This window comes from Scardinius erythrophthalmus, assembly GCF_964197995.2.
Source record: "Scardinius erythrophthalmus genome assembly, chromosome: 7".
Classification (NCBI taxonomy): Eukaryota; Metazoa; Chordata; class Actinopteri; order Cypriniformes; family Leuciscidae; genus Scardinius; species Scardinius erythrophthalmus.
In genome coordinates, this window is record NC_138227.1 from 36,037,438 (window position 1) to 36,325,795 (window position 288,358).

The following is a 288,358-nucleotide window of genomic DNA, read 5'->3' on the forward strand; positions in this document are numbered from 1 at the left end:
GAACTTGAAGTATACTTATTTTTTTATAAGGGATATATACTGTGTATATATAATGCATAAGTGAAAACCTGTGGCTGGTTCTATTCCAACATGGGAATAGTTTACAGACTCATGGGAACACGACATAGTGTATTTAGAGACCATGATTTCATGTCACGCTTTCATTTCACTCTTGCATGTAAGAAAAAGAATTATGATAGTTGAACAATAGTTATGATAGTTATCGAGAGCACAGGTTAATGCATGAAAGGCCTATGTAATTAAACACAACATCATATCTTGTATCTTTATCTTTATATAATGAAACATTCACTGAACATCTAACTTATAAAGGTCAGCTTGATTTTTTTTTTTTCTGTTCACAGCAACAAAGTACAACAAAGAAGCCTCACAAATAAGGTAAAATAAAGTGTATTCTAATCCTTTCATAATGATAATAGATGAAAAGCACATTCACTCGGCATTTTAATTCATATTGTGAAAGTGAAATCACTGAATAAAATAATTGTGAGCAATACTGTAGAATTTTTTTTTATCACTTTCAAATGTAGCACAGCCTACTGGACATTCATGGAAAAATGCTTTAGTTTTTATCTTTAGGCATTAATTCTTTTTTTCTTTTTCTTTTTATGAACAGCATGAAGAATCTTTCTGCACAAAATATTTCATTCACAGACTTCAATCTGATTGGTTTCTACAGCTAGGAGAATGGAGGCCTTTTTTATTTATCCCTTTCTTTCTGATGTTTTTACTGTCTATCACAGCAAATTCTATTCTCATATATTTAATCATATGTCAAAAGTCTCTGCATTCTCCTATGTATGTACTAATAGGTTTAATGGCTGTTGTAGACTTGATCTCGCCTGTATTTTTTGTACCTAACATGCTTCTTAGTTTTTTATTTAATTGGAATGAGATATCTCTAACAGGTTGTTTGATACAAATGTTTTGCATTCATTTTGTTGGCTCATTTCACTCCACTTTGCTTTTTTGGATGGCACTGGACCGTTAATTTGCAATATGCAAACCGCTTTACTATCATAAATACATGGAAATCCCTAACTTTCTAAAGTTTATTGTTGTCCCATTATTTAGAAATGGACTTCTGAATATCACCATGGTCTCTCTGGCTGGAAAACTGTTTTTGTGAACACATGGCGTTGGTTCAGTTAGCATGTGGAGATATATCTATTAATAACTTAGTAGGACTTTTGTCTGCTTTCCTTATACCAACTGCAGATGTTATTCTCATTTCTGCTTCCTATGCTGTGATTTTTACCTCTGTGTTTAAGTCTGGGAAGGCCCACATGAAGGCCATAAACACCTGCATTACTCACATCATTGTTATGACATTTACTTTGATTTTTGCCCTGATTGCGTTTATGTCATACAGAATAAGAAATAATTTTTCTACCAGTAGTCGTGTATTTGTGAGCACAATGTACTCACTTTTTCCAAGTTGTTTTAACCCAATTGTTTATGGAGTGAGAACAAAAGAAATAAGACAAAGGTTTATTCAGTTTATTAGAGAAGTAAAAGTCTTTCCTTTGCAAAGAAATCCAATTTAAAAAAGATCAACAATATAATATGCTGATACTGTAACATTTTAAAAAGGATGTGGTTTGTTAAAGCTATAGTTTCAAATGGCCATATAGGCCATATTTGAAAATATAGGACTGAGAATATGTAGTTAATAATAAACATACTGTAAACACTGATGGTAATTTACAAGAATGAAATCCTTGTTCACAATTTTTGAATCCAGAACTGAAAGAATTACTGACGAATTCAATTAGCATAAAAAAAAAACGCTTTCTCCATCAGCTGCAATTTTTCTCAAGCCTGTCTGATAAAGCCTACTAAATATAATAATATATTTTTATTCCATTTATACTCTTCTCCTTGTAAGAGAAATACAACTAGTTACCTGTATGTTTTCTATTAGTGCCTACTTACTTGCAGTATACACACCTCTAAGAAGCCAATCTCTATGGAGTAAACAAAACTCACTACAAGAATATTATAAAAATCAGGTATTCAACCATATAATCATTTTCAGTAATATAGGGTGTACCAAAGCTTAGAATCTGTAGTTATCTGTAATCATAATATGACATGTAAATTAAGCTTCATATACAGATTTGAGGTAAAAAAAAATATATATATATATATATATATATATGAAGAGTGCCATCTGAAATTTTCTTCTAGAATGATCATTTTTATCAAGCTCGTATATTTAAGTTCAGTAATTTCACTTAAATGACAGTTAATAGGTCATTTTCATTGCCATTTAAGTGAAATTATTGAACTTATATATACAAGCTTGATAAAAATGATCATTCTAGAAGAAAATTTCAGATGGCACTTAGAGGCTTTTGCATCTGAACTCTTCATATATATACAGAAAAGTTATTTTTGCTCCAGCAATACAGACTACTAGGCTACCAGGAGAGGGAGACAATAATGTATGAGCTAATTGGAGAAGGAATAGCATGAACCTGCATATCTTTTTCTCATTACTGCTTTATTATTTCACTTAAAGCTTATTTTTATTATTATTATTAGTATTATTATAAACCAGAAGGTGCTTTCTAGCAAAGCCTTGGTCATGGGATTTGACCCATTACCCAAATTGTTTTGGTTATTTTATAAAATAACCTGTGTTATTTTGTTGATGTCATCAGTCATTCGTTTTAAAAAAATATAAATTTTCTTTTGACACTACATTTTTAGATTTCGAATCATGTCTTTCTGATAACATTTTTTTTTAAAGAATTCTATTTTATGCCTATGCTTAGATGCTTAAATGCTATTTAACTCGTTAATTATAGCTAAAATGCAGTGTTGAAGTGCTCATTGATGCCCACTCCAGCTGGTGGTGGCGTGGCCTAGGAAACCTCCTAGGTTGCCAATGCCTAGAAAAGGCCCTGCAATAATCTCATGTATGTAGTGACTGAGACAAATCAGACACAATTATTTGTTATATGTAACAAATAATATTTAAAACTCACTCTGGGATCTATGGTCCCATTCCCCCAACAAGGGCAAGAAGTGTCTTGGTAACCATGACTACGATCAGATAAGTTGGTTTTATTGCTGTTAAAAATGTGGTCATGTGGTCAAGGCAGAGACCATAGGGAAGACAGAAACAGACCTCAAAACAGACTTTGCTGCATTCATTTATAGACAAACTGATCAATAATTGAACATTTGTGTGAATGATTTACTGTCTTGTGTAGTGTCTTTTAATTCTATAATTTTTTTTGATACTGTGTATTTTATGATAGAGCCAAAAATACCCTCATTGATAAATATGCAGGTTCTGACAACTCTTGGTTTAAAGTAGCAATAACAATAAACAAAAAAGAAAAAAATGCAACACAAAGAAACAGCAATTTACAGAGACTAAAATTTATATAACTCACAAAAACAAAACAGAAAGTATGCCAAATTGCAGGGCTGAAAAAATTATGGATGTGCAACAGCTGGGAACTCAGCCCCTCATCCCTGTGACAGCATTCAAATGAAGTTTGAATAATTTGTTATTATTAATAGGCTATATATAAAGTCCAAATATTTTTATTTAACCACCAAGTTAAAATTAGATTTTATGTAAAAACAGAATCACATCCTTGAACTGCCACCTTACCGTGGTGGAGGGGTTTGAGTACCCGAATTACCCTAGGAGCTATGTTGTCTGGGGCTATATGCTCCTGGTAGGGTCTCCCAAGGCAAACAGGTCCTAGGTGACGAGTCAAACTGAGAGCGGTTCAAAAACCCTTTATGATGGACTTAAAATCAAGGACTGTGACGTCGCCCGGCACGAGCCAGGCCCACCCTGGAGCCAGGCCCGGGGTTGGGGCTCGTATGCGGACTCAGCCCAAAAGAGCGACGTGGGGCCACCTTCCCGTGGGCTCACCACCTGCAGGAGGGACCGTAAGGGGCCGGTGCTTAGTTGGATCGGGCGGCAGTCAAAGGCGGGGGCCTCAACAACCCGATCCCTGGACACGGAAACTAGCTCTAGGGACGTGGAACATCACCTCGCTGGCAGGGAAGGAGCCTGAGATTGTGCGTGAGGTTGAGAGGTACCGACTAGAGATTGGGATCACCTCCATGCACGGCTTGGGCTCTGGAACCACACTCCTTGAGAGAGGATGGACTCTTCACCACTCTGGAGTTGCCCATGGTGAGAGGCAGTGGGCTGGTGTGGGTTTGCTCATAGCCCCCCAGCTCAGCCACCATGTGTTGGGAGTTTACCCCGGTGAATGAGAGGGTCGCTTCCCTGCGCCTTCAGGTCGGGGATAGGTCTCTCACTGTCGTGTGCGCCTACGTGCCAAACGGCAGTGCAGAGTACCCGGCCTTCTTGGGGTCTCTGGAAGGGGTGCTGGAAAGTGCTCTGACTGGGGACTCCGTCGTTCTACTGGGGGACTTCAACGCCCACGTGGGCAGCGACAGTGACACCTGGAGGGGCGTGATTGGGAGGAACGGCCCCCCTGATCTGAACCCGAGCGGTATTCTGTTATTGGACTTCTCTGCTAGTTACAGCTTGTCCATAACCAACATCATGTTCAAGCATAAGGGTGTCCATCAGTGCACGTGGCATCAGGACGCCCTAGGCCGGAGGTCGATGATCGACTTTGTGGTTGTCTCATCTGACCTCCGGCCGTATGTCTTGGACACTCGGGTGAAGAGAGGGGCGGAGCTGTCAACTGATCACCACCTGGTGGTGAGCTGGATCCGATGGCGGGGGAGGAAGCTGGACAGACTCGGCAGACCCAAATGTACTGTAAGGGTCTGCTGGGAACGTTTGGCCGAGTCTCCTGTCAGAGAGATCTTCAACTCCCACCTCCGGCAGAGCTTCGACCGGATCCCGAGGGAGGCTGGAGATATTGAGTCCGAGTGGACCATGTTCTCCACCTCCATTGTAGACGCGGCCGCTCGGTGCTGTGGCCGTAAGGTCCCCGGTGCCTGTCGAGGCGGCAATCCCCGAACCCGGTGGTGGACACCGGAAGTAAGGGATGCCGTCAAGCTGAAGAAGGAGTCTTATCGGGCCTGGCTGACTTGTGGGACTCCTGAGGCAGCTTACGGGTACCGGCAGGCCAAGGGGACTGCAGCCCGGGTGGTTGTGGAGGCAAATAAATCGGGCCTGGGAGGAGTTTGGTGAGGCCATGGAGAAGAACTACCGGCTGGCCTTGAAGAGATTCTGGCAAACTGTCCGGCGCCTCAGGAGAGGGAAGCAGTGCCCTACCAACGTTGTTTACAGTGGAGGTGGGCAGCTGTTGACCTCAACTGGGGATGTCATCGGACGGTGGAAGGAATACTTTGAGGATCTCCTGAATCCCGCCAACACATCTTCCATTGAGGAAGCAGAGGCTGAGGGCTCGGAGGTGGACTCGTCCATCACCCAAGCTGAAGTCACAGAGGTAGTCAAGAAACTCCTTGGTTGCAAGGCACCGGGGGTGGATGAGATCCGCCCTTATTACCTTAAGTCTCTGGATGTTGTAGGGCTGTCTTGGCTGACACGCCTCTGCAGCATCATGTGGCGGTCAGGGACAGTACCTTTGGGAGGGCAGATCGGGGTGGTGGTCCCTCTTTTTAAGAAGGGGGACAGGAGGGTGTGTTCCAACTACAGAGGGATCACACTTCTCAGCCTCCTCGGGAAAGTCTATGCCAGGGAACTGGAGAGGAGAATACAGACGATAGTAGAACCTCTGATTCAGGAGGAACAGTGCGGTTTTCGTCCCGGCCATGGAACACTGGACCAGCTCTATACCCTCTCCAGGGTGCATGGGAGTTTGCCCAACCAATCCACATGTGCTTTGTGGATTTGGAGAAGGCATTCGACTGTGTCCCTCACGGCGTCCTGTTGAGGGTGCTCTGGGAGTATGGGGTCCGGGGCCCTTTGCTAAGGGCTGTCCGGTCCCTGTATGATCGGAGCAGGACCTTGGTTCGCATTGCCGGCAGTAAGTCAGACTTGTTCCCAGTGCATGTTGAACTCAGGCAGGGCTGCCCTCTGTTCATAATTTTTATGGACAGAATTTCTAGGCGCAGCCAGGGGCAGGAGGTTGTCAGGTTTGGGGACCACATGATTTCGTCTCTGCTCTTTGCTGATGATGTTGTCGCGCTGGCCCCTTCAGACCAGGACCTTCAGCATCCACTGGGACGGTTTGCAGTCGAGTGTGAAGCGGCTGGGATGAGAATCAACACCTCCAAATCCGAGGCCATGGTTCTCAGTCGGCTTGCCCACTTCAGGTTGGTGGAGAGTTCCTGCCTCAAGTGGAGGAGTTTAAGTATCTTAGGGTCTTGTTCATGAGTGAGGGAAGGATGGAACGGGAGATTGATAGACGTATCGGTGCAGCTTCTGCAGTAATGCGGTCAATGTACCGGTCTATCGTGGTGAAGAAAGCGGCTCAGCTCTCGATTTACCAGTCAATCTATGTCCCTACTCTCACCTATGGTCATGAGCTTTGGGTCATGACTGAAAGGACAAGATCCCGAATACAGGCGGCCGAAATGAGCTTTCTCTGCAGGGTGGCTGGGCGATCCCTTAGAGATAGGGTGAGAAGCTTGGTCACTCGGGAGGAGCTCAGAGTAGAGCTGCTGCTCCTCCACATCAAGAGGGGTCAGCTGAGGTGGCTCGGGCATCTGTTCCGGATGCCTCCTGGATGCTTTCCCGGGAAGGGGTTCCGGGCGCATCCCACAGGGAGGAAACCCCGGGGAAGACCTAGGACACGCTGGAGGGACTATGTCTCCCGGCTGGCCTGGGAATGCCTTGGTGTCCCCCCGGAAGAGCTGGAGGAAGTGTCTAGGGAGAGGGAAGTCTGGGCATCTTTGCTTAGATTGCTGCCTCCTCGACCCGGCCACAGATAAGTGTAAGATGAATGGATGGAAAAACAGAATGTGATATTCAGACCATGGTAACTACAGTAATTATGATAGTGGGAAGTGATGTCCCCTGAGGGCGTTTTACCCCACAGAAAAAAATGTCATTCTAAAAATATTATTATATTTTCCTAGTATAACATGTACTCCCTAACCACAGGCCTTACTATTTTCATATCATATATAACTGTGATGTTCTGCAAAACAACAAGCTTTAAAACACTTTTTTTTCTTACTGCTGAAAAGATCACTCAAATCTGTTTTCTCTAAGGTACGTCGCCAGTGTAAGCTTCAAAGTGAATACTTTCAATTCAATTTCAATTTATTTATAAAGCACAATTAAAAACAACTGCCGTTGACCAATGTTCTTTACAAAATGAATAACCATTGAATAAAATACAGACAAAGACACACAAGTAAACAAAAGCAAGATTAAATACAATTTTTTTAACTTTGATTTAAAAAAAAAATAAAATTGTGGGAACAATTCTGATTTCAACAGCTAGGCCTAAACTGTTCCAAAGTCTCGGTGCGGATGCGGAAATTTCCCGGTCACCCCTAGACTGTAGACATCTATGCTTTAACATCCAAGAGGCAAGCAACTACAGCGTCAAAAACCATTCATATGTTTCAGAGGGAGATATATTTGTGTGTCGTCTGCGTAACAATGGTAACTTACCATACCATATTTCTCAAAGATGGAACCAAGTGGGAGCATATAGAGACAAAATAATATGGGAGCTAGGGTAGAGCCTTGGGGGACACCACAGGTCAGAGGGACAGAACCAGAGTGAAATTGCCCAATATTGAAGGAGAATACAATCCTGATATGATTGAAACCAACTCAGATCTACTTGCCTGTTCTTCAAAAGAACATTGTGGTCTACAGTATCAAAGGCAGCACTCAAGTCTAAAATCCCCAGAGTTGGTGGCTAATAGAACATCATTTAACACAAGAGCCGTCTCAGTAGAATGAAATGTCCTAAAACCCGACTGAAACATATCAAAGATTTTGTATTCGACCAAAAAGCTTTGGAGTTGGTGGAGAACTACTTTCTCTAGAATTTTAGCTTAAAACGAAAGGTTAGAGGTGGGTCTAAAATTAGATGAATCAGAAGAATCTAAATTCTTTTTTTCCTTTTTTAAGTCTGGGTTGTCCCTTACGGAACAAAAATATATGGAAATATACAGCAAAATATAATGCGATATATTACATAATTAATTTCCATATATGGGAAACTAGTGCTTATATTTTTCAATATACTGCAATGCATTGACCATGTATGGCTATATATTAATGAATATAAAGTATTTATAAATGAAGACAAAAATAGATTTTATCCTTTATTGTGTACATATATTGCACATACATGCTCCCATATAACTGTGAATGTATGTTCTCACATGTGTGTATATACACTCACATTCACAGAATGAGTTATGACAGATTTCTAGTTCCCAGCATGCTTTGCTTCTGACTGACTTTTGAAAGGAGAGCAAATGTTAAAATGTTTGTGTTTTGCTCAATATTAATATAGGGAGAGATCTGTTAGTGTTTAATGTTCTATTATTTTTTTATTTAAAAGTTTTTCTGGTATGTCTGAGTTTTTGGGGTCACCATTGTGCTAAAGAGTAGAGCCTGTGGTTCAGTTTACAATTGGCCAAAAAACAATAAGATTATAATTATCATAAAAGTAATGATTGTGCACTCCTCAGCACAGTGATAGTCTCTTGGTTAAATACTATAGCACATCCAGGTTCTTATGATAACTAACTTGACAATATTATACATTTATAATGTAAATAATTAATAAATAAGAAATATATAAAATTATATATTTCTCTATATTCACAACTTTCCTGTGAGTCTTAATGGGCGTCGCCATGACACTCGATACTTCCTGTTGACGGTATCTCAGTTCCGGTTTAGCCTAACGCTTAATGAAGCTAGCACACAAGGGATACTCACATTGCGGTACAAACGGGTGAAACTGATTACTGACAAGTAGTAATGCTGACAGATTAAGCATTGCTCCTTGTGACTCAACATGTACCGTTGTCGGGTGCACAAACAACACACGAAAACTGAAGGATTTTATGAATGGGAGCTGTTTCCAACATAAACGGACCCTCTACGCAGAAAGAGTTTTTCTTGTAAAGTTACTTAGAAAAAACAGCAGTACAACTGTTTTTTTTTTAAGTGGTATGTTTATTGTTTTCAATAATTTGAAAATTAATTCGAGAATTAACTTGAATGTGCAGCAATTTGTATAAATAGAGAGTATGTAGGCGTACTATATTTGTTGTAACCATTAAATAAGAGCATTTAGTTTCATATTTGTTCAAATATTATAATGTAATTTTTTCCAACTATGTTGATTATGAAAAGTGAACACCATGATAGGATGCATCGGGAGACATAGAGTGGGTCAGACATGATTTTGTAAATGGGTCAGACATGATTAAACTTAATTTTCTTCATCAAGTTTTGTTTTGTAGAAAGCCTTTCTTTAAAGTGAATTTCATTTTGTATAAATTTTACCTTAATTTTAATAAAATTTTCATCAACCAATTGCCTGGATTTAATTTAGAAGCAAATATAGCAGACAATATAAATCATGACATGGAGGCGCCGGCGCAGTCACTTGCATTGCACGTGAACAGGAGCGCATCTCATCATAAATTAACCGAAACTCAGACATGAGAAATATAGCCTATCTAAAGAAAGCTTTAGCTACTCTCTGATTATGTAATCCAAGATGTGCATTTCTCTCTAGGCTATAGGCGCATTCACTACAGAGATAGCGATTGTCAACTGTATCTTTGCAGCAGACACTGACAGAAAAATCAATGCACGCATGTCACCGGATTTACAAATGCACATCTTGCTTGTTGCATGCACACATATGATTAGGCCGATAGACCACAGCAATAACTAGCGGAGTGTCAGAGTCCATAATGAGCAATTGCAATTCAAAACTGTTATGTAGTTCTTTACAAAGTCCAACATTTAAAATGATCTTTAAAAATTGAAGCCAAACCACCACTCCGTCTCACAGATCGGGGGGAGTTAAAAACATTTTTTACAGTTGGGTGGTAAAAGTTCTGAAAAAGGAGTTGGAAAGTCACTTTTTAGTGATAAATAGGAAATCCAGAGTTTGTGAGATGAAGAAGTGCTTAAGAATAAAAGTCTTATTTACCACAGATCGCGCGTTGACCAAAGCCATTTTTATCTGCCTCAATCCGCTGCGTTGCTCTGAGCAGCGGGCGAAGAAGGTGCATAGAAACACTGCAGTGGCGGAGGCGAGGCGAGCGGTGCAGAGGTCGCTGATCACACAAGCTCGGTAAAATGGGTATGTTCCAGGAGTAAGTACACTCAGTTGTACGCCAGCTGATGGATAGGTGGATTCATCTTACTGTCTGTCCGAAGCAGGAGCTTGAGCTTGAGAGCCACACCGCCGCAGTTACCCTGTCTTTTCCGGCGCTTTTTCCCAGGCTATGAATACTGATGTCGGCTTAGACAAGCCAGTAAGGATGCTAGGAAGGGAGGTGGAGAGTGTTGTGGGCCTCTCTGAATTTGATTGAGCAGCACATCAGTAGAGGTTCGAAGATTTTAAAGTGTTTGCCGGTCGTTCATTAAAAGTGGAGAATAAAAGAAGTAAAAGAAAAAGCTTCAGTAAAAGAAGCCATAAACACATTGACATAAACAAACTCGCAAATGTAGATGACAGCAGACGGCCAGCCACACATAAAGGTGCCATCTTGAATCTGTACTTCTACATCACTCTTGTCAACTTAGTCCATAGCAACAACACATTTTCCCCCACTCTACCGGAGAGAGACTGGGCTCATAAGGAGCAGCCACATACAGTAGCTTGTTCTCGGGCAATTTAAGTAAACACAAGTCGGCGTTCCTGTAGCAATGCCAGAGTAACCACAATGCTGTGAAAATGGCAACACGGCAGCAGACAATGATCATAAGGAACAAGAGGGAGAATCCTGCACCAAATGCAAACAGAGAAGTGATATATTACTAATGGTTATACATCACCCACTAATATACCTCACTCATAATTGCATACCAAAAACACTTACCAAAACAGGATATCGCTTCAGCTATATAATCCCTTCACAGGGATATATATATATATATATATATATATATAATCCTATAGCCTATGTTACATGATCATGTATTCTGACACATAAACAGCATAGAAACCATAAAATAATTAGACCATCATTTCCTTGCATCAAGCAACTCTATTGGTATTTTCAATCACTCCGTAGAAGTAGCAGTGCTTCGAATAACCTTGTTATTTGTACACGCTGTGACTATACAAACCACAACATGTAAATAGGAAAATGTTGCCGTTATTTTGTCACTTTTTGGGAGCAGTATGCTAGCTGGAGCCGTTTACCTCCAGTCTGTTCTAAGCTAGGCTAGCGGTGGGTGCGTCAGACAGAGTTACGGCACGCACGGAGATGAAAAAGGTATGTATGGACTTATCTAACTCTGGGGGATACGGTGAATAAGCTAAAGTCCCAAAAAGTCGGCGTGTTCCTTTAAATATATAATATAGCTTAAATATAAAGTTATTAAACTCAATTTTCCCCTTAAACAAAATCGATTTACTGTGGAGCAAGTAATAGATTAATAAGACCGAAGATTTATCGTTTAATATACGGCAAATTAATTATGTGTCATGTTTAACAACTATCTACATACAATTCTCAAAGGACTGGCCGAGATGACGCTGTTCTCTGTGGGTTCATGAGAGCTGAATGACCGCTGACGGCCAGGAGCTCACATCTCTAAAAACTTTTCAACAAATTGTAAAATAGGCATTATGTTTATCTATGAGTCACATATGTGAGGTTTACTAACTTCATTCTCGCCACAATAACAGTAATATTGGTAAAAGATATGGTGGATTTGACACAAACGCACATACAGTGTATACATAGAATATAAAAAAGAAACAAAGACTTTGATACAACATAGTATATATTTAATATATTGTAATTTCTCCTTACATTTTATCATCAATATCATTATCTTGCCTTATGTAAATAATCAAGTTTATTTATTTTAAAATTGTGGTTTATCCAGCACATGGAAACTATAATATATCAGTTCATTGAACAATCCATTTTTATTTAAATTTCTTTCTTTCTTTCTTTCTTTCTTTCTTTCTTTCTTTCTTTCTTTCTTTCTTTCTTTCTTTCTTTCTTTCTTTCTTTCTTTCTTTCTTTCTTTCTTTCTTTCTTTCTTTCTTTCTTTCTTTCTTTCTTTCTTTCTTTCTTTCTTTCTTTCTTTCTTTCTTTCGTACAAATGTTTCATTCACAAAACATACAAGTTATTGAAATGTTTCATGCATTAAGTCAAGGCCGCATTCATATACTGTAGAAAGCACATACTCTTTGCAATGTAAAAATGGCTACATTTCCAATCAAGAGTCTTTTGATTTTAGTGGCTCTCCAGCTCAGAGAATTACTGGATGAGTCTTGAGGAGTACAGACAAGTTTGAAATTGTCCATAGAAGATCTAAACGAATAGTTTGCCTCAAAATAAAAAAATCTGTCATCATTTATTTACCTGCACGACTTTCTTTCTTCCATAAAACACAACAAGAGAAATTTGAAAGAATGTGCAGTGTTTTTTTCAGTGCACTAAAAATTAAAATAGGGACTGGAGCTTTCAAGTTTCCAATATGACCATATGGAGCAAAATCCTATTTAAAGAATCATAAAATCAGGCTATGTGAGTCTGTACACTTAAATATCTGTTTGTTTCTCTAACAATGCAACATGATTTAAGTTGTTAAACACTGAAAATCTTGACATTTGCCCAGCATCTCCTTGGCTAGTTCAAGTAGTGATTCTTAAGTATTTTTTGTGTGTGTCTGATCGTTTCAATGAATTTAATGTTTAATCTGGTTCACACTGAATAATTCATTCACAAACTTGGCCAAACTTGTTGATTTCTTTGCACAGAACTGTTAATTTGAAACGTCTCATACAATATAGGCACAAGTTGGGGTGAATTTTTATATATTTTTAATTTTAGAATTGTAATAATTCTATGGTGCTTTTAAATCTTCATTGACACTTGAAAGCTGCAGTCTCCATTAATTGTGATAGCACTGGAAAAATAACCATTACATTCTTCAAAATTTCTTCTTTTCTGCTCCACAGAAGATGGTTTTGAAACATATTTAAGGATACATGTACTTTATTCAGAATAGATATTGTAACTGGAATGTTTGTAGCACAACTATTTATAGGTGCTTTGTTTGAGAAGCTTCAATTATGTAAAAATATCCTATAGTAATATACTGTCCCTTTAAAGATATATAGGCATTGTTTAAAATTAAATGATTTCATAGAAACCCACTTTTACAAACGACTGAAGAGAAAAAAATGTCATAAACAGTTGTTGCATTGTCATGTATCTTATATATATATATATACCCATAACTTTTACCCACACTCATAACTTTTTAGATTAGATGATACATTGGTTCTTTTAAAAAGTGGAAAAAAAGTTCTCAGTTGAGACACAAGACATTATAAAGATTATTCAATTTGGCAGCTTTTTATAATAAAAATACTAAATCCAGTTCCTTTTAGAGTAATTAAAACAGATCAAATTCCATACATTAAATATGGTTTAATACTAAGCCACGGCCCTCAAACTCCTCCTCTGTTCTAATCAAAGGAAGAATCTATGAAACAAAGCAACATTAAAGGCATGCTACCACTGACGTTTGATTTAGCTATGATGAGAAACCATTGCCTCAACCCCAAAAGACCCTCAAATATCCGAGGCACTCAGTGGGCGGCCTATCAACTAAAACCTCACCTTCTAATCGCTTCAACGACAAGGTCACATTTTTCTACACTTAAGTTTTTATTTTACACCCTCGCAAGATGGAAGAGACGAATGTGAACAAGAACACAACAACTTCACCACTGTGAGTGTGTTAAAGGGTGTCCCATTTTTCCAGGTTATCTCGAAAGGGTCTCTCGTATCGTCACAACACAGGAAACTCTTATCTGCGCGTCTATCTGTCATTCAGTTTGGGCGAATCGGCACCCTCCTCATCTTCATCTTTGTCGTCTTTTGCCCCGATCAGTCGTTGCCGGGCAAAGTCCTCGAATATGATGTCATCGTCACTAAGGACAAATAGTCAGAGAAGCATTCAGTTGTTGTGTTTCCATAAAAGCACTTTTTGCCAGAAAACAAAAAACACCAGAGCTAAAGAATTTGTAGGCAGAAGCAGATTTTTTTTGTCGTTCAGTAGATGCCTAAATGCTTTTGTAGATTTAAATAAATAAAAAATAAAAAAAGAATATATATATATATATACCACCTAAAGGATTATTAGGAACACCTGTTCAATTTCTCATTAATGCAATTATCTAATCAACCAATCACATGGCAGTTGCTTCAATGCATTTAGGGGTGTGGTCCTGGTCAAGACAATCTCCAGAACTCCAAACTGAATGTCAGAATGTGAAAGAAAGGTGATTTAAGCTATTTTGAGCGTGGCATGGTTGTTGGTGCCAAACGGGCCGGTCTGAGTATTTCACAATCTGCTCAGTTACTGGGATTTTCACGCACAACCATTTCTAGGGTTTACAAAGAATGGTGTGAAAAGGGAAAAACATCCAGTATGCGGCAGTCCTGTGGGCGAAAATGCCTTGTTGATACTAGAGGTCAGAGGAGAATGGGCCGACTGATTTAAGCTGATAGAAGAGCAACTTTGACTGAAATAACCACTTGTTACAACCGAGGTATGCAGCAAAGCATTTGTGAAGCCACAACACGCACAACCTTGAGGCGGATGGGCTACAACAGCAGAAGACCCCACCGGGTACCACTCATCTCCACTATAAATAGGAAAAAGAGGCTACAATTTGCACGAGCTCACCAAAATTGGACAGTTGAAGACTGGAAAAATGTTGCCTGGTCTGATGAGTCTCGATTTCTGTTGAGACATTCAGATGGTAGAGTCAGAATTTGGCGTAAACAGAATGAGAACATGGATCCATCATGCCTTGTTACCACTGTGCAGGCTGGTGGTGGTGGTGTAATGGTGTGGGGGATGTTTTCTTGGCACACTTTAGGCCCCTTAGTGCCAATTGGGCATTGTTTAAATGCCACGGCCTACCTGAGCATTGTTTCTGACCATGTCCATCCCTTTATGACCACCATGTACCCATCCTCTGATGGCTACTTCCAGCAGGATAATGCACCATGTCACAAAGCTCGAATCATTTCAAATTGGTTTCTTGAACATGACAATGAGTTCACTGTACTAAAATGGCCCCCACAGTCACCAGATCTCAACCCAATAGAGCATCTTTGGGATGTGGTGGAACGGGAGCTTCATGCCCTGGATGTGCATCCCACAAATCTCCATCAACTGCAAGATGCTATCCTATCAATATGGGCCAACATTTCTAAACAATGCTTTCAGCACCTTGTTGAATTAATGCCACGTAGAATTAAGGCAGTTCTGAAGGCGAAAGGGGGTCAAACACAGTATTAGTATGGTGTTCCTAATAATCCTTTAGGTGAGTGTGTATATATATATATATATATATATATATATATATATATATATATATATATATATAGAGGAAAAAAAAATATATATATATAAATACAATAACTATACACTATCGGTCAAAAGTTTGGAATAATTACGATTTTATAGTGTTTTTGAAAGAAGTTTCTTCTGCTCACCAAGACTTCATTTCTTTGAAAATACAGAAAAATTGTTATATTGTTAAATATTATTACAATTTATATTTAGATTTTTAATATATTTTAAAATATTATGTATTCCTGTGATCAAAGCTGAACTTTCAGCATCATTACTCCACTCTTTATGGTCACATGATCCTTCAGAAATCATTCTAATGTGCTGACATGGTGTTCAAGAAACATTTCTGATTATTATTAATATTAAAACAAATTTTTGTGGAAACCGTAATCTGTTTCATGTAAGTAAGATTAAATAATAATAATAAGCAAGGACATGCTAATGATCCTAAGTGACAGAAACGACATTTATAATGTTACAAAAGATTTATATATTTTTTTATGCCGTTTTTCCCCAATATCCACACAGAGGTGTCGAGATCGTGGAATAAACCAGTATCATATAGAGTTTATAGTGTTCTTCACAAACAACACACTATTCCTCTTTTTTGAGCTTTAAAGAGCACGGTTATGGGGAGGATTTAAAGGTGGAAGAGACGTTTGCGAGCTATCTCTCCCCTGAATCAGCATCTTCCCTAAAGGCAACTCTCTTATAGATGCTCCCGTCACCTTATGGCCTCTTCGACGACGGTGGAAATTCAGTCGTTGAGAGGTTCCAGGAGGCAGCAAAACAGGCGGCGTCATTCCAAAAACTTCTTCCCCGCCGCTCTCATGTCTCCGGGGCTGCTTGGCGATAACAACTCATTATACAGTGCCCGCTTCCCTTCGGTGCCCTCAGGGGGCCTTTCTGCTAACCCCGCCACCTTGTGTGCTTAGGGGCGCAGCAGTCTCCAGCGAGCACATATCTCATGGTTCACCCGGAAACGTAGAGTTCCTGGAATGCCTGCCCCATGCCAGGAGGGTTCTAAAGCAGTGGTTTCCTGCCGGTTCGCCACTTCAGGGTGCCGGGCTGATAGCACAACAAAAACAAGAAGCCAGTCTCGAGAGGCTGTAGAATTTTAGTAGAATTTTTGGCAGCGTGGAAGCTCCGGAAGAACGAGAGAACGCACTAAGCTCCGAAGGACTGGCACACACACGCCTTCTTCCCTCAGCCACACAAATAGAACTATATGCAAGTATTAGTTTTAACAAGCTTTCAATGCGTTTAAGATTGTTTGCCCCGCTTAGGGCGATTTGATTCTTGTTGTCTCTCAGAGGTTAACTGTCTGGGATTTTGCCATTCTGTGATCATTCTGTGATCTCTCTCTCATTCTCTCTCTTTCTTATTCTTCCTCTTTCGTTTATTCACTGCTATTATTCTGTCTATATATTTCTGGTGTAACTGTAGTCGCATGTTTTTGTAGTTTCATTTATTAAATCCATTATATGCTTGATTGTCTCTGCCTGTTGCTCACTTTGCAAAGTCCCTTAAATGTTCGATCTAAGCTACAAGCTTTACATTTGTTGATACTTTAATTAGTATTTTTATAGAACAGGAAAGTTATTTTTCATGGCCAGAAAAATAGCCTTTTCATGAGAGTCTATAAAAGGATAACTTTTCTTGAGAGTTGACAAAAGATTGTATGATCAGTTCGCTGGACGAACAAATTATTCGATAACAAATTAATTCCATTAAGGGTTAACCTGAGAATTGATCTATTCTAGACTATTGGTATATTAATGGTTAATTATAATTCGTTGTAATTAATTATTGATATATACAATTGATCTATTTTTGCCTACCTGTATTGATAATTGATTATAATCCGTTGTATTTAATTATCCCTCTATACAGATACACTGGCAAAAGTATTCCCTTTTCGGGTTATTTAACCTGTATGCGATACATGATCATATTCATGATCAGTTATTAAAATATATTCCCTTTATTTGAGCTAGTGTCGTTACATATCACAGGAAGTTCCTGAGGTTTGCTTTCGGGGACGAAGTGTACCAATATCAAGTTCTTTTATTCGGCCTAGCTCTATCATCCCGCACTTTCACGAAATACGTAGATGCAGCTCTAACGCCACTGCACCTTCAGGGCATTCCCATCATGAACTGCATTGACGATTAGTTGATTCTGGCTCAGTCGCATCAGTTGGCGGTTTGGCATCGAGATGACGTTTTCACCCACATGAAAGAGTTGGGGTTACGGCTAAACGTCAAAAAGAGTGTGCTTTCTCCACTACAGAGGACCACTTTCTAGGTGTGGTTTGGGACTCATTGTCAATGCAGGCATGCTTCTCCCCGGCACGCATAGAGTCCATCCTTTCGGCCGTAAAAAGAATAAAGCTAGGCCAGTCACTCACTGTGAAAAAGTTTCAGAGACTGTTGGGTCTGTGGGCAGCAGCGTCCAACGTGATACCTTTTGTCCTGCTGTACATGAGACCCTTGCAGTGGTGGCTCAGGACCAAAGGGTTTTCCCCGAGGGGCAACCCCTTTCGCAAGATATATAACTTCCTAGTTATGTGGAAGAAACCTTGGTTCCTGTCCCAAGGCCTCCAGCTCCTCTGGGATTGGATGCTATGGTACAGACATGGTCGAGGCTAGGTTTGTACGCTTTTCCCCCGATCGCTCTGCTCCCGGGAGTTCTGGAGAGAGTCTGCCGGGACCAAGTTCGCCTACTTCTAATAGCCCCGCGGTGGCCTGGCAGAGTTTTCCCATTTAGTGTCTCTCCTAGACGGACCTACTCTGGAGTTACCAGTCAGGAGGGACCATCTGTCCAAAGCAGGGGGCTCAATTGTTCACCCCCGTCCAGAACTGTGGAGCCTGTGGGCTTGGCCTCTGAGGGGGCCCATCTCATAAGTACTGGTCTCTCAACCCAGGTTGTGGAGACCATTCTACATTGCAGATGCGCAGTTTTATGCACAGTTTGTCATTGATGTATGGCCCTGTAAACGCTGCTCCATCTGAAAGCACTGTGAGTTTGAGTCACTTATAACGTGCATTTGAAAAAACAACACGCGTCAAACATCTTTCCAAAACATGAGAAGCATTTATGAACCTCGTCCAACAACAGACAACATTTAATAACATGCATTTACTCCAAACTGACTTTATAACGACAGCTGAGCTCCTCCTTCTGTGAGATGATGTGCCTTCTTACACAGAATAAGGCAGTCGTGTATTTATAAGTCATGTTCAATCAAAGCGTTTCTATCTTCTGTTTATTCAGCTACAGCGTTAGGGATTTCCTGGAATGATGCACATTATTGTACTTCTGCAGCGGGGAGCGCCCTCTGGCGTTCAGATGGAGCAGTATTAACTACCAATCAGCCGCACTCCACTGACAAGCTGCGCATAACATAATTGCAAATCGCGTGCGTTTTTGTTGCGATTAATCGTTCAGCCCTACTTTAAAGGTTTATGTGGCTACCCATAGCTGCTTACCACTCTCCTTTTGGTGGAATGTCTTTGGGTAGAAACCCCTTGGTATCTCGTTTCCTCTGTGGTACTCTGAGGCTGAGGCCTGCAGCTCGTACCAGGGTGCCGACATGGGATCTGGCCATTGTCATTCAAGGCCTGTACCTGGCTCCCTTTGAGCCACTGGAGGAGGTTCCAGCTAAGTTCCTGACCTTTAAAGCTTTGTTACTCCTTGCTATCACTTCTCTTAAAAGAATAGGAGATCTCCTGCAAGCCTTGTCGGTTTCACCTTCGTGCTTGGAATTTGCACCTGGCATGGTCAAAGAGTTTTTTCACTCTAGACCAGCTATGTTCCTAAGGTCCCCACTAATATGGCTAGATCTGTTGTGCCTTTTCAAAACCCAGACCAGGAAAAGAATAACCTGCATGTCCAGAGAGCTGCCATGTGGCGTAAATCTGAACAGTTGTTTGTGTGTTTTGGGCCCCCCAACAAAGGGTCCCCAGCATCAAAGCAGAGAATGAGCAAGTGGGTGGTTGAGGCTATCTCACTTGGTTATGAATTGGTTGGACAGCCTTCCCATATGGCAGTCCGTTCCCACTCTACTAGGAGTATGGTGGCCTCTAAGGCCCTTATGTCAGGAGTTGCTCTCCAAAATGTCTGTGATGCGGCAGGGTGGTCCTCACGGAACACATTTGTGAGGTTTTATTCTTTGAACCTGAACTCTACACCAGGGTCCCAGGTCCTCTCTTCCTAGTGCTGTTCTTCTCGGTTTCACACAGGACAGACACTTCTCTCTATGGTGGCATTGGTATAGACATTCCCACAAAGGGAACGCCTCAGTTACGACTGTAACCTCGGTTCCCTGAAGAGGGAACGAGATGCTGCGTCACCTTGCCATACCTCCTATGTGCATGTCAGCAACTTACTTTAGAATACTTAGAAGATAGCGCTGCTTGGTTTGGGCAGGCTTTATAGTTTCCAGGCTCGTGACGTCACCCGCCTCTGACGTTCCGCCACACTTTTGACTGATTTCACATGTGCTTCAAGACGTAATCACACAAGCGTTCACACAGTGTAAATCGACACAGCGTCTTGTTCTTCAGGGAACCGAGGTTACAGTCGTAACCGAGGCGTTTGGTTTCCACCAAAATATTAAGCAGCAAAAACTGTTTTCAACATTAATAATAAGAAAAACAATTAAATTTAAATTTAAATTTAAATCCAGCACCAATTGTTTAATTAATTGATAGAAGTTGAGCATTAAATCAGCATATTAGAATAAAGACTGAAGGATCATGTGAAACTGAAGACTGGAGGAATGATGCTGTTTTTACTGTATTTTAAGGGATTTCTTACAAAAGCATGAAAAATCTTAATTATTCCAAACTTTTGACTGGTAGTGTATTTGACTGACAGAATTTATTCTGATTAAACAAAATAAATTAATAAATTAAATTAAACCAGCATCATAAGGCATATGTGTAACTTTTTAAAAAAGCCATTTAGTTGGCTAAAATCCAATTAGACCATAGAAAAGTCTTTCACTTACTTTGTGTCAAATTCAATGAGGTTTGTGTCAATGGGGGCGTCATTTTCTGGGGCTAAAACAGAAAGGTTACAGAAAGGAATATTGATTAGAACTCTGTAGGTAATGGACTTCATTTCCCACTTAAAAAACTCTATATACCCCATTTATATTTATAAAGGTCTACATACATAGCTATGTTTTTATTTGTCAAAACAGTCCTTATTTTTGAATTTTAGAGTAACGAAATTTTCACCCAGTTGCACCTTTTCAACCTAACATCAACAAAACATGAATTGTTAGTATAAATAAAGATGATTCAGATTTTGACTCTTCTTCATAGATTTTTAAAGCTGGAATTCAGTACTGACATGTTAGGACATGAACTAAGTTAAAAGTCTTATATTAAAGTATATATATTTTCTAAATAAATATTTACATATTTATTGTATTTTTATGTTAGTCATTTTATAATATTATATAATTTTATTTTTTTATTTTTATAAAAATACTTTTTTTTATAAGTGAAAGTATATGTTTTAGGTGCCAGAACATGCTAAAATAAATCATAAGTAGTTCACCAAAGCAATATGAAAGCAGATAAAAAGGCAGTCTGACAAATACCATCTCTGTAGAATGATTCCTCCAATGGTTTGGGATGCATTAATGTAAAAGGGAGCTCGACTGCAACATCACTGGAGAGGGAAACACAAATCATGCATCCAGTAGACATGATAACCAAATGAACCCTGGCCAACGCTTTTCCAAACCTCAATCCCACCACTCATGCGGTGCTAACAGAGTGCTGGAACCACTGGCCTAAAAGCATCAGCACAAATGGTCCAGTAATTGATGGCATCTTATCAAGTGTCTGAGCCTGTCTGTGTTTCTGGCCAAAAGCTTGGCTACTTATAGGAATCTATAGTATGCACAATGGGCTGTGTAAGACACACTCTTCAGTATGGTCATGCAGTCTTAGTAATGGAACAGCTTTAATCCGGTTTCAAAGTGAAGGTGTCGAACATTTACACACATTACACAGAAACAGAAGAATTTCTAAAGGAATGAACAAAAATATCACAGTACCTTGAGGCAAGATCTCCCAGCAGTCTGAAAAAAAAACAATTAAACATGATCTTACTGTATTACAATAATTAAGGCATTATTGATTTGGTGTGTCATATTGACTCGGCAAAGTCATTTTAATGTAACCCTAGAATGCATAAAGAGTGTCAAATTGATCGGTAAGTGTGTGATTTTATTTGTATGTTTTTCGGTCATGAAAGTCATTTACATATTTGTTGGTCATGGGTTCAGAAAAATAAAAATGTAGTTTTTGTATCACTAACCGTTTATATATACACTGTGTATATGTTAATAAATATGTACTGTTATAGTGAATTACATTTTTTTTAACATTTTTTATTGTATATGTACATGAGAAGGGAACAACTGAACATTGTCTAAACATACATTTGTGTACAATTGAAATCTTTCATTACACTAAAAATAAATATATATTCTTTAAAGAAATCCACTGAACCAGTATGGGTCATCTTGAACCCCCTAATGCATTTGTGCAGGTTTCATAGTCATGCACTCTGGGGTTAAGATAAAAAATCTTTTTTCAAGCAATTTGACTAATAATGTAACAAGATTTTTACACTTTCTAAAGGTTTTGTGAATGGTTCTCATCTCTGCTAAACTCACAGTTACAAGGCTGCGTCCGAAATGTAATACTCTCTTGAGCAGGTACTTATTTTGAATAAGTAATTACTTGATGACTGCTAAAAATTATGTTCTATATAGTATGAATGTGTAGTAAAAATGTAATCTGGATGTACTACATCCGTCATGTTTTCATTATCATGTCACTTCCATTCATAAATCCTCTCCCGTGGCTTCATGCCCTTATGGAACGAAAATATATTTCCCATATATGAATGAACAATATATTAAATAATTTAACCGTATATTTGAAAATATACAGAATAATTTATTTTGTGTTAATATATTATAATATATTGAATTATATATAATGCAATATATTTCTTATATTTATTTACATTATAAATGTTTCATATTTTCAAGCTAGTTACCATAAGTACCTGCTAAAGTACTTAAAGTAAAGTACTCTTCAGTTGATTTCATCTAAGGCTGTGGCTGGAAGTCAGTTGTAGTTCTCGTCTCTTTTTCTGTTCTCTTCTTTCCTTCAGTGATTCTGCTTGTTAACAGGCTTATTAAGGCTGAGATGACTTCATATTTAATATACACAGATTTTGTGGCTCAGATACGGTCCAGTTCTGGTTTATTTCTTTGCTCTTGGCTGACACGTGGCATTGCTATGGCCTGCTTGTGGCCCAGATCTGGCAAACAGGAGTGAGCCACCCAAGGGCCACCAGATCATCTTTCCACGTCTGCCAGATGTGGGCCGGATCTGGGACATCACAATGTTGCTATGTGGGTCCTCAGCCAGTTTGCGGTTTCTCGTCTAGCACAAATTCCTGCCAAGTGCTATGTACATTTGTTTAACCTAATTGTAAAGTTTGAAATTTATTCCACCATCACATGCCAAACAAGATGAACAAAATGCAAACTTACCCTCCGCGGGACACCACCAGCTTCACTTTCACCTTATAAGAAACAATGATGCCAAGAATTTCCTTATTGGCTCCCTCTCTTAACCTTTTAAGACAACAATGCCATGGAAAAGTGAATTAATAAGCGTGACAAGAAACATAATCCGCTTTCAAGAATGAGAAGAATGAGAGATTATACTTACAATGTACTCGATGCTAAATTTGTGTCTTCATGTTTGAGTTTGCCATCCAGAGCCAAGCCGCGTTTCTCTCGGTTATTCGCCAGGAACGGGGTGAGAGTATATACTTTGCAAAATGTGGCACTGGGAGCCACAAAATCACTACAACACGACACAAAGCAGAGAGCAATGAGACAGGTGTCAAGTTGTGTTCTCATACGGATTTATCTTATGGTTTAGTTTGCAGTGTACGTACTCTGATTCCTCTGTCGCCACTGGACACTTGTACTGGGCAGTGTTGAAGAGGCAAATATCAGCATATTGACGCACTACAACATTTTATAATAGAAATAAGTGTTATTGCCAAGAGTTTCTTAACTACATTCTAATGTAAATACAAAGTCCATCCATATATATAACTAAATGACCTGAAATCTTCATTTTTTTTACAGTCTTGTTTGTGTTGTTTGTGACATGGACGTTGACACTGATTGGTTCACCATGATAGTAAATCTGAAAGACATTATGCGCAAACAGCATCATGCAAACAACAAAAATGAATTGTTAATAACAGATTAAGCCAAAAATAAATTGTGTTTCTGAAAAAAAAAAACAGTGTAAAGTCTGATAAGGAATTAAGTTATTATCTACACTCATTTACATTAAGTTTATTACTTTGTCTATGTTAAAACTGTGTGATCCAATTGGATGGAAATTTTTATAAACAATTCAAGTATATAAATCTTAAATTTAGGCCTAAATATTTCTGTTTCTGTTCTATTAATCTCTTTTAGATACTCAATTTTTTTTTTAAATGTAACAATAAGCAGACATAGCATTTAATAATATGTCATAAGTCTGTAATGACATGCTGAGACCCCAAGTCTGAAACATTAATAAATGTAATGAATTTTCATATGCCAGATATTTCTGTTAATGCAGTACTGATTGTAGCAGTACACATTCATGCTAAATGTCTTTTTGGATTTGTTTTATAGTTATATTTTGGTTAAAGCTTTTTATTTATTTCTAAGTTTAGCATAGGGTCATATTAAAATAATTTAAAGACAAAATAAAAAACTTAATTTATATTTATATTATTATTATTAGATACTACTACTTGCAGTCAAAAGTTTTGGATCGGTAAGGTTTTTAATGTTTTTAAAAGAAGTCTCTTCTGCTCACCAAGGTTGCATTTATTTGATTAAAAATACAACAACAACAACAAAACAATAATATTCTGAAATATGATTACAATTTAAAACAGCTGTTTACTATTTGAAAATATAGTAAAGTGTAATTTATTCCTGTGATCAAAGCTGAATTTTCAGCATCATTACTCCAGTCTTCAGTGTAACATGATCCTTCAGAAATTATTCTAATATGATTTGATGCTCAAGAAACATTTCTCATTATTATTAGTGTTGAAAACAGTTATTTACATTTTATTTCAGGATTCTTTGATCAATAGAAAGTTCAAAAGAACAGCATTTATCTGAAATAGAAAGCTTTTGTAACATTAAACACAATCAGTAAGAATTTTTATTTTATTTTTTGGGGAAAAGAAATAAAAGAAATCAATACTTTTATTCATCCATGATTAATTAAATTGATCAAAAGTTACAGTAAAGACATCTATAAAGTTACAAAAGATTCTGTTTCAAATAAATGCTGTTCTTTTGAACTTTCTATTCATCAAAGAATCCTGAAAAAAAATTGTACACAACCGGTTTCAACACTGATAATAATAATGCATGTTTTTTGAGCATCAAATCCGCATATTATAATGATTTCTGAAGGATCATGTGACACTGAACTGAAGACAGGAGTAATGATGCTGAAAATACAGTTTTGCTCACAGGAATAAATGACATTTTAAAATATATTCAAATAGTTCAAAACAGTTATTTTAAATTCTCATAATATTATATTGTAATATAGTGTACATAACATTGCGCACACAGCATTTCAGTTGCAATGCCCTTTTTCCATCACTAGATGTAGATGTAGATCAGTAGAGCAGAATCCTCCTGATGTTGCCTTTCCTCAATCGTCAGATATTTAATCTTATTGAGAGCAGCTGAATAACTACACAAACCCACCTCTTTGTCAAGTGAGGCCTCCAGGTGTAATGGTTTGTCTGACATGAGAAACTGCCTTGTGGTTTCAGCCATTGGCTGCGGGCCCGGCTTCTCTGGAGCATACTGCACTTTTCTGATGACAAGACGCACTGAATTCCTGTGGAAGGGCCAGTAATAGGAGAAGCATATCATAATTTGTGACATTTATTGACTTCAACAAAAATCAATGTAATAAATCTCTGAGATTTTCTGGTCTTTATATATTTTTTTCAGACATTTTTTCCGGATCATTTAGACCATAATCGCACATTTTTCCTCAACAAATCGCCTTTTTTAAGTATCATTTATATTCATGGCACAAATGGTGTGAGACTATTTATGAGTGTGAGCAAGAGTAATACCCTTACGGAACAAAAATATATGGGAATATACTGCAAAATATAATGCAATATAATACATAATACATTTATGTATGGGAAACTAGTACTTTGACCACTTTGACCACGTGGCCATATTTTGATACATATACAATATGGAGAATTGAAGAAAAAAATAGCATTACATGTAACATGCATAAAGTTGTGTCCTATATTGTGTACATATATTGCACATACTGTACATGTTCCCACATAAATTTGAATGTATTGTACGCACATATATATATATATATATATATATATATACAAACAGAGTTACAACAGATTTCTAGTTCCCAGCATGCTTTGCTTCTGACTGTTAAAGGAGAGTAAAACTTTAAATTAAGTGTCATTTCATGTGTTTTGCTCAATACTGATATAGGGGGAGATCTGTTAGTATTTAATGTTGTATTATTTTGGAATTTAAAAGGTTTTCTGGTATGTCTGAGGGTTTTTGGGGTTCCTGTTGTGCAGAATAGTAGAGCCTGTGGTTCAGTTGACGATTGGCCGATTAGCATTAAAATTATGTGTTACATTATTTAAAAAGCACAGCTGTGCACTCCTCAACACAGTCATAGTCACCTTGCTAAATACTTTAGTACATGCATGTGTGCTTGTGCCATTGTTAACTAGCTTAAAATTATGAAACATTTATGATGTAAGTAAATAACTATAAAAATTAAGAAATATATTACATTATATATTTCTCTATATATGTGTGTTTACACTGCATGAGTAAATATATCTGATCACATATACATCTATATATTATGAAGTGTATTACTGAATATAAAATTGCACACATTATTATATATAAGTAAATATATTGTCACATATTTTTTTACATATGAAACCCGATAATTCATTATGTATTATTTAATATATTGTAATATATAAACACAATGGGCCCTATTTTAACGATCTGAAACGCAAGTAACTTTGTGGGCGGATCTCTAAAATGGGTTGGTCTTAAGTAGCTACTCATAGGTGTGGTTTGGGCGTAACGTGAAGTAAACCAATCAGAGCATCATCTCACATTCCCTTTAAGAGCAGGCACGCTTGTTGCATGGCGGATTGCTATTATAACGGCGGATTTGCCAGGCGCACGCCAGGAGCGTTTCACAGCCGAGGAGACCGACGTTCTCGTCATGGTCGTAAAAGACAGAGAAGTGACATTGTATGGGGATGGGAGAAACCCACCCAACTAAGCTTAAACTATTAAACAGGCATATAATAATTTGGGTAAATGTGTAAGCTAGATTTATGCCTATTTTTTCACATCTTCATGGACACAACAATGATTTCCCTCATATGGAATATTTTTCCTTGTAATTATGTATGGTTTGCAAGAATGGCAACTGCTGCGTCTGTGTAGATGAGAGAAGCAAAGTGTATGCGTGTCGTGCACGCGCTACATTATGGCCAAGCATGCGCCCTTAAAATAGCATCTGAATAATGCGCCACTGACTTTAGACTAGGTTTTTCCTGGTCTGTGGCGGAATTGTTTTCTGAAACTGCAAAATAGCACCAGGGAACGTTTGCGCCAGAACACGCCTCCTCTTTGCGCTGAACCGCCCCCCCGAGCGCAAGTTCATTCCCTAATTTACCGACGTGCGTCTGTGGAGGGAAAAGTCCGCTGTGCGCGGGTGCAAAATAGGAATGATACATGCGTCGGTGTACAAAGTCAATTGTGCTGGGTACAAGATAGGGCCCCATATATTATTCTGTATATTTTCAAATATACCATTAAATCATTTAATATATTGCACATATATATATAGGTAAATATATTTTCTTTGCGTAAGGGTAGTGACTGCTTTACAAGACTAATAATAAATGAACTAATAATGTTTTATTAATCCCTGTTAGTCAGACTACTCCTCTGAACTTGAAAATGAAATTAGCAATCATAATAAGACACTTTCTCAAATGTATTCAATCATTTTGTCTTGTTTGCTTCATATGTTTTTCAAAAACACATACCAACAATGTTGCAAAAATGCACAAAAGAAGAGTAATATTTTATGTTTTGCTCTGTGTCTGTTACTCCGTTGGGTGCCATTGTGAAAGGTTGTACCTTTTGTGGATTTTTTCTTCAACATTTTCTGCACAGAAAGCTTTGACTTCAAAGTCAACCCCGCAGGCCTTTGCAGACAAGAAAAAAGAACATGTTACTCTGGAGAGTGGAGAATTCTGCATAGCCCTTTTTACTTATATCTATCAAAACCAACATCATAAAACATTAGTTGAGGGAAAATGTACCTTTCCTGTATCTTCTGGCCCCGGTTGTAACGTGACAGAACAGGGTAAGTTCGGAGTAATCTGTGAATAAAGGTTTGACATTCAGTGTCCATTGAAATGGTGATGAACGGACCTACTTTAATCAACAGCGAATCCAATAATCTCTGCACAGCATAACATAGTTGCCATTATATTAAGAAAATCAGACTGAAGTTTCACCTCGAAGGTGAAGGGGTAAGCATGTTCTCCGAGTTTCTTTATCAATCGCTCTTGTAGACGTGTCAAGCCCTTTTTTTCTTCAGGCACGGGAGGAAATGCCTGGATGTTGGCCACAAAGAGGTCTTTGCGAAACGTCAAGCCAAGAACGTCCAAGTCCTCCCGTCCATAGCGGAAAGCACACGTCAGTGTCACAAAAACTGTGGGAAAATAAAAAAAAAACCTGCTTAATAACTGTATAGTTAATGGATTTACAGTCAACTTTGCTCTCCCGGTTCCTGATAAAAGAAAACCAGCAACAAATGGAACAATTATTGACATACACTAAGTGTTCAGAGCTATAAAATTAATGTGGATTGCACATCTCAGATTTTAGTCTTGGGAAAAAAATGTTATGAGTATAACAGGGTCTTCTTCTTAGGAGAAACATCTGTGCATCAGGGAAGTTCTGCAAATTATCTGTTCTTTATTTAATAAGCGCCCCCATTATGCTATTTTATAAGGATCCTAACTTTTTTGGAGGTCTCGTACAATAGGTTTTCATCCATCCATGGTTAAAAAACACTTCTCATAATCTACATTGAAGCATCACCTCTTATCTCACAGTGTCTGAAACAGTTCGATAAAGGATTCAGCCTCTCTAAATTACTCCTTTCTGATTGGTCAGATGGCCCTTCCTCAGCACATGGTACACAGTGATACGAATGGTAGTGATTGTGACAGTTTTACCGTATTAATTCGAGACAGATTCCTCATCCTTTGGAAGTGTAGGTAAAGTGGATTTGCTTTGACAGTGCAGAGAACATAGTCTTTTCGACATGTCGACAACACAGATCAGACTCTTCCAGACTCAGCTACAACTACAGTGTTTGAGGGTCAAAGTAGACAATGTTTCCAGGCAGCCATTGAAGAACATAGGCTGGCATCATGCAGATTTGTTACAAACCCACATACGTCTGAGCAGTAAGTAAGGCTGGAATTACTGACGACTCATTTCAGTCAGTTCAGAACTGATTCTTTTTAAATTCCATGTATCCTGCACTTTGATCTTTAAAACTTTGCAGACCTTTTCACTCACAAACAGCTTTTAACACACTACATGATAGATAATATCCGGGGGGGGGAAAGCATAATAGAGGCACTTTAATCTTGTTTAGGAGGAACAATTGTGATATAAACCCATTGCTTTTTTATGAGACCACATGAACATAACATATTGCTATACCATGGCTTTAAAAAAAGGGGGGGGGGGGATAGAGGCTCCTCACCTTTTCTTTCTTTCAAGTACTCTGGATCAATTAAAACCACACCATCTGCAATAGGAAAAATATATTTTATGGGTAAAATGTCAGCTTCATACCAGCTTAGGTAATAAATTATTGTTATTTATTACTTTAATTTTTAATTCAATTTATCAACTCTATTTAAAAAAATGAAATGTTAAAATTGTGTTTTCTTTGATGAATAATATTGCATATAATGTACAATAATGCACGATTATAGGGTCACACTTGATATTAGGTGTCTTTAACTACTATGTACTTAATGTGCTCATGTCTTTTGCTGCTATTGAGGTCAGATACAGGTAATGTTAGGGACAGGTTTGGTGGTATGGTTAGGATAAGGGGTAAGGGAAGAGTCAATTGCATTTGCAAACAGTTTATAAGTGATTACAAATTAAGTACACACTCATTTATGACTTATTAATTACAATGTAATTACAAAGTAACATGTTTACTAACGTAAAGTTAAACTAAAATTTAAGATTTGGATTCTTATTGCCTACCGACAGGATCCACAAGCTCCACATGGTCAACGAAATCCCTCTTACCAAGGTACACAGTTAGCTGAAAAGGCAATCATAAAATTACAATCAGCATAATTCAAACGCAGAACAATTTGAACTGAGCTAAAATGGCCATTTGCGCTATTGCGTATGTACAGTTCTATATTTATATTTCAATAACCTTATCAAAATGAATGCTTTTAAATCTCTTTAGTTATGAGCACTAATTTGTTCTTTAGGTGCATTTTGATCAAGACCAATTTGTACCATTCAAAAATATGTTTACATAATAGTTGTGTTGTGCCGATCCTTGGAAAAGCCTTTCCCAGCTTTGCAGAAGGCTGGGTACTGAGTCACATACCCCCTCTTTCATATTCGCCCCACGCCCGCTTCCTGCTCAAGGACTGTTGTGGCGCACCACAGGTCTCCCTGCTAATGATACATATAGACTCGAGGCTAGGCTATATGCTAACCGCACAGCCATTGCGAGCTGGGACCCATCAGTCTGGCTAACCATCACAAACATCAAATCAAATTTTGGAACAAGAGATACTTTGTTGCTCAATATTTGTGGTTGTTCAGACATAACCATTTCATAACAGGCTATGCTGAAGACACTGACAAAAAACCTTTGAAGTATCAGATTTTAAACAACTGAAACACTAAAATGATCAGTAGACATGAAGGAGGGAAAAAATTTACGTAATATTACCTTTCCATTCGGACTTGCCTTCTTGAACACCCTGTGGAAATACAAGAGTGACACATAAGATATAGCATGCATACAATGTCCCTACCCCTTGACAGATATCACTGAAATAGGTGTCCTGAGAAATCACATTTGTCTCTGTGACATCCTTAGGTTCTGTAAACCATAAAATACTTGGAAAGTGTTAACCATTAGCATTCCCATTCCCCACAATGACAGCTGCTTGGCTGGTGCAAGACCCCTAAATCATTCCTTCTGGATGTTCTTTACTTTGTGTTTTTAGATTTGCTTAAATATCATATAATATATATATTATATATATATATATATATATATATATATATATATATATATATATATATATATATATATATATATATATATATACTGTATATAAAACAAAAGAGAAACTGAGGGTGTTATATACACAGAGAACTAACAAATAAATAAGGAACAGGTGTGTGATGATCAATAATTCAATGAATATCCATGGCGACAAGCGTAAAGAGAATAGAAACACAAGCCATAAACAAATTAAGAGTCCTTGAAAAACTAAACAGAAAACACCACAGATTGTGACAATATCCAACGTTATATGCATACATACAGTATACTCACATAAAGTGATATTTAGTGTAGCAAATCTCAACTGCTTGACTGTTTATACCGTTGCACAAATGTAAACCAATTTATTGAACTATAAGTCTATATATAAAATTGTTACCTGATCTCAATTTAGTGAGAGGTGTAAATAAAGCCTAGAAAATGAAATAGTTAATTTGCATCTTTAATCTAATTTTGTTTCAACATAATTATTATTAGTCTTTAGTTGTCAAGAGTATGTTGTTTTGTTGAGTTTCTGTGGGTTATGTTCCTGTTTATCTGCCTGATTTCCTAGTAGTTTACCTAGGTTACTCATTAATTAATCATTCTTGTCCGATCCAATCTGACTTCTGACCTGAGATGTCTGAATCATAATCATACACTGTTCATTCGTTGGCCAGAGGAGAACTGGCCCCCCGACTGAGCCTGGGTTCTCCCAAGGTTTTTTCTCCATTCACCCAATGGAGTTTTGGTTCCTTGCCACTGTCGCCTTTGGCTTTTGGCTTGCTTGGTTGGGGACACTTAATATTCAGCAATAATACTGATCTGCCTGCATTGACACCATTATATGAGAACTGAACTGAGCTGGGGTGCGTTTCCCGAAAGCATCGTTGGCCAACTATGGTCGCAAGTTCCGTCGTTACCAATAGAGTTCAATGGACATTGCGATGAACTTGCGACCATAGTTGGCCAACGATGCTTTCGGGAAACGCACCCCTGGACGATGACATAACGGTTTTCTCCAGAGCAGCTGTATAGATAAATGAACAAAATTAACAACTTTTTTTACAACAAAAATGAACCATCACTGAACTTACTTAAGCTGGACAATGACATAATTTTCTTTTAGAGCTGCTGTACAGCCAGAACAATCTTTTTTGCATTATTTTCCTCTTATCACTGTAAAGCTGCTTTGAAACAATCCCTAGTGTAAAAAGTGCTATATAAATAAAGGTGACTTGACTTGACTTCAGCTGTGGTCTTAATTAGCTCCCTAACAAACGTCATTAGTTCTCATTAGTGTCAAGCATGCACGTTTAAGCTTCCATTCACCATATTTGATGTGCTCTATTTGCATTGATTAATGTTTAGCCTATATGTGAATAACAGCCTACTTTATTTTTATTAATCATATAAAGCAACCGTGTGTCTTCAAAAGACTTGGATTAACTTCAAAATGTAATTTAAGTGCCTCAAAGCTTTCTCCTATAGTAGGGTTACTGGTGGAGCATTGACAATCTTTGCGGTTCTTGCAGAAACTTATGGGATCCTTTAAGAACTTTGTATTCAGTTCCGAGGTTCTGGAGTCACCTTTTCATTACCATTAGACCTCGAAGTGCTTTGGGGGAAATTAGAGGAACTCGAATTCAATAAAAGGGTTATTGTAAGATCTTTTAACATTTAAGTGGTTCCTGGAAGATCTCTTATGTTAAAGCCAGCATCTGGAGGAACCCAATGGTTCTGTGAGACCAGAATAAGATTATTATTATCCTATTATTATTAGGCTATAGGCCTAACACATAGGCTTACATTTATTTAGTATTGGCCTATTTTATTGATTAATTTAAACCTTTATATCGTGTACAACTGTGTCTTCAAATTGCTGATATAATTAATTTAGCTGAGTCTCATTGGCATTAGTTATGAATAACACAAGTGGTTAATATACTTAGTTTGGCCTGTTTTTGTTTATTTACTACAGGTGTCCTCATTCTCTCAAATACCCTTTTAAAGCCCTTTACTGGCCAATAAATATTATGTTGTGAATGGATATAATCGGCAAGAAAAACAAACTGGGCTAACCCGCACCACAAAACATAACAAACAGCTCCAGCCAATAACCGACAAGAAGGATTTGGGGGGTTAGTGCGCAGATGAGGAGGAGGGAGGGTCTAGCTAGCCTCCGTTTTGTTTGACAATACTTTAAACGTCAACAAGAAGTGGCGTCACAAATTATTTTAAATTCAAAACTCTTAACTTTATTAACTCAAAACTTTAATAACATTACTAATAGTAAATTTTGTTTTTTGCATTGACCTCGGTAAGCTGAAATACAAGTTTGAACAAGAATAAAAATCCTCCTGTAGACCTGAAAATCATTGAAGTGCCTGGACCATCCACCAGAAAAGAGGGAAAACAAACGGAAAATGAAGCTGATGCACCTTTTCACTTTTCTAACTCATTAAGTACCTCACATGTCCCTTGTGAAGATTTTATTTTTGATTGCATTTTAGAGTAAAGGTGCTGTCACATTTGTGAATTTCGTGAAAATACACAGGCAAAAAGGTCCATTGACCATTGTCAGCAGTGTAGCGATGTAATGTATGAAGCACAGCTCGCACAGGAGTCACTTTCAAGCAGCTTTCTGTTGGTCAAATCCAACGAATTCCAGTGACTATGGAAGTAAAATAATGTCAAATGTTTTTGAAACAAAAAGCCTGTTGAATTGTACTACTTGAAAAAAATATGCATTGCATTAAGCATGCTTGCATTTTAATGCATTGTATTTTTAGGGCTTGCATTTTTATGGGCTGAAATTCAGCATGGTTGAATATTTAAGCTCTGAATATTTAAATTCAAAACATCTCAAACACATTTTTATTATTAAAAATTCAATAATCCATATTCACCTTTCATATTTCACTTCCAAAATATTCAAACTGTTTAAAAATACAACCTATAATATTCAACAGGCAATTTAAGGTCCATTTTATTTCGCTTTGCAAATTCGCTTCCACAAATTCAGTGGTTCAAATTCAACAGTAAATTCAACTTCATTGTTACTTTCCCTGTGTAGCCTACATGTTATCAGCTTTCTCTACCATGAACAGGATTATAATCAGTTTCCCTCAATACCTCATCATACTCAAGGATTCCCCTTCCGTCGGGACAAAATGCTTAACGTAGCTTAATGGACTAATACAGTGATATAAAAGACCAAACTCGCACATTATTTGGGAAGTAGGCTGTAGGCTACTATAGGCTACAGGCAAGCAGAATATGAACTTAACGTGCAGAATATGAACTTAACGCGCAAAACTTAAGAGCGTTTCCCAGTGATATACTGGCATAAAATCAACACTTGATCAATTAATAACACTTTCTATTCTCTCTCTCTCTCTCTCTCTCTCTCTCTCTCTCTCTCTCTCTCTCTCTCTCTCTCTCTCTCTCTCTCTCTCTCTCTCTCTCTCTCTCTCTCTCTCTCTCTCTCTCTCTCTCTCTATATATATATATATATATATATATATATGCACATGTACTGCATTCGATTAAACTGGGAAGAGCCGCACTTGCATATTGTAGTCCTATTGTTAGTTTAGTTTAACTGTAAGTCGCTTTGGATAAAAGCGTCTGCTCAATGACTAAATGTAGCCTAAATGTAAAATTGGCTTGAGATTGGGCATTCGCACATTTGAGGACCGTCTCTAAAGTTGCATACAACATTAGCATACACGTTTCTAACTTCAAAAACAAACTTTAATTTATTTGAATAAATATCAAAAATCTAAAGGGTGCGCATTATGCCTGACACTACATGAACACTTTACAGTTGGTTTTATGACTGTAAGTCGTTCTCTTCAAATGCTATTTAATTTAGAAACGTGTATACCAATGTCATATGTAACTTTAGAGACGGTCCCTAAATGTGCTAATGTCCATTGTATGTAATGTAACATTGGATCTGTACATTCACATCGGGGGAATAACATTATAAACGTTCACGGTAGAGAAAGATGCATGTAGGCTACACAGGAAAAGTAACCGTGAAGACACTGAATTTAACATAAAACAGCCGTCATAATAATCACAAATACACTTACATTGCTGTAAATGAGTTTTATGAATGAATGGCTTGCTCTAACTGGCGCTTGCACCCCCTGCTGGTGAGGTCGACTAACAGCAGATGGAGAGTATGCTCGGCAATCTACTGCTTTTCCTGGATGTCAACGTATAATTTTCTGTCGAATTTGAACCACTGAATTTGTGGAAGCGAATTTGCAAAGCGAAATAAAATGGACCTTAAATTGCCTGTTGAATATTATAGGTTGTATTTTTAAACAGTTTGAATATTTTGGAAGTGAAATATGAAAGGGGAATATGGATTATTGATTTTTTAATAATGAAAATGTGTTTGAGATGTTTTGAATTTAAATATTCACTGCTTAAATATTCAACTATGCTGAATTTCAGCCCATAAAAATGCAAGCCCTAAAAATACAATGCATTAAAATGCAAGCATGCTTAATGCAATGGATTTTTTTTTTCATGTAGTGCAATTCAACAGGCTTTTTGTTTCAAAAACATTTTACATTATTTTACTTCCACAAGTGATCACCTTGGTCCCATAGTGAATTTTTTGACCACACACGAAATTGCTAATCGTGTGGATTCTTATTGAAATGACTGTAATTCACCAGTGAAAATTCACAGAACAACAGATAATTTTACTGCACCTTAACTCTGTTATAATAGAAAATGTTGTCTACTTGCTGTGGCATAAGGAATACTGTTTCCGGGTCGAAGCCTCTACTTCTACTTCCTCTATCTTGTTTCTAGTGAGAATACTCAACAACCATTAATGAGCACTGTTGATTCAAGTCACACATTTAAGCTTTTCAAAAGCCATAGTGAACATTACAGTCTCCAGTCTCAACTAACCATCTGAGATTTCGGTATAGAGATAAAGGTTAGGATCATAATTTTCAGGAATATTACGGCACAATGAGTATTAGCACTGTTTGTTGTTTGTTTTTGGCATCTGATAGAGCTTTTGGACTTGGAAACAGTGACGTCAGACTTAACAAGCGGACTGAAACACAAATGTTTTAAAATTAAGTGAAGATGGACATTTTTAATTAGTCAAAATTTATTTATTTTTCCATTGATTTATTACATGGAACATATGTGTTTCCAAGCATTTTGTTGAGATGTCTTTTCTTGTGTAGCCTATTGTATATACATGGTTGGTTATTTATGTTGCTTATGTATTACACTATTTTTTTTGTGTGTGTATTCATTGATATTAATCTATTACTAGCTTTTTTTTGTAAGTGCATGGAAGTGTATGTATTAAAATGTATCTAAAGTATTTGGTTCAGTTTGTTTATTTAAATAAAATTTAATCGTAACCATAGTAATAACATGAAATTAATAAATAAATAAATAAAAAAGAGGATCTACAGACGGTTCTTTATCCCATAAGGTTCCTCCAGGCACCTTTTATTGGGACAAAAATATCTCAGGTTTCATTAAGTATATCGTCATTTGTGTTTTGAAGATGAGCAAAAGTCTTATGGGTTTGAAACGACATGAGGGTGAGTAAATTTTCATTTTTGGGTGAGCTAACCCTTTAAATCTGATATTATTCCGATTCATTTGTGACATTAGAAATTGAAGGTCTAATCAAGCACATTGCACTGTGGGATACAGTACCTAATAGATACTATTCCTCAAGCCTTTGCTAGTTAAACAGCTCTAGTTCTAGCAGACCATGTCTAAACCAAGGCACAAACTCTTCTCAGCCTGTCTTTTCGGTGTCCTATGTAGTGATTGCCTATACAGGCATGTTTATTCTAGTTAAAGGCAGGGTAGGTAGGATTTAAAAAAAAAAAAAAAAAACACATTCCAAATTTGTTTAAACTGTCTTTATATACCAATACATAATTAAAATGTAAGTACTCTGAAAAAGAGAGTATAAAAATCGAGTGTCTGTAGACCTCTCACGACTGTTGTAAACACAGCTAATTATTTCCATTCACTCCACCCCCTCCCTTCTGAGCTGCTTCCAAAGCCACGCCCCCAAAACACATGAACGTGCGACGCTAAACGCTCAGGCACAGCTGGAAGACGCATTTATTTACCTGAGACGAGTGGAGAGGAAGGAGCGCAGTGCATGCAGTGACATCATGTCAGAATCACATGTAATAAAATACCTAACTTTATCACTATAAATATAAACATAAGATTTCTTTTAGTACTCACTATCAAGCTAGCATATCGATACTGGTAAAGTTTAAAATATACTTTGTTTGATTCGGTAACAAGCTATATTTATAAGGCAAAGCTAAAAACAGGTTGCATTGATACACGTTTTTCCATTACCATCAGTTACACTGTGATGAAGGTGAATTTCGTGTAAGATTCATAACATATACGGTGTTTTGCATGTAAGAGTTTCCATGATGAAAACATTGTTGACTCTAATGAGGACTACACAAGTACCGCATCGTCGGTTCGAGGACAGGTCCGGGGTCGAGGGCGAAGCAGAGGAGGTCGTTCAAGAGTGCGGGCAACCAGGGTCCGAGGAAGTAGTTTTTGCCTTGTTTGCCTTCGCTGACTGCATATGCAGGTGCTTTGAATTTTGAATGCTCTTTCTCTGCCATAATTTTACTCTTCATAGGTTCCGCGCCTCTCTGCACTCCTCAAATCAAACGGGTGCGCATGCATATGGGCAGATCTAGCAACAGGGGTGGTAGCCATGGTTGCGAGAGTGAGTGACAGTCGCCCAAACCAATCAATTGTTTTGTCCCGAATGGAAATAATGAGCTGTGTTTATTGCAGATTAAAAGGTCTACAGTCACTCGATTTTTATACTCTCTTTTTCAGAGCACTTACATTTTAATTATGTATTGGTATATAAAGACAGTTTAAACAAATTTGAAAAAAAGTTTTTTATAAAAATCCTACCTACCCTACCTTTAAAGGGCTTCAATTAAATTACCCAGCTTTCCTCTCTGTTAAGAGTCCTAATGCTGCTGTAAATTAGCTGTGGTGTCTCCAGAAATCCCTCTGGGCACCAGCATATCCTCTCTCAACTTTACATCCTTATTAGAGGAGTGTCCTCATTAATGGACGTTAAGCTTTCAGAGGAAGCATTTTGGTTTACGATAAAGAAGTGTGTAATGATAGGGATCTTACAGGCAGTAAGCAAAAAGCTGTTTACTATTAGAGCAGTGAGTGTGAACCATTAGCGACTTCAAAAACACATGTTTGTGGGATTTTTATGGCTTTAGCATTAGAGGACAAATTTGAAGTGGTTTTAATGGCACTGACTTACAAAATGTTTTGTTCAAAACTGATATAAAAAGACCACAATATTAGCTTCACAATGGTCGAAATTATGAGTAGAAAATACTCTTAACAAATATTTATCCAATAAATCATCACTTCTGATACATTTAGTTTCTGTAAACTAAAAAAGTGGTATTTAACTACTATATGCTAACATTTAAATTTGAAATCATTTGGAATAATTGCATGCGGTCAGTTTTTACATCCCTCACTGGAGGAACAAGCTTCCATTTTCACTTTATTATTACTGTTTTCGCAAATAGTGTGGTCTAAAAATTTGAGACCACTACTGATTCTTTATTATTTTACATCATACAATAATTGTTACCTTTTTTACATTTGTGTTTATTTGTTTGAATGAAAACAAACTAATTTTCAATATGGTCTGAGATCCGATTTATATTTCTTAAGTAGATTTGTAGTATTCTCCAAAGTTACGAAACAACATGTAAAACAACGTTACATTACTTTCATTCTTCATTCTTTTTTTTAACAGCATATGATAAATGAATGAAAATAAATCAGTGACTGTCACCGTTTATGTTACCATGGTACAGCTGGCACTGCTTAAATGAATAGAGAAATGTACCCTGAAAGCACATTGGCATTCAGTGAAAGAGACAGTCGGCAAGACAATGAATGATGCCTTTTAACACTCAGTGCCATGGCTCTAATTAAATAGTTTTGTAATCCAATTTACCATATTAGAGCACTGACTTTACAATATGTTTTATTGACACGTTCAAAAAAATATTTTTTTTTGCAGTGTAAAATGCTAGTAGCATGGAAAAATGTTTATAAATTAATAAAATCCTCTGAACACTCATCAGTCAACTACATGCCATGTAAATTAATATTTTGGCCACTGCAAAGTCACTGTACATGATTTTGAAAAAAAAAGTGCAAATATTTTTAAACAATACAAAAAAATCTGTAGTCTGTGCCATAAGTTACTTTATATTAGCCTGCTATGATAATCATTAGAGTTAATAATGATATTAATTTCATTAAGCAGTGTTTAAAGTAAAATTATTGTACTATAGTTCAGTATAGTTTACTTCTTAGCCTTCTGTAAGCTACTGGTAAAATCTCTGGCTATATACTACAATTATCGAGTAAAAAATAAAAAAATTCAAGACTAAAGGTGCGTCCCAAATCACGTACTTGTGCACTATTCTTTGCCATTTTGTAGTATAAATAGTGCGAGTAGTGCATTCACGCTGAAAATTCTAAAAAGAAAAAGTACACTTTAAGTACCAGCATGATGCACTTAATTAACCGAAAAAACGAAGTGTGGTACGTTGGACACTTCATGCACTCAACTGTCGTGGCTTTAATTACGTAGCAGAGTGGGAGGGGCTATCAGACTCTGATGTTGAAAGACAAAATAAACTTATAAAGGTCATACACTACACGGTAGAGTAAATTGTGCATGAGTACATAGTGTATAGTGTGTCATTTGGGACACAGCTTAACTTAAAGGAGAACTCCGGTCAATTTTAACATTGAGCTCATTTTATTGTACATTTGGAGTGCTGTCAATACAGAGAACAACTACAAAAATCGGTGTTGCCTACACCGAGTTATTCTATTTTTAAAATTTGCACCCTGTTGACTTCAATAGGGCAAGTACTAAACCTGCTTTTAGGCTCTTAAACATCCTTGATGTGTCATTACATGTGCACAGAAAATGTGAGTGATTCCTTCTGAGTGAACACGAGTGGATCTGACTGCAGTAGATGTGAATGATATGTATAAAAATGATGTTATTTAAGCCAGCGCAAATACCTGTTTACATCCTGTTTTTCGGTTGAAGTCCAAAGTAGTCGATTGCCGAGTTCACGCTCGTGATCATAGGTAACTAAACCTATGCGCGTGTACTCGGCAATCGACTCCTTTGGACTTCAAATTTATTACCAAGTCCTTGGTAGTTTGGACTTACAAACTCCCGAAGACGGGAGGACGCAAGTTCGGTGATTCTGCAAATGGTACAGCAGCGTTCTTGATAAGGTCACTCACTTCTCCTTGGCTACTCCGGTTAACTGTAAACTTTATTTACAATAAAACTAAATATGTACACTAGCCTGCCTCTTTTTGTTTTCATTTTAAAAATCTTTATTAATAGCCACACAAATGTGGTTCAGGCAATGCGCACATTGATTATCTTCACTGCATGTATATTTATAATAAAACAAAATCTAAAACGCAAACCTGCCTCTTTTCGTTTTTATTTAAAAAATATGCAACATGTGGTTCAGGCAATATATGCACATGTACTCTGATTATCTTCACTAAATATACTGTACATGTATAATAAAATGAAATGACACAACCCTGCAACTTCATACAATTCAGTCAAATGTGCAACTATCTCAGGGGGGTCTAAATGCCGCTAGGTGAAACAAACTGTAATTTGCACTACTGTCTGCTCAAAATAAATGAAAAGAATCCTTGCATTGAGGATTTGTGGATTTTTCCTGTTGTACCAAACCCACATCGAACCGTGACCCCAAAACCGAGGTACGTACTGAACAGTGACACCCCTAACTGAAAAAAAAAAAAAACAAAAAAAAAACGACAGTCTTTTCACATACTGCTGGTAATAAAATTATTATAAATAAATGAATGCTCTATTGGTTTAAAAAAATTGACAAACAAAAATCCAATCTGAACATCACAAAACAAGCTAAAAGTAAAAACAACAGCAAAAATAAAAGCAGAAAATAATAAAAGAAAATACTAAGGTAATTCAGCATAATTTATTCATGTTGCAATGCATGCTGGGAGATATTGATGAGTTTTGATTGATGGCTCCCATCATGCACTGCACTTTTATCATCACCGTTGTTGAGATTCCTTATGCTGATTCTTAATGTCTTTGTGTGTGTGAAAGATACAGTAGTTCAAACCTTTATTGTGCACAGTTTTTAAAATTCTTCAAATTATCACAACACTGATGGATCACATGCTGTAGAATAATAGGGCTACTACACTCAATAATGTAAAATTAATGACACATATTATCAAAGATAAGGCTCTATGTGAGCTCAGTAAATTTGATGTCGTCATCATAAACACATAACCAACATCACTTGATTCATTTTCTCTCTGATTTTCTTGCCATAACCAATGTGTTTTATAAACACAGAGTTACAGCAGCCAGAGATAAACTAATGCTAGAAAGTCAAGGGTCAAGAGCCCAACTAAAGCAGTCACTGATCACCATAATGGTGACTTCAAATGAAACATTAAATCATCAACATCAAAACCTCTGTTAATTCTCAAACAGAACTGTAGATGTATGACAGAAATAAAGTCTATCTGGTTAGTAATAAGTGAAGCTGGTTATGCTGTTTGTGGAGTTGTTTAATCCTCTGATGAGATCTTGAGAGATTTAATGTTTTTTATCTTCAGTTGATCTAAGGCTGCTCGTCGCTTCTCTTTTTTCTGTTCTTGTTGTTTCTCTAAATTGCCAGAATTCCCTGCGTGACACTTCACATTGATGTTATTTCATTCTTAGTTTGTGTTATCATTTATGTACATTTGGGGTTTATATTACATCATATGGGCCTATTGTTTAATGCATTTTTTTTTTTTTTTTGCCGTAAATTTAAGTCCAAAGTAAGGTTGCTACCATATTTTTTACGGTAAAACACTGGCAACCAAGCTGACGGTTTTTTTCTTTCCCCATGTTACCTGCACAAAGTTATCCCCATTCATATATCAGCAAAAGTCTGGCAGATGATGCAAACCGAGTCATTTTGCATCATCCAATGGCCATCATCCATCTTGCCAGCCGTGAATTCACCCTTTAAGGGTTCCTCTTCAGTCACCAGCTGGGATCATTAGCCATGGGACCAAGACATCCTACTACAGTACCATGAGCCAAAAAAGTCATGTCTTACTACCAAAGAGTTAGGAGCAGATTGGCAGCTACAGTGCTCCTGAATATGTCATGCGTATGCAAACAACTGGGAAGAGAAGCAGCCATTCAACCTGCCTCTCTGCAATCTCCAGAGTCAAATTGTCTTCATCTAAATCAATGGCTCATTCAGTGGAGCCTCTTGTTATTATCCCTTGGCTCAGGCACTGGCAGCAAAATAATGACAGACAGTGATTTAGATCATTTATGGCAATTACAGTGAAATATATTCAGCCTTTTCACACCAAGCTTTCCTGAGAGAAATAAAGAGGAAATGATCAATAGGAAAAGGCAAGGCTCTAGAGTAACAAAATATTCATGAAGAGGAAATGACAGATGAGAGATGTGATTATAAATAGAGCTTCTTCATTCTGTTCTGTCTAACAACTGGTCATAATAGTCAGAACCTTTACAAGAGGTGTCCATGTTTTATACTCACGCTGTGAACATTGGGGAAGCTACTTTGAAACTCTCTATCAATAAGGATAATAATTAAGGTGATAGCATCAAACTAAAAGCTTCAGCACGTAATTTCAAAAACATTTTCAAATACTCCCCACCCCATCAGCCACCAAAAAAAAACCAAAAAAAAAAACATTGTATTACTAGACTACATTAAACTAGATATCAGATTACTGCTGTTTTCAAACATTTCCAAATGTTTCTCATCCACACTGAAACAATGTCAAATGTTTCAACCTTCCTGCACACGTGTAAAACACAATAAAATCATTTTATTAGCAAAATATCCCACCACTTACTGGTGCGTCCAGGTCTCAATCGTCATTTCTTGTATGGTCTAAAACGCAACTGCCCTCATGGTTTGCCGCAAGACAGTAGTTGTGAGTAAATTTTCTGTCATCTCTTGCAGAAATGGAATACTAATAGTGATGTTAAAACACATTTTAGGCTTAATATTAAGAAATGTGCAATAAAGAATATAATATTTATATCAGTAAGTCTCAAGCAATATGTAATCAAATATGTTAAGGGAAACTTAGTATGAAATAAATGTATTTTAAATACATATTGGTATAGTTTTTTTCACTAGGGTATAGTTGAAATATTTTACAGATAAACAGCTGATACAAATAATTACACAAATCTGTTTGTATATCTCCTAAATCAAACACACCTGATTCAAATTTTAGCCAGTATAGAGTTGAAAGTCAGCATGACACGATAGTTGTTTTTTCCCTATTTTGATGTATTCCTTATTGAACACGTCTTTGGCATTTTTTGACAGGTAATATCCTTAATATTTTAACATTTAAAGCTAGAAAGTTGAAATTGTCACATGATCAATATATACATACTTGCAGAACATCAATTATACAAGTTCTTCTGGAATGAGGAAAAAATGTAAGGCGGCATTTGATTTCGTTCTTCGGGAATTGATTGGATCGTAGGAAGTTGGGTGTTGCTGACTAAATGGAGGCAGATCTGAATGCCTGTTTGCAGTGAGTTGGAGAGGATATAGGCTAAATCAGACTGTCAGTCCAAATCAGATGTTTGTGCAAATCCGATTGAAATCCATTTCACATGGTTATTGTGATGTTCTCATGCCACTTAAAACGTAAATGTCAGACGTTGTCATAGGAAACATGCTGAAAGATGCTGCAGAAACAAGGTTGTGTTGTCGTAAAGTGCCAGACGAGCAGGAAATGGGAATATAACGGAGACGTTTTGAAACTGATGAAGACGACAGCATGGATTAAAGCCACACAATTTCATTGCCATAGAAACCAATGCAGTTATTCCAGAAAACGAAAGAACGCACTGGACACACAAATCGGTTCTGAACAGTTGTGATACACAATGTGGACAGTCAATCATTTTAGATCAGATTCCAATCGGATTTGGACTGACAGTGTGAACATAGCCTTAGGCCCACCAAAGTGCTTTTAGCCAGCTGAAAACACTAGGCGCAAGCAGCATTTTTTTTCAGTTGAGACGCTTTGCTTGCTAAGATCAAAAATATCCACGGAAGTGTTACTAGTATCTCATTTCACAGATATTTTGTTTCTGTATTGTTTCTATTTAAAAATGTCAATACAATGTAAAGTCTTTGCTCTGGCTCTTGTTTTAAATGATTTTGTTCCGTTATTATGCTTGTTGTCATCTTGTTGTTCACGTTGCACAGGCAGAATGTGACAGCTGGTCGTGTGGTATTTGTCCCGCCCCTCCTCCATTGTGATTGGACGGCTGGGTAAAAAGCCGTCCAATTCGTCATTCATTTCCCTTTTTGAATGACGAATATAGATTAATATATCTGCAGAAAAAGACAGTTGTCTCGTTTACACGCAGGCGCAGAACGCACATGCTAGCTGATAGTCGGCTGTAGTTCTCTCGGTGGGTTTAAGTGCAGGTTTTTTCTCCCGATGGTCGGCCACACAGTCGGCTTTCATCAGCACTAGTTCTCTGACGTCGGTTTGGTGTCCCTACCTTTAGTCTCACTCTGGGGGAGAGAGCTTAACTTTTTGATTAAAAATTATGAGGCCATATGAATTAAAAAAAAAAAAATTATGATTTAAATCATTTATTTACATACACGGCAACATTCTGACTTTAAGGCCTGAAAAGGGTGTATCAGATTAGAGAGAGACACCAAAACGTACTGTTGCTTCAAAATGATTCCTTGCAGATACATTTTATTTTTTAACCTTTATTATAAAGTGATTATCAAATGATGGCCATATACACCTTACAGTGCATTTTCACATTAATGTGACCATATATCTTTTTGGGCATTTTAATGTATCTTTTAATATCCTTAATATTTTAACATTTAATGCTAGAAAGATGAAATTGTCACATGATCAATACTTGCAGAAGATCAATAATATATGTATGATGTATACATGATTTATTAATTTCTGTGATTTTTAAAACATCCTGGCTGCTTCAACAAACCAGGAAGGAATTAAAAATTTATTATTTTAGCTGAGCACATGATGTGGTCATGCCATACACCCTGATTCATCTGGAAGGAAATTTGTTTGGAGAGATATTCCCAGCATTAATGTCCTGTAATAACGTGTTCATGAAAATGTGTGCCTTTGACATGCAAATCAAGATAGGCCGCAGTCATGTATACTGTTTTTGTTGATTTATTTTGATTTGATATTTGACTTTTTTATTCTTCAATGCAGAAAAATCTAATAAAAATAATAGGATTTTATGACTGACTTTTAGAGCCAGCCTCAGTGATATTTTTTATAATCAAGTTTAAGTAATTTATGTAACTCTCAGGTCCAGAGAAGATGAAGATGATTATAAAATAACATAAGATTTATCACAAACTCAGAATAACAAGCCAACATGCGAGACAGTGTGCTATGCACAAACAACAGATGACAATGAACAGCACAAAGGGAGGAACTTAAATACACAGTGATGATTAACTAAAAGATGAACAGCTGCGATGTTTATTGTCAGTTGTTCATAACATAACAGTGACTATTAAAGGTTAAGTGTAGAATTTCTACAAAATTCCCAAGCAGTGCCAAATGGAATTGCTCAACCAAACAATATTTATATAAAGCCACAAACTTTTTAGAGAAGTCAACCTACAAATGGCTCAAATATAGTTGACAAATTGTTGCTATACGGACACAAGGTGATCTTTAGCCTTAGGAAGTTGAGGACAACACTGGCTTTTTAATGATGATGTAAGCCTTATTTTTTTAATTGCATGCATAAACTACTACCTAAATTACTGAAATAGTCATAAATAACTGTAATTAAAATGTTTTATAATATTACTGTTTTTACTATATTTAGTCAAATAAATGGAGCCTTGGTGAGCATAAGATTCCTTCATATTTCGTTTTTTGAACGGTGTATATGTATCTATCTATTGTTTTGGCACAATTTCAGATTAACCAACCCCTAAAAAGACAATATCACATATTTTTGTGAAATTTTGACATACCAGTATTTAGGCTATTAATATGTTCAAAATATTAAAACTGTATTTGGTCAAATGTAACAATACATATTGGTGGTCTTAAAGAGGGTCATGGCTCCCTAAGATCCCACTGCAGACTGAAACACTGAAATAAACAAGGCAATTACAACATGTTTTATCTTAGAATTCTGGGTCATAACATACAGCACAGTAGACTTCACCACATGAAGCCATAGGAATTCATTCTTTTCTCAGAATAAATAAATAAACAAATACTTGCAGCTGTCTCTCTGACCTACATTTAGCCTCATTCACAAAGCCAAATTAGAGTCGGCGGAAGGAAAAACGTATCGAGGCGCATTTGAAACTACATTTTATTAACCGTTTTGCTAAAACTTAGACACAGTCTTCAGAGAGATGATCATTTTGATGATCAGAGATCAAACAAACTTGCTTATGATACAATTGAAGCTGTAATTGTTGGGCTTTGGGATTATTTTTAGTAATGTTTTCAGATTTGCAATTACCTCAATATTATTTTAGGCTTATGCATGTTGATATATCAGCATTGTGTCACCTAAATGTAATTTTATAGAAAGCTGTATATGCAATTACAGACCCACCACAGCTCTACAATGGCTGATTTGGCCATACATAGACACCTGGCATTCCCTAAAAGCATTATATTATGTGTTAACATAAACATGCCAAAGACAAAGGTTTCATGAAAATAAACCTGAGAGGCACCAGGAAGCTTTCAGCCCATAATGTGCTATCTCACTCCGGGTTTTAATAGCCAAGGAATATAAAGTAAGTGATTTCAAAGTGTATGTATGAATTTTTAAATATGGTGCATGCAAGACTATATGCAATCTTTACTGTACTCTTAAGCTAAAGCAGCAATACTGACTGGCTACCGGTGTTGTTAAATAAGTTAATTATTTAGACCTTTTTCAGACTAAATTAGTTAAAATTTTCTCATTGTGGGGGTAGCATGTTCTGAAAAAGTGTACTGTTTTTATTTAATTGTTATGAAGGCTCACTAAATGAAACAATAATTCATCCAATAATGAAAATTCTGTCAACAACAGACTTTCATCAGACTTTCTCACAAAGTTTGCAGATTTTTCTCTTGTCTATACAATGAGAGGGGATGGGTATGGATGCTATAAATTTCAAAAAAGGATGATACATGTATCATAAAAGTAGTCCATGATGTAAAGTACTCAAGTATGCTCCTCTAGTTAGCTAGGAAAAACAGAAGCAAAAAGATGCATCCAAGCCTGCCCTTTTAAGCTCTTTTGTAATTTTGATAACCAAATTCCCGAGTTGGACAAGTCATAAACTTTCAAAATGAAGGAGGGGAGAATGATTGCTGCTGTGACTGCTATTCTTTATTAGTTTGTTTCCCGATACCGGTCTGAATACTGACTTGTGATGCAGCCTGAATCATAATGACACCGTGTTCATTTGTTGGCCAGAGAAGAACTGGCCCCCCAACTGAGCCTGGTTTCTCCTAAGGTTTTTTCTCCATTTCTGTCACCTGATGGAGTTTGGGTTCCTTGCCACTATTGCATCTGGCTTGCTTAGTTGGGGACACTTAATATTCAACAATATTATTGATCTGACTGCACTGACACCATTGTATGAGAACTTTGGGGGGGACATAACGTCTCTGTTCCCTCCTTCAGGGAACAGAGATTACATTAGTAACCTATAATTCCCATTCAGTCATGGGGTCCCTATGGAAAGCGCCATAGCCACTGAACTGTGTTACGAGTGTTGGAGACACAGATGTTGGCAAGCTGCCGCATGCCCTTTTGGAAACTGCTCTCACAATGCCGTAAACTACCCAGCGAAGTAAGCCCGACAGGTAGTCATCCATACCAAACGGGATGGAAGGGACAGGACTTACTCTGGGGACAATCGAAGCTGCTGTTCCTACCCCAGGGAAAAGTGCTTTGGAACTCAATTCCCAACATTTCTCAGCCATGACCATAATGCTGGGGAAGAGTGCCCAGTAAGAAAGGAGGGGAACACTAAGGAGACCACACCCTGCCCGAAGGTAGGTAACGTATGGTGGTACACATACGGACTTACCCGTGGGGCAGTATTACATATGGAAGACCTCTGTGGTAGGTCCTACCTGACCAGGGAGGTGCAAAGAGTGCTGGGGCTGAACATGAGAAATACAAATTCCCAGAGTAGAGGCAGTGAGTTTGGTGCACTTACCTGGCTCCGGAGGCGGTGCGTCCTCAAAACGCGGACCCGTGGCAAATGAGGGTGAATGAAGGTGTGGTCGAGAGTGAGGAAGAGGAGCGTCGCTTACTGTCAGCACAGACCCAGTATAGCCCAGAGGTTTTGGAAACTTTAATTGAGAATGTGGGTACCGAGGGCCCCAGGGCAAGCAGCAGAACAGAAACAAAACACAAGATTCTCCACCCAGCCTCTGTGGGGAGGAGCGGTACGTTCACCATGTCCTGGATCAGAGCAGCTCTCTCCATCTCTGGGCCATCCGTCTTAGGGCCGTTTTGATGTGCGCTTTGAGGGTTTAGCGGTCTGGATGGGCTGCGTCGCCTTCCTGCAGGTGGCTCGGGGTAGACAGAATGCCTTCAGTCTTCTCAGAGCCGGTGCAGCCGCAGGGGGATGCCCTCGGCGACAAGCAGGCTGGGGACTAGCCCGCAGTGGCTTGGTGGCAGTGTCACGCCAAGGGAGGATGTGCTTTATGGCCTCTGTCTGCTTCTGGACTGCTGAGAACTGCTGGGCAAAGTCCTCAACAGTGTTGCCGAAGAGGCCAGCCTGGGAGATGTGGGTGTCGAGAAAGCAAACTTTGTTGGTGTCCTTCATCCCAGCCGGGTTCAACCAGAAATTAAGTTCCTGGACCACCGCAATTGCACACTCCACCTGGGGAATGTCCACGTAACCCTTGGTGGCCCCGCCACCTGCTCTCTCACAGTGAGAGCATGCACCATCCACAAACGCTCTCTCAGCATGCTGTTCCCAGGCATGAGAGACAGCGGCCGTCAGATGAAGTCAGGTAACCGCATCCAGAAACACACAGACGGAAAGACGTCTTGAAAAAGACGCTGACTGGCGGTGCTTGCTCTTTTACGGAACTGCTCTTTTAGCCGAAACACCCAGAGGCGAATGCTGCAAGCTGGATTCAAACACCGCTGGAATGTGCCTTCACACTGGCAGAGATATCCCACGACAAGCTGCAAGCAAAGTAGCAATTAAAATAGCTGTTTTCGGAGTGTTCTCCTAATAGCAATTAAAAATATTGTTATTTGCTCTTTAGAAATTTACTCTCCAGTAAAGGTGAGTTGGAAAGAGCGATGTCCAACTGCTCAGCTCCCAAGCTTTTTTTGCAGAACTGCTTTATAAATTAAATTAAGTAATTTAATAACTGATGATCTTTACAACGGAACTGAATCAACACTAAACTGACTTCAGCTGAACAACAGCCGAAATGCATACTTTTCCTGTTATCACTGTAATGCTGCTTTGAAACAATCTGTATTGTATAAAGTGCTATAGAAATAAAGGTTACTCAACTTGACAACAGCTACATCGCCTTGTCTTGTCGTTAAAATAGTGCATATTTACAAATATGAATAATCATTTGAAGCATATTGTATGCTTTATACTGTATTATGACTAAAGAACTTAAACACTTTGAACAGCAAAAAAAAAAAAATCAATATTGATCATAATAATAAGAAAAGTTCCTGATCAGCAAATCAGAATATTAGAATGATTTCTGAAGGATCTTGTGACACTGAAGACTGGATAATGATTATGAAAATTCAGCTTTGACATCACAGGAATAAATTACATTTGAACAGTATAAATATAGTGTTGCAGTGATGATGTATTTTTGTAGGCCAACCGGGAAGATATCAGCCTCGACAAAAAACAACTAGGATTTTTCCATTGGCTTTTGGATTATTGCAGAAAATAAGTTCTGTGATTAACAAAAGTGTAAGATGCTTACAAGAAATTATAAGTTTAGTTTGAGTATAGTTTAGTTTTTAGTTTGTTCTAAGCTGTTTCTTGTGGTTAGTCCAGGTGTAGCCTTTATACTGTTGACCTGCAAAACTTAGCAGGTTAAGCTGATTATCCAAGGAAGATTGTTAGTTAAGCTTGTTAAGAAGTCCCATGATGGTATTTTCAGTAGGGTATTATCCTCCTTTAATCAAAAATAAATAAGTTTAACTTCTATAGTGGATTGTCTTTTTCACATCTCAAGCTATTACCTTAATAGCATCAAGCTAAGTTCAAACACAAACTGTACATTTAACAGCGAAACACCTTCCACATTTCCACAACATCTACGAACAGGTTAAATCTGTTCAACTGCATCCCCTTCATCCCATGCAGCCTCCAGCCCTCGGCCTCTGAAGACACAGGATGTGCACCCAGGAACAAAGAGCATGGGTGGGATCGAGGCAGGTGGGGGTTGACTGGGGGAGGAAGCGGAAAGGATAGATGACAGGCCCTCTCTGTTTAGCACGCTAAGCATGACTTCTGTCGGTCTTACACATGCAAGTCTTCATTCTCTAGACTATCTCAGACTATCAGTATCTATTCTGACAAGAAGGAAAGTGCAGAAAACACTTAAACACCATCCTAACAATAGTGACAGACATGGTCCATGATTAAACAGAGTAGCATGTTTTCAGTTCTATAGCACAGATTCACAATATTTGGCACTCTGCACTGCCTCACTTTAAGTTCTTGACTGTAACCATTAATACCATACAATATTGTCATCAATTGTAAAAAAAAAAAATGGAATGGATTTTTATTCCACTAAAACCCTTTTTTTAAACTAATTTAATGATCAATAAAGTAGTGTAACTGTGCCAAAAATGGTAAAAAGCTTAACATTTGTAAAATACTGTAACTGGACCCTTTTCATATAATGGGCAGAGAGATAAATAATTGTATTGCATTTTTACATTGTTGTGTTTTTGTCAACCATTTAATCATGTTACCAAAAAAAAAAAAAAGTGTATACAGTTGAAACATTTGGAATCAGATCTTTGTGCTTTTGAAAGAAATCTTTCATGCTCAGCCAGGCTGGATTTATTTGATTAAAAATAGAAACTGTAATACATTAATATAATTTTAAATAACTATATATTAGTTTATTTATGCGATTCAAAGCTGAATTTTCAGCATCATTACTCCAGTCTTGAATGTCATATGATTCTTTAAAAATCAATCTAATATGAGATACTAATTTGCTGCTCAAGAAACCTTTATAATTAAATAATAAATAATGGTCTAAATAATGATTATTATCAATGTTGAAAACAGTTGTGCTGCTTAATATTTTTCTGAAAACTGTAATGCATTATTTTCAGGATTCTTTGAAGAATAGAAAGTTCAAAGGAGCAGCATTCATTTTAGATAAATCTTTTTTAATAATGTAAAAGATTTTGCTGTCACTTTTAATCAATTTAATGCATCCTTGTGTCACATTCGCTGTAATGAACCGCACGAAGAAAGAGATATAGAACAAAAATAGTATTTACGACACTCGAGATCATAGGAGCACAAACGAACACAACCACATTAAACTAAGTCAATACCGGACAAGGGAACAAAGGAAACGTCTCTGTGTCTTGGGAGGCCAATTTACTAAAATGGCCAATGAAATTGGTGAGTGGAATTTGTATGCCTAGCCACCGGACATACGGGTATATGGCCTAGGAGCCTGCTGTCTTACCCCTTAGCATATTCAGGCATTTCAGCACTGACTGTGCACGCTCGTTCATGAGACGCGCCATCATATTGACTGAGTCCAACTCCATATCCAAAAAAGAGATCCTCTGCACAGGGGAGAGCTTGCTCTTCTCCCAGTTGACCCGAAGCCCCAGATGGCAGATGCACCAGGTCTGTGTTCGCACAACAAATCTCGAGAGTAAGCTAGAATGCTGAGAAGGCGATTGCCCACTTCCCTTAACGGGACAAGGGCAGCCTCAGCAACTTTTGTAAAAACACTGGGAGACAAAGACAGCCTAAAGGGGAGGACCTTGTACAGGTATACCTGACCCTTGAAAGCAAACCAGAGAAATAAAGCTAGCGCAAGTTCTGCCAGGGAGACTCAATCATTTACGTCACTAATTGCCTTATCAACTACCCTATCATTTCCTTGCTGTAGTATAAAAGGGCAGCCCTTACTCATATCTGAGTCCGCAGATGCTGTTGTTCCAGCCACCACCTTCCTCCCCACCACCACTAAGACCGATCTTCTCCTCCATTCTCCCCCATCACGACCACCCTGGTGTCCACTTTTACCATCCCTAACATCACTAGATGGGCTCTTCTCTCCAACCTGAAGTCTTCAAGACGCCCTCCCTTCCATCCACCCCACCACCACCAGAGGGCCCCCTTCATCGCCTCGGGGGGTGAGCGGCCCCCCTGCCTTCATCTTCAGTCAGCAGTCGCTGATTCAATACCCCTGGAATTCGAGTCATGAACGGGGCCTCCGCCAAAGAATTTGATTGCTTGCTGAGCTTATTAATAAATGTCTATGCTACAGCATTAATTCTCCCGAGTCTTTCTGGCAGAACTGGTCTGTATCGAGGCAAAATCGAACAAAATCGAGTATGTGGAAGTATGTGTCCTCCAAGTCAATCGCTGCGAACCAATCTTGGGGGCTAACACATGTGAGAATGTGCTTCTGAGTTAATTTCTTGAACGGGAGCCAATTTCTTGAACGGGAGCCATAACCCTTGGCTCTTGGATTTCTTGGATACGATGAAGTAAAACCCTGACTTAATCTCTATGCTGGAGGGACAGGCTCTATTGCGTCCTTCGCCAACAAGACTGCAATCTCCACTCACAGGACAGGGGTGTCTTTGCCTGCCACCGAGGTAAATAGGACACTGTTGAACCTGGGGGGACGCCTGGAAAACTGAATAGCATAGCTGAGTCTGATTGTCCAAATGAACCAGCGGGATGGGCTGGGAAGTGCTAGCCAGGCTCCCAAGCTCCATGCAAGTGACACCAGAGGGACAACCGATGTACCTACAGAGGGGCAGCGAGGAGTGCTGGGGCTCAACCCAGAAAGCGTAGTGTCCCGAAGTAGAGGCAGGTACATCAAATTAACAAATGAATATACATGTTACAACTTGCTGAATAAAAGTGATAATTTCTTTTTTTTTTATAATAATTAAAATAAATTAAAGCTGCAGTCGGCAAGATTTTTTTGATCATATTCACTGAAATCGACACTATGCTCCGACAGAACAACATAAATCAGCCGGTTTTAGAAAAAAACCCACGCTTCTACTTCCATCTAGAGCCTGTTATTTGTTTTGCAAAAATCCAACGCTCCCGGTTCTTCTGGTCCAATCAGCGCAGGGCTGTGTGAGATCGTACTGTCAATCACAGTTTGTGCACACGCCACAGATCCCCCCCTCCCCTCTCGCGCACGTTACAATATCACATGCACACACCTGAAGTTCGCAGGTGTGTTGGATTGTACGAAGCGTGATGGCGGCAAGAAAATCTACTAACAAGCTTCCAATTCCTTGGTTAACAACCAGAGCTAGGAGGTCCAAAACAACCAAGGAAAAGAAAATGCTGCTTCGATGCTGAAGAGACGGGTGCGTTCACAGAAAATCTGGTGCTCACGCAATGACGAGCACGAACTCGATGGGAGGGTGCTCGTGGTAGTGGGGGAGGGGCATGAGAGTTGTAAACATTAACATTTTTGGCTAAGTCCCCTCAATCTGCCAGACTTGCCGACTGCAGCTTTAAATCAGACTGACACCCCTGTTTGCCTTTGTTTGTTTTTTACAATAGTATTTGTTTAATTTAATGAATTTTGTTTTTTAATGTTTACTGCTATAAAAAAAAAAAAATATCACACAAATCAGGATTTTAAAATATAATTAAGAAATGTCCCACATTTTGGTAAAAAGGTTGCAATAATATCTAACCTAAAATAAAATTAACTTGAAGAATATATAAAATAATATACTTATAATGTTTATTCTGACCTCCTAAGGTGTGATTAACATTTTCGGAAGGTTAAGCTCTTGCAAAAAAAAAAAAACCTTACTTTTAAAATTGTTTCAAGACCCTAATTTGTGCCCTATTCATGGAGAATGGCATTTGCATGATCCTTTGTAGGCCAGAGTAAAGCAAAGCTGCCACAGCTGAGTGAGTGATTAGCAGGTCAAGGCGATCACTGAATAACCTCTGCTGTACTAATCAGATGTTGAAGAAGAGAAAGCCATTCTCTAGCAGTCCATGAATAAAGAGAACAATGGGACAAAACACAGGAGAAGACAACCAGTTTATTGGCAGCTGCTTGAGACTATCTTGCTGTGGCAATAGATTTTGCTCATGGTTATGTCAGAGGCTTTCAGCCTGAATCAATAAATGAAGTCAGTGCTCTTAACAAACAGTGGTCGTGCCCTTCCAGATAGTGGGCTGAGAGCAAAGCCTCTCCCCTCACCACCTCCGCAAACAACTGCCGTCCTTTACATTAAGCCAGTGGTTCTCAAACTTTTTCGTCGTGCCCCCATTTAAACCTTTAAAAAAATCTGCCCCCCCCCCAAAAAAATAAAAAAACACCAGCAATAGTTTCACTTTGTAATGTCATTATTTCATATAAGAGTAAGAGAGAATCATAATACAAAACTGAACTTTTAATTTAAATAAAAACATTTAAATATTTCAGTGATGCTTTGGATGAACTGAACAATAAAAGCACAAATATATGACTGCTTTTGACAGCGCCTTACATCACAAGCTCAGATTCTTGTTCGTCTTACCGGAACACGCACAGTAGCGGAGTTGCTTGTGCGTTTGCATAGCAGCTTGTGATTTGGTCTATTCTATGTTGGGCTTGTTCCAGTGGTGACAAGTTGGTCTGAAGAAGAACGATTAATTGTTGTTCAATGGCGGTGCAACGGCTGTTTGTTTTTTTGCCGATCTCCAGCGCACTCTATTGCCCCACACTTTGAGAACCACTGCATTAAGCCAATGGAGGTGCTTATGATAATCATCAAATAAAATGGTAGTGGTATCTATTGGGATTACAGCATCTAAAATCTGCAGTTTAAAGTGAAAATAAATTGTCCCACTCTTGTTAAAATGGACTGAAACGATATACGATACACTATAAAAACACAGTTGCAGTTGCCAGAACTTTGGCAGAACTTTCAAATCAAACTAATCAAAATTCCATCAAAACACTTACATATTCTAAATTAAGGTGGTACTCTTTGCTTAATATTTATTAATTATAAACTATTAGTAATTTATATTTTTTGTATCTCGGGAAGGAAGCCGAGTTGGGGCTTAAAGGGATACTTCACCACTGGAAAGATGAATGTATATTTAAAATAGCTCATTTATGTAGAAAGAAATGTGAAGAAATTTTTGAATTTGGAGCTTTCTAGACTGAGAAAAGCCAGAAAATGTATTTTTGGCTTATGTGGATGAAAGACAACAACTCCCAGAATGCACATGCTTCGCTGCCCTAGGAGGCCACTCCCAAGCCACGCCTACCGGTAAGAGAGCGCAGTTGAAAACAACAAGACTAGGCTACTGGTGAGTCTCCGTGACGAGTTTGCCCTGGATTTCGAGATCGCCCAAAATGTCCGGGATTCGGCTTTTGCGTTCTACAGTCGCCATTCATTATGTTTACTGTGGCGAGCAGGACGAGGCTGAGGGACGCGGGAGAACGGCGCGAGGCCGGTGGCGTCATTACTGAGACGCGCCGGTCTCGCATCTCTCACGGAGGAGCGGGAATTTTCTTAGCAATGTTAAAACGCACATCAACCGATCACTTGTTTAGCGTTCATGTAAACACTACATTCAGATTCACCAATCGGAATGAATTCAGCTAGATTGAAACAAAAGGTGTGCATGTAAACAATGAATGGCGACTGCAGAAAGCAAAAGCAGAATCCCGGACATTTTAGACGATCTCGGCGGCTGGACATGTCCGGGAAAAAGAGAATGGTAACCCCTACTACTCAGCTTTCTCCTACTACTCGGCTTTCTCCACAGAACAAGAGCCTGCTAGTTTAGCTTTCAAAGAAAGACGGCTGACACTGTGTGTACATTCTGTGAGGGAGATCCCACCCTCTATGGGCGGGTTGAACACATGTGGACAGCCCCTATTACTGGCTGTAGTCTTTAACCTCTGGTCAGAAAATCCTCCGATGATGCAAAATGACGATTTTTGCGTCATCTGAGGATTTTTTCCAGACAAAAAATACATAAATCTCTCATCTCAGGGGGATATGAGGGTGAAAAGCACGGTAATTAGTATCCCTTTAATACTCCCGGTATAGGGGGCCCACTGGGTGAACCCTCCATGCCCGGAGTCCGGAGCCCCAACTCGGCTTGGGTCCCTAGTTTTGCCCGGTCAAAGCTGGACCAGAAGTGGCGGTATCTCGGAGCCGGACGGTCCCAGGGGCTCAGGACTGTGGGGAATGTCCGGAATCTCAAGCCTTAACTCGGCTTGGCTCCCAAATTATGCCCGGATTACATTTTTGTTAATGAATTTGTTTGAATGAATGTGTGTAATTTGTAGGCCTATCTAAATATAGTTGTAAATTAAGGTAGTAAGTAAGGTAAGGTTAAAAGGTTAGTAAGGTAAAAGCTTAAATGGTTCCACAGTGAGTAATAGTGAAAAAAGACAATGTTTCCCTTTAAAAATGTAAGATATGTTTACAAATACATGCATGTAGCTTAAATATACTGTGGACTAAGTATCATAGTAATTTTCATTGTGCCCACATTGGGAAATGTTAAGTTTTTTTCATTCAAGGTTAGCTTGTGTTGGCTATAGTTTGCATGCATTTTGTGGCACTGTACCATTTAAGCTAAAGTTAATTTATGAAAATAATCTTCTCTACAAAACAATTTATGATGTATTTATTTGTAAATTATTGTAAAATGAATCACAAAACATTTATTGTTTGCAGTTCACATGCTTAATTCTTTGGCAGTCTAGCCTTTCTGTAAGGCTAATGGTTAGACCTAGACATTAGCTTTGAACGCAAGCTAATAAAACTCATCTTTCCATTTAAAGGAAAATTATATAAAATGATAAAGTACTATTTGCTAATACACAAAAAACAATACATTTATCTCTTATTTGACATAATATCAATGTAATTACCAAAGAAATGGCAGAAAATTGCAGAAATGTGTTGATTTCTGAAGGGTCCCGAAACACCAAAGTTTTGGGGTGACTTTGTCTCGAGACAGCATGCTCATGGGTGGGGCTAACTCAACATTGCCAAATGTGATTGGTATGCAATAAAAAATGGCAGGGAAGTAACAAATCACTGGATTGATTAAAATAATGAGCAGCATAAAATATTATTTTCTCTTTTTTTAATTTGACTTCAGAGTTGAAAGTGGGCTTAAAGGGTACATGGGCGGGTACACTTACCCTACATTTACATGTATTGTTTTTCTGGGCATTTTGCCAATTTTAACCATATGGTAACATACAATACAGCTGATCAATTAACAAGCAGTAGTATTTTTACTTTTTTCAGATCAAAATATTAATTCGTTTTACAGCGTACATTAACATTTTGCAAATACATTACTTTTTCTTATGACCAACACAAAAAACATCTGAATACAAGGAGCTTGTATAAAGTCTGTAAACATAAAGTCTGTATGTATGTTTGTGTCAGCTAAGGGAACAGCACACAGACCACAAACTTGATGTTACCTGGCATATGACAAATCCAATTGCTTAAATGTAATGTCATGCAGGTCAAGGTCAATTGAATATATCCAGCGATTTGACACAATTAACAATAAAATTGTGTCAATCATTCTGATGTGTCCTGTCTGAACACTGTTCACAACCAGTAAGACATTCCCTGCCTTATACTGCTCTGATGAAATACATCACATTGTTTATGTGCAACTTTATTTCTGACCGAACTGTTATTTTAGTATTACTGATATACTATAGTTATTGTTAATATTTTAAATAAGAATGTTTTTCCAATATTTTCTGGTTTGATTTCAATTTTTTTTTTTTTTTTTATTTATTTTTTTTTTTATAAGGTTTTGGTTTGAGTTTGAGTTATTTTAGTACTTCAACTTTCAACAAAAATTAGAAATGTTGCTTTGGCAACAAGATAAAATAAAATAAAATAAAATAAAAATAAGTTACATTTTTCAGATTTTTATTTTAAAATTTTCAGTTAATGTTCATTTTATTTCAAGTAATGAAAATGTTTTTATGGGATTTAGTTTTAGTTTCAGTTTACAATAATAACCCTGAACTGAGGCAGTATTCAAGCTCTCCAAAACTGGTTTAATATGCAACATTGAAAAACCTGATTATTTTCTTTGTGAATTGGTTTGTTTGTATCATGAAGTGGTTGAAAATGTTGACCTGCTGACCTCTACTCAGTTATAGAAATGAGGTTCCCTAGGGCCCCGGTGTATCTGAGGGGCCCAACAAGATGATCTATAATAAATTCAGATCATTACTCCCGATAGGAAGATAATTTAATAACACTGGGGTCTATTTTCATTATCATACCTAACAAACCCTTAGGCTTGCTCGGGTCATATATTTAAAATGATATTGTCCATTTAAATCTCAAAACTCTATTTGTTTGTATCTTGTAGTGCAGCTAACTTGTATGGCAGAGCTGCTTGACAGCAGTTTCACTTAAAATTACTGGTAGCTTTACAAACTCCAGTTTCAAAATAGCTTCTTCAACACTGGAAGGTGCACATACTGATCCCAGACTACTGTAAATGAGATCAGATCTGCAAAATTCTCATTTACAGTATTGTGTGTAGCTTAAACTGATTTTTGGCATAATTTTACGTTCCACTCTCCAAAAACACTGGACATACTGTACACATAACACTGTGGCCAAACCATGTGCAAAATGACAGTAAACACCAATCAGAATGCCAATCATACTTTATTCTTTAATATACCAGCCAGTGATGTTGTAGTCACAGATGTACACATACTGTGATTTTACCAAGTACCCACACTCACACACACAGCTACACACCCATACACACACTCACACATAGCTGAACACACCCAAACACATTTTGAATTTGTTTGTATTGAGTAAAAGGGTTACAGAAATAAAAGTGACTTTACTTGTATGCATATGCAGTATATATTTACAAAATAAACAGAAATGCAAGGGTCAATTTTTTTTATTTATTTATTTTTTACATTTTTTTATTTCTCAATGATCAAATTAGGTAGCATTTAGAAATGTAAGAGGGTAAAAATTATTTCTAAGTGATCAATGTATGTATGTATAAGTGTTTTCACACATGATTGTTGGGTGTACAGTAGGTAATTGGGAAATTATTGTAGCATTTACACAATATTGCCAAAAGTTTTGGGACGCCTGCCTTCATGTGCACATGAGCTTTAATGACAACTCTTCTGGGAAAGCTTTCCTCAAGGTTTAGGAGTGTGTTTATGGGAATTTTTGACCATTCTTCTAGAAGCGCATTTGTGAGGTCAGGCACTGACTTTGGACGAGAAGGCCTGGCTCACAGTCTCCGCTCTAATTCATCCCAAAGGTGTTCTATCAGGTTGAGGACTCTGTGCCAGTCAAGTTCCTCCACACCAAACTCACTCATCCATGTCTTTATGGACCTTGCTTTGTGCACACAGTCATGTTGGAACAGGAAGGGGCCATCCCCAAACTGTTCCCACAAAGTTGGGAGCATGAAATTGTCCAAAATGTCTTGGTATGCTGAAGCATTAAGAGTTCCTTTCACTGGAACTAAGGGGCCAACCCCTGAAAAACAACCCCACACCATAATCCCCCCTCCACCAAGCGTTACACTTGGCACAATGCAGTCAGGCAAGTACCGTTCTCCTGACAACCACCAAACCCAGACTCGTCCATTGGATTGCCAGACAGAGAAGTGTGATTCGTCACTCCAGATAACTCATCTCCACTGCTCTAGAGTCCAGTGGCGCCGTACTTTACACCATTGCATCCGATGCTTTGCAGTGTACTGGGTGATGTAAGGCGTGGATGCAGATGCTTGGCCATGGAAACCCATTCCATGAAGCTCTACGCACTGTTCTTGAGCTAATCTGAAGCCCACACGAAGTTTAGAGGTCTGTAGCTATTGACTCAGTTGGCGACTTCTGCGCACTGTGTGCCTCAGCATGTGCTGACCCCGCTCTGTCATTTTACGTGGCCCACCACTTTGTGACGGAGTTGCTGTTGTTCCTAACTGCTTCCACTTTGTTATAATACCACAAACAGTTGACCGTGGAATATTCAGTAGACTTATTGCACAGGTGGCAACCTATCACTGTGCCACGCTTGAATTCACTGAGCTCCTGAGAGCAACCTATTCTTCCACAAATGTTTGTAGAAGCAGTCTGCATGCCTAGGTGCTTGATTTTATACAGCTGTGGCCATGGAAGGGATTGGAACACCTGAATTCAATGATTTGGAGGAGTGTCCCAATACTTCTGGCAACATAGTGTAAATGGCAGTGTTTTATAAATGATGGGGAATGGAAATCTTAGCATGTTTACTGCATTCAGCAGCCTGTTGCCAAATTATGAGATAATTTAATATTTAAAAAGAAGAGATAAATCAATAATCAACCAGTGTTACCCACGTTGAAGAAAAGAATAGTTTGCAAGTCTAAAGGCACTTATCAGGTGCAGTATATAACAGCAGCTTTTCTTGTGTAATTGCAGTTTTCTTACAAAAATACAAAAAATACAACAACAAAACCATTATAGGATTAAAGACATCTTCTATTATTGGATTCCATATCAATTTAATTGATCTGCCTCTTAACTGATCAAGCACAAGAGACGACTCATTCTAGACATTCAAACTGTGATTCAAGTGCTCATATGCATCATGGGAGATTCAGATTGGCAGGAGGATTCAAAAGCTACTGAAGGGCTCTGTGATACTCAAACAGTCCCACACAAAGACACTTAAAGCATAAAAAACATTCAAAGTGAACAATGAATCAGAAAGAATACTAATTTATTATAATATAATTGTGGGAAGCACAAGTAGGACGCCAGTGCTGAAATCACTGCACAGGAGATCCCTAAAAGAACAATTCTAGAACTGAAGGCTTTTGAAATAAAAAGCACTTCAAGTAACAATAAACCATTAAGGGCTATAAAAATGTTAAACTTGCTTACTGCACCGGAAACTCAGAAATCAACTCTGAATTTTAACGAGCGCATCAGTGCTGATAGCCTGATACAATCCTGAATTAGATTAAGAGCAAAAAAAAAAAGAGAGAGAATTTTTATCTCACAAAAAAGCACTTAAGCAAGAGTTGTAGATAATGCAAAACTTTATCACACAAAACATCAACTTCCAGTCAGGCCTGAGGCCTATAGTTTCTGGATTTAATGGGGTGTCGATTCAGAAATAACATGGCTGATAATGCAAGTCCATAGATTTTCAGGGGGTTATATGTTCCTAACTTTCAAAGAGTAGAAGCAGAATTGATTCTTTCACGACCATGTTTTGTTTCATGCAGTGTCTGGCTCTAATGGTCAAATAATTAACAAATGTAGGGAGTTTTTTGTCCATTTGAATCTAGGAACTCTAAACAGGTTATCCTGGTTACTCCCATATTGGCAGCATCAGTGGGATATTTCTTAGCTTTAGGTTGCCTTTCAAGGTTAACTCAAACATATCAAGTACTATTTGAAAGAATATGTGAAAAATAACAAGCATTAATCCTAATTTGGGGTTCGCAAATATTCATGTTCATTCATTATACAATAAACTAACTTATTGTTTTATAAACTTGAAATGTAAAAAAAAAAAAATTGTAGCAGTTATGTTCAGTTTGGTATCATTGTTACTGTCTTATGTTCCTGTTAAGCCCTTTCTTAGTTCTTAGTGTTCTTTTTTCTCAGTTTCCCACCACCAGTTAATCTTCTTGGTTACTCATTAATTAGATCACTCCTGATAGTATTCAGTTCTGTATCTTGTGTATATTAGCCCTTCAGTTCCTTCTGTTCCTTTGTCCATTATTGTTTGCACAAGGCACAGTTTCATTCAGTTTGTACCTTTGTGGATTTCCTGAGTTTGCTTATTTTAAAAAATACGCTACCATTTCATCCTTTGTGCCAATCTCTTTATCATTATCGGACTAAAACGTTACAGAATAACGGACCTCAAAAGAAAATGAAAGTCGCAGCTATCAATGTTGCGCCACAAAGCTGTAAAGGACCGAAGGAAGGAATTATCATTTTATTTTTCAGGATGGCAGAAGCCTAGAGGACTATATGGAGGAGTTTCTTAACATCTGCCACCAAGCAACTTGCGATGACATGACCCTAATGGAAGGTTTTCCTTGTGGGCGAAGACATCCGCTCTGTGATGCCAAAGCTGCTGGAGTTTGGAGGAATACATCAATTTCACTCTATGGGTGTACGGATACTCCCTTTACTGTCGGCAAGGCAGAGGAGAACATCGGCAGCGTTTAGCCCCACCCAACATCCATCGTCACATCACTAAATCCAGAGCCCAGCCAGCCATCAACCCCATGCACAGACTTTAGGCCAGAGCCCACCGCAGACGGGTAGCTCAAGCCTGCCAGAGCCAGAGCCTGAGTTGAGGACAGAGCCTACTATCGCCCGGAGCCCAAGTCTGACCAGGTGTGAGCCGGCACAACCGTGCATCGCCGGGGGACTTTTAGTGGAGTTCAAGGGTATGGAAGAAAACCCTGCCCGCAATCCTGCCATTGAGGTGTTTCCAATATCGTATTCATCAAAAAACACTTTAATTTTCTTATAATATTACATTGCATATCACCTCATTTCTGAAAACAGTTCGTTCTAAGATTCAGGCTGTTTCTCAATATGCGTTCTTCAGCGATCTTGTGTCCTTGTGTTCTCGCTCTCATCATCAACCGTTCGAAGTTCAATTCCAATACTCAAGAACTCAAGTACAGCAGAAGCATGAAAGTGCCCGGATGTGTTCTTGATATCGGGGATGCATCGAATTCAGACTTGAGATTATTGAACCGTCAGAAATCCCAGAAGAAACTGCAGGCGGTCTACATACGGAAGTCGCTAAGCTTTAAACTTCTCATTCTCACTTAAGAGATGCCCGCTGCAAATGCGTGATGGCTCGTGAAAGTAAACATTTGTCTGTTTGTTTTGCTTAAAGGGTCATGAAACCCTAAACCAATTTTTCTAAGATTTTAACAGAGGTAGGTGTGTTGAACACCATAGAAGACAATGTTATAATCTGTAAAATTTAATAATAGGATATAAATGGTTAAATTTGAGTTTGTATCGGCTATTTTCGTCTTCCGGGTTTGAAATCTTCATCGAGTCCACGTCACAGGATGTGACGTTTTTCTGTACGGATCGTCCGGTGATGACTCATCGTTCTCTCATAATTATTAATGAGGCTGAGCCTTCATATCCAATGAGAAGACACTTCACTGAATTAATCATGATACCACGTGGATCTTTCCAAAGACAGACATGTCAAACTGTGATATCGCGTAGTAGATGAGAGAGGCAATGATGGGACGCGCGTTTGTTTTCATGGTGCAAAAGTTCCAGTGCATCTTTCCCCGCGATGCTGCCAGGGCTGGACTCTGACTGCGGGCGGTTGGTTGGCCATCAACCACGGGCACATCTTAACTATGTGTGTGTAGCAACCATTCAACTGGAGAATGGTGGACTTCGGCCTTGTACACCAATGCAGGTTTCATCTTGCTAGTGATGCGGTCCCGAGGACTTTTCTATCGCTTCAGAGGTGTGTGTGTGTGTGTGTGTGTGTGTTTGTGTCTAAATGTAACCCTGACCGTTTTTACTTGCCTTTTGTTAAATAATCACTCGTTATTAAAATGTAGATATTTCGATAATACATCAACGCATGCTTAGTTTGTGCAAATTTATGTCACATTCATTGTCCATCTTTAGTGGGTTTAGGGGGCGTGTAGTCTAGGCTATTTACGGAACGTTTTTTGTTTTTTTTTTTAAGCGGAAAATTTATTATTTTCAAATATATGCATTTATAGTGTTAGTGTATATAAACAAATATATATTTTATAATGGCCGATATGCATGTACATGTATATGTTTTAAATAGAATGATTACTGTAGTAGGCTAATATGTGTAGCAGGGCATTCAGTTACTTTTTAAGGACAAAAATAAGGTGTCAGTGTATTTCATTAGACTTTAACTTTGCCAGCTATAATAAATCTAGCATTTCCTCACGTTTTACCACTGACAGTGACGGTCGATATGCATTGGCCACTGGCTTTGACCACACCAGCTCCCCCTCCCTTCTTCTCACAGCCACCACGCCCATTTAAGTTGCATTTTTCAAAAAGATTATGAGCTAGACTTGAGCTGAAAGAGGGGGGTTTCATGACCCTTTAATTTTAATAAAATGATAGCCTGAAGAAAGCCTGCAGTCATTTTTATTGGCATAAAAAAAAAATAACATTGACAAAGCATAGGTTACACACACAGGCTACTCATTTTCATAAATACACAAGGTAAAATAAAAATATATAAAATTATATTAAAATAATGTAAGAAATGTTTTAATTGGTTGTGACATTTGTTTGTAATGTTATGTTGTATTAATTGTCCATTAGCCGCTAGTTATAATATGCTGGGACAGTCAGATGAGCAACAAGTTTGCAGCACATCTCAATTTTCACAAGGATGCATTCTGTGTCCTCACATCCTTCCGAGTTCGTTCTTTCAAGGTCGCCTGGCAAGACCACGAGAAAGCAAGTCCGTTCTTTGCATTCTTGGAATTGAGAAACAGCCTCAGTCTCTCTGAACCCCTACTTTCCAAGAGCTTACTCCACTCTGATTGGTCAGATGGCCCAGTATGTTGTGATTGGTCTACCGTTTACAGCGCATGTTGGAAACAAAACTCCTATTTCTATAACAGAATCTTTAGACTATGTTTTTGTTATGTCATATCTATCATATCTGTTGTCATATTAAAAAATCTGCGTCATACATTGCAACAAAAAAAAACTTTATTGTGTGTATTTATTAATGTAGTATTAACTATTACAAATGCAATGTTGTAATGTCACAAATATAAAAAATAAACCATAAGGGTTTGAAATAAAATTAGTAAATCATATCAGACTTTTCATTTCCAAGTGAACTATTTATTTATGTGGGTGATTATTGACCAATATAAACTGTAATGTGGTCTATCTGTTTAAAAAAAAAAAAAATTAATCGACAACACTGATGGAACCACTGAAAGTAAAAGGTTTAAAAATATGTCCTATTTTAATAAGGGGTACTGCCTAAGAGTTTGGTTGTAACTAGTTCAATTATAAAGCCAGATTCCAAAAAGGAGTTTTCGCAGCGATGCCATATAAGAACTATTTTGGGTTCAACCCAACAGTAAACAGTAGGGGTGTAACGGTACATGTTTTCTTCTCAAACCGTCACAGTTCGGTGCATACAGTCAGACAACGAAAGCAGTCAGTCACAGGCGATCCACACTCCAATCCAGAAGGGGGCACGCGTGGTAATGCAACACTGTTTGCTAACCGCCACAACAAGAAGAGACATGCACCAACCAAAAACAAGAGTTCAGATGGCATGCAAGAGCTTGCTAGTAGCCTATACGCTGTTTCGATTCATTTTAAAAAATGTAAACACGCTCCTCCAAAAAAAGGAAACCGGGATGGCAGAAAGAGGGATCCTGTCTGTTTTCTTTATTTTACAAAAGCACAATGTTTCGTTTTTATTGTGAGTGTTGAGTGTACACAAATAAAAATAGACTGTACCAACTATCTCAGGGGGGACTAAATGCCGCTAGGTGGAACAAACTGTAATTTGCACTACTGTCTGTTCAAAATAATTGAAAAGAAATCTAACATTGGGGATTTGTTGCTTTTTCCTGTTGTACCGAACTCATATCGAACCGTGACCCCAAAACCGAGGTACGTACCGAACCATGACTTCCGTGTACCATTAGGCTACACCGCTAATAATAACTTCTTAAAGGGTTGACAGAATGTAAAACCAAATTTACCTTGGCATAGTTGAATAACAGCAGCTCAGTGGGTAAAATGGCCATACACAGAATCTCAAAATCCTATGTTACCTCCTTAATATGAAAATCTAAAAACTTTAAACTGCAGCTGTAAAACAGTTACGAGGCAAACAGTGCCGTTTGTCGAAGACATTTTAAACTGGGTACGATGGGAATCAATGTATTTGAAAAATCATTTTCTCATTCAAAAGAACTGTATTTCTCTAGCTCTTTGGCTGCAGTCAATTTTGATTTCTTGGGGGCTGTTTACACCTGGCCACTTCATGCGTTTTCTGATAGCTATACGATCGTGAAAAGACCAGGTGTAAATGCCCTCCGAAACGCATTCAAGACGGATTTGAATCCGATCGTGAAAAGATCAGGTGTAAATGCCCTCCGAAACGCATTCAAGACGGATTTGAATCTGATCGCTCAAACCACTTCAGGAGGAGGTCTGGGCCACATTCCAGATGAAACTGGACAAGTGTAAATGCATCTGGTTGTTGAAACCACATATGTAAATTGTACTCCTCCCAAAAATGCTGTGAGAGCGTGTTATAAGTTGTAATGTCATGTTATAGCCTGATATGACAACGCTACTGCAACACGCATCACCGCAGATGAGAAGCTGAGCATCTATTCATTAAAGCAGCACTCAGTAGCTTCGGGATTTCTTCGCTGTATTCTCGCTTTTTGCTCGCAGGTTTCTCTCTAGAGCTCCCCCCACAGCTTCGGAATAGATATTTGACAACACTGTTGTAAAAACTCGTTGGTGATTCTCAGACACCAGAGGCTATAGATCAACGACATCAAAGCAGATGGGACATTCTTTAAAACGTCTTCTTCATTCGGGTTCGAACAGCGTGAGGGAGCGCAATAATGACAGCATTTTAGCCGATTTCTTTTGGCCGTAAAGCAATTGTTTACATCGCGAGACCTGATATCACGCGAGACTTCCTGACGCGGCGGCCGGCGGCCCGCCGGCTCAAAGTTGCAAGTGCGTATTTTCCGCTCACGGGCACCAGGGGGGTGCGAAACGACCACCATTCAACCCGAAATAAGTAATATAACCATTCCAATGACTCCGAAGCTGTTCAGTTAAGATAAAAAAAGTTACTTAGTTCACCTTTAAGCCAACGTGCAAACCATCGCAAATTAAAGTGAAAGTAAGTCGCAGACGCTTAACACACAATCATCATCATTAAAAGTAAAGAAATGAATTGAAATGATCTTACCAGGGCTGTTGCCGCTCTCTCTTATTGTGGTCTTTGATTTTGAAATTTTAGCTGATGATCAATAAAATGCAGTTCATTTCTGTTGCTTTCGGTGACGTGAACTCCATTAAATCTGCATATAGCGCGGGAATTGAAGATCGAATTTAAATCCGTTTTGCAAAAACACATTTATGTGACCAGGTGTAAATAGTCAATATTTACACCTAAATATTTGAATTTTTTTAGATTTACGGATAAATCAGATAGCTAACCGATCTGAGAAAACGCTTGAAGTGGCCAGGTGTAAACAGCCTCTTGGATATTGTCTGCTCTGCTGATATGAAAAGCTCACTGTATATTGTAATAATAAATATAATTTGTGACAGCAATGATATTTTGTAATATGTGATGATTTATATGTGTACGTGTGTATTTCCATTGCAGGTTTGGTCTTAAATTGCATATAAGGTGGTATTAAAAAGGTCTTCAATTTAACTTGTTCATATCTGTAGACACCCTGTAGCTATTGTTATCTAGCAGGTACAGTTAGTGTGACGGTTTGGTTTAATTGAAATATTTATTTAGATACACAGTGAGTGCTGCTAATCTTCATTGGGCATGTTGCATCTTTGCTTTGGAGATTCCTCGCTGTAAACCAACCAATCAGCGTGCAGCTCATCTAAATAGTCATGAGCATACTATAAAAGGGAGAAAACCGCTTGTTTCATTCTGGGGCTATTTCTCAGGGTTGCATTAGAGTGTATAAGAGCCATGGGGGCATTTTCAGCACAACCAATAGCTGCTTTCCGACCAAGTAGTTCTAGGAACTTAGTTCTAGGAACTGTCCACTTCTAAACAGTTCTAAGAACTACTCTCCCCCAAACTCGGTTTTGCTGTTTGCGTTCGCACTGGCCAAGTGGCCATAGGAACTGGTAGGAGGGGTAAGGGAGTGACGCAAGCACGTGACTTTTATTTTGAAGGCGCGACGGACCTTTATTTTGGTGGCGCTGAGAACGACAGAGCAAACAATGCTCGCATTCTCTGTTTATTAATTAGCGATCTGTCTAACAGTACTGTTTAATATCTTATTAGATAGAACTGTTATAGAAAGTAGACAGTATATGAAAAAAGGTTATTAGCCTATGCCGTGTGGGTTGATGTCCAGTGCTAGCTGGGCAGATAAACATAATCATGTTTGGCTTGGTCCCCTCAAAGTTGCGTTGGATTTTCTCTTCAGCATAAAGGTTTAGAGACCCATCTATCACTGTTTTCCATGTTTGTATAGTTAGTTTATGGAGTAAATATATAGGCTATAATCTGTGTGTTTACATTCTAGCTGTTTTAAAAATGGCGGGTACTGGTGTTCCGCGTGCGTTCAGTCAATCAGCGTACACTAACGTCACGGGTAGTTCCTATAGTGCTGGTATAGACCCTACTCTGAAGTAGGACCTAAATTAGTTCCTACAAATGGAGTTCCTAGAACTAAAATCGTTCCTAGTTCCTGCGGTGCGAACACGCCGACATCCGGGTACTATAGCCAATAGTTCTAGGAACTGTGAAAAGGTTCCTCCGGTCGGAAAGCGGCTAATGTTACATACAGTACCCTATTTGGATACCTTAAGGAACAGCGTGAAATACCCTATAAAATCATTCTATCACCCCTTTAAAAGAACCATTTTCCTCACTTTGAAGAACATTTCAATAATAAGAAGAAACTTTTTACACTTTTTAAGTGTAAAAAAAAAAAAAAAGTTAAACTTTTTAAGAGCCTTTTGTGCAATAGAAAGGTTCCATGGATGTTAAACGTTCTTCAAAGAACCACAGATGCCAATAAAGAACATTTTTAAGCATGCAGATGATTTTGACGAGTGAACTGTTGAGTTATATCATAAAGCTTTGGGCTTTGAACACTGACCTGGCACACAATCCTGCTGAGAGTTTAGAAACAGTGGGTAGGCTATGTCCTGGTCAAATGTGACCTTGTGTGAAATGTCAAATATCAATGGAAATGGCACTATGCCAAAACAGTTTACCTCCACCAACCTCTAAAACCTTCCTAGAGAACTGAAGCAAATGAATTACAGATGAAACAAATGGGTTACATTTATGCAGTGGTTTCTGAAGGGTTGCAGTTTTGTTCCTGCTTGGATCACGGAGAGGCGGGGATAAAAATACAACTGACCATTTGGCTAATTGTCCATTTAGCGTAGCAAATAGGCTGTGCTGTGCAAGTGCTCAATAGGGCAGGTCCAAATCCAGCCCGTGTCCCAATCACATTCTCTCCCTCCACTTACCTGTCCAGTTTCACTGTTTTCAATTGAAGTAGCCTAATACAACACCGTTTGTTTGTTTTTTCAGCTGTAAAATGCTAGTAAAAACCTGCTAATTGGTTAACAGTAAGTTTCCTTACTATATGCGTTGAAAACTGTAATAGAACAAGCCTTTCACGTTTCATGCAATTCTTCAGTAAAATAGTGTTAAATGTACCGTTTTTGCACGTAAAAAGTAACACATAATCGTATAGCCTATTTTACAGTGAAAAGCTGATAACATATTCAGAGTTTGCTTGTTTTTCATTTTAATAATTGTTTCTTCTTAGTTTTTTTTTGTTATCAGTTATGTACATTAGAGCTGTATGTTACATCTTATGTTGTTAAATGTATGTTTATTGCATTATTTTAGTGTCATGTGATTATGGTGTTTTGTTTTGCACCGTATGCATGCATTGCAAACTACAGTAGCTAACTGACTGCGTTGAGCCACTGTGATGTTAAATGGCCAATTACAATTACACTACAGAACATAGAATAAAAAATAAATCATAAAAAAACTGATCAATTTTACAGTGCAATGTCCTCCTGTAGCTAATCCATCTGAAACACACGGCTTACCTTGTGCCTTTATCACCCATCGCGAGGATCTGCGTGCGACACGTTCAGCAGAAACTCTTCTGCTAGTGGGGGAAAAGATGAGAGGGGATGACGAGAAAAGAAAAGAGCCGATGGGAAACAGGAGGATGGAGAGAAAGACTGAAAGAAAGATAATTTACTACGCTGCGTTATAGAACCGCTGTCACTTAAGCAGCTCTCCTTGCGGTTTGAGAGCTTTCCAGATGAATCCAATTACAGGAGCATCTTCCACTGACGCTTGCCAACAGACAAACCCCGCGTTTCCAAATAAAACAAGCGAAAGCCGGCGATTCTTCGCTGCCTTCCTGTTCTGCTCTGGTTTAAGAGTCCTTCAGGTGGGAATTTATTAAAAATAAATGCTGTTGTGTAAGTCCTAAAGCTATAGAAGCGTCCGTTTGATATCCACGCTGCCTCCGTCTACCAGAGCTCTCACCCTCCCTTCCGCTGTGCTTCTCTCTCCTCTCACTAACATGCACTCGCTGCTGTCTCTCCTCCTCTCTGGGTGTGTGAGGGTATGTGTGTGAGCGGGTGCTGAGGTGAGGTTAGTGGGTGATGATGATACTCTCCAACGCTGAGTAGATATTCTCAGCTCGCCATCACTGTGTGAAACGAGCGCGCGCGCTGTCTGTAGCCGAGGCGACGGATGAAACATTATTTAAATCTTGACATTGACATCATTTAATGTGGTGTCGCATTTCTGTTCTGAACTCCCTAAGCAATAAATCAATATTGAACAGGATAAATCATATCAATCAGCCATTAAGTGGGTTTAAGATGGTTTTATTAATTGAAAAATCATCTGTGTTTATCACGTTTTTTTTTTTTTCAGTTGTTACTGGTTTACAGTATCAGTTTAGTTTAGCTATAAAATAACCTAAATTCGTTTCATACAGGAACTGAAATTAAGATTTCTAAAAATTAAAAATAAAAAGATCATCAACCAAGATGCAGGGTATGGAAGTTTGTTTCCGCCACTGAATAAAAAAATAAAAAATAAAAAAAAAGTTGCGACTTTTTATTTTACAATTCGGACTGTTTTTCTCTCAAAGTTGCGTAAACTCCCAATTGTGAGAAAAAAGTCAGAACTGAGAGAAAAAGTAAGAATTACGAGAAAAAAGTTAGAATCGCATAATATAAAATCACAATTGCTAATTATAAAGTCAGAATTGCAAGACATTTTTCCAATTCACCCTTTCGCTGGGAGTTTGATTGACAGGCGATCTGACCAATCATAATCCCGCCATCCGCCATTTTGTCCGGCTAAGAAGTCATGAGAGTTCGGTGGACTTGTACTTGAAAAACGGTTTGTACTGATGTCTTTCCGCGGTTGAAACAACATTCCTTCTGATGTTCATTAATTTTTATTTGATACTATAAATGAACTAGATCGGTTCACAAGCAGCTTTGCTACGGCGATCTGTCATGACACATTAAAGAGTCACACAACGGTATTTATTGTTTAAATTTCTTAAAGAAAAGACAAAATTTGAAAGCTGAGACTTTGTTTCATATCAAAAGTAACCTGCTCTGTCCTCTCTGTTATGCGTTGTACGTGTCCGCGATGTATTTGTATATTGAGAACATGATGTGCCATGGCGTGAGAGCGCTATGGCTTGTTGGACGTATCAGTAACTAAAGAGGGCGGGTCTTTGCAAACGGTCAATTGCGAGTTTATAGCCACTATCACACAGCAATCCTGGTAAATTACCGTAAAATGATCAGAATGACATTACTGGTAAATGCACAAATATGCTGTTCACACAAGCAACAGCATTGTGGCTTTTTACGGTAAGAGACCATTTACACATCAGCTTCAAAATAACAGTAAATTCTGTGATGTCAGAAATTATCTTTAAACACGTGTTTAAAGATAATTTCTGACATCACAGAATTTACTGTTATTTTGCCGTTGTGCAGTGAAGACAGTGCCGTTGTCTTCATCTGCCCGCGTGAGGAAAATCGCTTTAGTTTCACTATCTGTTCAATTTGACAAAAAACATCTGAGTGAAAGGCATAACGGGTGATCAAACAGAATGCGTTTTTACTCTTAAAAACGAGAGCGCATGATAGTAACCAACTGCAGATTCCAGCGCTGATGAATGGAAAAGGCGGCATGGTCTCGAGCGCGACACATCGAAAAAGCTGCGAGATGTGGCGCAACAGTCAAATATGATAATTTAGAACATATAAAAAAAAAAAAAAAACATATTAAAAAGCTTACTGTAAACAGCGCAGAGTAATCATGTCATCTTCATAAGTCTTTATGATTGGCCCAAAGCAGACTTCTTACATCAGCGCATTCTGGCTTCGTATGTGATCATACCGATAATCTTCATTCCATGTTCACACAGAGCACATTACCAGAAATTTACTGGTAATGTTACAACTTCCCTTACTGGTAAAATGCCGGAACCAATTTACCTGTATTTTTAAAAAAAGGTCCTGTTCACACATGATCTGTAACCAGTAATTTACCGGTAAATTACCAGTAAAGATGTGTGAAAGGCTCATATCTCGCAATTCAGATTTTTTCTGCAATTTTTTTCTCAGAATTGCGTGATATACACTAACAATTCGGAGAAAAAAAGTCAGAATTGCGAGATGTAAACTCGCAATTGCGAGAAAAAAAGTCGCAATTACCTTTTTCATTTTTTATTCTGTGGCGGAAACAAGCTTATGATAATAGCCTTAAATACATTAATATTCTAAAATGAATGCTAAAATCATGTTATATTGGCACTTTCCAAAAATAGGATAAAATGTGGTGTCCCATTACACTTTTATTAGACACCAATCCAAAGTTTTTTTTTTTTTTTTTTTTACACATTTTAAAACACATCAAATCTTTCAAACATTTACATTTCAAACAGTTACTGTAAGAAAAAAAAATCGAACAAATATTTTCTTTAACATGCTATCACCAACAACAAACAAACAATTCAACCCTGTTACAGTACTTACAGCACAGTTACCCGGTTTACCACAGTTAAATATTTTACCATTTAATTTTGATGTTCATTTAATGTAGAAAACATCTGAAAGGGTTTAAACTATGTCATGACATGAATGTTGATGTTTCAGGACCTATTTTTAACCTACAGTATTAATAGAAAGTGCCTAGAACAAAGACAAGCATGGACATATTCTTATTTGCTGTAAACAACAGACTTTATCATCAAACTCACTTTTGGTCCTTACTCTGTAGTTTTGCATGGTATAATATAATCATATACATTTTCAGGTCATGAAAAACATTTAAACATATTTAATCATTCATTCAATCTATCAATCTTTTTTTTTTCATTGCGTTGCATTGCAACATTATTTTCATGACAGTAAGTACATTTCCATTTCAATTCTCATTACTACATGGTGATTCTCAATACTACATGTAAACTTATAAAGTAAAGTATTTTTAACTTGTAAAGTTTTAACTATGGTAGAATTGGTTGTACTATCTTTTATTTATGCTGATATTATTTTTACAAATAATTGTGAATAAATACCTTCTTGTTTTCTTATTATTCAAGGATGAAATATGACCTGGACATGTTATAATTTTACAATAACTCACAATACAAGGATTTACTGTAAAATCAGTGATTTCTGTGGCACATACCGAATCATAACAACTAGCACATATGGCGGTTTTAGGTTAATAAATATTCTAGACATTAAACTCTCTGGTCCAACAGCTGACACGAGTAAGATGGGCATTAGACTTTCCTCAGCTAGCCTAATTAAGTTGCAAATGAACACAGCAGATTAAATGACATGCCAGTCTATGAATTACGCTGGACTTGTGTGATCTCTGATGGCAGTAATTTGGTTCTTCAAAGTCAGTCAGAGACCGAAGGCTCTTTTAAATGCTAATCTGAGCGCAGTTTAACAGTGAGCATACTGGGTCTCTATGGCAGCACTAAAGAGTGTGGCGGAGGGCAAGGCTTCCTCTCATTCATTTTTAAAACACCAGTCCCTTTTTATAAGAGTCAATCCAGTATAACTGAGCTCTTCCCTGAGGCAGTGATTAACAACATGGGTCAAATGTCACTAGACTACTGGTGAAAATGTTTCTATTTAGTATTTTTCTAAGTTAATACTTATTCAGATTTTTCTGCACGTGATATCAATCATTATCATAATGATAATGCCACAAATTTGCTTTAGTAGATTTCATTAGTGATCTATATCAATAAGATGATCAAATAAATCATAATGATTCAGATTTTCATTGTGGTATAAGACATCTGGTAGATATTACAGTTCAAAAGTTTTAGTGTCTGTAAGATTTTAAGACAAACTCACTTCTGCTAACCAAGGTTGCATTTATTTGATCACATCGAAAACAGTAATATATTTTTACAATTTTTTTTTTTTTTTTTTTTAAGTGTAATTTATTCCTGTAATGGCAAAGCTGAATTTTCAGCATCAACACTCTAGTCTTCAGTGTCACATGATCCTTCAGAAATCATTCTAATATGCTGATTTGCTGCTCAAGAAACATTTCTTATTATTATCAATGTTGAAAACAGGTAATATTTTTGTGGAAACCACAATGAAAAAAAAATGTCATTATTCTTTGATGAATAGAAGTTTAAAAGAGCAGCATTACTTTAATTTTTTTTTGTAACATTATAAATGTCCTTACTGTCACATTTGATCACTTTAATGCATCCTTAAATATTAATTTCATAAAAAAAACGTATATATAAAATAAGTATTTTTCATATATATATATACTTTTTTTCATATTTATATCTCTTTTTGCATTGCATTCAAGAATCAAAGTCATTGTGTGACAATATACAATGGGCTTTAACCAGGCTTTGAAAATTATGTCTGTGTTTTTGTCTCTAAAAATAGGACTGATATGCGAATAGGCTGGGGTCGAGTTTCCACGTATTCAGAAATGTGCTGTCATGTTCTTAAAACTGGTTGGTTCCATTTTGTTCATGTTTCCCTTTGATTTCAAATCCCAGAGGATGAAATATCTGGTGTATGTCAAGAGATCTCAGATTTTAAAGTGGCTTGCAATTATAGTAAGAAGTCAAGCAACAGGAAGGCCTACAAATGCTTCGCCACGTCCAGCGTCAGTGATTCATTTGTAACAAGGTTTCAAAACAAAACCCAGACAGCTCCGCTCGACAGTCGCCAGACCCCCGTAACATTAGCACATCTGTTTGTGCTTTTGAATGACACGGCTTCTTAGTAACAACGACTGTCACAACACTGAGGGTCGTGCTCTTGACGGAGTGCAGAGTGTGAGCTTTTCCCAACAAGGTTGTGTTGTGATGACATCCCTGAGTGCATTTCCAGGAGTGATTTCAGTTGATAAGATGGAAAAAGGGAGCCCATGTCTGGTCTCAGATATCACTCCAGAGCACAGCTCGACGGCTCTTGTCCACGCTTACCACGTATTCGCCCGACAACGACCAGGCTACAGCGCTTATTGGAGCACTGCAAAAAGAATTCAATCTTAGAATTCAATTTAAAGGCAAAATTAAAGAGATAATTCACCACATCCCACACACACAAAAATCTGCAAAAGTGGAATTATTGACACAAAAAGCACCATAAAAGTGGTCCATAAAACTAAATTATGGATTCCATTATTCTAATGTCATCCTAAATACCAAGATATAGCTATGTGTGAGAAACAGACATAAAATACTGCTATTTTCACATAGTGTAAATATAATCTATTGCTACTTGCACTTAGTGTAAATATAGTTGTAATCGGAAGTATTCAACCCCCATTGCAAATCAGGTTTATTGGCAAAATTTACAGACTTTCAGCTGTTTGCAAGGAACAAATCAAACAAAGGTAATTGAAATAGCTCATCACAACAAATGTTTCAAGTGGTTTCCCCAAATTTAACTGAAAATGCAACTTTTAATGACTTCTGCAGTCTCAAAAATTATTCAACCCCTTCATGTCAAGCATATTTAGTACTTAGTAGAAAACCATTTTGCTGTTTGCTGCAACCGCCGCCTTCAAATCCCACCAGAGATTTTCTATGGGGTTCAAGTCAGTACCTGATGGCCACTGTAGAAACTTCCAGGACTTCTTCTGCAACCAAGCCTTAGTGGAATTTAGGGTATGCTTGGGATCATTGTAATGTTGAAAGGTCAAATGACACCTAAGCTTCAGCTTCCTCACTGATGGCATGATCCTGATACTTCAATAAATCCATCTTGCCTTCCACACGCTGCAGGTTTCCAGAGCTAGAGGATGCAAAGCAGCCCCAGAGCATCACCAGGCCCCACCATGCTTAACTGTAGGCAGTGGTCTTTTCAGCATATGCTTCATTCTTCTTCCTTCAGACATACCACTGATCCATAGAGCCGAAAAGTTCCAGTTTTGTTTCATCGCTCCACAGAACAGAATCCCAAAACCTCTGTGGCTTATTTATATGATTTTGAGCAAATTGGAGCCGAACTATGCTTCCAATGGTGTCTCTAGGAACATTTAGTGCCTTCGCTATCTTTTTGTATCCTGTTCCTTGTTTGTGAAGGGTGATGATATCTTCTCTTAACTTTTTGGACAATTCTTTTGACTTAGCCATATTTCTAACATGCAGTCAAACATGACACTCAACAAACCTAGCCAGTTCAGATATTTCATGTGTTCTAGCTCAAGCACACCTGGTGCAACTAATGAAGCCCTTAATTAGTTGCATCAGGTGTGTTTGAGACAACACCTGTTTTGCAGATGTGTGCTGTTATGAGGGATTCTATTCAGGGGGTCGAGTCATTTTGAGATTGCAGAAGTCATTAAAGGTTGCATTTTCTGTTGCTATTTAAACAGTGTAAATAGCAGCTATTGCTATTTTTACTTGGTGTAAATAGCATCTATCGCTAAGAAAATATGCTATTTTCACTTAGTGCAAATAGTCGCTGCCAAAAATGTATATTTGCTGAAAATCTTTCTTTAAAACCTGTCACACTTTAGGGTTCATTTAGTCATAATGACAAATTTGACATAATGATAGCTTATTTGAGTGACTTACAATAAATAACGAAGCAAAACTAACTCGCTAAAAATTTCACGTTCAAAAAAGGTCCACTGTCTATTGTCAATAGTGTAGCAATGTATAAAGCATAACTCACACTGAAGTCACTTTCAAACCAAGTAGCTGGTTGCTACTAATTACTACTAACCAATTACTACTGGTCAGAACAGCAAATTCACGTGACCAACTTGAACATGAGCAAAATCTGCATGGGTAAGTTTTTCGCCTTAAATGCGTAGATACCAACTGAAATGACTGTAATTTGCCTGCGAAATTTTGCAGAGCAACGGGTAAATGTGACCGCACCTTAACTACTACGCATCGTTTGAAAACCCATAATAACTTAGTTGAGCAACCGGCATTCGAACCACAGTGGTTTAACAGTATAGAACAGTCCTTAATGACATCAATTCTGCTAATTAATTTCTTTGAGATCGAATTTACTGTATATATAGAGTATGTATCAATTCATAATGTTTATAATGTATATACTGTATATAGAATGACATATATAGATTAGACTCATTGAACTATGTTGGTAATGACAGAATGTACATACAGAACATACTTTATCAAAAAAAGTATTGTTGATTAGTTGACCATGGTGGCCCATCTCTGAGTTACCTGTGCATGTCTGGAAGCCGTTTTTCTAGGTTTCCTGTGTTCACATTCCATATGTACACGGCACCGTCCGCAGAGCCAGCTGCCAGGAAACTGCCATCCGGACTGAAATAGAGAGAAAACCCACAATTGTGACTGATGACTACAGACTGATACACATTACTCTGGAACTTATTCTCTCTTGCCGTATCAATCCCTCAGGCAAGTGATCTGATCAAATTCACTGAAATGTCAGGAACTTATACAAGACATATCTAAAGTCTGTTCCTAAACCAAGTGAAAGACCTTCCAAGAATGCACTTTAAGGCATAGTAGCTCTTTTTATTTTATCCAAAAATTATGCTGCCTTCAAAGATATGTAGTTTTGGACAAATTAGACATGGCATTGTACATGGCACTGAGTGTGTGATCACAATGAGAAAAGAAATAAGATGGGGGACGGAGTCTATGAGAATAGAGTCCAATGTTGAGTGTTTTCAATCAGTTGAGGCTCCATTTCAGACAGGATGCTGTCTTAGAAGATAGCTGCCTATGTAAGAGCCATACTCTGTAGCCAATAACCATCTGGACACAATTTTCGAGCTTTTGTTTTTTGCTCTATTCCACAACTCTGACTTCAAAAGGTACTGTAAGCGTTTTCAGCTTCGCTAACTTCTGCTAGACTCCATTAGACCACCTTCTCTCCATAGCCCGCCCTCCGAAGACATGTCAGCCAACCAAGATCCAAGACAGTCTTGGATCCAAACAGAGGCAGGTAAGCAAATACAACCATAGCATAGATGAGACCGGACAAATGAGAACTGAAAACACAGGAACTTACAGTATATACACAGATCAACCAAGGTAATTAATAAGGAACAGCTGAACAGAATAATGAAATCAAATCAGTAACCATGGTGACAAACTCAGGTGGGAAAACAGCAAACAAAGTCCAAACATAACAGAACCATGACAGTACGCCCCCCCCCAGAAAGGTGCGACCTTGTGCCGACAGAGGAAGGAGGAGGCTCTGGTGAAGGATGGGGACCCAGGAAAGGTGACAACTGAAGAAACCAGGGTGGTGTAGAAGGTGGGAGGAGCCAGAGAGAAGACTGGTGGAATCCCAGAGCCCAGCCAGGATGGAAACCCATGGCGGCATCAAAAGAGGGAGGAGCCATGTCGCTAATTGATGGTGACAGAGTCAATGGTGGTGGAGCTCCATGCGCAGATAGAGAGCCGATGGAACTGGGCTACTCTGAAGGTGGAGCTGGTGGTCCGAGAGAGCCATGTGGAGCTGTAAGCCGATGGTCTCTGGTAGAGGAGAGGTAAGGAGGAGCCAAGGTGGGGGAGTCAGGGTGGCAATCCGAGGTGGAGCGAAGGGATCAGCGACCTGAGGCAGAGCCAGGGGATCCACATACCGAGGAGTAGCTAGCTCACGGAAGGCCCGAGGTAGATCCATGCCACTGAGAGGAGGCTGAGTATGCACAGGGGACAGCAGAGACTGGGCAGAAGGAAAGGCTACTGTCTGAAGAGAAGGTGGGAGAGGGAGGCTGGGTGGGATCCAGTGGCATAGCGCAAATCCACGGATCAGACTCGTCGTGGTGGTGTTGGACGGGGCGGTTAAGGGGGGGTTTGTTTACTCGGTTATTTAATTATTCACTTGATTGTATCACTGGAAATTACGCATGCAAAATCTAAATCACTGTCCATCACTTTGTGAGCAATTGTTGGTAAAGAAAATTTTGGACATATTTTCATTTTAAACCATGAAGGCAAGCCAGTGGATATCACAAAAGCAATGTGCAAACTTTGCTCTAGAGTTATGGCAATGAAGAAGTCTCAAACCCCAGTGATATTTAAAAATAATCCCAGGGAATTATCCTCTTCAAATTCATAACAACTGTCCATAGAGTCCAACAGAAACTCACTCACATTGGCGAGAGTTTGGGCAGGGTTCTAATCCATTCCCTCCATCTCCACTAAAACTCTCACGGCGATAGACGATGAGTCACTGAGTCACACATCTGGTCAAACTCACTGTGGTGCTTCAGCTCCATAGCAACGGTCGGCGCAGTCATCCTTCGGCACAGGCTCCTCCATCGCGGCAGGCAGAAAATCCCTGTCTGCGGATGGCTCTGGCATCATCTCCATGCCTTGAGAGACTCTCCAGACAGCGTAGGATGACCTCCCTCCAAGTTCTCTAGCATGAATAGTTAGTTAGCCCCAACCCAAAATAGTGACTTCATGGTTCCGTCATCTAAGTTCACTCATTGGGCTAGTGTGCAAATGTGAATGGAACAATCCATGAATGAAATTCCTCCCTGGCGAGGGAAGTGAAAGCTGTTGCATAGTCCACTTCTTTCATTTGGTGCATTCTTCTGTCATGAACAGGCTATAGTAACACACACATTGAAGAAGATAGAGATCCAATAGAGTCTTTAATAGTAACCACAGGTAAATCCAATCAGAGGCAGGCAAGCAAACACAACCATAACATTGATGAGACAGGACAAATGATTACTGAAAACACAGGAATTTATATACACAGATCAACCAAGGTAATTAATAACGAACAGCTGAACGAAAACAAATCAGTAACCATGGTTACAAACTCAGGCGGGAAAAAGTGTAAACATAACAGAACCGCGACATTATGATCAGATTTAACAGATTCATCATTCTTTGCACACTGCAAAATGTTTTGCCAGATAACAAAATTACTTCATAGTAACAATTAAATGAATTTGTTGTAAGATGAAAATATTATGTCTGAATTAACCTGACCAAATCAGGATAAATCAACAAAAGTAATTTTTAAGATCCAGAATAGCTAGAAATAGTAAGTGCCTTTAAGATAACAACTGTAAATGTTTTCAGTATAGTTAGATATGCTATGTGCAACAATTAGTTTGAGTGAAATACACTGTTTCCTAACGGCAGTGGGCAGCCTAACAGAAAAGTGTTGGCCAATGGGGAAGATGTTGAGTTATATGCCTGGCACAAGGGAAAATGTTGCAGGGTGAAGGTGTTGATGAGTGATTAAGCGACCATTAAGTTCCTGCTTGTGGCTCTCGCTCCCCTTTCAAATCTTCATGCCAGATCTAGCAGTTAAAAAAAGCCACAGAGCGTTCTGGCCTTACTGTCTCCATGGAAACAGTGTATATGTCTATGCAGGGAGGTGCTAAAAAGACTCATCTGTTAGACTCAGTTCTCATCTCACATCATATGGAGCGTGTTGCATTTACTTTCTAACAATGCTGAGAAAATTGCAGGGTCACACTATGCATGAGAATAAGGGCTGCAAAGTAATGTGTACTAAAATAATCGTAATGTGTTTTTTTAGGCTAGGAGAACACAACAACAAAAATGTTGGCAAAATAAGAAATCATATTTTGCATAAAGAATATGAATGTGAATTATAAAGTTAGATTCCAGATTTGAAAAGAAAAAAAATCCCAAGAAAAACTGATTTGCAGCTTCTGGAGGAGCTGCAAGCCAGTGTGATTTCACCTTGGCATAATTGAAGAACTACACAAGCCATAATTCTGGAAACATATCCACCAATCAGAGAAGTCGCTGTTACCATGGATATAATTTGGGATAAAAATGCTCCATTGCAAGAGTCCACTCCTAAAACACTACAGTGTAACTGAATCTCCCTACACTGTAAAACAACTTATATATTTGTTTATGTTTCAATATTTTGAAATAAACTTCAAATATATTGAATTATATATATAAAGCATTTTTATATTGTAGTGCTCTTTTTATTATAGGTGCTCTAAGCGATGTCACGTGTTTTTTAGGCTGAAATATTTTTTTTTACATACAGCAAACATTTCCTCACTATCCACTAGTTGCCTGTCCCCTGAACACACTGTAAAAAAACGCGGTCGCTGTAGACACCCCAGGCTCCACAAACGGCAAACTGGCCCAGCCTGGACCACGAAACACAACAAACAGTGTTCCTGCCAATAACCGACAAGAATGATTTGGGGGGTGGGGGTTGAGGGGTTAGTGCGCGTACACATGAAGGGGGGTGTGGCGAGTGGAGGAGAGAGAAGCATGAAGAGGGAAGTTAGCTAGAGGAGAGATGTCCTAGACAACGACAACAAATAACGTTAGAAATATATTCTCTTGAATTTTGATTTGGCCGACACACGACCAAAGAGACGATGTTCCGATGAACAAATAGCAAAGAAGAGGGAAAAGGAGAAGGAACGCGTGAAGTCCCGAATTCATGACTTTTTCAGGAAGCACAGAAGGTAGGGGGAGGGGACGGGATGAGGAGGAGGGAGGGTCGAGCTAGCCTCCGTTTTGTTTGACAATACTTCGAACATCAACAAGAAGTGACGTCACCCAAAATCGCCTTTAATTATTATTTTATTAATTCATTATCTTAATCCCTATAGAAAAAAATAATTTGAAAAATACTACTGGAAAAAGTCAGTTGTCTAGTTTTATTTTAGTATCACTGATATACTATTATTGTTTTTGTTAATATTTTGAATTACATTTTATTTTTATATTTTATGTTTTCATTTTAATTTTAAAGTTTTTGTGTGGTTTTGTCATTTTATTAGCCGCCCTAAGGAAAATGCCTGATGCATAAGGTCATGAAGTAATCACAAGCACAAGCCATTTGGCCTTAAGGAACCGAATATCTGAGGAGAAATAATAATAAATGAAGATCTATCCTTCTTTTGTAACCAGATGGTTCTTCTGTAAACACTTCCTATAACACCCGATGTACTCGTTACATCATAAGAAGAATGACATCTACGCTAATGTTAGTCTTTCTGCTCGTTCTGAGGTTTACTGTAATCAGCCTGTTTACTGTTTACTGAGTTTACTGTGATCCGGGCCATATCCAGATCAGATGGAGGACCTGCGCCTAGATACGACCACAACGCATGACGTAGTCAGCCGGATCCGGGTCGTATCCAGACTAGATGAATGACCTGCACCTAGACACGACCACAACGCATCCCTGAAGTGTCAGCAGAGATTGTGTCAACTAGACTCTCCCCTGTGAAGGCCTCATCGACACGACAGCCATCGGCACTGATCCTCAACAAACCCGTCTCCATCCCGGCATGATGAATCTGATCTTCAACCAGATGGAACTGGATAATATTCTGATTGTTCCAATCCAATCTGACTTCTGACCTGTAATGCTGCCTGAATCATGAGTGAATGAGTGAATACTCTCTACTTAAAGGTGTAAAGTTTATTAGGCTGCATAGATTAGGTCAGCTGGAACCGGGAACACGTCCTATCACACCTGATGTACTCGTTACATCATAAAAAGAATGGCATCTACGCTAATTTTAGTCTTTCTGTTTATTCTGAGGTTTACTGTAATATCCAATTAACTGTAATATCCGAGGTTAACTGTCGTATCCAGAATAGATGGTGGACCTGTGCCTAGACAAGACCACAACGCATCCCTTAAGTGTCAGCAGAGATTATGTCAACTAGACTCTCAATCATCACTGAACTTAAGCTGGACTGTGATTATATTTTCTTCTGGAAACAAACCTTGTTGCATTATTTTCCTGTTATCTCTGTAAAGCTGCTTTGAAACAATCTGTATTGTAAAAAGCGCTATATAAATAAAGGTGAATTGACTTGACTTGGGTGCTCTAGAGTTTAGGATGGTCTCAAAAACCTAGTTGATAAGAGATCAAAGTATGTTGATCTCCCTCAGGGGCCAAACCCACAGTTTCCACTTTCTCAGGCTGGGGGTGATAGGTTGAGGGAAGCATCTGTCGTAAGTGTTTTATGACAACAAGGACACAACCGTTTTTAACATTGATAATAAAAAGAAATGTTTATTGAGCAGCAAATCAGCATATTAGAATGATTTCTGAAGGATCATGTGACACTGAAGACTGGAGTAATGATGCTGAAAATTCAGCTTTGCACCAAAGAAATAAATTACTTTTAAAATCATTCAAACAGAAAACAGTTATTTTGAATAGTAATATTTCACAATATTACAGTTTTAATCAAATAACTGAGGCCTTGGTGAGCAGAAGAGACTTCTTTTTTTACTAAACAAAAAATATTACCCCAAATGTTTGAACTGTAGTGTACATAATATTATAATTAATATAATCTATAATATAATTATATATTTTTCCTTAGACTACAGTAATCTTAAATAGGCTTAATTTTCATGTAAAATGTATATTTTTATATTTTCATTTTGAGGTGGAATATCACCTTCACAAGTTTTGTGAGATTCACTTGAAAATATTACGCAACAACACAGCCAGAATCATCCAGATTTTTACCTGAGAGAAAATAAGATTTGAGTCCTGCTGAAACTAGAAAGTGACAAGACTAACAAATGAAATCCATCTCAGCAGCTATCTTTACTCAGAGGGTCAGAGTCTTTCCCCGTTCATTACAGTACCAGGATTGGATTTTCCATCTATGTGTAAATCCACATGACCTCTCCAATGACTAAGAAAAAAAGTCAGGGTTGGAGTAGATGCCAGAAGCGCTCGACAGCACAGTGGTACGTTTCAGGGGTTGTAAGCATCACAACGCATGCCATCTCGAATGAGACATAGCACAGACATGTCCTATTACTGCGCATATTGATAGATGGTTAGCGACGGCTCATAGCGTCATTTTTGATGTCACTCACCTGAAGATGGCCTTGGTGCTGTCACTTCCACATTTGAAGCCCTCTGCTCTGAAACAACAAAGACAAGCAAAAAGATAAAAAATGATTGAATGTTCTGTAAATTGAACAACGAAACGAATCCAGCACATTCAGCTTTATATACAGTAAACATACTTTTTAGATGCTTCCGGCCATGCTCTGTATATAAAACTAGTATCCTTGTAATTGCATTTTGACTTGCTTTTAAACAAAGGATAATGCTGAAAGGACTGTGGCAGCCACAGCTGTATCAGGGTGTTGAATATTCATGCTTTAAATAACCAATAAATTTTTTTCTCTCTTGGAACTTAAATGAATATTGTGAGTATATTTCAAAGTAACTGCAGTGGCTTTAAAAGAAGGCAGTTTCTTATTCCATTTTAAAAAACATTTTTATTGTAAAGCTGAATCTGTATGTGTATTTAGAAGTCATCTGTCATATACTATATATATATATATATATAAAAAATATCATATACACTACCATTGAAAAGAGGTAATATTATGAAATATTTTAACTTATTTTAAAATGTAATTTAGTCCTGTAAGCTGCTTTGAAACAATCAGTGTTGTAAAAAGCGCTATATAAATAAAGCTGACTTGACATTCACTAACTGGTGGGGTTTTATTTGCTCGCTACATGCAGGTTTAACTGTATTTGAGACTCAGACAGTGTTCATTTTTAACTCTGAATAAAATCTTTATCAGTTCTGTGTGTGGTACGCACTTAAAAAAAAAAATCAAAAAAAAAAAAATCACAGCCACCTGTGCACAACCTCGTCTAAGATGTGTGTTTCTACCTGAAGGCCACCCTGTCGTTACTCTTTCTCAGGTCAACCAGCTGCAGGATGTCGTCCCGGGAGCAGCTGAGCAACTGCCTGTGGTTAGGGCAGAGGTCCAATGACGTCCCTATGCCCTGAAGAGGCACTTCCTGCGTGCAGGTCGCTGCCCTACGGAATACAGACATGGATTCATTTACCAAATTTCATTATATTTTAGTGCAACTTATAATTAAACCCGGTAAACATAACAATTAAATATATTTTTTTAATTAAATAAGTTTGCATACCACTTGCAGGGTAACAAAATAAGAGGTATAATAAAATGGCATGTTAATTTTTCTAATACTGTCCTGAACAAGCTGTTTCACAAAACATGTTTTGTAAAAATATTAACACATAGTCCACAAGGCAAAATAATAACTCAATTTACACAAATAAATAATTTTAAAAGACACGACCACAACACAAAGCAAAAATGCATCACACAAATGGTTTAATATTATTATTATGAATAGAAATGCCTGGCTTTATAGAAATAATAAATAGTAAGTGTATTAATTTCTCCAGTACAAACAGCAGAACCGATAATGTCCGAGCTTATCGATACAACAGTCTTTCATAATTCAGCACCGGAGCCCGTTTAATATCGGGTTTCGGTACACATCCCTACTAGGGGTAGGCCACCTAAGTCCTCCATGTCCCGTTCAGAGACCACACGTGGAGGTTCCAGAGGTCTGGACGCGGTATTTGTATTTAGTGCCATAGAGTGCCCCGAGAAAGCAGGTCCATCCTCAGAGGAATGCACCAGGGAGCGGCTGTTGCGAGGAGCATGAGTTCTGGGAATCAGGTCCGGTTGTGCCAGCAGAGCGCAGACAGCAAGACCTGCTCTTCATCCTCCCTGACTTTGCACAATGTACATTTACACATTTAGCAGACGCTTTTATCCAAAGCGACTTACATTGCATTTCAAGGTACACATTTACATTCTTATCAGTTCTTGCTTCCCCCGGGAATCGAACCCATGACCTTGGCATTACAAGCGCCAACGCTATACTGTTTGAGCTACAGGAAAGCTCAATGTCTCTGCGAGTAGGCTCACTGGGGGAATCGCATACTTGAGTAGGCCCCGGGGCCAGCTGTGTGCCAGTGCATCTGTGCTGATGGTCCCCTCGGTCAAGGAGTAAAACAACCGGCAGTGGGACGTGTCCGGAGAGGCAAACAGGTCTACCTGTGTAAGACCAGTACATGCTTGCCTAGAAGCAGCTGTTTGAAGTGGCCCAGCGCAAGCCGTACTGCTAGCAACTCGAGGCAGTTGATGTCCCAATGCAGTCGGGGCCCCGTCCAAACACCCGAAGCTGCATGCCCGTTGAACGTTGAACGGTCTGTGTCGAGGGAAAATCGAGACATGAAAGTACACGTCCTTCAAGTTGATTGCTGCAAACTAATCTCGGGGACGAATGCATTCGAAAATGCGTTTCTGCGTTAGAAATTTTGAATTTTGAGCTTGAGAAGGGCCCAAATCAAAACTCGCAGGTCCAAGATTAGCCGTTAACCCACTGCCATTCTTGGGTACAATGAAGTAGGGGCTGTAGAACCCTGACTTCATATTGGCTGGAAGGACCGACTCTATCGCATCCTTCTCCAGAAGGTCTGCAATTTCTGCCCGTAAGACAGGAGCATCCCTGTTCAGCACGGAGGTGAAGTGAATGCCCCTAAACTTGGGGGGATGCCGGGCAAACTGAATCGCATGAGCCAGCGAGATGGGCTGGAGAGCGCTAGCCAGGCTCCCAGAGACCATACAAGTGGGACCAGAGGGGCAGGATCAGCTGCTCGGCGCTCAGCGCTCAGCTCCGAAGCGAAAAGCTGAATGTGCGATTGCAAAGGGAATGCAATTAACGCAGCATCCGGGGTTTTTTTTTTTAATTATTATTCAGAAAGTAGCTCATTTCTTTTCACTTACTCATTTGAATCAGCACAAAAAACATGACATTTGTGTCTTTTAAAAGACACCACAGTGTTTCCTGTTTGGGAAAAGTGCCACTAGTTGTCATTATTGCCATCTGGCCTCATATTATTTGCGTACTGCATATTAGGACAAGCACCATGATGCTGAAGGCGCATCTGAAAGTCTGAAATCTGTCAACTGCGGCTCTCCATCGAGTTTAAGCAAACTGATGTCATGATAGTTCGTCTCATTACACTATGAGTGATGGACTTAATAAGACAAGAGAGGCGACTGCAGATGTGCAGCCCGAGGTCATAGTCTGCTCTTTCCTTTTATATTCTAACCAATTATCATTTGGACAAGGATAAGGAGACAGATTTGGAATCTCAAGGCTTTTTAACATATAAGACATCTGGGGTGTCGCTCTCTGTAAACCAGAGGAGCCTCGTCTTCCTGAGCGCTTGCACAAGACAATGATTTGAATTTCAATAGCAGAGACGGGCATTAGTGTTTATTGCCTCTTAAAGCGGCATGCGATCTTGTGTGCATGCATATTATACAAGAGATGTTTGAACACGTCTGTCATTAAATTGCCAATTGAAAGTAAATCTTCTCTCCAAAAGATTAAAAAAGGGTCAAAGCACTGCATAGAGAAAAACGCAAATGTCATAATATTGCACAAATCCCATTACAACAAGATGAGAGGAGAAACAATTATGTGGGCTGACAGTTGCTAGGAGACGAGCGAGCCGTCGGCTCCTTGGCAGCTGAAAGCTGTGGTTGCTGGGAGTGAATGAGAGATGTCAAGGACTGAGACATGGTGTAAATAATGGATCTTTTTCTACCTCTGTGGCGTCATCTATATTTGTACGTTTCGTGAATTACGCTCGCCGTGAGGCTTTGTGAGAGCACAGCTTTGCTGGACTGACATCCTTGGTGCTATTATTTTACTTTTCTTATCCAATCCGAGCAATCAAAATCCACTGAGATGCTGAATAACGAGGGTTATGCAACAAATACTCTGTATTATTATTACAGGGTTGCTTCGACCGCTACAAGGTGATTTTCAAAGCAGCCTTGTTTAAGAAAACCCAACCAGCTCCAGTGTGACATAAGATTTATGCAACAACATTAATATTTAGTAGCGAATGATGTAAGCTGTTGTTACGGCATCACTGTAATGAATCAAAGACACCTGTTTGCTGTTGTTGTTTAAGTCAAGACACAACAAGGGTCAGATTTTAAATAATAGATATCGCCTTACCCAGTTGAATAATCACAGTACATTAAAGGAGAACTCCGGTCAATTTTAACATTGAGCTCATTTTTTTGTACATTTGGAGTGCTGTCAGTACAGAGAACAACAACAAAAATCGGCATTTTTATACATATCTTTCACATCTACTGCAGTCAGATTCACTCGTGTTCACTCTGAAGGAATCACTCACATTTTCTGTGCACATGTAATGACACATCAAGGATGTTAAGAGGCTAAAAGCAGGTTTAATACTTGCCCCATTGAAGTCAACAGGGTGCAAATTTTAAAAATAGAATAACTCGGTGTAGGCAACACCGATTTTTGTCGTTGTTCTCTGTATTGACAGCACTCCAAATTTACAAAAAAATGAGCTGAATTTTCTGAAATGTTATGTTTAAAAATGCACTAATTTGCATTCTTTTCCAGAACAAAAATCTGAACATTGGGTAAAGCCAGTTTCAAAATTAGTTTCATTTCATTGACATTTAGGATTTTTTTTTTTTTTTAAGAGGGATTTTGGATATCTCTTTTTATCACTTCATAAATCATGAAATTCTGTACACAGCCAGAACAAAAAAAATTATCTCTGTGTTTTTAGGAATAATGTGTTAGATAAATCAGGTGAAGGATACATGAAGAAACCCCGCTACAAAAACCTTCAGAATATGGATATGAATAAAACTGGAAAGTCTGGTGTAAGTGAGTTCTAGCTCAGTGCAGGAGAAAAAAAAAACTTTGAGTAAACCTTAAACTAAGAAATGTTTTGTAATAGAAATCTACAGATGCAAAGTGATAAAGCGTAGTAAAATAAACACTTAAATATGTAAATATTTTCTTTCCACTTGTCTGACAATGACAAAATGGAAGCCCAAAATAACCAGTGCATGAAAAAACTATTCTGTTCTTGTGTTTTTGTCATTCAAAGTAATATTTGTTGTTGTGGAGAAGTTTGTCTCCTGTCATGTTTTGCATGTAATGTCTATGTTATGACTAGACGTCACGTCACTTTCAGAGTAGACCACTGATTATAATGAGCAATGTGGTTTTGTCGTGTTGAGTCACAAAGTGCTGCTCGATTGCAGTGTTGATGTGCTTTTTGAGTCACAATATTATGGCGTTATGAGAAAGGGAGAGTGTATTTGTCACCAATCATACACGTGTGCACAAATTTGTGTGTGAAATCTGCGAATGAACATTTTCACGAATAAATCATGATTCACTAAAAACAAAAATGTATCCTAAATATAAGTATATACTGTAAGTATATAACTGAAAACACGTGTGCAAAAAACCCTTATGTTATAATATATTACATTACATTATATTATTTACAACGATTCGTTGAGGTTCTCGATTCTGATTGGCTGAGAGCCTTTTCCAGCCATGTGATATTCGACCTTGTTTCACCGCTTGTATCACTCCGCTTGCAGCATTTCTCACAGCGAGTGTCATGGTGGACGAGCAAACCACCATCCTTTTACAAATACTACTGTTCTTGTGTCAGAGAACGTAGGTTTTTGGCGATAATTACGTTATTTAGACCTCAGATATGCAATGCATTTGTAAGTTGCGTCTTATTGTTTACAACCTTGTTTCGTCCTTTCAATATAAAAGTCTTTGCTACTGACTCACTCATAAAGACAGTCTTTGCTGCCATCTAACGGTGTGATAATGTACCTTTCATTGAAGTCGAAATCACAATCCCTACAGACCCTTTCTCATTACCAAATACGGCATGCTATTTATATAAAATATTATTTATTGAAAAATAATATTTAAATAAACAATATTAGCCATTATAAAAGTATAAGAAAAGTATAAGAAGAACAATAGGAAATAAACACAAGCAAATAGTTCAGTCAAAAGTCCAAATGCAGTGCTAGTTATAGTACAGGATTATAGAGTTATGAAACTTAACTTTGCCCTTGGCCAAATTGACTTGCTCTGGAACAAGATTAGATTAATAAGACCAAAAATTGCCCGTTTGATATACACCAAATCAATAATACTGTATCTCATGTTTAAACACTATCTACAGAAGAGCCAGAGGCATAGTCCCAAAAGACTGGCCGAGATGAAGCTGTTCTCTGCGGGTACATGAGCGCTGAGAGGGCGCTGGCGGCCTGGAGCTCACGTCTCTAAAAACGTCTAAACAAATTGTCAAAAATGTGCTATATGTTTATATCGCTGTCATGTTCCAGAAATCCCCTTAAATGTTAAAAGGACGAAGACAAATACATCGCTTTCCTCAGTGGACATTCAAATTGATTTTGTGATTATACTGACCTGAGGAATATCAGCTAGATGCAGATAAACGACCTCTCTTCATAATACTCTACTCTACATAATACAATAAGCTTCAATAAAGCAACTCAACGTTCCTTCGTTAATAGTTTCTAAAGTGACGTTTTAGAGTTTGTAACGGAGGCTGTCAAACTGTCAACTTAAGATTTGAATCTATGGCGGAAGGAGGTAGTTCAACACTCTGTGGTTGTTTATTATTTATTTACACACTTGTGCCGTCGAACTGTTGTTTAAACGCAATATCACACTCGTAGCCGTGCGATACGGCTGTGAAGCAAACATTCTTCACGACACAATCACAGTCATTCAGAAAATACCTACATTTTACAGTGGGAGTGGGATTTTGGATCCATCCATCCATCTATAATTCGAATTTTGGGGGTTGAATAATTTTGAATAATAAAACTTTACAGTCTCAGAATCACTCAAATGTGTATTAATAAACTTTCTATAATAATTTACAGATGCCTTTGTTGAATTGGTTTCATAAAATGTTGTTCTCAGCAGCAGAATGTCTTGCAGGTCAAGGTTGTTGAATCATTTTGATTGCAACTGTATACATATTACATTTTACATTGATTTTTTGCATTATAAAAAATAGAGATTTTTTTGCATCACGGTACGAAAACTGGGGAGGACAATCTGCTTACTTATTACTTGTCATGAAAAAAAATGTAAACCATCAAAAAATCTTAAACCAACAAACAGGTTTCATTTTCCTTAAACAAAATACAGTTTCTTATGATTTTGAACTGATATATGAACTGAACATATTCTTAGGTTTTGTGAGATTCATAGCATCGAAGGGATAGTCCACCCAAAAAAATGTAATTATCTCATAATGCTAATATTTGGAACTTTTTTAAATTATAAACCATCATTTCCATCTAAATGTCGAACACATTCACGAGGGTTTACGAGTTTCCACTTGACGTAACATAAATGTGTTGTGAAGCTAACCTGATAAGTGACAGCACTTCTGCATCACATCTTGTGCAAGCCTCACAATGTGCTTACGTTTGCACCAAGTGTAAACTCAACCATCTAGTGAACATGGCCTATAATGGTTTATAGTCAAAAAGTTTAAAACATTAGTACCTATGATTTGGCTTCAGCAGACATTGATTCATCCACTAGGGTCTATGTCATGATGGCTGTATGTGCTTTTAGGAGCATGAACATTTGGGAACCCATTCACTTATATTATATGGACTCAAAGAAATGGATTATTTTTCTAAAAAAAAATGTTCATCTGAAGAAAGAATATCATGCATCTGGGATTTTCGTATGGACCATCCCTTTAAATGACAATAATGTTTTTGACTGTCCTAAAAACATCAAAGCATTTAGCCTAAAGAGAAAATCACATCTGGAAAGTGAATTCCACGCAGATCAACACGGATGCCTTTGAGCATCAACTGTCAACACGTGTGGAAGACGTTTCTGTCCATACGACTGGGCCTGTGGAGAACCCAATCTCACGCATTACCGCCAAAGCGTTAACAAGCCGTCTCTCGCCAGCGATGACGCCACACACACCTGAGGCGACACTCTTTTAGGTCATTGTCCTAGCCTGACATGTGGTGACGGACAGCGAGCAGTGCCAGTTCGAGCACTGCCAGCTGAGTTCATTATTCACGTTTAATTGCACCAACTACTCTTGAGTCAGTCCTGGAAACCTGGACGGTTGCTGTGAAAAGCACTATAGTGATCAACACATTTATGATGTGAAGGTTTTTACATTGCTACAAAGCTATCAAACCACCGCTTGTTTAACAAATCCACCTTCAGCGATACATTTCAAAGGCTATTACTCTAGGACCAGAAAAAATGTTAATAGCTGGTCTGTGTACACAAGCAGACTCAGACCCCCTTTACACATGGCATCAATATCCGTCTCAGGTGATCTGATAACAAGTGCTTATAACAGAATAATAACAAGTGATAACAGTGTTTACACCACAGATGCTTTGTCGTCACATGCGTCACCTCCAAATGCACACTACCAGTCAAACGTATATATATAGTAAAGTGTAATTTATTCCTGTGATCAAAGCTGAATTTTCAGCATCATTACTCCAGTCTTCAGTGTCACATGATCCTTCAGAAATGATTATAATATGATGCTTTGACGGTCAAGAAACATTTCTGATTATTATCAATGTTCAAAACATTACATTTTTATTTCAGGATTCTTTGATGAATAGAAAGTTCAAAAGAACAGCATTAATCTGAAATAGAAGCTTTTGTAACAATAAACACTACTGTTCAAAAGTTTGGGGTCAGTAAAAGAAATAAAATAAATCAATACTTTTATTCAAGGATAATTAAATTAAATTAATAATATAATTAAATTGATCAAAAGTTACAGTAAATACATTTATAATGTTACAAAAGATTATATATATTTTTTTAAAATGCTGTTCTTTTGAACTTTCTATGAACTTTCTATTCATCAGAGAATACTGGAAAAAAAATGTTTCTTGAGCATCAAATCATCATATTATAATGGTTTCTGAAGGATCATGTGACACTGAAGACTGGAGTAATGATGCTGAAAATTCAGCTTTGATCACAGTAATAAATTACATTTTAAAATAAATTAAAATAGAAAACAGTTATTTTAAATTGTCCTAATATTTAACAATTTTACTTTTTTTTTTTTGTTTGTTTGTTTTTATCAAATAAATGCAGCCTTGGTGAGCAGAAGAGACTTCTTATAAAAAACATTGAAAATCTTACAGATCCAAAACTTTTGACTGGTAGAGTAGTTTGAGAGATCCAAACACATGTATGAAGATGGATGTAATACCAGATGTACTGTAAACCGGGTAGAAAGTAAATCAGAACACTTGCTTATTCTGCTTTGCGCTCAAGGTTACATCCAATTTCTATGGAAGCTATAAAAATAAAAAGGTAATTATGAATTTTTCTCAACATCTTGCAATTGTGAGTTTATGTCTCACAATTCTGACTTTTTTCTTAGAATTCTGAGTTTAAACCTTCCAAATGAAAACATAAATATAGTCCTAACCATATCCCTACCCCTAAACCTAACCCTACCCATAAGTTATCCCTAAAATCAGAGGGAAATGATAGGTGAATAACACTGATGTAGAAGCACATAACCCTGGTTGTAAACCTAAACTTGACATAAACTGTAATCTTGACCCTCAAATCTGATTGGTTGATTGGAACGTTGTTCCAGGACCATCAAGGATGTTGATCCAGGAACATGTGGTACTTGGTGAAATCACGTTCTCCGTGGCCATTTACACATGCTGTCAGTTTAAAAATCCATGTAGTGTGAACAAAGCCTTAGACAGCAAAAGCACCAATGTTAACCACATTTCGTACCAACAGTCAAAGTCTAGCTAAGTCAGACTAAACTGATTGTAGCATTTCATAAGCATGTATTAATATCATGTTTGTATGGTGTCAGAAAGATGTGTAGGTAATGGGTGGTGTTGTAATTGCCCTGTTCTTACCTGCTGTCCCAAAACCGTATTTTTCTGTCATAATGGCTACTGATGATAAGGTACTCGGAGCACACAACATCACTACAGAAAGACAAAACCTCAATGGTTTGTATGCCTGTAAGTAGAACAGAGAGAATTATGAAATTAGTAACTGGCATGTGGTAATATGTTGACAATTTATTGCAGACAGATGCGTAAAGTATGGAAGCTTGTTTCCGCCACAAAATAAAACATTTTAAAAGAAAATTGCGACTTTTTATCTCACAATTGCGAGTTTACATCTCGCAATTCTTACTTTATTTCTCAGAATTGCGACTTTATTTCACGCAATTCTGACTTTATAACATGCAATGGGCTTTATGCACAGCTGCACTACTTCCTGAACTTCAGCCAGCTCTTTGTTTCCTGTCTGCCATTATTGGACAAACTGATTAATCCAGGTGTGTTTGATTATTGTTACTGAGGTCAGGCAGACCTGGATTAATCAGTTTGTCCAATAATGGCAGACAGGAAACAAAGAACTGGCTGAAGTTCAGGAAGTAGTGCAGCTGTGGATAAAGCCCATTGCGAGTTTATATCTCGCAATTCTGACATCTTTTCTCACAATTGTGAGATATAAAGATATAAATATATTGTGAGATATAATTTTTTTTTTTACCTCAGAATAGTTTATATCTCACAATTCTGACTTTATAACACGCAATTGCGACTTTATATTGTGCAATTCTGACTTTATATCCCACAATTGCGACTTTATATCTCCCAATTGCGACTTTATTTCTCAGAATTGCGACTTTATATCCCACAATTGCGACTTTATTTCTCAGAATTGCGACTTTATTTCTCACAATTCTGACTTCATATCTCGCAATTCTGAGAAAAAATGTCACAATTCTGACTTCATAGCTCGCAATTCTGAGAAAAAAAGTCAGAATTGTGGGATAAAAAGTCGCAATTATTATTATTTATTTATTATTCAGTGGCGGAAGCAAGCTTCCATAGTAAAGTCTCATTGTTAATGCATGAGCGATTTGTTGCATATTTCTACATACACGCTGCTCGCTGGAGGTCCCATATCTTGACGGTCCTGTCCGCACTGCCCGTGACCACCTGCCTCTGACTGTATTTAAATTTGGCTGCTGTAACTTTACGAGAATGACCCGTCAATGTAACCTACAATGACAGCAAAGTACTTATTAATGAGAGGTTGAACAGAATCTCCATGACATATTCCGGCCCAAACTAAAAGAAAGAAATAAGAAATTCTATTTTTATTGCATTAACAAAATGAAGACTATTTCTAGGAATTTTATTTTGCTTTCTCTCTTTTTTTTTTTGTAATTTAATTTAACAATTTGATTATTTATATTGTAATTAGAATGATTTATAAAGGATCATGTGACACTGAAGTAATTGGAATAAATTACAATTTATACTTTTTTACAATTTTATGTGGACGCTAAGAAAATAGGAGCATTTTCTTAAAGGTTATGATGTTTCAATTGCTCTATCAAGACTCCAGATGTTGTGTTTCTTAAAATTTGTGAAAATAAAAACATAACATTAACAAAACATTATTATGGTCATATCTGACCCAGTTCTTAATGTTTCACTTTTTCATTTGTCCTCTTTATTGTCTCACTTTCTGTCACGCTAGTAAACTTTCAGACACAGTTTTTATGGGACATATGAGTCATTCCTGTTATGCAGTACCTTTTGAACTTTGTACCTTATAAAAAATATTATTAAAGTAAACATTTCTATATAAGTGCATATCAGAATCTCAGGCACCTTTTTAAAAAATGTCGCTCTATGATCACATAATTGTTATATTTCCTTAAAAGAACGAATACGATTTCCACCTTTAAAAATTGTGAGATTAGGCTAATACAATTTATACAATATATTAAGACATATATGGGCCATAAAAAGTGTAAGAATGACACACATCTAGACTGTTTGCCTCAAAAATCGTGAGATAAGCGGATTCCTCCCCATAAAACTCTCCCATGCACGCCTCACTGTCATGTAAAACACAAAGCAATCTAAGCAGGCACAGCAATACACATCTATAAAATGGTTCATACTGGTCTGTCTCATCTGATGATGCTCTAGAGTAATTCAGAGAGACAGACTAACCCACGGGAGGTTTGGGTGGGTAAGAGGTGGGAAGCTCTGTTACCTTGGGAACGCTGTCCTCTAGCCTCCAAAATAGCGCTGACTTGTCATATGACGCAGCTAAAATCCGAGTGCCCTGATGGAAAAGCACAGTGACACATCCCACAATGCATTAGCGAAATAACCAACCACAGCATAATCAACTCAACAGCCTTACAGGAACAGTATCCTTAGATTGCTGACAAAGATCCTTCGAGGGCTCTTATAGTCCTAACAGCACATGCTAATTAACAATGACTCAGAGAAGACATCTGGAATGCTCTTCAGATCATCTAAAGCAGAGGTTTTTATCTTAAGAGCCGCTGATTGGTTCTTCCAAGCCGGAAGCGCATCCGATCGAGTTGTCTTTCCTATATGCAACCTTATTTATTCCCATCCCCATCTCAGTGTTACGTGCATTGAGAATTGTCTTGTGCCCTCCTCCTCCTCCTCCCCAGCACCACCTGTCTAGATCTGTTACAGGACTCTCCTCACTTCACGTTGCGCCAGCATGTGTCCTAATCCCTGTGATTCTGAGCATGTTTCAGCAGTAAGCCTTCGCTCATGCCAGAAGCAGTGTTGCAGATCTAGTCTGCCGAGACCTATCCTATCTACACTCTGATCTAATAACAAAATGCTAATAAAATCTATCAAATATCAAATATGATTAACGCAATAATTTACATTTTCACTTTCAATCACTCTCATTCTGCTTTCTACATTCAAATGAATTGTGATTTTTTTCTATTAACAGTCATTACATTAAGAAATCATAATCACGTCTAAATGTGGAAAATAAAATATGTGTTGTGTTTTCTTGTAGCTTCCTGTGAGGTTTCAATAAAATGGGTTGTGTGGGGTGAATAGGGTGAATTCAATTAACAGTTGCACTACTTTTGTGCATGATATGGCAGAGCAAAAAACTCGCAATCAGGTTAAACCAGGCACTAATTTTGGTGGTCAGTACTTGCATAAAAAAACAAAATTGAAATAGTCGATTACAAATGTTCAGTTTAGGTCTGCTCTTATTGAGTCTTATACCATGGTCTGGGTGAATACTCGATTCTGATTGGCTGCAGGGTGTCCATTAAAAAGTGATAGAGGACACCTAGTAAAGGAGTTCTGGTGAAACTGACTGTTTACTGTTCAAAATTAATAAATAAATGCGCTGGCTACATCAGCTGTGAGTAACCATACATACAACCGGCGTAGCGTCATAGAACGTCTCTGAAAAGGTTCACGCCCACTTTTAGGGGAAAACAATCCGGCGAGCGCCATACACAGTAACGGATTGAGGACGTGTACTAACCCTTACAAACATGTAATTTGTATTTAAACATTTTTTTTCACAAAGTAGGCTACCCCTATTATGTATTTGTATTTAATTATTTTTTTCCACACAGTATTTTGTATTTTTTATTTTATTTTAAATACATTTCCATGTATTTATGCCCATCTCTGCCTGCCATCATCATCAATATCTTGCTGTTATGGAAATATCATGAATTACGGATGATGCTATCGAAAGCTAAATCAGGCTAGTTGTATAGCTGGACAGAAACGTGCACTCAGTAGCTACTCTAAATATAAAGACACAATATTATACATTTAAAGATGTTTACTTAAAACCGTAGTAAAATCATTCACTGGCTACCTGGTGACTCGATGAGGTACGAGTAAATGTCCGGGTAAGCCACTGGGTGGGGTTGTTAGACCAATTTGACGCTGGTAGAATGAAACGGGATATGTTTTTAAGTTGCCCAAATTAAGTTTATAAATGTATCGTTCACGCTCTATGGAAGGCAGGGTGGACATATAATTACTCAACGTATTTCATCTAAGTGATTTCTGAAGTTATACACGTCTGCCGGCTGTGTACGGACGTTGTTTTGTGCCGCTATTTTGTATTGAAGTCTATGGGAAGTCTGGCTTGTTTTCCCCTAAAAAGGGGCGGTTACGAAATTGACAGTTAAGTTCCCGGATGTGCCGGTTGTATGTATAGCAACAGGCAGTCAAAGTATCCATTTACAATTTATTGTATCAAAACAGAACTGAAGGGTTATACGAGCTGAGCGGACTATAAATATCTCCGAAACCGTTTTGTTTGTAAAAACTTAGATTTCGATTGTAAAACTAATTAAAATATAAACTAATGTTTTAAAAATGTGTTATTTGGCAAGTGACCATGGTATAAGCGGGTTAATGCCCTTCGAGGTGTTCATTGTCAGGTGTTAATGGACTTCGGCGGAGGCAACCGTCCTCCGCTGCGCGTTGGACGTTTCACAACTACCGGTCCTAATGAACAAATCTGAATCAGTTTTTGAATCGGACACATGTTTTATTTTCCAGTGTGCTTGGAAATGATCGCTGCAAAAACTAAAGCAAAATTCATGCAATTAATGTAACGCAATTTATTACGTGGCTTGGTTGAATTCTAATGTAGAACGCGGTGTGTTATTTCTTAATAACAGACCGCTACGAAGTATAACACACCGTTGCCATGAAAAGCAAAGCGTTGCTATGCGTTGCGGACTACCGGTATTTTCTTTAGGGGAAGCAATACAATCGTTTTTAAATCAATAAACTCCTTTTTAAATCAATATTTTGTGATTATTATTATTGATTTTTTATTTATTGATTAAAACAATTATTGATTTATTTGGTAGGTAGCCATGTAATAAGCGGGATAATGTAGAGCGAGGTGGTTGTTATAGCGAATACAACTGAAGGGGTTGTATTATCCCTTACATATATACTTCAAGCAAGCGAGTGTGGCAAACTCGAACGCATACTGGAAACTGTGTAAACCTGCAGGGACTGACAGCTTCAGTGATTGTAAAGGGGGCCACTCTTGTACTGTGTCTTGTTAAGGCCAAAGTATACAATTTGTTTTACATGTACGCTAGTGTATACGTACAGTTGAACGTGTAACCTTTCAAAGCATACTCCATTTCATAGAGTGCGCAAAACACAGGCGGTCGACATGCGCTCTAGAAAGTTTGATCTTTGTCAAGTGTCTACGCTATTTTTCTCCAGAAGTTAAGACTGAAAAATGTATTTGTATTCTTTTAAACTAAAGTTGCGGATATCTCATAAACCTTCTCACACAAGCGCTTGTCAATGTGGGTGTCGGTTGTTTTTGCAGTATTTTGTTGTTGTTCCTGTTCTGTCTCTGGAGTTCAGTAACAAAAGCCCTGGCCAGTGTCGCCACCTTGTGGAACAACTGATTAGTGCAAAGCAAATTCAATGCGCACGTGCGACCTAATGGTGACGAAATTCTGAGTATAATTCATTTAAACAAAATTGTGTGTGTGTGTTTGTACCGTAGGGTCGAACTCAATGCTGGTGATGCCCTCATTACTTCCATCTAACGTTCCTCTGTTCTGAAGAGTACCTGTGTAAACAAAACACTGCACTATGTTACATCAAGCCTGGGAATATTCACTAAATCCTGTTGTGTGTCTATTGACTGCATAATAGAGCTCATCACATGAGATCATAGTTTATCTACACACAGGGATGCTTGCTTGCCCATGCAAAATGTGCTGACATGATGGTGGGGTGTTTTGGGTGTTTGCCAGGGCTTTTCTCTGTGGTTACTAAAGTGCTTGGAGTGTTTTTTATTGTGCTGCATTGTGACATTCTGGTCTCTGCAAAAAGTGATTTTTTTATTTTTTATTTAAAATATCTACAAATATAAAAAATAACCTTAATTCAAATGCAAAAAAAAAAAAAATCTTAACCCATTGGCAGATATTTTTTCTTGTTTTAAGAACAAATCTCACTTAATTTTGATACATTTCTCTGAAAACAAGACTTCTTATCTTGTAGTCTCGAGTTAATGTGTGTTTAGATATTGTGCTGACACCTGCTGGTGGTCACAGGCAGTCACATGTACTGACTAAATCATTAGCATCACTTGTGTGGTTCTTTATTATCTATCTGAACTCTATATGTCTATAGTCTGTATGACTAAAGCTGACAATGAAACAGATCAGTTTTGTGATGTACCTGCTTCAATGTCCCACAGTTTGATGACTCTGTCAGTCCCTCCTGTAGCCAACAGGTTTGAACTGGTGCTGAACCTCACAGCGTTGATTCCCAGCTCATGAGCATCCTGAAACCACAAAACATACATTCATTCCTAATTCTTTACATTCACATGTATGTATTAGACAATGCATGTATGTATTATACATTTACATGTATTAGACATTTTTTAATACAGAGGAACATTGCATTTAGGTATACATTTAATCAGTTCATGCATTGAGTGTTATAATCTTTTAAACACCCCTAGCAAATTCCCCAAACTGCCTAGCAACCAAGCAACCACCCAGAATCCCCTATCCTGTGATGCAATCGAACCCATGACCTTGGCGTTGAGAGCACTATATTCTACTTTTTGAGCTACCCGAACACTTTTATGCCGCTTACTTTAATTACAGTTTAAAATAACTGTTTTCTATTTCAATTCATTTTAAAAGTAATTTATTCTTGTGATCAAAGCTGTATTTTCCGCATATCAGCAAATCATCACATTAGAATGATTTCTGAAGGATCATGTGACACTGAGGACTGGAGTAATGATGCTGAAAATTCACCTTTGTCATCACAGGAATAATTTAATAAATATATATTTTTTTAAATATTCGAATAGAAAACACACTTTTAATTTTTATAATATTTCATAATAGTACTGTTTTTTTCTGTATTTTTGATCAAATAAATGTAGCCTTCGTGAACATAAGAGACTTCTTTCAAAAACATAAAAATTCCCAAAAACAAAACAAAAAATGATAAACTTATGACCGGTAAGCCTGAGTACCCCTGCTCACAGCTTTCAGCCTCAAAAATGAGTGAAAACGCTCATGCATCGTGTCAGACCTGCTGTCAGAAGCTTCAGGAAAATGATTACAGTATGCAGATAACATGGTGTTTACATGGCACCTCAAGGTATAATCTTGATGTTAAAAAAAACATTCTTTTAACATGGTACAAGTCCAAATACCAAGGTACAACAATGGTACTTTTTGTTTTAGGTATGCATCCCCATGAGTCTGATTTGAAGGAACTTCACTACCTTCTGTTTTTACCACCACAGCACAAATAATAACAACAGCTGCCATACTCAATGTTATTTTCGTACAGTCACTTATGTGAAACTGAAGAAGGGGAAGAAACGTTGCTAAGGTGTGTAAATGATAACAACAAGCAGTGTATTACTTTACACTCAAGAGGAAATTAAAACAGTGGGCGATAAGCACTGCAATATTTTGCCATCAAGAAGAAATTTCTTGAAGAAAAAAATTATGAAATGACAGGAAATAGTATTTAAATTCTGACATGCCAACGACCAAAAGATCAACAGGAAATGCAAATGAGTAATTGTGACACATGTCCATTTAAGGAAGTGGAAACTCCTCTCCATGCCACAACTAGGGCTGGTTCCTGCTGTCAGCCATTCAAATGAAAATGGGTGTCTGCACATGACAGAGCTGCAGTGTCCCACAGAAAGACACTGTTTCACAGCGACACACAGGCGCTTTGTTCCACAGCCTCATCATCCACAGACCACTAGTTAGCACTATAGCGGATGTGCTTGTAAAATATCGTCCCTTACATGCTATGACCCCTTTAAGAACCACAAGATTAATATTACTGTCCATTTAAATATCATCACTCCATCCACTAGTGACTAGTCCATCGACACAACTGTTTCCTTATCATTTTAATAAGGTTATATAGGTTCCTACTTGTTTTATAGCCCAAAAGGAACATAATATCAACATGTAATATAACAGCACAAAGTATGTGAGAAACATGTTTTGTTGTTGATAATGTTGTAAATAGTAACACACACCAGTGTATAAATTGCCTTGGTTGGGACTCTGGCAACCAGACAGACTCCTAATGGGATAAAGAGATCTTCCTCTGACCTGCAGACTGATTTACCTCTGATCTTCCTCCTGGACACACAAACAACAGAAAAAACATCAATAATACTGATAAATAGTACATCTTACTATTTAATATATATATATAAAACACTGGCCTAAACATTCATTTGGAGTTTGTTTTGGGAGTTCGAAAAGCTAGTAAGCACCTTTGAACTATCATTGGTCCATGGCGATTATGTAATAGGTAATAGGTTCAGAGGCCCCGCCTTCTTTAAGGTGGACATGTTCATTTCTCTGTTCAGTCTGTCGAGGTCAGATACGAGCAAAAACATGAATACTAGAGGGCCGCATTATGGGAGAAACTGTTTAATACTCTAAAATTGTTTAAAGTCGTGTCTGTCGGGAGTCTTTCGATAACAGTCTCTTGCTGCAAAGGTATTTCAAACTTTTTTTTTACCCCTAAGCGAAGAACGAAAATAACTTCGCCTAGTGCAAAAAAAAGTAACTTAAATCTTTGTGGGGAAATCTTTCACAATTGCATGGAATTCCTCTGATTTGATTTTTTTAATAAGTAATATGCACTTTTTAGTTTAGCAATATCCAGGTCCAGATAGAATCTGAAGACGTTTTTGTCCTATTTTGAGGATTCTGTATTATATTTCCATATGAGAGTACTACAATGTTATTGGCAGTTAAAAGCTTCAACTTAATTTAGCTATAAAATGTTTATGTTGCTTGATACTGGTGTTTGTTATCATATTTTAATGTATTAACATAATCATAAACACAGTAGTTTGGAACGCAAATAGTTTTACCATTTACTGCACTTTGTTATTCTTCAAGTTATTTACATGCTAATGAACCCAAAGTCTTGCATAATCACGTTTTGTGTTGCAAAATAAGGTGGATAGTAACATAATAATTTAACAGTAACTAATGCGGCCTTCACGTGCTATCGGAATCATCTTATGCGAGTCAGAAACTGGACACTGTTGCCCTCTCAAGTCGTATTTACAACTGGGAAACTTGGAGATAATTTTGATACCCAAGTTCCAGAGTTGGGCGGGCCATAAACATGGAAGAGTATTCGTTTTTTTCACAAAACGAAATCGCCTTGTCTTGTCGTTAAGGTAGTGCATATTTACATATATGAATAATCATTTGGGGCATATTATGTGTTTTATACACAGCAAAAATATCTCTATTTGACCCAAACTCCAGAATTGTTAGCAAGCTTACTAGTGGAGTGAATGTTTCTGTGGTTGTCAACAAATGGGATGCTACATTTTATTACAAATTAAATATCTTCATACACTTTGGCTTTTATAAGATTTCCCTAATAAATAAGCAAGAATAAACCTGGTATCTTCCATTATACCTATTCTTTCCGGCAACAAAGCTCTTGAAGTTATCTGTTTCACCTGAAGCACGACTTCAGAAGTGGGAAGTAGGATATTTCCGATAGCATGTGAAGGCAGCATAATTACTGCAAAGCATAATAATAACGTTTCTCATCAAGCAACGTACAGCAGTAATAATAATGTTTCCCATACAAACAACGGCTTGAGATAGAATGGATGTGACACTCTGTCAAATTAAAATTAAATATTATTGTATTTATTCAATTTTAAATATTTCAGATTAGTTTTATCATATCACCGTAAAGTTGCCAAGAGATGTGATCACATGGTGCCTATGATCAAGATGTATGTACTAGTTTAAGGATTTTATTCAAATCATACTTATATATTTACCATATTTTAAGTTCAGGATAACTTTCCAAGCATTCATTTTTTGTGTGCTTTGTATGCTACGCATAATTAAATAATAAAAATCATATTCAGCTATGGAATTTCCTTTTGGCAAAATTTAGTTTTATGTATATGTTTATTGTGTATTGTTCTGATCTGCATATATATATATATATATATATATATATATATATATATATATATATATATATATATATATATATATATATATATATATATATATATTAGGGCTGTTTTCGACTAAGGATTTTCATAGTCGAATCTGATTCGTTAGATTTTGCCGTGAACCTTTTTTTTTTCCTTTTTTTTTAGATAGCAGCTAGATTTTTTCCATTTCAAACAAAAGAGCTAAAAAACACATATATATCACACATATATCATAACATTTCATAAACATGAGGAGCAATATGAGAGAGAAATTTGGTGATGGTTGTTTAGGTACATTAAACCACATAAAGCTTTTTCACGCCCATGAGAACCGCGTGGAGTCAACTCGCACATGAGAACCGCGTGGAGTCAGCTTTTTAACGCACATGAGAACCGTGTGGAGTCAACTCACAGCCGCTCCGCAGCCCTGCTGAAAATGTGAAGCAGAAACGCTTAATATCAGTTAACGTCCATAATAATTGGACTCTGGGTTCGATTTTTTTTTACCATTTTAAGTGGTGAGGAGCAACATGAGAGGGGAATTTAGTAATCATTGTTTAGGTACATTAAACCACGTAAAGCTTTTTAACGCACATGAGAACCGTGTGGAGTCAACTCACAGCCGCTCCACAGCCCTGCTGAAAACGTGAAGCAGGTTTTTGAATACATTTTTATTTATTTACATTAGTAAGCTACAGGACATCTTTCAAAACCTGACCTGCGCGAAAGCGAAAAAATAAAATAAAAATGGTACCCAGCCCTTCTGAAAATGCGAATGCGTCTCTGTCCCCAGCACATTTCAAACCAAACTGACGCCCATGTATTCGACTATGAGGTTCATAGTCGAATCAGACCTCTCCGAATCGAATCGTCGAATCCTCGACTATTAGAAGTCAGCCCTAATATATATATATATATATATATATATATATATATATATATATATATATATATATATATATATATATATATATATATATATATATTTTTTTTTTTTTTTTATCTATGTGTTCTAGGTGTATATGATTCTGTGTACTTGTCTGAAGCCTTTTGTTTTTACACTAACTTGCTTAGTTTGTCTTCTGACTACTTTTAAACGTAACATTCCCCAACACTCCCAACTTATGTTATACAGTGATACATCAGCGCTTTAAGGGCTTTTACTAAAAACTTACTCGAAGAGTCCTTTGATGGAGCTGAAGATGCGCGGGGACGTAGCTGAAGCAGACCTGAGGAAAAATGTCAAATTCTGTACAATCTGAACAATTTAAAGAACTCTGAGATGGAAGATCGAGAAATCACTGTAATAATTATGCATAAATGCCACTACTGTTACCTGAAAAGTGGTCCATGGGATCTCTGGACTCTCTCTGCAGTTTCACATTTGGGGGATGATGGTTCGGAGGGTGACACATTTCCAGACTCTCTGACAGGCGAAAGCAAAACCATTAATGAAAACTCTCGGAATAAAAACAAAGAATTCATGATGATCCATATGTTAACTTTATAATGTTGTTTATGCTGCCCACATATGCACATATTCATCTAAAAATCCCTTACGTCATTCCAACGTAAGTTCCAACACACTCACCTCATGTCATTCCAAACCAACATAACTTTCTTTCTTTTGTGAAACACAAATACATAAATGACAATGCATTCTTTAACATTTCTCCTTTTGGGCTTAACAGAAGAAAGTTATAAGGGTTTTGGATCAACATGAAGTCAGATGTACGCTGCAGTGTCACTTTATATAGTTGTTACTTACTCATTAATATTCACGTTCTTACTGGCAGCCATCTGAAGCTCTTTGTGAATACTGGCCTCTCTGGCTCTAAGAAAGAAGAGGAAATGTGATCAAGAAGGATGTGGTGTTTATGGAATGGGCAAAATTTGCTCTCAAGATTTAGGAAAAAGGAACATACACAAATTATCTGCCAGCAGAAAAGCACAGCAGAGAGAATGTGCTCAGTGGACTTTGAAATATGGCCTTTGTTTAACAAAACACCAATTCATTAACTACATTAACCATCTTCCAAGCCATTGATTTTCAGCAAATAATGTTTCTACTGTTGTATGACATGGCTTTGGTGTCGCTTATTCCTTGCTGACAGATGATGCGTACAGTACAATGACCTCAGAACTTATTTGGACACTTTTCAGAATGTAGTACTTTTATCTCCCACTAACTGTAACACAGGCCTGGTTTCGCAGACAAGGCTGTTAAATTAGGAACTTTATGTAGCTTTTATAAATGTGCCTTAGAAAAAAACATTATTGGTTTGCATTTTGAGAAAAAACAATGGCATAGACATATTTTAAGATATTTCAGTGCAAGTTGCTTTCAGTTAAGACAGCTCAAACATGCATTTTTAGTCTGGGACTAGGCTTAAGCCTTGTCTGTAAAACCGGGCACTGAAGTCTCAATCTTATGCTATTTTGGATTTAACATTTCATGTAGTGTGGGTGTAAAAGTTGTAAAAGTTGTAAAAGATCAAAGTGCACGATAAATGAGTTATTGAGTTGTTAGAAGGCGCTGAGGACTCTGGCTGGAATTGATATGGTAAAATTGGCACAATCGTTACTTTTATCACTGTGTGTCCAATCCCTGAGGAAGATCCGGAACTAAAATTCAGATATGGTAATGACTTGGCCATCTGACCAATCAGAGCAGAGTAGACCAATCACAACAGACTGGGCCATCTGACCAATCAGAGCAGAGTAGACCAATTACAACAGACTGGGTCATCTGACCAACCAGAGCAGAGTGAACCAATCACAACAGACTGAGCCATCTGACCAATCAGAGCAGAGCAGACCAATCACAACAGACTGGGCCATCTGACCAATCAGAGCAGAGTAGACCAATCACAACAGACCGGGCCATCTGGCCAATCAGAGCAGAGCAGACCAATCAAAACAGACTGGGTCATCTGACCAATCAGAGCAGAGTAAACCAATCACAACAGACTGAGCCATCTGACCAATCAGAGCAGAGCAGAGCAGACCAATCACAACAGACTGGGCCATCTGACCAATCAGAGCAGAGCAGAGCAGACCAATCACAACAGACTGGGTCATCTGACCAATCAGAGCAGAGTAGACCAATCACAACAGACTGGGCCATCTGACCAGTCAGAGCAGAGCAGAGCAGACCAATCACAACAGACTGGGTCATCTGACCAATCAGAGCAGAGTAGACCAATCACAACAGACTGGGCCATCTGACCAGTCAGAGCAGAGTAGACCAATCACAACAGACTGAGCCATCTGACCAATCAGAGCAGAGTAGACCAATCACAACAGACTGGGCCATCTGACCAATCAGAGCAGAGTAGACCAATCACAACAGACTGGGTCATCTGACCAATCAGAGTAGAGTAGACCAATCACAAAAGACTGGGTCATCTGACCAATCAGAGTAGAGTAGACCAATCACAACAGACTGAGCCATCTGACCAATCAGAGTAGAGTAGACCAATCACAACAAACTGGGCCATCTGACCAATCAGAGCAGAGTAGACCAATCACAACAGACTGGGTCATCTGACCAATCAGAGTAGAGTAGACCAATCTCAATCAGAGCAGAGTAGACCAATCACAACAGACTGAGCCATCTGACCAATCAGAGTAGAGTAGACCAATCACAACAGACTGGGTTATCTGACCAATCAGAGCAGAGTAGACCAATCACAACAGACTGAGCCATCTGACCAATCAGAGTAGACCAATCACAACAGACTGGGCATCTGACCAATCAGAGTAGACCAATCACAAAAGACTGGGCCATCTGACCAATCAGAGCAGAGTAGACCAATCACAACAAACCAATCAGAGCATTCCAAACCTGTATGAGTGACTTTCTTGTCAACACAAAAGCAGATATTTTCAATAATTTTTTGCCCATTCAATAAATGTCAATAATGGTTCAACATAGAAGTAGACCACATTGGCTTTCATTGAATGGACAAAAAAAAGCAGTAAGACATTTTTCAAAAATATCTGCTCCACAGAAGAAAGTAAGTCATACAGGTTTGGTGATGAAAGAATTTTAGTTTCAGGTATGAACAATCCCTTTAAATCTATTCTGCAGAATTAATGCACAATGTCTTGAATAAGAAGATGTGAGACTTTTTTGAGAGTGCATTTTTTGCTTTTCTCTTTGGTGACTCTTATGGCGCAGTAATCACATTTTTCACATTTAAGAGATTATTACTATGTATAATTCTTGTGTGTAACCCTTTAACATGCGCCCCATCCCCCCTCTGACCTCACTCTCTTCTCATTACGATGGTTCATGCGGACAGCAGCCTGCTGTTTTAGTTGGATCATGTTCTCCAGGATCTCGGAGCTGTGGAGTTTCTCTTGCCGGTACGTCCTCTCCGTGTTCTGGTGCTGCTCCAGCACAGAGTCATAGTTTTGTTTCAGGAGTCGGTTTCCAGTCTGCACCTCAGCCACACGTTCCTGAAGCACCCTGTGCTCTGAGGCCAGAAGACTGAGATGCTTTTCCACCTCAAACAGCCTTATTTAAAAACACACACACAAAAATGACTATAGATATGCAAGATGTATGATAAAGTGGTTCCACTTTCCAATACTTCAGGAATTTGATTAGATATACTGTATATTGCAGAATGTTCAGTGTCTTTTTCTGTACAGTGCAAGTGGTAACTTCCACCTGAAGCCATATGTTAGCTTTGTGACCAAAATGTAGGAAATTATTCACTGATAATCACTGAAGAGTCAACAGCTTGAGGATGAATAAATGGCACTTTCTACGTATAGGATATAAAATATGGTTTAAATCTCTAAACAAAAAATATTTGTTCTTTTTTTAAGTGTCAATAAAGACACAATGGGAGGTCAAACTAAATAGCAAATGAAGTGTTTATTCATTATACACACATTTATATATATATATATATATATATACTGTATATATATATATATATATATATATATATATATATATATTTTTTTTTTTTTATCTGTCAAAAGTTTAGAAATTTCTATTTTGCATAAATGCTGTTATGTTTCTTTTATTCATCAATGAATCCTGAAAAAAAAAAGCATCACAAATAAAAAAATATATATTACGCAGCACAACTGTTTCCAACATTGATAATAAATCATCATATCAGTGATTTCTGAAGGATCATGTGACACTAAAGACTGGAGTAATGATGCTGAAAATTCAGCTTTGCATCTCAGATATAAATTATGTTTCATTAGTATATTAAAATAGAAAAACATAAAAAAAAAAAATTGTAATAATATTTCACAACGTTACTGTTTTTTTTTTTCTGTTTTTTGATCAAGCAGAAGAGACTTCTTTCAAAAACAAAAAATATTAATGTTTCCAAACTTCTGAGCGGTACTGTGTGTGTATATATAATGCAATTTTAAATAAACCTATAGACCAGTAGTGGCAAGCAGGGTTAAGACTAACTACATTTCATAACATAATAGCACAATATAAGTTCATATAAATTAAATACAAATATTTGTTTAATATATTTGTTTGTCATATTACAAAAACATAGGTAACAGGGATAAATGGTTTGAAAATGTGACAATTGTGTTTTTTTTTTAATACTACAATCAGCTTTATATAATTACTGTATGTGTCAATATTGACACAGTCATAAATGTGGATCATGCATTTGATGTGCTTAATTGTATGTTAATTTCATCTTAAATCAATCAGATCTGATCATTTTTAGATGTGCCTCTAACCCTTTAAAGTCAAAATTGTGCCCTATTTGTGCAAAGTGACAAATGTAAACAGTGGTGAGATGAGATAGATGTGCATTTTGTGTGTTTTTGAGGTATAAAAGCATAAGGAGGTTTACTTGGTGTGCTGTTCATCCAGTGTCACTTCCTTCATCTGGAGTCGCTGCTGCAGTTCCACCACTTGGTATGCAAGCTGCGAGAACAAAAACAATTGGAAAGCCAAAAAAACATATTTCAGAGAGGAAAAAGACATGAAGGGAAACTCAGACAGTGTAGCTGCCCACTCATTACTACATTAACACACGTTTAAAGGAGTTTTCTATAGCTACAATAGCTAGATAAAGAGGAGAGGACTTGTGTGTCGATAAAGCAAAGATATGAAGCAGGTTTTATCACATGCTTTCACAAAAATGTTAAGACAGCCTCAATGCCAGATTAGGTGTAAGAACTGGTTCTGCTCGATTCTCAGACTAATTGTAATGTAAAAGTAATGTTCATTTACGTTAGACTAATATGCTTTGACTACATACTTTTGCTTTTACAGGTGTAAAGCCATCAGTTCAGGAGGAACTTTGGCTTGCTTGTAGTAGGTTTGATGGTTTGACTGTCTGCTAACAGGAAGAGATAACAGCAGGCACACTTGTAAACCTGTTTAGTGAAACAGGTCACAACTTGTGCCATAACATTCAGTTTGGTCTATAAAGGTTCATTGGTAATCCAAACATCAATCTGCTTTCATATGAGAGAGGCTGATTGTGTTTTCCCCACACATACTGTACTGTACTGTACTGTACCATCATCTCATACCTCACCGGTGGTCGTCTTTAGAGACGTCAGGGAATCTTCAGACGAGGGGACCGCTGAGGGCCTGCAGTGCATTAGAAATCAATGTTATTTATATGGTACTCCAATGTAATTCAAAGAATTCATGCTAATGCTATGTTGTCATGTCGGTAAAGCGTGGTTGGTAAAGTGTTACACAAAGCAGATTCTGGAATTCTGCATCTCAAAAAGACATAATGGGGGGAAAAAATACAGGAAATCCATGATTTCACACATGGATGTGTCGATCAAGGTTTTTTCCTGTAGTCTAAACATATGCATCATGTGGTAACATCTAAATTAACTAGTTTTATTCGTGTCAAAAATATTATTTAATATGACTGCATCAAAGGTTACTCCGACAAATTTCAGTCACTTTTCCCAGTGTGGCGTATTATGACTCAGAGTAAAGGTTACCTTGACCCTGATCCCAGAATGCCTTTGGTTATGAAGGCTCTTTGCTTGGACTTCTCCAGCAAACTGTGATCTACAAGGAGAACAAAAAGACAAACTACTTCTGAACATACATCCAGAGCATCATCTTAATATTTGTTTGAAAAGAGGCCAGCTGATGTTTACATGCACTCCAAGTGTGTTTGCTAATGAGAGTTTTCATTTGCACCCAAGTGTCAAGATTCACACAATGAGCGAGAACTTGCACAACTCTGAATTTCCTTTGTATCAGTGTTATACTCAAGATATGCAAATTAGACTTTCAGTTAGTCACATTTTAATATTCTGTTCTTAGCTTCAAATAAGCATTCATAAAAATGAAGCATGGAGAAATGTCATGTGTATAAACTGCATTATAAATATGTTATAGGTTAAATTCTAAAATAAAACAAAATAAATAAATATAGCATACATCCAACATTTAATAAAATATACATTGTAGAACTCTATATATATATATATAATTTTTTTTAAATGCTGTTTTGAAATACTATATATGTATATATAGTATAAGTATATAAAAACCGCATTAACATAAACAAATCACAACATATAATACTAAATTATAATGTAAAACATGTTGTATTTTCACTATTTCGTATTTTGGGTATAATACATAATTAATTGTATTAAATTGTTGTAAGTTCATAATCATATTTAAAATTAAATCAATTTAATCAACCATAAAGACATGATAGATACAAACTTCTGCATCCAAAACAAGTTTCTTCCTTCTCATAGCACTGCATTGCTTTAATAAGTTAAATGATATTAATAGCATTAATAAAGCTTACATGACTGTATAATGTCCTGGAAGACGCTCGTCTGTGTCCTGTTGCGATGTTTCAGCTGTCTAATAATGTGGCGCTTCCATGTTTCGCTCTGTTTAAGTTCAGAGTTTCTCGCGCACTGCAACGCAGCCATGATCATAAATACTAACAGTGCAACAACAACAACAATCTACATTCTTAGACATAGTACATAGGTTTACGCGCCGTCATCTATGTTTTCCATTGTTTTGAAGCGAACTGACAGGAAAGCAGCAGAAAGCGGTGCAGCTGTGCGCGCTCGCGTCACTTCAGTGTGTTTGTGTGTGTGTGTGTGAGAGCTGTAAACACATGGAGGACACGCCCGCTTCTGGGACTTCTGATGAGTAATCATGACTAATCTGTGCGCGCGTCTCAGCGCAGAAATAGAGCGAGCAGAGCGACCAATAGAAAGAGCAGTGGATAAAATGGGCGTGGCCTATTGTCCTGTATCATGTGACGTGAGTTACTTTTCTAAGCGATTAGTCGTGATGGACCAATCACAGTCAACGTGATTACAAGTTGCGGTTATTTAAAAAAAAAATATTCTGGTGTACATTTTTATTAATATGTCTGATAACTCTCATATAAATCAAATATTTAAAATGTTATACATCGATTCACTGTACTAATGAGAAAAAAAAAAGTCGAAGTTTGAACGCTGCTCATGGCAGTGCGGGTTTCTGAGCTGCAAAGCGCCCCCTGTCGTGACTCGTGACTAGCTTGTGCTGTAGAAATAGTTATATTTGCGAGTAATATTGCCACCCAGTGCGGAAAAGTACTTCAGCTGTACAAACACTTCCCTAAAACACTCCGGGCTTCTTTATTTAACACTTCAGCACTGAAACCTCAGCTCACACACATACACATTGATTTAATGTGTATGACTGACAGTTTGCCACTACGAGGCTGACAGAGTCGCACTTCAATTAGTTTATGTATTACAAATACCGTGGGTTTTAAATATAAAATGTCAGGTTAGTCTTAGTGTAAGTGGAAAATATTGAGTAGCCTAACACTTATTACAAATGCACCATGGCTTCTGCCAAAGCCTACATACCGGTATTACTTTGATAGCAGTTTGCAGTGTTGCCAAACAATCTGCAGGGGAAGTTGCTAAAAACAGGTCGATTTGTTGCTAAAAAAAGTTGCGAAATTACGTTTTGATGTCATTGTGAGATGACGTCGATGCATAGAATTCACAATACGATTATACGGTAATGTAAAATAATATAATAAACACTTTTTCCAAGTCATCTCAATGGCAAAAAAGTACCACCCTCTATATATAAACATTATGCATTTTTTATGACCAGATAATAAAAAAATTAATACAAGATTGAATTATTGAACAGTTACACATTTTTGAACAATTACATTTTACTGTATGTATTTTCTTATTAACAAGTTAAACTACACATGCTGAACAATAGTTTTAAGATATAGTGACAATAAATCTGCATATCTTTGCAATAACTATATAGCTTAAAACTAGAATTGTTCAGCATGTGTTAAGAGTAACGCTTTACAAGTAATGTGAGTTGCGTAATCAATTACTTTTTTCAAGTAACTAGTACGCATTACTTTTTTAAATTTACAACAAAACATCTGAGTTTCTTTTTATAAGTAACACAAGTTACTTTATTTTCCCATTTTTGGACTGACAGTTCTCCTAAATTGTAAGTTCTAGACTAAATGTGAACAATGAACATTCATTTACTCATCTCACTGCACAAAAACACATTCAGTATTCCTCAAAATGAATCAGTGAAATGCAAAATCAGAATATTACACAAACCTACAATAATAAAATAACACACATACTTCATGTATTTAATCTCACTTTATTAGCCATACAGACGTGAATTTGCACTTCAACTTGAGGCTTATTCATTTCACTTTTGGTGTGAAAGGGCCTTTACATTTGACCAAAAATAACTTTTATTGTTATTAAAAAACAATCAAGCAAGTCCAGCCCAGGTGAGAAAAGTAACAGAATGCATTACTTTCCATAAAAAGTTACTAAGTAACTAAGTAATGCCTTTTTAAGGAGTAACACATACCTTTTAAAAGGAACTTTCCCAAACACTGGTTATAGTTCGCTCTACTGCACGAAGAAAAGTCCTTAAAAACAGGGCACAATACTGTGTTAATATGAAGGAATTTTCCGTATTGATTTTTCACACGTGTTTTATCCGTATTTTAATTTAAGCATTGTGTTTTGTGTTTTAGGGTTACAGGAAATGTCCATTAATTTAACGTATGATGTCCTTGCAGAAAATCACAGTTCTGTTTTTCTACGTATTTTTTAATACATTTTTTTTAAAAATTGCTAAATCTGTTGTTAAGTGCTTTTTGAAACAAAAACATAAAAAAAGTTGCCAAGGTAGTCCGAGAAGTTGCTAAATCTTGCAACAAAATTCCTAAGTTAGCAAAACTGCCGGTGTCTGGAACCGCAAGGGAGTGCTGGGGGGTCTGTGGAAAAGTTGAGAAAAAAAATCAGTAACAAACGTATTAATTTTTCACACGCACAATTATGATGTGTAAATTGTGTAAGAACCAAAGGTAATTTACATAATGCAACTTTAAATATGACACTCTTGAAAAGGAAAGTTACTGTTAAACAAAATGTTTATTAAAAATGTTTTTATTAATTACAAAAATGAAACCAAATATAAATATTAGACGAACAACTAATAATTAGAAATGTTGCTTTCAAATAAATTAAGTTTTATTTAATGTACTGTTTTACTAAAACTGATAAAAAAATAATAAAAAAAATTATATATATTATTAAAAAATTATATATATATATATATATATATATATATATATATATATATATATATATATATATATATATATATATATATATATATATATATATATATATATATAAAGACTAAACTAAATATAAAATAGACTAAAATAAAAAAATACACCTACAGTAAGCGGGGAAAAAAGTAATTTAAAAGAAATACTTTTTTAAAAACAAATATTTTAGACATATTTATACTAATATTTTTTCACAGTATGAATTAGGTCTTTACACATTAAAAGATATACCCTGGCCCGAGGCAGATCATATTTGGGGGTCTGTGGCATTTAAAAGATAAAAAACACCTGGTACAGTGTGTTTCTCTCTTATCCAAGCTTTAAAAACAAAATAAATCAAAATCATGGGGTCTTAACACTTTTCCAAAATGTTAAATTCCGAGTTTTGCAAAATGATTCCTCTTCCTTTTCAATAGACTGCTCTTGATTTATAATTAGTAAAAAAAAAGTCTTTCAAAAACATAAACCACAAAAAAACAATCATATTTAATAATAAAATGTTTAATATTAAAATAGTGTAAATGGCTGATTAAAACATATTTACAAAGCTTTCCTAAAAAGTTAACTATACATTTTCAGTGAAAAAAGAAAAGAAAAAGGATTGCACAACATGACAAAGCATAATCTGCACACCAGTGGCAAAACCAAGCACATCGTGAGAGTCAGCCTGGCGCTTCAGGAAACATATCTACATACTCAAAACAGAACAACTCGCCGCTAGTCTGCGTGAAATGCTGTGAAACTACACTGAACTGCAACACAAAACTCAGTACATAATTCAACTGTTTGTATTCCAAAAGTAACACTGTTTCAAAATTCTACATGAAATATGGAAAACAAAACCATTGAAGGAAAAGGTCCTGAAGAGTTCGCCTTGATAAATCTTTAAAGGATAAAAAGAATTAATGTATGTGAGCAAATACACTCCGGTACTGAAATGTAGTGGGGAAAAACTGTATAAAAGACAACTCACACTGCCAGTTTTACAAAAAGCTTCAAATATGCATGTACATGCTTAAAACCAACGCAAGACATTAAAGTTTAAAGGTGCTTATTAGAAGTTCATTTCGGCCAATAAAAGGAGCCGTTACTCCAGCGCGGGCTGAGCTCCTTTTTCGGTCATTCGCAGTAAGAGCATCTCGGAGTATTTCTCCAGGAGGGCCACGGTCCTGTCGTCCCGCAGCTGGCGGCCGGGGGAGTCCTCCGGCACGGGACGGGCGCGGGTCTCCTGTGGGCACAGGGAGAGTAGCTCGCACTGTACGCCCACAAACACCTCCTGCAAAATACTCTTCATCTGTTCCTGCTGCTCCGACAACTCCGGGATGGAGCACAGCTACAGAGAGGGAACACACACAGTTTTACCGTTAGATGGATTTAAGCTTCTTTCACTCTGAAGAGTGCTATAGAAAAGGGGAGACCTCAAACAGCGGACAACGGTTCGGGTGCGGACCCTGGCTTGACTCCATCCAGACCGCGACACAATAGCCACGTTTCCATTAACCCTTCAAATTGCGCAAATTGAAAATACGCCCAATGGAAAAACGTCAATTTCACAAAAACTCCCATATATTGCAAAAAAGTTGACACGCTCGCCTTATGAGGTGGTTTTTCAGGCAATTCGAAAAACTGCAATGGAAACCGTTTTGTCCGCATTCACAGGTCACCTGGCGTACGTAACAGTCGATCATTCTTTAAAGATGACGTGGTGTGTTTGAACAGAAGAAGAGTTTACTCGTAAAAGACAAAAAACAGGAATACTGGATTCGAAACAAAGAAATGCTACCATTTATCAAGACCTTGAAGCAGAGGAAGGAGAAACGCCTCATATGTGCCGCTCCCAGCATAAGAGCCTTTCCTTGCCATTAATGCTTGGATACACGCCTACATCTCCTTCCATTAAAAATAATGTCTAGTGACTTCAAGGGGAAAACCCTGAACCCTCTTACTGTATCTTTTGTCACATGGCCTTCTGTCATACATGGGTCTCTAAATATAAAATAACAATAGCCTGATAAAACCTGATCATACCTTTTAATATTCTTATCTAACTGGGCTCAACTGAAGAATATTGTTTTTTATTTTATTCTGACTCACTGCTTTGGCTCTGAGGGCACAAGATACTTTATCTTTGCTTCTGTTTTGACTGTGTAGGATTTTTTTGTTCTTTTACTAATTGCAGGCCAGATGGAAATGTATAACTATTCCAAAGAAATATTTTCCGAACCTCCGCTGGGAAGGAAATATGGTGACCGGACCTTTTGGAACTGTAATTAAATACCCCGCTATATAACTTGTACAGAAAAATCCAATATGTTTTTGCTGCATTTCTGGCAGGTTAATTACAGTTGATATATTATATTATATATATATATGAAGAGTTCAGATGCAAAAGCCTCTAAGTGCCATTTGAAATTTTCTTCTAGAATGATCATTTTTATCAAGCTTGTATATTTAAGTTCAATAATTTCACTTAAATGACAATTAATAGGTAATCTCCATTGCCATTTAAGTGAATTTACTGAATTTAAATATACAAGCTTGATAGAAATGATCATTCTAGAAGAAAATTTCAAATGGCACTTAGAGGCTTTTGCATCTGAACTCTTCATATATATATATATATATATATATATATATATATATATATATATATATATATATATATATATATATATATATATATATATATATATATATATATATATATATATATATATGACACTTTTACAGAAAACTGGGACATGACGGTTAAGGCAACTCTGTACAACAATAGAATTACAGTAATTCATTTTCTTAATGCCAGTATGCATGTATAGATTGATCCAACAATTTAAAAACATCATTTAAGATTTTTTGAAAAAGGTTTCTTCTGCTCACCAAGGCTGCATTAAATCAAACCGTAAAACCGAATTAAAAACTACTTTTGAGAAACATTTTTTATATTTAATATTTTAAAATATAATTTCTGAAAGAAAGCAGAATTTTCAGCATCATTACTCCAGCCTTCAGTGTCACATGATCCTTCAAAAAAATTGTATTTTTTATTTTCAAGACATTTCGTATTATCAGTTGTGCTGCTGAAGATTTTTTCTTTATACTGAATTTTTTTCAGGATTCTTTCTTTCTCGAGAAAAAAAAAACAAAAACAAAAAAAAACCTACGCCTGGTTTCACAGACCAGGTTTAGATTAAGCCAGGATTAGGGCTTAGTTCAATTAGGACATTTAAGAAGCTTTTACAAGTGCTTTCTAAGTGCCTTAGAAAAAACATTACTGATGTGTGCATCTTGACAAAACAACGGCACTGACATATTTTAAGATATGCCAGTGCAAGTTGCTTTCAGTTAAAACGAGAACAAGAGAAATCACCTCGCTATAAAAGCCAGTTGCTTTATGGATGGTGTGCCAGAGTTCATTCACCATCTTCTTACACATCTGGACACTCAGCGACTCAGCAGAAAGACCTGAAGACAAACACAAACCAATCCCATCAATAATAGAATTCAGGCTTATTCTGATAAGCATATTGTGTAAAAAGACTAACCTAATGGCAAAAACCTGATTAAGCCAATAATCAGACAGCAGGCATAAACCCATATTGATCTGATTTTTGAGCAACGTAAACACGAATTTGGATCTGTGGACATCTAGATGGAAGTATTTATTTGTGTGTATTAAGGAATACTTCAGCATCTCTGGAGCATCTCTTTCAGGATGAAGACTTTACCACAATATTGAGACAACTGCATTGATGCTGGTCAACAACTTGAACACATAAATATATACATACATATATAAAAGTTCAATGATTTAACAGTTGAAAATGAATGTGAACAGAGTTTTTTTTATTTTATATATATATATATAATATATATATATATATATATAAAAATATAAAAACTCTGTTCAAAATCATTTTCAACTGTTAAATCATTGAACTTTTATTGTGACGGAAAGCCACAGGAGACCTTAAAGCTTCTCTATGATAATAGATTATTACGGATGTTGCGCTCTCAAAAACGCGTTATAAGCAACCCAAACTCAGAGACGGAGTTACAAATTACCTGTGTTCTCCCCAAGGCAGTCGTTTCCTGTCGCATCCTCTCTGTCTGGAGTTACTGCGATCTGACCCGAGGTCTGCGTGTTCTCACGTGACCCTGTAAACGTCAGGTCTTCAACCACCGTGCGACCAGCTTCCGACACTCTGGGCTTCCCGGAAAACATTTCAGACCCTGTTGAGAACCTGCCTGAAGTCTTGGGAGCCAAACTCTGCTCAATATTACTGATCTGCTTCCGACACTCTTTCCCCAGTGACCTCATCTCAGTGGGCGTCACCAAAGCCTGTCGACACGGAGACCCGGGACGCTCAACTTTCCCCAGACGAGTCTTGAGCGACACCGGAGACAAACTGGCCCGGCTGGGGCCAACGAGGTCCAATCGAAGCGCTGCCCGGGCACTGTGGTTTCCAAAGGCAGGAGCCGGATGAGGCGGTCCCGAGGGAAGAGCCGAAGAGGAAGGAGGAATAATGTTCTCTTTGCTTTGCTCTACAGTTTGGTCCAGTGACGAGGACAGGGTGTTTAGCGCCGTCTCCTCCGACACACACGCGTTCAGACCCTCCACAGAGTTGCTCTGCGCGATCTTGGCGCGGGAGCTCGCAGTGGGTCCCATGTAGCTTTGGCGGGAACGTGTAACCGATGCATCAGCATCTTTGGTGTTGCTGGCAGATTTGGTTGCAAGAATTGTTGTAGCGTTGACAGTATTATTGACAGCTTTGGAATGAATGGTCTTGTTTGAGATTTCTGAAAAGAACAAAAGACATATTTGGATTTGTTTTCTTTTAATAAAACTTCTAATGTGACTTAAAGCTGGAAGTTCAAACCGCCAGTTAAACAAAGAAAACCAAGAAACAAGAACCACAAACTAAAAGAGATAAACTGAGCATGAAAACACCAAGGCTGCGTCCGAAATCACACTCCACGAGTAGGCACTTCATGACCATAAAGAAAGGCATGTTCTTCTGCATAGAGCATGAATGTGTGTAGTATGACTTTATGTGTGTAGTATACTACGTCTGCCATGTCGTCATTGTCACGTGACCTACTAGTGTCAGTTTGCGCAGCTTTATTGCCATTCAATAATCTTCTCCCGTGGCCTCATGGGATAGTAAAGTGTCCATTGGATGCACACTTCAACTTCCCGCCTACTGTTTAATGAATACTGTGAATTCTATATAGTAGGGAAGTATGCGATTTGGGATGCAGCCAAAGACACCCATGTGAAATTATTCTGATTGTTGACTTTAAAACCCCAGACATTAAAAAAAAAAAAAAAAAAAAAAAAAAAAAAACACCAAACACACTCTTACAGACCTCCCAGAGCATTTTTCCAGCGTAACAAAGATAAGTTTTGGCAAGATTTCCGGGAAGACATCGAGGAACGTTTCTTGGTAACTGGAGGACAGGATTTTAAAAATGTAAAATGACTAAAACAGTGAACATCCAATATCTTCTAATTCAACAGCATTTGATGCTAAATGTTGTTAAAGAGCTCAAACCAATAAAAGTACTTTGTAAAATGAATATCCATTAAATCCATGTACTTTCTTTGAACTGAAGACTGAAGCTACTTTACATGGAGAGGATCATCGGACCAGACATGTTGAGATCACACGACCAGTCAAATTCTATTCTTAAGGCCCTGATACACTTCAACCGAAATCGAAGAATGAACTGGAGCTTGAAACAGCTTGCCAAAGTGAATTTTCCAAAAACGTTTGCTCTGGTTGGTAAACGCCTTTGAACTAGTATTGGTACATGGAGATTACGTAATATGTAGGTGTAGATTTGAGGCTCCGCCTTCTTTAACATGGGAATCTTCTCCATTTCATTTCTTCTGTTCAGTCCGTTGAGCTCAGAAGACCACAAGTAAAAACATGAACACCCTGGAGAGCTGCTTTATAGTAGAGACTGAAGTTCAAATTTTAACAGACACAGATTGAAGCAAGATGCTTTATAGCATTAAACATGAAGAAAATTGTCTATTGCATTAAGTGCTTTCTTAACTGTTTTTTTTCTCACTGCTGTCATTTTTGTTGCATGTTTACTATCATTAAGAGGAAAGAATACAGAACATTTACATTCGTCTAAATCCCAGCATCTTGGGACAGTGTTGGGATGTTTGCTAACAGTATAATGCTACTCTCTTAACTTTTTTGCGAATATCAAAAGAGAACTTCGCCTAGAGTATATATAAGGGTCTTGAACCTCCCTGTTATTGGACACTTTCACTCAGTCAGAAGTAAAAATGCATTGTATTAACAGAATACATACCACTCTTCTCGTTCTCCTCACTGCTTCCACTGCTGTTTGAAAGCTTTGACTTGTCCTTAAAAGCAGGAGAAAAAAAAAACATTAACAAAAAGTCCAAAACACAAAGATAGTAATTCAAACTATTGAGTTAGAATGAAAAGTACTCCATTCAATAGAAAAAAAACAAGTCAAAATCTCATTGTTTTTACTGACGTAACCAATATTAACATCTCCTAACTCCGATCATCTCCAGTGTTTCTTGCTACTGTATAGTTTTACTTAGACAAACTAAAAGCCACACTTCTAGTTCCTATGCTCTATCAGCTTTGATGTCATCTTTACTAGAAGTGTAATCCTAAACATTGACAAAATTAGCAGATATACACTTAAGACAAAGGAATAGCTCACATAAAAATAAAATTGTAATTAACTTTACATGATGAACAGATTTAAATGGTTAGTTCATCCAAAAATGTAAATTCTGTCATTACTCAACCTCATGTTGTTCCAAACCCGTAAGACCTTCGTTCATCTTCAGAACACAAATAAAGATATTTTTGATGCAATCTGAGAGCTTTCTGACCCCCCATAGACTGCAACGTAATAACCAATTTCAAGGCCCAGAAAGATAAAGACATTGTTAAAATAAAGCAATGAGAACACAAAAATGACGACTTTATTCAACAATTTCTTCTCTTCCGTGTCAGTCTCTGACGCTGTTCACAGAGCACCACAACATGCGTGTGATACTGACGCTGGAGCTGGCCAATAATGAGCCGGCGTTCTGACGTACAACCCAGAAGCGCTTCACTGTGTTAATCCCTGGGAACGGCGCCAGAGACTGACACGGAAGAGAAGAAATTGTTGAATAAAGTCGATATTTTAGTTTTTTGCACACAAAAAGTATTCTCATCACTTCGTAAAATTAAGGTTGAACCACTGCAGTCACATGGACTATTTTAACGATGTCTTTGTAACAACTTTCAAGGCAGTAATGTTGCAGTCTATGGAGGGACAGAAAGCGATCAGATTTCATTACAGGTTTGGATCAACATGAGGGTGAGAAAATGACAATTTTCATTTTTAAACTAACCCTTTAATTTAACATTTTTAGGTGATTCATATTCTTTTTATTCACATATGATCAACACACTTCCTGTACATAGATCACATCTGAGCTACTGTTTACCATATTTGATGCGCTCTATGTACAGTATGTGCACTGAATAATGTTTCAAAAGACTTGGATTAAACTGCTTAATCAATGTAGATTACTTTTAATGAAGTTAGTGTTATGATCTTGGTGGAATGACCTTTGAATGGAGGGACCAAAATCATTCAGGTTTCAAATATCTTCACTTGCGTTGCAAAGATGAATGCAAGTCTTATGGGTTTGAAAGACATGAGGGTGAGTAAATGACAGAATTTTCATTTTTGGGTGAACTATCCCTTTAAAGAGTTATGAAATCCTAAAATCACATTTTTGAGATGCTAATATACATAGAGGTTACACATGGAAAAATAAATGGCATCACACATTATTTTTAACAATAAAGAAGAAGTGGTTCAATGTAGGATTGCTTGCGCCATTTCATTCTTCTGGCTTTAAAAACTAAAGCTGAAGAAATGTCACAATGATGTGGCATATTAGTGAGTCTAGACCGGTATGAAGAACCAGCGGGCTCATATTGTATACACACACCATTCAGACTCAGAGTACATAACATTATTCATGAGAGTAAGTATCATACCATTGTTGTGTCGAGGGTTTGACAGCCATCACTGGACTCGTCAGGTATACTGGGCAGACAAGCTGTGAGCCGACACACTGCACTGCTACTAGACCCTACAGTGCTGAAACACCAGACACAAATTACATTATAATGTCATTTAAACTATGAATCGCCACTACAATACACACCGCTACTTCCCTCATTTCATTAAGATCTAAAAAGGGAAGGGATAACGAAGTGCAAACTCATGTTTCTCCATTACACAGCTTGATAGCATGCTGTGGGACAGATGCTGATGTTGACTCACCGGAAGCGGCTCTGAAAGCGGGAGAGGAAGCGTGTGGAGATGCTGAGACGAGGATTGAGGAAGTTACTCTCTGTGCCGCTGGGCTGAAGACAGCTCAAGTCTGTGTTGAACTTTTCTACAAGACAGTTTCCACAGCAGATTAGATCAGCAATGATGATTTCAACATCATCTTAAGACTGGGATACACTACATGACTAAAGCATCATACAGTTCCCACTGCAACGTCAGACGCCAACCAACGCAAACAGTCACCGGATCACAGTACGTCACAAATTCAACATGTGGGGTAAACTGATCCAACAAAACCTGAAGTGTCTGTTGCCATATTTCGGTAGAGTGTGAATTGGCCTATACACTAAACATCTACCCATCATACACTACGCAACGGTCAACTCTGACTGCCTAATATCTGCACACTGGCTCTGATATTTGGCAACTAACGTTGACTGTAAATTAGCAAAAAGCATAAAATTTGTGTAGGAGTGTATTCCAGCCTTTAATGGAAAACTAATGATAGTGCAGCAGATTAATGGTATATTTCAAGAGAATCGTTCAAATTGGTATAAAAGCATGAAATTTGGCACAGATACTCTCTAAGGGTCACTTTTTGGGAAAAAGGCGTTGGCCACCCAAAAATTCAAAATGGCGGCCATTTTTTCAAGATGGCCGCCATTTCTGTCAAATGCTCATTATGTCAATTGTTCAAACAGTGATGTAGGCATAACATTTTGTGAAAATACTCTCTTCAGAATGTTTTTTTTGGGAAACGGTGCTTGTCCCTCAAAAATTCAAGATGGCTACCATTTTTCAAGATGGCCGCCATTTCTCTTGAATCCTTACATCTTTTTTTCAAATGGTGATGCTATCATGAAATTTGGTACAAATATTCTTCAAGGAACATTATCAGGGAACTACACTGCGACCAAAATGGTCGCATATGCGACCTTTTGAAATGCCATTGCGACCGTAATTTTTAATGGGTCGCAAATGTATCACTGATTATTTTTGTACCTATGTTTTAGGCTATGATTTACTATGAACATTTATTAAAAAAGAAATGTGTATTTTAAGAATACGTTTTATAACGTGCACTGCCTATGAGCATTCAAAACATCAAGTTAACTTCAGCCCCGCGACCGTTACTTAGATTAAAACCATTGTATCAGTGCTGCGCGAGCGGCTCTCTCTCTCTCACACACACAAACACGGACGCGCACACACAGAGAGAGAAGATAATTGTAAAATGAAAATTGACGGGCTACAGTTTACATTTAATATTTAATGTTTTATATTTTAACGTGTTCTAACGTGTGCGTTCCTTCATCAGCGCGTAACGTTACGTGAAGCTCACATGCACTAAAAGCCTGTCTACCAGCGCCTGGATACTGGACTAAGTTATCTTTCGAGTCTTATTGTGCTTATACTATTAAATACACACAAGGTTTAGATAAACAAAGTCGGTTATGACTAAAGTGAAAGCAAACTTGAGAAAATTGAATAAATCTGCTTGTCAAATGCGTGTATATTAGACGCAACTCTTAAAGAGACAGTAGCAATAGTAAACACGCTGCCGCTTGTCCTTAAAGGGATAGTTCACCCAAAAATCATTTAAACGCACTCTAATGTTGTTCCAAACCTGTATTAATTTCCTTCTAATATTTTCTAATATTTTTCTAATATTAATATTTTGAAGAATGTGGCTATCCAGTAGCTGGTCCCCATTGACTTCCAAAGGAGAAAAATATTCTAAGTCACTGGGGTAGGCCTACATCAACTGTTTGGTTACCCACATTCTTCCAAATAACTTTTATTTTCAACAGAAGAAAGAAACTCATTCGAGTTTAAAACAACTTGAGAGAGTAAATTATGACAATTTGAAATTTTAGGAGAACTATTCCTTTTATGTTAATAAAACAACAAAATGCAAAGAGAAAATCACTCACTGCTCTTGAATGAAGTAGCTTTAATAAGTATCAATGTATAATTTATACAGTGAAGTGTATTTTGTTTTATTTTCATATTTGTTCATTTAATTACTTTCTTCAATGCTACTGTTAAATACACCTACTGAAGCTGAAAACATAAAACACTATTTAATTTGTATATTAAGTTGTGTATGTGTAATGTGCATCTTTGATCTAAATATTTAATAACAAAGAAAATAATGACAAATATTTTTATCTTCACCCCTGTCTGGCATTTTTTTTATATATGTTTTGTTACCCAAGGCTTTGTTTTTAAAATATGAACATAAGTTTTGGCTGTAATGCTCAGTCGCAAAATAGTAAAACCAACATAAAAAAGAATCGTGATAAAATCGTGAATCGTGATTTTCCTGAAAAAAATCGTGATACAATATTTTTGCCATTGGGATAATAAATTAAGTAGCCTATCTTAATTGTACACAATGTTCCTGTTTTTTTTTAGTATTTTTTTTATGCCATAACAGCAATATTAATATCGGTTATTATCGGTATCGACCACAATTTTCACATCGGTGCATCACTACTTAAGAGTTCAGGAGTCTGCCCATCTGTGCCAACCATAGCATGTTGAAATCCATTTAGGAGAAAATCTATCCCAACCAATGTTAAAGAAAACAAAAACAAGAAGGCATGTGGTTTAAAAGATGGCAAGTAAAATAAAAAGCACATCTGTATGTAATACAGTTTCATTATTGTTTATTATTATCCAGAGCGGCTAACTATAAATAATTTGTGCGACCAAATCATGTTTTGCGCCAGTAACTGAAAAAGTTAGTAGCGCAAGTGCCACCAGTGGAAAAGGTTAGTGTAGTTCCCTGATTATCATGGAAAAAGGTGTGTGCCGCTCAAATTCAAGATGGCAACCATTTTCAAGATGGCCACCATTTCTGTCAGAGCTCAATTTAATGTGTTAAGGAAGGTTTTGTTTAATAGAGTGAACGTCATTACACAACCAGGGCACACTGGTGACTTCACTGCTGTGGAACTCAGCATGGGGTTCAGTGTCAGCTGATCTAGTTTTACTTACACTGTAGTTCTTGACTAGTAGTAATAGTATAGCTAAGTTTAGTGTCCCAAATGCTGTCTAACAGCCCCTCATCAATTAGCTAGTAATAGACGTAGTTAGATAGCCACACCTGAATTGACAGGTTGTGCCAGTGCGGGGGAGCCGAGCCAAGGGTAAGCGGGGCAATACATGACTTGTTCATGTATGCTTACCTGGAAGGTGTACAGATCACACGGGACTTAAATGGCACTGGATGAATGATCGGGCTAGGTGTAGGTGACCTGTACCTAGTTGTATCCCATACCTGAATGTGTACTATGTCTATGATTGAGGTGGTAAAGGGATGACCCCTCGGCCTTAATCAGACAACAAACCCCCAAAATGGCAAATGAAAATCCCATGTCAGCCAAGAGGCCAACGGATTGGATGAAATGTTGTCTTTGTCAGACAGACACAAAGGAACCCCTCCAATCACCACCTACCCATCATGTTTCTCAACATGATTGCTATAAAATGATTTCCACCAACATTCCACTCTTTCACAAGATGAACAAAATGCCAATGACCCTGGACCTGGAATGACTGGATGAAGGTGGGGGTATACATACAACCGGCACATCCGGGAACTTAACTGTCAATTTTGTAACCGCCCCTTTTTAGGGGAAAACAAACCAGACTTCCCATAGACTTCAATACAAAATAGCGGCACAAAACAACGTCCGTACACAGCCGGCAGACGTGTATAACTTCAGAAATCACTTAGATGAAATATGTCGAGTAATTATATGTCCACCCTGCCTTCCATAGAGCGTGAACGATACATTTATAAACTTAATTTGGGCAACTTAAAAACATATCCCGTTTCATTCTACCAGCGTCAAATTGGTCTATCAACCCCACCCAGTGGCTTACCCGGACATTTACTCGTACCTCATCGAGTCACCAGGTAGCCAGTGAATGATTTTACTACGGTTTTAATAAGTAAACATCTTTAAATGTATAATATTGTGTCTTTATATTTAGAGTAGCTACTGAGTGCACGTTTCTGTCCAGCTATACAACTAGCCTGATTTAGCTTTCGATAGCATCATCCGTAATTCATGATATTTCCATAACAGCACGATATTGATGATGGCAGGCAGAGATGGGCATAAATACATGGAAATGTATTTAAAATAAAATAAAAAATACAAAATACTGTGTGGAAAAAAAAAATTAAATACAAATACATAATAGGGGTAGCCTACTGTGTGAAAAAAAAATGTTTAAATACAAATTACATGTTTGTAAAGGTTAGTACACGTCCTCAATCCGTTACTGTGTATGGCGCTCGCCGGATTGTTTTCCCCTAAAAGTGGGCGTGAACCTTTTCAGAGACGTTCTATGACGCTACGCCGGTTGTATGTATAGAAGCTACTTTGAGAAGTAACCAAGCGAAGTATCACTACAATTGTCGACTTCGGTTCAACAACACAACAGGCACGTGCAGAGGGGTGGGCGTTGGGTGCTCGAGCACCTGCCCCTTTGCCCCTTGGTGACCAAAGTGCCCTTTTGTCAAGCAAAATTTCCTCTCCTTTTTTTGTAATTAAAGGCCCTTTTGTGGATGCCTGCCCAATCTAACCATTAGTAAAATTTATTAATAATAATTTAGCCGTAAATAAAATGACCCACATGATGACCTTTCACCTGGCGAACTCATCTGGGTTCCTCACGCTGCACACACATTTTTTTTAATCCGCGCGGCTACGCGCACTACCAGAAGATATCTTCAAATCTGTGGCTGCTGGTAAGTGGCGTTTCATTCTCAGCTAAGTGATTTTGATGTTTGTTTAGTTATTATTATTATTTTACCAGGACGACGTGAAGAGAGCATGCAGAGACGTTGTTTATATTGCTGTGTGTAGGCTGTAGAAGTAACTGTTTTCCTGAATGCCATCAAGATTGAAACAGAGACTGATTTCATAACAGGTCAATAAACAAATAGTTAAAATTAAGTCACTTACATTTTAGACGCAATGACTGTTTTTGTTCTGTTTCAGCAGCAAAAATAGTTCCAAACAAAGATTACCGCAGAACCATAGCACATCTCACAGCATTACTGAATGATTCAGCGTTTTGAACGAATCAGTTGAGTCAAATATTCAATGACCCATTCATAAACTGCCTCATTCTGAATAAATCAGCCGTTTGAACGAATCGTTTGAATGAATGACTCAATGACTCGCTCATTAAGACGGTCGCCTGCCGCCTCCTATTGGCGGTTTAGTTTCATAAAGTATATTCTTTTCAACATTCCTTATTTGTATATTCAAAAATATTTAAAATAATCAAATTTAATACGGTTATAATTTTTCAATGTAAATTATTTAATTTGATTGGTGACAGCCTGGTGTCTTATTATTTTAATTGAATATATTGATCAAATTTAAGAATTTAAAATGAAAGATGGAGCATACATTTAATAAAATTAGGGGGAAAATGCCCTTTATAAAAGGTACAAATAAATTGTGTTTTCAAACAGTGATGTAATGAAACATTGACAATTTAAGCTTGAAGAGAGTAAAGCCTCTGTTTAGACTATTAAGGAAATGTAATTTTGCCAAAAGAAGAACTTTTATTTTAAATAAATGTTCATTTTAAATCAGCCTACTTCAGTGTGATATGTTACCATATTATCATTCTTAACACTGAGAATTTGAATAATTGTAATGTGATGATCAGATGCAGATATCTAACTCAAAGAATATGGGTGGTTGGCGGGTGGATTATGTATTTTTAACAGTGGATTCGGGTGACTCAAAGTGCACCAGATTAATGAATTTATCTTTAAAATGTACAAAATTTTCTTACGGGGGGGCATGCCCCCGGACCCCCCTAGAGGTAGCGAGCTCAACCCACAAAAATACTGTGGGAAACACATATGATGATCTACAAAAAAAAAATACAAATTTAATTATTTATTATTAAAATACATTATTAGGATTTTACCCATCTGCCTCATTTTGAGTCAGGAAAAACACAGCCCCATTTAAAGCCTTGTTCCATGTGCCCTCTTTTATACTTTGAGCACCTGCCCCTCCAGAGGTCTCTGCACGGCCCTGCAACACAAAGTTACTTCGTGCCCAGAAGCAACAATCCGATGCTCAATGTAGTGAGACAGATGAAGGCCAAACAAAGCATCGCAGAACCATGATGCAAAAAAGTCTAGATGATCAGGTTTGCTTTCTTTGTGATAACATACAGTATCTCCTGAATCTGACCTACGCCAGGTAATGACACTGCAACTGAATGACAGACTACATGAATGTGCCCAAACACTGAATGATGCTAAATTATTGTCTCAACTAAGTGGTGCTGATGCCATTGCACAGGAGCTGAAATACCATCATTTGTGTCTCATTCATCTTTACAACAGAGAGAAACTCCACCTCAGAAGGCTTGAGAAAGAGTCACAGAGTGAAACTATTCAACCAGCCATCTTTCCTATGGCTCTTTCTGAACTGGTCACCTATATTGTTGAAACCAGTCTCAATTCTGATGGTCCTTCCGCCTTCCATCTTGCAGATACAGTGGGGAGAACAAGTATTTGATACACTGCTGATTTTGCAGGTTTTCCCACTTACAAAGCATGTAGAAGTCTGTAATTTTTATCATAGGTACTCTTCAACTGTGAGTGACGGAATCTAAAACAAAAATCCAGAAAATCACATTGTATGATTTTTAAGTTATTAATTTGCATTTTATTGCAAGAAATAAGTATTTGATACATCAGAAAAGCAGAACTTAATATTTGGTACAGAAACCTTTGTTTGCAATTACAGAGATCATACGTTTCCTGTAGTTCTTGACCAGGTTTTGGCACACTCCTCCATACAGACCTTCTCCAGATCCTTCAGGTTTCGGGGCTGTCGCTGGGCAATACAGACTTTCAGCTCCCTCCAAAGATTTTCTATTGGGTTCAGGTCTGGAGACTGGCTAGGCCACTCCAGGACCTTGAGATGCTTCTTACGGAGCCACTCCTTAGTTGCCCTGGCTGTGTGTTTCGGGTTGTTGTCATGCTGGAAGACCCAGCCACGACCCATCTTCAATGCTCTTACTGAGGGAAGGAGGTTGTTGGCCAAGATCTTGCGATACATGGCCCCATCCATCCTCCCCTCAATACGGTGCAGTCGTCCTGTCCCCTTTGCAGAAAAGCATCCCCAAAGAATGATGTTTCCACCTCCATGCTTCACGGTTGGGATGGTGTTCTTGGGGTTGTACTCATCCTCCTTCTTCCTCCAAACACGGCGAGTGGAGTTTAGACCAAAAAGCTCTATTTTTGTCTCATCAGACCACATGACCTTCTCCCATTCCTCCTCTGGATCATCCAGATGGTCATTGGCAAACTTCAGACGGGCCTGGACATGCGCTGGCTTGAGCAGGGGGACCTTGCGTGTGCTGCAGGATTTTAATCCACGACGGCGTAGTGTGTTACTAATGGTTTTCTTTGAGACTGTGGTCCCAGCTCTCTTCAGGTCATTGACCAGGTCCTGCCGTGTAGTTCTGGGCTGATCCCTCACCTTCCTCATGATCATTGATGCCCCACGAGGTGAGGTCTTGCATGGTGCCCCAGACCGAGGGAGATTGACCGTCATCTTGAACTTCTTCCATTTTCTAATAATTGCGCCAACAGTTGTTGCCTTCTCACCAAGCTGCTTGCCTATTGTCCTGTAGCCCGTCCCAGCCTTGTGCAGGTCTACAATTTTATCCCTGATGTCCTTACACAGTTCTCTGGTCTTGGCCACTGTGGAGAGGTTGGAGTCTGTTTGATTGAGTGTGTGGACAGGTGTCTTTTATACAGGTAACAAGTTCAAACAGGTGCAGTTAATACAGGTAATGAGTGGAGAACAGGAGGGCTTCTTAAAGAAAAACTAACAGGTCTGTGAGAGCCGGAATTCTTACTGGTTGGTAGGTGATCAAATACTTATGTCATGCAATAAAATGCAAATGAATTATTTAAAAATCATACAATGTGATTTTCTGGATTTTTGTTTTAGATTCCGTCTCTCACAGTTGAAATGTACCTATGATAAAAATTATAGACCTCTGCATGCTTTGTAAGTAGGAAAACCTTCAAAATCAGCAGTGTATCAAATACTTGTTCTCCCCACTGTATGTGCAACCTGTACCAGCAGCGTATCCTTTTATCCCTCCTAACAGTGGCACTTCCTCTCTGTGGACTACACCTTGCCGTGGTGGAGAGGCTTGTGTACTCCAATGAACCTGAGACCTATGCCGGCGGGGATTTTATATCCCTGGCAAGTTTAACTAAGCTGGACAGGTCAAAGGAGAGGAGGCAGACAAAGCAGACATTATGACTATTTGACAGAAATGGTGGCCATCTTGAAAATGGTGGCCATCCTGAATTTTTGAGTGGCACATACCTTTTTCCAAAAGAGTGTTCCTTGAAGAGTATTTCAGCCTAATTTTATGCTTGCATCACCATTTGAACACTTGAAATAATTAATATTCGACAGGAACGGTGGCCATCTTTAAAAATGGCGGCCATCTTGAATTTTTGAGGGACAAGCATCTTTTTCTATTAACATGTCCTTTAGAGAGTATTTGTATCAAATTGTATGCTTGGATCACTGTTTGAATAATTGATATAATAAGCATTGAATAGCAATGACCGCCATATTGAATTTTTGAGTGGCCAACGCCTTTTTTCAAAATAGTGGCCCTTAGAGAGTATCTGTGCCAAATTTCATGCTTCTATACCAAAGTGAACGATTTTTTTACTAATCTGCTGCACTATGAAGCCCTTTGAGATATGCTTAATGTGAAAAGATCATGCCTAGCAAATATGACATTTTTGAAGCCAGTTTTGAACAATTGCTTTAACACAGAGCTGAAGTTGTACCATTAGCAGCCACACCCAGTGTGTCGAAATGTTGGCGAAGCAGCGTTCCAGATTCTTCTTCATCCTCTTCCTCTTCCACTCCTGAGCTTCCCGTGGAGCTCACCTGACTGAGGGAGTCTGTGTCCTCTAAAAAACAACACAACAGATAAAGTCACATCACCATGAGGATCTTCAACTCTTCAAGGCCACTACTAGTGTGTTAGGGCATGTCATGCTCTCCAGCACACAGTGTGTAATGTAACGTACGGTCATGGGGCTGGTCACTGTGGGAGGCTGGACTCTCAGCAGAGCAAGCGCTATCTGGGCTGAGCTCCTCGTCCTCAGGGTCACCACCTGACCCCTCACACAGAGCTTTAACATCGAACTCTCTAAAGGGAAGAAACAAAACAACAACAAAAGATTGATTACTGATTAGGGACTTTCATAGAGCAATGTCTAGTTTACTATGGGTACAAAAATCCAGTTTCACAGCATGTAAATGGGAGAAACAGGGTTGTAAGACACGGTCACACTTGGTTCAGTAGCTTGGTCCCATTTAGAGCTTGAATCCAGCTCACCCACTTTTCATAAATTGTGCAAAAAGTAGTCAAGTCACCTTTATTTATATAGCGCTGTTTACAATACAGATTGTTTCAAAGCAGCTTTACAGTGATAACAGGGAAAGGTTTGTTTAGTGTCACAGTCCAGCTTAAGTTCAGTGATGGATCATTTTTGTTGTTAAAAAAGTAATTAATTTAGTTCACACCCACACATATACATACATAGACACATACATACTGTGGGTATATTATAGGGCTGTGACGGTATGGGATTTTTTCTTACCGCGGTGAAGCAGCAACAAATATCGCGGTTTGGCGGTTAACCGACAATATATATATACATAGCCTACATACATATATACGTGTGTGTGTGTGTGTGTGTGTGTGTGTGTGTGTGTGTGTGTGTGTGTGTGTGTGTGTGTGTGTGTGTGTGTGTGTGTGTGTGTGTGTGTGTGTGTGTGTGTATGTGTGTGTGTGTATATATATATATATGTGTCTTGATGTCATCGTCCAGCTCAGTTCAGTTCTCATATAATGGCGTCAATGCAGGCAGAACACTATTATTGTTGAATATTAAGTGTCCCCAACTAAGCAAGCCAAAGGCGACAGTGGCAAGGAACCAAAACTACTTCAGATGACTTAAAAGTACCTCAAATTAAATGAACTCAAATGTCACTCAATGTGGGGGACTGGTAACGGTAACATCAAGCAAACATTGGGATACCTCAGGGCTTGATACTTGGACCGCTTCCTTTTCAGTTTTCACCACAATGTCACTAACTCATCACCCAGGCATTTTCCAACATTAAAACAAAACAAATTGCATGTTGCTGGATAAGCATCTGCTAAACGAATAAATTCAAATAAACCTATTCCCAAAATGGAAAATGAACCAAAGCCAGATGTTGCTATAAGTGGTTTACCCTTCTCCAGTGGAGAGAGCAGTGCTGTTGGCAGGGTACAAAATGTATCCAGTCTTCTCTGGTGAGCTGTGCTTGGGATTGAAGTTCTCCTCTCCATGTGGCAACTGCAGAAAATCTGGTCCTTGGAGAGAAGAGCTAAATCCATCTCTAGAAACCTACAACAAATAAACAAACACGTTCATGTTTCAGTTATAGCAGCAGACAATTATGTGGTTACAACTGTTAGTGAGGTTACTCTTGTCAAGACAAGCATCACTACTAATATTGGCTCATTGTTTGAGTAATAGATTTTAGGTTGCTTGTCCCACTAGATGGCTTGAAATATCACTCTCCAATATCCGGTTTCGTGAAGCCAGAGATAAGACCAAGAGTACCAAACTAACAAACAGGGTTCAGACAAATTTTCACCAATAAATGTCCATGTTTTTACCCCCCAGTAGTTCATGATCAGTTGTTAAAGGAACAGTTCACTTGAAAAATGAAAATTGTCATTTACTCACCCTCAAATTGTTCTAAAACTGTATGAGTTTCTTTCTTCTGTTGAACACAAAGGAAGATATTTTGAATAATGTTGGTAACCAGACAGTTCATGGACCCCATTGACTTCCATAGTATTTGTTTTCCTACTATCGTCAATGGGGTCCATCAACTGTCTGGTTACCAACATTCTTCAAAATATCTTCCTTTGTGTTCAACAGAGGAAAGACAATTATACAGGTTTGAAACAACTTGAAGATGAGTAAATGACAGATTTTTCATTTTTAAGTGAACTGTCCCTTTAAGGATGGAACAAATACTTATTACTACCATTATTATTAATTAAATTTAAGCCAACATCACCCGCCTCGAGAGCAGGCAAGACAGGACAGAGATTTTCTGGAGTTTTTCACTGTTCTGAATGACTTGTCGGTAAACAAACATTTATATAATAAAATGACACATTGAAAAAGACAAACTGTCAGCAGTCTTAAGGAGTTTGATTCATACATTGTAAGTAATACATGTACATTGTAATGCAACAGGGAGTTTAGCACTGACACCGTTCATGCAAAATTAACAAAACTTACACTGCAAATTTTTTCCTCTTCCTCTAGATCATCGTCTTCGACGCCTTCATCCAACAGACTATCCAAACTCTGAGGGTGGAAGCGAGAGTCTTCCTCGAACTCCTCCTCTCCCACGGCTCTGCTGGGAGTGTGTGACAGGGGAAGCTGCATGCTCTTCATCTCCAGTACTGTGCGGATGGCTAGTGGATCTGACCGCACTGCCCAGCGTCCCTGAGGCTGGTACTGAGCTCGATTATCTACGCCACTGCCATCAGTCTCACCTCCTCCGCCCTGCGATTAGAGCAGATCCATTAGTCATGACAGAATTCAATATGCAATAACATATTTAATGAGAACAGGAACATGCTTACCAGTCTGCGCACCCACATGGGCATTTTGCCATTGGTTTGGAGCACCACAGAATCCAGAGACGCTAAAGTGTGACAGTCAAGTCCATTAAATCCAATTTTAAACAATTCTATACACTTTGCTTGTGCACTTGACGTAGGGCCCAATGATTCCCACCATTTGTAAAACACACTGTAATTCCTGTAATTTTTTTTGTCTAATGCGGAATGCACAATGGAATTGGACAAATAAATCAAAAGTAGGGCTGTATAATTAATCAAATCACAATGTGGACATAGTGTCTGTGATTATAAACATGCAAAAAGACGGCTATTAGAGAAGAGTGTTATTTTAGTGTTGTTACGATTTCATTTGATTACATTTTAGAATATAAATTGAGAAGGAATTGTATACCTTATTAAACTGTTAAAGTTTTATGAATTACATTTATGAGAAATGCTTTTTGATTACAAAACTAAAACCATTAAAACAGAATCTGGAAAAATTAAAAGAGAAAACAAGTTAAACATATTTCAAAGAGCCTGAAAATTTATTTTTTCTGAAACTTTTAATAAATTGTTAAGCTGTAGATGTTGATTTTTAATTAATTAGACAAGTGTTGTTTTTTTTTATTACTAAAATTTTAATTCAATAAGTAAAATAAAAAAGAATTTGGGGGAAAATAAAAGGGATTTCATTGGGCCCTAACTTGACATGATCGAGAGGCCCAATAACACCAGAGTACAGCACCATCAACGCACCATCCGTGGAGTCGAGTCTGTCTGGAGTCCTGCAGTCATCCACAACGTCTTCTGGACTCTCCTCCTCCTCCTCTTCCTCCATGTGAGGCAGTGCAGTACAGGGCACGGCGTAGGTCTCTCTCCTGAACAACAGCCATTTAAAGAGGAAAATAATGAAATCATATAGTCATTCCCATTTTTGAAAAGATATCAGTTTTTAAAACGTATGTCCAATTCTTGTAAACATACAGTCTAAATTGTCTGAAAATTAAAATTGACATTATTTTGACATTAAATTGACATTAATTTAAATAAATCATGGCCTTTTGAAGATGAATAAATCACAGAGTGCTGCAGGGATGATATATTTTTGTAGGTCAAAACACAAACGAGAATTTTAGCACTTCCGGTTCCATCGTCCTGAAGTCAATGGGTTTTTGGTTAAATGCCTGAAATAAGGTCTGAGGTGAACACAAGCTCAAGATATTTTCACGTTTTATTCTATGACAAAATACATCAGTAATACACGCTTGTGATTTTTTTCACTTGTCTTAAAGGCGGTTTCTAACTAGTGGCTAAAAGTGTCATTACATGTCTTCACGTCTTCAACAAGTTACTTTCACAGCCTCATTGAGTTATGATCACGCTCTTGCAAACTATTTTAACTTACATTTTATGGAAAATGCTTTGAAAATGAAAGAAGTGTTGGAAGCTTTACTTCTGCCGATTGTATTTAGTCGTCTTATACACTGCCCGGCCAAAAAAAAAGTCGCTGTTTGGGTTTAAATAGGCAAACGTTTAAGAGTCTATGCTTGAATCATTATTGCAGTGATTATGTTTATAGCATGTTATATGTTTATTCTAACTCAACAGTTCTTCTAACTCTAATTGATGGAGTGTGTAGCTTTTCATTTCTTAAACAGCCATGTAGGAAGAAACATCATGAATATATTCCAGGATGACAATGCTGAGATTCATCAGGCTCAGATTGTGAAAGAATGGTTGTGAGGGAGCATGAAGAATCATTTTCACACATGAATTGGCACCTCTGAGTTTTAATTGATTGAAAGTCTTTGGGATGTTCTGGAGGAGGCTTTACAGAGGGCTGGACTCTTGCATTGACAATACAAAATCTTGACCAAACATTGATGCACCTCTTGACGGAAATATCACATTTATTTCCATTACCATTCTTTCACAACTTGAGCCTGATGAATCTTGACATTGTGAAGATTATCATGATGAAAATAAACAAAGAAAGTCATAATTGCAGCAATTTGTTAAGCTGTATTGTGATTTTCTGTGCCCAGATTTAAGACCGCTTAAAATAATTAAGATTTCATTATAACGTTTAAAGTCTCCCAGTGGTGAAAATCCAGTTTTTAAATGTTGTTTATGTCTATGTGGTGTTTTTAATGTGCTTTAAGACAAAACGTGTACAAATTCATAAATCAACACCATTATCTCCTTCAATATATATTCTCCTTAAAACTGCGGTGAAAAAAAAACAAACACGGTTTGAAATCGCTGGTCACAAGTAGGGGTGTGCAAAGCAGCCGGTATTTGTATCTGTATTTGTATTTGTTGAGAGGGGAAAAGTATTTGTATTTGTATTTGAGTAAAATTCAAAATAGGTGTAAAAATCCAGTTTTTTTGCGTTACACTTCTAATTTACGTTATAGTGTAAGTATTCTTTAATTATATCCATTATAATAATTATGGATATGCAATATTGGTTGATGTTTTTCCATAAATCCAGCAATGAACATGTAACAAGGAACGTCATTGAAAAGAAAATAACATAACAGCCATTACATATGTTAACGTTACTCTGTCAACAGCCTATTGTCTAAATTACCGAGCTAACAGAGCTACTAGTGTTGTCACGGTACCAAAATTACAGTATTTGGTACCAATACCTGTGAAAATCCACGGTTCTCGGTAACAATTTCGGTACCAAAGCTTAATTTAGATTAAATTTACATATATTAAAGCGTATATCATATCACGGTTACAAAGATGGAAACTGTAGTATTAAAAACACTTTACAATAATATTCCATTTGTTAGATAACATTAGATAAAATGACCTAACAATAAACAATAGTTAGGCTATATACTGTCGCAATTATTCTCCTTGGGGTTAATTTAAAAATAAATTTTTAAAATCAAAAGTTAACATTATTTATGTTAACATTATTTAATGCACAATGAATGAAGTGAACAAACATGACCAATCAAGTATTTGTATTAAATAACATTCACAAACATTAATTAATGTTGTAAAAATATATTGTTCACTCAATGTGTTGATGTTAGATAACGCATTAAGTAACGTTAATGAATGGTATCTTATTGTAGTGTTACCAAACAGGAGATAAAACATGTTTTATTTGACTTGACTGTACTTTTATTTAATCCAAAACTGCATTCATATTTAATTTTAAAAGAGCTTTTTAAACCTGCTAAGAGTTATCCAGCCAAGAATAAGCCTAGAACTGCTTTTCTGACGGACTGATATTAATGACACAATGACGGCTTTTTATTTCATTTCTCATCTCCATAAATATATCTAAAGCTAATGCAAGGGCTAGAAATCAATTAATTCTTTGCTGATACTTCCTCGTCATCATGAAGAGCGCAGTTCGCACCGTTTTCTCCTTTCCACAAGCGCTTGCCCTCCTGTGGCGTCTGTCGTTGCTATGCAGCGCGCCGCTCGCTTCTATTATAAGCGCGCTTGCCGCGCGCCTACATTTGAAATCTGCACGCGCAAAAAACACGCTATGTGAACTACCCCTTATGACAACGTGACATTAGCCTAATCCAAAATATTTCAGCCACCACATCAGCAGCACCGCCGGTCGCCATGTCTCATGAGGAAACGCAGCTTTTTGATATAAAGTTTTTCTTGTTCCCGAATACAAATATTTTTAAAAGTATTTGTTCGAAATAAGTATTCGTAAAAAACACATTATTTGTGCCTTTCCGAATACCGTATTCGGGTTCGGCTCCACCCCTAGTCACAAGGTAGTTTGTGACGTCAGAAACACCAATCAGGTCAACGTGCCGGAGGGCTTTAGCATGTCATTACCAGCGAACTAGCAGGGGAGTCTCGAGAGAAGCCAGGTTATCCCGGCATGCGTTTCTGTGGATATGAAAAACCGGATACATTTAGCAAAATAACGGGTGTATGACGTATAACGATGTTATGATGAACTATATGATGGGTCTGCGTATACTAAATGATGTAGAGTTACACTCAAGCTATTTCAAGGCATGATTAATTTTTTTTAAATCACAGGAAGAAAAAAAAGTTTCAATGTGTCATTTTAGTGATCAAAGATGAGTTTTAAGGGATAAAATTGACTACAGGGGGACTTCAAGACATTTCACAGCTAAAATACAGTGGTCAAAAAGGTCAGCAATCTATCATCATCTGTGTAGTTAGCCATTAGTATGAAGCACAGCTCACAGTCAAACCATGCTTTTTAAATCGATTGTATACATTCCTATTGAATTGACTGGATTTTGTGCCCACGAAATTCAAACAAAAGTAAATGTGACAGCACCATAACCTCAACGTAGTTTTTTTTTTTTTTTTTTACACCACCCACCCCTAGTGGTACGTTTGCAAAAAAACCTGTGCTATACACAAATCCCACACGCATCAACTCAACCTGTGTCTACACAAACACCTCTAGCGTGAACGTGACATAGGAAGAGATCAGATTCACAGTTTTCATGGGGCTAAATGACTCTACCTGATGGCTTCTTGTTTGCTGGGGGGCCGTTGAACCCTCAGGCCTGCTTTCTGCTTTCTCTCCGCCAACCTCTTCCTCATGGAGTTGGTCATCTGAGAGTCCAGCCGCCACACAAACACACAGCTGGACACACAAAAACACATTAGACTGGGATCTGAATCAGTGAGTGCGTTTTTAACACGCACTGAAGTAAGGTTGAGCAGAGAATTAGGGTTGCTCCTAATGTGAGAGTATACACATTTGTATTAGTCTATCTAATTTACTTCAGCCATCTAAGCTTGGGTCTTTCGGCATATGTGGGTCAATTTACTTGTAATCTCTATGCTTTACTAATCCCAGCTGCTCACTCCAAAAGATGAGATAAAATACACTTTCAAACATCAAAAACATTAAAATATAAAATCAAAGTAAACATTGCCATAAGTCAACAAAAGAAGATCATAAGCAATTGCTTAGTACAAAAACATGGTATTTATTTATAGCAAACGGCTCTGAACACACAGCAGTGCCACATTTTGACTTTGAACGTTCAATGATCAATTTAAATTAAATCATCGCCAATTGAAGTTTAATAATCACATTAACTGTGTGATGATTCCATGTTTATCCATATTTAAGACCTCTTAAAATGATAATTAAGACTTTTGTTATAACATTTAGGATATTCAAGGCTTTTTAAGGATCCACAGGAATCCTTCAATCCACGTCTGTATGTTGTTTGATATCGGATTAAAATGTTAAATATTTAATGGTGAATGTGTACGCCTTTTATACTGTATAAAACAGTTTCTTGAAAAATTCGTAATAAAATAAAGTAAAAAATAACATTTAAAAGATTTACCTGTCACCAGATACGGTGATCAGATGCCGGCAGTCCTGGCTGAACTTCATTCCTGTAACAATTTCTGAGGGAGAATAAAAGTTTGGTCAACAATAAGACGACCCAAAACAAAAAATACAATTTGTACAAAAATACAAAATGTGTGTGTGCGGGTGTGTGCACACATACACACACATATATTATTATTTATTTTTAAAAAAAATTATATACATGCATATTTCTGAAGAGTCAGAATGAAATCATTGATTAAGAAAAATAAACATACCCGAATGCCCAAATAAGGTGGCCACACATTCGCCTGACTCATAGTCAAAGATACAGATATTTTTGTCTGAACAACTGGTGGCCAGAAACATCCCAGAGGGATCCAACTGGACCTGAGAGCAGAAAAACAATCTTATTGCCAAAAGTGCAAAGGATTTTGACTGCAAACATAATTTACTCTGGTAGTCAGTTACACAATAAACAGCATTATACACACACACACACACACCTTGAGCAGTGTCCCATCATCATTCAGGGAGCCCTTGAAACACTTTTTCATCTTGCCACTCCTCACATCATACACTCTGAAAACGCAAAAGAACACATTCATGCATATAACTCTTTGAAGATTTGATAATGTCATATGCTTAAAAGCAGACAAATTATTATTGTACTGAGCATAAAACAAAGAAACATATGAACTGACCCTTTCAATCAGAAGTTTACAGTATAGGCGGTAGTAACACCTCACACAAAGCCCTACCTAATGTTGCGGTCCTGGCACGCAATGGCCGTGTGTGTGCGCGTGGCGTCCAGGTCCATGTCATACAGTGTGGTCTTCTCCACTATGTGATGTGATCGTGAGAAGTTCAAGCCCTCCGAGGTCTTTGAGAAGAGACACAAAACAACAATAGTTAGAAAGTACATTTGAAAAAAAGTATCATTAAAAGGCAGATTAATCAAAAGCAAAGCCAAGAAATCTATTTACATGTTCATTTTTCAGATTAACCCTTTGACACATGATGTCCACTACAGCGGACAGGTCTTTTAAAGCCTTTTAACCATTTAGTTTTTTTTCCCCTCCATTTAAAATTCCATTTTAATAATTTAATTCAATTTTAATAGGTAAAAAAGCATGTCTAACTAATTTAAATCATAGAACTTACACAATTTTACATACATTAAAATGTTAGCAAAAATATAATTAGAGCCCTATGATGTATTTTTCCTCAAATTCAGTATTTTTTGTAATTTAACTAGCAAATAAATAAATAAATAAATAAAATATAGAGTGCCATATAAATTTATTTAAAATTAAGCATTTTTTTCTTTCCCTTCTTGATTTAAAAACTGATGTATCAGAGGTTAATAAATTGATAATATAAAATAAGTAAATAAAAGACCAGAATGTGGAGTCCAGGGCATAATTACCCTGCATAATTGTTGTTGAATACCTCAAAGCATGATGATATTTTGAATGATCTGCTCCAGGGATGCTTATCTATCCGAGTGAAACCTCTATGCAGTGGATATAATAAGATACCTCTATAACTTTATAGCAGTAACCCCTTCATCCTCACCTTCTCAGCAGATCGAAAATAGATGCTCTTGTCAGCGCCACAGCTGACCATACACAACTCTGAACTCAGACCTGCAAAAACATGTGCACGAAAGACAAGAAATGTGCTTGAAATGTGTGGAAAACAGCAGCAAATCTCTTGTATACGAACACTGAGTGTTTATCGACTGTGAACTGACCTGTGAACTTGATGGCAGTGATGGAGGCCGAATGATCGTAAACCGTCTGCACTAGGTTGCATTTCTTCTCCATGTCAAAGATGTGAATGAGCCGATCACGACTTGCAGAAGCCAACAGATGCAAACCTGACAGGAAAAACACACACTTCTGCACTGTAGATAATGACAATTTGTAGTGTTATACACAATGAGTCGATCATGACTCGGCATGTCTAAAACTAGTATACATTTCTCTTCTTCACCGATTTTCAACTCGCTTTGCATTGTGATGACAATGTTGGTAGTTATATAAAGGAACAATGTTTACTCCCCCGTGTTGAGAAAAAAAAAGTGTCATCCGGCAGACTTTTGAAAGCTCCAGGGCCTTTGTGAAAACTACAGATTATATTTCCGCATGTTGTATCCCCGCCCACAGACCGTCAGATCGACAGAGGGTTATTAACAGAACAGGTATTGTAAGGGTAGGGTTAATATCTCTGAAAATGGTAACGTACTGTCAACTCTTTTAACAGAATTATGGTAAAAAAGCAACAGACAACAGCTTTCTTATCTGAATGCGACTGTGTTGCTTCGGGCCGAACTGACAGAACTGCAGTTTCTTTCAGTTTTTCCTCTCCTTTTGGCATAAAACGTTGACTACAAGCACAGAGGTTTTTCACATTTTCCGTCACTGCGTTCTCTCCATATTCTTTTCAGCTGTTAGCCACTGCCCACAACACGTTGGATCCTTCACTGGAAACCGAAAGTAAGTCGCTCCGGCTAAACATTTACTCTTTGAATTCTTGCACCTTGGAACAATACAAGTCGACACCATTATGACTGAAAGTTTGCCAAGAGGCATTTCCTACTAAAGCAAGGCAGTATTTGACTCTGGTCAAGCGTATCCATAGCAGACCGATGCGAGTGGCCTTGGACAGCAGCATGTCCAGTGCATTATGGGTGTTTCCCTACCTCTTTGGCAAAAGAGCCTTTTTTCTCAGTTCTCTCTAGTAAGGTCGCACCAAATAAAATAAAATAATAATAATAATCGCCTTTCTACTGCACAGCTTTATTGAAAGCTCATGTTGCCAATGGCGAAGTATCCCTTGTGCATTACAAAATATGTATTTGAAAAGGCTTACTTACCGGTCTCATTCGGAGAGAAGGCTAGGCACAAGACCTCTGAATCATGAGCCTCGATTTTCAGCAGTTCGTCCATAAACTGCAAGCCGAAGATCCTGAAGAAGAGGCCGCTGATTCAGCATACATTTAGATTTAGGATTTAGTTCTCTGCACAGACCCCTCATTCCTCTCACCTCAGGTTCCCACTGCGGTCTCCAGCAGCCAAATGCTGTCCATCTGGGCTGATTTCCATCACCCTGATCCCAGATTTACCGTCCTGGCCTCCTCCCTCAGCTTTCTCAGCCTCAGCTTTGAGGAACTGCGTGTCATCGTCCACATACACTATCCTTACAATGTCCTGAAACACATTCACATACAACAAATCATTGAACACAAGAAGACACTGGCAAACCATTGTGTCATCATTTACTGTTTCTCCATATGAATCAAGTGGATTAATCCAAGTCACCCAAAACTGAAAGTTTTAACCCTTTAAGGATATTCAACCCAAGCCATCAGAGAAGGAACGCCAATCCAGAGCTGAAGCTAATTTTCTGATTTTGATTAAAGACAAACCATTTTTTTTTTCTGTGTATTAAATTGCACAGATTAATTGTTCACCACAAGACTAATATGTGCGCTAACAAAGTAAATAGGGTCAATTTTGATTTCATGACTTTAATATACTCATTTGTGTTTCAAAAGACGAACAAAGTCTTTTAGGAGGACATAAGGGTGGGTAACTGGTGCCTACGACTGTGGACATAACATCATGAATCCTGAGTACTATAATTTAAGGCAGTATTATCAATTAGACCACAGCCTGAATTTAGTTTTGGAAAACGAGGGGCATTAGTAAAACTATTTGCACTACCTGAAATCACACTCCAAAATTCAGGCACTGATTAATCATAGATTCTATTTAAAGGAATTTGTGAAACCAATTTCCATGACTTTTCCAAAAACGTTCTGGGTTTATTTATTTTTCCCGAACTTTTCCAGGCCCGGAAATTGCCGTTTTAAAAGTCCATGACTTTTTCAGGTTTTTCATGACCGTACAAACCCTAAACAAATAAATAAATAGACAAAATATGCATTCTCTGCTGTTCAGACAAATTATGTAATATTTTTGTAAACGGTGATGATGCAGACTAGCAGTAGTCCGTACCTGGCTGTAGAGGTTGTGTCGAAGGCCGAGAGCCGAGCCGTGACTCTGCGGGGACTCACTTTTCCACAGGCGGATGGTGTTGTCAGATGAACAGGTGAGGAAAGATCCAGGCGACAGACATGCTGATGAATCTTCAAGATCAGGGTAGGTCTGCAGAGGGTATTATGCATTCATAAATCGGTTCATCTGATGATCTCAACATGAACTGGTCTGTGAGTAACACACCTCCACACTCCACACACACCCGCTGTGGTACAGAGCTGAATAGACCTTCCCAACATTGCGAATGTCCCGCACGTCCCATACGTACACACTGTGATCATTATACACACACGTCAAGTGCCTGGTCACAGGGTCAAAGGTTAAAGCCAGGGTGTCTGGATACTGTGCTTCTGGGTTTGCACCGAACAAATGCCTAAGAAAAGAGAAAAGATACGCAACATTTGATGTTTAACGTTTGATTTTAACATGATGTTTAACGGAAAATGTTTAAACAACGAGATCATTCAAACCACAAGAACACTGGTAATGAATTTATTTTGCCAACATTACACACACCAGAGTTACACACACCACTATTATAGTTTCTTAATATTTAAAATCGTTTTCTTTACACCATTAAAGTTTGTTAATATTTTTATAAATTCTATTTTCATATTAATTCTAGTTAAAGTATTAATAATTTGTGTCATTTTATTAGCTTTTTTTTTTATAAATGTCTATAGTTTTTAAGTTTTAGTTTATTTAGTTTTATTTAGCTCTAGCTTTTTTTTTTTTATATACATTTTAAGTTATGTTTAATTCAATGAATGCAAAGTAAATCAAATTAGTTGTGAAGTTGAAGCTATATGTCTGAAATCTAAGTATCGTATTTTCTGGAATACAAGTTGTGTTCTTCATCATCTGAAATGTGCTGTGATTTATAATCCAAAGTTAAGGTACGCCAAATACACCACTTTGCGTGTTACTTTTTAACAGATTTTAGCATACGAGTGACGTACAAAGAATAAAAGTTTTAGTATAAATGGTAGCGAACATGGAAACATTTGGATATATGAAGAATGAGAGGTAAGTGAGATCATAAATCTGGATTAAGCCATATGCCGGCTTTCTACTGTGTGTTGCAAGCTTTGAGCAATATTCCACTGGACTACACGTGAAATCTTGTTTCTCCTCCCACATCCTCATTCACTCGCTCACACAGCCTTTTTAAGCAGAGATTTATTTTATTAAACATTTATTTTCCTCCTTTCGTTTAAAGTAGAAAAACTGTAGATCAGATATAGTTTTAATTAAACTCAATTACAGAAACCATTAATCATCTTTGTTTTTTCACTCAAAAACTCCTAGATGGAGTGCAACAAAAACAGTTTTCTCATGACACGTCTGTCAAAGCTGCACTAATTTTAACATGCGACTGCATCTAACATCATGACACTTAAATGGCATTGGCATGCAAACATTAATGTTTTGTTATATTGCAAGAAAAGGAAACCAATGCGTTTTTAACCAATTGATTGAAAAGTTTAAAGGGGTCATTTGATGCTATTATAAAAGATCATTATTTTGTTTATTGGGTGTACTAGAATAGGTTATAATCCTTTAAGGTTAAAAAACACATTCTTTACATACTGTACATTATTGCAGCTCCTCTATTCCCAGTCTGCCTTAAAACAAGCCGATTTCTACAAGGCCCTTCCTTCCGAAAAACCCCAGTGTGCTCTGATTGGCCAACTGCCCCAGTGCGCTGTGATTGGCCAAACACCTCAAGCATGTGTCGGAAATGTAACGCCCCAAGCCATAATCACAAGCTTCTGCTTCCTAGGCTTCTATGCAATTGTATCCCGTTAATAATGCTATCTGTATTCAAGCATCAGTTCGAAGACGAGTCAGATTCTACAAATGTGAATGATCAAGCAGGAAAACATTAAAAAGCATCATAAAACTCCTTTAAATCAACAAACGTATGGCGGTTTTAGCTCTATTCCAGCCCAGGCGGGTCTGAAAGTCTCTTACCCAGGCTGTGTGCCCTGAGACACATCGACTCCCAAGCAGTGTGGCCGGTGCAGAGTGGTGATGTAGCGCAGGTCCTGAGGGCTGAACACACGCACCGTCCCGTCAGCACAACCGCAGAAAACAAACGTCTCGCTCACCGACAAGCACTGTGCTGACGTCGTCTACAGAAGCAGAACAAAGACACATGACAGCATACTTTACACGTAACCTGTCCTATTTGTTTCTGAGACATGTTGAGTAATAAATATTTTGTAGGGTCTTACTGGCTAAGTAAGTAATAAGTGTAGGTGCTCCAGGAAGGGGAACAAAACGCAAACAATTGTAGGTTTTTCCTATCGCACTGAAGAGATAAAATTCCACGTGACTGGATGTGGAGTTTTATCTCTTCAGTGCGATAGGAAAAACCTACAATTGATTGCGTTTTGTTCCCCTTCCTGGAGCACCAACACCTAGTACTTAGCCAGTAAGACCCTACAAAATATTTATTACTCAACATGTCTCAGAAACAAATAGGAGTTCAGTTCAAATCAACTGAAATTCATTGTGTACTAAAATGTACTACAATTATTGATATAGAGCAATTTAAAAAGATTTAGATCAGCTAAATATATTCATGCCTGAGTAAAAAAAAAAAAAAAAAAAAAAAATGCAAGTAAATAAATAAGTTTACAGGGCAATTGGGAAAGGACTGCTGAAAAGGCAAACCCAAAATATGTGGGGTCAAAATGTAGGGCTGGACATTAACACAAATTTCACAATTCGATTAGATTTGAATTTGATTCACAAGTTTGCGATTCAATTTGATATCAGTTCATTTGGAAACATATCAGGTGCAATATATGTAAATTTTTCCTCAAGGATAAAAGTCTCAACTAAAGCTGTAAACTATACAGGGAACCCTGTCATATGAATGAATATTAAAGTTTAAAATTACCAACTGATTTGAATAGAAACGTTAAGTTGTATATAAGACCATTTTTATAATAAGTTTATAATAAATTACTTTTTAATGACAATTGGTGTCATAAAAACTATTGACTTGGCTGTCATAACATTTTTTTTTATTAATTTGTTTATATTTGAATAAAGGGTGAAGTAGTTAATGTTCTTAAGTCAGACATACTGTATATTTATATACAAGTTACCTTCTGATGTTCATTCATATTTATTTCATGCAGTCACATTAAAGAGTGCCAAAACGGTATTTATCATTTGAATTTCATAATAAAACGGGCAGAATTTGACAGCTGACACTTTGTCATCAAAAGTAACAAAGCTTATTGCCATTTCTTGGATGAGTGGCGAAATATGACAAATTTAAGTGAAGTTTTGATTTGAGAATCAAATTCAGATTAAAATCAAGAAATTGATTTTGTCAAACCAGACCTATTAAAGGATTTTGAATGGATCACAGCAACGAAATGAAGGCACAGTGCGTGACTTGCCTTGAGATCAACCCATGAATCCAGCTGTCGGTTGCTGTTGAACTGGCACAGCAGACCCGTGTGTGTGATGCAGTAGGTGCTGCTGGCCATAGAGCCGCGGCCACACGCCAAACCACAGAACTGACTGTTCTGGTGCTCCCCGAGCAGCCCTGAGCGACCAATCAGAGGCACTGTGCTGTTCACCTGCAGGACAACAGGTGACGATCGCCACCAATGACATGAAGAAAACGTGAGCATATGTTTTGTGCTCCATTTGGTTAGAAAACAAAAACCCAGGCACAGAAGGATGTGGGCAAACAAAGGAAACTGCACTAAACACTTCGATTCATATCAGCACACTTGAAGTTCTAATGTTGTGAAAAGAACTGAATTATCATGGCACCAAAATAAAATTGCAGATGCTATTCACATTAAAGAGAAAATGGCAGTATTTCCGTTGCACGAAGTGTAAACCGGTGTAAGATGGTGGCAGATGCTATTTGCACCTCAGTGTATTGCAGCACATAAAACAGCAAGCAAAAATAAAACATTGTGTATATAAGCTTATATTTATTAAAATCTTAAAAGGATGCTGCCATTTTGAGTAATTACTTGTCCCTGTCCCTCTACAACTACAGCTCAAGATCCATAACATTTAAAAAAAATATATTAAAATGATTCTAAATATTAAGTATTTGAAAACATTTTCGGCGACTGGATTTCAGTGCATCTGTGGACTGTAGCAACAAGTGTCTCACCCGTCTTTCCTTTGAGGCGTCAAGGTACCAGAACTTAACATGCCTGTTCCCCGCCGTTACGAAGTAGCTGTTGTCCTCCGAGAACGATACAGCAAGCACACGGCTGGACACCTTATTGGATGCGATAACAGTCCCCTTCTACAAGCAAGGAGAAGATTTAAAAGCATTATTTATGTGTTCTTGTAAACCAGAATCACAAGCTGCGTCCCGATTGGTAGTTCCCTAAGCAGCGTCCAACACCCCCTGAGCAAATATCCTCATTTTGAGTTCAGATTCAAATTCACATGAATAAGTGAGTGACATCTTATTTACTAACTGGAAAACGCAAAATTCCAGATACGAGATGCAAAGTGTCGATTTTAAACATGTAATAATAATATATCTCTATATGGAGAACAAGAGAAAGCAAGTCTGTAGGGAATGGGGTAAAGTCACTCAGCTTTCACACTAACAAACATTCGCTTGTTTGTGATACCAGGTGTAAGTGATAGAAATTAAAATTGAATTCAGGTTATTGTTCACAATATAATTATTTAGTTTGTTCAAGGTAGAGTATGGAAAAGCAATTGCACTGCGCATGTGTCGAACTCGTCCATCCGCGCTCGAGTATCCTTTGAAAGCTGTCCAGACATGACTGTGCGCGAGCGGACAGAGCTTCCCACAAGCATTTGAAGACAGCATTAGCTATGATGACATATTAATACTCCTGATTCTTTAAAGTCCAATGATCTAAAGTCTCCAATGACCCTTTAAAGTTTCTTTTTTAGGCCCCGTTTAAACCGGGTATTAAGATGCGCTTTGGTTGATCGGATAGCTAAATACAGGTGTAAAACTTTGAGCTTGTCCACTTTCCACCACTTCCAGGGGTAGTCCAAAACATTATGGGAAGCACACTAGCCAGACGGGATTTAAAGTTTGTCAGATGGAGACCCAAGTTTGGATCGAAGATTATAATCGTACCAAGCGCAATGTTCTCTCACCGTTCCTGATTTCTAACACACACTCACAGCGTTCAGCGTGATCTTGCGTCTGTCAGCTCAGAAACTAAGCTGCTGCTCTCTGTGTGTTTTCCCATCGTCTCCTGCGTGTTCATATGTAAATAGCGCGAGCTTATTTTGTACATTAGATCGAAAAACACATTTACCCCGCATAGACCCTACCCTCGAAGAAATCAGGACAGAAGTGGTTGAAAGTGGACAAAAGAGAAACACCAGGTGTAAACGGGAACGCGTCTCTCGTCTACTTGTGATCCCATCAACCAAAACGCATTTTAATACCAGGTGTACACAGGGCCTCAGAGGGGAAAACATTTGAACAAATTTGCCATTTCCATTAACCTATGATAAAGCATGTAATTTCTGCAACATTAGCGGGAGCAAACAGATTTGCAAGAACACCGTTTTCAAGCCTATGTAGAAATTAAAGTTGTCAAGAATACTAATACACTGCCTGTAAACACACTATTGTCTGTGTAATCTTAAACTCAGAGTCCAATATCACTTGTCTGGGGTTAAACAACTATTCATAGCATCCCGGCAGCCGTCTGTCACACCCACCTTCCACTCCCAGACGCTGACGGTCCTGTCGTGCTGGTATCCCACAGACACTATATAGCTACCGTTGGGGGAGAACGACACACACGCCACTCCGTACTTGTGGCACTGGACCTCTGCCACCTGCGCCCGCTCTGCCACGTCCCACACACGCACACAGGGCATGTGCCCGCTCTGCCCAGCAACAGGGAAGAGATGAAGAAGAGTAAAAATAATGCATGAAATCATATTAATTGTGTGGTTCCCCACATGCAGATTTGTCTACCCTACTATACAGAGTGCACCAGTCAGGTTACGAGAGTAAAAAAGCCTATTTATTTTCTCTATAGGCAGGGCCTGAATTTCATTTTGGAAAATGGGGGGGAAATCCCCCCTTAGGTGATTCTTATGGGGGGGAATTTTTAATTTGAGGGGGGAGTTTAGACTTTTTTTAATTACATTTATCTCGCCTAAATGTATGCTTAGCCTACTCATTGCATTTTTACAATGGGGTCATTTTGTTCTTAAGAATTTACACAACTCAAGGAAGCTTGATTTCAATCTTTGAATTAAATTGAAAAAAGTAGCACAAATAAATACAATAGAATAAAGATATCAATAAAGAGAAATAAAGAGAAAAGTTTTTGCTTAGGTCTAAAACTAGTAGGCTATTCAGAAATACTACAGAGACTGAATAAAGTAGCCTAATCAAATGTAAAATAACACTGGGTAGTATTTTAGTCCTGACTAAATTAAATTCATAGGCTATTAATCCTGATTCCTTAAAATGAAAGCTATGTTTTGTTGTTTTGACAAACAAATTAATGACAGACACATATGGCTGCTGTCCCTTTAAGAGCTAGTGCACGGATCCTGTTTTCATTATACGGTCACGTGCGATTTATGCTTATTTAAGACATAACCGACTGTGTTTAGATTAGAGGATACTCTCCAAGACCGAAATTGACATCATTTTCTTATGTTTTTGACTGTTAAAGCGATTTATAATCCACGAAAAATAACTTTTGTTACCCGCGAGCTGTTTGTGAGGCTGCTTTACTCTATGTATGTGTGCAGAGAAAAAAGCATCTCTCAGACAGCGCGCAAGTACCGAAGAGTTTAAAATCGCGTGACTGTTTAAACTGGTGAGACTTGAAAAGACGTGCAAATGGTAAACTTTAGTTACTCGTGATGCAATGCTGGCCCGATCGACTCCCGAAACGCGAGAGTGTATTTCCGCCGCCTGCTGCGCGCTTAACGATTGCATTGTGCAACCCATTTTGAGAGACGCGAGATAGAAGACGCAGCGCCGCGGAATCACTCACGCTGTTTGTGAAATTGCGTCTCGCAGACAGTTTTAAAATGACTGATTTGATTTTCCATCTGCGTGGATTAATTTACTAATACAACCTGAACCTACATGCTAAAGTGAATCAATGTTTGCGGGAATTTCCCGCATTATAAATGGGAGACCTGCGGGAATGATAAAAAATATGCGCAATACCCGCAATCCCGCACCGAAATTCAAGCCCTGATAGGGGAACTTCTTTTGAATGCTAACTTACAGACTTTAAGACAGACCTACTGTGGGCTAAGAGGTTGTTCATCGATTACATATGCCTTTGTTGAAGCCATCAGTTAAAATTTTAAAAGTTTAACAGCGACATCTATGATGGAAAACTACATGATTCTGCAAAAATCTCCACCAATCAGAGAAACAAAACACTCTAAAAGAACTCCTTAGCCCCGCCCACTCCCACAATGCACTGCGAATGACGTAATAGAGTCAAGCTGTGTGACCAAATGACACACCATACACTATGTACTTGTACTATATACAAAACATCTAGTGTATGATTTTTATATGGTTATTTTGACACTATTTACACTACAAAACGGCCCAGAATAGTGCAAAAGTGAGCAAAATGGCAAACACCTTCTGTCTCCCTACGCTATCAAACTGCTTAAATATTTTATACATAAGTTTTGCAATAAACTGAATAAATTGATTCTACACACATATATTTAAAACAATAGCTTTTATATTTGTTTTATTATGTCATTCGCAATGCTTCATGGGATTGCAGTTCTTTTTCTCATTAAAAAGGTTAAGTACAGTCCTGTACCATATCCGAGTTTGTTCGGTTCATGGTTATTACTCACTAACAAAAACTTTTTTAAATCCCTAGGTGAAAAATTACAATGTATCCAGAACCAATGGTGCTGAAAAAATAGACGTGTACTCTACTGTGGCCAATAATGAGATTTAATGTGACTATATTAAAGTCCCTTTCAAGGAAAGTCTGTTCACTCAGCGGCCATATTGGCAACGCCTCCGGGCAGCTATTCCAGGCATCCAAGACAAAGTCCTGTGTACTTGAATGGGGGAATCCTGAAATCTCAAAAACTGCTTGCTGAACAGCAACAAAATCTGACATCAACTGTCCCATAAATATTTCTTAGCGTAAAAAAAACAACAACTTATATTTCATAAGCGTCTCAGAACACTGAATGTTTTTATGGCACCAGGAGCTTCTAACAGCAGCTGCAGTGACGCCATGACGACTTTCTATTAGGGCTGTCAAAAGATTAATCGCATCCAAAATAAAAGTTTGTGTTTACATAATATATGTGTGTGTACTGTGTATGTGTTTCTATATATAAAGTCTTTGCTATATTAAAAACATTAATTTAGGCTAATGTAGTAGGTCATTTGGATATTTTATTCGTACACGCTGCAGAAATAGTATGACAGTATGCTATTTTTGATGAGATTTTTATTTACTAGTTTTCAACACGGTCAGATAGTGAGAAAAAGCATGAGTGGAAAAAGCAGCCATAATCATGTGTCAGAGAATGTAGGACAACATGTGCCTTTCAAGAGTTTAAATGGTGACTAATCCTCCTCTAAACGCAGCTGCAGGGATATCAATCTTGTGACTCCGCTCAAACTTAAACCGTTGAAGAAATAGTTCACGCAAAACAGAGAAATCTGCATCACGGCCAGTCCTAACCCATCTGAGGCTATTCTTTCTGTGAAACGCACAAGCAAAAATATCTAAAGAATCTTCCAGTGGCTTTTTTCACTCAATTTTTTTCTTTGAGTGATCTATTCTTTTAAGTATCTGCCAACTCCCCAATGCAATACGCAGCCTTATTAGTCAGAGGGCTAAAAAAGCAAAGCAGGCATTGCACTGCATTTGTGATCTGCTGTCGCTACAGCGATTCTCTGTTGGTTTTCCAAGTCGGGACAGACACTGGGCCTCGCTATGACGACCGGGGAGCAGGAATGTGTCGGAGCGCACGGAGAAGGCCAGACGTGAGCCCTCCTCTGCCGCATATACAGAAGATAACCGTACGAATCAGTGAGAGACTGCCTCTAAGGGCATTCAGCACAGTCGTCATTCTTCTGGCCCTCATTAAACATCTCCGAACACTTACCTCACCAGTGACCAAATATTTTCCATTCTGCGAGAAAGCCAAGGCACTGAAGGTTTTCCTAAGTAACAAACACATGATTCGGATTTAATTCAGTTTCAATGGACAACACTACGCTACTGAAGTAAAGACAAAAAGCGTGTTGTTTACCTGGATGTATTAAATATGTGAGTCTGCTTGTTTTTCTTTGGGCTCAGGATGACAATAACACAACTGAAACACACAACATCATATCTGCATTAGTCCACAGATGAAAGTAATAATTTACAGTTCGCATTAACTACTGTTCAAAAGTTTGGAGTAAGTACAATTTTTTTTTATGTTTTTGGGGAAAAAAAGTATATTCTACTCAGCAAGGCTGCATTTACTTGATTAAAATACAGTAAAAACAGTAATACTGTAACTGTGAAATTATTAATATGCAAGTTAAGTATCATTCAATTTATTTCTGTGATGGCAAAGCTAAGTTTTTAGTCTACAGTGTCACTTTATGACTCAGAAATCGTTCTAATATGTTGATTTGGTGCTCAGTTCACGGTTTTCAACATTATTACTAAAGTTGTGGAAACAGTGATGCATTTTTTTTTCAGGAATCTTCAATGAATAGAAAGTTCAAAAAACAGCATTTATTTGATCTTTTGTATCATTATAAAATGTCTTTACTATCATCTTTGATAAATTTAATGCGTCCACGCTGAAAAAAAAGATATTTTACACTAGTTTGAAGTTTCTCTTGTTCCCACAGGTGTCCAAGCAGAATAAAGTTTAAAGATCACCTGAGATCAAAAATTGTAATTTACTCATGTTGTTCCAAACCTGTATAGCCTAACTAATCTTGCACTTTTAGTTTGAACCGCGAGAGGCATCTACTCTCACCTAAGCTTACGCTACATCGGGTCAGAGGTCACTCTTCCACCGGAACTAGACTCGCGTACGGACATTACCCGAAGCCAGTGACTACAGGCTTTAAAGTAATAAACATGGATAGTTTTCTTACAAAAACGCATTGCTTTGCTTCAGAAGTCCTTTATTAACCCCCTGGGGTTGTATGGATTACTTTTATGATGGATGCTGTGCTTTCTTTTTCACTCCCATTATAAAGCTTGGAAGAGCCAGGATATTTTTTAATATAGGCCTAACTCTGACTGTGTTTGGCTGAAAGAAGAAAGTCATATACACCTAGGATGACTTGAGGGTGAGTAAATTATTGGATAATCTTCATTTTTGGGTGAACTTCTTAAGTCGTTATAAGTTAGGAAACAGACTCATGTAGCCCCAAACGCCACTGACTCTCCAATGACTCGTGAAGAACCATCACTGATGGCACCATATTTGATATGATATTTGACAGAGCACAGCGAATTTCGGTTTGTTGCCAACACACAAAGCCATGTCTTCAGAAAAGTAACACAACACACAAATCGTATGGATTACTTTAGGCCTGTCAGTTTTGAGATTGACAGCTCCAGTCATAATTCACTTCCATTATAAGGAAAAACAGCAGTCAGGAAATTTTTCAAAGACTGACTTTTTGTTTAACAAAAGACAAATAGAACGTCAAATGTGTGAGTAAATGGCAGTCTTCGTTTTTTAGTGACTTTTAAGTGTGGACTTGGACACAGAAAACACGTATATAGAGGCAGTGGTAACTTTACCCTGCAGGATAAGCCACTAAACCCGTGTTGTGGTCGCAGGTTAAAGCACTGCTGCTGGAGGCACTGATGCCCAGGACCTTCTCCAGGACGACCTGCAATACACAACACAATACAACTTCATGAAGCACTTCACACATCCAACCATCTCATGCACGTCAATTAACGCAATGCAATAAACCGGCTGTGCAAAGTGCAGTTGTGCATGTGTATGAACGACACACAAACAATAACAAACATCATGAAGACGAATGTAAAAACAGGAAGAGTCGTTGAGTTTTCTGGCCTGTGAATCATGAGTGGTGTTGTTGTTCATACCCGGTTATGAATGTCTCGTCTGTTGCTCTGTCGGGGTTTTCTCTTCATGTTCGCTGGGATTGAAACGCTGTTATTGACTTTCCTTGCTCGAGAGGTCAAGCAACTTGGGTTTAGACTCGCTCCATCCGCCATAGTGCAACTCTCTTCTTTAAAACGGCTCAATTAATAATCCACACTCTGAAGTCACATATTCGTTTGCAATTAAAACGCGTCCATTGGTCAGACACGCGAACGCTCGGATGTTTTATACTCGGTGTAATACTGATTGTGTATCAGAAGTTTTAGTTCATAAAGTTCGATGAAATGACTTCTGTTTGATTTTCGGCTGAAAACGAAACTTCGACAATGTACAAACAGCTGTAGGCAATGAAGTCCATGTAATGTGATCTGAGACTGGCCGTTTCAAACATACACCGTGTTCTGTGATTGGATGAATCCCGCAAGGGAGGCGGGATCATTCGTGTAACTCACTCACTATTGGTCGATTCATGTATGGGTTTGCCCAGACGTCTTAACTTATTATCATCACTGCGAAAGTTGTGATCATAAATCCATCACACATAATTTTTGAACACATAATCATTAATCGTAAACATAATGCAAGCGAAAATCATTTACAGTTTTTCAAAATGACATAAATGGGTTAAAACATTAGGATAGACACTACATTACCTTCTTGAAATTTAACACCATATGTTTGATGTTTCTTATTTTGTAAACAGGACACAAATAATTTCTGTAAAATATTTTTTGGGGGGGGGTGCTAGATATATTTTGGTTGACTGATTCTTTAGACTTAAAGCTCTCACTTAGAGGTCCCTTTTCACTTTATTTTTGCCATACATTAGTTATTAGCAGCAAAAAACATCTTTCTGACGATTGTTGTTTATTTCTATGAAATAACACAAATATTATTATTAATAATAATTATTATTATAAAAACAGTATCATTATTAATAACAATAATTATAATAATTATTGTTATTTAATAAATCCTCATCAATAATAATAATCAATATAATAGTAATAATTATAATTATTTAACAAAGAATAATAATTATAGCTTTATTATTGATAATTAAACGTATGATACAAATAATATTGTTATTTATTAAATTCATAATAAATAATACTTTTATTGATTTAATTATTCATTATTTCTTATAATTAAAATTATTATAATAATTACTAATTATAATAATAATTGTTACTGTTCTTTATTTAATAAAAAATAATAATAAATAATAGTAATAATCATAATTATTATTAATGCTGCTGTAATTATTATTGAACTTATCTATCTCATTGTTATAATTTTGTATCAACAATTAAATTAATAACAATTAACAAAATAATAGTACTATTATTATTTATTACAGTAATTTTACAACAATAATTTTATTTATTCATTCATTCAGAGAAATTCATCTGAATAAGAAATGTTCAAGTTTAAATCAGAAATATCCTATATTCACAAATATAATGATAAAGAATCCATTAGTATTAACAATTATTAGTTATTATTTAATAAATAATTATCAACAATAATAATTGTAATAGTAATAATTCTAATTGTTATTATTGTCATTTAACAAATAAATAATTATTAATAATCATTATACACAAATGTAATTAATAATAATAGTTATTATTATTTATTCCTTAATTCCTTTATGGATTTTTTTTGTTTTGTTTTTAACTGAAGAGAAACTCACCTGTATAACAAATGTGGAAAATCTAGTCTAATATAGAAATCTAGTAAAAGGGGGTGTGGCTTGTGATTCACCTGGGATCAAGGATTTAAAATCACTCAGGCTTTTGGTGGCGTTTCAGCTTCACACACAACATCACCGAACCGAAAGACAATGAAGAACTCCACTAAGCCGGAGTCTGAATACGTGCTGGACTACGAGTACTACTACGACTACGTGGACCCAGTCTTTGTGAACGCCACTGCACTGAAGTACAACAGATGTGAGCTACTTTAACTTTCTCTTCTTGATCACAGCTCAGCTGATGTGACGTCTAACTGTCTTTCTCTCTAGATTCAGTTGTGCTAATATTCTGGATCATTCTAGCTGCATTTATTGGCTGCTTCTTCTTGATTTTATCACTTATCTCACACACAGGGCAACTACCAAGGTAAGAATGAAAGAGCTAATTTCACTGTATAAACATGTTTATTTATCACACTGTGGTCATTTTAGATATGTTCATTTCTATGATAAAAAACCTTCTAGATAGTCTTTAAAGCTTAACAAAAGACCAACACATATATGAAGTGAATATTATTATATTTTTATTTGTTTATAGGGGTCCTCATGTCAAAAAATCAGGTTTGCCATTAATGAAAGGCTATGGATCTCCTCAGAAAAGATACAAATAAGAAGCAACTTCACGAAGACACAAAGCCATGATGAGATCTGATTCTGAACACGAGTGAAAACAGACACTGGAGAAAAATCACTGCCTACGATCTGACATTAAACCATGATATCCTGATCAATGTGTCTCTCATATCTCTCTCATATATATATATATATATATATATATATATATATATATATATATATATATATATATATATATATATATATATATATATATATATATATATATATATATATATATATATAATTTAGTGATGGAAAATCAGATGTACATAATATTTCTGAAATTTAACACTTATTACACACAGTATTTACTAAAAAGTAACTACAAATATATGAAAAAATTGTATATTAACATGTGATCATGTCAATAGATGACTGACAGTTTTGACATTTCAGCTGGTAATCTCAAAATCATGGAAGCTCGTTCCCATCACAGAAAATAAAAAAGGTGATTGCGACCTTTTATCCAAAAATTCTGACTTTTGTTCTCATAAATGATATATAAAGTCTCAAGTCTGAAAAATCAATTCATAATTTTGAGATATAAACTCGCCATTATGAAAAATAAAGTCAGAAATGTGAGATATAAACTTGAAATTGCAAGAAAAGGTCAGAATTGTGATATAAACTTGCAACTGTGAGAAATATAGTTGATATTTTGAGAAATAGTCGCAATTCTGAGATATAAAGTCAGAAATGTGAGATATAAAATCTCAACTGCCAGAAAAAAGGTCAGACTATAAACTAGCCATACTGAGAAATAGTCACAATTGCTATTTATAAAGTCTGAATAGTGAGATACATGTTTCTCAGAATGACAAGTTAAGTCAGAAATACGAGACATAAACTTGCGATTGCGAGAAAATGTCAAAATTGTGAAATATAAACTCGCAATAGCAAATTATAAAGTCAAAATTATACATTTTCAGAATTTGACTTTATAACCCCTAGTTTGTATCACATGATTCTGAGAAAAACTATGAATTGTGGGAGATAAACTCTGTTTTGAGTACCTTTTGTACTGTATTTATTTATTTATTGGTGGCAGAAACGAGCTTCCATACAAAACAGTCAAATATTGGGTTGGCTGTACCCAAAAAAAAAAAAAAAGTCTATCAATGCTAAACTATAAAAAATGTGCATTGTAAATGCAATCATACTAAAATCATTAATAGGCACACACGAAAAAAACACAAACACAAAAGGCCTGTTCATCTTTTTTATTTTAAAATTATAAAATTACAAAAAGATCCACTTAACATCTTCTATTACCATTTTGCGTGATAATCTGAAGCCGCAGCACGTCAGGGGTCGAGCGCAGACAGGATCTCCTCACACATGAGCAGAGAGTGAGATGTGGGCGTCCTGTTGCGCATCAGTCTGGCGTGGGTCAGCAGGAGGTCAGGTGACCGAGCGCCACTCCACAGCTCATAGATGTACAGAGACAGCAGTTTCAGGCCGCTTTCTGACAACAAAACAAACAAACAATATTTCAGTGGAAAAACATATGCCACAGTGATTATAGACCGTTTCAACAAATGCATGTTTCCCATTCATCATCTTAACAGGGTTTTCAACAAACATTCTTCAATAAAGAGCTGTAAACCAAACTATCCAGCCATCAGAGGAATAGCAAATGTTCCCATCTTTGCTCTGAAGAGGGAAAAAAGTAACTAAAATTGGGTGGGAAGAGTGCACCTATAATATCATTACAGTGAGTGAATGAAACTCATCACTTGAAGAACTGCATGTGACAGAAACAACTGTACAATACAAAACTATTGACATAGTAATTGATTACAAATATCTACTAGCCTGGGAAAACCCAGACTACTTCCGGCGAATTTTAATTCTCTCTTCAGGATAGTCTGGAGAAGAGCCCATTCAAACTCATTACTGTGCCGCTGAAATCGAGGCACCAATCAGAAACGTTTGGGGAGGGATTTACATGCAACGCATTCTCATCCTAGGGCGTCATAATACTGACGCTTTTGAAATTTCTTTAATATCCGACGCAAAGGGCACCCTTTAGCGTCAACATGTGACGCCGGTTGCCGCCGTGAAACATCACTCGTTTGAATCAAAGACAGTATATAAACGAATCAATTATCGCGTCTGTTTTGAGCGATTTAAACTTACCGTTTTCGTTAAAACCGGAGCAAAGAACAACACTCGAAGCATACGTCATCCCCTTCATCGATCTGATTGGTTTTAAGACTATACAATTGCGCCCAGATGAATTTGAGCTACGTCAGTTGGTGACGCCCCTTTGGAAATGATTTGTATACATAGCTTCCCCAGACCCTATTCTCAGTTTCAACTGAGAAGGGTCTGGTTTTAACCAGGCTAAATATCTACACTACTGTTCAAAAGTTTTGGATCGGTAAGATTTTTAAATGTTTTTAAAAAGTCTCTTCTGCTCACCAAGGCTGGATTTATTTGATTAAAAATACAAACAAAAACAATAATATAGTGAAATATGATTACAATTTAAAGCTGCAGTCCGCAGTTTTTCCCTCTTTACCGCCATCTCTGTTCGAAATCTGCAACTGCAGTTATTCGCGGAATTATACGCGGATGAATCCAATTTTTTGAGGAAAATGTGCGTCTGTCAGTCGGTGTTGATGCTGTCATTCGCAATCACAGACTCTACTTTTTGTAAGTATGACCAACATTAGAATTTTCAACGGAAAATTTAATCTGAACAAGTAACATCCACTTTCGCTCTGACCAACTAAGATATCATTGACATCACATCCATTTTTCGGTTCGTTTAGATGTCTTTGGTCCACGTTGCATTCACATTTCAGTCGAGGCACACCAAGGGCCCTATTTTAAGGATCTATGCCAGGGGTGGGGAACGTTGATCCTGGAGGGCCACTGTCCTGCACAGTCTAGTTCCAACCCTAATCAAACACAAGCTAATCATTGTCTTCAGGATCACTAAGGCTACAATCAGGCGAGTTTTTTTCAGGGTTGGAGCTAAACTCTGCAGGACAGTGGCCCTCCTGGACCAACGTTACCCACCCCTGATCCAAGCTCATGGTATAAAGCGCACAGCTCAAGTTCACTTAGTGCGTGTCCAAATCCACTTTTTCTAGTTTAACGACGGGAAAAATGGTCGGCGCTCCCGGCGCATGGTCTAAAAGGGTTGTCCCTATTCTCTTAATGAGTAATGGGTGTGTTTTGGGCACAACGTGGGCACATCTGAGTCTCATCTCCCATTCCCTTTAAAAGCCAGTTGCACTCACGCCATGGCAGATTCGCTATTTACATGGAGGAATTTGCAAGCGGAAAAACTGAACGCTCCTCTAGCGAGGAAACGGCTCTGCTCGTGCACGAGGTTAAAGACCATCTACGGGACAAGCCGGATTCCACCATATCCTTATGTACACAATAAAAATCTTTTACATTGTAATCCTTTAATGTTTAATACTTGGCATGTTTGTGTGCTGCTGTGTGTTTAATAAGAGTGTACGTGCGTTGTGGACCCGCCGATAGGCACACATTACTAATGCACTCTTTAAATAACAAAAAAATACTGCGCCATTGACTTTAGACCAGGTTTCAGTTGGTTAATGGCACAGTCTATATCAGTTCCTCAAAATAGCAACACGCCAACAATGCGCCTGAACACACCTCGTTTTCAGACCAGCAGCCCATGGGCGAACAAATGGGCGCAAATGCATTTGCTATTTAAATAACATGGAGCAGGATGTGAAAATGATTTAACCGAAGTGTGAACACGCTAAATCTGAGACCTAAGTGCTAAAACTCAATGTCTCTAGAGAGGAAATGACTGGGATTGACTGCTGTGCTCTATGGCTGTGGCCTTACCTTTCTTCGCACCATCATCTGTATTCGCAGGCAAGCAGGTTCGTAACACCGTCTGGTGGATGACGTCCAGAAACCCGCCGCGCGCCTCGAGCAAATGAACCATGACTCTAGAGAACAGCTGAAGGGTGTCCACTGTTGAGCCATTCTCTTGCGCTGTGTGGTGATATAACCTTAGAAAGTCCTTTCTCGTGATTTCATCAGACAGAACAGCGTCTACGATGGCAGAGCGCGGAAGAATGACGCTATTCACCCATTTTAAAAGAGCTGAGGTGCAGCTGTCATCATACGGGCTCTCGGTCAATGTCTTCAGGGCCCACTTGAGAATTAAACATGCAGTTGCAACGTTTAGATTGCTTGAATCAGGTTTGTCTACGGGTTCAGGTTTGGGTTCCCAATGTGTGAGGATGTTTCTAAGAAGTGGTTTACACTCGTCCAGCAAAGCCTGCTCCAGTTTTTCCCCTTGTCCATCTACAGTTTCTGTCTGTTTTTCCATCTGAAACTGAGCGTGCTTTGCTGAGTGGCATTTTCCTTGCCCTTTCTCTCTTCCAGAGCCTGAATAAACACATGAAATGTTTAGTTAGGAACAAGAATGTGTCAAAACATGTGATCTGTGTGTCTAACATTCATCTAGTTTCCACAAGGCCAAGGACTGTCCGTGTTCACTGCCGTTTAAAAGTCTGGGGTTGGTCAATGTTTGTAATTGTTTTTGTAAGAAGTCTTTTAAGCTTACCAAGGTTACATTTATTTAATTAATAATACAGGCGATATTATTACAATTCAAAATAACTTACGACTTTTCTTTTAAAGTCCCCCTGTAGTCAATTATTTGATCCCTTAAAACTCATTTTTGATCACAAAAATTACATATTGAATGGTTTTTCCTTGAAAATAAAATTCTTCATGCCTTAAAATAGCTTGAATGTTACTCTACACCCATGCCTCATTTAGTATATGCGGTTCTATGAATATGCAAATGAGCCCCGCCTCCACTCACTCACTCCAGCTCAGAGATCCACTCGTTGACGATCACACGTTGATCTGATTGGTTACAAGGTAGTTTGTGACGTCAGAAACACCAGCGATATCAAACCGTGTTTTTGAGACTGTCTTTGATTCACTGCAGTTTTAAGGAGAAAATACTCAGCAATGGTGTTGACTTATGAATTTACACATGGTTTGATAAACAACATTAAAAGCTTGATGTTAACCCTCAGAGGTCGGAGATCACGCCGGCGTGATCTGCTCGCTTTTTTCCTTATGAGTTGAATTGAGACCCGAAATACTCTTTTGACTTTGATTTTACAAAACAAGTTTCATACATCAATCGATTCTGTTAAATGTGTATTATTTTTGTGTATACTCACAATAAAAACAAAGTGCTGTGCTTTTTGCCAAATAAAGAAAAATAAACGTGATACGAGTTCTGCCTTCTCTCTGCCAGTGTAGTCCATTCTGAAACGCGTCCGAAAATGAACAATAACTCAGCGAATACTCAGTCAAACAGGCATACAGTCACACAGGCATGAAGCTTGAATTCTCTTCTTTTTAATGAAGTAATTTATATAAAAAACAAATATTCTCATCTTGTGAAATCTGTATTAAAAGAGAGCGATTCCAGTCGAGCTAATTACATCTGATTCAGATGTAATGTGACTCCGCCCACGGAGAGCGCACGCTATTCAAACGCAAATGACTGAGGCAATCCAAGCGCAATCCTGTGAACGCCCCCATATCAGCGCGAGAAAACACAAGTTTATTCAGATCATTACTTGTTTACACCGTCTTGCAGCTGTGAGGAATGTTAATGGAAAATGTCCCCCAGAAGTGCGGGTATATCGAGGAGCGAGCTGAGGAATACTAGTAAGTTTTTTTCCTTCTCACGTGAATTTCTTCACGTGGGTTTCTGTTTATGAATGAATGAACGGCAGAGATGCGCGCTGTTTACCACAGCTGGCAAAGACAGTTTAAATTTAAATCGCGTGTGTGAATGAATGATGATGTTTCAGCAAGCTGTATTGCTATACTGAGATGAGTAAAAATCGACTGAAATATGTTGAAATAAAATGTAGGCTATTTGTATAAGCAACGTATTAAACTGCAAATTAACAATATGCCCTAATATTTCATGAAAACAACGTTACAGTCAAGCGAAATATGAAAGTAATGAATACATAGATAAAATGTAGGCCTATAATCATTTTTTTTTACAAAGAAAGTGTACACTTGAAATATTGTTGAAATTGTAATATTGTTGTAATTGTAACCTTTTTAATAAAATGGCAAAACATATTTACAAGATAGATGTAAGCAAAATCTTAAATGGTCAATATAAGTCTTCTTCTAAATATATCTTTTGTTCTTGCATTGTGGCTCAGCCAGTTTCACACCTGAATGAATGGCTAATTATGCAGAGTCATTATGCAGAGTGGGTGGGACATTGTTGTAAACCACTCCTCATTCACGCCTCCTCGCATATTGGCTTTCCAAGCAAAACCTGTTTTACATCAATTTAAATCAATGTATGGTTTTATGTGAACGATAAAGCAAGACTATTTTCACATAATTTTGAAGAAAAAACACTAGGCGAGGACATCCATTATTCAAAAGTCTTATTGACACATATTTACTATGTGTTTTGTGGCCTTATTTCAGAAATTTTAGTTTTTTTCAATAACCATGCATAAACATTATTCTCTCAAAAATGAAAACATGTACATACACGTGGCTCACATATTATGGTAGCCCTGTTTGTGCTTTATAGAGTGAATTTACACCTTTGCCATTAATATGTTTATAAGCAACTGAAAAAAGCACAAATGTCAGGGCATGTCAGAACATCTCAAGGGCCCCAAAAACAGCTCAGACCCCAGAGGGTTAAACAATGGGGGTGTTAAATTGACTTGCGCAAACCTGAGTAAATCACGTTGCATTATTCATTTAAATACTCTCCTCTCAGAAATTTTGAGCTGATGCAAGTAAATTTGGCCCTTAGACTTTTTTCATAAAGTTATAGAGATGTCAAACGACAGTGACTGAATTTGACGAACCCTTTACCTTGTACTGAACCTGTAATGTGTTTGGACTCTTACCCATCAGCTCTTTGACTCTGTGTTTGCTGATGAGGGCCTGAAGAGCGGACAGCAGTGAGGCGTCCCGGGCCAGTGTTGCCCAGCGCTGCAGGAGACCGAGCACTTCACAGCACGACACTTTCTGTGGGTGTAGCGTCAGCCAGCCTGCCTCTTTATGAGCGTTCAGAGCTGTCCCATGATGCATCAGTACAGAGTCAAGAGTGTGCAGGACTGCCTTCAGCTGAAGCATGCTCACACCACTCCTGATCAGGAACAGAGAAAGAACAAATTAAAACTATTTTCTTGCGTTTGATGAAAAAAGTGGTGATTGCGTGTGGTCCTATTCTGCTTTTTTACTTGTTCAACTTTCTTTAGTGTGTAATGTTGCTGTTTGAGCATGGAAAAGGTCTGCAAAGATACAAAGCGAGTTATTCTTTATGTCAGTGCGCACTGTTTCTGAACTCACTAAAACGCCTCATTTAAAGGTCCCATATTGTCAAAACTGAAATTTCCTGGCTTTTTTCATGATAACAGAGGTCTAGGGGCAATGAAACTACCATATAAGTTTCAAAACAGTCGATCCACAGACAAATGCCTAAAGTAGCTGTGCCTTTTCACGAGCCGTTGTGACTTCCGTATAAACCTGATGTCAGAACTACTCAGTCACCGCCTTCAGTCACCACCCCCACCAATGGTGGGTCACTCAGAAAACAACAGGCCAATCAGAAGAGAGGCTAATGAATATTAAGTAGACAGGCAAAAATCAACCTGTTCTTGGCAGAGCTCCTGAGAAAGGAGCTGTAAAAATATATTGAGATTGTTTTTGTACTTATACCGCAAATATATATTCTTAAAGACATCAAAACCTAAAATAAAACTTCAGAAAGGTGTACAATATGGGACCTTTAAAGTCTTGAGTTTTCTTCTGTCACAATATTCCTCATTTAAATAATTCCCGCCCAAAGCCACGCAAAAAAGTGCCCTGGTCTGGTTGAGTTGTGTTATAGTGTTGAAATTCGTGGTTATGGCATTTATGACATTTCCAAAACATGCTCAAAGCGCTTGACCAATCACAACACACTGGTCCATCCGACCAATCAGAGCACACTGCGCTTTTCAGAAGGAGGGGCTTCATAGAGACAGGAACTAAACAGAGCGTTACTGACAGACTGGGAGGAGAGGAGCTGCAACAATGGAGAGTATGGGAAAAATAATGTGTGTTTCGAACATTCAAGTATGAAAACCTAGTAGAGTCCAAAAAACAAAATAAAGACTTTAAAAAAAGAGGGCATAAAAGGTTAACAGAATCTACCCATAACATACTCAAGTATGCAAACGTTTCTAGCCAAGCAAGGGTTTTTTTTTGCATCGATAAAGTCTTACATTAGTTTTTCATGACCATTTCCAACCTTTCTTCTGTCGTTCCTCACAATTAACCATCATCAGAGAGCTGTAAACATGTGAATGTGTCCTTAAATTATTAAAATATTAACTTAGTAAATATATTACATCGAAGGGGTTCTGCTGAGAAAAAAGCTTGTGAATTCCTGTTTTAAGGCGTAGAGAGAAAGTGGAAAATGGACGTGAAAAACGAGTCCATGACTGTTTTTTGGGCACAGGAAAATCATTATATATTATACCATTATTATAATATTGTAAGCTGACCTCATGGAAATAAATAAAACAGAGGTCATATGCATTTTTCACAGACGTTTGACCTTTCACGGTCTTACCCCAGATGCCTGATGACTGTGAGCAGCGTGCACAGGAACTCATTGATGATCGTCAGAGGAAGACATTTGCCTGAAGTCTGCGGCCGCTCTTCTGGTTGACCCTCTTTATTACCCAGATTAGTGAACCACAGAGCATGAAGCAGCTCGATGACCGAACTCAACAGCTTACTGTCAACATTCCTACAGGAAACAAATCTAATCAGTTTCTAAAGTGAGCCCACAAAGTAATGAGACTTAAAGCACATGTCAAAGCTGGTATATACTCCATTAGTTAAATCACCTCTTTTCTATAATCTGTAATATCCATGTTAGGACTCCATGCTCTTTGGTGAGGACATACGCTGCTCTGTTGCCATGAGCCGTCTGCCGCAAAACATTTATTATCTGAATCTGGAACAGCAGAGCAGAAAATTGTCAAACCAACAGTTTTCCAGAGATCCCATGCCATATTACACTACAAGTATTACTATATGTGACAATTAGAAAACTTGTATAGTACTTTATAAGGCTTTTCACACTTAAAAAACCCTAGGTATTAATAAGTTGAGGTTTCACACTGTTCATTCCTAAACCCTGGGCTGACGTCCTTATTTGCATATATGCGGTGTCAGTGTCATCGATTGGACAAACAGCGCACACGATATGTTAACAAAGGCTCTAGCATTGCACATCCTCATATTATATATTGCAGACCGCCTGTTACGTTATGATCAGATTAATCCTAAACGGATAAATTCAGTGTCTGTACAGACTTCAAAAGGATCCCAGTGTCAGGAAACATTTATTTAATAGCGTCCCAGATCACGGCAGAGATCTGTTTATTCATTTATTTGAATATGTTTGTTCGGAGCATTTTTGTAAAAAAAATAAATAAAATGATTTTAAGTCGTAAAAATTGTTATTGAGAGTTTGCAAAGAAACTTATCTTGAAAGATGAAGCAGCAAACTGTATCGGATGCACCACAAACAGGAAGTCATTTTTTTTCTGATTGGTTATTCTGGGATTTGGGGCGGTTGCTGATGTCTTATATTGGTGAGGACAGCATGCAGTCCAGACTAATGAAAAAACTATGGAAACTATGGATTTGAAAGCGCGCACTGCAGTGATGCCTGGAATCTCTTAGCTCATGAAAATACAGTCAAAAGCAAGATGTGCAGCACCAATCTATCATTTACATAACATCATAATGAGAACGCTACTGTAAAAGAATATTATAAATGATTTGTGCTTTAGTTGCCCGTGTTTCAGCGTTGTTGTTACAGGAAGAGCGCGTCCACATTCAGAGTTACACATTCAGACAAGCACGGTCAAGTTCACGTTCACGTGCGCATTCGCGTCATTTTGTGCAGATGCAAGTTGTAATATGACTTTTATGTTGTTGTATATAACTGATTAATCTCATATAGGATGCGTTTGGTTGAGTTAACCCTAGCAAAACGCTTCTGTTACACCTTTTAGGACTTCAAATTTCAGTTAATACATTTACTATTTCTTCCTCATTAAAATGTGTATTACTTGCGTACTTACTAATTTAAACCCTAAAATTAAGTTTAGGATATTAACATTTAAAAAAAAAAAAGTTACAGCAAAAGGTATTAAAAAAAATTTGCATTCTGCACTAATCAAGAAAAATGTTTTATATTAAATTATTTTTTTTTATTTTAGAGCTTATTGTATTCTGCAACTAATTCTCAGTTGCAACTTATTTCGAGCAGTGATTTTACAATTACAGGGACATCTGAAGATAACGGAAGCACGTTAAGAGTTTAATCTACCCTACATTGTTGCTTCGCTCGCTAGCAGCACAACTGAACACACACACCTGAGAGGCCTGGTCACACAGCGGCGTGCTGCCGAAGCCCAGCAGGGTCTGATAGATGCCTTGCTTCTCACAGAGCTCGTAGCACTGCTTATCCCGGATCCCTTCCTCCAAAATACTCAAACCCCACTCGCGCTCCATTTTGTGCTGGACAGAGGAACAGAAACAAATCAGAGTCGAGTCTTCAGCAACTACAACATTCATTGGTTAGACATGTTTATTTGAACATTTTTGAATGTATACTATATTACCAAGCATACTGTATTTATCACCCATGAGTTATTTGCTATGCAGCCATAAGTGTCTAATCGCATGATCTCTGATGTTTCATTACCTCCAGATCAAAGCTGTAGAAGAGTTTGAAGAAGTCAGGAATTCTCTTGAGGTCCAGAAACTGAGTTCCCAGAAGAAATCTGCTCACCACCATGTACATGTGTTCCTCTGCAGCGGGGAAAAGTTGAACTCAGGGTTTTGGCAAACTTCACTCTGATCCCATATCTCTTATTATATGTTAACATGTCAAGTGAGCACTCGACTCTATGGCTCCATGAACACACTCACCAGGTCTCAAGATCTGCTGAGCGACTTTAGCAATGAAGGTCACGTGTACAAACGGTACCTGGAGGTTTTGCTTTTGGATCCCGTTCTTAACGGTGTCAAGCAAGTACAGCAGCTGGATATTAGATAAAAACATAAATATTAGAATAAATAAATAATATAATCAAAAGTTGGGGTCAGTAAGATTTAGCATTTATTTGATACAATAAAATAGAGTAAATAATATTGTGATATTATTCACAATTTAAAATAACTATTTTCTATTTTAATGTATTTTAAAATAGAAGTTATTTCAGTGACGGGAATGCTGAATTTTCAGCAGATATTAGTGACACTTCAGTCTTCAGTGTCACATGATCCTTTTTACTCTAATACAGATGAAACTCGAAAAATTTGAATATCGCGCAAAGTTATAATTTGGATGATTATGGCTTACAGCTTATGAAAACCCCAAATTCAAAATCTCAAAAAAAAAATTGATATTACATGAAATCAATAAAAAAAGGATTTTAAATACAGAAATGTCAGCCCTCTGAAAAGTATAATCATGCATATGTATATAGCTATATATACATATTACATGTTGTACCTTTTTTTTTTTACAGGATTCTTTGAAAAATAGAAAGTTTAAAAGAACAGCAATAATTTGAAATAGAAATCTTTTGTAACAAATGTTTTACTGTAACTTTTAATCAATCTAATGTTTACTCACATATCTTACTGAACTCAAACGTTTGAAGGGTATATTATATTATACACAAAATTTTAAAATATTTTGTTAATATTTCCCATTATTACAACATTGAAAGCAACGTATAAAATTGCATAAAATATGGAAAAAAAGTACAGAAATGGAACGATCTTCAAATAACTCACTTACTAACAGTGATATTTGACACTTGTAAACAGTAACGTGTCTCTACCTGTCTCTTCTCTCTGAATCGAGCGCCCTCCAGGTGCTGATAAAAGGATCCCAGGACTTGGTACGCCGCGGCCCTCACTTTAGGGTCACAGCTGCTCAGGGCCGCCACTGCGACACCCAAAGCATGACTGGAGACAAACTTCTGGCAGTCCACCGCACACTCTGATGAGAGAGACACAGCACAGCACAGCACAGGTGAACAAATGTAAAGAAAACCTTGCAGGCAAATGTTTCAATCTGATAAAAATGTTTTAAGATAAAAAAATAAAAAAACTTGACATATGTCTAGATACTGACTAAAATGATCACAATGATTTTGTTGGCCATATAAAATTAATAATATTAAATTAATGTGATTATTGTGTTGATCTTATGGCAGATTGGGTCATGACATTGATTTTTATTATTTTAACATGTTTCTTGAGGTACACTTACAATTTGTATTTGTATTTTTTATTTAAATAAATAAAAAAAATATTAGTTTTTTGCACAAAAAAATAATTTATAGGCGTATTTTTAAGGGGCGGCTCCTTTAAGGCTTGTCAGTAAACAGACACTGTTATAATTGGTTAACGTCGGTTCATAGGAAACAGTGTCAATGCCCACTCAACTATTAAACATGAGCTAGAGTTATAAAAACATTAACTATATAAAATCATCATTTACAGACAAAGCATTATGAAATCATTTACTTTCAGATGAAATACAGCTGACTGCTTCATATTTCAACAAAAGTTTATTTGCGAACTTTCCGTTACACTGTGCCTCGTTTACAAAACAAAATGCTCCGAACAAACATATAATCCTCTGACGTGATCGGGGACGCTGTTAAATAAACCATCCACTTGTTTCTGACGCTGGGATCCTTTTGAAGAAACAAACAAGCTGTTTAAACTGTCAACGTGAACATTCTTTAACTCTTCATTTGTCCTGTTGTCAACAGACTTGTGTGTGTGGATACATCAGAAACTGAACACACATCTGTAAACTCTATCCAGTGTAGACAGCGTCACTGATTATAATGGCTTCCGTTTGCCTTAGACCTAATGCTCACATCCAGGGAAAGCAAATGTCAGCCGTTAAGCGACTGAACGCCAGTGGGCACATGGTGCGATGATGTATAACTATTCGTCGATGTCTTGCTCTGGAGGCAGTCATATGTAAATGTATTTGCCTATGTGACGTAACAGAACCCGCAATATAAAAACGAGCCACTTTTGGAGCTTGATTAAATAAATGCTTGACTGAAAATATCGACTAATACAATAAATTGGGGGGGGGGGGGGATCACTAATAACAGCCGGCAATATGGTCCCAATACATTGTAGACAAGTGCTAGTCTAAGTACATAAATACTTTATACACAGAGCCAAAGCATTGTGGGCCTGTCATGTCAGGTTACCTGGGCGAAGGATGAAGCTGAAGAGAGGGAGGAGGAAACAGGGGTCATACAGAGATGACAGATCGAGAGAACGCTTGCCTTCCTGCGTGTACACCGAGTTTCTGCTGCCCTGTAGAAAGAGTTAAGTCATGTTCATTTATGAATCAGGCTTTAAAACTGTACAATTCATTTATTTTCCTACTTCTTTAAAGTAAACAGGAATAATTCAGGAATAAATTAAACAGGAATAAATCAATTTAGAATTTGTTCTAAAGGTTAGTTCACCCAAAACTCTGTGGCTTCACATTGTTCATAAGGAGATTGTAAAATAATTCCATAATAAACAAGCGGTTTAATTCAAGTCTTCTGAAGAGAAAAAAAAAATCACTTTATATGATTAATTACATATAAACAAAAGCAAACAGGACTAAAACCGTTCACTAGCTTACTACTCGGTTGGCATTGCACTCACCCAGGTCTACCTATTCAACTTGTTAACACAAATATCTAATCAGCCAATCACATGGCAGGAACTCAATGCATTTAGGCATGTAGACATGATCAAGTCGATCTGCTGAAGTTCAAACTGAGCATCAGAATGGGGAAGAAAGGGGATTTTGAATTCAAAAGAAGTGAGTTTAAATGTGGCATGGTTGTTGGTGTGAGATGGGCTGGTCTGAGTATTTCAGAAACTGCTGATCTACTGGGATTTTCACGCACAACCAAGTGAAAATATTCATTTAGCAGCACTTTTATGTGGGAGAAAATGCATTGTTCATGCCAGAGGTCAGACGAGATTGATCAGACTGGTTCAGCTGATAGAAAGGCAACAGTAACTCAAATAAGCACTAGTTCCACCCGTCTGCAGAAGAGCACCTCTGAACACTCAACACGTCAAACCTTGAAGCAGAAGAGCATCTCTGAACACTCAACACATCAAACCTTGAAGCAGAAGAGCATCTCTGAACACTCAACACATCAAACCTTGAAGCAGAAGAGCATCTCTGAACACTCAACACATCAAACCTTGAAGCAGAAGAGCATCTCTGAACACTCAACACATCAAACCTTGAAGCAGAAGAGCATCTCTGAACACTCAACACGTCAAACCTTGAAGCAGAAGAGCATCTCTGAACACTCAACACATCAAACCTTGAAGCAGAAGAGCATCTCTGAACACTCAACACATCAAACCTTGAAGCAGAAGAGCATCTCTGAACACTCAACACATCAAACCTTGAAGCAGAAGAGCATCTCTGAACACTCAACACATCAAACCTTAAAGCAGAAGAGCATCTCTGAACACTCAACACGTCAAACCTTGAAGCAGAAGAGCATCTCTGAACACTCAACACATCAAACCTTGAAGCAGAAGAGCATCTCTGAACACTCAACACATCAAACTTTAAAGCAGAAGAGCATCGCTGAACACTCAACACGTCAAACCTTGAAGCAGAAGAGCATCTCTGAACACTCAACACATCAAACCTTGAAGCAGAAGAGCATCTCTGAACACTCAACACATCAAACCTTGAAGCAGAAGAGCATCTCTGAACACTCAACACATCAAACCTTGAAGCAGAAGAGCATCTCTGAACACTCAACACATCAAACCTTGAAGCAGAAGAGCATCTCTGAACACTCAACACATCAAACCTTGAAGCAGAAGAGCATCTCTGAACACTCAACACGTCAAACCTTGAAGCAGAAGAGCATCTCTGAACACTCAACACATCAAACCTTGAAGCAGAAGAGCATCTCTGAACACTCAACACATCAAACCTTGAAGCAGAAGAGCATCTCTGAACACTCAACACATCAAACCTTGAAGCAGAAGAGCATCTCTGAACACTCAACACATCAAACCTTGAAGCAGAAGAGCATCTCTGAACACTCAACACGTCAAACCTTGAAGCAGAAGAGCATCTCTGAACACTCAACACATCAAACCTTGAAGCAGAAGAGCATCTCTGAACACACAACACATCAAACCTTGAAGCAGAAGAGCACCTCTGAACACTCAACACATCAAACCTTGAAGCAGAAGAGCATCTCTGAACACTCAACACATCAAACCTTGAAGCAGAAGAGCATCTCTGAACACACAACACATCAAACCTTGAAGCAGAAGAGCATCTCTGAACACTCAACGCGTGAAACCTTGAAGCAGAAGAGCATCTCTGAACACTTCAATCTTCCCTCTCAATGATCTGCTGATGCTGGTGGCCTCAGTCATCCGCTCCACTCTCAAACCCATCTCACATAAAACACCTCCATTCTGGAGATGCCCAGTGTCGGCGTGACCCCCTGCCTTGGTTGACCTCTGGCCAAAGAGGATCTTACCCGTCGTTGACAGTGTTGGGGAAGTTACTTTTAAAAAGTAGTGTTTGCTCGTTACACGTTACTTTTTTAAAAAGTAATCCGTTACTTTTTTAAAAAGTAATCCGTTACTTTTTTAAAAAAAGTAATCCGTTACTTTTTTAAAAAGTAATCTGTTACTTTTTTAAAAAGTAATCTGTTCCTTTACTTAGTTACCCCCTTTGGAAAGTAACTTTTTACGTTACTCGTTACTTTTACGTTACTTTTATGTTGCTTGACTTTAGGCAGAACCCAGTATCTGTTCCTAAATGTGTAGACAAAGTTATACTATGGAGGACATAACAGGTATTTCTTTTGTGCTCTTTATTATAAAAAATAGTAGCAATTTCAAAAGAAAAAAAGTCCTTCTCATTGGCGCTGCTGTGTGCGGCAACTTCTCTGTTTTTATTCTCAGCCGGCTCTGCATCATGGGGTAGAGTGTGACACTCCGCGATGAGCAGCGCATGCGCCGCTTCTCTCCGCTCCGCTCCCCCTATCCACCGAACTTTACATTTCGGCAACGTCAAGGCAGCCAATAAAGCTTCCCTGCTCTCCAACACCGGTGCGAAACGCGTCTTGATAGCCTATGATATAAGACATAAGCTTAGTTTTCAGATGTACGACTCACTCTATCAAGGGAGTAGGAGAAAAAGAGATTTTGAGAGAAAAATATATATATTTTGTTTAAAAGTACACGTTTCAAGCTTTCTATATTTCTCAGGTCTGTGAGGCAAGTAGCTTATCTGAGTTTCGGTTCATTTACAGTATGAGGCGAGAGCTCCAGTTCACGCGCCGGTGCATCCATGTCATGATTATTGCATGCTACATTTACTTCTTATTTATTAAATTCAGGCAATTGGTTGATAAAACATTGATTAAAATTAAGATACAATTAATACAAAACGAAATTCACTTTAAAGAAAGACTTTCTACAAAAACACTTAATAAAGTGGTCAAAATCATGTCTGCCCAGTCCATTTGTCTCCCGACATATTGCGCAAAAATTTTATTTTATTTAAACATAAATATGAAACTAAATCTTTTTCTTTTTCGAAAATTTCTTTAATGACTAGGATACAACATGTAGGCCTGTAGCTACTATATAACTTTCAGATAGGCTATTACGAATTGGCTTACCTGTACAATTACACCCGGTAGGTCTGCTGTCATCCTTGACAGTCATTTTGGAGTGCGAGCGTCCTTGACATAAAGGTCTCCAGGGTTGGTAGAAGACTACCATAGTAACAGTTCTCAACAGTTCTCTTCTCTCAAGCGCGCAGCTGAGAAGGCAATGTCGCTGTCAAATTTATCCATGGGAAAAGTAACGTTGCGCCGAATTGAAAAAGAAACTACATTTCGTTAACAAATTTTCTTTTACTTTGCAACGCGTTACACACAACACTGGTCGTTGAGTAATCACTTCGTGCACACTGGTAACCGCTCTTCCCTATCTTCTTCAGAGCTCTTCTTCTGGCCAAAGAGGATCTTACCCGTCGTTGAATAATCACCTCGTGCACACTGTAACCGCTCTTCCCCGTAACAGAATCTTTGACCGTTTTCTTCAACATAATCAGTTGTTTTCTAGAGCTTAGGGAAGGTGCATTCAAGAGTCACCAGAGCCATCAGGTTGCCTAATAGTGTTAACACAGGGAGACAGGTTAATAACAGCAGTATTTAATCACTTAAATCCATTAAACATCTTAAAATCAGCAAAATCACAATACTGAGATTATACTCAGTGAATTTAGTTATCACAACGTCTATTCAGTGTACTGTTACATCTGTAGCCGGGGCCATCGGCCCTGTAAGGTGGAGACAAAGAAGTTACTGGCCCTGAATTAAACTAGTCAAAAACATCACTTCTATCGTTTAAGACCTGTATTATTATTATAAAGACTTCAAGAGAAGGTCATTGAATTTTACTTTTAAAACATTTACAAACTTCCCTTTATATGTATGAAATCTGAACTGCCCGTAGCATGATTTATTTTAACATCTCCATGTCTATGATTTTCAACTGAAACACTGTGCTTTACTATAAATAGCTTATTATCACTTATGACACAGGCTCAGATAACAGCTTTTAGCTGACACTGAATGAGAGAGACTCTGAGGCATTCAGGACTGGTACACTGCACTCTCATAAAATTCTATCATAGTTTCATTTTTCTTTCTTTTGACTCTAGCCCAGCTTAATACATTTGCCAGAATTGACACGTATTTTCAAACAAACACATTTTATATTTGTCTTTTGCCCACATCAGGGAATTTAGACATTACAAATTTCCACTCAGATTGTGCCTCTGTCGCACTGGCCGTTTCAGCCACAGCACACACCAGATTCAGATAAGCAAACTGTTTCAGCTGATCACAAGCTTATCTTTTGAAAGCAAAACATCAGCTCCTAGTTCTTTCATGGTCAACACTATTCCTCCACGTTCAAAACACTAACAAGCTGTTTGTTTAATCAGATGCCTTACACATTTTACATTTAGCAACTGTTAATCCAGTAATACTGCTTCTGCTTATTTGATCAATTAACTTATTAAAAATATGTTTATAGATCTTTCCTTCAAAAGGATTCCCTTAAGACTTAAATCTTTCAACCTTCTTTTTATCTCTTATTCTTTCTTTTATCATCATTTAAACACTGATCTACTTTCAAACCCGCATTAATACCAGAAATTTCTGTTACTTTCACATTTTCTCACCTTCTGAGTGGCCATTTACAATTACGGGCAAAATGGCCCAGCTGACCATAATTAAAACCCTCTCTGTCGTCTGGTAGGTTCATGTGTCAGCCTCAACTACAGCAGCACACACCTTTACTATAGTTTGATCACTGTGAGCTTGCAAATGGCTCCAACTTACTGCACACCCTTGAAGCAGTGTGTCCCAATCAGGAATGCAAACACAGCCACTGATAAGCAGTTCTCTGTATTCTTTTACAGTCCACCAGTGGCGGATTCAATCACAATAGCCGAATCATAATCTTCATCATTATCATTGGCAGCACATTCATTTTCATAAGCTGCACAGAAAATCACTCAACATATTCTAAGGGGTTTTCACACTGTTTCTGTTTAACATGAATCACATTTGTCCAAGGAAATGATCCCCGACCCATAATTACATTTACTTGCTTTTTTGTAATCATCGGAAGCAATACAAGGCTAAAACTAAAAATGTTCAGTTTCTTTCTTTGTTTAGCCAGTCAAGTTGTTGTTTAAATTTCCAAACAGAATCAAAACCCTGACTAAACATTATCTTTTTAATTTCACATTTCTTTGAAGTCAGAGCTTCAGAGCACAGTTGCTTACAGTGTTTGCTCTCTTCTGTCTCACTGTTTGTTTCAGGACTCTTCATAAAGTATAAAATTTGTCCTATATGTCATCAATTTCATTAAAACTGGTTTGTTTGTTCTGGTCTGCAGATTCAACTTAATGTTATCATTATTTTCTCAGTCCCACTTATCTCTACTGTTCCACAAAAACCAAAATATTACATTACTCATATCTCAATCCCTATTTCCCTACATGCCAGTTCCTTCTGCATCCTTTTCCATTCTTTTCGCTCTGCCTCATCTAACCAGTACATTATTGTTTTCTTACAATCCCCACCACACGTCTCATACAACAACCTTTTTGTTTTTGTTTTCACTCCCCTCTTCCACCGAGTCTCTCACCACGGTCAGCCTAGTCAAGTCAAGTCAAGTTTATTTATATAGCGCTTTTCACAACGCAGGTTGTATCAAAGCAGCTTCACAGTATTAAATTAAAATAATACATCAATGTTTGTTTCTAGTGGAAAACGTCCACGTTTGGTAATGCTGATCAATAATATTGTTGATTGATTAATTAAATTAAATAAAATATCCCCAAATATCCCCAACTGAGCAAGCCAAAGCCAACACTGGCAAGGAACCGAAAAACTCCATCAGATGACCTAATGGAGAAAAAAACAACTTGGGAGAACCCAGGCTCAGTAGGGGGCCAGTTCTCCTCTGGCGTTTATAAACTAGAGGTCGGATTTAACTGTAAGATTAAAAGTATTATATGAATGCCTGGCTGAAGAGATGCGTCTTTAATCTAGTTTTAGACTGGGAAGGCGAGTCTGAGCAACGAACAGTAGCCTATCAGGAAGGCCATTCCAGAGTTTTGGAGCTAAATGTGAAAATGCTCTCCCTCCTTTGGTGGACCTAGATATCCTAGGTATGACCAAAAGCCTGGAATTTAGTGATCTTAAAGAGCGCGATGGATTGTAGGGCGATAGAAGATCCGTTAAATAGACTGGAGCTAAGCCGTTTAGGGCTTTATAAGTCAGTAGCAGTACCTTGTAATTAACACGGAACTTTATAGGCAACCAATGTAGTGATGATAAAATTGGTGTTATATGATCATATTTTCTTGATCTAGTAAGAACTCTGGCGGCTGCATTTTGGACTAACTGTAGCTTGTTTATTGAGGATGCAGGACAACCAGCTAATAAAGCATTACAGTAATCTAGTCTCGAGATCATGAATGCATGAACTAACTTTTCTGCATCAGAAACTGATAGCATGTTACGTAGCTTAGCAATGTTTCTAAGGTGGAAAAAGGCTTTTCTTGTAACATATGAAATATGATTATCAAAAGACAGGTTGCAGTCTAGTATAACACCCATGTCTTTTACTGTAGATGATAAAGTAACAGGACATCCTACTATGTTAAAGTTGTAGTGTGAGAGGTTTTGTGGGCGGTTTTTTGAACCGATGATTAGTACCTCTGTCTTGTCTGGATTTAATAAAAGAAAATTGCGCGTCATCCAATCTTTTATATCTTTAACAAACTCTGTCAGTTTGGATAATTTAGCGTTTTCATCTGGCCGTGATGAAATATAGATTTGAAATTATTTACAAAGAGCAGTTTCTGCTCATTACACCATTACATCATTAACCATTCATTTAGCGCGAGGTCTAAGCCTAGTGACACTTAAAGTTCCCTCTTTAGGGAAAATCATGATATTTGATCAGCATTTGTATGTCCAGCATACATTTATGTCTGTAATTCTTCTTTTTTTTTTTGGACAGAAAACTGGTGTATAAACATTATCGAGCTTACTGTGAGATGACCCCATACTGGCTGATTCTACTTTCCCTGGATTTTTCTTCGACACACGTCTTACTAATCTGTCAGACGTCTCAGACAGATCCGATTTTTTAACGCAAAATCGGCCAGGTCTGCACTTTCCAGTGCCCTTTAATTACGGCTTACTCAAAATCTTTTCGTGAGCACTTTCCAGCGCTCGATTGATTCCGGTTCACCCAATTAATCAGGTGTGGCTCTTACGTCCACTTTTACGAGCTAGTTACCGGACCGCCGGTAACTTTCTATGCCCCCACCAAAGAAATAGTCTCAGCCACCATGGTTCACTCACAGTCATACCAAAATTACACCACCACACAAAATAAATTTGACTGTCTCTTACCAGAGATGCTTCTGTTGCCACCGGGTTCTTTCTGATTCCAGTGGAGTTCCTCCTGGCCCTGATAGCAGTTGGCTCTTCTCTCTCAATTCTGTGAGGTAAGAATAAAGCCTGGTGCTTCAGGATGATCAATCGTCAATCCGCTTTACTTAGGGCCAGAAGAAACTGCCATGGAATCCCAACTTCTGACACCAATAATTAAACAATCATCATCACTGCATAAGAGACACCAAGAATCAAATTGTATTTTAAAAGATATTTATTCTCTTGCAAGAGGCTTAGTCACAAAATCACAGCAGCTACCCCGCGACGTGAGCAAGACCTGACACCCAGCCCAGGAAATTCCCTTCTTATACTCCTTCTTCAAGGTCTTTCCTCTGTAGTTTTCCACTCACCCAGCATGGCCACATCTAGCTGATTTAGAATATAATGACCCCTCTAACCCCCCTTGGCTAAATTATCTTCCATACCTAAAGAGTTAAAGGTTCTTAATCATTTGTCTTACTGTGTGTGTCTTGCTTACGCCAGGTGCACAAACATACATATATCCTGTTCACATTCCACAATATAGACATGTGACACATTACTTTGCAATATATGTTGAAGATCAATGGAAATCAAATTTTTCCATTACACACTCAACACATCAAACCATGAAGCAGAAGAGCATCTCTGAACACTCAACACATCAAACCTTGAAGCAGAAGAGCATCTCTGAACACAACACATCAACCCTTAAAGCAGAAGAGCATCTCTGAACACTCAACACGTCAAACCTTGAAGCAGAAGAGCATCTCTGAACACTCAACACGTCAAACCTTAAAGCAGAAGAGCATCTCTGAACACTCAACACGTCAAACCTTGAAGCAGAAGAGCATCTCTGAACACTCAACACATCAAACCTTGAAGAAGAAGAGCATCTCTGAACACTCAACACGTCAAACCTTAAAGCAGAAGAGCATCTCTGAACACTCAACACGTCAAACCTTGAAGCAGAAGAGCATCTCTGAACACTCAACACATCAAACCTTGAAGCAGAAGAGCATCTCTGAACACAACACATCAACCCTTAAAGCAGAAGAGCATCTCTGAACACTCAACACGTCAAACCTTGAAGCAGAAGAGCATCTCTGAACACTCAACACGTCAAACCTTAAAGCAGAAGAGCATCTCTGAACACTCAACACGTCAAACCTTGAAGCAGAAGAGCATCTCTGAACACTCAACACATCAAACCTTGAAGAAGAAGAGCATCTCTGAACACTCAACACGTCAAACCTTGAAGCAGAAGAGCATCTCTGAACACTCAACACGTCAAACCTTGAAGCAGAAGAGCACCTCTGAACACTCAACACATCAAACCTTGAAGAAGAGCATCTCTGAACACTCAACACATCAAACCTTGAAGCAGAAGAGCACCTCTGAACACTCAACACATCAAACCTTGAAGAAGAAGAGCATCTCTGAACACTCAACACATCAAACCTTGAAGAAGAGCATCTCTGAACACACAACACATCAAACCTTGAAGCAGAAGAGCACCTCTGAACACTCAACACATCAAACCTTGAAGCAGAAGAGCATCTCTGAACACTCAACGCATCAAACCTTGTAGCAGAAGAGCATCTCTGAACACTCAACACGTCAAACCTTGAAGCAGAAAAGCATCTCTGAACACACAGCACGTCAAACCTTGAAGCAGAAGAGCATCTCTGAACACTCAACACGTCAAACCTTGAAGCAGAAGAGCATCTCTGAACACTCAACACGTCAAACCTTGAAGCAGAAGAGCACCTCTGAACACTCAACACGTCAAACCTTGAAGCAGAAGAGCATCTCTGAACACTCAACACATCAAACCTTGAAGCAGAAGAGCATCTCTGAACACTCAACACGTCAAACCTTGAAGAAGAAGAGCATCTCTGAACACACAACACGTCAAACCTTGAAGAAGAAGAGCATCTCTGAACACTCAATAGACAATAGAAGATTGGATAAACGTTGCCTGGTCTGATGAGTCTGGATTTCTGCTGCAACTTTTAGATGGTCAGGTCAGAATTTGGCATAAACAACATGAAAGCATGGATCCATCCTGCCTTGTATCAAAGGTTCAGGCTGGTGGTGGTGTAATGGTATTTTTATTGGCACACTTTGGGTCCCTTAGTGCCAATTGAGCATCGGTTAAACGCCACAGTCTACCTGAGTATTGTTGCTGTCCATCCCTTTATGACCACAGTGTATCATCTTCTGATGGCCTCTTCCAGCAGGATAACAGGCCATGTCACAAAGATCAGATCATCTCAAACTGGTTTCTTGAACATGACAGTGAGTCACTAAACTCAAACGGCCTCCACAGTCTCCAGATCTCAGTACAATAGAGCACTTCTGGGATGAGTTGGAACAGGAGATTCACATCATGGATGTGCAGACGACAAATCTGCCTCAACTGTGTGATGGTATCATGTGAATATGGACCAAAATCTGAGGAATATTTCCAGCACCTTATTGAATCTCTGCCATAAAGAATTAAGGCACTTCTCAAGGCAAAAGGGGTCCAACCCGGTACTAGCACCAAAGTTTGGGTGGAATGGACTTTCAATGGAGACAGAAATCTCTTCGATTTCGTTAAAAATATCTTCATTTGTGTTGTAAAGAAAACGCAAGCCTGATGGGTTGTAATTAATGACAGAATTTTCATTTTTGGGTGAACTAACCCTTTAAGACAGATATATTAGAATACTTTAAAATGTTATTTACTCTCCCCTGTTGTTACCTGAAGGATGATGCGTCGCTGCTGTGGGAAGTGTGTCACAGTGTTTAACATCATGTCTGCGGTGAGCAGTGACAGCAGCTGCTCTGAACTGGGCTTCTGCCACAGGGAAGGTCCCAGGCTCTTACGGGCTTTATGGTGCTCCACCGCGGCGGGACCCCACAGCACATACCTGACCACATACACACACATGCAGTTAACAACCGTTTTCTGTTTGTGGAAATCATCTTCAAACGTGTGATGTGAAATATGCTGAAACGTACTGAAACTCCGTGAGACTGATGTTGTTCTTCTCATATTCCTGGAGCACTAGTAGAAGCTTCTGGTCTGCGATAACCAAAAACCATTTCACTTAATCACATAACTGACTTCATACAAAGTCCAAATCAAATGAATCATGTCAAGTGGGTGATTTACCTGTGGTGCTCAGCGACGCTCCATACGCACCAAGCAGCACAAGGAAGTGGTTCCTGTTACACACTTCAGGACATTTTTTCACCAGTGTAAGCAAGAAAGATACCAATGATTCTGGAAAACATTATTATTATTTAAAACAACAATCATTCACATGAGGTTGTTTGAATCCGTAATCCTAAGTCTAAGGAATAGTGACGGGACAGAAGCCTTAGCAAGCAGAACTAAAAAAAAACCTTGATACATTTTTTGGAAGAACATTAGGAGTGTAACACATATTTGTACTGAGAATTATCAGTATGGGTCTTTCGGATCGGCATACATGTGTGGCGAACGAAAGCATTGTTTCAACCACTGAAAGTGAAGGACATCTGTGTGTGGAACGTAATTTGAAACTCAGAATTTTCCAACTAAGATGGGACAGTACTGTGTATATTGATTTATGCTTCTAAAACATCTGAAACTATTGAGCAATCCAAGTTGTCCTAAGTTGCGCTTCAAACTAACTCATAAGCCTACTTTTTAAATATGATCTCCTGTCAGATGTGCAATTTCATTTTAGCAAGAAAGTCTCCGTTAAACTTCACAGACTTCAATGAATGAGCGAAGGGGCACAAGCACCCTCGACAGATGGAGCGCAATAGAACGGGAACGCAATCATTCTAAAATATACATTTAGCGAAAATATTTTTCTGTGAGAGAGTATAAAAAATAATAATAAAAAAAGGTCATGATTTTTATCTCACAATTTATACTTTTTTCTTGCAATTCGGAGGAACCGAAAAAAAGTCAGGAGAACAAAATTATCTTAGAATTATGAGATATTGCAAGAAAAGTGGCAAATTACCTTTTTTATTGTGCTATTCTGTGGTAAAAAAAATATAAGTCTCAGTGCATGCATTGTTTTAGTTTGACAGGGTCGGCGCTAGCTTAGCTTAGCACAATGAATGGAATCCTTTGTTGCCAGCTAGCATGTCCTGAGTAAAAGTGATCAAAAAAAAAAACAACAACACGTAATTTCTTCTTGCAGCCTGCGTATTCACAACGAGTACAAATAGCGATGCAGATTAACACTAGGTGATTTCCTAGGCAGATATTGACTTGGGACTATAGGGGGAAGCACAGGCAAAGCACAGCTACTTAGGCGAAGCACTGCTACTTGGGTGCAGACAGAGATATCACGCAACACATGAAATAAGTAAGTGATTATTTTAAACATGACACATGTATAGTAAACTGCTTGTAGCCTTCTCCTCTCTAGTAGTTATACTAAAACTCCAGAGTCAAAAGAACCAGGCTAACTCGGTGAGAGAAATATAGCTAACTTAGCCCTCAGTCATTTCATTTTACAGGTAACGATAACAGCGATTTTTATTTTAGTTTGGTTGTTCATGCTAAACAGGTTGAATTCAACAAGAGGTTATACTAGAGGAGGCTAATGTTATTTGAACCGTAGTCTATATACAGCTTCTCAGCATCTATCTTACAACCGAAAAAAGACACAGATTAACATAAGGAATTAAAGACAATTTATTTTGACAACCCATATTTTGCATGTGCACTTTGTTCTGCCTGTGCTTTGAAAATAGATGAGATGGGACGGCCGTATGTTTCAGACGTAGTACCGTCTTTCTGGACCCATATTCCATTTTTTCAAAGTAACTTAGTCCTCCGGTGCATAGGCGCCGATACCGTGGGTGCTCCGGGGCTCGAGCACCCACGGAAAATACTGAGCACCCACGGAAAATACCGAGCACCCACATGTGCCAGACTGTCATTAAACATTGCAGTTGGTGCTATGTGAAGTGTTTCTCGGATGAAAACGCCTATTTAGTGACCCCGCTCTGTACGCAGAGACGTTGCTCCCATAGTCAGTAGCCTATCCTCCTGAAGAATTAACCGCAATGGTGAGTCAACAAAAATTTTTCTCAAACGGGTGCGGGTCGGACACGGGTCTAAACACGGGTTTAAAACAATCACGTACAAACGTAAACATATATGCACATTTTTAGGAACACATCTACAAAAATATGCCTGTATTTCAAGTAAATAAAATAATTTAAAATCCACATCAGTTTATTTGTGCCCACGCCCTCTCAGGAGTCTCTATATCTACTTTCACTTTTAAAAAGTCATCATAACCGCGCGCGCGATCTGCTTGCAGTCATCGAGATGGATGCTGTCTGAGGAGTTGAAGAAAAGAATAGCTAGTGGAGATGGTAAAGTTGTCGACAAAACTGAAGAAAACAATGTTGGGAAAGGCTTTGCTGCATGCATTTTCGTGTTGGATAGCCACAAATGTGGAACTTCATCGCTGAGAAGGAAGCACGCAGATAACTGTTACTGTAGTAACAAACCAAGCAGTTCTATCGAACAGTATTTGTCAAATTTAACACTGTTACATTTTGTAAATTTCCCACGAAGCTGATCGCGGTTACGTGTCAGTTAAACTTTCCATCTCCAATCCTGTCTGTATTTGTGAGAAGTGGCGCTGTCCTTGAAAGATTACTTTACGGCTGTATTATCAAGTAGGCTAAATAGGTGTGTGTGTTCGTGTCGGCCGCTGTCCATTTCCTAAGGTTCTGAAATGCAAAAATTTTTTGACTACTTTTTTTTTTTAAAGGGCTTGCGCCCATGAGCACCCACGGAGGAAATCATAAATCGGCGCCTATGCTCCGGTGCAAAATGCTCTTCGCAAACACGATACTGTTTGATTTTGTAGAGAGGCGTTGAAGTACAGATCTCCAGAGCAGCTAACTTAGCCATTTATTTCTCACTTCCACATTCGATGGAATTCTGTGAAACATTACATTCGTGTATGTCCTTTGCTTGTTCTCACAACCTTTTGCTACGCAGGTAATTACCATGTTTGCTGTAACTGTAGCTGTAACTTCTCAAAATAAACAATCCAAAAGCGAAGACACTCGGTGCAGGTCACGCTTGTTGTTCTTCTTCTTCTGTGTTTTGACTCGTTGCACGCCGGTATGTTGATGGAAGTCGTGGGATTTCATGTGTTGCTTGATATCTCTGCGCCCAAGTAGCAGTGCTTCACCCTAATATAGTGCCAAGTCAATATCTGCCTAGGAAATCGCCTAGTGTTAATCTGCATCGCTATCTGTACTCGTTGTGAATACGCAGGCCACAAGAAGTAATTACGTGTTTTTTTTTGTTGTTTTTTTATCACTTTTACTCAGGACATGCTAGCTGGCAACAAAGGATTCCATTCATTGTGCTAAGCTAAGCTAGCGCTGACCCTGTCAAACTAAAACAATGCATGCACTGAGACAAAAATGCATTTACCCACCTATCTAAATGTATGAAAGAATGTGAATAAGCCCTATTTTAAAAAAAACGGTAGAGTGTTCCTTTAATTTAGATTACGTTTAGATGCCCATCAAAAGATAAGCTTCATGTGTTCAGAAGTGCAGCAGAAGAAGGACATTGAGCTGCTGATATGGTTGGTCTCTCTTACCTTTAGACAGATGAGGACTGTGGGGCTCGTTCTGTGTGGCCAGCATTGTGGGCAAGAACAGAGAGTGACTGGTGGTCATCATGTGGATGGTGGACAGGGGCAGCAGCTCTTTAGGGGTCTCTGGTCTTCCATATATGATCTCCACAAGGGTGTTTAAGGTCCCCAAAAAGCTTGAGTCACTGTATCGATACCTGAGTGTGGAATTTTAAGAGCTTTTTAAGAGAGTTTTAGTTAGCCAGAACGCACACTGATAGTGTCATCGGAGTAGTAAGCTAGTAAACAATTTGTGTCCTATTAGCTTTTGTTCATTAAAAGGGTATGCCTACGTACAAATACGCCTAAATCCGGGTACTTCAGCCAATAGTTGTAGGAACTATGAATAGGTTCATCCAGTGCGAAAGACCCTAAAGTCCCCCTGTGGTGAAAATCCAGCTTTTAGTGTTGTTTATATGTCTATGTGGTGTTTTTAATGTGCTTTCAGACCATGTGTAAATTCATAAGTCAACACCATTGCTGAGTATTTTCTCCTTAAAACTGCAGTGAATCAAAGACAGTCTCAAAAACACGGTTTGAAATCGCTGGTGTTTCTGACGTCACAAACTCCCTTGTAACCAATCAGATCAATGTGTGACTGTCAACGAGTGGATCTCTGAGCTGGAGTGAGTGAGTGGAGGCGGGGCTCATTTGCATATTCATGGAACTGCATATACTAAATGAGGCATGGGTGTAGAGTAACATTCAAGCTATTTTAAGGCATTAAGATTTTTTATTTTTTGAAGGAAAAAACTTTTAAATATGTATTTTTAGTGATCAAAGATGAGTTTTAAGGGATCAAATGATTGACAACAGGAGGACTTAAAGAGAAAAGTCACTTACTTCAGCCCAGACTTGACAAAGGTGTTCCAGTCTGATGCAGTGATATTATCTGGAACGATCTGCAATAAACCAAACATGCAGTAAACATCAGCTGAATGTTGAGTTATTCACATTACAAAAATGTGTAAGTGTACAAAATACTTTAAAAATTGATATTAATACATTATGCTTATGTGACACAAATTTTGTTATTTGCACAGTTTACAACAAATAGTTGATATATGTAATTTACACAATGCTTTGTCAATGCATTACAAGTGCACTGTTTTTGAAAATATAATTTCATAACTTCTGACTTATGCCACATTAAAGTTTAAAATATGCAACTTTCAGTTTCGATAGTAAAACAAACACATGTTATCATGAGGCTAGTTTGAGGCTTTTCAACTTTAAACATCTTAATCTGGAAACCTTAGTAACTTTTTAATAATATTAAAAGAAAACTATCAGTAAAGTACTGTTTACATGGAGCTAACACCACCCACAGGAATTACGATGATAACCTTAACCAGTTGTTCATCCACCTAGAATATAAGATGACGATGATAATACTGGACCCACCAGGAGTGACTTGAGTCTTGTCAGCACGGTCTCTTCATGAAGGGACTGAGGGTCTTTCTGCTCTTTATATACCGCAGCCAGCCAGCGCAGGGCGGCCGAAAGCAGAGATGTCCTCCACTGACACAGATCCTCTGAACTCTCAGACAGCTTTTCACTGATGACGTCTGCCAGCTTCCACCTGAAACAAGATGTGTCAGCAAATCAAGCTGCAGTTCAACACCACAAACATTAAAGTAGGATGTCAGTCATTTAAACTTATTTAAACTTACTGGAAGTTTGAATCATATCCACGGGTCTTTATTATAACTTTTATAAGAACTTTTTTCTTTAATAAAGTTATTATAACTTTTTTTAATCATCTAAAAATGGTAAATACTAAATCTAGCCGTTTACTACTAAGTATTGTTTCATTAGTGCAGGGATTCACAAACTTTTTTGTCAGATGAATCCTTTGACCTAAAATGTTAAGTTGAAGTCCCTCCTCAGATTTTAAGTTTCAATATTTGTTCTCTGATGTTCTCATCACATGAAATGCAGCCAAACAAATAAAACCTTTTTTAATTATTTGCTTTTTAGTTATGACTTGGCTCTATTTGACAGAAAGAGTGATGAGTTTGGTAACACTTTACAATAAGGTTCATTAGTTAACATTAGTTAATGTTTTAACTAACATAAACTAACAATAAGCAACACATTTGTTACAGTATTTATTAATCTTTGTTAATGTTGGTTAATAAAAATACAGCTGTTCATTGTTTGTTCATGTTAGTTCACCGTGCATTAAATAATGTTAACATTAAATATGTATTATGTAAAAAATTAATTAGTAAATGTTGAAATTAATATTAAAGCAACACTAAGGAACTTTTCCTCTTCAGTCCCCCTACAGGTTGGAAGCGGAACTGTCCATTACGGCTGTCGTAAATAATTTCGCCGCCCGCAGCCTGTCGCACACACACTCACTGTTTATCCAGCACTGGCTTTGAATGAACGATGTCCACAGACAAGGTAGAGTATGTTGCATGATTTCATGAAAGTATGATGTAGTTCGACATCAGAAACAAAGGAAAACTAAATAATGACTATAGTAACGCTTGCCGTAAAGCAAGTCAAATCTGTAGTTTTCTTATGTCTCATTCGAACTACAGAAACGCGACCCGGTTTGGCAAACTTGCATAGTGTGGTTATTGCAGATATAGGGCTGCAAAGCGAATCCAGAAGTGCCTTTCACCCTGTTACGACTTGATGAACCACTGATACGAATTTGGAAACATTATTTTAAGATAAAAAATGTTCCTTAGTATAACTAAGATTAATAAAAAGTATTGTTCATTCTTAGTTCATGTTAACTAAGGTAGTCAACTAATGTTAACTAATGAATCTTATTGTAAAGTGTTACCATGAGTTTACCTTTGATGACTGTCTGGTTTCTGAAGGATGGCAGGAAGATCTTTCATGAGTTGAGTGAGGTCGGCGTTCCCAGCAGCCAGTCGGATGAGACCGGACAGGACGTCCACATGCAGGTCGCTTGTAACCTCCCCTCGCTGCACTGTGTGCCACAGCTCAGACAGCAGAGCTTTCTTCAGGGCCTTCAGGACTGATTTATGAACTGCGTACAGCGATAGATAAGACCACATGAAACCTACTGTATGTGCACGTCAAATTCAATACGAACAACATTATTGAGCCACTACAAAGAAAGCAGCAACACTGACTGTCTTTAGGGCGGGTGGGATCAGCACTAATGTCTCTCCTCAAGTAGGCGTTGAGTAGAAACAAGAAGCCGCTGCTTTGGGAGCTGATCTGCGCTAGGTTAGACGGCTCCAGGCACCAGAGCTCGAAGCTAAGCACATGTGTGGAGCAGTTCTGCAGGAGAACGACCCCAATGGCCTGGGCTGAAGGACTCTCTCTCTGGATGCAGTGCAGGAGAACGTCCGTCTGAATGAGTTTGGCCGTGCCTGGCTCCCGGGACAGCACCTAGAGAGAGTGTGACAAAAAGACAATGGCATCTGTAGGCGCATTTTCACTACTCTGAAGGCCCTCGATATACTTAAAGCAAAATCGAGGAACGAACTGGTGTGACGTTATTTTGAAAAAAATCAGGCCAAAACGAAGCTCGTTTTAGGAGTTTGAAATGGCTTGCCAAGCTGGTAAACACTTTCAAACTACCATTTGGTCCTTGGTCCAATTACGCAAGTACGTGTGGCTCTTACTTCTTTAGCCCTATTCGGATAGGATTAGTTTAACAAGGGTAGATGTAATATCTACCACAGGAATAATAATACAGGACGTCTGTAATATCATTGGCCAATTCGCACGGGATAAGATATCTCAGTAAAACTAGCAGAAGTGGGAGAGGTAACTCGATTTGCGCACTGCCGTTACCTTCCTGTCGTCATGTGCGTAATACGTTGCTTTCTGATATCATGTGCGTAAACACATATAACGTATATATTTATATAAAGAAAACAGCTAGGTCTGGTCGAATGATGGATTAATTAAATCCAGATTGTATATGTTGGTAATAGGCACTCACCTAATGCTAAAAGATGTTTCGTGCCTCTAACAAGTGCTTTCCACCTTCTTTCTGATCTGAATGGTATGTGGAAAACACTTGAGTTTTGCCACAGACTCGTCCCAGCGTCTAGAACGCAACTGAATGCTTCTTCAAGCGCCTCCATACTTCAAAAATCACAGAAACCTACTTTTAATTAGGAAATTACAGAATATTCACGTACATATTTAGAGCGGGTCGATTCGCACGGGATTAGTATTACCTAAGGTAATTTTTCCAGACCTTTTTACTGAAGGTAAAAGTCGCCGTAATCTTTACTGACATTGTCCGTAATGATAACTGAGATGGCACTGACTAAAATCACACAGAATCTCTGGTAATAATTACTTTACTCCACCTCTCCATGTTAAACTAATAGGGCTTTTGACGTGAAAATCTTCTTTGGTTAAAGGGATAGTTCACCCAAAAATGAAGATTTCTACCCCTAAGTGAAGAAGATCGGGCCCTTGAGTGTAAAGTTTCCCTGTTATGTGTACCTGTAGCAGGAAGTCCTCGAGCGGCACACACTGGCAGGGCGTGAGGAGAGCAGCCAGACCCCTGAGGTGAGCCTGGGACAGAGAAACACATCTGCTGTGGTCTTCAGAGAGCAGCTTCAGCACCGCGTGCCCGTACACGCTCAGCTGGCTCTCAGGGGCCACCAGGCTCTTCTGAGGGAGCAGCAGCAGAGCGGACACCACCTCCTTCAGGCTGGACGCCTCCATGAAGTCATGCAGGGACAGCAGCGCTCGGACACAGAGGGACTGCTTTCTGGGACAACTTCTGAAGACCAAAAGGGCTTTTTCAGTGATGCACCAAACACAAAACTACACTGCATATTGCTCATACTATTTTCGAGCACAATAAGACTTGTGTATACATGGAATACCCAGAAATCCCACTACAAATTCCAAAATGGCCATTACACAACTACAGCACACTGAATATCACATCCCATAATGCAACACACTCAACTCGACACTTCCATTCTAGTGTCATGAATGAATTAGAAGTAACAGCAACCATGATTTTTAACGGCTCTTCGTTTGACAGAATATTATGCACCGTTTTTTGTAAATTTGAATACAAATGCAAACCACATTTATTTTAGAGATGATAACTGGGCGCCACTGAATTGTAGTGAGGTTTATTGCTGCACAATGTGTACTGGATTACATACTATTTTTTAAATTAAGTATACCGTATATAATAAGAGGTATGCTATTATTACATTTAGAAAATCTGTGATTCAAAACAAAAAGTCAAACTTGAAGGGATTACTTATTCAAAATTCACTGTCATTTCAAACCCATAAGACTTTCATTCATCTTCGAAACAAGATCTCCATTGAAAGCCCACACAACTAAAACTTTGACACTTCAAAAAGATCATAAAGCAGAGCCTCTGCAGTGTTTTAGATTTAAGACCTTATAAGACCTGCACAAATAAAATGAACACCGTATGTCCAAACAGAACAAACCCACATAATTTCAAAATAAATCATGTATCTCAGATTCTTTTCCTTTATTAAACAGGTTTATTCAACTTCATATATAAATATTATATCAAATTGGTTTATGTACTAATATATCAATACATACGAATTAGAGGTTGATCGATATTGGATTTTGCTCATCTGATAAAAATGTGTTTAAAGAAAGGCAATAGGCAACAAACATATTATTGTGCTAAGACTTGTGAAACCTATTTACTGGATGTATTTTAAGCATAATGCAGGACTTTTAATTGAAAATAGAGGAAACAATGCATCAACAATAGATCATGAGCAACCGCTTAACGTTTTGACTTTGAACATGCAGCGCTCGCTTTTATTTCACTCAATGAAACGTGCTTGCGTGACACAAAACAAACATTTGTGTTTTTAAGATGAACGCTTATGGGTTTGGAACAACATGAAGGTGTGTAATTGATGACTTTTGGGTGAACTATCCCTTTAATATCAAAGTATTATTAATTGTATTGTAAAATAGTATGTAAACAGATACCTATCCGTTTAAATTGTATTTAACCACATGTTTTGACATACTTGCTTCTCCTGTGGTGTAGCTCTGCGAGCACGGCTCTCTGCACGGCTGTCAGGTACGAGCTCACGATCTCTAGGGCGTCCAGGTCTCTGAGCGCGCCGGCGCTGGACTCCAGCAGGGTGAGCGTGCCCTCGCTCAGACAGACACACAGATGCTTCAGCCTCACTGGATTCAGACTATGAGGAGGGAAAGAGCTCAACTCCAGAGCCAGAAACCACTGCTCCACTGCGGGGTGCTTAAACACTGATCTGAGGACAGCCAGTGTGATCTGGAGAGCAGAGGAAAAACAGGGGTGGGACAATGCAAGGCTTCTGGACTCTGTTCCTACAGTCGCCATATCGGGGGGTGAGGGGGAATCGAATTGCGATTTTTCAGATAAATAAAAATTGACGGCCATTTGCCCCACAAATGTTCTGTTGCTGTGTCATAATATTTTTTTTCCTGTGTTTGTTCTGTGTAAAAAAAAAAGAAAGAAAAAAAAAAAAGCGAAAACACATAAATAAATGTGCAAATATATGATTGCGATTTACAGAGATATAGGTTTTCTGTGCTTTTTTGTAGGGCTGCACAATTATATTTTACTATAATTGTGTGATTATATATCAATATGGCTTTATAATATTAATAAAAACAACAATCGTCTATCTATCTATCTATCTATTTATCTATAAAAAATAATCTAGCACTAATATTACAATTAATTGTATACAATAATTCTCTACAAACACACACAAAAATCTAAAATAAATAAATAACGATAACAATAATACTAATTATCACAACAACAGTTATATAAAATCTTTACTGATTTATCTTTACTATGTATAATAACATAATAATGATATAAAAACCACAAGGCGCCCTTTAAGCTTCTCTTCTGTCACAAGTAAATGAACAGTCCCGCGCTTCACTCTGAAACATGCAGCGCATGTATTTAATTAAATCACAGCCTTTGCGATTTGATAACCATACTAAGAAATATGCGATTACAGTCTTATTTTAATTAATCGAGCATTTATTTTAATTAATCCCCCCCCCCCCCCCCGCATAATGTTTCTGAAATAACTCAGGATATTTCTTTAAATTAAAACCAAAGGCTGACTACCTGTTTCTTATCAATGTTCTGCGCGGGTACGTGGTTTGTGTCCAAAAACAGGTCTCCCTCGTCCTGCTGTCCCGCGGGCTCGGGTTGAGTGGGCTGTTGTGTGTCTGAGCTCAGCAGTTTGAGGATGAGAGAGTTCATCACTGCCATCAGACGACGCAACACCTCTGCTGCCGTCTCCTTGGGGAGCTGCGGGCAAACAGTCACAGTCATTCAGGACACGCACTTACAATCGGTCCTTTCCTCAGACAAACCCCTCAGACCCCCGAGATTTTAAGCTAATATTTCAATATTCTAACAATTAAAAGCACCAATAATAACTGAGCAGCTAATCATCATATCAGAATGATTTCTGAAGGATCATGTGACACTGAAGACTGGAGTAATGATGCTGAAAATTCAGCTTTGATGATCACAGGAATAAATTAAATTTTACAAAACAGTTCTTTTAAATTGTAACAATATTTCACAATATTACTGTTTAGGTGAGTATAAGAGATTTTTTTCAAAAACAGTACAAAATATTTTGTCTGGTAGTGCATTTTCAGGGATTCATTTTTTTTTAACTAGCTCATATGAAACATACTTTCTTATGTGGAACAAATTATTTTGAGAAATATTTGAATTTTTTTTTTTTTTACCATTCAATGGGAGGTCAATGTTCAGCAAAATGGTTTGGTTACAAACATTCTTTAAAATATGTTTTTATGTTCCACAGAAGAAAGTCTGTGGTAAAGGGTGAGTAAATCATGCCAGAATTTTCTTTTTTGCGTAAATTATCCTTTTAATACCTTGAATTGGACACTATTTGCCCAGTTTTTAGTTCACATTCAGAAACCGCTCATATATATTTTAGAATGGCTCAATACCGAATTAAAAGTGACGACGAAGTGTCTGAGGTAGAGAAGCACTTGATTGACAGCCACTGGGAATTGGGACACATCCAGAGAGGTCAGAGCGTCCTGCGCTGCCTCCTTAAAAGAGTCCCGTAGGAAAGCTTCTGCTCCTTCACTATAGACGGCCTTCATCAGAGCGGTGAAACCAACGTAAGATCGATCCTCACTGAAGTCTTCAGTCGTGAACTGGGAGAAAGATTGGCAAGTACATCAGGAAAAAATGAGCTTTGAAACTCCATACAGCCATTTATATAAGAACAATTTATCAAACGGTAACACTTTACAATAATATTCCATTTCACAACATTAGTATATTATTAGTTGCTTATTAGCATGCATATTTCTAGGTGAATAGTTAATAGTGACAATTGGACCCTAAACTAAAGTGTTACCTACTAAGCAACATATATATATATATATAACATTTTGCTGCCATGGTCTACTCTAAAGAGTCATATTTAGTGAAAATTGGACCAAAAGTCGAGGTTCATGTAGTTAAAGTTCAAGTAGTTTTTCAAATTTGTGGCATAAATGTTTTCAGCGTGAACCAAGGAATCTCTCAAGACCAGAGACAGCAATGATAACAGACTGTCCTCCATCCGTGTGCCAAATTTCATAACTTTTCCTATGTCCGGTTTTATAAGCTTCCATACACTCAAAAGAAGAAGCAGCAAAAGAAGATGAGTTGTACTGAACCAACCAGTGTCTTGCGTGTGTTTTCGGGGAGCCACTGTGAGTAGTAGTGGTAGAAGGTGAGGACAGAGGCGTGAGGAGGTGATGAAGACTCTGACGAGCTGAGCTCTTCATCGTAGTGCTGGAGGGTCAGACACAGAGCCAGCGGGTCCCTCTGACAGTGCAGGACATCACACAGGACTGATGCCATGTACTCATACACCACACCTGTGCAACAGACAAAGCATTGCCTACATGAGCTCGTGGAAACGTGATGCATTAAGAGACGGGGGTGAAAACTTTTGAACAGGATGAAGGCGAGTACATTTTAAATCAAGATAATATTTTTTCACTTAGTACTGCCTTTCAGAAGCCACAGAAGATACTTACGTTTACTTATGTTTCTCAGAAGACAAAGTAAGAACACTTTACCCTGATCTTCAAAATTCAAGAAGTTACCTTTCCCATCTTTGAAACTCTCTGGCAGTTTGTTGCGAGCCTCTAGCACAGCTGGTACAATGGCGCTAAACGGGAACGTCTGGAGGATGATGTCTTCGGTGAAGGACGGTCCGATCTCTTCAACATCCCCTTCGCTGCCCTCCACTATAACATCAACCATGTCGAGCACATCTAAAACACAGAGTAAAACACGTTTAACACTCATCCTTCCCTCGCGGGGACAAAATGACCCGAAGCCCTAAAATTATACTTTTTTTGTTACAGAAAGCTTATTTAATTTAATTTTGATAATATTTTTTTTCTATTTTTAAATGCCTTTTTTGGAGATTTTTTGTTATTTTTTATTTTATTTACCTAAATTAAAAGTAATTTAGTAATTTAAGCACTTTACTCACATTCTTTGAAATTAAATTCAAAATGACACAATTTCATGCATGACCCTTTTATTTATTTGTCTTTGCTGACCTCTTGTGGAAAAAAATATATATATAACATGATGTTTCATGACTCTTGCCACTAGATGGCCTTATAGCACTATTTGGGGCAAATGAGCTGTTCCGCTGGGTCCTAAAGTCAGTTAACTTCAGTATGCATTCAGATACACATGTAGACATTATAAAATCATTTTTGGTAAAGTTGAATCATTTTTTGAGCATTTTAGATTTTTCTATGTGTACTGAAGCATTCCTCGCATCCATAAAAATGTTTTGTGTGTGTTGTTGTATTACAAATTTATTAAATGTTTAATTTAGGTTCCCATACAATAGTATATAAACTGAGAAAGTTTAGTAGACTGAATTTAGCATTTGAGGCATAGATGATGATATTCAAAGAAGATTAAGTCAAGCAATCCAGGTGTCTGACATTAACCTTTTGTCTTTATGCACCTCCTGAACAGTGTCATTGTCCCAAGTTAAGCTATGATAATGTGAAGGTATGGGTGATACTGTCAGGCTGATTGGATCATTTGAATGACACTGTTATGCTGACGAGATCAGGAAATCTCTGTAAACGAGCTGACTCATGTAGGCTACTTCATTTACCCCCTTTATGTAAATCCCTCCCCCTTGGAATGTATATAAACTACAATGTATACTGTTTGAGTTAGACTTGACGACTACAGCAACGCACAGCGAGTTCTCAATAAAGAGTTTCAACTTCTGTTGAAAGATATCCCAAAGTCTCCAGGTCTCTGCTTTGACGAAGGAAAAGTTTCCAATAGTGCGTATTCGTGGTTCAAGTGCGACAAAAGTCCTGGGGTCTTGGACCCCTCCGATGAACACTAAATTTTGTAAAAAATGTTTAAAAAAATATAGATATTCCAGGTCAAAATTAAACAAGGTTAAACAACCCAGATAAATGCATATTAACATCCCTAAATGATTGTAGAAACATTTGTAAAAATGTGTGTAATGCTAACCGTCGATGTGTGATATGGGGATGCTGGCTTCGTCTCCCTCCTGGCCGCTCAGATTGGCCTGCAGGAACGCTGCCTCCTGGACCGCACTCGCTGCTTTCTCAGTGTACACGTGTGGGTCACACACCACGCGCATCAGAACCTGCCAACACAAAACATCAACTTCAAATCATCTGTAATGGTGACGGGATTATATTAACAGTTGATCTGAGTATAACATGTATGTGAAGTGGGTAAAGTTTTTAACTAATAGATATAACCCTTATAACTTCCCCAGTTGATTTATCCCGGTACATTAAGACAAGTGTTTTGTATCACAAGTTGAGAGAAAAAAACTCATTTAGAGAAAACAGCCTTTAAAGATACGGGTGAGTTCAGGTTGATTGGGACACTTTTTCCCAGTCAAAAAGTTCCCAATCAAGAACTCACCCCTATTTATTGCAGTTAAAATCTAGACACAAATAGTTAAAACATAACAAAACAAACACTTTTTGTACGCTTTCATTCGAAGAGTCTGAAAGAAGACTCATGATGGAAGCACAAAATCTCAAAATTGACCAGTGTATTAAAGTGTCTTTACTGTTACTTCACACCATTTTATTATAATTGGGATTTTTCAAAACTCTAAAATCATATTTAATTTTTCAACACTTTAAAGTCAACATCACTTCAAAATGAACTATGAATTTGATTAGGATAAAAACAAGTCCTTCCTAAAATATTTTCTCACTGAAAATCTTGAGTCACTCAGGTATTAAATGACAAAATATCAACTTTTGATCATTCATAACACTGACATGGTTATATAAAAAGCCCAGTAAAAGTGGTCAGAATGCAGTACATGGTCTAAAAACTGAACAACGGCCTCCTGCTGGGATGGGTCCAAACGTGCCAGACGGTCCAGCCATAACTCCAGCTCCTTCCACGTGTGCTCAAACACACCGCTGTCCCTCAACACCTGAAAGCAGAAGACAAATCAGCACCCAGAGGACCATTTAAAGTCCCCCTGTGGTGAAAATCCAGCTTTTAATCTATGTGGTGTTTTTAATGTGCTTTAGGACAAACCATGTGTAAAATTCATCAGTCAACACCATTGCTGAGTATTTTCTCCTTAAAACTGCAGTGAACCAAAGACAGTCTCAAAAACACGCTTTGAAATCGCTGGTGTTTCTGACGTCACAAACTCCCTTGTAACCAATCAGATCAACGTGTGACTGTCAACGAGTGGATCTCAGAGCTGAGTGAGTGAGTGGAGGCGGGGCTCATTTGCATATTCATAGAACCGCGTATACTAAATGAGGCAAGGGTCTAGAGTTACATTCAAGATATTTTAAGGCATGAAGATTATTTTTTTCAAGGAAATTTTTTTTAAATGTGTCATTTTGGTGATCAAAGATGAGTTTTAAGGGATAAAATTATTGACTACAGGGGGACTTTAAGTTCAGCCAAAGCCATTATTTCTTCACCCTAATGTCATTCCAAACATATGTGCTGGATTGTTTTCTGTGGAACACAATAAAGCTGCTTTTCCACCATCCGAACCGTTCTCATTGCTTAACCGTTCCCTATCCTGCCGATCCGGTACGGAGATGGTGTCATTTTCCACAAACAAGTTATTGTTAAGTTGAATGTTTACTTCGCTTAAATAGCACGCTTGGCCAGCAACAGACAAGTGACCCATCCATGTGACGTCACAACACGCATCCTATCAGCACAGTTCGCCACGGTCATCCACATGTGCTGAGAAATCCGGGCAGAGAACGGTTTGTAAATGTGCCGTGCCGAACCAAGCTCAAGTGGATCTACAACTGGAACAACCCATTTACTACTAATGTTAACAAATGGGAACTTATTGTAAAGTGTTACCGAATTTATTATTTTTTGTGGATCTATTCCCTATACTTAATATAATAAATTGTAAAATATATTTTTATGATAAAAAGTTTCTGTCGTTTTAAAACTTGTTATTATTCCTAATGGTGACATGATTAATTATATGAATAGTTGATCTGAGTATAACATGCAAACTTCCAAATAACAGACTTTATTCCGAACGCCACATGAACAAACAGGAAAACAGGTCTGATTGTATCCGCTTTCTTGCTGGAAAAAGTATCTATGGACTTTTAAGGAAATCAGCTAACTTAGCTAGTTCTTTTTAGCGTTGGAGTTTTATTCAATTTAATCATCGAAATGTTAGTGAGAAGAAAATTAAAAAACTTTTAGGCATCAATCTGCATATGTGACGGACATCTGTTACGCTCATCTTTGCTCACGTCCTGAAGGCGTCTCGAGTAAAACATCTCTATATTTAACGAAGCACATTTATATACGATAATAAAGAATATTACGTTTGCTGCGCAAAACCCCCACTGTTTATTTTTTTTTACTTTTTCTACTTTTGAACACCATAATTTTGTTTTTGACATTTTAAACATTTTTTGGGAGGATTTTGCAACGTTTTAAAATCAATTAATCATTTTTCAACACTGTAAAGTCTTGTTTCACTAGTTGCATTACATAGTATTACACAGTTGAACAGTATTAAACAAAAAATTGTACAAAGAATAACAGCATTGTGAATCATGAAACGACATGGATGTATAATAAATAATATAATAAATAATAAAAAAATATTTTTATTTTTGGGTGAACTATACTATAATCAATATAATAAATTATCTTTGAATTGCAATGAAATATGTAAAGATATATGAAATGATCTACAATTCTTTATATTTTTTGTCAAGCAATGATCAAAGGTCTTCTTCTGTTGTTGGGTGCAGTTGAACTCACCTTTAGGACCAGCATCCTGGTGGAGGTCTTCAAGTAGCTACTGTTACTACTTACAAACATCTTAAGTAACAAATAGAAGACAGATTTCTCTCCTTTTTCTTGATCTGGATCTGCTAGTTCCTGTGCCGGAAAAAAACAAGAAAATCTTCAACTCACGAAAAGCCAAATACATAATCTGAAAAACATCAGCAACTGTTGAAAAGACATATGGTCACGTAATCCTGAATAACGAGACTATAAAGCTAACATACAAATGCAGCATCCAAGAATAAAGGTTTTCACCTGAACGCGGAACCAGGAGAATTTGCTTGCAGGAAGTTCAAGAGCCAGTTGAAGAATCTGATACTGTAGAACCGGAGGAACTTCCTGTTTCACTCCCCTCTCCGTCACAATGCCTGCAAACGTCTCAATAAGTCACTTCCTCCTCCCACAGCAGGTTAGAAGCTAACTGCACTATACCTGTTCTCAATTGTACCTTTCAGGAGTTTGCTGAAATCGAATTTGCTCTGGCTGACAAGGTGAGGCACGACCCGCTGATACAAACACATCACCTGGAGCAGAAGAGCTTTCACCAGAATGAGCTGTGCATCGTCCTGCCGCACTGATTGAGAAAAACACTTCATCTTTATAGTGTGTGTGAAACAACAACAGCAAGTCTATAGATAGATACAACAGAAAAAAAAGATTATTACGGTGTTCTTTGGGCTGTTTTTGTTCAGTGTTCTTCGTCTTTGCTACATCTTCCTTCTCTTTTGAGAGCGACTGCCAGTTGGAAACAACACACATCATGTCCGGGAGAATCTGTGGCAATATAAGGATAAATACTGATTGTTTCTTTATTCCCTCGGTTTAAACCCTTTCATTCCAGTTGTTTTCCCATCGTCCTCACCTTGCTGAGCGCCTCTCTGTAAAGCTGCACGAACTCCTCCATCGCGGCAGGGCTGTGAACGTCTGAACTCTCCCAGGCGCTTTTGTCCAGGCAGAGCTCAATGTTCTTCTGAGCTCGCTTGAGAATAAACACCAGGAGGGAAAGAGTTGTGTTCTGGACCACCAAGTTATGCATCTAGAGGAAGAAGAAATGTCTCGGATCATTTTAAGATGACATAAAAAAAAAGAAAATCAAGCTTTTTAGTGTTGTTTATATGTCTGTGTGGTGTTTTAATGTGCTTTAAGACAAACCATGTGTAAATTCATCAGTCAACACCATTGCTGAGTATTTTCTCCTTAAAACTGCAGTGAACCAAAGACAGTCTCAAAAACACGGTTTGAAATCGCTGGTGTTTCTGACGTCACAAACTCCCTTGTAACCAATCAGATCAACGTGTGATCGTCAACCAGTGGATCTCAGAGCTGTGTGAGTGAGTGGAGGCGGGGCTCATTTGCATATTCATAGAACCACGTATACTAAACGAGGCAAGGGTGTAGAGTTACATTCAAGATATTTTAAGGCATGAAGAATGTTTATTCAAGGAAAAAAAACTTTTAAATATGTCATTTTGGATGGACAGAAAGCTCTCAGATTTCACTAAAAAGATCTTCATTTGTGTTCCGAAGATGAACGAAAGTCTTACGGGATTGTAACGACATGAGGGTGAGTAATTAATGGCAGAAATGTTCATTTTTGGATGAACTATCCCTTTAATAACTGCCTAATAATAACGGTATAGCCAAAAAAACAACTTCAGATGATGTGATTGGTTAAATCAACCACTTACATTGAGACCTTGAGTGAAGAAGACTTTATTGCAGACTGAAGGGAAAGACGTGACCAACACCATTGACAGCAGACGAGGTAAAGGAATCATTTCACTGGTCTGGAAAGCCTTGGACACCTCCGGCTGAGCCTCATAGATCTGTAACAGCATCAAACCTTGAGTAAGTAGCATCTGTAAGACCCGTTAATGCAAATGAATAATCAAGAGGTGCATTTTCCCAATTATTACATGAAATGAAAGCACTGCACCACATGACATAAAGCAACCAAAGGACATCGTTTCGCTCACTTTCTTGAGCAGAGTGATGTTGTCCTGCCAGGCTTTGGCGATTCGTGGAGAGAACGAGAACTGGGTTTCTTTGAAGTATCTGGTGAGTATATCAGGACTGCCCTTCAAAACACTAACAACCAGCTCCGCCACCATCTCGTCCTCCGTCGCCTGCTTCAGCCCCACCAGGAACTGCAGAAGAACGATGTTTCCGGCTCTGGGGATACAAGGACAAGGAGGATGAAGAGTGTTTTGGGCACAGTCTATCGTTTCTTTTTCACTGGGGAGATTTTATTGAAGCGTTTGTGCTGGTATTGTCATATTTTACTGGGACAGTGTTTTATGCATGTTATTCTATGGCATAAAATACATCGGTAATACATCCTTGTGATTTCTGTAAAGCTTTTTACTTCCTAACAAGTGGCTAAATGGGACTATAGAGGTTATAGAGGACATTAAACGTCTTCACGCCAATCAGATTAATCTCATCTACTCACATAATAACTCATTATAATCACACTGCTGCAAATTATTATAACTTGAATTTTCAGGGAAATTGTTCTTGAATGAATACTGAAAGACTTGTCAGAAGCTTAGTGATGGTGAGGTCATGTGATGTAGATTTACCTTTTTACTTCTGCCAATTGTATTTAGGCTTCAAAAGTTGTGTATATTAGTGAAGATTATCATGAACAAAACGTGTAAGATTCATAAACTTCTGTTAGTTACAGAGCTTATTTTCTGAAATGATCCAAAAGTTTCCTATCCTAATTCTGGGGCAGTTGTGGACTACCCATTGACCCTGTTAAATAAACTAAGAAATAAATTGCAGCTGCAAGAATGCCAACATGAGCATCTCCAGGACTCACCTTCCAGCGGTGCCCAGGCTCGGGTCATGAAAACTGATCCCATGTTTGCGAGAGCAGCATATGTCCAGCAGGAAGTTATGCACCAGCTCCCTCACTATACGTTTCCCAGCCTCTTCATCCTTCTGTTAACAAAAGATGTTAATTATGGATACAAAAACTTAAAGACAGTATAAAAAGGCATTGGAAATGTATTACACATTTGTAATGTAATGGCTTTCTGAGCAAAACAGAACATTCAGTGGGAAATGTAGGATGAGACTTCTTGTTATCCATCAGAGTTTGCTTGGATAATAAGGAGTGAAACATGTTATGGGATTATTAGTTAATATTTTCTCCCATCTACAACCTTGGTTACAACAGAAAATAGAGTCTGCTCAATTCAGCGTGAGCCGAACGAGAGTCGCAGCACAGATCAACAGCGGGAGTCAGATTTCCTTTATCTCGGGAGTGAGGCGAGCTGACTGACAAGACGATGGCGGAAGATTTGGTTTCAAAGCGCAATGTGAAAGCGGCAAATTATTTGCCAAATTTTTGGATTTAATAAATAAATAAATAAGAATAATGATGAATCCACCATTTAAGAAATTGCCACCCCCGAATTGGCGCTAATTCGAAGCGGCCGCATGGGCATTCATAACGGTTTGTGTATGCGCATTTTACTTTTGCTTCGAATTAGCGATTTAAAAGCCAGGAGCAAAAGAGAGAAAACTCTAACAATCCTGCGACCTGAACCACTGTTAGGGAACCACCTTTACAGACGTGTGGTTCAGATTAAGCAATCAAATATTAGGGATGTGCCAATCCGATACTTTCATTCTTGGCCGGACCGGGTATCGGTCAGGGGAGTCCGATCCAAATCCGATATTGTGCGTGTACTATTCTATGTTATTGTTAAGCCCCACAAAAGGCACAAAAACATTATAAAGCACCATAAAGTTTTTTATCAATTTAACGCATCCTTGTGGAATTAAAGTACTAATTTCTTAAAAAAAATAGTTATTGTTCCCAAACTTTTGAACGGTAGTGTATATTGTTACAAAAGATTTCTATTCTAAATAAATACAGTTCTTTTTAACTTTTTATTCATCAAATAATCCTGAAAAAAGTAATTCAGGTTATAAAAAAAATATTAAGCAGCACAACTGTTTCCAACATTGATCATAAATCATCATATTAGAATGATTTCTGAAGGATCATAAGACACCAAAGACTGGAGTACTTGCTGATGAAAATTCAGCTTTGCATCACAAAAATAAATTACATTTTAAAATATATTAAAAAAGAGAACCATTATTTTAAATTGTAATAATATTTCATAATATTACTGTTTTTTTTTAACTGCAGGCTTGATGAGCATAAGAGACTTCTTTCAAAAACATTAAAAATAGTAATGTTTCCAAACTTTTGACTGGTACTGTATATATATATATATATATATATATATATATATATATATATATATACAGTAGCAGTATATATATATATATATATATATATATACAGATATATATAAAAACACCAAAAACAAGTTTAAATTGGTAAATTTTCTATAAATATTTTTGTCTTCATTTTCTTTTCTGACATAGCCTACTCCAGTGCTTGTTAAAACACACTATTCATGCATATTATGTGCATTTTAGGTACTTTTTGTGTGAAATCATATTTATTTTGTCCATCATATATTTTTAAGTAGATTGTGTTCAACACACAAAAGAGTGATTATCAGTTCAACACACAGAGTTATAGAGTTATAGAGTTATAGAAATTCTACTTGCTAAAAAAAAAAAAATCGGTCGATACCCAGAATTTTGGTATCGGATTGGATCGATTCTGAAAAAATGGTATCCTTGCATCCCTATAAAATATTATAGTCATTTAAATGAGTCAAATTTAACTTTTTAATACAGTCAAATCTATTGGATAATTGTAAACCTAGAAATTAATGGATTGGTTCACGCCCCAGGTATATGACGTGTTGCAGACTGTATCTCCAGAGACATAAACATACTGACTAAAATGTCAGAGATGGAGTCATTGAGTGCAAGTGTGTCCAAATCTCCAAGTGTGTACCTCTTTCTCATCCATGCTGACATCCACAATCCCGTTCCACTTATAGAGGGAGGCTATCTGCCTCAGTACAGAAGCACTGAAGAAGCGCACTTTCTGAGTTTTCGTGATGGTCTTATTCTGCACAACCTATGGACAAATATAGTACAGTTATACACAGCATCTCACATCGGTAAATGGCATTCATGAGGGAGGCTCAGGCTTACTCTGGTTTGCAGGGTGGATAGAATCAGGTTTACAATGGATATTCTATCCTCTGTAAGTCCATTGGTCAAGATTTCAGACAAGAAATCTAAAAAGAAGCAGAATTTGTTATTTTAAGACAACTCAAAAGCAAAATTAATACATACATTTTGACATAAAAAAATCTAATATAGGGAGTGTTTTTATCACAGCCTGTCAATGTTTTAATTGAATACACAATTTAGTCACTGATACCTTTAGTGTCCAGTATCTGGCCAATAGTTGTATTGTCTCCAGACATCAGGAATGAAAGGAAAAACTGAATGTAAGCCATTCTAACATCTGGCTTTCCCTGGAAAAATAACACAATTATTACCACTGCATGAAAAAGCAAATTACACAACTACTATAAGTATATCCAACCTTACCAACAGTACACTCATGTTAAGTGGTATGTACTGGACTATTCAGCAAATCTCAACTGCTTGAATATCGTCAAAAAATTAAAACTATATTATCGGCGAGAGATATTAAAAGTTGGATTGATTGTACATTATATTTACTTGCATACATACAGTATACTCATGCACAGCAATATATACTATAATATAGCAATATATTTAGGTATGCACAATATATCGGCCACCATATCGGTATCGGCCAATATATATTTTTATATATAAAAAAAAAAGCCGAAAAGTTTTTTATGTTATCAGCCCGATATATTAAAGCCGATAAATAATGGATTATTTCCTTCAGCTGAGACACTTAAAATGCGCACTGTTCACCATGATGATTTTTAATAGCTTGAAATATTATTGGAATCACTTCAAAAAAGGAAAATACAGTTCTGTGCAGCACAAGTCCAGTGTATATCGGCTTTATAAAATTATAATGAGAACATTATAATTGTGTGTTTGGGACATGGCTTTTAATGGTGAGACTTGATTTTGAAATCAGGCTCTCAAAAATTATATAAAAATTTGGATTAAGGTTTATCGGCCAATATATCGGTTAAAGGGTTAGTTCACCCAAAAATGAAAATTCTGTCAGTAATTACTCACCCTCATGTTGATTGAGCCACTGTAGTCACTTGGATTATATTAACGATCTCTTTAATAACTTTTCTGGGCCAGCAAGTTTCAATCACATAGAAGCCTATGGAGGAGTGATCCAGCTCTCAGATTTCATCAAAATTATCTTAATTTGTGTTCCGAAGATGAACGAAGGTCTTACGGGGTTGGAACAACATGAGGGTGAGTAATTACTGACAGAATTTTCATTTTTGGGTGAACTAACCCTTTAACGGCTTTAAAATATAAAGAATTATCTGTTATCCGTATCGGCCAAAATTTTCAGATCGGTGCATCCCTAAATAGATTATAGCAAATCTCATCTGTATGATTGTTTATGTTATCACAAAAATGAAACTGTATTATCGCAAAGATCTATATATAAAGCTTTATTCACATAAATACAGTAAACTATGTGTAAAGTGACATATATTGCAAATCTCAACTGCCTGATTTTGTATTTTTGTAGCCAAATGCAAACTATATTATTGCCTAGCTCTTTATATAAATTAGAAAAAAATAAATATGTCCAAAATTATCCACATACATACAGCACTTTTACGTAAAGCAATATATAATATATAGCAAATCTCAACTGCTTGATTGCTTGTATCATTGCAAAATGTAAAAAATATGTAAACCCAGTCTAATCTGCTAAATATGATTATAAAGCATTGTTACTTGCTATAAATATTAATAGCATGACTTTCAGTAAAGCTGCTTTAAAACCATGTGTATTATGAACAAATGCTATATAAATACATTTTGACATTAAAAAATCTAATAGGGAGTGTTTTTATCACAGCCTGTCAATGTTTTAATTGAATATATGTGTGTATTTAATGTATATGCATATGTATTGCAATGTATGTTTTTATGTCTTTAAAGGTTAATTAATTGACTTAAGTGTGAGTATCAGGTAAATAGGGTCTTATTTTGGTCCTGAAAGTGCATTTGTAAGACACTTTAGAAAAAAGCGTCTGCTAAATGAATTAATAAAATGTAAAGTTTGCAGTTCGTGAGGCACTTACCGTTTTGTCTCTTCTCTGAGCGAGGTTAGTGAGACCTTTGCTGAACTGCATTAGACTGAAGATCTCCCGCGCAGCCTCCGCACCCTGAGACACCAGAGCGGACAGCAAACACAGACACTGACGGACAAACCTGTCGGAAAACAAAACAACATTGAGTGCATTCGCAAATTTGTGGTTCAAAAAGTGGTTCATTTAGCCTGTTGTAACATGTACTGCATATCAGTACCTGAAAACCAATAAAGATAATGTCCTCCAAAGATGATCATGAAATAAATGCATCGTTCATTTTGTAATAATGAAAAAGTTAAACAAGCATATATCAGGTAAGAAATACCTGTGATTGTCAGAGTGTAGAGAGGAGAGCAGAAGTTTGAAGTGAGTGGAGACAGTCTTCCTGACGATGTTTGATCCCACCATGCTCAGCTGAGACAGATCACTGGCCGTCCGCAGCAAAATCATCTCCAGACTCTGAAATATCAGCGTCAGCTGCCAAACACATTACATACGATTCGTCATTGTGATGCAAATCATCAATGCCAAACTGCATTCTTTGTGGAGCGAGAAGAACTAATGTTGGCTGGTCTGTATGGAAGCTTGAAAAAAGCCAATTGCAGCTTTTTATCACACAAATCTGACTTTTTTGAGTTTATATCTTGAATTCCTGAGAGAAAAAAAGTCAGAGTTCTGAGATATCAACTCACAGTTCCGCATTTTCTTCTCTCGAAGTTGTAAAATATAAACTCAGAAAGCGAGAAAAAAGTTACAATTGTGAGATATAAACGGAAAATAAAAAAGTTGCATCATATCTTATCTTTTTCTAATTGCAGGTTTATAACTCACAATTGCGAGTAAGCAATTAAAAAAGTGAATTGTGACTTTATCTCACAACTTCAAGTCTGACTTTATTTCTCACATTTCTGAGTTCATAACTTGGGATTCTGACTTTTTTCTATGAATTTTCATATAATGGAAATGTATATAACATTTTAATACTGTGTCCTACAATTCAATGTGACTTGACCTTTCATTTCCTATGAGACGAAGTTTCATATAATATCAATTAAAAAGGCATTATTCAGTGTTACAATATGAGCACATCAATAAACAGTACCTGTCAATAACCTGGTTAAATTAAAATAATAATGGTAACACGTTATTTCAATGGTCCACTTTAGACATTCTACTGACTATAAATAACTTTGCAACTACATGTCAACTTATTCCACTAACCCTAACAGTCTACTTGTACTCTAATGAGAGTTAGTTGACATGTAGTTGCAAAGTTATTAATAGTTAGTAGATGTCTAAAGTGGACCATCAAAATAAAGTGTAACCCCATAATAATAAATAAGTAAACAAACAAATAGATAAACAAATCTAAATTCTAATGCATGACTTACTTCTGACTCTGAAATATTTTCTTCCTCCAGTAATCCGAAGATCTCTGAACATTCAACTGAGATTTTTATGTATCCCTCGACTACATCATAGAGTTCTGCACAGGGAAGTTTCTTCGCCATTTTTATGAAGGTTTCCAAACCTACATGGTATTACAGAAGTACATGTTAATATGCCATGATAATATTTCTTTTCTTAGACACTGTCATACAAATAATCTAGTCGTATATGTATATGTATATAATATGTATATAGACATAGATGAATATTTGTACATCTAATCTTATCTACCTATACATACACACACACACACACACACATACATACATACATACATACATACATGCGCACACACACACACACACACACACACAAGGGTATGTACTTATACTTACATTGCAAAACTATTCAAAATAATCAAAAGAGTACACATTCATTTAAAAACTGTTGATTGTTTTATTGGTTTCAATCAATGCAATACTTGTATTAATAAATGGATAACTAATTAATACATTGTTAAGTCATAATTTCGTATTATTCTGCATTTATGACTTCAATTATTACCAGTTCTACGCATGCACAATAAAATATGAAAACAAAATAAAAGTCTGTGGAGATGAACACTGTAACGTGATATTTACCGTTTAGAGAAAATGACTGATCAACAATGTACACGAATCGAGCTAACATGATATTTGATGTTTTCATCTGACAAACACTCACCCTTTATCGCTTTAGAGGAATCCTTCAGCATGGATTTAAAGACAGCGCCGGTAAACTCGCTTTCCTGTGTTTTGGTTTTCTTTGGTGTTGTAACGGACTCAGGAGGATTCCCATTTTGACGTTTAGTAGCCATTGTTATATCCCAGTAAACGAAAATATACACATGGGACGGCGGAAGTGTAAAAACTAAAAGAGGTAGAAGGACAAAACACGTGGAAACGCTTATCTAATGAATATTAAGTTTGACGTGCTGACGTTCACCATGTTCTCGCTAGAGCGTCATCAGAGCGTCAAAAAACCTAATTAATATTCATAAGTTAAAGGGATAGTTCACCCGAAAATGATTTTTTTTTTTCTTCATTTACTCACCCTCAAGTTGTTTCAAACTTGTATGAGTTTCTTTCGTCTGTTGAACACAAAAGAAGATATTTTGAAGAATGTTGGTACTCAAACAGTTGATGGACCCCATTGACGATAGTAGGAAAAAATATATGGAAGTCAATGGGTGCCGTCAACTCTGTGGTTACCAACAACATTATTTAAAAATATCTTCTTTTTGAAGGCATTGTTTTATTCATTTAATATTTCATAGCCTATTTAATATTTTAATGGCCGTCAATGGAGAAACAGGCTTTTTGACAACATTAGGGTCTAGTAGTTCAAAGGTACTTGAAAGATCTGGATGTACTGTAGCACTTCTTCTCTCCCAACATTAAATACAACGCCATAAAATGAGTTTGTATCCACATTTAGTTTCAAATATTTAGTTTGTTTTAATATTTCAAATAATTTATCATACAGAATAAATAAACATGATCTGGATAAGCGTGAGAACTTCAGCTATCCAGGTTGAACGCACATAAATATTTCAGCTTCGCTAAGGCTTTCAATAACAACATTTAAATGCTGAAATTGCTTTCAATTTTGCAACTCTTCAAGGCAAAATGAATGAAATGAAAGCGCATGTTTATAAGTAACATGTGATGTCGTACACATTTCTTGAACACATTTTCCTGTGGAGCGCTTACATTTACTACATCATTCTGAGAGCTGAATCATCTGTCTCGGCTGCTAGAGAAAGCAAGATAGCTTTTGGAGTATTCTCAAACAGGGCAGCTCTGTTCTGCGTCTGGCCCTTCTTCACCCAGTGTCCATAAATCTTGAACGCACAGGCATCGATGAGCTTGCGGATAGGTTTCACTGCATAGGGGTCACTCTTGATCACTTCTTTGGTAACTGGCTTGGCACGTCGATAATTGCAGTAAATGCGCATCGTTGCCAGAACTGTCATGCAGATTACCTGAAAAACACAAGTGATTGAAATGAACCTACATGGATTTCCATGGGCATTGTTTGCCTTTTTAAGGGGCAAACTTTTTCTCATTCATTATAGGTGGATCGTAGTGATTCAGATACAAAAACACAGTTTGGAAAATGGATTCATGATGTACTCGCTCATTTTATAATTTTTGTCCCTGAGTTGAATATGTGCAACCTCCTTTTACCTGAGCATGTTATTGGCCAAGACTTTCCGTCCCTGGAACGAGCTTCTCATCTATTACAATCCTCTATAATAAACAGTAGATGGCATCATAAAGCCTGTTTTTTTTTTCTCACAGATGATTGCTTTTAAAGGGGTCATATAATGGTACATGCACTTTTACAAGTTGATTGTACTGAAATGTGTGTTGGCAGTGCCTGTACACAACCATCATAAAATGATAAAAATCCATCCAGTGTTTTTTTTTAATCTCCTTATATGTTTTCCCCTCTCTCAAATCAAGCCGTTCGATTTTGTGACGTCACACGGTCGGACGCCTCTCCCATGATTGTTGATTGACAGCAGCGTATCAACACAGACCCGCCCTCGCTCGTGAGCGAGCTGTCAATCATAGTCCGCGCGGCTCGGCGCGGTCATTGTTGATACGCTGGAGCACTGTCTATGAGCAGAATGGCGTATGCGATTGTGGTGTTCTGTTCTTGGGTGTAATAACGAACGCAGCATCAAATTGATGTTCCTAAATCCGAACCGCTGAAGACGCAGTGGCGGAGTTTGTTTTCGGAGGGAATATTCCCCACGATCAACGTCAATGTTTTCATGTTTGCGCGAATCATTTCACACACCAGACTGCTTTACTTTTTACACTCAGGGTACATTACGGCATGTTTTCTATGTACGACGTTCTCAATATAATTCATAATCCCACGTTTATAATGAACGACGCGTTATGGTTATTGTGTTATTATTTCAAACGGTGTACGCACAGAGCAGAGGGGCGGGGTGAGCAAAGCTCATTATCATTTAAAGACACATGCACTTAAACGGCGTGCTGAAAACAGAGCTGTTTTTGACCAGGTAAAATGAGTGTTTTCTGACAATACTAATGAGAATTTTTAATTAAAGTATATTACAAACTTTTCATTTAGACCCCAAAGAATCATATTAGCTTATACAAAAATGGCATTATATGACCTCTTTAAAATATATTATTTGGGGTTTAAACCATTTTGCCCAAATAGAAGAAAAAAATATCAGGTAAAGTATCTTTAAGTGAACTATTCTTTTAATACAGGGGCTTTTTTGCCCCAATCCCTGTTAACTTTCAACCCTGATATTATATTTATTTATATATAATTGTATAATTTTTTAATCCGTCCTTCATTATTATACTTTTTTGTTTTACTAATGTGACTGTCTAATCAAGATGTGAAGTGTTTTCCTACAACTATGCAAGAAAACAGCTAAATAAATCAATAATTACTCATTTTTCTCAATTATAGAGCCCACCTTGAACTTCCTGTACGGGCTGAAATGTCGCACCTCTGCGACCACGTACTGCTGGAAGAAAGGGTGGTTTAAGGCATCCGTGGCGGTGTACCGTGTCTCGGGATTCACCACCAACAGCCTGGAGATCTGAAAGTTGAAACCCCCAGTGAACACCACAGAGTTCAGGTTAGTAGATCTGCTGTGGGCTTGTATTAATCTTCATTCACTCTTTTGATTATTCCCAGGTCTGCGGGTCAGACGCACCAGGTCTTTGACAGTGTCTGATCGGTCATCCCACTCCGGAGAGGTGAACTGGTAGGTTCCTGCTAGGATCATCCGCAGCATTAGCATCTGCTTTCTGTGCCAGAACGGAGGGGATCCTGCAAGAAGGGTGTACATGATCACCCCTGCACTCCAGCTGGAAAAGACAAAAACAACAGTTTGATTTTTCTCGAATCAGTCCAACTTAAACGTTTAATGTAAATTGTTTTCATGAGTTTGTCTTATATTGATCAAGCTCTTGTATAAATGCTGTGAAAAGCCTGTCCGCTACTCACAGATCAACGGCGGTCCCGTAACCTTGGTGGTGCGGATCCATAGAGCACTCGATGATCTCTGGTGCCAGATAGCCTGGCGTTCCACACACCTCTATGACACATATGAAACATATTAGCCTGTTATCTAATACTGCATGCACAACATATTATGTATTTGTGATTCACATACCATGCATTATGTATAGCATAGCATGTTATGGTACAGACGACCAGGTTTTGTTTTAATATCATGTCAGGTTCTTATTTCACCCTAAAATAAAAAATAAAAAATAGATTAAGAAGTTTTATTTATTCTCTGTAGGAACTGAGAGTGAATCAGACAGATGACTCGCTCAAACTGACTAAGAAGAGTCAGAGTCAACAATTCAGGACAATAAAATAAGTGATCTGTCATTTGGCATGTCATTCAGTCTGGAAACTAACGGACCTCTTCCACAAATAAGACAAAGAAAGCTAGTAAGAGATTATCCCAACTGGAGAACAAACACTTAAGGCCACTTTAAAGTCCCCCTGTGGTGAAAATCCAGCTTTTAATGTTGTTTATATGTCTATGTGGTGTTTTTAATGTGCTTTAAGACAAATCATGTGTAAATTCATAAGTCAACACCATTGCTGAGTATTTTCTCTTTAAAACTGCAGTGAACCAAAGACAGTCTCAAAAACACGGTTTGATATCGCTGGTGTTTCTGACGTCACAAACTACCTTGTAACCAATCAGATCAACGTGTGATCGTCAACGAGTGGATCTCTGAGCTGGTGTGAGTGAGTGGAGGCGGGGCTCATTTGCATATTCATAGAACCGCGTATACTAAATGAGCCTATTTTAAGGCATGAAGATTTTTTTTTTTCAAGTAAAAAACGTTTAAATATGTCAATTTGTTGATCAAAGATGAGTTTTAAGGGATAAAATTATTGACTACAGGGGGATTTAATAAATGGGTTCGGAGAGGCACATCTTGAGTCTCACGAGGAAAATCCTGAGTTGAGTGATTCTAGCTTATAAAGTTATAAATATGGATATATTTCTTACAAAAACGCATCGCTTCACAGAGGGCCTTTATTAACCTCCTGGAGCCGTATGAATTATTTTTATGATGGATGGGTGCACTTTTTTGGGCTTCAAATCTGAGTTTAATATTCACTCCCATTATAAAGCTTGGAAGAGCCAGGATATTTTTTATTATAACTCCGATTCTGTTTGGCTATAAAAAAGAAAGTCATATACACCTAGGATTGAGGGTGAGTAAATTATGGGATAATTAAAATTTTTGGATGAACTATCCCTTCAAACTGCTGATCTTGTTACCGTACTAATAAATAGTGTTTTCACTATAGTTTGCATATTAATATCCGCTGCAGAGCTGATAGTTACGGCCCATTTAATTGAGCGCTGGACGATTAATTTGTTCGGCTATAAAATAGGTGAATCTTTCAAAATTCTTTCAAATAATAAATCTTATATTATTATACCTTATAATTTAAAAAAATGTCATATGATAAATATAAGATTACTTTATAGATTTTTAGATATTTTATTATATGATTCTAATATATTATAGTAGAATATTATAAATATATTACATACAGTATATTTTAAAATGTATATTATATATTAAAATATATAATATATCAATAAGAATTTCTGTAATCAATGTATCTTTTCATTACAGTAATGAGAATACAGCATGATGAAATTCATCCTTTTACAATCTCACAGTAAAGTGTGTTAAAACTTCACTCATCAGTAAGCCGTGTCTGGAACACACATTTATGTAATTGATGGGTCATTCTTAGAGTAGAGCGTTTACTCTGTTCCTGGATAAAGGTCGGAGGCCACACCAAATAGCAAACAGCTCCTCCAGTTCCAGTAACATCATGTTAATCTTTCATATAAGGATAGTATGAAACCCGAATCCAAGAGCTGCATAAACCTGACACCTACTGATCAGAAAACGCAGGGGGATCTCTCTCTCTCTATAGACAAACGGGCAGCTAGCTAGTAGGTGTGTAAATTGGACGTTTCATCTGATATTATAGATTGTATTGTGACACAGTATTTGCAGATACCACAAAGCATGCCCTGATAGGATTACTATTTAATTAGATTCAAGAGCCTGTGATCAAACATTGATATTATATTATGTATGCAACAAAACCAGTTACATTTTATTTTATTTACTCACAAATCCAACTAAAGTATCAAAATTTAATTGAACTCTCTGAAAATTGCAAATCCTGTTTCCCAAATGGACATCAACAACTAAAAATAAACTGCAGTTTTTTCAATATTTTCATAACAGACAAACATGTCTTCTTGTGGTCTCTTTTGAGACACTGTGTGCAGATGTGGCTAACATGAGAGTGTTAAAATGAAGTTGCATCTTAAAAATATTGTTTTTAACGTGTTGCATCAATACATCATATCGTTAGTCATTTAATGGATGCATCAATCCATATGGATGTATCATTACACCCCTGTACTATCTAGTTCTGGAATAGCCTTCCTGATGATGTTCAGGTCTCAGAGACACTCTCCCAGTTTAAATCTAGATTAAAGACACACTCTTGAGCCAAGCATTCACATAATGCCTCTCATAACCTTGTACGCAAGTTATATCAGATCAAATGCACATGATTATCTTTGCTTGAAATGTTATGAACAGCATCTACGCTAATTACATTCCATTTCCTTTTCTGTTTTATCTCGGGATGTCTACTCTCTAAGTAACTAGAGAGCGCGTCGGCTCTAGTTTGGATCCAGCCTCTTATGAAGACTTCAGACCAACTCCTGCGAGGACTTCAGATTCTATTCTAATCATTATGTTCACAACTTGTAATGACTTCAATGAGCTCATTTCCTCAATGCCTAAAAATGAATACATGATGTTAGCTAACATTGTGATTTTTAGACGTACATTTCTGAAATACAGTCACCTCTGATAATAGATCACTCTAAATTGTAATGTAGACACACGTATGCATTTTCTGTAAAGCTGCTTTGAAACAATATGTATTGTGATAAGCACTTTAAAATTAAATGTGAATGAAATTGAATTGAATTTACCATTGAGTTTTTGTCCTGGAGCAATCTGCACAGCAAAGCCAAAATCAGTGAGTTTGATGTTCATATTGTCATCCAGAAGGATGTTCTCCGGCTTTAGATCTCTGTGCACAATGTTCTGAGAGTGAAGGAACTGAACCACCACCAACAGGGCGCGCATGATCTTCCTGCAAAATGAAAACATACGCAATATGTACTGTTGTACATTGAGCCATGGTAAATACTTTGGAGTGAATCTCACGAAAACGTGTCCAGATCACCCTCAAATCAAGACAAAAAAAGATGTTACATTCTCATTAACATAATTATTCTCAAAGATGAATCTAATTAGATAAAAAAGAATAAAAATTTAGTTGCTAATACAAGGCTATATCAGAAATGTACAATAATAAATGCACAAAAAATAACATTACGATGTCCAAATACCAATTGTATATTTATCGACATAGAGCTCATGTTTAATGTGATAGTTTCGTCCTTACATCTTGTACAATATATCGTTAGTCCCGATCGAGATTCTTTGCATTATTGAATAAATACATAGATCCGCACTTAATGTTTGTGTGTCCTAATAGTCCGGTGGTAGAATGTACTCGGTTACTAACGTAACCTCGGTTCCCTGAGATAACGGAACGAGTATTGCGTTGTAGAGACGCTATGGGAAACTCCTTTTTTCGAAGAAATACTGAAGCCTGATTGAATCACACAGTGAAACTGCAAAAACATATGGCACTGCATCCCGCCGAAAAGGGCGGAGCTACCCATCTATTTAAGTGAACAAATCTCGCCATAGAACTCCAGAATCTTTCGACTGGAAGCGGCGAGGACTGAGTCGTGCAGCATGGTAGCACGGCCAGCTACGCAATACTCGTTCCCGTTATCTCAGGGAACAGAAGTTACGCTAGTAACCGAGTAAGTTCCCTATCGAAACGATTCACTCGTATTGCATCGTAGAGACACTATGGGAACACAATCAAATAGCGCCGTGCTACAATCGCTCTAAGGGGCTCAGACAACGAGGTCGGAGCCCTGAGGGAGACGTTTTGTGCAGGTTGGGCTCGTGTAGAGGTCAAGGCACAGCTAAACAGACAGGACCCGTGCATGCAGAGCAGGGACGTCCAAGTTGTAAAACCTGGAGATGGTGGCCGCTGCACAGATGTCGCCAATGGATATTCCACTGGACCACGCCCAGGAGAAGGCCACGCCTCTGGTGGAGTGGGCCCTCACTCTGATGGGGCACCATCAAAGCGTAAGCTAGCGCAATAGCATCCACTATCCACTGGGACAATCTCTGCTTCATGACCGGATACCCTTTGGTGCAGCCTCCGAAACATACAAAAAGCTGCTCTGACTGTCTGAACTGGGCAGAGCGCTCGATATATACCCTTACAGCCCAAACTGGGCAGAGTAAGTGTGACTCTTGCTCGTCTTCCGAAACGGTAACCATGTCTTGGTTTGAGGACGACTCTACAGTCATTAGGTTCAAACTCAAAGCAAGACGGGCTCACAGAGAGCGCTTGCAAGTCACCCACTCGCCTGACCGATGCTAGGGCTAGCAGAAGTCTTCAGCGAAAGGGGCGGCTGTAAAAGGCTGACTCGCTGTGAGCTGGCAGAACTGTTTCTACAGCTCCCTTTCGGCAGTAAATTCATCACTTCGGAACGGAGAACGCGCACTGACGTGCAGACCACGCCCTTAAAGCAGGGGGTCTGTGAGCGAATTGAAGCAAGAAACCTTGTTTGATTGTGTTCAAAACCCAACTCGATGGCTTCCCAAGCCTTGGCCCAGGTGGCTAGGGGCTAAATCGTTTCGGGTGACAGGCCGCTGCGCTGAGACAGGAGACTGACACCTGTGGTATTGGGAAGAGATAAAGAGCTCTTTTTTAAATGTGTTCGTTTTTTATTTTGTTCGCTATAACAGCAGTCAGTTGCATGTGTGCGTGAACATTCAAATGAACGGGCCCAGTGCTTGCAGCGAACACATCGCCTCCAACGCCCGGAACTGAACAGGGGTTTGGGAGGCAAACTCTAGCTTTTTTGGAGGGTGGTCCTGCCGTAGCCCTCTCCTCTTCCTTCCTGATGGATCAGGACGGCTTCTGTGGCTCAGGACCCAGCTAAAGTTATCTTAGGGCGGGGACGTCGCTGAATCAGCTGTTCCGCTGCTAAGGCTCGTTCCATGGCTTCTTCTGTCTTGTCTCGGAGTCCAGCGAGGAGAAGATCTTCGTGCTGAAGGAGAATGATTCTGGAGTTCTATGTCGAGATTTGCCCGCTTGTATGGATGGGTAACCCTGTCCATTTCGGTGGGCTACAGCGACATAGGTTCGTGCAGTTTCACTGCGTGATTCAATCAAGCTTCAGTATTTCGGAGAAAAAAGGAGTATTCCCATAGCGTCTCTACGACGCAATATGAGTTAACCAAATCGATAGGGAACTTTTGTTTAATGTGTCAGAGGTTCTGGGTTCTAATCTGCCTTCGTATGATTTTTTTCTCTCATTAAAACCAAAGATATTCATCAGTGATTGTATATCAAGAGCAGGGACACGAATTGAAACGAATAGAGAGTCTCCGAAACAGCATTAAGTGATAGATTGAAGAACTCGACTCGACTCGGCACGAGCCACCGCCACCACCACTGATAACAGCGGCAACAAACACTCAACATGATTTCTGTTACAGAGGAGGCTCCCGTAGGAGGCTCTCCGCACCACCGGAGGGATCCGTCTCCGGAATATTAAATCCTCCTTACCGAACTCAAATTCCCATCATGCCTCTCACCTGCGCAACACACCTGCACCTCATTCACACACACACATAAAAGCCACTTCCACACATCACTTCTCTGCGAAGTCTTGATTTGCCCTGGCCATCATTTCTGAGCGTTTTCTACACGTGTTTACTTTGTACTCTGACCTTGGACTGTTCATCTCGTTTCTGATTATTCTCTGCCTGCTCCGACTTGGATTGTTTATTGGGCCTTGCTTCTTGCCGCCTGCCCCGACCTTCTGCCGGTCATTCTGGTTTGTCTCTGCCTTGCCTCCATTGCCCTGTCTGCTGTTGATTATCCTGCCTGTCTGCCTATTCTAAATAAAAGCTGCAGATGGATCTCAGAGTCTGACGTGTCGCAACAATTTCAAAAACAACATTTTCCAGCGCCAGATTGCCTCTTATATAACAACTGAATGAAACGAATACTCTGCTAGTCAACTGGAGATGCTTCCTTTGTATTTGGTGCATCAGTGCCGCAAGATGTTTCAAAAAGTGGTTGGGGCAATATCAACCCTGGCAAAAGGTGGTGAGGTCCCACACGGCCCATCCCACACGCAAATTACGCCTATGCTTGTGGCATAATGTTAATAACCAAAAAAATATTTGATTTGTCCCTACTTTTCTTTACAATCAGTCTCTTACGATGGAAGTCACTGTTTCAAGAGTAGGGTAGCCACAAAATATAAACAACGTGCGTGTAAAGATGATTTCATCACCTTTTTTGTATATCCAAATTTACAACTTCATTGCCATGCAACAGCCTATCTAAAACCTAAAAAAAGAGCTCAAATAAGACAAGAATTAAAGGGTTCATTACAAACATCTTTAATTGTTTTTTAGATTTGAATTTTAAACTAGAAATATTTTAAACCCTTTAATGTAAGTGATTTAATACAATTATTTATTATTTACTTCCATTGTACTTGCTTCACCTTAACCTTGATTTTTACTGCTTTTAAAGAAAACGAGGGATGAGACAGTATCTTTTTTATGCAGTAATCAATGTTTCTCTTACGAGAGTTCTCTCGTACTGCGTTTGAATAAACGCTGCGGGAAAAGTCTCTTTTCACGAAATACTGAAGCAAAATTATCCTTAATTTTCATATTTGTAAAACGCATTGCAGCAGTGCACAGCCATGGCGAGACGGCTCGCTCACTCATTGGCTGTTCTGCGGCAACTGCATGAGCCTATCGAGCGAGGGCTGATGCAATATCAGACCAATGAGAGCGCTTCGCGCGCTCCTCGTCACGTCCCGCCGAAACGGGTGTGGCCATCCCCTATAAAAGGAGCTCGAGTAGGCTGATTCAACTGATTTTCATCTCTTCAGCGAAGCTCACGCATCGCTGGATCACGGAGAAGCAAGCGTCGTCGAGGCAAGCTTTTCAGCGGGACGAGCCCTTGAAGCCGCTGGCCTTCGCCGCCTCTACTGCCGTACCTGCTGCGCTTTCCGGCGCTTCATATCCTTTACCTGCTCTGTTCTGTGTGTGTGTGTGCAGTGTTCCCCGAACACTCACCCCTAAAAGAGCCGCGTCTTTATCAAGATGCCATCCTGTGGCTCGTGCCGAGCCCCGCTCACCGAGGGAGACCGCCACGTTATTTGCGTCTCCTGCCTGGGCGAAGATCACGCAGCGCTCGCGCTCGCTGACGGCGGCTGCCCTCACTGCGAGCTTTTGCCGATGGTGACTCTGCGGACTCGCCTGGCACATTTCTCCGAGCCTGCGCCCCCCGCCGCGGTGCCGCGCCGCAAGAAGCGCCGCTCGCAGCGGGCCCCGGAACCCACCTCTTCCCGACAAAGCTCGCCGGCTCGCCCGCCAGCTTCGCCGGCTTCCCCCGAAGCACTTCCCGATGCTCAGCGCCCGCAGTCTGCCGCCGCTTCATCTGAGGAAGTTGTTTCTGAAGCCGAGTCGGTCGATAAGGATTCCTGCTCTCTGCTAGCTTCAGGCAGTGAGGACTGGGCGAGCTCTGCGGATCTCACGCCTCCTGCCCGAAAGCCGTCGGCTAGAGCTAGCATCGAGAGGGAGCTCATGCGAGTACTCGCGTTGGCCGCGGCGAGCCTCGGCCTCGAGTGGTCTGCACCGGAACTCCCCTCGCGCACCCGGCTTGATGGTAGCTTCCTCCCTGGTGAGCGTTCTTCTCCTGTGTCTAAGCCCGCTCCGTTTCTTCCTGAGCTTCATGAAGAAGTGGCGAAGGCCTGGAACGCTCCCTTTTCTGCACGAACACGTTCGTCTGTATCCCCAGCATTTTCCTCCCTGGATAATGCTCAGGATCGAGGCTACCTCACTCTGCCGCCGGTGGAACAGGCGATAGCAGCCCACCTTTGCCCGCCCTCTGCTGGACGGCGGACTAAGCCAGTGCTGCCGTCGAAAGCCTGCCGCATGACGTCGTCGCTGCTCGCGCGGATCTTCTCCGCCGCTGGGCAGGCGGCATCGGCCCTGCACACCATGGCCACGCTTCAGGTGTTCCAAGGCGATCTCCTCCGCAAACTGGACGAGATAGGACCTGAAGCTATCTGCATCACGGACCTGAGAAGCGCGTCGGATCTTTCCCTCCGCGCTACCAAGGCTGCAGCACAAGCCATGGGACGCTGTATGGCTTCCGCTACCGTAGCCGAGAGGCATTTGTGGCTGACGCTCACGGAGATGGCTGATGCAGAGCGCAACGCGTTCCTCGACGCCCCGCTATCCTCCGCTGGCCTCTTTGGATCTTCTCTCTCCGAGTTCGTGGAGAGATTTTCCGAAGCCCAGAAAGCGTCACAGGCATTCAAGCACTTCCTGCCGAAGCGCTCCAGTTCCGCAGCGGGCCGTGAGAAACAGGCCCCTCGGAGCTCACAGCCTCAGCCTCCGGCCGCCCCCTCTCAGCGACAGCAGCGCAGCTCACGCCCTCGCTCTCGCTCTACCAGCCGCCGCCCCACTCACCGCGGGCCGCGACCAAGGGTTGTGTTGAAGCCGGAAGCCCCAAAGAAGTCCTAGCACGCCTAGGAAAGCGCAGGTGTGTAAGCCCCGTTGCGACCGGGCCCTCACCAAAGCGCACCGCTGTCTCAGTCCCAGGAATTGCGACTGCTTCAGCGTTCTCAGCAGAGCACAAGCCCGCACAGCTGCCCGCTTGCCTGCACACAAAAGCCGTTTTTACGGCTACCCAGATAAATCCCGAAAAGAGTGTATTTTCTGGTGTCCCGGCCAAGGCCGATGGTGCTATAAATGTAGTGTTGATGCCCACCTCCCTGTGCCCATCCCTACACACAAGCACAGCCCTGCACACAGGGCCCGTACTCATAAGATCGACGCAGTTCGATCGCGCCACAAACATAGTCAAAGTGCCCACTTCCCAGTGCCCACAAACGCTATGTCTGGCAAGCCACAGGCTCCCTGTAAAAACGGGACCTGTGAGCACCCGCTCTGTTCAAGCAGACAGCGCGGCCAAAGCAGTAAACGTGCCCGGTCCCCGCCCACGTTCACTTGTAGGCTGCATGAGTCCCATGAGACCTTCTCAGACCTCCCTCGTTCAGATAAACACTGTAGCGGGGTCGAGGATGAGCGTGTTGCCCGCTGTATTACGCGCGCTCCCCGCCTCAAATGTCACAGGCGTAACGCCTATGCTAGCGCGCCCCGAAGCGCCGCCGTCGCACAGCGAACAGAGCGCGCTTCGCATCCAACCCCTAGCCGGCCATGCAGACGCATGGGCCGCGCTTCCAGGGGTTTCGGACTGGGTGCTAGACATTATAAAGAGAGGCTTCTCGCTACAGTTTTGTCGGCGCCCTCCACGCTTCACAGCGCGCGTCGAAACTACGGTGAATTCAGAAGTAGCACACCTACTTCGCGCCGAAATATCAAAACTGTTGAGCAAAGGGGCGATACAACATGTATCCCAAGCTCAAAGCGAAGGGGGGCTATACAGCAGATACTTCCTAGTCCCCAAAAAGGACGGTGGTATCAGACCCATACTAGATCTAAGACGACTAAACAGAGCTTTAGTGAAACGCAGTTTCAAAATGCTCACAACCAGCAAAATCCTCGCGCACATTCGCCGAGAAGACTGGTTTATGTCGATAGATCTAAAGGACGCGTATTTCCAAATACAGATAGCGTCACGCCACAGGCGATTCTTGAGATTCGCCTTCGAGGGTCGGGCATACCAGTATACAGTCCTGCCATTCGGCTTGTCCCTGGCACCCCGTACATTTACGAAGTGCATGGACGCAGCGCTCGCCCCCCTCAGACTCAGGGGCATGCGAGTGCTGAACTATTTGGACGACTGGCTGATCATAGCTCAATCACGATCTCAGCTCGTGGAGCACAGAACCATGTTACTCGATCACCTCGAGAATCTTGGTATCACGATCAATTGGACGAAGAGCTCCTTGAACCCCAGCCAAACTATTTCGTTTCTGGGCATCGTTCTGGACTCTCGTTCTATGACGGCGCGGCTGTCGCAACAGCGCGCGCTGCGCATACAGCACGCAGCGAGGTCCTTCCGCTGCGGTGCGATTATCCCGCTCAAACGTTTTCAGAGGATGCTGGGCCTCATGGCCTCAGCATCATCAGTTCTCCAGCTGGGCCTGCTTCGCATGCGCCCTCTGCAGTTCTGGTTGAAAGCGCGAGTGCCACGCGGAGCGTGGGCACTCAGCCGATTGCGCCTCAAAGTCGATCAAGACTGCGCAGCAGCCCTGAGACCATGGGCGGCGGGCGATTGGTACCGTTCAGGTGTAAGCCTGGGGACTTCCTCGAGAGTGAAAGTGGTGTCTACGGACGCATCCACCTCGGGATGGGGAGCGCTGCTCGAGGGCAGGCCGTTCTTTGGCCTCTGGTCAGAACGAGAAAAGCTCCATCATATCAACTGCCTGGAAATGCTAGCAGTTCACAACGCGCTGACGCGCTTTTGTCCCCACATCAAGGACCAACACGTCGTAGTCCGCTCGGACAACACGGCCGTGGTGTCCTACATAAATCGCCAAGGCGGTCTCGGTTCCAGTTCCCTTTACAGGCTGGCCGAGCGCCTCCTAATATGGGCTCAGCGCAACCTGAGCTCGCTGAGAGCGGTGCATGTGCCCGGGACACTCAACCTGGGTCCAGACAGGCTGTCCAGGAACAATGTTCCCACGGGCGAATGGTCTCTACACCCACAAACAGTCCGGCTGTTGTGGCAGAGATTCGGCAGAGCGGAGATGGACCTATTCGCGTCCCCAGAAAACGCTCATTGCCCCGTGTTCTTTTCAAAGAACGACAGCGCACTGTCCCACAAGTGGCCGCACTGCCCGCTATACGCGTTTCCCCCAGTCTCCCTCCTACCTCAGGTGCTGGAGCGAGTCAGGGAAGTGAAATGCCCAGTACTGCTTATAGCACCGTTCTGGGACAACCAAGCCTGGTTTCCAGTCCTGATGCAGTTAGCAGACTCCGCTCCATGGCCAGTGCCATTGAGGAGAGATCTCCTCTCGCAGGCCAGGGGCTCGATTTGGCACCCACACCCAGAGCTGTGGTCCCTTCATGCGTGGACGTTCAACGGTTACCCGTTAGCCTCACGGATGGAGTGCTGAACACCATCACTCAGGCTAGAGCGCCTTCCACCAGGCGGCTTTATGCCTCGAAGTGGTCGGTTTTCTCCAGCTGGTGTACAGCTCGGGGCCTGTCACCCCTCGATTGTGAGGTGACGGAGGTTCTCTCCTTCCTACAAGAGCTGTTGGATAAGGGCAGATCCCCTTCCACGCTCAAAGTCTATGTGGCGGCTATCGCAGCGTGCTCGACAGCAACGCCAGGCCAGTCACTGGGAAGGAACGATTTAGTCATCCGCTTCCTCAGGGGAGCTAGGAGGCTGAATCTCCCCAGACCTCCCTCAGTCCCGGTGTGGGACCTTTCTACGGTCTTGGCAGCCATGAAAGGCCCCCCCTTTGAGCCTATCCAATCTGTTAGCCTCAAACATCTGTCTTTCAAAACGGTGTTTTTGATGGCCCTCGCTTCGGTGAAGCGCATAGGCGATCTGCACGCGCTCTCTGTGAGTCCAACGTGCTTGGAGTTTGGGCCCAATGACTCCAAAGTCATACTCAAACCTAAGCACGGCTACGTGCCGAAATCCCTCAACACTCCGTTTAGGGCTCAGGTTATTTCCCTGTCTGCCCTGCCGGGGTCAAACGAGGAAGGGGACTCGAGCTGTCTTTGCCCCGTTAGGGCGTTAAGAGCTTATGTGTCCCGCTCCGCTGCCTTCAGACAGACGGAGCAGCTCTTTGTCTCGTTCAGTGGACGTTCCAAGGGAACGGCTGTTTCGAAACAGAGCCTGTCCAGATGGGTGGTTGACGCCATAACAATGGCTTATACTACCAAGGGCCTTCAGTGCCCGTTGGGCATTAGAGCGCATTCCACGAGAGGCGTTGCCTCATCGTGGGCCTGGTCTAGCGGGATTTCCTTACAGGAAATATGTACGGCGGCGGGCTGGGCCTCGCCGTCTACATTCATAAGGTTCTACAACCTAGAAGTTCCCGCCTTGCAGGCCAGGTTGTTTTCGGTTTAGCCGTATCAGCTGTCTACCACGACACTGATTTCGCAGGCGCACAACGCCACCGAATACTTCACCGCACTTGCAAGCCAAGTGTTTTCGGCGTATTCGAGTCAGCTGTCTAAACACGGCACTGATATCGCAGACGCACAGCGCCGCCGAAGTTCTCTGGGCAGAATTGTGTAAGACCCATGTTTTCCCACATTAGCCAGGCTCCCTCCTGCCTATGTGATGTTATATCGCGTCTAGAACGCACCTATTTGGGCGAAAGTGTGTAAGTCCCACATTTCCCACATTAGCCAGGCTCTCCCTGCCTATGTGACGTTGTATCGCGCTTAAGGGCGCATCCATTGGGCGAAATTACCTAAGACCCACATCTCCCACATCAGCCAGGTTTTTCCCCTGCCTATGTGGCGCTGTTTCGCGCCTAAGGGCGCATATATCTGGGCAAATTTGCGTAAGACCCACATTTCCCACATTAGCCAGGCCTTCCCCTGCCTATGTGATGTCATACCGCGTCTTAGGACGCAGCTATCTGAGGGTGGTTGTCCCCCCCCCCCCCCTCCAGACTCTCCGAGTCTACCGGGTGATTATGCACTGTATACCTGGACTAGCTTCCAGTGGTCGGTGTTTTCTCATCCCAGCACGCACGGCGTCTTACAAGTGGTTCCCGCAGCGTTTATTCAAACGCAGTACGAGAGAACTCTCGTAAGAGAACGTACTCGGTTACTAACGTAACCTCGGTTCTCTCTAGAAGAGGGAACGAGTACTGCGTTCCCTGCCGTGCGCGCGGTTCGCTCTGGTTCGCTTCGGCGATGAAAACCAGTTGAATCAGCCTACTCGAGCTCCTTTTATAGGGGATGGCCACACCCGTTTCGGCGGGACGTGACGAGGAGCGCGCGAAGCGCTCTCATTGGTCTGATATTGCATCAGCCCTCGCTCGATAGGCTCATGCAGTTGCCGCAGAACAGCCAATGAGTGAGCGAGCCGTCTCGCCATGGCTGTGCACTGCTGCAATGCGTTTTACAAATATGAAAATTAAGGATAATTTTGCTTCAGTATTTCGTGAAAAGAGACTTTTCCCGCAGCGTTTATTCAAACGCAGTACTCGTTCCCTCTTCTAGAGAGAACCGAGGTTACGTTAGTAACCGAGTACGTTTTTTGTGGTAAACAAATGCTGTTGATTGAGTTTGAAGTAACTTATATCGAACTCAAAATAATATATTCCCAACATAAATTAAAGGAAGTACAATGAATACTCTCATTATGTACAAAAACATTGTATTTTTTTTTCTGTATTGAGAATAAGATATTTTTACATAAAGGTAATGAGATTTGAGGAGTAAATGAGACAAAATTGTCATGAAAATAATGTCACAATGCAAAACAATCGTGACGATCATAAATATGCCTTCAGTTTGTTGTTTTTACTTTGATTGTGTGATGAAATATCAACTGCACATGTTTACAGGTTTCATGTGATTTATTATAAATTATACTAACCTTGTCTCTTTTTCACTGAGCGTAACCTTCTCCGTTAGATAATCAAAAAGCTCTCCTTTCTTCATCCTGTGAGAACAATATTTATTGCATTTAACTACTTTTCAAATAGTATCATAATTAAATGTTAAAGCAATTTTTTAATTAAAAAAATATGTGAAATATTTGTACTTTTGTGTGTTTATTGTACATATAGAATGCACAACATACTGTGTATATATATATATATATATATATATATATATATATATATATATATATATATATATATATATATATATATATAAAGTATGAAATCAATACTTACAAGTCAAACACCAAGAAGAAGAAAGCTTTAGTTTCAAAGTAGTCCTTCATCTGTACTGGAGAAGCAAGAAACAATGAGTTCAAATCATACGAGACTCTTTACAGATTTAAGTATACTTCATCTTCATGCATCAATGCTGTTACTATTCTAACCTCCTGGTTACTTACTGATGTTTTCTTGCCCACACACTTTCTTGAGGATGTCAATCTCTTTTGTCGTGGCATTTCTGATCTCCTCCATCTCCTCAGGGCTCATCTTATCAGACGGCGTGATGTCTATGACTTTGACGGCATATTCCTGAGTGGTTTGCTTATGGATGCAGCGTCGAACCACACTGCTCACCCCTCTGCAACACAAACACCAAGAGAAATACTATTACCGTATAGACTTCTGAAGAAAATACTACAGCGCACATTATATAACACATTGCATAGTCCAATGAAGGGCCATGAAAAATCAATTGTACACAATCTTGGCTAAAAATACAGTTGTACACAATCTACTACATGCCTTCTGTCGTCTGACTGATAGTTTATACTTTGTTAGCAAGTAAAAGGCCTTTTAGTATAAATCTAAATATGTCCCTCTTCAGATCAAGGAGGCAAGGATTCAAATGCAGAGCACAAAATTTTATTTTGTTTTTTTTTATAATTAAAAATACATTTTTAAATAATTAAATAGTACCTTAGTGTTATATAAATCCTAATGATACTGAATACAAATTTATCGTCAAACATACCAGACAATGAGACAGTATTATTTTTCTCTTTTAGTATAATATATAGCTTAATATTTCTTATGTTTTTTGAAAAATGCCCAAAAGGGTGCACTACAAATTTCATGCCCCTCTAGTTTCATTTGCTGTTCATTAAATTACTGAAAATGACTGAGATTATTTTCATGTGAATCTAACAACACCTTTCAAAAAAGCCAAAAATCAATGTTAAACATTTTGACATTAATATAAAAAAGTCAACAAATCTCATTCTCATTCGAATAAAGTGAAAATAATAATGGTTTGTTATGTAAATTAGGGTGAATATGACCGGGATATTTTTTTCATCTGCACTAAAATATGTGTACAATATGACAGTAGGCTACCTTCCAAGGATCTCCTTTGGATCGTACTTCTCATAGAAGTCCTGTGCTCCAGCCCAGTCAGGAATTTCATCGTCTTTGGTCATTATTATAACCTCACCTGCGAGAAAACTGGGTTATTACAAACCGCGCTCAGTATGTTAACATTTGTTAAAGTCAAGACAAAGGTTTAGAAGTTGATTAAAAAAAATAACCAAATAAAATGAGCATAATATGTAGTAAAAAAATACCAACACAAAAACTAAATAATACAAATTTAATTTAATTAATACAAAAAAAATATAATAATAAACTGTTTGGCAAATAATACTAATGAAACAATAGTCCTTACATAAAAAGTATGCAAGTGGTATAGTGATCAGATGGTAATACCGAGGTACTTTGAAATATGCAAGCGTAAAGGATTACCAAATTCCTGTACTATGGTATTTACATGGTAAAACCATGGCACAAAAACAACCTATTACGTGGTACTTTTCTGTTCGGCAATTGTGTGATTTGTTTTCAGTAGTAGGCCTAATACCATTTTGTTATTATTTTTTGTAACACTTTATTTTACAGTGTCCTTGTTACACATGTAACATGTAGTTACTGTAGTAATAACTATAAATTATGCATAATCACATGCAACCGAACCTGATCTAAGGTGGTGTCAGTGTTACAATGTAATTATACATTTAAGTACTGAGTAATAATAATTAACTACATGTTACTGTAGGATTAGGGTTTGGTTTAGGGTTAATTATGCATTATTTATAGTAATTAACTACATGTAACATGTATAACAAGGACACTGTAAAATAAAGTGATACCAAATAAAGTGTAACCTTGTTTTCTACACAATGGCAATTCGGACATGTGCCATATGCCATGTAAATACCATGGGACATATAAGTAGTGTACAGTGGTCATCCGGCTACTTTTAGTACGGCTCAGAAACCTCATGTTTTATATGTCTGCTGCTTTATTTTCCGTGTTACTGTTATTATTCACAGAGTTTTGACATTAAACCTATTGATTTATGATGAGCTGGTTGGTAAAATACGTAAAGCAGCGATGTTAACAGTCGCAGCATCATCAATCTAAGGCTGCAGCATCATGGACGACATGGCGGAAATCTGACCAGAGGATTACACTGCAAGCACGAATTCACAACACTCAGCAAACCTGTTCGAGTATTATTCCCTCTGTTTAACAGTCTTCCTCTCCTTCAGCTCGTGCAGTCCATGCTCCAGTCTTCCTAGTCGAATATACCGGTAGAGATATGACGGCTCTGCCACTGCGCCGAAAGGGCAACCGTGAATGTCAAGATCCAAAAATAAAAAGCCGTATTAAAGACAGGACAGTCCCATATCGTATTACCACTTACGGTTATGCACTCCATGTCAATAAGAAAACCAGCTCACACCTACATTTCTGTATCAATTAATTAGAATGTTACAATCCAATGCCTCAGCAAAAAATAATCCATCTACTACTGATTCTTTTTTATGATTTATTAGCCTATCATGTACTGTATATACTGTATATATATGTTTATATATTAGCATCTGCTAAATTCATAAATTACTAATATAACATAATTACTTATTAATTTTACATAATTAAATAATTATTAACATAATATTTAAATTAAGCATGTGGTCATGTTAATGCTATATGAGGGTGTTTCTGCATATGGGCACTTTTAAGTCTCAGGAGTGAAATTTTAGATTTATGTTAAAATTTGTCATTTGATGTTTCATAAATATAAACGTAGTGTCAATACACACCCTGACATAAAAAATAATGAATAAATAATATGATTTAATGTAAAATTATGAAGCATTTATAGGTCCAAACACCATTTTTGCTCATGTCCCACACCCGTGGTTTCAATGTTGAGGTACTTAAAATTTGCACATTCTTTTACAATATGACATTATTTCAAATGGAATTGTTTAATATACAGATTAATTTACAGCATCTTAAAATTCTTTGTATTATTTACTGATCATTTTTATGATTTTTATAACTAAATGTGCCTGTTCCACACTTTTGAGTCCTTAGCGCAACAATGAAAAAAGCTTTTATTATGAAATTTTATCGAACACAAACAAGTCTAGTTTCTATGGAAACAGAAATTATCACTTGAGCACATTGCTGACAGACTGGGCCACCACACTACCTCACTCACAAGATACCAAAAAAATAAGGTAAACATCATCTTTTCTGCTCTAGTATTTATTGTGCGTCCTTACCATTCAGCTTAATAATTGTGTATTTTTGAACAACATTTAAAAAATAAATGTATATTAGAGTTGAATTCATGTATATTAAGATGCTAAGAGTCAAAACTAATGTGGTAGGCCTTGCTAGGTGCCAATTAGCTAAAATATTAGCAAAAATGTCATTTACGCAGGTTTACTGTATATTAAATTACAAATATTCAGTATATTATTAGTACTGAAGTATATATATAAACATGCCATTTTTTACATTAAAAAATGTAATTTTGTCCTTACCGACACAAGATGCCATTACCGCAGCACTGCTCTATTTTCATTTTTTTTTTCACATTTTCATTTGCAAAAAAAAATATTTTTACACTTAAGTTGAGATGATTAACACATTGAAATTGCAACATCTGTCATAAAAAGTTAATTATGTTATTTAAATTTTTTATGTTATTATGGTTACTGTATATTTTTTACATGGCATAGAAAAAAAACATGAAATTCCTATTTTGTATATTATTTTTTTATATCAGTATTTGCAAAACTGCATCAAATTTGAAAAAGCTATTTAAATATATATATTTTTTTATAGAAATTACTAAAGAAAAATGTATAAAATGAACGTTATTGTAACATTGCGGTAAGGACACTTTTTAAGAAGATGACCCGAAAAACATAAAAAATAAACATGTTCCAGATTAAAATCTTAACGACTAGCCTACATTCTATTTTGTGTAAATTTTCATATGTATTACAGACTGTGATAGTTAAAATTGAAATTCATAGAGGTTGATTTTTTTTTAAATTGGGATAGTCAAAAGTACCCGTAGTTGCAGAAACACCCATGAATGAATATTGTGCAGTTAAACATTTTAGTGTGAAATTACAGTAGCCTATTCCTGGTTAATATTTGCATTAGCCTACTTTCACAGTAAAAATTTTCTTGTAATGACACTAAAAAAGTGTTTTTTTCTATTTACAGTTTAAAGTATTGGATTTTTTTACTGAAAACAAACAACATCATACTGTATTTCTACAATATGTACTATGAAGGTATCCAGCATGCAGTGCGGCATGAATAGATTATGCTGTGGAGTTTCTTGATTCTTGTTGGTTTTATCTGTGCTGCTAAACTTATTTTTGCTTCGTTTTTAGCAGTTTGTGTTGTTGGTTTATGTTGTATTTTTGGTTTATGTTGTATAAATGTTTTTCATTATTTGGTGAGCGTCACCATTGTTGTGTTTTGTATGTCAAGTAATCTCAGCAGTTGCTTCACTATTGTGAAAGATTCATCAACAAACAGATATGAATTTGGAATAAGATTGGTAAATATTCATGCTTAAATAATATTAAATCAACATTTTCATATTCATGCTATTAATTTAACTGAACTACTAGGATAGCTTGCCATCATTTTATCAATTTTTTTTTATTTGTCACATTTCTGAATTGGCTAGATCAGATATATGAATATGAATATAGAGGCTCCAAGCATGGGCGTCAGTTTGGTTTGAAATGTGCTGGGGACAGAGACCAAGGGGGTAATCCTGCACCCGGAAAGCGTACCTTCCATGGGGGCAGCCATTGGTTAGCAAGCCATCACCTGCTGTTAGCATTCCATTGAATCCCATTCATTTTTGCGTCATTTTGACAGCGAATAACTTTACATCTGAGGCGTTTAAAGAATCCATTTGTCCATTATTTATTTCTAAAGAAACACGACAATGTATAAAAGGCTCCATTACCTTGTATCTTACGTTATGGCCCCGTAGAAGCCGTTTTTGTAAAAATATGCTAACGATTGCGTCATAACCACACGACTCTCTGTCGCACAGTAGAGAAATTACCGTATAAACAGGAGAAGCTTGCAGGCAATCAGGGGGACGTGGAGGCATAAAGTCCGACAAAGTGAAGGGAGAGAGTCCCATAGAGAGTCATAAATTTGCTCCTGCTCCTAGCTCATGGACAACTAGACGCTAATTCAGCCAATATTTTATTGTTTCCTATACTAACTATTCCGAATGTGTAGCTAACTTTACTAATTTTACATTACAAGTAATCTAAACACTTTAAGTAAGATTAAATTTAGACTTTTTTTATTTTTCAGAATGGATCTGACACAATATGAAGAAATATTAAACTACCAAATTAGTGGAAAATACCCCAAGAAATTATCAAAAGCAGAAAAGTATGTAATTCGGCAACGTGCTAATCACTATGTTGTCCAGGGTAAGACACTGTACTGTAATTTACACTTGATTATAGTTTGCATGTGTCCGACAATATGTGGTATTGCTATTAGCATAAAAAAAGAAATGCTAGCGCTGCAGGTGGATGTCCAATACAGGCAGAGGCGTCATTGCCCATTCAAACCAAGTCCACTAAACTTGGTTTAGTGTCCACTAAACGTGACACGCTCAGCGCTCGTCATATTTCATATATCATAACTGTTCGGGGTTTTCAACCATAGTTTATCTTATGTTTCTGTCTGACATTTAGATACAGATAAGTACTAGCAAAATATATAATAATATATTATATAATATATTAGGCCTATGCTTCTCGCCAATATCCTTTAAGTTAAACCATAACATTTGTCAGCAAGAAGTTTTTCAAGGAAATGCAAATCAATTAAAATTGAATAAAATTTAGTAGGAGCACATATCATTTTACATATTTTAATAGGTACAGCTCAGAATAAGTATATTTAATTTTTTTTACTTAAATATATACAGAAATATATCTGTTACACCAAATGACCATGGTACTCTGAATGACATTTTGACAAAAAATGAGAAAATATTGTCATTGTTCATAATGTGAACTTCACATTATTGCAGTGTTTTGATATTATTCTGTATCATTAAATTTCTGAGCAAATCACAGAAGCAGACGCTGAAAAGAATTTTAGAAAACCATTTTATTCCACAATGCATATCATATTAATGTAAAAATGAACTGAATTTGTGGTAATAGGCCTACTTTATAATCAGCATCTCATTTCATTGAGAACTTGAAGGACAAATATACACACACACACACACAGCACACACACACACACCTTAAATGGATAGTTCACTCCATGATTTACTCAACCTCAAGTCATCCTAGGTGACCACACTATGAAAAGGTGAAATTATCAAATATTTAAGAGCAATAAACTTAACTTGCTGCAGCACCACACAATCTTCAGGGTGCCCTTTGTCCAATACTTAAGGAAATAAATAACACATAGTCATTTTAATATAATACAGCCAATGCTTATGTGAACATTTTAACATTTTTTAACATGGTATTTTATACATTTATTTAAAAATGTAATAGTAAAATCAAAGTCCGGACCATTACGCTGAATGACAATTTTACACTTTGAAGCATTTTTTTAACTCATATTTTGTCATTTTATTAGTGCAAAAGTTTTTCGAAACATAGACACTTTACTTGCATTTAATATGTTTGTTTTTTTTTATAAGTAAAATTACTTTTGTAAATTTAATTTGACGTGGACACACACACGCTAAAACACACAAAGTATTTTGATTTCATTTTTCATAGATGGAGTACTGTTTTATATCCACCATAAGAGCACAGAAAGACAGTTGAAAGTAAAGGTGGTCAGAGGTGCTGCAGAAGCAGACAGCATTTTTAAAGAATTCCATGCCAGTGAGGCAGGTGGGCATAGTGGCAAGGAGAAGACAACACATGCCATTTCTAATAGATACTATTGGCCTGGAATGTCAGTTGACATTGAAAACTGGGTGAGTTTTAATGACATTTTGCTAAATTGTATAAACAGTGCCAGTTCCTATAAAAAAAAAGTTTTTTAGATTCAGATTAAATTGTGTTTTGCATGCCAGGCGAATAGACCTATCAAACTCCAGGAAATGTACACTCCAATAATTGTGTGTCTTCTTTTTCTTCTTCTTCTTCTACAAATGTTGTCCAAAAATACATTGCCTGATTAGTTTGTGTAGGTGACTGAACCATGGCAGTTGGTTGGCATGGACTTAATTGGCAAGTTGACGATGAGTTCAAGTGGGAATCAGTGCATCTGCATACTTGTAGATTATTTCACAAAGTGGGTGGAGGCATATCCACTTGCAACCAAAACAGCTGAGGAGGTTACAACGTGTATTGTAAAAATGTTTTATCGTTTCGGGGCACCGAAAAGAATACTCACAGACCAAGGCAGGGAGTTTGTGAATCAGGTTTGTATTTGCATTTGCTCAACTGTTTACTTTATTATTAATGTTGTTATATATTTTTTGTTATATATTTTTTCTCCAGATCAACAAAGAAGTTTGTGAATTGTTCGGTATACAACGCAGTCTTTGTTCACCGTACCATCCACAAACCAATGGGTTAGTGGAACGAATGAATGGCACAATACAGAGGTAAGATTAGTAATTGTAAAAGTAAAAGTATTTATTCGTCCATCTCTCATGTATCATTGAATTGCATTTATGAGCCATAAAAACTTGATGTGGTAAATATGGCTTTCTTTTTTTATTATATTTTTATTTATTTACTTTTTTTAGAATTTGAAAGAAATTAAAGGGATTATTATTGAAATATTACAATATAAGTGTAATAATGTAATTGAATTGTAGAAAACCAAAAATAGTGCTTGAAAACTCCTTGAAATCCCTGGAATTTCAATTTACAGTATCTGTATGAACCCTGCAAATAATACCTACAGTGGTGGCCTATGGGGCCTGAACATAAAGAAAAGGCAAACAAATTATACAGAGAAAGGGATGGATGACTGAAGGTGCACAATATACACATACGGTATATGTTAAGTGGACCTGATAACATGGACAATGAGTTTTCATACATTGGTAGGCATGAGTGCGGTTCATAGTACTTTAATAAAGCAGTGCTTTGCTTCAGTTACACATTGTGTTGCAGAAAGTGGAAAGCAGTACAGAACTTCACAAACAAAAATGTATAAGCAGTAACCATATACATATAACCATATGTCAGGACAAACCACAAACATGGGACAAATACCTTGATGCTGTGCTGTTTAACATCAGGTCCAAAAAACTTTACTATTTAACCTGATGTTTGGAAGAGAGGCACGCTACTTCTCAGAAGTTCCTGAATCTTTTAGTGTGAGTTAATTCACTGCATATCTATATCTTGTTTCAAACATTTTTAAATATATCAGTTCCTATCATTGTCTAGGTAACTGAAACAGTGGAAGATGTGCTCCAGGAAGAGCTAATCAAGCCCGCCATACAGACGCAGGACCAAGTGTATGAGGCAGTGAAGAAAAATATGCAAGCCTCCAGGGACAAAATAAAAGCAAAAAAACAAGCCTCAAGGGCTGTAATTCACACCTTTGTTCTTGGGGAAAAGGTGCTCAGAAGGAACATCAGAAGTCAGCAGAGGAAAGGAGGGAAGTTAGACAGAGATTTTCTGGGGCCCTTCACGATTATTTCCTTACAAGGCAAAAGTTCAGATTTAATTAGCGATGATGGAGTGAAATTCAAGAAAATTAATCTAGATCAAATGGTCCCATTTGTGGAGGAAGTAGCTTGAGTTCCTCACAGGCTCAGAAGGTTTGACACAGTGAACCCAGTGCCTCAGGTCCCAGGCACAGCGTCTCCGGTCCTGGTCCCAGGCACAGCGTCTCCGGTCCTGGTCCCAGGCACAGTGCCCCTGGTCCAAGGCACCCCGGTCCCTGTCTGTGATATTGAAAAAAGTAAGTTGCATCTTAAATATAGTATTTAATATAGTATCTCACATTCCTGGATCCAGTGGTTCACAGCTGGAACTTCCAAAGGCTCACCTGAACAGGGGTACAGGGGTGGTTGGTAACTGTGTATGCACTGGAACGTTGCTGCTTCACACTGCTTCAGATGAAATAGTTGATCATGTACTAAAGAGAGCGTAAGCAGGTGCATCTGGCGCTGATGGCATGGTTGAATCTGTGACAGTTATATTATATTTTTTTCAGTTCTGAACCAGGGTAATTTATTGTTATTAATGTAATTTATCCCTTACATAATTTTCAGAAAATGCGAGCAGCACCCGATGATCGAGGGAAAACGGCCAGGTGGAGCAGAGAGGGAAAGGACAATGAAAAAGAAAGCACTCAGAGAACAAGCATCAAAATGTTACAAAATGAATGACCTGTTCAGGGCTTCAAGGAGCCTACAGGTCAGTTTCATCTGTAAATACTGTACTTTTTTCTTCGTTAACTCTTATCTTATGACCGGGTCCAACTTCTGTCTATCAAGTCAACTTTGAATGATGCGCTCACAGTGGATTGTACCCCTCCCTTCCTGGCCAGCGTCCCTAGCTATCTCTGGCGCCCGGTATACGACGCGCCACGCAAAAAGCGCCGCCGTAAAAGAGGATGTCGAGGTGGCTTCGCGGTCAAATTGAAGACGCTGCGGATACCCTATCTGATGTCCAGGGGATGGATATCATCGTTCCTGCAGGCAGGTATTCATGGCCGCTTTGTCTCGCGACGCTTCTTGGAGGGACCGTGCGGCTTGATTCAACCGGTGGGGATGAGCTCTCCTGGAGCTCCCCGAAGGTTCGTGCCAACACGCTTAAAGGGGAGAGGTGTGGATCTCAAGAATCTCCGCAGCCTGCGCCATGTGAAATGTCCGGTTAAGGATTTAATACCAACCAAGCTGGCCTTGGCAAATGCCCGCTCTGTGGTAAACAAAACTTTCATCTTAAATGATTTTATTATGACAAATGATCTGGACTTCTTCTTCATAACGGAAACCTGGCTTAAGGTAGGAGACTCATTACCGCTGTCTGAATGGTTGCCTGAGGGATATGTATGTATAAATTCCCCTCGCCCGTCTGGTCGCGGGGGAGGACTAATGACTATATACAAAAAATCCACTCAATGCCAATCACTCACGGTCGAACCACCGAAGAGTTTTGAACTACAACTGTTTCAAATCGCAGCTAAAAATCCTGTTACGGTGGCTTTAATATACCGGCCCCCAAAACCAAATAAGGTTTTCGTGCAGGAATTCTCTGATCTTTTAAGCGCAATGTCTACGAATTATGACTGTTTCTTACTTCTGGGTGATTTTAATGTTCATATTTGTTGTGTAAATGATACCCTCTCAAGTGAATTTTTAAATTTGATAGAGTCGTTTGATTTAATACAATGGGTTAAAAGCCCTACCCATAAACGAGGACATATGTTATACTTAATTTTAACCCATAACCTGCAAATAGACGATGTAAATATCTGTGAGACTAACTTTTCTGACCATATGCCAATAACCTTCAAGACTTCTACTACCATCAAACCTGTGTCCCAGGGGGACTCTAGGCGTTGGTCAAGGAGAATAACCAGCACCTCTAGTACCGACTTCTCAGCACTGTTTAAAACTAAGTGCAATATTTTTATGCTGGAAACCCCGCTTCATCTTTTAAGTGTTGATGAGCATTGGACTTTACTAAATTCAACTTACATGGACATTTTAGACGCTATTGCTCCGCTCAGACTGACAAGCAATAAAAGAAAAATAAATCCATGGTTAAATGATAACACTCGGGACCTCAGAAAGCAATGTAGGCAGAGTGAGAGGAAATGGAAAAAGAGTAAATTACAGGTCCACTATGACGCTCTTAGAGACGATCTATTTAGTTATCAAAAAGCTGTAACCAAGGCCAAAAATACTTACTTCTCTAATATAATTAGGGCCAATAGTAATAACTCAAAACTCTTATTTTCTATTATTAACTCCGTAATGCAACCTTTAAATAACATACATCAAAAGTCCTCACTTATTTCTTGTGAGGACTTTCTTAATTTCTTCAGCCAAAAAATTGTTAATCAACGCTCCCAGATTCCTTTGGTAAATACAGATCCATCTAACTTTTCTGCCTGCACTGCTGAATGGGGTGCCTTTGAACCCATCACCTTGACAGTCTTGGAGGATATTGTACAAAAACTGAAACCAACTTGCGGTGCAAATGATCTGATGCCTAGTCATTTGTTAAAGCAGACCTTCGACTGTGTTGTACTGAGTACCGCACAATTGTTTAATAAGAGAGTGTCCAGTGGGACATATCCTCAAGAATTTAAACATGCTGTGGTGACACCGCGGTTGAAGCGGCCAAACTTGGGCCAGGACGATATGAAAAATTACAGGCCAATCTCTCAGATTTCTTTCGTTTCTAAAATTTTAGAAAAAGTTGTGCTGCAGCAACTATTATCATTTTTAAATAAAAATATAATAGGAGAAATGTTTCAATCAGGGTTTAAAACTGCCCACAGCACAGAGTCAGCGCTATTGAGAGTGTTAAGTGACATCTTCTTGGCCTTAGACAAAGGAGATGATGTGGTTCTGGTGCTGCTCGATCTAAGCGCAGCTTTTGACATGATTGACCATGACATCCTTATTTCCCGTCTGGAACACTCAGTAGGTTTAAAAGGCACAGTTTTGAAATGGTTTCAGTCCTACTTGAGTGGTAGATGTTTTTCAGTTAACTATAATAATATAACCTCAGGAAAAAAAAATCTTCCGTGGGGGGTCCCGCAAGGGTCTATCCTTTCTCCTATACTATTCTCACTATATTTGCTCCCTTTGGGAAGCATTTTTAGAAAGTATGGAGTGTAATTTCATTGTTACGCCGACGACACGCAAATGTATCTACCATTCAGTTCTACCAGTTCATTCGAGTCGCTTTTAGAGTGTTTAAAGGACGTTAAAAACTGGATGGCTAAAAACTTTTTAATGTTAAATGAGGACAAAACAGAGGTTATTGTATTTAGCCATCAAAATAAATCCGCAGAAATTATATTAGATTCAAGTCCTCTTGCACCTTACATGAAATCTACAGTCAGAGATTTAGGCTTTTTAATTGACAATAACTTAAAAATGGACAAGCAAATAAATTCTGTGGTCCGGGCTTGTTTTTACAATCTGCGTCTACTAGCTAAAATCAAACCATTTCTATCAAATAAAGACTTCGAAAGAGTTATCCACACTTTTATCTTTTCCAGGCTCGACTTTTGTAATTCGCTGTACTGTGGCATTACCGCCGCATCTTTGTCTCGATTGCAATCGGTTCAAAATGCGGCGGGGAGGCTTTTAATGAGGATAAAGAAATATGAGTCGATCACACCTGCACTGGAGTCTCTAAATTGGCTTCCAGTGCAGTACAGAATAAGATACAAAATTTTACTGCTTGTATATAAATCGCTAAACAATTAGGCCCCACCATATTTGGCGAATCTTTTAACTTTGTATACCCCCCCCCCAGAACATTGCGCTCAGAGAACCAGGAACTAATGATAGTGCCTAGAACAAAACGCCTTCATAAGGGTGATCGGGCGTTTGCGGTAACAGGGCCGAGACAGTGGAATGAGCTGCCGCTATCTATCAGGTCTGCTAAATCGCTGTTGATTTTTAAGCATTTGTGTAAATCACATCTGATGTCGTTAGCCTATAATGAGCAGATGTGACATTTTATATGTTATGTATTGATTGGTCTAGGTATGTCGTTATTGTTATTCCTTATTATGATTCTGTATGTAAAGCACTTTGGTTCAACCTTGGTTGTGTTTTAACAGTGCTATATAAATAAACAAACAGAAACAGAAACTTAGTATTGAAATGCTAGCAAATGTAAGCGGTATAGCGCCCCTATTACTATCGTCACTCAAAATACTGTATGCTAAAGGTGATTAATATTATTTAGTGTAAAGTTACATTAGTAATTTAGCAGACAAATATTAACATTTATGTGGTACTGGGAGCAGGGAGACAGGAGTGATAGTGCAGACATCAACAAACAAAAAAATAATGCAATAACATTTTATTAGACAATTTAGAAAATTATGTCTGCCCATTTGTGAGGTTTAAAACTTTTTTCCTTTCCTTTTTTTTATTTTTTATTTATTTATTTATTTTTTATCAAATGAAGGTGGAGACACTCAACCTAGCACTAGCTGTGGTGCAATGATCACACATTCAGCCAGGGAGTGAGATGACATGTAGAAGCAAAATAAGATTAAAGCTGCAAGCAGCGATGAAAGGGCCCTCGCACCCGTGCCATCAACACTCGGTGGCTTTAGGAAGACAGAGCATGGTTGGGAAATGTACATTTAAGGAGGTATATATAGTAAGAGTATGTCAAAGTTAGTAACAAAATGTTTTGTATAATGGTGATAATAGCATGCTTCATGACTCAGCTAAGTGTTGCTAGCATGTTTAGTCTGTTTCTAGCATGCTTAGTACACAATAATTATGTGGTTAGCACTGCATTACTGTGTTAACCATGTCAGTTTCTGTTGCCAGTAGGTGGCGTTATGACTATAGCTGAATATGAGCATGGATGTGTGTTCAGGACAGAACTCTTATCAAACGTGTGAAGTTTGGTGCAAATTGGAAATTGCCTTCTTGAGTAACAAAAAAGTCATGTTTCATTGAATTAGCATTCTTTAGCACTTAGCTAAGCATTGTTAGCATGTTTTAACATGTTTCTAGCATGTTTAGAACTCAATGTCATTTTTAACATGTTGCTAGAACGGCATCAACGTGTTAAACATGTCACTTCCTGTTGCCAGTAGGTGGCGCTATTACTAAAAATGAACATTCTCATGTAGATGTATTCAGGCCATGACTCTTATCAAAAGTGTGAAGTTTGGGGCAGATTGGACATTCCATGCCTGAGTTACAGCAAATTCCTATTTAATTGCAATAATAGCATGCTTTAGCACTTAGCTAAGAGTTTGCTAGCATGTTTTAGCATGTTTCTAGTATGTTGTTAGCATGTTTAACACTTGCTGGCACTTTTTTATATGTTATTAGGAGTCCATAACAGTGTTAAACATGTCACTTCCTGTTGCCAGCAGGTGGCGCTATGACTGTAACTGAATATAAGCATGGTCATGTGTTCAGGACAGAACGCTTATCAAAAGTGTGAAGTTTGGGGCAGATTGGACATTCCATGCCTGAGTTACAGCAAATTCATATTTAATTGCAGTAATATCATTCTTTAGCACTTAGCTAAGTGTTTGCTAGTATGTTTTAGCATGTCTCTAGTATGTTGGTAGGATGTTTAGCACCTACTGGCATTTTTTTTATATGTTATTAGGAGTCAAGAACAGTGTTAAACGTCACTTCCTGTTGCCAGCAGGTGGCGCTATGACTATAACTAAATATGAGCATGGACATGTGTTCAAGAGATAACTCTTATCAAACGTGTGAAGTTTGGGGTAGATTGTACATTGCCTTCTTGAGTAACAACAAAGTCCTGTTTCATTGAATTATCATGCTTTAGCACTTAGCTAAGTATTGCTAGCATGTTTTAATATGTTTCTAGCATGTTTAGAACTCAATGGCATTTTTAACATGTTGCTAGAACGGCATCAACGTGTTAAACATGTCACTTCCTGTTGCCAGTAGGTGGCGCTATTACTATAACTGAATTTGAGCATAGACATGTGTTCAGGCCATGATTCTTATCAAACGTGTGATGTTTGGGGCAGATTGGACATTCCATGCCTGGGTTACAGCAAATTCCTATTTCATTGCAGTGATAGCATGCTTTAGCACTTAGCTAAGTGTTTGCTAGCATGTTTCTAGTATGTTGCTAACCTGTTTAGCACTTGCTGGCTCTTTTTTATATGTTATTAGGAGACCACAACAGTGTTAAACATGTCACTTCCTGTTGACAGCAGGTGGCGCTATTACTATAACTGAATATTCTCATGTAGATGTGTTCAGGCCATGACTCTTATCAAACGTGTGAAGTTTGAGGCAGATTGGACATTCCTTGCCTGTGTTACAGCAAATTCCTATTTAATTGCAGCAATAGCATGCTTTAGCACTTAGCTAAGTGTTTGCTAGCATGTTTTAGCATTTTTCTAGTATGTTGTTAGCATGTTTAGCACTTGCTGGCACTTTTTTTATATGTTTTTATGTCCACAACAGTGTTTAACATGTCACTTCCTGTTGCCAGCAGGTGGCACTATGACTGTAACTGAATATGAGCATCGTCATGTGTTCAGGACAGAACGTTTATTAAAAGTGTGAAGTTTGGCGCAGATTGGACATTGCCTTCTTGAGTAACAACAACATCCTGTTTCATTGAATTAGCATGCTTTAGCACTTAGCTAAGTATTGCTAGCATGTTTTAAAATGTTTCTAGCATGTTTAGAAGTCAATGGCATTTTTAACATGTTGCTAGAATGGCATCAACGTGTTAAACATGACACTTCCTGTTACCAGTAGGTGGCGCTATTACTATAACTGAATGTTCTCATGTAGATGTGTTCAGGACAGAACGCTTATCAAAAGTGTGAAGTTTGGGGCAGATTGGACATTCCGTGCCTGAGTTACAGCAAATTCCTATTTAATTGCAATAATAGCATGCTTTAGCGCTTAGCTAAGAGTTTGCTAGCATGTTTTAGCATGCTTCTAGTATGTTGTTAGCATGTTTAGCACTTGCTGGCACTTTTTTATATGTTATTAGGAGTCCATAACAGTGTTAAACATGTCACTTCCTGTTGCCAGCAGGTGGCGCTATGACTGTAACTGAATATGAGCATGGTCATGTGTTCAGGACAGAACGCTTATCAAAAGTGTGAAGTTTGGGGCAGATTGGACATTCCATGCCTGAGTTACAGCAACTTCCTGTTTCATGGCGAAACATCGAAATTTGTCAGGCCGCCGAGGACCCGCCCTTTGACGAAAACTCAAGATCTTCGCAATTTAACGTCGCAAAGGCCTTAAGATTACACTCACCAAATTTGAAGATGATCAGATTAAAACTGTAGGAGGAGTTCGTTAAAGTACGAGGCCTGAAAATGGCAAAAACTGCACAAAAATCTGAGAGGAAGTTCAAAATGGCTGACTTCCTGTTGTGTTTAGGGCTATGCTCCAAGAGACTTTTTTGTAGGTATTAGTTCATTACATGTATGTACCGAATTTCGTGCACGTACGTGGAACGTTGCGGGAGGCGCACTCCGTTGAACTTTTATAGGTGGCGCTATCGAGCCGTTTTGCCCCGTCCAATTCTGAAACCTATATCAGATGTAAATTTTCGCCAGTTCTGACGCGTGTGCAAAGTTTCGTGAGTTTTCGAGCATGTTTAGGCCCTCAAAAATGCAATTCAATGCGGAGAAGAAGAATAATAATAATTAAAGCTGCAAGCAGCGATGAAAGGGCCCTCGCACCCGTGCCATCAACACTCGGTGGCTTTAGGAAGACAGAGCATGGTTGGGAAATGTACATTTAAGGAGGTATATATAGTAAGAGTATGACAAAGTTAGTAACAAAATGTTTTGTATAATGGTGATAATAGCATGCTTCATGACTCAGCTAAGTGTTGCTAGCATGTTTAGTCTGTTTCTAGCATGCTTAGTACACAATAATTATGTGGTTAGTACTGCATTACTGTGTTAACCATGTCAGTTTCTGTTGCCAATAGGTGGCGTTATGACTATTGCTGAATATGAGCATGGATGTGTGTTCAGGACAGAACTCTTATCAAACGTGTGAAGTTTGGTGCAAATTGGAAATTGCCTTCTTGAGTAACAAAAAAGTCATGTTTCATTGAATTAGCATTCTTTAGCACTTAGCTAAGCATTGTTAGCATGTTTTAACATGTTTCTAGCATGTTTAGAACTCAATGGCATTTTTAACATGTTGCTAGAACGGCATCAACGTGTTAAACATGTCACTTCCTGTTGCCAGTAGGTGGCGCTATTACTATAAATGAACATTCTCATGTAGATGTATTCAGGCCATGACTCTTATCAAAAGTGTGAAGTTTGGGGCAGATTGGACATTCCATGCCTGAGTTACAGCAAATGCCTATTTAATTGCAATAATAGCATGCTTTAGCACTTAGCTAAGAGTTTGCTAGCATGTTTTAGCATGTTTATAATATGTTGTTAGCATGTTTAAAACTTGCTGGCACTTTTTTATATGTTATTAGGAGTCCATAACAGTGTTAAACATGTCACTTCCTGTTGCCAGCAGGTGGCGCTATGTCTGTAACTGAATATAAGCATGGTCATGTGTTCAGGACAGAACGCTTATCAAAAGTGTGAAGTTTGGGGCAGATTGGACATTCCATGCCTGAGTTACAGCAAATTCATATTTAATTGCAGTAATATCATTCTTTAGCACTTAGCTAAGTGTTTGCTAGTATGTTTTATCATGTCTCTAGTATGTTGGTAGGATGTTTAGCACCTACTGGCATTTTTTTATATGTTATTAGGAGTCAAGAACAGTGTTAAACATCCCTTCCTTTTGCCAGCAGGTGGCGCTATGACTATAACTAAATATGAGCATGGACATGTGTTCAAAAGATAACTCTTATCAAACGTGTGAAGTTTGGGGTAGATTGTACATTGCCTTCTTGAGTAACAACAAAGTCCTGTTTCATTGAATTAGCATGCTTTAGCACTTAGCTAAGTATTGCTAGCATGTTTTAATATGTTTCTAACATGTTTAGAACTCAATGGCATTTTTAACATGTTGCTAGAATGGCATCAACGTGTTAAACATGACACTTCCTGTTACCAGTAGGTGGCGCTATTACTATAACTGAATTTGAGCATAGACATGTGTTCAGGCCATGATTCTTATCAAACGTGTGAAGTTTGGGGCAGATTGGACATTCCATGCCTGGGTTACAGCAAATTCCTATTTAATTGCAATAATAGCATGCTTTAGCACTTAGCTAAGAGTTTGCTAGCATGTTTTAGCATGCTTCTAGTATGTTGTTAGCATGTTTAGCACTTGCTGGCACTTTTTTATATGTTATTAGGAGTCCATAACAGTGTTAAACATGTCACTTCCTGTTGCCAGCAGGTGGCGCTATGACTGTAACTGAATATGAGCATGGTCATGTGTTCAGGACAGAATGCTTATCAAAAGTGTGAAGTTTGGGGCAGATTGGACATTCCATGCCTGAGTTACAGCAACTTCCTGTTTCATGGCGAAACATCGAAATTTGTCAGGCCGCCGAGGACCCGCCCTTTGACGAAAACTCAAGATCTTCGCAATTTAACGTCGCAAAGGCCTTAAGATTACACTCACCAAATTTGAAGATGATCAGATTAAAACTGTAGGAGGAGTTCGTTAAAGTACGAGGCCTGAAAATGGCAAAAACTGCACAAAAATCTGAGAGGAAGTTCAAAATGGCTGACTTCCTGTTGTGTTTAGGGCTATGCTTCAAGAGACTTTTTTGTAGGTATTAGGTCATTACACGTATGTACCGAATTTCGTGCACGTACGTGGAACGTTGCGGGAGGCGCACTCCGTTGAACTTTTATAGGTGGCGCTATCGAGCCATTTTGCCCCGTCCAATTCTTAAACCTATATCAGATGTAAATTTTCGCCAGTTCTGACGCGTGTGCAAAGTTTCGTGAGTTTTCGAGCATGTTTAGGCCCTCAAAAATGCAATTCAATGCGGAGAAGAAGAAGAAGAATAATAATAATAATAATAATAATAAACAGAGCAATTCCAAGAGGGTCCTCACACCATCGGTGCTCGGGCCCTAATAATTAAAGCTGCAAGCAGCGATGAAAGGGCCCTCGCACCCGTGCCATCAACACTCGGTGGCTTTAGGAAGACAGAGCATGGTTGGGAAATGTACATTTAAGGAGGTATATATAGTAAGAGTATGTCAAAGTCAGTTACAAAATGTTTTGTATAATGGTGATAATAGCATGCTTCATGACTCAGCTAAGTGTTGCTAGCATGTTTAGTGTGTTTCTAGCATGCTTAGTACACAATAATTATGTGGTTAGTACTGCATTACTGTGTTAACCATGTCAGTTTCTGTTGCCAGTAGGTGGCGTTATGACTATAACTGAATATGAGCTTGGATGTGTGTTCAGGACAGAACTCTTATCAAACGTGTGAAGTTTGGTGCAAATTGGACATTGCCTTCTTGAGTAACAACAAAGTCATGTTTCATTGAATTAGCATGCTTTAGCACTTAGCTAAGCATTGTTAGCATGTTTTAACATGTTTCTAGCATGTTTAGAACTCAATGGCATTTTTAACATGTTGCTAGAACGGCATCAACGTGTTAAACATGTCACTTCCTGTTGCCAGTTGGTGGCGCTATTACTATAATTGAACATTCTCATGTAGATGTGTTCAGGCCATGACTCTTATCAAAAGTGTGAAGTTTGGGGCAGATTGGACATTCCATGCCTGAGTTACAGCAAATTCCTATTTAATTGCAATAATAGCATGCTTTAGCACTTGGCTAAGAGTTTGCTAGCATGTTTTAGCATGTTTCTAGTATGTTGTTAGCATGTTTAACACTTGCTGGCACTTTTTTATATGTTATTAGGAGTCCATAACAGTGTTGAACATGTCACTTCCTGTTGCCAGCAGGTGGCGCTATGACTGTAACTGAATATAAGCATGGTCATGTGTTCAGGACAGAACGCTTATCAAAAGTGTGAAGTTTGGGGCAGATTGGACATTCCATGCCTGAGTTACAGCAAATTCATATTTAATTGCAGTAATATCATTCTTTAGCACTTAGCTAAGTGTTTGCTAGTATGTTTTAGCATGTCTATAGTATGTTGGTAGGATGTTTAGCACCTACTGGCATTTTTTTATATGTTATTAGGAGTCAAGAACAGTGTTAAACGTCACTTCCTGTTGCCAGCAGGTGGCGCTATGACTATAACTAAATATGAGCATGGACATGTGTTCAAGAGATAACTCTTATCAAACGTGTGACGTTTGGGGTAGATTGTACATTGCCTTCTTGAGTAACAACAAAGTCCTGTTTCATTGAATTAGCATGCTTTAGCACTTAGCTAAGTATTGCTAGTATGTTTTAACATGTTTCTAGCATGTTTAGAAGTCAATGGCATTTTTAACATGTTGCTAGAATGGCATCAACGTGTTAAACATGACACTTCCTGTTACCAGTAGGTGGCGCTATTACTATAACTGAATATTCTCATGTAGATATGTTCAGGACAGAACGCTTATCAAAAGTGTGAAGTTTGGGGCAGATTGGACATTCCATGCCTGAGTTACAGCAAATTCCTATTTAATTGCAATAATAGCATGCTTTAGCACTTAGCTAAGAGTTTGCTAGCATGTTTTAGCATGCTTCTAGTATGTTGTTAGCATGTTTAGCACTTGCTGGCACTTTTTTATATGTTATTAGGAGTCCATAACAGTGTTAAACATGTCACTTCCTGTTGCCAGCAGGTGGCGCTATGACTATAACTGAATATGAGCATGGTCATGTGTTCAGGACAGAACGTTTATTAAAAGTGTGAAGTTTGGCGCAGATTGGACATTGCCTTCTTGAGTAACAACAACATCCTGTTTCATTGAATTAGCATGCTTTAGCACTTAGCTAAGTATTGCTAGTATGTTTTAACATGTTTCTAGCATGTTTAGAAGTCAATGGCATTTTTAACATGTTGCTAGAATGGCATCAACGTGTTAAACATGACACTTCCTGTTACCAGTAGGTGGCGCTATTACTATAACTGAATATTCTCATGTAGATATGTTCAGGACAGAACGCTTATCAAAAGTGTGAAGTTTGGGGCAGATTGGACATTCCATGCCTGAGTTACAGCAAATTCCTATTTAATTGCAATAATAGCATGCTTTAGCACTTAGCTAAGAGTTTGCTAGCATGTTTTAGCATGCTTCTAGTATGTTGTTAGCATGTTTAGCACTTGCTGGCACTTTTTTATATGTTATTAGGAGTCCATAACAGTGTTAAACATGTCACTTCCTGTTGCCAGCAGGTGGCGCTATGACTATAACTGAATATGAGCATGGTCATGTGTTCAGGACAGAACTCTTATCAAACGTATGAAGTTTGGGGCAGATTGGACATTCCATGCCTGAGTTACAGCAACTTCCTGTTTCATGGCGAAACATCAAAATTTGTCAGGCCGCCGAGGACCCGCCCTTCGACGAAAACTCAAGATCTTCGCAATTTAACGTCGCAAAGGCCTTAAGATTACACTCACCAAATTTGAAGATGATCAGATTAAAACTGTAGGAGGAGTTCGTTAAAGTATGAGGCCTGAAAATGTCAAAAACTGCACAAAAATCTGGGAGGAAGTTCAAAATGGCTGACTTCCTGTTGGGTTTAGGGCTATGCTCCAAGAGACTTTTTTGTAGGTATTAGGTCATTACATGTATGTACCGAATTTCGTGCACGTACGTGGAACGTTGCGGGAGGCGCACTCCGTTGAACTTTTATAGGTGGCGCTATCGAGCCGTTTTGCCCCGTCCAATTCTGAAACCTATATCAGATGTAAATTTTCGCCAGTTCTGACGCGTGTGCAAAGTTTCGTGAGTTTTCGCGCATGTTTAGGCCCTCAAAAATGCAATTCAATGCAGAGAAGAAGAAGAATAATAATAATTAAAGCTGCAAGCAGCGATGAAAGGGCCCTCGCACCCGTGCCATCAACACTCGGTGGCTTTAGGAAGACAGAGCATGGTTGGGAAATGTACATTTAAGGAGGTATATATAGTAAGAGTATGTCAAAGTTAGTAACAAAATGTTTTGTAATGGTGATAATAGCATGCTTCATGACTCAGCTAAGTGTTGCTAGCATGTTTAGTCTGTTTCTAGCATGCTTAGTACACAATAATTATGTGGTTAGTACTGCATTACTGTGTTAACCATGTCAGTTTCTGTTGCCAATAGGTGGCGTTATGACTATTGCTGAATATGAGCATGGATGTGTGTTCAGGACAGAACTCTTATCAAACGTGTGAAGTTTGGTGCAAATTGGAAATTGCCTTCTTGAGTAACAAAAAAGTCATGTTTCATTGAATTAGCATTCTTTAGCACTTAGCTAAGCATTGTTAGCATGTTTTAACATGTTTCTAGCATGTTTAGAACTCAATGGCATTTTTAACATGTTGCTAGAACGGCATCAACGTGTTAAACATGTCACTTCCTGTTGCCAGTAGGTGGCGCTATTACTATAAATGAACATTCTCATGTAGATGTATTCAGGCCATGACTCTTATCAAAAGTGTGAAGTTTGGGGCAGATTGGACATTCCATGCCTGAGTTACAGCAAATTCCTATTTAATTGCAATAATAGCATGCTTTAGCACTTAGCTAAGAGTTTGCTAGCATGTTTTAGCATGTTTATAATATGTTGTTAGCATGTTTAAAACTTGCTGGCACTTTTTTATATGTTATTAGGAGTCCATAACAGTGTTAAACATGTCACTTCCTGTTGCCAGCAGGTGGCGCTATGTCTGTAACTGAATATAAGCATGGTCATGTGTTCAGGACAGAACGCTTATCAAAAGTGTGAAGTTTGGGGCAGATTGGACATTCCATGCCTGAGTTACAGCAAATTCATATTTAATTGCAGTAATATCATTCTTTAGCACTTAGCTAAGTGTTTGCTAGTATGTTTTAGCATGTCTCTAGTATGTTGGTAGGATGTTTAGCACCTACTGGCATTTTTTTATATGTTATTAGGAGTCAAGAACAGTGTTAAACATCCCTTCCTGTTGCCAGCAGGTGGCGCTATGACTATAACTAAATATGAGCATGGACATGTGTTCAAGAGATAACTCTTATCAAACGTGTGAAGTTTGGGGTAGATTGTACATTGCCTTCTTGAGTAACAACAAAGTCCTGTTTCATTGAATTAGCATGCTTTAGCACTTAGCTAAGTATTGCTAGCATGTTTTAATATGTTTCTAACATGTTTAGAACTCTATGGCATTTTTAACATGTTGCTAGAATGGCATCAACGTGTTAAACATGACACTTCCTGTTACCAGTAGGTGGCGCTATTACTATAACTGAATTTGAGCATAGACATGTGTTCAGGCCATGATTCTTATCAAACGTGTGAAGTTTGGGGCAGATTGGACATTCCATGCCTGGGTTACAGCAAATTCCTATTTAATTGCAATAATAGCATGCTTTAGCACTTAGCTAAGAGTTTGCTAGCATGTTTTAGCATGCTTCTAGTATGTTGTTAGCATGTTTAGCACTTGCTGGCACTTTTTTATATGTTATTAGGAGTCCATAACAGTGTTAAACATGTCACTTCCTGTTGCCAGCAGGTGGCGCTATGACTGTAACTGAATATGAGCATGGTCATGTGTTCAGGACAGAACGCTTATCAAAAGTGTGAAGTTTGGGGCAGATTGGACATTCCATGCCTGAGTTACAGCAACTTCCTGTTTCATGGCGAAACATCGAAATTTGTCAGGCCGCCGAGGACCCGCCCTTTGACGAAAACTCAAGATCTTCGCAATTTAACGTCGCAAAGGCCTTAAGATTACACTCACCAAATTTGAAGATGATCAGATTAAAACTGTAGGAGGAGTTCGTTAAAGTACGAGGCCTGAAAATGGCAAAAACTGCACAAAAATCTGAGAGGAAGTTCAAAATGGCTGACTTCCTGTTGTGTTTAGGGCTATGCTTCAAGAGACTTTTTTGTAGGTATTAGGTCATTACACGTATGTACCGAATTTCGTGCACGTACGTGGAACGTTGCGGGAGGCGCACTCCGTTGAACTTTTATAGGTGGCGCTATCGAGCCATTTTGCCCCGTCCAATTCTGAAACCTATATCAGATGTAAATTTTCGCCAGTTCTGACGCGTGTGCAAAGTTTCGTGAGTTTTCGAGCATGTTTAGGCCCTCAAAAATGCAATTCAATGCGGAGAAGAAGAAGAAGAAGAATAATAATTAAAGCTGCAAGCAGCGATGAAAGGGCCCTCGCACCCGTGCCATCAACACTCGGTGGCTTTAGGAAGACAGAGCATGGTTGGGAAATGTACATTTAAGGAGGTATATATAGTAAGAGTATGTCAAAGTCAGTTACAAAATGTTTTGTATAATGGTGATAATAGCATGCTTCATGACTCAGCTAAGTGTTGCTAGCATGTTTAGTGTGTTTCTAGCATGCTTAGTACACAATAATTATGTGGTTAGTACTGCATTACTGTGTTAACCATGTCAGTTTCTGTTGCCAGTAGGTGGCGTTATGACTATAACTGAATATGAGCTTGGATGTGTGTTCAGGACAGAACTCTTATCAAACGTGTGAAGTTTGGTGCAAATTGGACATTGCCTTCTTGAGTAACAACAAAGTCATGTTTCATTGAATTAGCATGCTTTAGCACTTAGCTAAGCATTGTTAGCATGTTTTAACATGTTTCTAGCATGTTTAGAACTCAATGGCATTTTTAACATGTTGCTAGAACGGCATCAACGTGTTAAACATGTCACTTCCTGTTGCCAGTTGGTGGCGCTATTACTATAATTGAACATTCTCATGTAGATGTGTTCAGGCCATGACTCTTATCAAAAGTGTGAAGTTTGGGGCAGATTGGACATTCCATGCCTGAGTTACAGCAAATTCCTATTTAATTGCAATAATAGCATGCTTTAGCACTTGGCTAAGAGTTTGCTAGCATGTTTTAGCATGTTTCTAGTATGTTGTTAGCATGTTTAACACTTGCTGGCACTCTTTTATATGTTATTAGGAGTCCATAACAGTGTTAAACATGTCACTTCCTGTTGCCAGCAGGTGGCGCTATGACTGTAACTGAATATAAGCATGGTCATGTGTTCAGGACAGAACGCTTATCAAAAGTGTGAAGTTTGGGGCAGATTGGACATTCCATGCCTGAGTTACAGCAAATTCATATTTAATTGCAGTAATATCATTCTTTAGCACTTAGCTAAGTGTTTGCTAGTATGTTTTAGCATGTCTATAGTATGTTGGTAGGATGTTTAGCACCTACTGGCATTTTTTTATATGTTATTAGGAGTCAAGAACAGTGTTAAACGTCACTTCCTGTTGCCAGCAGGTGGCGCTATTACTATAACTGAATATTCTCATGTAGATATGTTCAGGACAGAACGCTTATCAAAAGTGTGAAGTTTGGGGCAGATTGGACATTCCATGCCTGAGTTACAGCAAATTCCTATTTAATTGCAATAATAGCATGCTTTAGCACTTAGCTAAGAGTTTGCTAGCATGTTTTAGCATGCTTCTAGTATGTTGTTAGCATGTTTAGCACTTGCTGGCACTTTTTTATATGTTATTAGGAGTCCATAACAGTGTTAAACATGTCACTTCCTGTTGCCAGCAGGTGGCGCTATGACTATAACTGAATATGAGCATGGTCATGTGTTCAGGACAGAACGTTTATTAAAAGTGTGAAGTTTGGCGCAGATTGGACATTGCCTTCTTGAGTAACAACAACATCCTGTTTCATTGAATTAGCATGCTTTAGCACTTAGCTAAGTATTGCTAGTATGTTTTAACATGTTTCTAGCATGTTTAGAAGTCAATGGCATTTTTAACATGTTGCTAGAATGGCATCAACGTGTTAAACATGACACTTCCTGTTACCAGTAGGTGGCGCTATTACTATAACTGAATATTCTCATGTAGATATGTTCAGGACAGAACGCTTATCAAAAGTGTGAAGTTTGGGGCAGATTGGACATTCCATGCCTGAGTTACAGCAAATTCCTATTTAATTGCAATAATAGCATGCTTTAGCACTTAGCTAAGAGTTTGCTAGCATGTTTTAGCATGCTTCTAGTATGTTGTTAGCATGTTTAGCACTTGCTGGCACTTTTTTATATGTTATTAGGAGTCCATAACAGTGTTAAACATGTCACTTTCTGTTGCCAGCAGGTGGCGCTATGACTATAACTGAATATGAGCATGGTCATGTGTTCAGGACAGAACTCTTATCAAACGTATGAAGTTTGGGGCAGATTGGACATTCCATGCCTGAGTTACAGCAACTTCCTGTTTCATGGCGAAACATCAAAATTTGTCAGGCCGCCGAGGACCCGCCCTTCGACGAAAACTCAAGATCTTCGCAATTTAACGTCGCAAAGGCCTTAAGATTACACTCACCAAATTTGAAGATGATCAGATTAAAACTGTAGGAGGAGTTCGTTAAAGTATGAGGCCTGAAAATGTCAAAAACTGCACAAAAATCTGGGAGGAAGTTCAAAATGGCTGACTTCCTGTTGGGTTTAGGGCTATGCTCCAAGAGACTTTTTTGTAGGTATTAGGTCATTACATGTATGTACCGAATTTCGTGCACGTACGTGGAACGTTGCGGGAGGCGCACTCCGTTGAACTTTTATAGGTGGCGCTATCGAGCCGTTTTGCCCCGTCCAATTCTGAAACCTATATCAGATGTAAATTTTCGCCAGTTCTGACGCGTGTGCAAAGTTTCGTGAGTTTTCGCGCATGTTTAGGCCCTCAAAAATGCAATTCAATGCGGAGAAGAAGAATAATAATAATAATTAAAGCTGCAAGCAGCGATGAAAGGGCCCTCGCACCCGTGCCATCAACACTCAATGGCTTTAGGAAGACAGAGCATGGTTGGGAAATGTACATTTAAGGAGGTATATATAGTAAGAGTATGTCAAAGTAAGTTACAAAATGTTTTGTATAATGGTGATAATAGCATGCTTCATGACTCAGCTAAGTGTTGCTAGCATGTTTAGTCTGTTTCTAGCATGCTTAGTACACAATAATTATGTGGTTAGTACTGCATTACTGTGTTAACCATGTCAGTTTCTGTTGCCAGTAGGTGGCGTTATGACTATAACTGAATATGAGCATGGATGTGTGTTCAGGACAGAACTCTTATCAAACGTGTGAAGTTTGGTGCAAATTGGACATTGCCTTCTTGAGTAACAACAAAGTCATGTTTCATTGAATTAGCATTCTTTAGCACTTAGCTAAGCATTGTTAGCATGTTTTAACATGTTTCTAGCATGTTTAGAACTCAATGGCATTTTTAACATGTTGCTAGAACGGCATCAATGTGTTAAACATGTCACTTCCTGTTGCCAGTAGGTGGCGCTATTACTATAACTGAACATTCTCATGTAGATGTGTTCAGGCCATGACTCTTATTAAAAGTGTGAAGTTTGGGGCAGATTGGACATTCCATGCCTGAGTTACAGCAAATTCCTATTTAATTGCAATAATAGCATGCTTTAGCACTTAGCTAAGAGTTTGCTAGCATGTTTTAGCATGTTTCTAGTATGTTGTTAGCATGTTTAACACTTGCTGGCACTTTTTTATATGTTATTGGGAGTCCATAACAGTGTTAAACATGTCACTTCCTGTTGCCAGCAGGTGACGCTATGACTGTAACTGAATATAAGCATGGTCATGTGTTCAGGACAGAACGCTTATCAAAAGTGTGAAGTTTGGGGCAGATTGGACATTCCATGCCTGAGTTACAGCAAATTCATATTTAATTGCAGTAATATCATTCTTTAGCACTTAGTTAAGTGTTTGCTAGTATGTTTTAGCATTTCTCTAGTATGTTGGTAGGATGTTTAGCACCTACTGGCATTTTTTTATATGTTATTAGGAGTCATGAACAGTGTTAAACGTCACTTCCTGTTGCCAGCAGGTGGCGCTATGACTATAACTAAATATGAGCATGGACATGTGTTCAAGAGATAACTCTTATCAAACGTGTGAAGTTTGGGGTAGATTGTACATTGCCTTCTTGAGTAACAACAAAGTCCTGTTTCATTGAATTAGCATGCTTTAGCACTTAGGTAAGTATTGCTAGCATATTTTAATATGTTTCTAGCATGTTTAGAACTCAATGGCATTTTTAACATGTTGCTAGAACGGCATCAACGTGTTAAACATGTCACTTCCTGTTGCCAGTAGGTGGCGCTATTACTATAACTGAATTTGAGCATAGACATGTGTTCAGGCCATGATTCTTATCAAACGTGTGAAGTTTGGGGTAGATTGGACATTCCATGCCTGAGTTACAGCAAATTCCTATTTAATTGCAGTAATAGCATGCTTTAGCACTTAGCTAAGTGTTTGCTAGCATGTTTCTAGTATGTTGCTAACCTGTTTAACACTTGCTGGCTCTTTTTTTATATGTTATTAGGAGACCACAACAGTGTTAAACATGTCACTTCCTGTTGACAGCAGGTGGCGCTATTACTATAACTGAATATTCTCATGTAGATGTGTTCAGGCCATGACTCTTATCAAACGTGTGAAGTTTGGGGCAGATTGGACATTCCATGCCTGAGTTACAGCAAGTTCCTATTTAATTGCAATAATAGCATGCTTTAGCACTTAGCTAAGAGTTTGCTAGCATGTTTTAGCATGCTTCTAGTATGTTGTTAGCATGTTTAGCACTTGCTGGCACTTTTTTATATGTTATTAGGAGTCCATAACAGTGTTAAACATGTCACTTCCTGTTGCCAGCAGGTGGCGCTATGACTATAACTGAATATGAGCATGGTCATGTGTTCAGGACAGAACGCTTATCAAACGTGTGAAGTTTGGGGCAGATTGGACATTCCATGCCTGAGTTACAGCAACTTCCTGTTTCATGGCGAAACATCGAAATTTGTCAGGCCGCCGAGGACCCGCCCTTCGACGAAAACTCAAGATCTTCGCAATTTAACGTCACAAAGGCCTTAAGATTACACTCACCAAATTTGAAGATGATCAGATTAAAACTGTAGGAGGAGTTCGTTAAAGTACGAGGCCTGAAAATGGCAAAAACTGCACAAAAATCTGAGAGGAAGTTCAAAATGGCTGACTTCCTGTTGTGTTTAGGGCTATGCTCCAAGAGACTTTTTTGTAGGTATTAGGTCATTACATGTATGTACCGAATTTTGTGCACGTACGTGGAACGTTGCGGGAGGCGCACTCCGTTGAACTTTTATAGGTGGCGCTATCGAGCCATTTTGCCCCGTCCAATTCTGAAACCTATATCAGATGTAAATTTTCGCCAGTTCTGACGCGTGTGCAAAGTTTTGTGAGTTTTCGAGCATGTTTAGGCCCTCAAAAATGCAATTAAATGCGGAGAAGAATAATAATAATAATTAAAGCTGCAAGCAGCGATGAAAGGGCCCTCGCACCCGTGCCATCAACACTCGGTGGCTTTAGGAAGACAGAGCATGGTTGGGAAATGTACATTTAAGGAGGTATATATAGTAAGAGTATGTCAAAGTCAGTTACAAAATGTTTTGTATAATGGTGATAATAGCATGCTTCATGACTCAGCTAAGTGTTGCTAGCATGTTTAGTGTGTTTCTAGCATGCTTAGTACACAATAATTATGTGGTTAGTACTGCATTACTGTGTTAACCATGTCAGTTTCTGTTGCCAGTAGGTGGCGTTATGACTATAACTGAATATGAGCTTGGATGTGTGTTCAGGACAGAACTCTTATCAAACGTGTGAAGTTTGGTGCAAATTGGACATTGCCTTCTTGAGTAACAACAAAGTCATGTTTCATTGAATTAGCATGCTTTAGCACTTAGCTAAGCATTGTTAGCATGTTTTAACATGTTTCTAGCATGTTTAGAACTCAATGGCATTTTTAACATGTTGCTAGAACGGCATCAACGTGTTAAACATGTCACTTCCTGTTGCCAGTTGGTGGCGCTATTACTATAATTGAACATTCTCATGTAGATGTGTTCAGGCCATGACTCTTATCAAAAGTGTGAAGTTTGGGGCAGATTGGACATTCCATGCCTGAGTTACAGCAAATTCCTATTTAATTGCAATAATAGCATGCTTTAGCACTTGGCTAAGAGTTTGCTAGCATGTTTTAGCATGTTTCTAGTATGTTGTTAGCATGTTTAACACTTGCTGGCACTTTTTTATATGTTATTAGGAGTCCATAACAGTGTTAAACATGTCACTTCCTGTTGCCAGCAGGTGGCGCTATGACTGTAACTGAATATAAGCATGGTCATGTGTTCAGGACAGAACGCTTATCAAAAGTGTGAAGTTTGGGGCAGATTGGACATTCCATGCCTGAGTTACAGCAAATTCATATTTAATTGCAGTAATATCATTCTTTAGCACTTAGCTAAGTGTTTGCTAGTATGTTTTAGCATGTCTATAGTATGTTGGTAGGATGTTTAGCACCTACTGGCATTTTTTTATATGTTATTAGGAGTCAAGAACAGTGTTAAACGTCACTTCCTGTTGCCAGCAGGTGGCGCTATGACTATAACTAAATATGAGCATGGACATGTGTTCAAGAGATAACTCTTATCAAACGTGTGACGTTTGGGGTAGATTGTACATTGCCTTCTTGAGTAACAACAAAGTCCTGTTTCATTGAATTAGCATGCTTTAGCACTTAGCTAAGTATTGCTAGTATGTTTTAACATGTTTCTAGCATGTTTAGAAGTCAATGGCATTTTTAACATGTTGCTAGAATGGCATCAACGTGTTAAACATGACACTTCCTGTTACCAGTAGGTGGCGCTATTACTATAACTGAATATTCTCATGTAGATATGTTCAGGACAGAACGCTTATCAAAAGTGTGAAGTTTGGGGCAGATTGGACATTCCATGCCTGAGTTACAGCAAATTCCTATTTAATTGCAATAATAGCATGCTTTAGCACTTAGCTAAGAGTTTGCTAGCATGTTTTAGCATGCTTCTAGTATGTTGTTAGCATGTTTAGCACTTGCTGGCACTTTTTTATATGTTATTAGGAGTCCATAACAGTGTTAAACATGTCACTTCCTGTTGCCAGCAGGTGGCGCTATGACTATAACTGAATATGAGCATGGTCATGTGTTCAGGACAGAACGTTTATTAAAAGTGTGAAGTTTGGCGCAGATTGGACATTGCCTTCTTGAGTAACAACAACATCCTGTTTCATTGAATTAGCATGCTTTAGCACTTAGCTAAGTATTGCTAGTATGTTTTAACATGTTTCTAGCATGTTTAGAAGTCAATGGCATTTTTAACATGTTGCTAGAATGGCATCAACGTGTTAAACATGACACTTCCTGTTACCAGTAGGTGGCGCTATTACTATAACCGAATATTCTCATGTAGATATGTTCAGGACAGAACGCTTATCAAAAGTGTGAAGTTTGGGGCAGATTGGACATTCCATGCCTGAGTTACAGCAAATTCCTATTTAATTGCAATAATAGCATGCTTTAGCACTTAGCTAAGAGTTTGCTAGCATGTTTTAGCATGCTTCTAGTATGTTGTTAGCATGTTTAGCACTTGCTGGCACTTTTTTATATGTTATTAGGAGTCCATAACAGTGTTAAACATGTCACTTCCTGTTGCCAGCAGGTGGCGCTATGACTATAACTGAATATGAGCATGGTCATGTGTTCAGGACAGAACGCTTATCAAACGTATGAAGTTTGGGGCAGATTGGACATTCCATGCCTGAGTTACAGCAACTTCCTGTTTCATGGCGAAACATCAAAATTTGTCAGGCCGCCGAGGACCCGCCCTTCGACGAAAACTCAAGATCTTCGCAATTTAACGTCGCAAAGGCCTTAAGATTACACTCACCAAATTTGAAGATGATCAGATTAAAACTGTAGGAGGAGTTCGTTAAAGTATGAGGCCTGAAAATGTCAAAAACTGCACAAAAATCTGGGAGGAAGTTCAAAATGGCTGACTTCCTGTTGGGTTTAGGGCTATGCTCCAAGAGACTTTTTTGTAGGTATTAGGTCATTACATGTATGTACCGAATTTCGTGCACGTACGTGGAACGTTGCGGGAGGCGCACTCCGTTGAACTTTTATAGGTGGCGCTATCGAGCCGTTTTACCCCGTCCAATTCTGAAACCTATATCAGATGTAAATTTTCGCCAGTTCTGACGCGTGTGCAAAGTTTTGTGAGTTTTCGCGCATGTTTAGGCCCTCAAAAATGCAATTCAATGCGGAGAAGAAGAATAATAATAATAATTAAAGCTGCAAGCAGCGATGAAAGGGCCCTCGCACCCGTGCCATCAACACTCGGTGGCTTTAGGAAGACAGAGCATGGTTGGGAAATGTACATTTAAGGAGGTATATATAGTAAGAGTATGTCAAAGTCAGTTACAAAATGTTTTGTATAATGGTGATAATAGCATGCTTCATGACTCAGCTAAGTGTTGCTAGCATGTTTAGTGTGTTTCTAGCATGCTTAGTACACAATAATTATGTGGTTAGTACTGCATTACTGTGTTAACCATGTCAGTTTCTGTTGCCAGTAGGTGGCGTTATGACTATAACTGAATATGAGCTTGGATGTGTGTTCAGGACAGAACTCTTATCAAACGTGTGAAGTTTGGTGCAAATTGGACATTGCCTTCTTGAGTAACAACAAAGTCATGTTTAATTGAATTAGCATGCTTTAGCACTTAGCTAAGCATTGTTAGCATGTTTTAACATGTTTCTAGCATGTTTAGAACTCAATGGCATTTTTAACATGTTGCTAGAACGGCATCAACGTGTTAAACATGTCACTTCCTGTTGCCAGTTGGTGGCGCTATTACTATAATTGAACATTCTCATGTAGATGTGTTCAGGCCATGACTCTTATCAAAAGTGTGAAGTTTGGGGCAGATTGGACATTCCATGCCTGAGTTACAGCAAATTCCTATTTAATTGCAATAATAGCATGCTTTAGCACTTGGCTAAGAGTTTGCTAGCATGTTTTAGCATGTTTCTAGTATGTTGTTAGCATGTTTAACACTTGCTGGCACTTTTTTATATGTTATTAGGAGTCCATAACAGTGTTAAACATGTCACTTCCTGTTGCCAGCAGGTGGCGCTATGACTGTAACTGAATATAAGCATGGTCATGTGTTCAGGACAGAACGCTTATCAAAAGTGTGAAGTTTGGGGCAGATTGGACATTCCATGCCTGAGTTACAGCAAATTCATATTTAATTGCAGTAATATCATTCTTTAGCACTTAGCTAAGTGTTTGCTAGTATGTTTTAGCATGTCTATAGTATGTTGGTAGGATGTTTAGCACCTACTGGCATTTTTTTATATGTTATTAGGAGTCAAGAACAGTGTTAAACGTCACTTCCTGTTGCCAGCAGGTGGCGCTATTACTATAACTGAATATTCTCATGTAGATATGTTCAGGACAGAACGCTTATCAAAAGTGTGAAGTTTGGGGCAGATTGGACATTCCATGCCTGAGTTACAGCAAATTCCTATTTAATTGCAATAATAGCATGCTTTAGCACTTAGCTAAGAGTTTGCTAGCATGTTTTAGCATGCTTCTAGTATGTTGTTAGCATGTTTAGCACTTGCTGGCACTTTTTTATATGTTATTAGGAGTCCATAACAGTGTTAAACATGTCACTTCCTGTTGCCAGCAGGTGGCGCTATGACTATAACTGAATATGAGCATGGTCATGTGTTCAGGACAGAACGTTTATTAAAAGTGTGAAGTTTGGCGCAGATTGGACATTGCCTTCTTGAGTAACAACAACATCCTGTTTCATTGAATTAGCATGCTTTAGCACTTAGCTAAGTATTGCTAGTATGTTTTAACATGTTTCTAGCATGTTTAGAAGTCAATGGCATTTTTAACATGTTGCTAGAATGGCATCAACGTGTTAAACATGACACTTCCTGTTACCAGTAGGTGGCGCTATTACTATAACTGAATATTCTCATGTAGATATGTTCAGGACAGAACGCTTATCAAAAGTGTGAAGTTTGGGGCAGATTGGACATTCCATGCCTGAGTTACAGCAAATTCCTATTTAATTGCAATAATAGCATGCTTTAGCACTTAGCTAAGAGTTTGCTAGCATGTTTTAGCATGCTTCTAGTATGTTGTTAGCATGTTTAGCACTTGCTGGCACTTTTTTATATGTTATTAGGAGTCCATAACAGTGTTAAACATGTCACTTCCTGTTGCCAGCAGGTGGCGCTATGACTATAACTGAATATGAGCATGGTCATGTGTTCAGGACAGAACGTTTATTAAAAGTGTGAAGTTTGGCGCAGATTGGACATTGCCTTCTTGAGTAACAACAACATCCTGTTTCATTGAATTAGCATGCTTTAGCACTTAGCTAAGTATTGCTAGTATGTTTTAACATGTTTCTAGCATGTTTAGAAGTCAATGGCATTTTTAACATGTTGCTAGAATGGCATCAACGTGTTAAACATGACACTTCCTGTTACCAGTAGGTGGCGCTATTACTATAACTGAATATTCTCATGTAGATATGTTCAGGACAGAACGCTTATCAAAAGTGTGAAGTTTGGGGCAGATTGGACATTCCATGCCTGAGTTACAGCAAATTCCTATTTAATTGCAATAATAGCATGCTTTAGCACTTAGCTAAGAGTTTGCTAGCATGTTTTAGCATGCTTCTAGTATGTTGTTATTATGTTTAGCACTTGCTGGCACTTTTTTATATGTTATTAGGAGTCCATAACAGTGTTAAACATGTCACTTTCTGTTGCCAGCAGGTGGCGCTATGACTATAACTGAATATGAGCATGGTCATGTGTTCAGGACAGAACTCTTATCAAACGTATGAAGTTTGGGGCAGATTGGACATTCCATGCCTGAGTTACAGCAACTTCCTGTTTCATGGCGAAACATCAAAATTTGTCAGGCCGCCGAGGACCCGCCCTTCGACGAAAACTCAAGATCTTCGCAATTTAACGTCGCAAAGACCTTAAGATTACACTCACCAAATTTGAAGATGATCAGATTAAAACTGTAGGAGGAGTTCGTTAAAGTATGAGGCCTGAAAATGTCAAAAACTGCACAAAAATCTGGGAGGAAGTTCAAAATGGCTGACTTCCTGTTGGGTTTAGGGCTATGCTCCAAGAGACTTTTTTGTAGGTATTAGGTCATTACATGTATGTACCGAATTTCGTGCACGTACGTGGAACGTTGCGGGAGGCGCACTCCGTTGAACTTTTATAGGTGGCGCTATCGAGCCGTTTTGCCCCGTCCAATTCTGAAACCTATATCAGATGTAAATTTTCGCCAGTTCTGACGCGTGTGCAAAGTTTCGTGAGTTTTCGCGCATGTTTAGGCCCTCAAAAATGCAATTCAATGCGGAGAAGAAGAATAATAATAATAATAATAATAATAATAATAAACAGAGCAATTCCAAGAGGGTCCTCACACCATCGGTGCTCGGGCCCTAATAATAATAATAATAAACAGAGCAATTCCAAGAGGGTCCTCACACCATCGGTGCTCGGGCCCTAAATATAGCTGCAAGCAGCAATTACCGGGGCCAAGCAGAATAAGACGACAAGACATGCCAACATGTCTGAAAGTGTCAGACCAACTGCAACAATGAGCAATTAAAGACATTTAAAGAGGATTTTAGGCGAAATGGCTGAAAAATCACATAAATTGTCATTCAAAATATGATTTAATGGATTGTTACTTTTGACCAAAAGGTGGCGCTGTTACGAAATTGATGTGGTGTGGTCAGAGTAAGGAGACAGTGACACATACAAAGTTTTGTGTCAATATGTCGAGGCATTGCAGATATAAAGCCTGAATAGTCATTTTGGCATCATGCCTCAACTTTGCTGCTGTGCTATACGAAAACGGTTTCATCAATCGACACGAAATCCATAACTTTTTGTCGGCACAGTCTGGAGATGATACGATTCGATTTTGGTGAAAATCGGACAAACGGTCTAGGAGGAGTTCGAAAAAGTAGGTTTTGAATGAAAATCAAGATGGCGGACAGGAAGTTTGGCCAAATAAGGAAAACTTGGTATCTATGTTCTCGGCTTGACCCAAGGAATCTATTAAGAACCGTGGAATTTCAATAGCCAGATTTATTCAAAAGTTATTAGCCTTTTTGGAAATTTTGTTATAACTTTTGACCACTAGGTGGCGCTGTCTTGAAATATTTTGGTTGCCTTCAGGGGATGGTGCTGATGACACAATCTGAGTTTCGTAATATTACACCAATGCATTTGTTTAGTATAGCATTGTATTTCACAAAACTGTATTGAAGTCAATGGGAATTTCATATTTTGTTCAATTATAGCGCCACCAAGAGGCTCAGTCCCACAATTTTTTTTACGTGTCCTCAGAGTGAGCCCATACATATGTGTGTCAATTTTGGTGAAAATATCTCAATTCGCTTCGGAGTTATAGACATTTATATGAAAAAACACGAAAAAAATGACTGACACATGACTTTGATTGGAAATTAGTACCCCTAAACATCAATATTTTCGCATTTGGGCATTGGCGTATAGCTATCGACCTATGTTTCCAAACTTCTGACGGTGGTTTCGTCTCGATCGGACTAGCGGTTTCAAAGATATAGCCAAATGTTTTTTAAGCGCTAAATCACAACGCTACACAAACCGTAAGGCGAAACCTAGCATGTTTGGTATCGTAGGACTCGGCAACGATTCAGGAGTCTAAAAAGATGAGTTTCGTGAAAATAAGTCGACCACACCCAAAGTTATAAGCATTTGAAAAAAAAAATTCACCACTAGGTGGCGCTGTTTCGAAACTTCTCAGGCTCATTCAGGGCATTGTGCTGATGACCCATACCACGTTTCGTAACAATCCGTTCATGCGTTCATAAAATACAGAATTTTAGCACAAAATTCAAAATGGCCGACAGCCAAAATGACCGATATGGTCAAATTGGATATCAGTCGACTCAGCATGTTGCCCTGAATCTAACGAGACCAATTGTATGATTTTTGGACAAACTGTTCAGAAGTTATAAGCAAAAATAGCCATTTTTCATATCTCCGGACCAGTAGGTGGCGCTGCGCCGAAACACAGCATGTAGCCTCAGGTCATGATTGTGAGTACAAGTACCAAGTTTGGTCTGAATACGATAAACCGATGCGGAGATACGGCCTTACGACTGTTTTTGCTAGCGCTACGTAAAATGTATTTGTGCGTTTATCGAAAACGGTTTGACGAATCCATTTGAATTCCATAACTTTTTGTCAGCACTACCTGAAGATGATCTGGTTCAATTTTCGTGCAAATCGGACAAACCGTCTAGGACGAGTTCGAAAAAGTAGCTTTTTTTGAAAATTCAAGATGGCGGCCATATTTTTATGACGGCAAATGACGTCATAGGATGCAATCGAATCGCCATGAGCTCAGGAATCAGAGGAAAAAAGAATTTCGCTGATTGGCCTTATGGTTCAAAAGTTATTAGCAAAATAAAAGTGAAACTTTGGACAGGTGGTGGCGCTAGAGGGAATGACTTAGAAACACCAAAATTGGTGTATTTAATGTTGAGACGGTCCTCTATCAGAATGTCAAACCAAAACAACTTTCCCGCAATCGGTTCTATGGGCTGCCATAGACTCCCATGGCGGAAGAATAATAATAATAAATATAGCTGCAAGCAGCAATTACCGGGGCCAAGCAGAATAAGACGACAAGACATGCCAACATGTCTGAAAGTGTCAGACCAACTGCAACAATGAGCAATTAAAGACATTTAAAGAGGATTTTAGGCGAAATGGCTGAAAAATCATGTAAAAAGTGATTCAAAATATGATTTAATGGATTGTCACTTTTGACCAAAAGGTGGCGCTGTTACGAAATTGATGTGGTGTGGTCAGAGTAAGTAGACAGTGACACATACAAAGTTTTGTGTCAATATGTCGAGGCATTGCAGATATAAAGCCTGAATAGTCATTTTGGCATCATGCCTCAACTTTGCTGCTGTGCTATACGAAAACGGTTTCATCAATCGACACGAAATCCATAACTTTTTGTCGGCACAGTCTGGAGATGATACGATTCGATTTTAGTGAAAATCGGACAAACGGTCTAGGAGGAGTTCGAAAAAGTAGGTTTTGAATGAAAATCAAGATGGCGGACAGGAAGTTTGGCCAAATAAGGAAAACTTGGTATCTATGTTCTCGGCTTGACCCAAGGAATCTATTAAGACCCGTGGCATTTCAATAGCCAGATTTATTCAAAAGTTATTAGCCTTTTTGGAAATTTTGTTATAACTTTTGACCACTAGGTGGCGCTGTCTTGAAATATTTTGGTTGCCTTCAGGGGATGGTGCTGATGACACAATCTGAGTTTCGTAATATTACACCAATGCATTTGTTTAGTATAGCATTTTATTTCACAAAACTGTATTGAAGTCAATGGGAATTTCATATTTTGTTCAATTATAGCGCCACCAAGAGGCTCAGTCCCACAATTTTTTTTACGTGTCCTCAGAGTGAGCCCATACATATGTGTGTCAATTTTGGTGAAAATATCTCAATTCGCTTCGGAGTTATAGACATTTATATGAAAAAACACGAAAAAAATGACTGACACATGACTTTGATTGGAAATTAGTACCCCTAAACATCAATATTTTCGCATTTGGGCATTGGCGTATAGCTATCGACCTATGTTTCCAAACTTCTGACGGTGGTTTCGTCTCGATCGGACTAGCGGTTTCAAAGATATAGCCAAATGTTTTTTAAGCGCTAAATCACAACGCTACACAAACCGTAAGGCGAAACCTAGTATGTTTGGTATCGTAGGACTCGGCAACGATTCAGGAGTCTAAAAAGATGAGTTTCGTGAAAATAAGTCGACCACACCCAAAGTTATAAGCATTTGAAAAAAAAAATTCACCACTAGGTGGCGCTGTTTCGAAACTTCTCAGGCTCATTCAGGGCATTGTGCTGATGACCCATACCACGTTTCGTAACAATCCGTTCATGCGTTCATAAAATACAGAATTTTAGCACAAAATTCAAAATGGCCGACAGCCAAAATGACCGATATGGTCAAATTGGATATCAGTCGACTCGGCATGTTGCCCTGAATCTAACGAGACCAATTGTATGATTTTTGGACAAACTGTTCAGAAGTTATAAGCAAAAATAGCCATTTTTCATATCTCCGGACCAGTAGGTGGCGCTGCGCCGAAACACAGCATGTAGCCTCAGGTCATGCTTGTGAGTACAAGTACCAAGTTTGGTCTGAATACGATAAACCGTTGCGGAGATACGGCCTTACGACTGTTTTTGCTAGCGCTACGTAAAATGTATTTGTGCGTTTATTGAAAACGGTTTGACGAATCCATTTGAATTCCATAACTTTTTGTCAGCACTACCTGAAGATGATCTGGTTCAATTTTCGTGCAAATCGGACAAACCGTCTAGGACGAGTTCGAAAAAGTAGCTTTTTTTGAAAATTCAAGATGGCGGCCATATTTTTATGACGGCAAATGACGTCATAGGGTGCAATCGAATCGCCATGAGCTCAGGAATCAGAGGAAAAAAGAATTTCGCTGATTGGCCTTACGGTTCAAAAGTTATTAGCAAAATAAAAGTGAAACTTTGGACAGGTGGTGGCGCTAGAGGGAATGACTTAGAAACACCAAAATTGGTGTATTTAATGTTGAGACGGTCCTCTATCAGAATGTCAAACCAAAACAACTTTCCCGCAATCGGTTCTATGGGCTGCCATAGACTCCCATGGCGGAAGAATAATAATAATAATAAATATAGCTGCAAGCAGCCATTACCGGGGCCAAGCAGAATAAGACGACAAGACATGCCAACATGTCTGAAAGTGTCAGACCAACTGCAACAATGAGCAATTAAAGACATTTAAAGAGGATTTTAGGCGAAATGGCTGAAAAATCATGTAAAAAGTGATTCAAAATATGATTTAATGGATTGTCACTTTTGACCAAAAGGTGGCGCTGTTACGAAATTGATGTGGTGTGGTCAGAGTAAGGAGACAGTGACACATACAAAGTTTTGTGTCAATATGTCGAGGCATTGCAGATATAAAGCCTGAATAGTCATTTTGGCATCATGCCTCAACTTTTCTGCTGTGCTATACGAAAACGGTTTCATCAATCGACACGAAATCCATAACTTTTTGTCGGCACAGTCTGGAGATGATACGATTCGATTTTGGTGAAAATCGGACAAACGGTCTAGGAGGAGTTTGAAAAAGTAGGTTTTGAATGAAAATCAAGATGGCGGACAGGAAGTTTGGCCAAATAAGGAAAACTTGGTATCTATGTTCTCGGCTTGACCCAAGGAATCTATTAAGACCCGTGGCATTTCAATAGCCAGATTTATTCAAAAGTTATTAGCCTTTTTGGAAATTTTGTTATAACTTTTGACCACTAGGTGGCGCTGTCTTGAAATATTTTGGTTGCCTTCAGGGGATGGTGCTGATGACACAATCTGAGTTTCGTAATATTACACCAATGCATTTGTTTAGTATAGCATTTTATTTCACAAAACTGTATTGAAGTCAATGGGAATTTCATATTTTGTTCAATTATAGCGCCACCAAGAGGCTCAGTCCCACAATTTTTTTTACGTGTCCTCAGAGTGAGCCCATACATATGTGTGTCAATTTTGGTGAAAATATCTCAATTCGCTTCGGAGTTATAGACATTTATATGAAAAAACACGAAAAAAATGACTGACACATGACTTTGATTGGAAATTAGTACCCCTAAACATCAATATTTTCGCATTTGGGCATTGGCATATAGCTATCGACCTATGTTTCCAAACTTCTGACGGTGGTTTCGTCTCGATTGGACTAGCGGTTTCAAAGATATAGCCAAATGTTTTTTAAGCGCTAAATCACAACGCTACACAAACCGTAAGGCGAAACCTAGCATGTTTGGTATCGTAGGACTCGGCAACGATTCAGGAGTCTAAAAAGATGAGTTTCGTGAAAATAAGTCGACCACACCCAAAGTTATAAGCATTTGAAAAAAAAAATTCACCACTAGGTGGCGCTGTTTCGAAACTTCTCAGGCTCATTCAGGGCATTGTGCTGATGACCCATACCACGTTTCGTAACAATCCGTTCATGCGTTCATAAAATACAGAATTTTAGCACAAAATTCAAAATGGCCGACAGCCAAAATGACCGATATGGTCAAATTGGATATCAGTCGACTCAGCATGTTGCCCTGAATCTAACGAGACCAATTGTATGATTTTTGGACAAACTGTTCAGAAGTTATAAGCAAAAATAGCCATTTTTCATATCTCCGGACCAGTAGGTGGCGCTGCGCCGAAACACAGCATGTAGCCTCAGGTCATGCTTGTGAGTACAAGTACCAAGTTTGGTCTGAATACGATAAACCGTTGCGGAGATACAGCCTTACGACTGTTTTTGCTAGCGCTACGTAAAATGTATTTGTGCGTTTATCGAAAACGGTTTGACGAATCCATTTGAATTCCATAACTTTTTGTCAGCACTACCTGAAGATGATCTGGTTCAATTTTCGTGCAAATCGGACAAACCGTCTAGGACGAGTTCGAAAAAGTAGCTTTTTTTGAAAATTCAAGATGGCGGCCATATTTTTATGACGGCAAATGACGTCATAGGATGCAATCGAATCGCCATGAGCTCAGGAATCAGAGGAAAAAAGAATTTCGCTGATTGGCCTTACGGTTCAAAAGTTATTAGCAAAGTAAAAGTGAAACTTTGGACAGGTGGTGGCGCTAGAGGGAATGACTTAGAAACACCAAAATTGGTGTATTTAATGTTGAGACGGTCCTCTATCAGAATGTCAAACCAAAACAACTTTCCCGCAATCGGTTCTATGGGCTGCCATAGACTCCCATGGCGGAAGAATAATAATAATAATAATAATAATAAATATAGCTGCAAGCAGCAATTACCGGGGCCAAGCAGAATAAGACGACAAGACATGCCAACATGTCTGAAAGTGTCAGACCAACTGCAACAATGAGCAATTAAAGACATTTAAAGAGGATTTTAGGCGAAATGGCTGAAAAATCATGTAAAAAGTGATTCAAAATATGATTTAATGGATTGTCACTTTTGACCAAAAGGTGGCGCTGTTACGAAATTGATGTGGTGTGGTCAGAGTAAGGAGACAGTGACACATACAAAGTTTTGTGTCAATATGTCGAGGCATTGCAGATATAAAGCCTGAATAGTCATTTTGGCATCATGCCTCAACTTTGCTGCTGTGCTATACAAAAACGGTTTCATCAATCGACACGAAATCCATAACTTTTTGTCGGCACAGTCTGGAGATGATACGATTCGATTTTGGTGAAAATCGGACAAACGGTCTAGGAGGAGTTAGAAAAAGTAGGTTTTGAATGAAAATCAAGATGGCGGACAGGAAGTTTGGCCAAATAAGGAAAACTTGGTATCTATGTTCTCGGCTTGACCCAAGGAATCTATTAAGACCCGTGGCATTTCAATAGCCAGATTTATTCAAAAGTTATTAGCCTTTTTGGAAATTTTGTTATAACTTTTGACCACTAGGTGGCGCTGTCTTGAAATATTTTGGTTGCCTTCAGGGGATGGTGCTGATGACACAATCTGAGTTTCGTAATATTACACCAATGCATTTGTTTAGTATAGCATTTTATTTCACAAAACTGTATTGAAGTCAATGGGAATTTCATATTTTGTTCAATTATAGCGCCACCAAGAGGCTCAGTCCCACAATTTTTTTTACGTGTCCTCAGAGTGAGCCCATACATATGTGTGTCAATTTTGGTGAAAATATCTCAATTCACTTCGGAGTTATAGACATTTATATGAAAAAACACGAAAAAAATGACTGACACATGACTTTGATTGGAAATTAGTACCCCTAAACATCAATATTTTCGCATTTGGGCATTGGCGTATAGCTATCGACCTATGTTTCCAAACTTCTGACGGTGGTTTCGTCTCGATCGGACTAGCGGTTTCAAAGATATAGCCAAATGTTTTTTAAGCGCTAAATCACAACGCTACACAAACCGTAAGGCAAAACCTAGCATGTTTGGTATCGTAGGACTCGGCAACGATTCAGGAGTCTAAAAAGATGAGTTTCGTGAAAATAAGTCGACCACACCCAAAGTTATAAGCATTTGAAAAAAAAAATTCACCACTAGGTGGCGCTGTTTCGAAACTTCTCAGGCTCATTCAGGGCATTGTGCTGATGACCCATACCACGTTTCGTAACAATCCGTTCATGCGTTCATAAAATACAGAATTTTAGCACAAAATTCAAAATGGCCGACAGCCAAAATGACCGATATGGTCAAATTTGATATCAGTCGACTCGGCATGTTGCCCTGAATCTAACGAGACCAATTGTATGATTTTTGGACAAACTGTTCAGAAGTTATAAGCAAAAATAGCCATTTTTCATATCTCCGGACCAGTAGGTGGCGCTGCGCCGAAACACAGCATGTAGCCTCAGGTCATGCTTGTGAGTACAAGTACCAAGTTTGGTCTGAATACGATAAACCGTTGCGGAGATACGGCCTTACGACTGTTTTTGCTAGCGCTACGTAAAATGTATTTGTGCGTTTATTGAAAACGGTTTGACGAATCCATTTGAATTCCATAACTTTTTGTCAGCACTACCTGAAGATGATCTGGTTCAATTTTCGTGCAAATCGGACAAACCGTCTAGGACGAGTTCGAAAAAGTAGCTTTTTTTGAAAATTCAAGATGGCGGCCATATTTTTATGACGGCAAATGACGTCATAGGGTGCCATCGAATCGCCATGAGCTCAGGAATCAGAGGAAAAAAGAATTTCGCTGATTGGCCTTACGGTTCAAAAGTTATTAGCAAAATAAAAGTGAAACTTTGGACAGGTGGTGGCGCTAGAGGGAATGACTTAGAAACACCAAAATTGGTGTATTTAATGTTGAGACGGTCCTCTATCAGAATGTCAAACCAAAACAACTTTCCCGCAATCGGTTCTATGGGCTGCCATAGACTCCCATGGCGGAAGAATAATAATAATAATAATAATAATAATAATAATAAGAAACGGAACAGATACAATAGGTGCCTCCGCACCTTCGGTGCTTGGCCCCTAAATATAGCTGCAAGCAGCAATTACCGGGGCCAAGCAGAATAAGACGACAAGACATGCCAACATGTCTGAAAGTGTCAGACCAACTGCAACAATGAGCAATTAAAGACATTTAAAGAGGATTTTAGGCGAAATGGCTGAAAAATCATGTAAAAAGTGATTCAAAATATGATTTAATGGATTGTCACTTTTGACCAAAAGGTGGCGCTGTTACGAAATTGATGTGGTGTGGTCAGAGTAAGGAGACAGTGACACATACAAAGTTTTGTGTCAATATGTCGAGGCATTGCAGATATAAAGCCTGAATAGTCATTTTGGCATCATGCCTCAACTTTGCTGCTGTGCTATACAAAAACGGTTTCATCAATCGACACGAAATCCATAACTTTTTGTCGGCACAGTCTGGAGATGATACGATTCGATTTTGGTGAAAATCGGACAAACGGTCTAGGAGGAGTTAGAAAAAGTAGGTTTTGAATGAAAATCAAGATGGCGGACAGGAAGTTTGGCCAAATAAGGAAAACTTGGTATCTATGTTCTCGGCTTGACCCAAGGAATCTATTAAGATCCGTGGCATTTCAATAGCCAGATTTATTCAAAAGTTATTAGCCTTTTTGGAAATTTTGTTATAACTTTTGACCACTAGGTGGCGCTGTCTTGAAATATTTTGGTTGCCTTCAGGGGATGGTGCTGATGACACAATCTGAGTTTCGTAATATTACACCAATGCATTTGTTTAGTATAGCATTTTATTTCACAAAACTGTATTGAAGTCAATGGGAATTTCATATTTTGTTCAATTATAGCGCCACCAAGAGGCTCAGTCCCACAATTTTTTTTACGTGTCCTCAGAGTGAGCCCATACATATGTGTGTCAATTTTGGTGAAAATATCTCAATTCGCTTCGGAGTTATAGACATTTATATGAAAAAACACGAAAAAAATGACTGACACATGACTTTGATTGGAAATTAGTACCCCTAAACATCAATATTTTCGCATTTGGGCATTGGCGTATAGCTATCGACCTATGTTTCCAAACTTCTGACGGTGGTTTCGTCTCGATTGGACTAGCGGTTTCAAAGATATAGCCAAATGTTTTTTAAGCGCTAAATCACAACGCTACACAAACCGTAAGGCGAAACCTAGCATGTTTGGTATCGTAGGACTCGGCAACGATTCAGGAGTCTAAAAAGATGAGTTTCGTGAAAATAAGTCGACCACACCCAAAGTTATAAGCATTTGAAAAAAAAAATTTCACCACTAGGTGGCGCTGTTTCGAAACTTCTCAGGCTCATTCAGGGCATTGTGCTGATGACCCATACCACATTTCGTAACAATCCGTTCATGCGTTCATAAAATACAGAATTTTAGCACAAAATTCAAAATGGCCGACAGCCAAAATGACCGATATGGTCAAATTGGATATCAGTCGACTCGACATGTTGCCCTGAATCTAACGAGACCAATTGTATGATTTTTGGACAAACTGTTCAGAAGTTATAAGAAAAAATAGCCATTTTTCATATCTCCGGACCAGTAGGTGGCGCTGCGCCGAAACACAGCTTGTAGCCTCAGGTCATGCTTGTGAGTACAAGTACCAAGTTTGGTCTGAATACGATAAACCGTTGCGGAGATACGGCCTTACGACTGTTTTTGCTAGCGCTACGTAAAATGTATTTGTGCGTTTATTGAAAACGGTTTGACGAATCCATTTGAATTCCATAACTTTTTGTCAGCACTACCTGAAGATGATCTGGTTCAATTTTCGTGCAAATCGGACAAACCGTCTAGGACGAGTTCGAAAAAGTAGCTTTTTTTGAAAATTCAAGATGGCGGCCATATTTTTATGACGGCAAATGACGTCATAGGGTGCAATCGAATCGCCATGAGCTCAGGAATCAGAGGAAAAAAGAATTTCGCTGATTGGCCTTACGGTTCAAAAGTTATTAGCAAAATAAAAGTGAAACTTTGGACAGGTGGTGGCGCTAGAGGGAATGACTTAGAAACACCAAAATTGGTGTATTTAATGTTGAGACGGTCCTCTATCAGAATGTCAAACCAAAACAACTTTCCCGCAATCGGTTCTATGGGCTGCCATAGACTCCCATGGCGGAAGAATAATAATAATAATAATAATAATAATAATAATAAGAAACGGAACAGATACAATAGGTGCCTCCGCACCTTCGGTGCTTGGCCCCTAATAATAAATATAGCTGCAAGCAGCAATTACCGGGGCCAAGCAGAATAAGACGACAAGACATGCCAACATGTCTGAAAGTGTCAGACCAACTGCAACAATGAGCAATTAAAGACATTTAAAGAGGATTTTAGGCGAAATGGCTGAAAAATCATGTAAAAAGTGATTCAAAATATGATTTAATGGATTGTCACTTTTGACCAAAAGGTGGCGCTGTTACGAAATTGATGTGGTGTGGTCAGAGTAAGTAGACAGTGACACATACAAAGTTTTGTGTCAATATGTCGAGGCATTGCAGATATAAAGCCTGAATAGTCATTTTGGCATCATGCCTCAACTTTGCTGCTGTGCTATACGAAAACGGTTTCATCAATCGACACGAAATCCATAACTTTTTGTCGGCACAGTCTGGAGATGATACGATTCGATTTTGGTGAAAATCGGACAAACGGTCTAGGAGGAGTTCGAAAAAGTAGGTTTTGAATGAAAATCAAGATGGCGGACAGGAAGTTTGGCCAAATAAGGAAAACTTGGTATCTATGTTCTCGGCTTGACCCAAGGAATCTATTAAGAACCGTGGAATTTCAATAGCCAGATTTATTCAAAAGTTATTAGCCTTTTTGGAAATTTTGTTATAACTTTTGACCACTAGGTGGCGCTGTCTTGAAATATTTTGGTTGCCTTCAGGGGATGGTGCTGATGACACAATCTGAGTTTCGTAATATTACACCAATGCATTTGTTTAGTATAGCATTTTATTTCACAAAACTGTATTGAAGTCAATGGGAATTTCATATTTTGTTCAATTATAGCGCCACCAAGAGGCTCAGTCCCACAATTTTTTTTACGTGTCCTCAGAGTGAGCCCATACATATGTGTGTCAATTTTGGTGAAAATATCTCAATTCGCTTCGGAGTTATAGACATTTATATGAAAAAACACGAAAAAAATGACTGACACATGACTTTGATTGGAAATTAGTACCCCTAAACATCAATATTTTCGCATTTGGGCATTGGCGTATAGCTATCGACCTATGTTTCCAAACTTCTGACGGTGGTTTCGTCTCGATCGGACTAGCGGTTTCAAAGATATAGCCAAATGTTTTTTAAGCGCTAAATCACAACGCTACACAAACCGTAAGGCGAAACCTAGCATGTTTGGTATCGTAGGACTCGGCAACGATTCAGGAGTCTAAAAAGATGAGTTTCGTGAAAATAAGTCGACCACACCCAAAGTTATAAGCATTTGAAAAAAAAAATTCACCACTAGGTGGCGCTGTTTCGAAACTTCTCAGGCTCATTCAGGGCATTGTGCTGATGACCCATACCACGTTTCGTAACAATCCGTTCATGCGTTCATAAAATACAGAATTTTAGCACAAAATTCAAAATGGCCGACAGCCAAAATGACCGATATGGTCAAATTGGATATCAGTCGACTCGGCATGTTGCCCTGAATCTAACGAGACCAATTTTATGATTTTTGGACAAACTGTTCAGAAGTTATAAGCAAAAATAGCCATTTTTCATATCTCCGGACCAGTAGGTGGCGCTGCGCCGAAACACAGCATGTAGCCTCAGGTCATGCTTGTGAGTACAAGTACCAAGTTTGGTCTGAATACGATAAACCGTTGCGGAGATACGGCCTTACGACTGTTTTTGCTAGCGCTACGTAAAATGTATTTGTGCGTTTATCGAAAACGGTTTGACGAATCCATTTGAATTCCATAACTTTTTGTCAGCACTACCTGAAGATGATCTGGTTCAATTTTCGTGCAAATCGGACAAACCGTCTAGGACGAGTTCGAAAAAGTAGCTTTTTTTGAAAATTCAAGATGGCGGCCATATTTTTATGACGGAAAATGACGTCATAGGGTGCAATCGAATCGCCATGAGCTCAGGAATCAGAGGAAAAAAGAATTTCGCTGATTGGCCTTACGGTTCAAAAGTTATTAGCAAAATAAAAGTGAAACTTTGGACAGGTGGTGGCGCTAGAGGGAATGACTTAGAAACACCAAAATTGGTGTATTTAATGTTGAGACGGTCCTCTATCAGAATGTCAAACCAAAACAACTTTCCCGCAATCGGTTCTATGGGCTGCCATAGACTCCCATGGCGGAAGAATAATAATAATAATAAATATAGCTGCAAGCAGCAATTACCGGGGCCAAGCAGAATAAGACGACAAGACATGCCAACATGTCTGAAAGTGTCAGACCAACTGCAACAATGAGCAATTAAAGACATTTAAAGAGGATTTTAGGCGAAATGGCTGAAAAATCATGTAAAAAGTGATTCAAAATATGATTTAATGGATTGTCACTTTTGACCAAAAGGTGGCGCTGTTACGAAATTGATGTGGTGTGGTCAGAGTAAGGAGACAGTGACACATACAAAGTTTTGTGTCAATATGTCGAGGCATTGCAGATATAAAGCCTGAATAGTCATTTTGGCATCATGCCTCAACTTTGCTGCTGTGCTATACGAAAACGGTTTCATCAATCGACACGAAATCCATAACTTTTTGTCGGCACAGTCTGGAGATGATACGATTCGATTTTGGTGAAAATCGGACAAACGGTCTAGGAGGAGTTCGAAAAAGTAGGTTTTGAATGAAAATCAAGATGACGGACAGGAAGTTTGGCCAAATAAGGAAAACTTGGTATCTATGTTCTCGGCTTGACCCAAGGAATCTATTAAGACCCGTGGCATTTCAATAGCCAGATTTATTCAAAAGTTATTAGCCTTTTTGGAAATTTTGTTATAACTTTTGACCACTAGGTGGCGCTGTCTTGAAATATTTTGGTTGCCTTCAGGGGATGGTGCTGATGACACAATCTGAGTTTCGTAATATTACACCAATGCATTTGTTTAGTATAGCATTTTATTTCACAAAACTGTATTGAAGTCAATGGGAATTTCATATTTTGTTCAATTATAGCGCCACCAAGAGGCTCAGTCCCACAATTTTTTTTACGTGTCCTCAGAGTGAGCCCATACATATGTGTGTCAATTTTGGTGAAAATATCTCAATTCGCTTCGGAGTTATAGACATTTATATGAAAAAACACGAAAAAAATGACTGACACATGACTTTGATTGGAAATTAGTACCCCTAAACATCAATATTTTCGCATTTGGGCATTGGCGTATAGCTATCGACCTATGTTTCCAAACTTCTGACGGTGGTTTCGTCTCGATCGGACTAGCGGTTTCAAAGATATAGCCAAATGTTTTTTAAGCGCTAAATCACAACGTTACACAAACCGTAAGGCAAAACCTAGCATGTTTGGTATCGTAGGACTCGGCAACGATTCAGGAGTCTAAAAAGATGAGTTTCGTGAAAATATGTCGACCACACCCAAAGTTATAAGCATTTGAAAAAAAAAATTCACCACTAGGTGGCGCTGTTTCGAAACTTCTCAGGCTCATTCAGGGCATTGTGCTGATGACCCATACCACGTTTCGTAACAATCCGTTCATGCGTTCATAAAATACAGAATTTTAGCACAAAATTCAAAATGGCCGACAGCCAAAATGACCGATATGGTCAAATTGGATATCAGTCGACTCGGCATGTTGCCCTGAATCTAACGAGACCAATTGTATGATTTTTGGACAAACTGTTCAGAAGTTATAAGCAAAAATAGCCATTTTTCATATCTCCGGACCAGTAGGTGGCGCTGCGCCGAAACACAGCATGTAGCCTCAGGTCATGCTTGTGAGTACAAGTACCAAGTTTGGTCTGAATACGATAAACCGTTGCGGAGATACGGCCTTACGACTGTTTTTGCTAGCGCTACGTAAAATGTATTTGTGCGTTTATCGAAAACGGTTTGACGAATCCATTTGAATTCCATAACTTTTTGTCAGCACTACCTGAAGATGATCTGGTTCAATTTTCGTGCAAATCGGACAAACCGTCTAGGACGAGTTCGAAAAAGTAGCTTTTTTTGAAAATTCAAGATGGCGGCCATATTTTTATGACGGAAAATGACGTCATAGGGTGCAATCGAATCGCCATGAGCTCAGGAATCAGAGAAAAAAAGAATTTCGCTGATTGGCCTTACGGTTCAAAAGTTATTAGCAAAGTAAAAGTGAAACTTTGGACAGGTGGTGGCGCTAGAGGGAATGACTTAGAAACACCAAAATTGGTGTATTTAATGTTGAGACGGTCCTCTATCAGAATGTCAAACCAAAACAACTTTCCCGCAATCGGTTCTATGGGCTGCCATAGACTCCCATGGCGGAAGAATAATAATAATAATAATAATAATAATAATAATAAGAAACGGAACAGATACAATAGGTGCCTCCGCACCTTCGGTGCTTGGCCCCTAATAATAATAATAATAATAAGAAACGGAACAGATACAATAGGTGCCTCCGCACCTTCGGTGCTTGGCCCCTAAATATAGCTGCAAGCAGCAATTACCGGGGCCAAGCAGAATAAGACGACAAGACATGCCAACATGTCTGAAAGTGTCAGACCAACTGCAACAATGAGCAATTAAAGACATTTAAAGAGGATTTTAGGCGAAATGGCTGAAAAATCATGTAAAAAGTGATTCAAAATATGATTTAATGGATTGTCACTTTTGACCAAAAGGTGGCGCTGTTACGAAATTGATGTGGTGTGGTCAGAGTAAGTAGACAGTGACACATACAAAGTTTTGTGTCAATATGTCGAGGCATTGCAGATATAAAGCCTGAATAGTCATTTTGGCATCATGCCTCAACTTTGCTGCTGTGCTATACGAAAACGGTTTCATCAATCGACACGAAATCCATAACTTTTTGTCGGCACAGTCTGGAGATGATACGATTCGATTTTAGTGAAAATCGGACAAACGGTCTAGGAGGAGTTCGAAAAAGTAGGTTTTGAATGAAAATCAAGATGGCGGACAGGAAGTTTGGCCAAATAAGGAAAACTTGGTATCTATGTTCTCGGCTTGACCCAAGGAATCTATTAAGACCCGTGGCATTTCAATAGCCAGATTTATTCAAAAGTTATTAGCCTTTTTGGAAATTTTGTTATAACTTTTGACCACTAGGTGGCGCTGTCTTGAAATATTTTGGTTGCCTTCAGGGGATGGTGCTGATGACACAATCTGAGTTTCGTAATATTACACCAATGCATTTGTTTAGTATAGCATTTTATTTCACAAAACTGTATTGAAGTCAATGGGAATTTCATATTTTGTTCAATTATAGCGCCACCAAGAGGCTCAGTCCCACAATTTTTTTTACGTGTCCTCAGAGTGAGCCCATACATATGTGTGTCAATTTTGGTGAAAATATCTCAATTCGCTTCGGAGTTATAGACATTTATATGAAAAAACACGAAAAAAATGACTGACACATGACTTTGATTGGAAATTAGTACCCCTAAACATCAATATTTTCGCATTTGGGCATTGGCGTATAGCTATCGACCTATGTTTCCAAACTTCTGACGGTGGTTTCATCTCGATCGGACTAGCGGTTTCAAAGATATAGCCAAATGTTTTTTAAGCGCTAAATCACAACGTTACACAAACCGTAAGGCAAAACCTAGCATGTTTGGTATCGTAGGACTCGGCAACGATTCAGGAGTCTAAAAAGATGAGTTTCGTGAAAATAAGTCGACCACACCCAAAGTTATAAGCATTTGAAAAAAAAAATTCACCACTAGGTGGCGCTGTTTCGAAACTTCTCAGGCTCATTCAGGGCATTGTGCTGATGACCCATACCACGTTTCGTAACAATCCGTTCATGCGTTCATAAAATACAGAATTTTAGCACAAAATTCAAAATGGCCGACAGCCAAAATGACCGATATGGTCAAATTGGATATCAGTCGACTCGGCATGTTGCCCTGAATCTAACAAGACCAATTGTATGATTTTTGGACAAACTGTTCAGAAGTTATAAGCAAAAATAGCCATTTTTCATATCTCCGGACCAGTAGGTGGCGCTGCGCCGAAACACAGCATGTAGCCTCAGGTCATGCTTGTGAGTACAAGTACCAAGTTTGGTCTGAATACGATAAACTGTTGCGGAGATACGGCCTTACGACTGTTTTTGCTAGCGCTACGTAAAATGTATTTGTGCGTTTATCGAAAACGGTTTGACGAATCCATTTGAATTCCATAACTTTTTGTCAGCACTACCTGAAGATGATCTGGTTCAATTTTCGTGCAAATCGGACAAACCGTCTAGGACGAGTTCGAAAAAGTAGCTTTTTTTGAAAATTCAAGATGGCGGCCATATTTTTATGACGGAAAATGACGTCATAGGGTGCAATCGAATCGCCATAAGCTCAGGAATCAGAGAAAAAAAGAATTTCGCTGATTGGCCTTACGGTTCAAAAGTTATTAGCAAAGTAAAAGTGAAACTTTGGACAGGTGGTGGCGCTAGAGGGAATGACTTAGAAACACCAAAATTGGTGTATTTAATGTTGAGACGGTCCTCTATCAGAATGTCAAATCAAAACAACTTTCCCGCAATCGGTTCTATGGGCTGCCATAGACTCCCATGGCGGAAGAATAATAATAATAAATATAGCTGCAAGCAGCAATTACCGGGGCCAAGCAGAATAAGACGACAAGACATGCCAACATGTCTGAAAGTGTCAGACCAACTGCAACAATGAGCAATTAAAGACATTTAAAGAGGATTTTAGGCGAAATGGCTGAAAAATCATGTAAAAAGTGATTCAAAATATGATTTAATGGATTGTCACTTTTGACCAAAAGGTGGCGCTGTTACGAAATTGATGTGGTGTGGTCAGAGTAAGGAGACAGTGACACATACAAAGTTTTGTGTCAATATGTCGAGGCATTGCAGATATAAAGCCTGAATAGTCATTTTGGCATCATGCCTCAACTTTGCTGCTGTGCTATACGAAAACGGTTTCATCAATCGACACGAAATCCATAACTTTTTGTCGGCACAGTCTGGAGATGATACGATTCGATTTTGGTGAAAATCGGACAAACGGTCTAGGAGGAGTTCGAAAAAGTAGGTTTTGAATGAAAATCAAGATGGCGGACAGGAAGTTTGGCCAAATAAGGAAAACTTGGTATCTATGTTCTCGGCTTGACCCAAGGAATCTATTAAGACCCGTGGCATTTCAATAGCCAGATTTATTCAAAAGTTATTAGCCTTTTTGGAAATTTTGTTATAACTTTTGACCACTAGGTGGCGCTGTCTTAAAATATTTTGGTTGCCTTCAGGGGATGGTGCTGATGACACAATCTGAGTTTCGTAATATTACACCAATGCATTTGTTTAGTATAGCATTTTATTTCACAAAACTGTATTGAAGTCAATGGGAATTTCATATTTTGTTCAATTATAGCGCCACCAAGAGGCTCAGTCCCACAATTTTTTTTACGTGTCCTCAGAGTGAGCCCATACATATGTGTGTCAATTTTGGTGAAAATATCTCAATTCGCTTCGGAGTTATAGACATTTATATGAAAAAACACGAAAAAAATGACTGACACATGACTTTGATTGGAAATTAGTACCCCTAAACATCAATATTTTCGCATTTGGGCATTGGCGTATAGCTATCGACCTATGTTTCCAAACTTCTGACGGTGGTTTCGTCTCGATCGGACTAGCGGTTTCAAAGATATAGCCAAATGTTTTTTAAGCGCTAAATCACAACGCTACACAAACCGTAAGGCAAAACCTAGCATGTTTGGTATCGTAGGACTCGGCAACGATTCAGGAGTCTAAAAAGATGAGTTTCGTGAAAATAAGTCGACCACACCCAAAGTTATAAGCATTTGAAAAAAAAAATTCACCACTAGGTGGCGCTGTTTCGAAACTTCTCAGGCTCATTCAGGGCATTGTGCTGATGACCCATACCACGTTTCGTAACAATCTGTTCATGCGTTCATAAAATACAGAATTTTAGCACAAAATTCAAAATGGCCGACAGCCAAAATGACCGATATGGTCAAATTGGATATCAGTCGACTCGGCATGTTGCCCTGAATCTAACGAGACCAATTGTATGATTTTTGGACAAACTGTTCAGAAGTTATAAGCAAAAATAGCCATTTTTCATAACTCCGGACCAGTAGGTGGCGCTGCGCCGAAACACAGCATGTAGCCTCAGGTCATGCTTGTGAGTACAAGTACCAAGTTTGGTCTGAATATGATAAACCGTTGCGGAGATACGGCCTTACGACTGTTTTTGCTAGCGCTACGTAAAATGTATTTGTGCGTTTATTGAAAACGGTTTGACGAATCCATTTGAATTCCATAACTTTTTGTCAGCACTACCTGAAGATGATCTGGTTCAATTTTCGTGCAAATCGGACAAACCGTCTAGGACGAGTTCGAAAAAGTAGCTTTTTTTGAAAATTCAAGATGGCGGCCATATTTTTATGACGTCAAATGACGTCATAGGGTGCAATCGAATCGCCATGAGCTCAGGAATCAGAGGAAAAAAGAATTTCGCTGATTGGCCTTACGGTTCAAAAGTTATTAGCAAAATAAAAGTGAAACTTTGGACAGGTGGTGGCGCTAGAGGGAATGACTTAGAAACACCAAAATTGGTGTATTTAATGTTGAGACGGTCCTCTATCAGAATGTCAAACCAAAACAACTTTCCCGCAATCGGTTCTATGGGCTGCCATAGACTCCCATGGCGGAAGAATAATAATAATAATAATAATAATAAATATAGCTGCAAGCAGCAATTACCGGGGCCAAGCAGAATAAGACGACAAGACATGCCAACATGTCTGAAAGTGTCAGACCAACTGCAACAATGAGCAATTATAGACTTTAAAGAGGATTTTATGCAAAATGCCTGAAAAATCATAGAAACAATAATTAAAAATATGATTTTATGGATTATCACTTTCGACCAATAGGTGGCGCAGTTACAAAACTGATGTGATGTGGTCAGAGTGAAGTGACAATGACACATACAAAGTTTGGTGTCAATATGTCAAGGCATTGCAGAGATAAAGCCTGAATAGTGCTATTAGCATCATGCCTCAACTTTGCTGCTGCGCTATACGAAAACGGTTTCGTCTATCGACACGAAATCCATAACTTTTAGTCGGCACGGTCTGGAGATGATACGATTCGATTTTGGTGAAAATCGGACAAACGGTCTAGGAGGAGTTCGAAAAAGTAGGTTTTGACTGAACATCAAGATGGCGGACAGGAAGTTCGGCCAAATAAGGAAAACTTGGTATCTATGTTCTCGGCTTGACCCAAGGAATCTATTAAGACCAGTGGCATTTCAATAGACAGATTTATTCAAAAGTTATTAGCCTTTTTGGAAATTTTGTTATAACTTTTGACCACTAGGTGGCGCTGTCTTGAAATATTTTGGTTGCCTTCAGGGGATGGTGCTGATGACACAATCTGAGTTTCGTAATATTACACCAATGCATTTGTTTAGTATAGCATTTTATTTCACAAAACTGTATTGAAGTCAATGGGAATTTCATATTTTGTTCAATTATAGCGCCACCAAGAGGCTCAGTCCCACAATTTTTTTTACGCGTCCTCAGAGTGAGCCCATACATATGTGTGTCAATTTTGGTGAAAATATCTCAATTCGCTTCGGAGTTATAGACATTTATATGAAAAAACACGAAAAAAATGACTGACACATGACTTTGATTGGAAATTAGTACCCCTAAACATCAATATTTTCGCATTTGGGCATTGGCGTATAGCTATCGACCTATGTTTCCAAACTTCTGACGGTGGTTTCGTCTCAATCGGACTAGCGGTTTCAAAGATATAGCCAAATGTTTTTTAAGCGCTAAATCACAACGCTACACAAACCGTAAGGCGAAACCTAGCATGTTTGGTATCGTAGGACTCGGCAACGATTCAGGAGTCTAAAAAGATGAGTTTCGTGAAAATAAGTCGACCACACCCAAAGTTATAAGCATTTGAAAAAAAAAATTCACCACTAGGTGGCGCTGTTTCGAAACTTCTCAGGCTCATTCAGGGCATTGTGCTGATGACCCATACCACATTTCGTAACAATCCGTTCATGCGTTCATAAAATACAGAATTTTAGCACAAAATTCAAAATGGCCGACAGCCAAAATGACCGATATGGTCAAATTGGATATCAGTCGACTCGGCATGTTGCCCTGAATCTAACGAGACCAATTGTATGATTTTTGGACAAACTGTTCAGAAGTTATAAGCAAAAATAGCCATTTTTCATATCTCCGGACCAGTAGGTGGCGCTGCGCCGAAACACAGCATGTAGCCTCAGGTCATGCTTGTGAGTACAAGTACCAAGTTTGGTCTGAATACGATAAACCGTTGCGGAGATACGGCCTTACGACTGTTTTTGCTAGCGCTACGTAAAATGTATTTGTGCGTTTATTGAAAACGGTTTGACGAATCCATTTGAATTCCATAACTTTTTGTCAGCACTACCTGAAGATGATCTGGTTCAATTTTCGTGCAAATCGGACAAACCGTCTAGGACGAGTTCGAAAAAGTAGCTTTTTTTGAAAATTCAAGATGGCGGCCATATTTTTATGACGGCAAATGACGTCATAGGGTGCAATCGAATCGCCATGAGCTCAGGAATCAGAGGAAAAAAGAATTTCGCTGATTGGCCTTACGGTTCAAAAGTTATTAGCAAAATAAAAGTGAAACTTTGGACAGGTGGTGGCGCTAGAGGGAATGACTTAGAAACACCAAAATTGGTGTATTTAATGTTGAGACGGTCCTCTATCAGAATGTCAAACCAAAACAACTTTCCCGCAATCGGTTCTATGGGCTGCCATAGACTCCCATGGCGGAAGAATAATAATAATAATAATAATAAATATAGCTGCAAGCAGCAATTACCGGGGCCAAGCAGAATAAGACGACAAGACATGCCAACATGTCTGAAAGTGTCAGACCAACTGCAACAATGAGCAATTAAAGACATTTAAAGAGGATTTCAGGCGAAATGGCTGAAAAATCATGTAAAAAGTGATTCAAAATATGATTTAATGGATTGTCACTTTTGACCAAAAGGTGGCGCTGTTACGAAATTGATGTGGTGTGGTCAGAGTAAGGAGACAGTGACACATACAAAGTTTTGTGTCAATATGTCGAGGCATTGCAGATATAAAGCCTGAATAGTCATTTTGGCATCATGCCTCAACTTTGCTGCTGTGCTATACGAAAACAGTTTCATCAATCGACACGAAATCCATAACTTTTTTTCGGCACAGTCTGGAGATGATACGATTCGATTTTGGTGAAAATCGGACAAACGGTCTAGGAGGAGTTCGAAAAAGTAGGTTTTGAATGAAAATCAAGATGGCGGACAGGAAGTTTGGCCAAATAAGGAAAACTTGGTATCTATGTTCTCGGCTTGACCCAAGGAATCTATTAAGACCCGTGGCATTTCAATAGCCAGATTTATTCAAAAGTTATTAGCCTTTTTGGAAATTTTGTTATAACTTTTGACCACTAGGTGGCGCTGTCTTGAAATATTTTGGTTGCCTTCAGGGGATGGTGCTGATGACACAATCTGAGTTTCGTAATATTACACCAATGCATTTGTTTAGTATAGCATTTTATTTCACAAAACTGTATTGAAGTCAATGGGAATTTCATATTTTGTTCAATTATAGCGCCACCAAGAGGCTCAGTCCCACAATTTTTTTTATGTGTCCTCAGAGTGAGCCCATACATATATGTGTCGATTTTGGTGCAAATATCTCAATTTGCTTCGGAGTTATAGATATTTATATGAAAAAACACGTAAAAAATGACTGACACATGACTTTGATTGAATATTACTACCCCTAAACATCAATATTTTCGCATTTGGGCTTTGACATTTAGTTAACAAGCTATGATTCCAAACTTCTGACGGTGGTTTCGTCTTGATCGGACAAACGGTTTCGAAGATATAGCCTAATGTTTTTTAAGCGCTAAATCACAACGCTACACAAACCGTAAGGCGAAACCTAGAATGTTTGGTATCGTTGGACTCGGCAACGATTCAGGAGTCTAATGAGATGAGTTTCGTGAAAATAAGTCGATAACTCCCAAAGTTATAAGCATTTGAAAAAAAAAATTCACCACTAGGTGGCGCTGTTTCGAAACTTCTCACACTCCTTCAGGACATCGTGTTGATGACCCATACCAAGTTTCGTAACAATCCGTTCATGCGTTGTTAAAATACAGCATTTTAGCACAAAATTCAAAATGGCCGACAGTCAAAATGGCCGATATGGCAAAATTGGATATCAGTCGACTCGGCATGTCGCCCTGAATCTATCAAGACCAATTTTATGATTTTTGGACAAGCTGTTCAGAAGTTATAAGCAAAAATAGCCATTTTTCATATCTCCAGACCAGTAGGTGGCGCTGCGCCGAAACGCAGCATGTAGCCTCAGGTCATGCTTGTGAGTACATGTACCAGGTTTGGTCTGAATACGATAAACCGTTGCGGAGATACAGCCTTACGACTGTTTTTGCTAGCGCTACGTAAAATGTATTCGTGCGTTTATCGAAAACGGTTTGACGAATCAATTTGAATTCCATAACTTTTGGTCAGCACTGCCTGAAGATGATCTGGTTCAATTTTCGTGCAAATCGGACAAACCGTCTAGGACGAGTTCGAAAAAGTAGCTTTTTCAGAAAATTCAAAATGGTGGCCATATTTATATGACGGAAAATGACGTCATAGGGTGCAAACGAATCGGCATGAGCTCAGAAATAAGAGGAAAAAATAATTTTGTTGATTGGCCTTACGGTTCAAAAGTTATTAGCAAAATAAAAGTGAAAATTTGGACAGGTGGTGGCGCTAGAGGGAATGACTTAGAAACACAAAAATTGGTGTATTTAATGTTGGGACTGTCCTCTATCAGAATGTCAAACCAAAACAACTTTCCCGCAATCGGTTCTATGGGCTGCCATAGACTCCCAGTCGGAAAAATGAAGAATAATAATAAGAACGGGAACAGATACAATAGGTGCCTCCGCACCTTCGGTGCTTGGCCCCTAATAATAATAAGAAACGGAACAGATACAATAGGTGCCTCCGCACCTTCGGTGCTTGGCCCCTAATAATAATAATAATAATAATAAGAAACGGAACAGATACAATAGGTGCCTCCGCACCTTCGGTGCTTGGCCCCTAAATATAGCTGCAAGCAGCAATTACCGGGGCCAAGCACAATCAGATGACAAGACATGCCAACATGTCTGAAAGTGTCAGACCAACTGCAACAATGAGCAATTATAGACTTTAAAGAGGATTTTATGCAAAATGCCTGAAAAATCATAGAAACAATAATTAAAAATATAGCTGCAAGCAGCAATTACCGGGGCCAAGCAGAATAAGACGACAAGACATGCCAACATGTCTGAAAGTGTCAGACCAACTGCAACAATGAGCAATTAAAGACATTTAAAGAGGATTTTAGGCGAAATGGCTGAAAAATCATGTAAAAAGTGATTCAAAATATGATTTAATGGATTGTCACTTTTGACCAAAAGGTGGCGCTGTTACGAAATTGATGTGGTGTGGTCAGAGTAAGTAGACAGTGACACATACAAAGTTTTGTGTCAATATGTCGAGGCATTGCAGATATAAAGCCTGAATAGTCATTTTGGCATCATGCCTCAACTTTGCTGCTGCGCTATACGAAAACGGTTTCATCAATCGACACGAAATCCATAACTTTTTGTCGGCACAGTCTGGAGATGATACGATTCGATTTTGGTGAAAATCGGACAAACGGTCTAGGAGGAGTTCGAAAAAGTAGGTTTTGAATGAAAATCAAGATGGCGGACAGGAAGTTTGGCCAAATAAGGAAAACTTGGTATCTATGTTCTCGGCTTGACCCAAGGAATCTATTAAGAACCGTGGAATTTCAATAGCCAGATTTATTCAAAAGTTATTAGCCTTTTTGGACATTTTTTTATAACTTTTGACCACTAGGTGGCGCTGTCTTGAAATATTTTGGTTGCCTTCAGGGGATGGTGCTGATGACACAATCTGAGTTTCGTAATATTACACCAATGCATTTGTTTAGTATAGCATTTTATTTCACAAAACTGTATTGAAGTCAATGGGAATTTCATATTTTGTTCAATTATAGCGCCACCAAGAGGCTCAGTCCCACAATTTTTTTTACGTGTCCTCAGAGTGAGCCCATACATATGTGTGTCAATTTTGGTGAAAATATCTCAATTCGCTTCGGAGTTATAGACATTTATATGAAAAAACACGAAAAAAATGACTGACACATGACTTTGATTGGAAATTAGTACCCCTAAACATCAATATTTTCGCATTTGGGCATTGGCGTATAGCTATCGACCTATGTTTCCAAACTTCTGACGGTGGTTTCGTCTCGATCGGACTAGCGGTTTCAAAGATATAGCCAAATGTTTTTTAAGCGCTAAATCACAACGCTACACAAACCGTAAGGCGAAACCTAGCATGTTTGGTATCGTAGGACTCGGCAACGATTCAGGAGTCTAAAAAGATGAGTTTCGTGAAAATAAGTCGACCACACCCAAAGTTATAAGCATTTGAAAAAAAAAATTCACCACTAGGTGGCGCTGTTTCGAAACTTCTCAGGCTCATTCAGGGCATTGTGCTGATGACCCATACCACGTTTCGTAACAATCCGTTCATGCGTTCATAAAATACAGAATTTTAGCACAAAATTCAAAATGGCCGACAGCCAAAATGACCGATATGGTCAAATTGGATATCAGTCGACTCGGCATGTTGCCCTGAATCTAACGAGACCAATTTTATGATTTTTGGACAAACTGTTCAGAAGTTATAAGCAAAAATAGCCATTTTTCATATCTCCGGACCAGTAGGTGGCGCTGCGCCGAAACACAGCATGTAGCCTCAGGTCATGCTTGTGAGTACAAGTACCAAGTTTGGTCTGAATACGATAAACCGTTGCGGAGATACGGCCTTACGACTGTTTTTGCTAGCGCTACGTAAAATGTATTTGTGCGTTTATCGAAAACGGTTTGACGAATCCATTTGAATTCCATAACTTTTTGTCAGCACTACCTGAAGATGATCTGGTTCAATTTTCGTGCAAATCGGACAAACCGTCTAGGACGAGTTCGAAAAAGTAGCTTTTTTTGAAAATTCAAGATGGCGGCCATATTTTTATGACGGAAAATGACGTCATAGGGTGCAATCGAATCGCCATGAGTTCAGGAATCAGAGGAAAAAAGAATTTCGCTGATTGGCCTTACGGTTCAAAAGTTATTAGCAAAATAAAAGTGAAACTTTGGACAGGTGGTGGCGCTAGAGGGAATGACTTAGAAACACCAAAATTGGTGTATTTAATGTTGAGACGGTCCTCTATCAGAATGTCAAACCAAAACAACTTTCCCGCAATCGGTTCTATGGGCTGCCATAGACTCCCATGGCGGAAGAATAATAATAATAAATATAGCTGCAAGCAGCAATTATCGGGGCCAAGCGCAAGCAGATGACAGGATATGCCAACATGGCTGAAGGTGTCAGACCAACTGCAACAATGAGAAATTAAAGACATTTAGAGAGGATTTTAGGCGAAATGGCTGAAAAATCATATATAAAGTCATTCAAAATATGATTTAATGGATTATCACTTTCAACCAATAGGTGGCGCAGTTAGAAAACTGATGTGATGTGGTCAGAGTGAAGTGACAATGACACATACAAAGTTTGGTGTCAATATGTCAAGGCATTGCAGAGATAAAGCCTGAATAGTGCTTTTAGCATCATGCCTCATCTTTGCTGCTACGCTATACGAAAACAGTTTTGTCTATAGACACGAAATCAATAACTTTTAGTCAGCACAGTCTGGAGATGATACGATTCGATTTTGGTGAAAATCGGACAAACGGTCTAGGAGGAGTTCGAAAAAGTAGGTTTTGACTGAAAATCAAGATGGCGGACAGGAATCTAGGCCAAATAAGGAAAACTTGGTATCTATGTTCTCGGCTTGACCCAATGAATCTATTAAGACCAGTTGCATTACAATAGGCCAACTTATTCAAAAGTTATTAGCAGTTTTGTAAATTTTGTTATAACTTTTGACCACTAGGTGGCACTGTCTCGAAATATTTTGGATACCTTCAGGGGATGGTGCTGATGGCACATTATGAGTTTCCTAATATTACACCAATGCATTTGTTTAGTATAGCATTTTATTTCACAAAACTGTATTGAAGTCAATGGGAATTTCATGTTTTGTTCTATTATAGCGCCACCAAGAGGCTGAGTCCCACCATTTTTTTTACATGTCCTCAGAGTGAGCTCAT

General features: G+C 38.5%; 6 protein-coding genes and 1 pseudogene across 10 annotated transcripts; 2 read left to right on the forward strand and 5 right to left on the reverse strand.

Moving 5' to 3' along the window:
- Positions 1–638: 638 nt before the first annotated feature.
- Positions 639–1,568, forward strand: LOC308693834 (olfactory receptor 52K2-like; annotated as a pseudogene). Its single transcript has one exon. The product of its transcript is annotated as an olfactory receptor 52K2-like (transcript).
- A 12,217-nt stretch (positions 1,569–13,785) lies between these two features.
- On the reverse strand, positions 13,786–70,860 carry arrb1 (arrestin, beta 1). Its single transcript, XM_081370160.1, has 17 exons — positions 70,510–70,860; positions 70,352–70,413; positions 30,701–30,731; positions 29,989–30,049; positions 29,471–29,515; positions 28,206–28,402; positions 28,008–28,067; positions 27,823–27,890; positions 25,351–25,486; positions 23,677–23,761; positions 23,505–23,577; positions 23,273–23,410; positions 23,092–23,175; positions 21,577–21,600; positions 21,115–21,185; positions 20,515–20,566; positions 13,786–14,064 (listed from the first exon to the last, which is right to left on the reverse strand). The coding sequence occupies exons 2-17, from the start codon at positions 70,369–70,371 to the stop codon at positions 13,953–13,955; spliced, it is 1,257 nt and encodes a 418-aa protein (XP_081226286.1). The 5' UTR covers positions 70,372–70,413; positions 70,510–70,860; the 3' UTR covers positions 13,786–13,952.
- A 4,275-nt stretch (positions 70,861–75,135) lies between these two features.
- Positions 75,136–112,511, reverse strand: atg16l2 (ATG16 autophagy related 16-like 2). Of its 3 annotated transcripts, none has more exons than XM_081371692.1 (18): positions 112,205–112,511; positions 111,375–111,444; positions 110,943–111,003; positions 110,255–110,328; positions 108,673–108,924; positions 106,171–106,236; positions 105,739–105,828; positions 105,578–105,631; positions 102,447–102,552; positions 100,595–100,700; positions 99,907–99,977; positions 96,609–96,680; positions 95,479–95,599; positions 94,436–94,541; positions 85,459–85,608; positions 84,641–84,688; positions 78,007–78,108; positions 75,136–75,826 (listed from the first exon to the last, which is right to left on the reverse strand). In XM_081371692.1, the coding sequence occupies exons 1-18, from the start codon at positions 112,338–112,340 to the stop codon at positions 75,733–75,735; spliced, it is 1,779 nt and encodes a 592-aa protein (XP_081227818.1). In that variant the 5' UTR covers positions 112,341–112,511; the 3' UTR covers positions 75,136–75,732. The 3 variants fall into 3 exon arrangements, with proteins under 3 accessions (XP_081227818.1, XP_081227820.1, XP_081227819.1); XM_081371694.1 differs by having other exon boundaries at positions 110,948–111,003; positions 112,205–112,495; XM_081371693.1 differs by lacking the exon at positions 105,578–105,631 and having other exon boundaries at positions 75,605–75,826; positions 112,205–112,509.
- A 3,006-nt stretch (positions 112,512–115,517) lies between these two features.
- On the reverse strand, positions 115,518–156,026 carry wdr62 (WD repeat domain 62). 2 transcript variants are annotated; one of them, XM_081370330.1, is made up of 32 exons: positions 155,638–156,026; positions 155,323–155,414; positions 153,818–153,880; positions 153,671–153,728; positions 150,254–150,424; positions 148,698–148,835; positions 147,961–148,143; positions 146,516–146,676; positions 144,725–144,914; positions 144,500–144,649; positions 143,526–143,689; positions 143,356–143,447; positions 142,231–142,356; positions 142,053–142,123; positions 141,236–141,357; positions 140,981–141,056; positions 140,753–140,864; positions 140,488–140,551; positions 139,647–139,769; positions 135,908–136,029; positions 135,170–135,231; positions 134,820–135,089; positions 133,753–133,907; positions 132,537–132,658; positions 132,291–132,416; positions 123,398–123,512; positions 123,109–123,211; positions 121,379–121,433; positions 120,419–120,499; positions 119,114–119,848; positions 118,419–118,513; positions 115,518–116,384 (listed from the first exon to the last, which is right to left on the reverse strand). In XM_081370330.1, the coding sequence occupies exons 1-32, from the start codon at positions 155,767–155,769 to the stop codon at positions 116,139–116,141; spliced, it is 4,575 nt and encodes a 1,524-aa protein (XP_081226456.1). In that variant the 5' UTR covers positions 155,770–156,026; the 3' UTR covers positions 115,518–116,138. The 2 variants fall into 2 exon arrangements, with proteins under 2 accessions (XP_081226456.1, XP_081226457.1); XM_081370331.1 differs by lacking the exon at positions 120,419–120,499 and having other exon boundaries at positions 115,533–116,384.
- Positions 156,027–157,502: 1,476 nt separating this feature from the next.
- Positions 157,503–158,050, forward strand: mrap (melanocortin 2 receptor accessory protein; the record flags this gene model as incomplete). Its single annotated transcript, XM_081369826.1, has 3 exons — positions 157,503–157,611; positions 157,683–157,779; positions 157,951–158,050. 3 exons carry the CDS (start codon positions 157,503–157,505, stop codon positions 158,021–158,023), a joined length of 279 nt encoding a protein of 92 aa, XP_081225952.1. The 3' UTR covers positions 158,024–158,050.
- Positions 158,051–159,211: 1,161 nt separating this feature from the next.
- urb1 (URB1 ribosome biogenesis homolog) lies at positions 159,212–208,797 on the reverse strand. Its single transcript, XM_081371354.1, has 41 exons — positions 208,528–208,797; positions 207,807–207,946; positions 206,741–206,892; positions 206,407–206,536; positions 204,558–204,654; positions 204,326–204,411; positions 204,123–204,248; positions 202,053–202,174; positions 201,205–201,400; positions 200,917–201,054; positions 200,091–200,264; positions 199,894–200,002; positions 199,677–199,802; positions 199,484–199,596; positions 199,202–199,321; positions 197,247–197,363; positions 196,409–196,547; positions 194,989–195,159; positions 194,558–194,757; positions 193,831–194,043; positions 192,965–193,150; positions 191,862–192,127; positions 190,315–190,597; positions 188,979–189,240; positions 188,674–188,872; positions 187,264–187,441; positions 186,703–186,761; positions 185,827–186,017; positions 182,358–182,468; positions 182,204–182,267; positions 181,944–182,112; positions 171,371–171,479; positions 169,970–170,130; positions 169,050–169,161; positions 168,823–168,929; positions 168,492–168,635; positions 166,949–167,058; positions 166,669–166,848; positions 164,957–165,198; positions 161,868–162,419; positions 159,212–159,495 (listed from the first exon to the last, which is right to left on the reverse strand). The coding sequence occupies exons 1-41, from the start codon at positions 208,658–208,660 to the stop codon at positions 159,335–159,337; spliced, it is 6,648 nt and encodes a 2,215-aa protein (XP_081227480.1). The 5' UTR covers positions 208,661–208,797; the 3' UTR covers positions 159,212–159,334.
- Positions 208,798–209,412: 615 nt separating this feature from the next.
- phkg1a (phosphorylase kinase, gamma 1a (muscle)) lies at positions 209,413–228,368 on the reverse strand. Its single transcript, XM_081371355.1, has 10 exons — positions 228,233–228,368; positions 227,069–227,165; positions 226,135–226,313; positions 225,968–226,022; positions 225,664–225,729; positions 214,916–215,079; positions 211,852–211,942; positions 211,559–211,712; positions 211,316–211,441; positions 209,413–209,827 (listed from the first exon to the last, which is right to left on the reverse strand). Exons 2-10 carry the CDS (start codon positions 227,149–227,151, stop codon positions 209,561–209,563), a joined length of 1,185 nt encoding a protein of 394 aa, XP_081227481.1. The 5' UTR covers positions 227,152–227,165; positions 228,233–228,368; the 3' UTR covers positions 209,413–209,560.
- Between the last annotated feature and the right edge of the window lie 59,990 nt (positions 228,369–288,358).

Excerpts from the sequence above, each read along its gene's own strand:
- atg16l2 (XM_081371692.1), bottom strand. The coding sequence starts at position 112,340 with ATGATCATGGCTGCGTTGCAGTGCGCGAGAAACTCTGAACTTAAACAG. Across the intron at positions 111,004-111,374 it reads ATTCTGGGATCAGGGTCAAG|GCCCTCAGCGGTCCCCTCGT; the intron begins GTAACCTTTACT and ends AATGCACTGCAG. Across the intron at positions 102,553-105,577 it reads TCCATCAAAGGACTCTTCGA|GAGGAAGATCAGAGGTAAAT; the intron begins GTAAGTTTTTAG and ends TTGTGTGTCCAG.
- wdr62 (XM_081370330.1), bottom strand. The coding sequence starts at position 155,769 with ATGGCGGATGGAGCGAGTCTAAACCCAAGTTGCTTGACCTCTCGAGCA. Across the intron at positions 153,729-153,817 it reads CACATATTTAATACATCCAG|GAAAACCTTCAGTGCCTTGG; the intron begins GTAAACAACACG and ends TTTGTTACTTAG. Across the intron at positions 118,514-119,113 it reads CTGCCTTGGGGAGAACACAG|GTCTTTCTGCTGAGTCGCTG; the intron begins GTAATTTGTAAC and ends GTTTGTCTTCAG.
- urb1 (XM_081371354.1), bottom strand. The coding sequence starts at position 208,660 with ATGGCTACTAAACGTCAAAATGGGAATCCTCCTGAGTCCGTTACAACA. Across the intron at positions 204,249-204,325 it reads TATCCACCCTGCAAACCAGA|GTTGTGCAGAATAAGACCAT; the intron begins GTAAGCCTGAGC and ends ATTTGTCCATAG. Across the intron at positions 200,265-200,916 it reads TCTTCACTCAAGGTCTCAAT|ATGCATAACTTGGTGGTCCA; the intron begins GTAAGTGGTTGA and ends TTCTTCCTCTAG.
- arrb1 (XM_081370160.1), bottom strand. The coding sequence starts at position 70,371 with ATGGGTGATAAAGGCACAAG. Across the intron at positions 23,176-23,272 it reads AATTTAGCATCGAGTACATT|GTTAAGAGAGGGAGCCAATA; the intron begins GTAAGTATAATC and ends TTGTCTTAAAAG. Across the intron at positions 21,601-23,091 it reads CTGGTGGTGTCCCGCGGAGG|ACTGCTGGGAGATCTTGCCT; the intron begins GTAAGTTTGCAT and ends TTTTTTTTTCAG.
- phkg1a (XM_081371355.1), bottom strand. The coding sequence starts at position 227,151 with ATGACCAAAGACGATGAAATTCCTGACTGGGCTGGAGCACAGGACTTC. Across the intron at positions 226,314-227,068 it reads CCAAAGGAGATCCTTGGAAG|AGGGGTGAGCAGTGTGGTTC; the intron begins GTAGCCTACTGT and ends TTTGTGTTGCAG. Across the intron at positions 211,713-211,851 it reads TACGGGACCGCCGTTGATCT|CTGGAGTGCAGGGGTGATCA; the intron begins GTGAGTAGCGGA and ends TGTCTTTTCCAG.